At 35.4% G+C, this 222,618-nt stretch overlaps 2 protein-coding genes across 2 annotated transcripts; both read left to right on the forward strand.

Annotated features, from left to right (window-relative positions):
- The first annotated feature begins 56,318 nt into the window (after nt 1-56,318).
- On the forward strand, nt 56,319-130,069 carry LOC127866547 (collagen alpha-5(VI) chain-like). The gene is made up of 19 exons (XM_052407160.1): nt 56,319-56,454; nt 56,755-56,896; nt 57,678-58,021; nt 58,466-58,615; nt 60,953-61,073; nt 68,701-68,879; nt 102,003-102,202; nt 104,497-104,593; nt 105,973-106,005; nt 108,950-109,049; nt 109,946-110,097; nt 112,007-112,159; nt 114,793-114,939; nt 117,961-118,014; nt 127,545-127,650; nt 127,937-128,204; nt 128,708-128,885; nt 129,222-129,236; nt 130,044-130,069. The coding sequence occupies exons 1-19, from the start codon at nt 56,319-56,321 to the stop codon at nt 130,067-130,069; spliced, it is 2,601 nt and encodes an 866-aa protein (XP_052263120.1).
- A 6,480-nt stretch (nt 130,070-136,549) lies between these two features.
- LOC127866550 (uncharacterized) lies at nt 136,550-201,818 on the forward strand. Its single transcript, XM_052407164.1, has 38 exons — nt 136,550-136,657; nt 142,179-142,320; nt 146,643-146,952; nt 147,357-147,395; nt 147,808-147,910; nt 149,953-150,232; nt 153,701-153,857; nt 154,182-154,287; nt 154,829-155,190; nt 158,811-158,969; nt 165,115-165,226; nt 166,131-166,435; nt 167,260-167,415; nt 168,155-168,208; nt 171,033-171,141; nt 171,407-171,612; nt 174,341-174,439; nt 174,946-175,089; nt 175,629-175,734; nt 176,082-176,245; nt 176,878-177,060; nt 177,784-177,951; nt 179,724-179,882; nt 180,034-180,198; nt 182,747-182,905; nt 183,074-183,241; nt 184,386-184,547; nt 184,698-184,865; nt 186,009-186,170; nt 186,320-186,487; nt 187,631-187,792; nt 187,943-188,110; nt 189,375-189,533; nt 191,940-192,107; nt 193,372-193,530; nt 196,763-196,886; nt 197,786-198,105; nt 198,202-201,818. The coding sequence occupies exons 1-38, from the start codon at nt 136,569-136,571 to the stop codon at nt 198,312-198,314; spliced, it is 6,237 nt and encodes a 2,078-aa protein (XP_052263124.1). The 5' UTR covers nt 136,550-136,568; the 3' UTR covers nt 198,315-201,818.
- Nucleotides 201,819-222,618: the final 20,800 nt, after the last annotated feature.

Here is a 222,618-nt window from a genome sequence, read left to right on the forward strand (position 1 = left end):
TAATACTTCCTATAAAAAGTAGAACGGTTTCTTTCCAAATGTACTGACATTATTTGTCTGCCATTTATTTTTGGTTTCTGATTTAACACACATGTTCTATATAAATCTAAACGTATAACAGATAGAACAAGACGTTCAGATGGATTTTGCTGAACATTTATATAGTCCTGTATTATACAAACGCGTATTTATTTTGACAGAAATGCTAATAAACGCTTGACACTTTATGATGATCACAGATTGATGACAACCTTGTGCATATGCGAGTAGCATATTTGCATAGTAGCATAGTATCATCGCAGTAGCATTTGAACAGAAACACAACCTACACATGAATTATATCAAGCTCTAGCGTAATTAATGAATCGTTTACTTGCCGAATAACCAAATGACGTTAACTGTTCTATGAGGTGATTAAAAAGCTTTGCAAAACATTAAAAGCACTTCCTGATTGATATGATTCTGATAACACCATTACTGATCTGAAATGCCTATTCCATAAGGGAATACTGTTTCGAGCTGGAATAAGTGTGAAATATATGCGAATATTCTTGATGAAATACATTAATTCGATCTTAGAAAATGTTATTTGTTCTCCAATGATCAATTTTTTTATGTAAAAAAACATTATTCGAAATAACATTTTCTGTTCATAGAATATAATTATCAGGCTCGTACCGCACGCTACTCGTTTACTCGTACGGGTATATATTGAAGTGGAACTGCACCAATTAAAATGATATCTACACCACACAATTTAATCTTAATTACATGGGTAAGGGGTTAACATTTTCCTAATAAAATGTTGTGTATGTTATTCATTTGTTTGCGATTTACAGGTTCTTGTTCGTTTAGTTTCACAATAAAACTGTGCACGAAGACTGTTTTGCGAGTAATTTAATAGCCTTTGTCTTGAAAATCGGGTGACATTGGAAGTATATACCGGGCAATCATTTTTAAGTACTAGTAGTTGATTCCGCTCTCTGCCCACAGACCCCAACCGACGCAATACTGCCGTGGATTATTTTGCCTCTGGGAATGATTTTGCCTTGAAGTGGAGTTAGCCCAAAGTAACAGCGATGTAGCCCATTGATTCATTAGTGTACACATATTGTGGAACAACTTGGAATAAATAAATGCATTGTGATCGGGCAGTTGCTCCCCTTTAAGCGCACAGGTTACGTTGTGGATAGTGATGTTTTACATAATTTAACGCATGTAATTTACACGGCTATACAAGCGCTACAATCGTTGATTTTACATGAATTACTGTACATAAATAATTCAAACGAACGCGTATAACACAAATTGCGGGTAACAAACAACTTTTACATGAGATTGGTTTTCCTTGCACAATTAAATACCGAATAGAAACGAAATGCGTTTTAAAGACGGCATCAATAAAACATTAGGCTTGAAACTCCGTGAGAAGTTTGTTTTCAGTTGAACGCAGGCATTGGTTTGATCAATAAATGTACTAAAATCAGCTATACACATGTTGTATGATATATCAGATGCCGCTCTTCCAGGCCATTCACAACTATTTTGTGTATAATACGATTTATTTCTATAAAATATATATCTCACCCTCATTTATGTTCGACCATTATTGGACATTGTCCGTTAGGAAAACGAGGATAAACGAGAACATAAATAAAAACATTTACTTCCATCAGGTCGATATACAGGGGCCGTGCTCTCTGAATAAGGAGTTTAATGCATGTGCGTAAAGTGTCTTCCCAGATAAGCCTGTGCAGTACGCACAAGCTAATCAGGGACGACACTTTCCGCCGAAACTGGATTTTTGCTACGAAGAGACTTTCTTTAAACAGAAAATATCATATAAGCGGAAAGTGTCGTTCCTGATTAGCCTGTGCGGACTGCACAGGGTAATCTGGGACGACACTTTACGCACATGCATAAAACCTCCTTTTCACAGATCACGGCTCATATATAAATATCGCTTTGGTGGTCCAACGGCACAAGGTGTGCTTTGAAACCGAATGTCATGGGTTCGAGATAAGCTGCTTATTTCATTTGTTTCAAATTCACTCGTGGTAACTGTTTATTGTAATTACAATAACTAATACTTTAAGTAGTTGATACATGTTAAGTGTTTTTTTATATTATAGACAATCAGTACAAGTAACACAAAACACATCGGCTGTAAATATAAATCACACAATCTCTTGCGCGATGGTTATATAACATATTTGAGAGCATGTCACGACAACTCTGCTAGGAGATTGTATCGTTATATTTACGTTTTACTTTCTGCTGCAGAATGTACATGCAGAGTTTTAATTTGAAAAATACACAAATACATACTTGCGCTCATTGTACAAATTAATGTTGATTATGAACCAAAAATGTTTAATAAAATCCAAATTCGCGTCTCAAACTTACCATCTTGTGGCTTTGCGAAGTTACCATAAGGCTTTTGGTAAAATACTGAGTTCTGATAACTTCTGTTTTGAATCACATTTGAACAAAAATTATGAGGAATTTCAGAGTTGGCTATCGGAATATATGTAATGGGTATTTCCTATTTGCCTTATATTCTGCAAAAATCAACATGAATACGGGTAAAAATTGCACCGAAAATTTGATAACTGCTTTGTATTCATTTATTTATCGTATACAAATAAATTAATAGTTGTGGGCAAAAAATAATGAACATTCCATTCAGTCGATAAGCGACTAACAACTGAACAAAACCTTATTTCCCACCTTTATTTTTCAGGGCTCGCAAATACGGTGGGATACTTTTCCTCGAAGCGATTTATAAATCCCTAAAATGTCGTCTTTTCATTGTTATTTATGGTGCCTGGGAATCTTCTGTAGTCAAATGATATCGGATGAGACACGCAATTTGTTATTAATTAATAATAATGTAAATAATATGTTAATATTGATATTATTTGTTATTATTGTTTAAACGCGTTCCTTTATAAGTTGTATACAATGATTTTACTGACCTTTCGATACAGCTTATTTACACCCATATTAAGTATGTGCATTTAATTGTGTAGTAAATAAATGCCCAAAACGAAACCCTTATGTTTCAAGGTATGCGACTCCTCGTTGACATTGCAGTGGTTTGTTCGAAATTGTTCCCCATTATTAATATACAAAGAAATTAAAGGTAAATATGGCATTCACCGGGTGTGGCTAACCATCGATAGAGAATGTATTCAAAAACCCATTATTACACATTAGGATAACACATAGACTTAGAACCAATGAAAAAAGTTCGGAATTTGGATACAAGCTACAATTGTTGATTATACCATAAGCTTATTGTTCTACATGAAGATTTGTGAAGTTGTGAGCAGTTAAATTCGATGTCCTATTCATCTGTAGTACACTATTTGGCTATGAGAGTTGTAAGAATTTTATTTTATTTTCAGTCTCAAGTTTATGAATGAACTAGTTAAAACTGATCCAGGGGCTAAATTCTCTTCAGGTAGGAGGGTTATATGAAGGAAGGTTATTGTATTCTACTCGCACAGGCGTCGGCGTCCGGGCTAGTTTATTATTACTTGTTAAGATATTTTTACAGTAATTGCTTAAGGGATTTCTAATGATTCCAAACTCCAATTTGGTAACTCAATTCTAAAATATAAAAAAAGAGAGGCCACATTACACTCGGAATTTAGACATGCATTATATACAGAAGTTTGAGATTTTTAGACGGCTAGTTTCTCAAATTGAGCTAAAAGTTTCATTCAAACTTAAAACATGTTTTTCTGTATTTCCCATTAAATTGCCCATAGGCAAATGTTCGTAACTTATAAAATTCACCATATTTTACTCAGAAATTCACATATGCATCATTGTTGAAAGTTTTATCGGTTAAGTAGTTCAACAGGAATATATCAGAAATATATCATTATCAGTACATCTTATAACATTTATTCCCCAATTTAATAGGTTGTCACGGGCTAAGTGGCGTAACAATGGTTTAAAATTTGTCAAATTCAAGGGCTTTTTGACACCTTTTAATTCTAAATTAAAGCTATGCCTGCACATTTATCAAACTTTTCTTTATCAAAATTCACTATAAGATACTGAGTTCTGAGACAAGCCACTCTCAAACTGAGACTACTTATAGGATGGTAAAACACGCAAAATGTAATCTAATATGGTATGATATGACAACTCGTGCCAGATCCTATATATATAATTAATGATATAGTCTATAGATAAGTTATCGTTTAAGTGATCAGATCATAATAATTTCCATAAATAAATGAACTTAAACAACTGTAATATAAATGATGCAATCAAAGCCAAACAAGGAACATATGCATGTACACTTACATTTATAAACCCCATGACAGTATGTAAGACGATGAATGTAAGAGACAGCGCTCACGAGAAGACGAGGGATTGTCCTTTAAATAACGCGCGTCTGAATCAATAGCAAAAAAACGGCGTGTTGTGATGTAACACACTAAAGCGCTTCGCAGCTATTTGAATATTTGCTTTTTGGGAAAATATTTAGAAATTTCGAGATCAGAGTATTTTTCATCGTCAGTTGCTGTGAATCGCCTGAAGACTTGATGTTACTTTACTGTTTTAATAAAATGCAGTGGGCAATTCATGTGTTGATGTAACATATGTGCTTGAACGAAGTCGGTTGTGAAGGTAGTTTATAAAAATGTTTGGAATATTTAGAAGTACTAGTAAAAGAATAATCTTCGTTTTAATATGTGTATGTGGGTGCTTTTTGATGTTCCTATACAGTGTAGGTGATGACACGAACACATTTGGATTAGATTTAATTGACCTCTACGCGCCTATAAATGAAACGGACGTACAAACGCCATGTAACATCAAGCCCCTCGATCCATGGGACATCTCACTTAAACCATACATCGAGGAGCCGTCAGCGCTTCTTTGTTCAGACAGATTCGATTTGTTTTATGTTCAGGAGGACGGAATGCTTACAGTGAATAAAAGTGTAGCCCAAACTTATAATACAGATATAAAAAACTGGATGTGTTACTTTCAGTGTATTAAGCGTCTGTTGGGCGATCTAAACTTAAAATTCGGTGATAAGGTTGAATTTAGCTCGCCTGTCAGAATTGACAGTCACTTGTTTCGCATAACGTGTCATCTCAAGTCGAGCTTCATTCCATCTGTAGTGTACGATATGGCACACTTCAATCCATTTTTCAGAAGGCATCCCAATGAAACAAACACCATTCATAACGAAACAGCATCAACGCCGAGCGTTATAATAGTGGGGCTTGATTCCACGTCGCGGATACACGCCGTCCGAAATCTACCAAAATCGATGACATTTCTGCTTGAAGATATCCAGGCATACGATTTTATTGGATACAGAAAGGTTGGCCTAAACACGTATCCCAATCTTATTCCACTCTTAACTGGAAAAAGCCACGAGGAATTCCCGGAATTTTCGTCTAATGTAGCCTATGCAGACGACACACCATTTTTATGGAATGAGGAATTCGCTAAACAAATGTCGACGTTTTTCGCGGAAGATAGGTCTGATATTACCACATTCAATCTTGGCAAACGTGGATTTTTTAAAGTCCCAACTGACTTTCATATTCGTCCGTACTTACTAGCCATGCAAATATTCCAACCAGTGTTGATTTCAAAAGTGGCTAAGCCCGATTCTAACTGCTATGGCCGAAGAGGATTCTTTGACTTAATGCTGGAATATTTAAAGGGGTTCTTGATGAAGTACAAAGGCAAACAAACATTTGCATTTTTGTGGGAAAATTCGATTAGTCACGACACTTTTAATTCCTTAAAGCGGGGCGATGATTTGTTACTAGACTTTTTGCAGTGGATAAAACGTGAACGGAATTTAGACAACACTTTGTTGATGGTTTTGAGCGATCATGGCTTTAGAATTGACGGTGCATCCTTGACCCATATAGGTCGAGCTGAGAACAGCAACCCTTTGCTGATGATTCACGTGCCTAGGAATTACAGAGAAAATAAGACAATCGATCAAATTCTTTCTCGAAATACAAAACAACTGCTCACACCATATGGCATTAATCAAACATTATATGACTTTTTGGCTAATAACTCATCAATAGAAAGAGACGTACAGAAACATTTGGTTCGCCGAAATATATTCCGTCCGATACCGAGTACGCGCACGTGCGCAGATGCCGGCCTAGATGCTACCCATTGCACGTGCACAGAGAGGGTACCAGTGTCATGTGATTCTCCCGTTGTTAAACTTCTTGCATTGCGTCTCGTGGACGAGCTTAACAAATTATTAGAAAAAGAAAGTAGATGTGCAGTTTTGACTCTTCAGAATATTACGGAAGCGTCTGTACATTATACATTGAAGAACGACGCAAATATTCCAGTAGGACTCCAAAAGACATGGCAGTCGGTTAAACATCAAAATAGGTTCCGTTCAGCGCACGATCTAGACAGGACCAGTGGTCGGTATTCTACTTTGTTTTATACGCAACCAGGCTCTGGATATTATGAAGGACTAATAGTCTTTTCTCAGTTTGGTAGTGGGGACAAGATGGCGGTTATAGGGGAACCAGCGCGACTGAACAAGTATGGGAACCAGTCTCACTGTGTTCACAATTCAGTGCTGAGGACATTCTGTTTTTGTAAAGACCTCTTGCAGTAAACTTTCACGATCCTAATATCACTTATTTGCTAAGGTTATATCAAAACACATAATTTCGTTTCAGTAGCGTTCTATGAAAGATAATAATATAGAAACATGTTCTGATGATGTGTGACCCTCATGAGCAAGATGTAGGGTTGTGTAAAGGAGGAATTGATAGTGTTCGGAATTACATACCACATTCAAGGACTGATCCAAATACCGAATTATTGACTAAATTCGATCCTTTTTTATGTTGTATGTCCGATGACTTATAATAATTGGTTTTGTTTTTCTTTTGCAGTAATGAGCCGTCAAGTTGGAGAGAAGAGGCAGTCATACGACCCCTGTATGATGGATCAAACTGCCGAGGTTGTAAGAAGTGGAAGAATGTCTCTTTGTCAATCCTCTAAAACATATAACATACTTTTCCCTCTTTATTTACTAAAAAACGTTTTCCAAAATTGACTCAGTATGTTAGTGTAAATGATTGGCCTTATATCTTTTTCTAGGTCCAATGGGTTTCCAAGCTGGACTAATGAAACGGGAAATCACTGGACAATCCAAATGTGTGCATTTAGGCTTGTACCATATTGTGAAAGCTCAATAAGGAATACTTTACAACGACGAACGTGAATATAACCATATTTTACGCGAGGATATATTAAACCATCTTCTTTGGTGTTCAAAAACAAGCATGGATGCCTCAAGAAGTATTTTAACCTTTTGTGCGAAACAAGAAATAGCCTTAGACCAGAGCATTGTGTATTTACTAAATACACAATAGCCAGAATGAAAGCTAGATGTGGTATGGTAACATAGATTAAACAAGATACATTGTTACCAGACCACATCTAGCGTTGAAATTATGGCTTTTATATACGGAACACTGATTTTGTATGGGTTAACTTTATTTTACGAAATAATTAACGAAATATTCGTTGATGTTGAGTGTGAATGGGGCTTTAAAAGGATCTGTCTGGTTTTGATGTTTACGCATTGAGTCGCAAAACCCATTAACTTATCGGGATGATATAACTATTGTGGTTAGACTACATTAGCGACACGGTAATTCACATGGACCAAAGTAGGGTGCAACGAAGCACTACAACGAAACGAGCACATAATTTAAAAAAAATGTTGTCACAAGATTTAATATCGAATACCGGGTGAATACAGTTTTATGTTTTTGTACATAATTTCACGAAATTTATGATCGAATCCCGGCTGTATTAAGTTTGAAGAAATAAAAGTGTGCGTTTTGCAACACTGCGTTTTGCAAGATAGAATCTATATTTGAAATATGAAATGAGTAAAATAGACATAAAATAATTCTTTGGAACGAAATCACTTGCATTAAGTATCAAATTAACTGATGTTTGTATTTAAATGTATTTAAATAGCTCATATGTTTTTAATGCTCATGCCATTAAGCATTAAATATTGGGGACTTAAAATGATACAATCATTCGTTTCAAGTTACCGAAATTATAAACGTAACATCACTAAAATTATGTTTCACACTTGTGGATGACATCAACGCGACTTCTAACGCTGCCTGGTTTGAATAGAGACTGGTTGATTTTCGCCAAAATATTCGTATGTAATTATATCCATCAGTCCCACAATTTAATTTTTAAATGTAATGTTTATTTGTGTAATTTGAATAAATAACAAAAATCCTATTGTGGTAATGGATTACAGTGTTCTTTGCATTTTCACTAATTGACAGTGAGTTTGGTAAATTAAAAGTTCGATAAAAAGGTAAAAGAGTTGAATATGTCTGGACAAAGGGCGTGAATAACTGTAAAGTATCTAAATGCGTGTTAATATCCTTGTTTCATTGACGTTTTTAAAAATATCAATTTACCAAAACCTCCAGATCTATTGCTCTATATTACTTTTTTTAACGACCTTGTCATTTATCGAACTTACATGTAATCGTTTTTATTACAGAGCTTGTTTCTAAGTTGGTATTTTTCAAACTGTGTCAATTAAATGGAATCATCGGGATTTCTATTTTAAAAAGTTCATCATGTTCGGAATTAGGGACACTTCGGTTCGGAATTACGAACATATGTTCGGAACTAGAACAGTTGGATGTCCGCATGCTTTTTAAATAATTTCTTTTTGGTTGGACCATTATATAATTCTAAATTGGACTAAAGTATATCATACGCACATATCTAGTTGATTATTGTCTCCCTTTGATTGAAAGTGATCGTAATTCCAAACATGCCGAATAAAGCGAAGTTTATTTTGCGAGTCTTGGAAAATCTGAACCATGAGCCTTGGCGATTTATTCGATTTATCCCATCTATTTTCTTAGTCGTAAATTATTTCTTACAAAATAGAATAAGAAAATAGAACTAGATCTACACGGAAAATCCCAAAGGTTAAGTTTTTTTAAGCAAACATTGTTTTATTATTTCATTTGTCCCGAGCCTAATATATTACAGAAAGATCAGGAACTAGCCTGTTTTTCTGTCTTTCATACCTCTGCGTCTCCGAATTTAAAGAAATAATGATAAAAATACTAACACACTGCAGCCTTAGCGTTAAAGATTATGACTTTTGTCGTGTGACGTGTTAATAATGACGTCATGAGTACGCGCACTTAATATTTGTAAATAATGTTATTTTGCTTTTTATGTTGCATTGTGTGTTTCAAATACATTACATCTTGGTACCAAATTGTTTGATTTGTTGAATCTGATTCAATTTTACTAAAAAATGATAACTTTATAGTTGATTCTGAGTAATAAGACCATCCTCCGCCGCGCGTGACAGCTATATTTCAGCATTGCCGAAATAAAGGAAAATATATTTCACAGGGGTTTATTTCGACAATGCACGTCTGATGATGGGATAAATATATCAAGATAAACGAATCGCGATTAATTTCCGCTTAGTACATCAATACGTAAGTTTTGTCGTTATAATCATAGTCGTCGTCCAGGTCCTTGTCGTAGTTGTAATAAATCATCATCATCATAACCACAATCACCATCATCATTATTATAATCCTCATCACATTTACCATCCTCATATCTTCGCCGTCATCACTATCACCTTCATCATTAAAATCAGAATGATTGCCTTGAAACTTGCGATTTATACGCTCAAAATGATGCTTTATACATCGTGTTTTTTAAACCGATAATGGTGATAAAATAATATTAGGGTTCGCCAAAACTTGAAAAATCTGTCAGTCATTCGGACTGACAAACTTGAAATTTTTGTCAGTCCGAATCAGTTTCTGTCAGTCCCACTGTCCAACTAAACTATAACAGCAAAACACAACAAAAGAGAGTACCTTTTGATGTTTATTGGTTTTGATCACATTAAAATACAATGAAAACATGTCCAAAGTCGATATAATTAAACAATTATTATATTAATAATAAACCACATATAAACCAAAGGCATGTCAAACTGTTTTTAGCCTCCACAGCTCTACAAATCCGTGTTCTTGAAAAGTTAAGGTGACATCCAATCAAGTTTGACTTAATTGCACTCACCCATTCACACTACTTTTGATGACTTCAATTTCTGTTTATTAGCCGGTTTCACAAGTTCGTAAACAACACCTATTGTTAAAATATTTTCTCTTAGCTGAGGTGGTTGATTTCCAGGTTCAATTAAATGAATGTCTTTAACACCTATTTCTTGATAGAAAGGCCCATGATAATTACCACCATCCATTCTTGTTGTCTGAAATAACACAAAACATATTGCTACAAACTATCAACAACAAATCAAAACATAAATATCCCTATGTCCGAATTTTAAAATATCCGAAATATAGTACATCGGGTGAAAAATCTAATTTTGATTTCAGACATTGTTGGTGTGTAAATTAAAATATATCCTTCCCAGAACAATATAATAATGAAACTATTTAACAGAAATGCTCACAAATGCCTGTTGAAACAAGTTTTCATGCGGTTTTTGTTGTGGAGAAATTAAATGGAACAAATAAAATGGCGGACGCACTCGATTGCTTTTTTTAACAAAGACCGTTGATTTTGAACTCGCATGCGATAGTCAATTCTAATCCAACTTTAAACATCAAACATCAAAATGAAGGTAAGAAAAAAAGGATTTTGACAGAAGCTGAACAAAAAGCATTTACCTTCTATTAATCCAATAGCATATTATACACTTTGAGTGATCTTTTTGAAACCATTTTTCATCCGATTGTGTCGGTCAGTCGGACCGATTATCTTAAATCACTTGTCGGTCCTTAGAAAAATTTGCCGGTCAGGACCGGCGGACCGACGGTTTTGGCGAACCCAATTTATAATTTATTATAATAATAATAATATGATGACGAATTATATTTTGGGACGATATAATCTTGATGAAAGCGACGATTGTGATCATATCGGTGATTGTAGAATGTTTATGTTGATGATCATGATGAAAGAACATGATGGTCGGGAAGGTGTTTTGTTGCTCATGATAGTACTGTCTCTGTGGCGGAAAATAATGTTGGTAAGGAAGATAAGGATACGAAAAGAGGATGACAGGATTATGTGCCACTTTTATAATTTATGATCACTCACAACAAACATACAACACCATGCACGATATTCAATAGTTACGTCTGGTTGACGCCACACTGCGTTCCAGACCATAAATACTAATCGTAAACAAATCAGAAACGTTTGACTAAACTATTCGTAAACGTAGACAAGTATATCACGATAGGCTTTATTTGGTGAATGTAGTTTTGCACATTGATTTTGTACACGAGATATTATATTTGTATATATAAAATAATCGTTTATTTTGTTGAGATAACACAACACGATCGGTGTGAATAAAATGTATCTTTTCATCACAATATACGTTTAAAATGACTGACCATTATGTAATTTTTGTAAATTTATATTAACTGGATTAACAACGGAAGGTATTTGTATGAAAAGTATGAAATTCATAATTAAATGATTTCAAAACGTTTATAAAATAGTCAGAATAATCAAAATATGTTTTGAAAACAAGGTCAAAAATCAAACAAATACATTCATATAAAACTTGGTGTATTTGCAAGAGGTGATAAGTTATGTGCAGAACACATCCCAAAAGCGAAGCAGTTCACTTGTTATATTCGTCGCATGTAAATGACTTAGGTTTAATAAATTTTCACGTCACATTTGCCTGACAGCTATGACCTTATGAAACGAACTTATAATTAACGATACTTAAAGCATGAAATCATTTTTACAATATAATATGTGGTTAACACGTCTGGCTCGTACTTTCGCAATTAGCATTTTTGTATTCTTGTTTTATAGTTTTATCAGGCGGCTGTAGTTTGTGTATTTAAAATCTCCGAGGCGCTTTTTTGCGTGAGAGCCCTTTAAAATAATGCATCGATTTTCAAAATAATTTGTCTAAAATTCTTATTGTCGTTTATATGTGCCACATTACAACACATTTGCATGTATGACTTTTTGCAAAGAATTTCACGATAAACGTATACATTATAGGGATAATACACGTTTTCGAGGGCATGATCATCTGCGGGCGCTCGAAAAATCCGTCGCACGAGGGCAGGAACGGATTTTGAGAGCGCCCGCAGATGATCATGTTCGAGAAATGTGTATTTTCGCTATTATTGCATAAACAAATCACACATACCAAAATACTTTTAAATAACATTAAAAACAATATGTTTTGTTCTTTCGACATCGACAACATAATTTGATTATTTCAATACAGTTCAAGGTTGTGTTTACATATGCCTCACTCGGTCATCATCCGAAATGACGAGGCTTTACCTTCGGATAGGCCGTTTTCGATTTAAAATGTGTTTAAACAGTGGAATATTAGTCGCGCAAAGTAAGAAATTAGGACTTATTTTGGAATTTACAGCAGTAGCGTTGAAGGTACAAAAACACTTACATTTACAGCATAGGCAAGAAACTTCAGCGTACAGTTTATATAGTATTGACATACCTGTACGGTGAAGCCAACCCCGTATCGAAAGTCAACCAGAGTCGTAACATTTTTATGTCACGCTATAAATAAAAAGAAAGCTCATTTTCTTGGATACATTTCTACTTATATTGGTGAATGAATATAAATTACTGCATCGGGGAATATTTTAAGGTTCAAATGTTTCAAATGCATCTTACAATAGATGAAAATAACTCTCATCAGTCTGATATTCACAATTTTGGGGCCATTGTCGCTTTGGAACGTGACGAGTTTTCAATTGGATACTTTCGTATCGACCTTAACATTTTTTGCTGAAATTGTAAATATTACTTTCGTTTTCTAAAATCTATCATTTGTGGTTAACAACTTACGTCTGATGGATTATAAGACTGATTTCAGTGTGAATCAGGTAGTTTTAAATAATATTTACTTTGAGTTTGTATTTACACCACAATTTGTTTACAAAACAAGCCAGAATAATCTAAAGTACCGGGAAATGTCATTGTGAATTTGAAAAATACTTGAGCACATGGTATGTTACTAAAAATAGAAATAACGTCATATGACCGTGAAATCTCGGGCGATTCGCATTTCAAGAAAGTCTGTCTCATTGCTGTTTTTCTCGATAAGTAAGAGCAGAATATATAAATTTTAAATGTTTAACATAGTGTTTTGTGAAAGAATATATCAGTTAAATGTGAAAAATGTCAATCTTTCCGATCAAGTGGTTGATTTGGGCCAATTATTGCATTTTAAAGCTGTTTTGGACCGGTCTTTGTTAACTGTCAACTTTTCGGCAACTTCTGGTTGACTTTCCTAATGGGGTTGGTCCATAACTATAAAGTCGCGCCTGTCAAAAATCATTAAAAGCGACATTTAAAGTTATGAAAGCCAGAACTAAGTCTTTTGAAAGTGTTGAGTAAATAACCTTAACTTCATTGACGTTGCCGATAAAATAAAGCTGTTGTCAAGAGAGTGCAGATGGTATTACTTGAAAAGTGGATTGGAATAGTCATTTTCCCTGCATGCATGAGGAAACTGGAGATTATTCAGTTCCCCATTTATGCTTGGAAAGTCGTCGAAGGCTGGAGAAGGGAAGTAACTGCGCGTGGACCAGATTATGGATATGAAAAACACATAACAGGGCTTGAACGGCACGTGAATCGCAATGTTAATACACGATTCTCCCGTTCAAGCACTCCTTTTGCCAAGTCTCTGCACCCCGCCAGAGGGCTATTATAGATAGAGTTTATGCAATAATCATTATATATTAACTTTCCGGGATCGATATAAAAATCGAGTTTTGCTTAAGTATATTATTCCATTGGTCTAACCTATTTAAGCGCTGTGCCTCGATGGGAACAGAGTAAATATGATCCACACGGCGGGATTCGAACTTCTGAGTAATTTAGATTTATTGTTTGATTATGAACTATTTAATGTAATAGGTACATTCATAGTATATTTGATATTAAATCAAGCATATGGTCATGTTTGTGATTTTCTATGACTTTTGAATGTTTTTTTAATAGCTTTAAATAACGTGGGTACTTGTCGATAGGTCACTCAAAATATTCCTAGAAACAAACGATGTTGTCTCTGTTGTTATGACATTTATTTAAAACTGCTTAAACTTTTAAGACATTATGATCAATATAAAAATGTATTCGATACACTGTTTGTTCATAAAATTTACAAGCGGAATAATTAAAAAAAGACTAATATCGTCTCGTTCATGGACAGTACTTTATCAAATGATATATCTTTTGCAACGCTTTACGTCAATAATTTTGGTACAATGTATATTACTGACACCGATTACAATCCGGTTTTCAAATGCATATGACATGATACTTGCTTAACCTTAATGACAAAGAACTCTTTGTCAAACAGTGAGGCACAAAACCAAATAAACCAAAAGGACAAACACCACCCCAGGAAACCCGAAACCGTGTGAGCAGTGTTAAACCATTGGAGCAGTGTTCGGAATTTTACCATAAACTTGCAAAGGGTAAGTAAATTGGAAAAATTAAAATTTTCCAAGTCCAATTTGAAACAACTGCGTACTAACATTGATAACAAAGGTATTGGCCTACATGTAGAAAATGGGCCATGTTCAGGCATTTAGGGGAGAAATGCTGCTTTAATTTGCAAGCAACTACAATAATTAAAGGATTTATACAAAATTACACATGTCTGCCATAACCTCTCAGCAGGATTTCTCCAGAAAACTATTTATTGTGGAGAAATTCGCGTTTTTAATGACCATGTTGGGAAAACATAGAGATCATCTGGAGAAGACCAGGAAATCTTATATAAGCAGTGACTTTATAAATTTTGTTGGTGACAAGAAACCTATTTTCCAGCCATTTTGTTGCAATTTCTTTGCTTTGTAGTGGCATATAGTAAGTGTATGTTGGCACATATGCATACGTGGGGTGAACACGTACAAAACAAATGCAAAGACATTAATAAATCTGGGGTCACCGCCTTAAAAAGGCCAATGTAAAAGACCCGAGGGTTTAACTCGTTTTAAGGGCTCCCTATCTTTCCCCTAACCTGACCAAGTCTAAAGCCAGAATGTCCCATTGGCCGCACGTTAGATTTTTGCCAAATGTTACAGCCATTGACAAATAATGCATTTAACTTGCTATCATAGCATTTTAATTTTTTTCATAGTTTTGAGTTTGTAATCAAAATCACTGTATTGCCGTTATTTCAAGAATACCGAAATATGTGAAAATAAGACTTTATAAGGAAAACACTTGGTAAGCGCACGGATGGCCGAATGGTCTAAGTGGAAGACTTTTACAACAGGACTCCAGCGGACAGTGGTTCGAGCCCTGTTATGTTTTAACAATTTTTAATTGTATTTTTTATTTTTTACTGGACTTTTTTAGTTCCAATGTTAAAAAAGCTTAAATAAACTGATCAAAACATAATAAATGACAAATCAGTGAAACCCTTACATTTAAAACAATATACATTAATACTTCCTATAAAAAGCAGAACGGTTACTTTCCAAATGTACTGACATTATTTGTCTGCCATTTATTTTTGGTTTCTGATTTAACACACATTTTCTTAATAAATCTTAACGTATAACAGATAGAACAAGACGTTCAGATGGATTTTGCTGAACATTTATATAGTCATGTATTATACAAACGCGTTTTTATTTTGACAGAAATGCTAACAAACGCTCGACACTTTATGATGATCACAGATTGATGACAACCTTGTGCATATGCGAGTAGCATATTTGCATAGTAGCATAGTATCATCGCAGTAGCATTTGAACAGAAACACAACCTACACATGAATTATATCAAGCTCTAGCGTAATTAATGAATCTTTTACTTGCCGAATAACCAAATGACGTTAACTGTTCTATGAGGTGATTAAAAAGCTTTGCAAAACATTAAAAGCACTTCCTGATTGATACGATTCTAATAACACCATTACTGATCTGAAATGCCTATTCCATAAGGGGATACTGTTTCGAGCTGGAATTAGTGTGAAATATATTGGAATATTCTTGATGAAATACATAAATTTGATCCCAGAAAATGTTATTTGTTCTCCAATGATCAATATTTTTTATGTAAAAAACGTTATTCGAAATAATATTTTCTGTTCATAGAATATAATTATCAGGCTCGTACCGCACGCTACTCGTTTACTCGTACGAGTATATATTGAAGTGGAACTGCACCAATTAAAATGATATCTACACCACACAATTTAATCTTAATCACATGGGTAAGGGGTTAACATTTTCCTAATAAAATGTTGTGTATGTTATTCATTTGTTTGCTATTAACAGGTCCTTGTTCGTTTAGTTTCACAACAAAACTGTGCACGAAGACTGTTTTGCGAGTAATTTAATAGCCTTTGTCTTGAAAATCGGGTGACATTGGAATTATGTACCGGGCAAATATTTCTAAGTACTAGTAGTTGATTCCGCTCTCTGCCCACAGACCCCAACCGACGCACCGAATACTGCCGTGGATTATTTTGCCTCTGGGAATGATTTTGCCTCGAAGTGGAGTTAGCCCAAAGTAACAGCGATGTAGCCCATTGATTCATTAGTGTACACACATTGTGGAACAACTTGGAATAAATACATGTACATGCACTGTGATCGGGGAGTTGCTCCCCTTTAAGCGCACAGGTTACGTTGTGGATAGTGATGTTTTACATAATTTAACGCATGTAATTTACACGGCTATACAAGCGCTACAATCGTTGATGTTACATGAATTACTGTACATAAATAATTCAAACGAACGCGTATAACACACAGCTTTTACATGAGATTGGTTTTCCTTGCACAATTAAATACCGAATAGAAACGAAATGCGTTTTAAAGACGGCATCAATAAAACATTATGCTTGAAACTCCGTGAGAAGTTTGTTTTCAGTTGAACGCAGGCATTGGTATGATCAATAAATGTACTAAAATCAGCTATACACATGTTGTATGATATATCAGATGCCGCTCTCCCAGGCCATTAACAACTATTTTGTGTATAATACGATTTATTTCTATAAAATATATATCTCACCCTCATTTATGTTCGACCATTATTTGACATTGTCCGTTAGGAAAACGAGGATAAACGAGTACATAAATAAAAACATTTACTTCCATCAGGTCGATATACAGGGGCCGTGCTCTGTGAATAAGGGGTTTAATGCATGTGCGTAAAGTGTCTTCCCAGATAAGCCTGTGCAGTACGCACAAGCTAATCAGGGACGACACTTTCCGCCGAAACTGGATTTTTGCTACGAAGAGACTTTCTTTAAACAGAAAATATCATATAAGCGGATAGTGTCGTTCCTGATTAGCCTGTGCGGACTGCACAGGGTAATCTAGGACGACACTTTACGCACATGCATAAAACCTCCTTTTCACAGATCAGCGACTCATATATAATATCGCTTTGGTGGTCCAACGGCACAAGGTGTGCTTTGAAACCGAATGTCATGGGTTCGAGATAAGCTGCTTAATTCATTTGTTTCAATATCACTCGTGGTAACTGTTTATTGTAATTACAATTACTAATACTTTAAGTAGTTGATACATGTTAAGTGTTTTTTTATTATATATTATAGACAAGCAGTACAAGTAACACAAAAACACATCGGCTGTTACTATCAATCCCACAATCTCTTGCAGGATGGTTATAAAACAAATTTGAGAGCATGTCACGACAACTCTGCTAGGAGATTGTATCGTTATATTTACGTTTTACTTTCTGCTGCAAAATGTACATGCAGAGTTTTAATTTGAAAAATACACACAAATAAACTTGCGCTCAATGTACAAATTAATGTTGATTATGAACCAAAAATGTTTAATAAATTCCAAATTCGCGTCTCAAACTTACCATCTAGTAACTTTGCGAAGTTACCATAAGGCTTTTGGAGTTCTGACAACTTCTATTTTGAATCACATTTGAACAAAAATTATGATGAATTTCAGAGTTGGCTATTGGAATATATGTAATGGGTATTTCCTATTTGCCTAATATTCTGCACAAAAAAAACATGAATACCGATAAAAATTGCACCGAAAATTTGATAACTGCTTTGTATTCATTTATTTATCGTATACAAATTAATTAATAGTTGTGGGCAAAAAATAACGAACATTCCATTCAGTGGATAAGCGACTAACAACTGAACAAAACCAAATTTAATAATTGTTTTCATTTTTTTAGAGACTCAATTTCCCACCTTTATTTTTCAGGGCTCGCAAATACGGTGGGATACTTTTCCTCGAAGCGATTTATAAATCCCTAAAAATGTCGTCTTTTCAATTGTTATTTGTGGTGCCTGGGAATCTTCTGTAGTCAAATGATATCAGATGAGACACGCAATTTGTTATTAAACGCGTTCCTTTATAAGTTATATACAGTGATTTTACTGACCTTTCGATACAGCTTATTTACACCCATATTAAGTATGTGCATTTAATATTGTGTAGTAAATAAATGCGCAAAACGAAACCCCTACATTACAAGGTAAGCGACTCCTTGTTGACATTGCAGTGGCTTGTTCGAAATTGTTCCCCATTATTTAGATACAAAGACATAATGGCAATCACCGGGAGCGGCTAACCATCGATAGAGACTGTATTCAAAAACCCATTATTACATATTAGGATAACACATAGACTTATAACAAATGAAAACAAAGTTCGGAATTTGGATACAATCTACAATTGTTGATTATAACATAAGCTAATTGTTCTACATGAAGATTTGTGAAGTTGTGAGCAGTTAAATTCGATGGCCTATTAATCTGTAGTACACTATTTGGCTATGAGAGCTGTAAGAATTTTCTTCTTTTTTTCAGTCTCAAGGATATGAATGAACTAGGTAAAACGGATCCAGGGGCTAAATTCTCTATAAGGAGGAGGGTTATATGAAGGAAGGTCATTGTATTCTACTCGCACAGGCGTCGGCGTCCGGGCTAGTCTATTATCATTTGTTAACATATGTTTACAGTAATAGCTAAAGGGGTTTGTAATGAATCCAAACTTTATTTTTAAACTCAAGTCTAATTTTTTTAAATAAAATAGGGGCCATATTAAACTCGGAATTTAGATATGCATTATATAGGGAAGTTTAAGATTTTTAGACGGATAGTTTCTCAGATTAAGCTTGAAGAATTTCATTCAAACTTAAAACATGCATTTCCCATTCAATTGCCCATAGGCAAATGTTCGTAACTTATCAAATGCACCATATTTTACTCAGAAATTCACATATGCATCATTGTTAAAAGTTATATCGGTTAACTAGTTTATCAGGAATATCTCAGAAATATATCATTATCAGTCCATCTTATAACATTTATTCCCCATTTTAATAGGATCTCACGGGCTATGTGGCGTAACAATGGTTTGTTATTTGTCAAATTCCAGGGCTTTTTGACACCTTTTAATTCTAAATCAAAGCTAGGCCTACACATTTTTCAACTTTTTCTTTTTCAAAATTCATTATAAGATACTGAGTTCCAAGACAAGCCACTCTCAAACTGAGATTTTGTATGGAATGGTAAAAAACGCAAAAGGTAGTCTATTTCTGGATAAGAAATACTATTATTTTGATTTAACGTCATACATCAATTTCCTCGTATCCAGACCGCGTGGGATCAGGGTCATGTTCAGTAACTGTAGACAAAGTGTTCCTGTTAGATAAATTAAGCAACTGTAATGCGATTAAGTTTATGCAATATATCCAGATCTAGCTGAGATTGCATGTGGTATGCATGACTAAAAGTACAAGGTCAAGGCTACATATATATATAGTTATTCTGACAACTAACCTAAAACGAATTTAGCTATTTACACTCAACTACATACAGTGATTCGTTGCATCAAAACATATCTACAGATGGGGTCACATTATTTTATTTTTTGTTCTTGATTGAAAAACATATTCTTTTATTTTTAATTTTCACCGTTCACTTACACATATAAATGGACTTATACACATTTTTGTAATACAACGATTTTCAAAATACTTGTGATAAATATGCAAAATAGAATGTATGCAGTATGTTGAAACAAGCGAAATAGCACTCTTTACTTAAAAAAAAATGCTTTAAATATTATCCGAAAACGGGTAATGATCCTTCGAAATCGGTAAAACAATGAAGCGATTATTTGGAAAATAAGTCGATTTTTAATATAGCGGTTATGTTTCGCAGTTCAAAACGATAGTCGCATCGTGCAGTTCGATCTCATTTGCTTTGATTCCAGAGGGCCGAGATTCGAATCACGGGGACATCAATCTTTTTGATGTATTCTGTTCATTATTTTAAAAATAGGAAAACTAACTGAATAAGTTTCACTTTCAATTATAATAACGTTTACATTTTGCAACAATAGACCATGCCATGTTCACGATGCAGCTGATTTTTTGTGTATTGCATAAACGTACAAGATAAGTATTGATGCAAAGCATGCAAAGCATCAATGGGCGTCGGGAATTTCAGTGAAAAAGGCACTCAATGAAGTTACATGGAACGATTTTTTTTCTACTGTAAATATTAATATATTGGCCGATTATTTTAAACAAAATAGAAAAAGATACTGGTATAACCATTATCTATAATTTTGTGTTATAACCCCCAAATAACCATTATCTTTGATGTTGTGTTAAAACCCCAAAATAACCATTATCTATGAGTTTGTGTTGTAACCCCAAATATTTCTTAGTTCATTTTATTTACATTGGTTTCTTTTTTTACTGGCATCCGTGTGCAGTTTTCATTAATGGAACAGAATTGTGTAGGTTTAAAAAAATCTGCTTCATCTTGTAAGCGTAATTATATATTTTTCTCAACTTCAAGGGGAGATGATTCTGAACTTATTCCCATGTTGCTCATTTACGATAGGGGTTGAGTACTCATTGATATGAAAACACTGTAAAAGTTTTAATGTGTTTACGAACCCCCCCCCCCCGCCCCCACCATCTCACACATATATTTCATGGGCATAATAAAAACAAAAAATAGTAACAATAAAACAGCATATTTATTTAAACTTAAATGTCTACATCAAAACAAAAAGTTAACATAGAACACAAATAAAATAGTTTGATTCTTTTGGGGCTCGAAGCTTGGGCCTCTCACATGTCAAGCGAGCGTGTAGCCACTACACTACGGAACCGCTTGAAAAATCACCTTCTAACTCAGATATTAATAAGCTATTAATAGTCGGTTTAAATGTAAACCCGGAAGTTTAAACGCTGGATAGTGAGCGGGGTTAAAGGTCCATACCAAAGGGTCCATACCACTGGCAAGATACGGGTCAGGCCTGCGGCCTTCTATATGTGGTTCTTAAAAAAACCTGTAGGAGGACTTAATAGTAATGAGACTGGGGTGCTATGATGGTGCTCCTCATTGATAAGCGGCTGCTTCCTTTATCAAGACTCATTATTACAATTAATAATACGTGTCGCGTTTCGCGCTCTATAGCGCCTTTATTAGTAAGTGCGTATATTTACGCAACTTTAGGTTTACGCACAGAATTTACGCCGAACGTAAATTAATGCGTACGCCGTTTCACTAAAATGTGCACACAATTAACGCTGCGTGTAAGTGTTGTTTAGCCTGTCAGGTGCGCGTGGACCCGTAAGAAAGTAATCGTCTGCAACAGTATCTACTGTAAAGCGATATTATACGATTTTTTACATGTGTTAAATTGTAATTTATTGATAAAATATGTTACAATTACACAAAATAGCCAAAAAAAATACACTGAAGACGAATTTCATAACATGCAGCAAAGACAAATTAGCGCCACGAGCCGATTGTCACGAATGTATTTCGTGCATATTTTCCTAAAATAACCGAATCATTCGTCTTTTTAGTTAGTGTTCGTGTTTCGTATGCCAGAGGGCCTCCGCACGATGCCCGACGGACGCCGGACGATGCTCGTTATGATACACGTACAATGAATCCGATGTCGGGCGCACGCAGGGCGATAACCGTTCGTTGATCGTCCGATCTTTTTTCGATCTCAACTCGATTCCTCCCCGGGCCCGATGACGGGTAAAACAAACTGTCATCCAAGACAGATCGGCTTTACGCCTATTTTTCTTATTTACGCGAGGTACATATCTCGCGTAAAAATACGACAGAATTTACGCACTGCGTTAATTTACGCTGATTAGTGAAACGCGTTTTTGAGGACAAAACTTGCGTACGCAAATATTTACGGAAATTATTTGCGTAGCCAGCTTAGTGAAACGCACTCTAGGTGGTTGCTAGGATAGTGGAACAAAAAAGGTTTTAATGTGTTTACGAACCCTCCCCCCCCACCCTCTCACACATATATTTCATGGGCATAATAAAAACAAAAAATGGTTACAATAAAACAGCATATTTATTTAAACTAAAATGTCTACATCAAAACAAAAATTTAACATAGAACACAAATAAAATAATTTGATTCTTCTGGGGCTCGAACCTTGGACCTCTCACATGTGAAGCGAGCGTGTAACCACTACACTTCGGAAACGCTTGAAATATCACCCTCTAACTAAGATATTAAGGTAGTGGGAGCCTAATGGGAACTTTTCCAGAAACACTTATTGTAATTATTTCAACATAGTAAATCTTATATCACAACTAATTGCAAAATTTTAAAACTTTATACCAGCCGGTTAACTTTTTATACTTTGTTGAATACACCTTCCCCTTGACTCGGTTGGGCGTTTTCTATGGATTTACCCTATATCCAAAATATATAGCTTTTAGCTCTACTGGCCAAAAGCCAGAAGAGCTTATGGGATGGCGTGGTTTCCGTCCGTTCGTGCGTTAGACTTTTTCTTGTTTACGCGATAAAGTCCACAGTTTTTATCCGATTCTTTTCAAACTTGTTCAGTGTCTTTATATTAATGAGGACTCGAACCCTATTGAAAATGGGTTACATCAGAGTAAAAAGTCCAGAATTATCACCCTTGAATTTGAGAAAATAGTGAAATAAGGCTTGTTTACGCAATAAAGTCAACAGTTTTCATCCAATTATTTCCCAACTTGCACAGTGTCTTTATCTGAATGATAAGTCAAACCCTATTGAAAATGAGCAATATCGGAGTTATAAGTCGAGAATTATCTCCCTTTGAATTTGAGAGAAAAAAATGAAAGTTCAGTTTTTTTATGTGATAAACTCCATAATTTTTATCCAATTATTGGTAAACACGCACAGTCCCTTGACATATTGCTTTCATATTTTGCAAACTTCTTTACCAACCTGACCCCAATCTATAAACTAGAGCAGACAACTGTATCAAGCATTTTGTAGGAATTATGGCGGTTTTTCCATTTACAATATGCACATTACTTTAGTTACATTGCAGATTTTAGTAATACTTTCACAAAACAACTACTTACCTGAATACCACAATGGATTTCACCCAAACAATACCCCACGCACCAACCCAGAATCCCTGCCCCCCCCCCCCCAAAAAAAAAAAAATAATTAAATAAATAATGTTTTAATGTATTTTTTTCCTTTTTTATTTTTGAAAGATCATCTAATAAATGACCACACCCCACATTATACCCCTCTCACACCCCCCCACCCCTACCCCACCCCCAAATAAAAGAAATATTATTTTCTTCCTTTTTATTGTTTTTGAAAGATCGTCTTATAAATTATTCAATATGAACAATTTCCTCATGATGGCTTACGTTATACTGTCAAGCACTCAAATAGTCGAGCGCGCTGTTCTCTGACAGCTCTTGTTTAAAAAGAGCAATATCGAAGCAATAAGTCCAGAATGACTTCCCCTTGAATATGAGAAAATTTTGAAATCCCGCTTGTTTACGCAATGAATTCCACAGCTTTCATGCGATTATTTCCAAATTTGCACAGTATCTTTATATCAATGAGGACTTGAACCCTAATGAATATGAGCAGTATCGCACAAATAAGTACACAGTTTCCATCTTATTCTTTCCAAACTTGCACAGTGTTTATAGCAGTAGAGCGATTCAGATGGCCCTCTTGTTTGTAATTGTATATACATTTATTTTGACAATAAAATTAATAAACGTACTCGACTGTATTTTGTTAGTAGATACAGAATGAAAAAAGTGTCATTGAAAGCGAATCGTGCCTTTGATGTCCAAAAATATATGCTCTTATCTGGATAAAATGGCAAAAACGACAACAAATGGTTCAGTGACAAGAAACTTTTTATGTCACTTGTAGTGTGATGAAATGCATATATTGTACATATTTATTTAACACAACATATTTTCTACACACTGAATGAATTTCATGAAGTTTTACCGTTCCTATCTCAAGAAATTTTACTTTGAGTATGCCTACCCCAATTCATTTTCACGCAATGAATTTAAGTAAAATTTGTATATCACTTCTTTTTGGGGGGTTTTCTAGTTGCTTATTAAAAGCTAGAGTTATAAACCATGACATGTGAAGAAATATAGCTAACTTTGAATTAATATTGATATAATAATACATTAATAATACAATCTTAAGGTCACCTAAAGTCAAAAGGCAACATATGAAAATAGGCGCAGTTCACCATAAAATGTCAAAGTTGTCCCAATATTAAGTAGCATAAAGATGTATAAGTTATCATGTTTCTTTAAACTTTAAACATGTAGCACAATAATATACAACTTATATTTTCATAAAAACATCCAGATTAATGACAACTAGATGTACATAATTAAGTATCAGTATAAAGCCATCGCGTGATTTTGAGTGGCCGCGCGTCATTTGAAAGCCATATTATCTCGTTCCGTCACTTTTCGTCACTGAAAACTGACCGATTTTAGGGACCACTTCAGATAAAATATATTTTTGCGTTTGTGACTTTTGGTAGTCCCTCATTGTTTTTAGCAATGAAAGTATCCCTAAAGTCATCCTTTCCGGAACTAGAAAATATGGCTTCAAATGACACAAGGCCAGTCCATATCCCGCAATGTTTTCAGCTGTTGGTCGCTTTAGAGTTCCTCTATGCAACAGCACGTCTAACAATCTAATGTTCTTTGCCGTTAAGGTTTTTTATGACTTAAACAAACTGAGTTATGGATTGCAGTAACAGTAAAGATGTGGGCCATATTGTCAGTAATTTTACATATTTTAAGCAAAGATCCCAGTGCTTCAACATCATCAGGGCATTGCAGGTTGCCTGGAGAACAAGTTCACTAGATTTTCCTGTTTGTGGGACTGTCCAGGATACGATTTTTGAAAACCGGCAAAGAGTCAACAAAACTGCTTACACAAGTACAAAACGTTTCAAAACAGTGTGTGTTCAGCTATGCACTAACCCAAACCGGAAAATCAAACCTGCGCCCATTATGAGCAACAAAAATGGCTCTTGGAAACTTTGCAAGCCACATCATACAATCATGTAGAGAAGTTTTAATTGATACACTATCAACACTTCCACCATTTACACGCATTATGCCATGATCATTAACAGAGATGCCAATCATTTTCTGAGCTTCGGAAGAAAATGGCACTGTTGTCTTCACATATGTCGAGAACTTAAAACCCGTCTTCAAATGCACAGCAGCAATCTGAGTAATATCAAAAATATACAAAATTAAATTCACACAATGCTTATTTCATGAATTTTATCATTCCCCTTTAAGTTTCATTCTGACGCCTTATACGATCGTTAGTTATGAGAAAAATCTATTTTCAGCACAACAAGCACATTACATATTGACAAGTCGTTGAACTCAAATTATCGCTTGTGAAAAGAATTCACCATTTATATGAAAAGCTCATAATTTTAATATACCTATGCTTTCATAAGATTTATTACTAAAAGTAATGAATTTATTTTAAAAAATTGTAATATTTGGAATAGCTTTTAATATTTATAATAACAATCACAAATATTTTTAATGATGTGCCTGCCTTAGGGGTTCTAACCAAAAATCTTTAAAAAATGTAATTTTACCAAACTATGAACAAAGTGTCTTTAATAAAACTATTATTATTAATATATTTCATGTTCATCTGGAATAGGATATAAGAAGACAGTTGATGAGAAAAATACTAAAATTTTGCACCAGAATAGTCAATATCATTGTATTAAAAGTTAGTTTTTACACTTACTCCATTTCTTTCTCATAAGCATAAATGGCAGCCTTGTTAGACGACTCAGTTGAGATTTTCTTGATGGCCTCCCCAGCACGAGCCACCATCTTCTTAAGATTTCAATTTGCAATAAGCGTTATGTTTAGAGTGGTTAGGAAGTTATTTACCTTCACCGGCCTGCCCAAACTGACTTTCATTGTTGAAAAGAGAATTGAAAATGATAAGAACATGAAAACGAAATAAGGCCGTAGTTACTTAATAAAGACGTCACAATGTATTTTCATAGAATTCATTCGTATCATCATAACATGAATGAGCAATCAATTGGATTTAACAACACAAATGCGAAACTAAATTTGAAAACTGAATATGACTGGTCACCGGAATGTTTCCTTATATTTTAAACGATAAACAAATATTAACTGGGAATGACACTTGGAACTTTAAGGGGTCTGAAAATGTCTAAGAAGTCCAAAGATCAATGGCAATTGTACAATGATTAAACATTGATAGAAATGGCAGGTTGAAAAATGAAGACATGCATACCTATTCCAAGCTTGGTATTTACGTCAAAGCATGGCATTCTCTTGATCTTGAGATGGTGCTGCTTTCCATAAGCAACACGGTTGACTTCTCTACACTACAGTCAGGGTTTTCACAAACAACGTACAAATAACCACTGAGGCCATTTTGTAGTTCGCCAACAATGTTATATATTGTCAAAGGAATGGGACACAGATTACAAAACTGACCATACTGTAATTTGTTTAGCAAACCTCCAGCTCAACGAGTCAATCAATCTTCTTCCATCCCTCACCCACTTCTGTTTACTCTTTTCATGCCATTTAGCAAATGCGAATAGCTTTTATGTGAGTCGTGTTCACACAAATCGCCATTGCAGAGCTCGGTAAATGAATAATTGTTATCGAACACAACGTTTTCGATCGGTGTTTGCTTCTTTTTGATTTTGCAAATCGCTCGCTTTTATTTCGCACTTTCATTTTGCTAAGAAAATGTAAACAACCGTGACGTCATGAACACAAATATTTTATGAAACGAATTAATTTAACTTATATGTGTATTGTATAGTTATTAAATCTAAACGAGTTAAGCAAATTTAACTGTTAAATAAAAAATACAAATTTATTTCGTGTATTTAGTATAATTTCCGGACTTTACAGTAAATATCGCTTATAGCCGAAACGCTTTCCGAATACGGCGATATCGACCGACTATTCCCGATCTCATTAGGCACATACTGCCTTAATAAGTGACTGTAGTGCATCGGTTATCAATTAAGCAATAAACCGTGTAATCACTGTCGTCTTGTAAAATTGAAGAAAATACGCGTTAACCAAAACTCGAACAGCAAAAGTCTGCGCTATTGTTAGAAAAACCACAAGATAAATATAGTTTGATTATGTTTTGTTTTTATACAAATCCAGACAGTTTCACCGGTTCCCGTATTTGCCCAGTCCCTGTGATCTTTTATTATTGCCCAGTCCCTGTTATCAGTTATAAATTAAAAGAATTAGCTTTGCATTATTGGCAATAAATGTTATAGTAAATGTAATAGGCACAAATACAGTACTTATTTACACTAATTTACATAAAAAATCACCACTATTCAAGATATTCTTAAAACAAAAATATATACATTGATCCGTAAAATAACTTCTCCTCCCATAAGCGAAAACGTATTACATACTAGTCGCCGCACTTCAGTGCGACGCCAATAAAACATGTCTTATGTCATATAATACTATCATGAACTGCTCTCAAGTTTGAATAAATTATGATGCATTATTAATTAACGAAAGCAATCCTTCCCGAAATAGACCTTAATGCTCGCATAAGCGATCATATTCAGAATTACCGTACTTTGTTTCGATAACGATTATTTCGTTTGTATGTGTATGTGAAAATGATGAAAAGTTTTTTTTTTTACTCATAATGTAACACACTCTTTGTTGTCATGGTTCCCACATAGAACAATAGGGAATTATTCACATAAACCTATAAATTCATAATGCTTTTCAAATACTTTTAAAAGATCACCGAATCTTTGTCCGGCTAATTAAAGCTCTTTTACAAAAAAATCATAAAATATATTTATAAACAACACTTAAATATATTATCAGTATTGTTTAAATTAATAAGAAAAGTATGACGAAAATTCACGGACGTAAAGTTGTTCATACATAAGTTGTATCTTATCACCACGGGGCCGAAAATATACTCGTGTGCGTGTATTAGATTGATAACTTGTTATTTTTATACTGAATTATCAGACAAGTGCTCGGAAACGTTTGGAAGTACGTTGGACTGTGTTAGGGAATATTTTATTCCAATCGACTCAATTTTCCAAAAATGTTTTATATCAACTTTTTATTTGAGTGGACTGTCAATATCTTTGAATGTAGGCTTTTTGATATGTTGCTACCATATGTGATGACAAACATATTCACACTGTTGTCTGTTGTTTTCTCTGATGTGCGTCTAGTCAAAATCCATCCAAATTTAGAACTTAACAAGTACAAGCCCCTTTGAAGTTCAATCTTCTGTGACGACACAAAGTCTTGGTAGTAGTCCCTGCCTATCAGTAAATCAACACTTTCATTTTCATGCGCTTGAGGAAGGGTGTCTGCCAAATCTACTGTTTTGATGATGTCTATAGCACTTGAAGTAAAATTGTGCAGTGGTTTTCTGTCAAATTTACCACTTATCACTGGCACAATATTAACTGATATGTCTAAATTGTCACATGTTTTGTATGCACATGCAAGTTAGACATTGTTTGTCTTGCCATTGGTACTCCCAAATGTCATTTCCATGATGTCTTCCTCTTTTTCACTATCAGTCCAAGTTTTGATGCTAACATTTCTGTAATATTATGATGCTAACTTTTCTGAGATATAAGATATTTGAGATCCTGAGTCCAAAAGTAGTCAAACGGATTCTGATTTGTCACCATGCATAACTGTGGTCGCTGCAGTTTGCATAAGCACCAATTCACCTGTCAAAATTAGAACGCTTTCTTTGTTGCAAAATTCACTATTGTTCAGTATCGCAAAGAGCATTATCTTCTAACATTTGTTGTGGCTATTTGAAACTTTTTTGGACAAAGACTACTGTAGTGTTTTATCATTTTACCACAATACACACATGCTCTGTTTATTCTGCATTCGTCCATAAATTGTTTTGTAAGTCTTGCATTCATCACTCCAGTGGGGTTTTGAACAGATTGGCACTTAGGAGTTAAACTTTGAATTGCTTCCTTTCTGCCTTGGTAACCATAGGATTTTTCACTTGTCACTAATGTTTGTGCAGAATTGAGTCTTGTGTTTGAGAATTGCTCATTCTGTCTTGTTCTTTGATTTTCATTGGAAGATCTTCGAGAATGAAATCTGTGCTCATTTGGATTCTTTTTTTTCTCTGCCTTTTCCCTTGCTGTGATATAATCACTTAATCTTTCTCTTAAATATGCAATTGTCCATTTCTTTCCTGGACCAATTCATTATCTCTAACTATAAAAGAACGTCCTCGGGAATCTTTGTTTTAATCATGGAAACGAACTCATCTTGGTTGGTGCATTGGTATAAGATCTCCAGGCTCCTGTCATGTCTTTCTGTCTCATCTAGGAAAGATCTTAAGCAATGAACAGTGTTGCTTTGGCGGAACAGATTGATAATTTTGTTGTAATGTAAATCAATTACATGTTATGTATCGCCGAATCTAATGTTGAGGATCTTCACAGCAACACTATAGTTATCATTGCTCAATGACAAGCCAGCAATAGCACTCCTAGCCTCCCAAAACATTTTGCTCTTCAAATATGTGAACTTCTCCACACTAGATAAACTTGCGTTTTCATGAATAATAATCGGAGCACTGTGCAAGGTTCATATACTAGGCTGTGTGGTCAAGCGAAAAGTCAATATTGACCAATCACCGATCAGTTGGCGCAGAGTTACTCACTGGTATTAGCAGTCTAATGAACTTCGTGCAATATATTTTACACAAATATTGATATAGATTGATTGATCCTCTGCTACTCTGGCCACCTCGTACTCCGAAGAAGAGTCATCAATTGAAGAAAAAAGCCAAGATGCAGAATGTCTGCAGTCTACATCAAGCTATGTAAGTCTGCTGATGGTTCAAATATTGAAAACAGTTTAAGCTTAACGTTTACATCACAAGACACAGGAATTCAAATAAACCTTGAGGAGTGCTATAAATATGTGATCAATGAATCTCACAGTCTCCAGTTAGGCACAGACGCACTAGAAAACAGCCTTCAATTAGGGTCTGAAGCACTTGATGCTTATCAACCCAAGGCAAACATTTCAAAAATTACTTCCATTGTGGATGCTGCTACACAGACAACTTTTACTGGGCCAATACAATTGAACAGTGGGCATATTTACATCCATAACTTTGTTGAGTCTTGTACGTGTGAAAAATCTACACTGACTTTCATTCAAGTACCAGTTTTGGGAAAATGAATTTCGTTGACAAAAATAACATCAGATCAGATAACTTTATATCAAATGTGCCTTTAATAAAATTAGATTATGTAAATGTGTGTATTGGGCTAACTTTAGATTAGTATAACTTTGCATTGAAAAATCACTGTTAAAATTAATGTTTGTAATTGGCTTTCTCAATTATCAGGACAATCATTAGAGCAAATAAATGAGAATGCAAATTTAAGTAAAATATGCAAAATAATTCAGTCATTGAAGATAAATGAATGAGTAGTATCTCTAAAGGAGAATATTTGAGTAAGATTTTTGTGATTCCAACAAATACAATTGTTTATAATTATTTTATTGAATACAATGGCAGTGCAGAACATTTAAAATTAGAAGAAACATTCAATCAGTTACAATATACCAAAGAAAAATTAAATGAGCGTAGACAAACTGTCATTAAAGTAAGAGAAAGCTCTAAACAGATCAAAAGAAAACTGGACAGGACAGAAATAAAAATATGTCTTTAGCATACAAAGCTAGTATATGCAGAGACAAAATTAAAGGACAATGAACATAAAATCAAACATATTAAATGAAATATGAAGCTGTTAAAAGCTTCAATAATAAAATACAAATTTAAATCTAATGAGATACAATCGATATGAAAGTCACAGATAATAATCATGAATGGAAATTGAAAGTGAAAGATAATGAAATATAATCGTTTGAAACTTCAGCTGTGTGCAAATAATGAAATTATAATGAAAGCTAAAGACAATGAAAAAAATTAAAAGCAGCAAAGGCCAGTAATGACTATTTACAGTCTCTGCAGAGTGACTCTACAAAAATTTAAAAAAAAATCAAAAATTTTTCTAAAAATTCTTAAAACTCTACAAAAATTGAACTATTTGACACCATTTCTCAAACTTACAGTTTGGCAACGGTTGAGTGTATGATGAATTTGACCGACCTTAAACTGCCGTCAGAAAAATTAGGTGAAGTTATAAGAACTGTAGCATTATTATGTGGCAAAACTGTATCTTGAGTACCAGCACCATCAACTGTAAATCGCATTGTGGACAGTAAAATGGCCCTGGCTCATAAACACATTGCTTCAAAGCTAACAAATGTAATGGAAACAACACTTTATACAGATGAGACGAGAAAGTTTGGTAAATGTGTACAGACATATCTTGTAACTGATAATGAAGACAATTCTTATCTTATAGGTTTAAGGGAAATCGGTAGATAAAAGTGGCCAAAGCACACTAGACACTTTCAAAGAAATTCTAAATGAACTATAAAATTACTGTCATGAAAAAGAAAAAATAATGAGTTCAATGTTGGTTATAACTTACTTGCAAATATTAGAGATACCGGGTCTGACAGAGCTGCCACAGAAAAAAACTGTAAATTTTTGGAACATTATAGAAATTGCATTTTGCCAACCGTTATTTCAGGATGGACAGATTTGTGTGAAGAGGAACGGGTGAAAGTTTCGCAATTGAATATATTTTTGTGTGGATTACATCTTTTGGAAGAAATTGCTGATGTTTGTTAAAACACCATGAAAACATTTGAAAGAATTTTTTAGATGGCAAGGAAATTGGATCAGCTCTGAAGCCAGAATTAAAACGGTATCACAAAAATGAAAGTAGTACTTTAAGATTGATTAGAACAGCATCCAAAACATTTGCAGTGGGACAAGATGATAAAAACGGAGTTAGTTTAGCTTGGCAGACATTTTTTAAGAGTAAGAAAAGCTTTATCGAACAGGTCTGAAAGTATTTGGTCTCATATCAAAGTTAATTACGGGTCCTCTATGGAAATTACTGGAATATTGTAGCCGCATACAAGACATGAATGTCAACAACAAACAACTTCTTGCTTCAATAGGCACATGATGTAGAAAAAAATTGTAATTTTGTAACAGGGGATGAAAGTCCATTTCATGCTGTGTTATGTGATGACGTGTTAACACAGTGTTTGTTAACAGATGATGAAGATTTGTCCGATATTTTGTTTCCAATGCTCCAAGCACTATTCCTTAGCATTCACGAGTTGCTTTGGAGAATGGTAGCAGATCATCTCCCAGGAGGAAATTATTTTGAGCCTTCAGATCAGCTAAGAGATGAAACTCGCTCAGCCAGAAAGATCAACAAGCTGCCTGAATTTATATTTGGCCAACTTGATCAACTACTTAGGTATAGACCCAATTCAACACTTCTGACGAATGAATCATATTTACCCTATTCACAAAACAAAAGTCGTAAGTGGTTAGCAGCACTACCATTTGAAGAAAAGGAAAAATTGCTTTAAGAGTGCAGGAAGGAAGGTAAATTGATTAGGAGGCAATTTCACGCAAGGTTAAATAATATTGAGGAAAAGCGGTTGGAAGTAATGGAGATGAGGAAACACAATTTGGAGGAAAAAGAAAGAAAATGGTTAGTTAGTTTTGAGACAATGACAAAGGAGGTATGCTTCTATAGACTTTGGCAAAGTGCAGAGCAAATGAATGAAGGGTTAAATGCATTTAGTTCAGACAGTTAGAAACGCAAAGTATTACAGTTACAGCTGCGATTTTGCAAGAATGTACTGAAGCAAAAACATGTAAATAAGAAAATCTACGATTTAACATTAAAAAATAATAGTGGAAGATATGTTAAATTAAGCATAGAAGAATTGAAACGAAATGTCTTGTCTCTCATACAAGACACTCTTGCTGAACCAACACTTGAGAAATTAAGTACAGATAATCCTTTGTTAGTTGATAAACATATTGCACATTTGTTTTCAGATGGTGTAAAATATAGAGGTATTGTTATATCAGTTGTACCAGGCTTCAATTAGTGGTATAATGTTAAATATAAAAATGACAGTGCCATATATGCCTTTAATTTAAAGGAAGATTACAAAACTGGTGATTTGAAAATAATAGTTGATACATGTAGTGTATAAAGGTCGTGAAATAATTTGCACAATGTGAATCTACTACAATGTACACAGTGAAATAAATTCGAATGTTAAATGATTTTAAACAAAACAATCATCGCATAAGAGTTTTATTTTTAAAAATGTATAATATTGCCTTGTGCATCAACATAGCAAAACTATTGAAGATTGCTAAAGGAAGCAAATTGTAAATGTTATTCATTTTTATAACAAATTATATAGTGCTTCAAATGGCTGTGCTTTGAGGTTATATTTTACATAGAATGTCAATGGAAGGAGGAGCAAATTGCAAGCACATGTAAGCCATCATCCAAGTTATAAGACTACATCAATGTTCACATTCATTTTCATCAACACACAGCAATTACACCAGTATTGTGTTCTCATTGAAGCAATTAAGCACTGAAATGGATAAACATTTTTCTCATCCACATGATATCAATGCCTTTTTCATGCTTTCTAACTATCATCAACAAACCTTAAACTAACAGTTCAATAAATAATGTTAAATAGTGCAAAATAAGATTATGGTTGTTTGTCGATTTCATTGTTCGCAAATACATGTATTTGGTAATCATATAGTATTGCTTATACATATTTCATGTCTATCATTGTATTGAAATGAATCGAAACGTATTGAATCTTTATTTCATTTCCAATATTTGTCATCATAATTAATGCAGCAGTACTGTGGGATAAAGTAAAACCATGTATTATTTCATATTTAACTCCATTTCATGATTATTATGTGATTTCCATCTTATGGTGATCCGAGACTAAGAAAACAGTGTAGACAAATGAGGTATTATTTATATATTTAATGTATTAACAATACATATAGCATAACATTGTTTGATATGTTCATATATTTAGATAAGTATCTGTACAGTCCCAAGTTTTGAACTATCTACTCGTTGTAAAATGGGCTTTAATACATGTGCATAAAGTGTCCTCCAAGATTAGCCTATGGAGTCCGCACAGGCTCATCAGCACGACACTTTCTACCAAAACTGGATTGTTGCTAAGGAGAGACATCCTTAAACGAAAAATACAATAAAAGCGGAAAGTGTCTTCCCTGATTAGCATGTTATATTGATTTTACATATACAATGTATAATCATTTATTTGAAAAATAGGTTTGTCATAAAATGTCACATCCATGAACTTTCATGTCATGAAATAACATTGTAGAGGTATAATAAATTAAATACTCATCGCACAATTATGCACTTTAAATTGTTATATTATAACATAATATCTTTCTTAATGGGGTATTTCTTGTGCAAAACTAGACACATTATTTTTCAATATTATTTTTAAAAAAATGTGCATTTCAATTCATTACAGCGTGCAATCCAGAAGGGGTAAGATCTAAAGAACTCGTATACAGCACTGTTGCAGCCAACCGGGTTTCCTTCTCTGTGTGAAATGTTTGATATATGTAAAATATGTTTATGCAATCTTTAATTTTGTCATATAAACAAATATATAGAACTAATAAATGTGGGGTTAGAATTTCTTTCAAAAATGTATATCCATTTATTACCTCCCCTGAATTTTGCAATTTCTATACTAAAACATTTACTCTTTTACTTATAGGGTACAAAGTGTACATTTTCTGATTAGTATTCATTAATCATTTAAGAAAATGTATAATTTTCCATTTATAATGGTTACATTAACAATATGTGGTGGTTGCTAGTCGAATGTCAAACGCTTGAAAATTTTGACCACTGTCAAGAATAACGTTTACAACCCGTGTCACTTACAAAATTTAATATTGTTGGTGAGCAGTAAAAGGGGATTCAGTGGAGTTAATGACTGTGTGATGACTGTAGCCAGGCAAAACCCATCACGTAAAGAAGAGTCTTCAACTTTCCTAGAAAGGAATGCCTTGTTTTGCTATCAACACAAAGCTCGGAACAGGATGGTACATGGAATGGATTATGCAAGATTTTTTTCAAGTATAACAGTTTCATTATTCATAATTGAAGTAAAGTAGATTTTGTAGGAAAAGTGCACCCTGTCAGTGTTTTTTACCACATAATTAGTCTAATATTTGCTTTCATTTTGAAAAAGAAAATATGCCATGTAAGGAAAAAGTTGTGCTGTAAATGCATGGAAATCAAGGACAGCATATTTGAATTTAATGACCAAGTAATAATGTTTTCCTCAAACAAACAACAAAAGTACATTATGTCCCAAATACTAAAATTACTATTCTGACAATGTTCTGCCAAGGCTTCCCGTGCCATAACGAAAGCGAAAGTAGGCATTTTTTAAGTAAAATTGATGAAAATTACTATATAGCGTACATTGAACGTAAGGCTTTGATCATAAAGATGATATCGATGACACTAGATATTTGACATATTAGGGAAAAGCTATGTTAAAAAGTCATGAAAGTGGCATGTATGCACGATTGTTCCACCAACCTCGTCATCATTCCATCTTTGATAGAGGTTGTGATAAGTGTTTGGACTTGCGGAATACTCTGAACATTTAGCTGGATATATGCTTCAACTCATGGACCCCCTCTTATGCACAAATGTGTTAACGGGTTTTAATTTTATTTTTTCTTACCTGTTTTGTGAATGTCGATCATCCATTTCTTGTATATAACAGAGAGGCAGCCGAGAATGAACAGATAGGCAGCATTTTGACAGAGAGGCCACCGATATGCATATATACCCTGTATCTCCTTTATAGCAGACAGGCTTATAAGATGGAAATTAAGTAGGTATTTCACTGATTTATGTGATTGTTAATGTAGAACCAATGTTTTAAGTAAGAAATAAAATGTAACGTTAATAGTCAGTTTCATATCCAGTAGAGATAATACATGTATTTGGTATTAACATTTGGATGAAGAATGTATATGTGTGGTGTTTACACTTACTTATTAATCTAGTTTAAACGGGCGCATCATATAAAATACTAGTAATGACATGCTATGTCATAAATGTCCGAATAAATAAAAACAATGACGCATATCATAATGGATTTTGTCACACTTCTCTTGAAACACTAATGCCAGTTCTTACTCCTATACAAGTGCTTGTGTACTTGACATCTGTATATGATTGTTTTGATAAATAACATGAAGAAAATGTTGTCAATTTATATAAACAACTTTGAGAAGGCTTATTGAAGCCAAATAAATAAGAAAAGATCAAATATTTGTATTTTAATAAATAAAAATGGATAAAATTATTCATACGCAGTTTTGAACATTTTGTAGTTTCTTGATAGCTGATGTTTGTGTTCCATACAGCAATGCATTGCAATAGTCTAGCCGAGATGTGACAAGTGAATTGACCAAAGATTTTGTGGCATTTGGTGTAAGATATTGCCTGATGTGACCTATTTGCCTAATCTGGCCGAAACATGATCTACTTATAGCATTAATATGGTGTTCCATGTTAATTCTCGAATCAAACCAAGCACCTAAATTTCGAACATATTGCGATGGTTCAATTGTCGAGTCCCCTACTTTAACAGTTAACCCATCTACGTACTTTGCGTTATTTTGACTTGAAAATACTATGACCTCGGTTTTGTCGGTATTAAATTTGAGCATATTTGTATTCATCCACGAGATGATATATTGGAGACACTTTTCAACTCGATTTAGTGTTTCGTTTTGGGCTGCTCCATCGGTGGGTTCGAAGGAAAGGTAGAGCTGCGAGTCATCGGCGTAGAAGTGATGCCCGAGTCCATGTTTTTTGCAAATTTCCCCAACAGGTTAAGTATACATGGTATAAAATTTGGGGCCTAACACAGATCCCTGGGGGACGCTGAAGGTACGCAGCACTGGTTCTGATACCTTGCCGTCAATGCTCACCGTTTGGAAGCGGTCGGATAGGTAGGAAGCTACCCACTGTAGTGGTTTTTCAGCAAGGCAAATTGTTGTTCGATGCGGTTTAATAGGGTGTTGTGGTTGACGGTGTCGAAAGCGGCAGAAAGATCTAGCATAGCAAAGACAGTGACATTTTTCTTATCTAATGATTGTAGGACATCGTTTTGAAGTTTTAATAAAGCTGTTTCTGTTGAGTGGAACTTCCTGTATGCATACTGGTTTTCTTCATCTAAATTGTTTTCTGCCAAATGTTCATCTATTCTTTTGCTGACAACTTTCTCCAATAATTTTGAAACATATGGCAGATTCGAAACCGGGCGATAGTTTTGTAGTGTTTCTTTATCTAAGGTGGGCTTTTTCAATAAAGGTCTTATACCTGATGTTTTAAAGGATCTTGGCACACTTGCTGTTTCCATCGAAAGATTGAAGATTTTTGTCAGTATTGGTAGCAGTTCAGTTTTACATTCTTTCAGTAGCCAAGTTGGAATAGGGTCAAGCTCGAAAGATTTATGTTGTGATTGCATGATGATTTTTTTAACTTCTTCCTCCGTTGTCGGACGGAAATGTGTTAATCTGCATGTTTCTCCTGTTGGGTTATTATTATTACTCTGTTTTGAATTTGAATGAGAAAGGGCGCGTTCAGAAATATTTTTGTTTATACCTTCAACTTTACCTATATAAAAATCATTGAAATCTTGTGCTAACTCATCGGACGTTTTGCCAGACGGGAGAGCTTTTTCAGATGGGCCAACTAGTAAGTGTTTTGTGATTTTGTACATGCTCTTTTGATCACGGCCACATGATGTTACTTTATCTGAATAAAAATCTACATGTGCTTTTTTCAACATTTTGTTCATTTTGGCGCAGTGGTTTCTATAAATTTCATGATCAGTAGTCAGTCTCGATTTTAGCCATTTTCTTTCCAAATTTCGTTTGATATGTTAAGCGTCATGAAGCTCATCTGTGTACCACGGGCAAGTCGGCCGCAGGGTTATAGATTTTGTTCTTAGTGGAGCATGTTTGTCTTCCAATGCTGAAAGTTTAATATCATCCGTTTGGACAAGGGTTTCAGGGTCATGTCTATTTTCAAATTGTATTTCTGACTTTTTGATATCCTGTTGAAATGTTTCAATATTGATATCTCGTAGTTTCCTAAAGATAGCAGTTTTTCTTACGGGAGCTGGTTTAGATGCTCTTGCATTGAAGATGACGGCATAATGGTCTTTAGAAATGTTTCCTGAGCTAACTGAAAGTCCAGGATCGGTAACAACTACGTTGGATACCGTATCCTCAGTGTCCCTGGTAATCACAACGTCCAGAGTGTGTCCTCGTACGTGTGTTGGCTCTTTTACATGCTGCATCATACCAAAAGAATGGAGTATGTTATTGAATTTTAGTTTATCATTATCAGACGGATTCAAATCGCCGGTCAAAATGATTTTTTTTATCTGGTGTTGCATATTTTGATAAAAACTGGGGCCATTGCTACTCTAAGAAAGTACTTGATTTCAAGCCATTTTCGTTTGATGGAGGTGGTCTGTAGATAACAGCCAATCGTAGAGAGTAGTCTGTAATATTTACACTACAGTCCATGTGTTCAAAGGTAGTGAATTGTTTGTCTTTAGTTGAAGTCAAGACTTTTATTTCAATGCTAGTCTTGTGTATACGAGCGACTCCGCCCCCACGGCGACCACTGGGACGTGATACATGTTTTATTTGGTAGACTTCAGATAAGAGCTCGACAAAGCAGGTTTTATCTGTCAATGTGCCAGGCCAGGTTTCTGTTACAGCTACAAGATCAAACTCATTAGTTGATATAAAATCGTAGAGAGACAGGGTTTTTTACAGATCTAGAATTAATATTGCATATTTTGATGTGTTTCTGCCCGCTTACGGTGATTTAAGCTTCAGTTTTGACTTGTATAAGGTTATCATGGATAGTCGTCTTTTGGGCGGTTAACAGAGGTTTTGCTGTATTTGACAAGTTACTGGTTATTGTAGAAATTTCTCTTTGTAGTAATTTAATATTCTCCACGTGAACACCCTGTTTTATGTCATGAATTCGTTTCAGCTTATGTTTACCGCCCCGGGCGCCTTTGTAATTCAAGATACTGAATGATTTCAATAATGAAAGAGTTTCATTGTCCGGTTTCTATCCACGCCTGCACAATGCAGTAATTGATCTCTATTGTACTGAATGAACGACACAATCCCTTTATTTTTCGCTCACTAAAAGGTGAACAATTTAAATACACAGTATAAAGTTATATACACTATATTTATGAGATTATTTGTATCTAATTACTTAACTAATTAAAATGAAAAACTAACTACAAATACTGTGAAACCATTATTAATCGTCAGGCATTAATTTTCATAAATTTCGTCAGTCAACCGATCGGCGAATTTAAGATCCTAACGAACAATCATGCTCTATGTTTGAACAAAAACAAACACTAAGTTGAACAATATTTTAAAACTTTACCGTAGACATGAGGCATTAAATTCCAACATAATCCATGCACACATTCACTGCTGTTTCGTAATCAAGATTAATCCGGTTTTGACACAAAGGGATGTATATTACACAAGGTACTTAACTGACACGTTACACTTCTTTAAAACGCGTGTGCAGTACAGCTGTATCGAATGCGTTGACTTCGTTTATGTAGAACGGTAATGAATTAGCGCTAATTGTTTATAACTTTATTACCCATTAGGTGCGTTGTGTTTTTCAGGGGTGTTGCATATTAGCCATCACGCAGCGAATGCCGATGAAAGACAATAAACCAAATGAAAAGATGACGATGTGTGATCAACATGCGTATTTATCACAAATTAATAAAGAATATTTTTATTGCTGTTTGTTGTTTGATTGTTTGCGTTTAACCACACTAATTACTATTTTATATGTATCAATTTATTTATTTTTAAATTATTGACGTTATTGATTTACATGTGTATATACCGGTAGTTTACTTTTTAAGAACAAACACACACATAGAGTTTATAATTTTAATGTTGATATCAGAATAAAAAAGCATTTTATTTGATAAAAAAACACTTAACAAACTGGAACCTCTTTCGTATAACACAAATAGTTTTAAAATGGTATTGACAGCATTTTAATAAAAATCATACCAACTAGAACACATACCCAAGAATATAAACAAAAGTGACTAGTTTGATTTGCTTGCAAAAAAATACTTCATTTTATTTAGAAAGCAAAAAAACAGGAAACAACATTGTTTCATCAACACAACATGGACAGTTTTTTTAAAATCAGTCCAGCTTTAAGACTAATTGGCAATTGGCTTCGTTGTTACAAACACTCGTTAGCGGTTATTCGATCCCACATGTCCGCTAATCATAACAATGAACGTGTGAATGGCATACATTAAAAGGGTCCATTACTGTCCCTTGATAACAAAAGACTAGTTAATTGGCATGTGACAAACAGGCCCCACCTCCTGCAGTGATTCTCAAGTGTGTTCCCGCATTCGTACCACGATTTTTCGCAACTGCGATTGATCGCGAATATGTATTACACACAAATCGGATAGTGACTGACGCATTTTTTTTAAATTCAAAATCAGAAATCGGCGAATTTATGTGCTGACGAAATCGTCATTATTATAAAAATGACGAACTTTTGTGCTGTCGAAAATAAATGGTTTCACAGTAAGCAAATAGTACTTAGCTATATGTTCGTGTACCACTTTATAGTACGTAAATGGTAAAACTGTCATTATTTGTTAAACAATCTGCGGTAAACGCTTAATTCATTCCCGACGTAAATCAAAAGTAAAAGTCGCCAGTTAATCCCTCCCTCATAAGCACTCTCGGAACCGATTGGACGCCGGAAATTACTGTAGGGCGACTGGAAAGTAACCTGACAATTCCTCCTGACGCATCTTAGTCAACACACGTGACTCTGTAATGTGGCTTGAAGAATAGTTGATAAGTTCGTCATACTATATCATATTAGTGCATTATCTATGGGGCGTTTATGGCGATTTCGTGTTGAAATAGTTGCATAGCGCATCTTTAAAGTGTGTGCGTGTAATTCAGTACAGTAGATTATTTACAGGACATCGCTGAGTCTTCATGATTACATTATGTGCAGTCTTGCCCCATGCGACCAATCGTGATCAAATATTTCATTTTGAGCCTAAGTAGGTCACATGAACCTCGGCAGTCCGGGTATTTGCCAACGAAATAGTTTTGATCCAAATAGACCAGTGTAAGGTGGCCAATGACATGGAATATCTTAGCACAATACTTTTCGCTGAAGTCAAATCGTGTTATTTATAGCAAACAGTCAAATTTCGGTAGCCTATTCAGTATTACAAGAATGATTTCCATACCGACTGAACGAGTGCGGCAAACATTTGTTGTTAGATAATGAAGCAATTTTAGTCTTATCATGACACTACAGTATATTATTTCGGTTGCTTTTGTGTCCTCATCTTGAAAGCAATACTGTGTAATCAACGTTTATGGATAGTCAATTATGTCTTTCCCGGACGATTTAATGATCGAGTATCGAGTCAAAATGCAAAGTATTATTTAAACATATATCACACACAGTAATATCGAAAATTACCAAAACAAACAGTTTTGCTGTTTCCTGTTGAGTTTACGCGGTATGGATAAATTATTTCCGATTGTCACGAATTTTCCTCATTAACTGCGTTTTACTAATCACTATGAAACAATAAGGAAATGGAAATTATATGCATATTAAAATAAAGCATTTTTATTTTAATATTTGTTTTGCTTTACACAATGAAATAATTGTTTTATTGATCACTTAGTAAAAGTGTATAAGATTTTTCCGTTTTTTTATCCTGATCACAATCGGCTGTTATTAAGGTTGGTAACTGATAGCCCCATCTGCGCACGTGTATGTGTGTATTTCAGAGAAGGTATTTTAGAAGTCTTTCTGCGTCTTTGCGAGTGCATGTATTGGCTGACCTGCCCCTGTGACCTATTTTCATAAGGCAAAAATGTTATGTAAAGCAAACTCTACCGCGCCGCAAATTCTTTCTCCACGTGACCTGCATAATGCATTACTTTAAATTACTTAAAGTATACCTCCGTGAACTATTTGTCGGCGAGGATTGTCTTCAATCGTCGATTTTTTAATGATTTTGTGAACGGTTGTGGTCTGCATACCAATTTTCAAAACACCACCATTAACTTTAGTTGTTCTTGCGAACAACTCAAAAAACATAAAAGTGATAAAAGTTTGCGTCACCGCATTAGAAACGTCAATACAAAAAAATAGTTTTTAATCGGGTCAACGACGCTTCGAACATATAAACTTATTATATTATTATTAAATAATGATAAATAATCTAACATGATAATGTGTGATAATGATGGGCTAAGTTTACAAAATAACAAAGAAATTCCAATGGAACGCGGTCATTTTCCGTTTATTTTTGTGATTACAGTGGGGACTTTTTGCACGTCACTTATTGTTTTGGAATCCTTATCTTGTAAGTGGTAAATGAAAAAAGTTTTTACTTTAAATACCAAGTAATATACTATATACTTTATTAAATAAATAACGTTGTTTTGTATGCTATGCATATTTTAACTCAATGCTTCAAACAAAGAAATAAGAGTTCAACTTTATTGAGTTACCATTTTTACTTTATTTGGTTGCACTCACAAAAACACTTTTATTTTTAAAGCAACCAAGTTACGATTTTCTCTTAGCTTAAAATACACACCTGGCAAATGACTTTTTTAAAATAAAATAAATAAGGGCTCAGCGCAAACATGTACATCGCCTTTCTTTTTTTAAACAAATGTAATTTATCTAAAATTAAACTTTTGCTTACAAAAACACGTATTTTCATTCTTTTATTTAACTATCAATATTTTATATCATTATTCGTATGCTATACGTACACTCGGTGTAGTATAAGGTTGTTTAAAAGACGATGTGATTTTAGTTGTTTTTACATTAAGAAGCACAAAGAGAAACAACACATGTGTTAGATATGGTTGTTTCTTTAATTTAATAAAGCATAAGATTATTAGATACTTTTATTGTATCATATGCAACCCCCGTTCTCACATAGCTGCGACTTTACGACGATTATCCCGATCAAGCCACGATCTGAAAAAAGGAGCGAAGCCGATCGGAGTCTAAATCGAGCAATTTTGCAAATTATGGTCTTCTTTTCGACCGTTCTACGATGCCCCTACGTCAAACGCTTACTGCGTTTACTGCCGCGACATTCAAAATCATACTACGACGCTACGCAGAGCTTTTACTGCGCTTTTACTACGATAATGACGATCACTCCACGATGCGTCCGCGCTGCCTGTATGATTACGGCGCTTCTACAACGCTCTTTTTACGACTTTACACCGATTCTTGTTGGCCACGATCCCGCTACGCTTGTTTTGAGCATGTTCAAAATAAGCGTGGCGAGAGCGTAGAGCTCTCCGATCATGAAGACTCTACCGCGATCACACTGCGCTTATGAAGACTACACTTCGTTTCTCCTGCGATTTGTCATGATCGGCCACGTTTTCGGCCACGCTTTGATCGTAGTAGAAGCGGCGTCTATGTGTGAACGGGGGAGGGGGGGTATTTTAGCTTTTTATTTTGATCGATAAAATGTTATTGTTAGGAGTTGTCCGCGTAATGAAAAAATGAATTGCAAAGAAAAAAGCTGAACCAGTATTATATCTTGTTGTAATTACGTTACCGCAAAAAAGGAGGTAGTTACCAAGGGAGGTTTTGGTGAAAAGCCTATGTATACGCTCATTCAGTTCAAACTGGATCACTTAAACTATATACAAATAATTTCGTAATATTAAAATATTTTTCATAATTTTTAAGTCTCGTAAGCTTTGGAAATAAAATAGTGTGATGAATTGTATTGTGTAGGAATTGCGTTAAAGGAAATATTTTGCTAATCAAACAATATGTATGGGAAGAAATCATTTTCGCCATTTTTTTTGATTTGTAACTTCTTTCTTGTTCTCACCAACAGTTTATCTGCGTTTCAAATAATACTTTTGTATCAGACATTGCACTGTTGTCTTAAAATACATTCTGAAACAGTTTCTAAAAAGATGGGATGAAACAATATTTTAAGGTCAATATAACAATCGCTAAGTATAAAACATAATTGAAGAAGCAAGGATTTTATCTTCAATTAAAATTGAAGCATATATATGTAACACGGATCGTGTTGTTGTTTGTGTTGAGCTATTTTTGCCATTGGTTGTTAACAACAGATGCACCTTATGTTTAATTGACAAAGGGAGTGTAAATGGTAATCACTACTTTTTTGATGTCATTCTCATGATTAGTAGATTCGCGGCCGTATATCATTGGGGCCACCTCATTTTGGAGATGCATTTATCAATAAGATAAAACTTCCGAAGAGGCATTAATGACCGTAATTGTTTATTAAACAAATGCGAAATCTGGAAGGTGTGTAGTTTCAAATGTGTGTGTTTTTTCAACATATTTTGCTTTTTTTTATCAAATCGGGCGATGTAATAAGATTACTATTAACACTACATATAAATACAGCTCCAAAACAAAGCGGTGTTCGTGATTAATGGCCGTGTACTTGGAAAATAGAAAGAGAAATCGTGACCCCGCGGCAATAATCGGGATTTCATTTATCAAATCAATTTAACGATAAATAAATGTCACAGTAACTCACTTAACGTCATTGACACGTTCAGTTTGGACAAACACACCTTAACGGACTAAATGCTGTATATCCCCAACGAACAACCTACACTAGGAATGAAGGTAAGTTAACGTTGCTCTGGTGGAGGGGTTGAAAGAATCAAAGGCGAACATTTGATATGAGGATTCGTTAGAGCATAATTTATTTTATGAATTTTTATTATAAAGAAACTTTTTTTCATCGAAATATGGCATAAAATTGAAAAGTATCGTCACTGATCATCCTGTGCAGACTGCGCAGGCCTATCTGGGACGAATCTTTAAGCACAAACATTTAGCCCGGAATTCTCGGAACGCGACTCATATGCTATATGTTATTTTCATATTCATACGTTATTTAGTATTCTATTTGCATATCGCTGACAGTAGAAACCGTTTTTTTTAGCAAATTATTCAAACTTCTTGTTGTTTTCTGATTCTTTCAAGTACAATTGGAGACTTTTCTTACGCAACACTTTTAAAACTTGAATATCTCTGTTATGAGTAAATATTTTGATTTACAATGTTTAATGTGATCATTTAACTACATTTTGAGCAAGTTCACAATTAAGTCATTCATCCGTGACGATTGAGCGCTTTCGCACGTGGGGTATGTATAGTTTCGTCTTTTTTGCATGTGGATATTGTAAAACGAAATATGATTTTAAATTTAATTTGAATTTTATCATTAAAGGTGGACTCGTACACCAGAAAAACATAAAATAAGTTTAAAAAATGGATGGCTAATATGAATATTCAGAAGCGCAAGCGCGCATTTTGGTAAATTGCATGCTACCCATCCCACGTAATAAAGCGTCCGATCGTCACGAATGAATGATTTTATCGTATGCTTGCACCGAATGTAGTCAAATGATCACATCTACAATTTTGAATAAAAATCTTTACTAATAAGAGAGATATTAAAGTTTGAAAAGTGTTGCGTTAGAAGTTTCCAATACATTTGCCGGTAACCGGCAAATTGCCATAATTCGCGGTTGCGCTCTTATATATATATGAGCCATACATTTTTATAAACTAGTTTTATGTTATCCTGATGTAAGAAGCTTACATGATGAAAATGAAATCAATTCAGAATATTATTGCGCTTCATCATTTCCACGTGCAAATAGATGAACCAATACATACCCCACGTGCTTAAGCGCCCGATCGTCAAGGATGAATGATTTTATCGTGAGCTTGCTCAGAATGTAGTCAAATGATCACGCGAAAACTTTAAATCAAAATCTTTACTTATAACTGAACTATTCAAGTTTGAAAAGTATTGCGTTAGAAAAGTCTCCAAGTGTACTACAGTCCGCAGCAACCGATTAATTTCGACCACTGTGTCCAAGTTGCGTCCGAAAATACACAAATACAATGTGAGCATTACAAGGCATGGGTGTTCGTGCCATATTTCCTCTTACAGAGGGGGTAATCACGTGATTATCAAGATGGCGACGTCCATGCCAAGACAGGTATTTTTTGCCGTTTCATACCCTTTATTAATAGCATTATTTTTGAAAATTCCGCCCACTTTCCAGCCATATTGGCAAGAAAGTTACTGGCGTTTATTTTATAGTAATATTCGCTCTATATCTCGACTTTACTCGGTGCGAAATTTCTTAGCAGAATGACCTAATTAGGGCTCCACTAAGAAAATTTGCGCTGAGTAAAGTCGAGATATAAAGCGAATTTAAATACGAAATAAACGTTTACCACTTTTTTACTGATTTGGCTGGAAAGTGAGCGTCGTTTAAAAAGTAAACAAGAGTAATAAAGGGTATAAAACGGCGAAAAATAACTGTCTCGGTATGGACGTCGCCATCTTGACTATCACGTGATTACCCCCTCTGTCTTAGTCTTATAAAAAAACAGTAAAGTCGCGCTCGGGAGAAACTTGCCTTATTAATGTAAAACTAATGTCTCTGATCCTCACAGGTTATCGGGGACGACAATACCGTCTCATACGTTTTTATTTTTTGAAAAGAAGTCTCTTTTAAACGAAAATAAAGTACCAGCGGAGTCATTTATTCCTGAGACCGGCTTATGTGTTATTAGCGAATGCCATTTGTCATATGTCTGTCATCTACTATTTATTGATAGTTCATGTCCCTCACTACAACCGGGTACATCATCTTAGGGCACTTACGTATTTGGCTATGCTTAATCACATGCAGCTGCTTGACAGACCTGGTCACAGGTCAACGACTTGTATTTGGGACACATGGTTGTTCATTATTGATGGTTAATAGGTGTGATGTTCAGTGAAAGAAATAACGGTTGAAGTTGGAAAATGTTCATTGTTTTACTACAACACTACCGAGGTACCTTAATGGCAGTGTAACATTGACCTCTGAGTAAGAGACACGTGTGCTGAACGCGACACCCTAACCTCGCGCAGAGATTTGATTGGAACCTTCATAGCTGGATCAAATACCTGCCATCATAACCAGCCAGGTGATGATTGCCTAGCCACGTGGTTCAATAATTTTAACGTTTTCATTTTTACAATTTTTGATTTAGGTAATTATTTTTTAATTATGAAGTTAATTATTTTTTTACTATGAATCTAAAATTATACACTTTTTTCAAAATATAAAATAAAATGATACTATCTTTCAAGATAAACTACTTAAATAAACAAATAAATCCTACCAAATATGATAGGATGTGTATGTGATGCCAGAGTTTGTATGTGAGACCAAGGAACGAAAACCATACGTGGAGATTGGCGACACTCATTATTTACAAAAAGTTTATTTGTCATCAGTTATTTTGTAAATGACGGAAATGATGGAGCTATTGTCTGGAAATGCTTGAAATAACATTAATTGTTTCAATTACATTTCCAATAAAAATAAGGATAGTATTTGGATTGTACTTGTTCATTCAAATGTGTGTTAAAACAAGTTTTAAAGATCGCCAAAAGCAACGCAAACTTCAACAACAAACTAATAGAATCTTAGCGTTGTCTAAAAGTTTTTGTGTAAGTGTATACATATTCAACATACACTTTCGTATAGTCCTGTTTGGATTCATCTCATTTGGTAAAACATGTCCATATCTACCTTTTCGTTGATGCATATTTTTTACGGTCTTTTCCACTGTCCTCCGTACTGGTGATCATTTTAGATGCCGTGTTATCATTATGTTCAATAATAGTCAACTGTTAATACAGTCAGAGATATTGTCTTTGTTGAGTATGCTGTTTTATCAGTTATTGTAGCTATTAACGTTATGTTCACATACAAATGTATGTATATAGATGTTTCGATGCATTGCGCAATCGTGTAACTCTGTTTTGGTAAGGTCTGTCAAAAATAAACTTTTAAACATGATCATACACTACGTTTCGCATAAAATACGTGTATTCCGTATGTGATAATGGAACTTACGTGTACATAACCGCTAGCCGGATTCACCTTTTCTATTTTGTCGCGGCAAATCGGGTAATTTTAAAGAGACTCATTCATAGATTTTCGTATTTAAAAAAAATTCATAAAATATAATTACAAACAAATCGACAAAGTTTAAAATTGTCTAAACTAATTATTAAAGCAATAAAAAAATGGTGGCTTAAGTATATACTAGCGAATCAGAAACGCAGTGTTTGTCGTATTTTCAAAATTATGAAGGACAAACGCTTTATTCTTTTACCGATTTCGAATGATGCTTATTCATCATTGAACAAGTATGTTAACACGTTTCTTCGTCAATAGTGCAAGATGTTATTCGTTGTTTAAAGATAATGAATTCGTTAGTTTATGAATGTATGACAATTACTTTGAAAATCTTCATTTTACCACACGGTAAACAAACATTTAATAATACCATCTATACACAAATGTTCACCGAATTGTCGTCTGTTTATGTAAAATACACAAATGTTAACATTTATAATCTAGGTATTTCAAAAACATTGTGTGTTAATACATAATTTGCTTAAGGCAATGCCTAATGTCAGATCATTTGATAGTGATGTCTAACTGGTGACGAAAAGTCTACGCGTATATTCATATCGACATTGCTAATAGTTTTTTAGCATTGATTTTTCACCGGAAAATGACACAATCGTTTAAATTGGCATTTAAAAATAGCAGAAATTCATTTGAATAAGATTTTACAATAGTTTCCATGTGTACATCACAAAACATGATACAATATATTTAATGAATTGTTGTTGGGTAGTTAACGCTGTGTTGGTTTTACCCAATAATAGATCGACTGGGTTATATAAATGAACCTGGATGGAAATATTTATTGTTTTAATTGATACAATATGAATAATATAATAATTATAACAATAATAATGACACACGGGGAAACACCTTGGAAATTTAGGAACAAGTGATAATCAAAGTACTCACAGTACTGGTGTGACGATGCTTTTGGAGAGGATTGATATAAAAGCATCTATTTACGTTTATCTATATCACCACAATTGTGTATGTGGGTACGAAAATTTTGGGTACAAAAATTATGCCACCAATAAAATTGGGTACGAAAAAAGATTTGGTTACGAAACAAATATGGGAAGGAAAAAAAATGGGTACAAAAAGAAATTTGGGTACGAGCAAAAATTTGGGTACGAAAACAATGGGTATGAAAAATGTAGGGTACGAAAAAAATTGGGGGTACGGGGAATAAGTACTCGTGGGGATCTTGATCCATTCAGCGAAACTGGGAGGCGGGTTACATTCTCGATCAAATATAACAAGAAATATCTTTTAAAAGATATTCGATGTGTATTTTCTGTACCACTTATCTTTAAAAAAAAAACGTTCTGTTACAGTAAAACGTTTGTGGGTTATAACATTACGTTTCAGCATATAAATTCAAAACTTGACATGCTCTTTAACTACACCATGCTCTTTAATTTCACACGTATATCATACCAAACTTTATATTTCGTTGTTTCCTTTCCTAAGTTAATGATACTATGTGTACGGACGTGATTTCACATGCCCATGTGCATGAACATATAATTTTTCTCTTTTGATTATTGTTTTTTTTTTCTCTAATTCAATAAGCTTAGGCATGTTTGTTCGTTGAGTACTGCAATAATTTCATGATGATTCCCGAAAGTAGGTATGAGCACATAGTCGTAAGAGCACTTGAATACGTGAGTTCGGCCATGAACAAATGGTAAGGTTAACTAAATCTCCGCGATATGACCTAATCCTTATGTGTTTAAAACAGCAAACAATATCCAACAAACGAATTAATTATCAAACATAGTATGTGCGCTGATGTGGCTCTGTAATTTCTGTTTGAAAAGTTTATTAAATATGCAAAATGAGAAAGCACGTAAAAGAACGAGTTTCATAGATGTCATCCGGCTATTATGCTGTTTATATACCATAGTCGCTATAACGTTTACAAATGGCAGGTTCGAAATAATTCTTTACACTCATGATCGCGTTGAAAGTTAATTATACACGTTTTAATTTGCAATTTTTTTACTGAATCACGACAAATGTCAAATACAATACAGAAAATGCATAGTTGTTTCATTGATCTATAAACGTATAATGAATTGAATATAACTGATTTAAAATTAACGTTTTCAAACTATTATTAAATCTTTTCCCAGAATATGCTGTCCTATTTATAGCTAAGCTTCCTATGCCTTTATCAATGATAATCAGCGAGGTATGCCGATTAGAAAAATCGAGCTGTCTCAATCGGACTGGCTCGGTCTTTTACATAGGTCGCCATTGTGAAGAATTTTTTCATGGTATGATAACTTGGTAATAATTAAACGTTGTTTGAGAAGCTAAAAACGAGAATTCCGAAAGTGTGTCATTAATTTCAAATAATATCATCAGAAATTAGTACATATGTTTGTACGATACTATCACATAGTTAATAAAAAACGCATGTGCATCACATCTATGTGTACAAGTTTTTAGTCCCACGTGTGATATGTATTAAAATAATACGTCATGCGGCAAGAATTTCGCAATTAATTAAAAAAAAACGCAACACAAAGACATTCAATTGATCGATATTTACAAACCTACCGTGACGAAATGACACGAAACGCTGTAATGACGTTCCATGTTTGTGGTACTCAGCAATTCGTAACATTCGGAAGTAGCAAATAAGTCCTTCTTGACTAACCAACCAAGCATAGCAAACCTGTCGTTCATGTCAGCATTACATTCCATGCGGGAGCCCTCTACCTGTTAATTCCCCTGATCAGACATAGAAAACCTGTCTGTGGACATCAGCATTCCATTCCACTCGATAACACAAAACCTCTTCTTGTTCAGTCCATCGTTTTTGAAATTTCAGAGATAATACGACTTGAAGTAAGGTCTAGGGCGCAGATGTTTGCTCATCAAAGAGCCATCATGTCTAACATGTCCATTCAACACATTGGCATTCGTTTATTTCATTTTTTATGACTAATGTGTGTAAATTGCAAGGATTGAGAGTGTGCGTATTGTTACATGCGTATTCTTACTGTAACATATTTTTTTAAACAAACATTTGGGCATATGGACAATGACTGTCAATAGTGTAATTCTAATTGTGTATATCTTTAACACCACGTTATGGGATGGACTGGAAACTGTTAAAAATCCATCGTGATTAGTTGAGAAAAGTAAAATGTGGAACACTTTTTGAAGACGTTGTACAATGATAAAGCCAATTCATGCAGGGTTATGCTAACATTTACAGACGTTATATATGTTTTACGCTTAAATAATAATTATAGTAACATACAAAATAAATTCCACGAATAAGTGTGGGTTTTACATTCAAATGTATTGGTTTATCCCTCAGGACAGAAATATTTATGTTAAATTTGTGTTTCCTTGTCACGGCGACGAAAATCGTTTTTCGAATATCAATGAATCGCCATAGGTTCGGAATGAGCCAATTTCATTAGTCGTTAAGGTGTGTTTGTCAAAACTGAACCGAAATCAGAACATGACATGAAACTATACTGTACAGTTAACTTTTGTTGTGAATAATAAGGATTTTAGTTAATTTCAAAAGGTTTAAACAAGAAATGCAGGTAATAAATGTCATCTATTATATAGTTATTATTTTCATTATTCATACGGTTTGTTTATTTAATAAGTTTGTTCGACTTATGAAACGAAGCGGACACTGTATAATACTATTTGGCGCGCACCATGCGAAAATGGGTCCTATAACATATGCGACAATCTTAGCTACACACCAGCCTAGCAACGAGGAGTCTGGCCGTGGCAATTGACAGCTTGAGTATGTAGGATTACCGAAACCCACGTTATAGAACGTTCATTTATGTCAGAAAATGACCAAACCCAAATGTTATTTTACACTTTCTATTAAAGTGATGGATGAATGTCCTATTAGCAAATTTTAAAAGTATTTATATTGCTTTTAGTTTTAATAAGATAGGGGATGACAGAACCCGCTCGTTCGGCGTCGGAAATCTTTTTTAACTAACCGAAATCCCAGTTATATAGCGTTACTTGTTACAATGTTTTATAAATAATTAAGAGAATGAAATCGGTAATGACCATTGTAGAAAAGCGTATGTATTACCAATGTCACCATTACACGTAGTAACTTGGGGGATTTCGGTACCCGCGCAAGCGTCTGAGAGCGTGTTTAACCTACCGAAATACCCATTATAGATTAGCTAATGTTGTAAAAAAAGAAATTTATTTTTACTTAAAGAAATCGAATAAAAGAATTTATAAATGATAAGCACGCCATTTTACACACGTTATAAGGGATACACAATGTTCATCAGAATAATCCAGAATGTCGGATTATCTATAAGCTTTTACGCCACTTTGGTGTTAAATTGTCTAGGTTTTCTGTCTGCTATGTCGTTTGATTAAGGGGTGCGGAGCGATCGTCTTCCAGATGTCATATCGATCTACATACGAACTTACATCTGCAAGCCGACACCAAATAGACTTTTTTCATAACTCACTTATTTTCCTTTGCTATTTGCGTACTCGTTATCTGTAATAATTTTTATCTTTTCAACGATGATAAAGTCCGTTATTTACTATTCATGTACGCAATAACATATGTTTTACTTTTGACATGAACTTGAAAACGCCGGTTTAAACAGAGCAACTCTGTAGATTTACTATAGAAAACACCATTTTTAAACAGGTACACAGAAAGAATTCCAGAAGCATAATAGATCTGCTGGTATGGACGGGGGTACTATTTCTCATTTCCGCATCGATACCAGAAGCGTCTGCAAGTAAGTGATAAATGATAAGTAAAAACTTTTTAATTTAATATAAATTCCATCACATAGAATGATTCTGTCTTCTAAGGTAGTTAAGATATTCACAACTCTGATAACAAACATCCAGTTCTACTCATACAAAAATACAATGAAATTCTTTCTGAGACACTAGATGTAAATGCCCTAATAAATAGGCACTCATGCAATATGTGGGATATTAAACCATACTCCTGCCACGGTACTTCTTATTGTTCATGTTTGTTTCATTTTATGAGATTTTTCATTAACTTATTTAATTTCAGTTATATTGACGTTTTGTTTTCCTATTGAATGTAAAATAGCCACCTTATACATAGCTAGATTCTTTTGCGCATTTTTTCATTACAGCAGAGTCTCAAATCTATCTCGAACGTGAATTATTTCAGCAACTGTTTTCATGCTGTAGTTGAATAACATTTCCTCTACACAAATGTTGCCTTTATTAAGTTATGTTTACTGCTGTATTACAGACACCTGCTATGGTACAATAGATTTAATCCTGGTGGTAGACGCTTCTTATAGCATCTCAGATGTTGATTTCGAAGTTATTTGCAAGCTGTCTACGAGCATTTTCGAGTCGGTCCATGCAGACGCAGGTTCAAAACTGCGAGCAGGATTCATCATGTATGCATCGACAGTGTATGAAAATGATGTGATGAACCTGAATGCATATAATTACAACACTTTTGTGACAAAGGTTAAGGGAGTGACTAGGGTGAGTTTGCTTTATATGGACAATAGTTATAATATTATATAGTTATAACTTAATACTTAATATGTATGTGATATATCATTTGTATGTTGTATGTTGGTTTATTTAATATAAGAAATATGGGATCTGGCACGAGTTTTCATATTATACCATATTTTATTAAACGAGTTTAGGAATTTTGTAAGTTAGCGAGCCTTTGGCGCGCTTACTCACGAATTTCCTGGACGAGTTTAATAAAATGTGGTATGATATGACAAAGAGTGTCAGATCTTTTTCACCACATGCTTTTAAATGAGCAAATTAAATAAATATTGACGCAAACATAATGATAAATCCCGAATGTTGTTTACATTTTGTAACGTCATTTGACGTTGCAACGTCATTTCAGCTAAATAACAAAATGCGATTGGTCAATAAACGAAAACTTAGCCAATTAAAACGCTTAAAAATGTCGTATAACACATGTGTAATAAAAAAATAAATATGTAATGGTTGTATTACATGGGAAACAGGGTATACCATGTGATAAATGTATTTATTTTGCTTTACCATTGAAGACGCTTAATTGTTTATGTCGTTTCTGCAAAAAAAAATCAATGAAAAAATAAAAATGTCATATTTGGCAAGAATAAATTTTCGGCGTCTCTGAATATTTCTAAATCTTGAAGATTTCACTAGGTAACATCATCGGATTGCCCCAAAACATAACATTGTTTTTGTTACTATCATTTTTTATGATTTTATTTTGTGATATAAATATAAATGTGGGAATGTCGTCTTTTTGCACGTAAGATGGCAAAAACAATATTACAACTTTTAACATCTGGATGTGCTTAACATATGAGACTTATTCAAGGAAACTTGAAAATAATTAACTTGTCAATCAAAGACTCAGTTGGTCAGTTTTTATGTCTCTTGACAAGAGGCATTAGTGGAACAACAACCATGGAATGCAGATAGGAAGTATTCAGGTCGATGCATCTTGAAGACCCGTGCTTTTCCACACTGAAATACACAGAAAATTTTCAATTTGTATACATTCCCTCCGCTCTTTGCATTTGCTTTCCCATCAATGCTTAATCACTCACCCTGATCGATTTGAAAAGATTCGATTTGATTGTCTGTCACGACTCTATGATTTCAGAATGCCATGAACATTGCAACAAGCACTGGAATGGCCTTGGAGAGAGCCCTTGCCATGTACAAGAGCCAGGGGGGAGGCAATGGCAAGACAACATTTGTCGTGCTCATCACTGATGGTACCTCGGACATTTCTTAATTGTTGTATTTTTATAGAATATGACCATGAGTATAAAATAATTTTTTAATGAATGGATTCCAATGTTAAATGGTAGTTTTTACTGGTAATTGTAATTAATGATAACTTTCTTTCTTAATGTGATTTTCGTATCTTAATATGAACATATAACGTGAAGTTCAGAAGTTGTGATATATGTGTAACCAATTTTCAGAAAAAGTATGTTTTGAATTTGTAAGTGCATTTTTTTATTCCAGTATCTTAAGGTAATAGATCAAACACCCTTAACAATATTATGTATTAACAAAATCGTACATAAATTCAGCTCTTAGTTTTACTAACAACATCCAATATGAAGTTCTGCCATTGTTTGTATGTTTTGTTTGTAGGACACTATCCCCAAACTACACACATTCTCTAATTTTCGATTAATGGACATGTTCTTAACCAGTAACAATACTTTTCATGAATAATTTGAATTTGCTATCCATTATTAACCGTAATATGCTATATATTCCTGTATAAACAAGCTTGTATGTAGCTATTGTTATTAGAGTCATAGTACATTCTTGTCAAATCAAGAAACATGTTGATAATACAATATTCTGTTAAAATAGTATTTTATATTATCGATTGCGCTGGCAGGTCTGGACCTAACCTTGTCGCATAAAACACATTTTCACATAATATTTCTCAAATATTTATGACATTTGCAATAAAGCCATAATCTTTCAAGTGTAACTTTTAAATATAAGTTTATGCAAAAGATAAGTTTTTTTAAAGATAAAATATAAATGAATACACACGTTAATATTTTTTCCCATTAAGGTATGGCGGACGACCAATTGGTTGCCGTAGCAGCCGCAAACGAGCTGAAGAGCTTTACAGACGTGTACATCGCGGCGCTGGGTATTGGCACCAACGGAATGATCAGTCCATTCCAGCTTAACCAGATAGCGAGCCCAAAGCTTGTGTTCACAAAGAGTATCTTGGACGTGAAGACGACAAGCAACAATATAAATCAGGAGTTTGTCAACACTATTAAAGGAGTAGTGTGCGAATGTATGTGTTTCATTATATGTCCAAAAAGGTTTTTTATTTTCTTTACTTCTGACTATTTTTTCTTGTTATCATTTTATTATAGAAGAACAACCTCCACCCCACTAAAAAAAGAGAAAATAACAAAATCCGTCATGTGACATTCTAAGATTTGAAAAGATAGAAAATGTATTATTAATAATTATACAATATAATATAAAAGTCACAAATAAAACATATTTCAAAAACTTGAAACAGCAGTCTTAACTCAAGTATTATATCAACTTCCCGTAGTGCCAAATTAATTATATATTTTCTTTATAGACACATTCACAAAAAGAACTGACCCAGAAATCCCTCGAGATGACATTGCAATGGATGTATACTTCCTGTTAGACGAATCAAACACTGTTCAGAACCAGGATTTTGCCACTGTCAAACAATTCATGCAATCAATCATGCAAACGTGAGTGAAATTATGTTAATTATAAGCTTCTTTGGCAACATCGCCGCATCATGTAAAATGGTCGTGTGATCATGTGAAAATGCCATAGGCGGCCAGTGTAATTCCAGGCAAGCTTGCAATGTGCAGTCTGGTGAGGAGCTCTTGTTGGCCACTCTACAGTCACACAAGGTTTCTTGGTATAATTAGTGGACAGGTTAGCTTCTTTTCGGAATGCCTGCGGCATATGACTTATGACACATTTTTGCATGACTTGGTTAATATATGTGACCCAATGAGCAAAAACATGTTTGAATACCGATAGAAACGATTAATTTAATGCCTGTATTCTAATCAGTTGTTAAACATTTAATTTCAGTCTTTGATCTTGTCTTGGTAATGAGGACGTTTGAATAAAACATACATATAAGTTTATTAAGATACGACAAATTCCAACACAACACTCATTAAAAGAGGAGGTTTTCCTTAATTCGTATTTAATTAAATTCCTGAAAATCCATTAAAATATTTCGGATATTTTAATATTATGTACAATGGCGTCTCTCCTAATTCATTGCAAAACTATAATAAAAATGCATGTGATGTTTGAAAATAAAATAAAATAATGCATAGTCAAGTCTTTTATAATCCCAAAAGTGGATTAATGTCCTTTACTTGACAAAACGCAGTGCAAAGAGCTTACTTATGTATCCTGAAATATATCTACACCCTTGTTTTGTTTTGACAAAGTGTTAATGTATAAAAACTTATATGCAGGAAAAAAAACACACTTTTTGGTACACAGGTTTGTGATTGACGGAGACTCTGCTATGGTAGGAGTTAGAAAGTTTGGAGAGCAGTCCTTCACTGCATTGGCGCACATGATTCCCATTAACGCTCACACGTCCCAATCGTCACTCTTCAACGCCATAAACAGTATGTCACTGAACATCTTCAATAACGGCCGAAGAAATGTCCTATCGGCGCTGTCCATGTTGGAGTTAGACTTGGCTGCCAGGGGCAACAGTCGTCCAGCTATTGTGGTGTTGGTGTTGACTGGCTCGGCTTCAGACTCCACGGCAGCCATTCAGAAAGCGCACGAGTTGCAGGCAAACTACAAAAATATGTTTATGGTGGTTCTTGGAGTTGGTACGTATTTATGTACTTGACTAATGGGCATGCATAGTGTTACTTGGTGTTATATCCAAATCCCTCATTGATTTCTATTTGGCATTTATGACTACTAAAGGTTTCATGTTTGTACGTCCATGTTTGTTAAGGGTTTTGCACCTTATGTCCACTCAACCATATGACAACATGAAATAGTTTACTCATATTGAACAAAGCATAGTGACAAACCCATTATGTACATAAACGTACGGAATATAACGATAGTTGATTATTCAATAGTATGAATCAGTGGATTGGCTAGTAATATGAAGTTTCACATGAAGGCGCAGTTTACATATTTACCGACGGGAGTACAAAAGCAAATATGACAATTATTAGCATTCATTAGGGCAATATGTTAGGTTTTTTTTTCGTCTTAAGACACTATCCCCTGTCTCCATGGTAATTTACATCTGGTTCAAGGCTCTGACAGCCAGGCTTGGGACTCTGAGAGGAACCTGTTTGCCTACGATGTTGGCACCGCGTTTTGGACCCAGAACTTTGCGGGAATCAGTGGCGCTACGGCAGATTCTGCTGCTTTTATTCAGAGGATACGCAACACCATCAAACAATGTAAAACTGGTGTAGAAAATAGACGTGTTTTAAAATTCTGTATTTACCTATTTACATTTATTAAATTTGTGGTTTTGATTATTTAGGCCTAATTAAAAAAAAATGATTCTAACAAACTTCTTACTTAACCAATACAGCAAGCTTTGAACTTACATTCAAAGCCGTGCATATATAGATCTATACAACTTTTTGATGATTTTAACCTTCTTTTCAGTGGGCTTGAAGCAATACCAACCACAAGGACCAGGCAAGTTATATATTTTATGCACCGATTCAAAGATGTTTGAACATGACAGTAGCACTGTTAGTCTTCCAATCTTTCTTTTATGGTCTCTATGACTGTGCAAAGTTCGTGTCTCAGCAATAACTTTGTCAAAGATTGCTTGATTTTTAAATGGCTATTTCAACCATTATAACTTATAATATAAGACAACATGTTGCTTATAGCACCTATCTCTCTGCTCAAAGGTCAAGGTCACACTTTAAAGGTCAAAGATCATTGGCATAAAACAGAAAGCGTTTCCATAAATTTGATTGACTATGTATTTATTCAGCGTAATGCAATCTTTCATAAGACGATATGTCACATGTAATACCTCTCTCTCTACGCCAAAGTGCCAGGGTCTAATTATTAGATGTTGGAATTCAAATTTGACTATAAAACAGCTTAAAATGTCCTGTCTCAGCCATACATTTGCTATAATTTATTGATTTATTTTGAAATAATTAATTTGGCACCAATGTAAATCATCATTAGACAATGTAAGGCATGTAACACCTGTCTCTGTACTTTAAAGGTCAAGGTCACATTTAGGAAAATAAGTCAAATTTTGCCTTATAAGTAAGTTTTTCTCAGGCATATCTTTGCCATACATGAATTGAGTTAATGTGATGCGCGTTACACTTGTCTCCTTATCTCTAAGGTCAACATCAAACTTAGAACTCAAAGGGTAAATTTTACTTTTAAAGTCTAATTTTGTTAGTCATCAATGTTATTGTAAACTAGTGACCTGAAAATCAATAGGGGTCATCTGCCAGTCATGATCAATGTACCTATGAAGTTTCATGATCCTAGCCATAAGCGTTCTTGAGTTATCATCCGGACAACATTTTACTATTTCGGGTCATTTTGACCTTGACCTTTGACCTAGTGACCTGAAAATCAATAGGGGTCATCTGCTAGTCATGATCAATCTACCTATCAAGTTTCATGATCCTAGGAATAAGCGTTCTTCAGTTATCATCCGGAAACCATTTTACTATTTCGGGTCATCGTGACCTTGACCTAGTGACCTGAAAATCGATAGGGGTCATCTGCAAGTCATGCTCAATCTACCTATCAAGTTTCATGATCCTAGGCCTAAGCGTTCTTGAGTTATCATCCGGAAACTATTTTACTATTTCGGGTCACTGTGACCTTGACCTTTGACCTAGTGACCTGAAAATCAATAGGGGTCATCTGCGAGTCATGATCAATCTACCTATCAAGTTTCATGATCCTAGGCCTAAGCGTTCTTGAGTTATCATCCGGAAACCATTTTACTATTTCGGGTCACCGTGACCTTGACCTTTGACCTAGTGACCTCAAAATCAATAGGGGTCATCTGCAAGTCATGATCAATGTACCTATGAAGTTTCATGATCCTAGGCCCAAGCGTTCTTGAGTTATCGTCTGACAACCACCTGGTGGACGGACCGACAGACCGACCGACATGAGCAAAGCAATATACCCCCTCTTCTTCGAAGGGGGGCATAAAAAGCTTACCACTTATGACCGCAATGAGGAGATGACACTATATGTGTACAAACTGACAAAACTATCCCATTGGTAAAGGTCACACTTAGAGTTCAAAGGTGTAATTCAGCCAATATACAGCTTGTCTAGGCTGTAATATTTATCATTAATCATGCCGTTTTTAAAAACATACATGCAAGAAATATACACCTTTCTGTGATGTTTTTGGAATTATTGCCCTTGGAATTTTCGTATTCAGAGTATTAAAAGGATTCACACTAAAGTCAATATAAGGCTTGAAAAATCTTATAACTAATATGTGTAAATATTACAGGAAATAAATGTATCACACTTACAAATATCATTAATTAAAATGGATTCTAATTACGATAATGTCTCATTCTGACATTTGCAAAATTGGGCTTTGGCTGCATATTATAATTTTTGCTAAAGAAAAATTGATTTTTTAAGATATTTTTCTCAAAGAACCTTTGTAAAATAAACCAAATAAGAGTTATTTGCTGAATCCTTGCAGTTATTGCATTAATAGTTGTAAAAATACCGGAGTTGCATGTTAATGAAACTCTATGATGGTCATGCAGGTGTGGCTCAGAAGTGGAGAGAGACCTTCGACATCGTTTTCCTAATTGACGGCTCCGAGCGCATGAACCCTCTGACCCATTTCTCCATCACCAAGTATCTACTAAAGGAACTCATCGATCAGTAAGTTGAAGCTCCATCACACTAAGGAATAAAAGTAACAAGTACTTATAGTGGTGTAAGAGACAATAACGTATATTATTCACTAAGTATTAGAAGTGGTGTTAGGGGTAGGACATTAAGCACAAAGAAATTAAATATAACTAGTATGTATAGTGTTGTGCAGTCCTAGACTATATGCACCAAGAAATGATAGTTGCAATAATACAACTCCCAGCTATATTGACCCTCCGTACTCATAAAAGCTCAGAGCATTCAAGCAGAACTACAAGAAATGATATGGGCCCTGCTCTGTAAAAAGGAGGTTTAACCCTTTGCATGCTGGGAAATTTGTCGTCTGCTTAAATGTCCTCTGCTGAATTCTATAATTAGCATTTTCTTCGATTTTTTTTCTAAGACCTCTATAACGACAGCAAACAGTTTGGATCCTGATGAGACGCCACGTTCTGTGGCGTCTCATCTGGATCCAAACTGTTTGCAAAGGCCTTTAAAATTCGGTTCCAGCGCTTGAAGGGTTAATGCATGTATGTAAAGTGTCGTTCCAGATTAGCCTGTGAAGTCCGTACTGGCTATCCTTTACATATTTCAACAAAAATATTTTCTAGACATGGGAGATAATTATTGTACCCAAATTAGACTTTTAATACCCTTGAAAGCCATTCAAAATCTAAGACATGTATAAAAGGGCTTGTCAACATCCAACCATTAAAATCTTCGTTAGAGAAGTAATAGCCTGCTTGTGAATGTCATTTGTTGGGTCTGTGTATTGTTTGAGAGCTTTGTACTGTATCTGAATGTGAGCCTTTTATAAAACAGCCATCATAAATGTTATTTTTATTTCATTTCATTATATACCTAATAGTCCTGTCTTTTATAGAGAGTGGTCAGGAGCCACACTGTTTGTTGCAAGGTTTTGAGGTCTCATTAGCAGACAGCATTGCTCCTGTGCATCATTTACAACTTAATTCGCAAATGCATTTTCATACATTTTTGAATGATTCAGGTCAAATGGTATGAGTATTAGGAATGGATCAAGAAAAGTAGACTTAATAATATAGGATGTGCTTGTTTAAGTGGCCTTTTCGCAGACTTTGGCATGTATTGAAGTTTGTCATTAAAAGCTTTTTATTGATAAATGTAAACATTGGATCTAAAAAGCTCCAGTAAAAAATCAAGAATAAAATTTAATTTAAAAAAGAAAAAAAAAGTAACCCTCAACAGGGCTCGACCACTGACCCCTGAAGTCCTGGAGAAAAAGTCTACCACTAAGACCACTTGGCCATCCGTGCTTATACAATGAAGAATGTATTTAAAACTAATATAAGCAATCCTTGTAGTTTCACAAAATATAACGACAACAACAGAACTCTCCAAATTATTCAATCGTTTCGCGTTTTTAAATTTTCAGTTTTTTTAATTGTAAAAAGATGCATATAATGGCTATTTTTGAGCATGGAAAATGTTCAGTATTAATTAACTGTTTCCTCATAAATATTTGTGATTCTGAAACAACTTTTTTTTAATCTTGTCAATTAACCATAACCTGGAAAGGCAACACATTATAAGGATATATTTTAGATCATAAAAGTATTGTTGTTCCCTATCCTGATATTGGTTTTGACAGACATATTTTAAATTGGTTTCAAAATTGATCGTTGAATATGTATAAGTATTACATTTTAAACAAGCCGTTGTTCCAACAATGGAATTCTGACCTCACTTTAATGCCTTGAATTCCATCTGGCAAGATTATCAAGGTTGGTTCACAGTCAGTAAATGAATTGCTATGTGATCACTATCTAGGTGAACATCAACTTTATCTTGACCAGAAATATATTAAATGAAGATATTCGGCGGTTTATTTATGGAATGTCAATAATAGAATTTTTAATGTGTATTCAACAATACCATGATAAATACTATATTTGATTAATTTAATAAGTATTATTCCACCATATTGACCAATTTATTAAGCATAAGTGTGCTGATTTATACTGTTAATAATCGAATCAAATAACAATATCCCACAAACCACTGAAACAGGTCTGTTACTGTTAGAAGAACGCTTATAAATATTTAAACATGTATGGATAATCCAGGTGTTTCCGTTTGACTTACATGTTTTTATTTGATTCCCAGTCTTCTTTTGTATTAATGTTCTGTAGCTTTAGATATATGATCAAGAATATCTCATAATGCAAAATAAGCCACGAACTCTGGCGCAACATCCCATAATCGATTTGTGCGTGATGCAGTTAAGAAATGTGCAGAAAAAGGCGTTGGCTATCTTTGATCTTGTTCATATAACTCTTTATCTTTTACCAAACCAACCACAATCAACATCTTCCATCTAAAAACAAATTTCTTGTCTGTCACTATAATTGATTTCATGAGAAAATATAGTTCTTTAAACAAAAACATTTTATTTTATTATTCTTGATACATATGGGTCAAGTTGAATGCAAACCAGAATCTGCATCAGTTAGACCCAGCTTTGAAGTAAAACGTAACATTTGTCTAATAGTAGAGAAGTAGTCATTTTCAAGCAAATTCTTTGTTTTGTTTTTACTCACAAATACTTCATGTGAACTAATCAGTGTTTTAAAATACTGTACTCTGGGGGATGTCAACTAAAAATAACATCTTTGCCTATAAGCCATCATGAAATATGTAAATAAAAAAGTACTGTATATTTTATTGTTCACCCATAATTACATCATAAATAATTCATTGCCGGCATGATAATTTATTTTTACAGTGATTCAGTTGATTATCCAAGATTTCAATACCTAAGAATGAAGTGCCTAAGGGTGAGCTATTCTGGCCAGGTTTTGTTATCTGTCATTGTAATCTGAAATCCTTCACTCCTTGTCAACAATTTACTGCATGACTTCTTCTTTGCACACATTTTAATGTATGGAAAGCTGTGGTTGCTATTGCAACAACAAGCTAAAATGTATAGATTAAATCAAAGCGCTGAAGGCACTGAAGTTGTTTACTATTGCATAATCTTAGATGCAACTCGGTTTCCAAAATTATGTTATAGCTTTTTATATTGCAAGTTAGAAAAAAACACAACCCATTCAAATTTATAAAGAGTGTGTCTCAAAGCACAGGTCGAAATGTGGGTGCATGGTTTATTCTTGTATTTCTGTTATAGAGATAACTTAGAAAAAATAACAACAATATGTCTCTTTTTTTTTCGCAATTGGTTGCTGCACTCGCAACCATCTTTAGAAATTTGGTTGCCTTTGCTTAAGAATAACAAGCCCAGATTCATGTTTATGATGTGTTATGTGTATTCAATACTTTATTTATTTTCTTTAAATTATTGAGCAACAATTTTGCTGACATGACAGACTTTTAATGCATCATGTCTTGTTGTGAGCCGGAATTGAATCATTTCCTAGACCTAATTGATCCTCAGTCCCCAATTTGTATTCTATGTTTCATTGGATTGAGTTGTTTCAAGCTTTGAAAAGGCTAGTTGCCCTGCTTTTTAGCCCAACTGTAACCAACTTTTGAAATTGAGTTTCCTGGGCTTAAATATACTGGCCCCAGGCTAACAGGCAACCACTAAACCTGTAAGTTATTCATGATGTAAGATCTAACAGTGTATTGAACTCATTCAATTTGCAAGTCTGAAGACATTAAAGGGACCTTTTCATGTTTTACTACAATGATTGCTTATATAAAGTATAAAATACATCTCTCATTGTATTAGCACGTCTGAGTGGTCTAAACGATAGACTTTTTTTGCAGGGGTCAGTTGTTCAAGCCCAGTTGAGGGTAACATTTTTTGTTTCTTTAATTTTATTCTTGTTTTATTTTTAAATGGAACTTTTAAGATCCATTGTTTACATTTATCATATTAAACATTTAATGACAAACTGTGAAAAGGTCCCTTTTAGATGTTTACTAACAAGAAATATCTTTAAAAAAGATATACGGCGTTGATAGTTCAATGAATGAGATGAAGGATAGCGAATGTCTTTTTCTGTGCAGTTCTTAGCTGCATCACACGCAGTACGGGATGTTACGCTGAGTTTTCGCACCTTATTTAACATTATTACATATTGCTGGTCATAAACCTATAAAAACAAAACAGAAAACCAAAAGAAGAATGGAAGTGAAATTAAACATATGAGTCAACCGGCCACATGCGAAGTATCTGTATTTATAGGCGCGTTCTTTGAACAAACCTGTTTTAGTGGTTTGTCATGCATTGCCATTTGATTCGATTATTAATAGTATCGAGAATCATCGCGCTCGTGCTTAATACATTAGTCAATATGGTGGAATTATTATTGTTAAATTAATCAAAAATAATATTTATCATCGTATTGTTGAAAACACATTAAGAATCTATTATTGACATACCATAATTATATTGCTGAATATCTTCATTTAACATATTTCTGGTCTAAAGAAAATTCCAGGTCACCTAGTTCACGGATAGCGTCTTTATTATATAACGATTATTTTACTGGCCGCGAACTCCGGTGATGACCTGTATATAAACTTGATACCTCGCGGGTTAAAATGCAATCCATTAAAGTGAGGCCTCGCTTCCTCTGCTCTTTATACTTTTACATGTTTACATGTTGACAGGAATGTGGAAGTAAGTACTAAATATGAGAACATAGCCTTAAAGTATAAACGCTTTTGCGCTGGTAATTCTATGAAAATAAAAGGTGCACGCACAAACTGTATTAATGTCGAGAATTGAGTGTAAAACTGTTCTATCTATTAAGCCTTTTCAATAGAGATAAAATTGTTTCATGCAGTCGAACAGTGTTACAAAGACGCGGATATGTTTCCAATGTTCTGGTGGTATACTCAAATCAGCCAATGGAATAAATGAGTTGTATTCATTCGTACCTAGCCGCAAGAAATTTCATTTGAATTTTATTGGACACCTACAAAGGTCAAGTAAGGTGAAAAGCTGCATGGCTTAATACAGCTACGCCGAAAAAATGCCACAAGGTAAAAATTTAGAACTCATTGGTTGTTTATTTGATTTAAAAGTGATTTTGTTTATTTGCCTTGTCAGTGAGGTTACTTTGAAGTTATTATCACTTTTTTTTATACGCCCGTATAAAATACGGGACGTATTATGTGAAACCCCTTGGCGGGCGGGCGGGCGGCGGGCGGGCGGCGGGCGGGCGGCGGGCGGAAGGCATCACTTTGTCCGGACTCTAATTCAAATTGTATTCATCCGATCTTCACCAAACTTGGTCAGCAGTTGCATCTAGTTGATATCTAGGCCAAGTTCGAATATGGGTCATGCCGGGTCAAAAACTAGGTCATAGGGTCAATAAGTGCATTTTCAAAGGGGCCACTTTGTCCGGACTCTATTTCAAATTGTATTCATCCGATCTTCACCAAACTTGGTCAGCAGTTGCATCTAGTTGATATATAGGCCAAGTTCGAATATGGGTCATGCCGGGTCAAAAACTAGGTCATAGGGTCAATTAGTGCATTTTCAACGGCGCCACTTTGTCCGGACTCTAATTCAAATTGTATTCATCCGATCTTCACCAAACTTGGTCAGTAGTTGCATCTAGTTGATATCTAGGTCAAGTCCGAATATGGGTCATGCTGGATCAAAAACTAGGTCAAAGGGTCAATTAGTGCATTTTACTTTGTCCGGACTCTAATTCAAATTGTATAAATCTTATCTTCACCAAACTTGGTCAGTAGTTGCATCTAGTTGATATCTAGGCCAAGTTCGAATATGGGTCATGCCAGGTAAAAAACTAGGTCATAGGGTCAATTAGTCCATTTTCAACAGCGCCACTTTGTCCGGACTCTTATTCAAATTGTATTCATCCGATCTTTACCAAACTTGGTCAGTAGTTGCATCTAGTTGATATCTAGGTCAAGTTCGAATATGGGTCATGTCGGGTCAAGAACTAGGTCATAGGGTCAATTAGTGCATTTTCAACGGCGCCACTTTGTCCGGACTCTAATTCAAATTGTATTCATCCGAAACTTTTAAACAACTTTTTATCCTGCGTCAAAGTGGTATGGGGGTATAAGTCACATTCAGTGACAAAGCTCTAGTTCAAGTTGAATTCACCAAACTTGGTCAGAGGTAGTATATAGATTATATATCAGTCAGGTCTGATTGGAGACATGCAACCGATTAACACATGCAATATTTTTATGCAATATTTTTATCCAGTTTTATTTTGCGATATTTTCATCGGGTTTATTTTTTTCGCGATTTTTGAAATTTTTTTTTGCTTGTTTCCAAAACAAATACATCAATCATCAGTGTATCATCTCCAATGGCACACGAATCGGGCGTATATTGCTCCGTCATGCGGCGCTCTTGTTCAATCATTAATAGAAAAGCTAATTTAAGCTTCATTTTAGGAAAATGAAGCTTAATGCATATGCATTAATTGTCATTCCAGTACCAGAGACTCTCTTTAAACGAAAAACACCATAAAATCACAAAATGTCGTTCTTGATTAGCTTGTGTGCACTGCACAGGCTAATCAGTGTGCACAGGACACCATTTATTTGACATGCATTAAGCCCCGTTTTCCATGAATTCAGCAAATATGTACAGATTTCAATGACAAACTGGCCAATGTTGACGCACAAGCTGTTAAACACTATTGATTACATACGCTCACTGGCTGTCTGCAGTGTACCAGTGGTGAAGCATTAACAGGATAATCAATGTGCACTGGCAGATGCGGTGGTTATCGTTGTTAGCGTAGTTAAGAGCATACCAACTTGGATTTTATGGCAGTAACATTAGTTGTCCGCAAGCGAACAATGCCTTCAGTGGATTAAAGTCTTTTTATATACTTCATATGTGCAGGGAATTTATCTTTGAGTAAGAAATTGTCCATGGTTATATTAATCCAAATAAATCGTTTCTACATGAGATTTTACAATAAGAAATTTTACTGATAAAAAAACAATTTAAATAAAAGCATGTACACAGTGTGTTTTTGTTTCTCTACACGCATAGGTTATATTTATACCATACATGTTTAATACCAAACTTTTCAAGCACAATAAAATATATTTCTGAAAAAGTAGGTCATATAATACTTATAAATAAAAAACAATATCATTAGCATTCATAAGAAGTAATTGTTTGTTTTTTTTTGTGTTTTTTTGTAGGGTCTGGTGCTCATTTTGCCTATTTTTATAGTATTTCTGGCATAATTATCACAGCAGTCAGTATACCAGCCCAGGCTTTTTCTGGGAAAGTTTGTTTACCGGTGCTATGTGCACCTAACTGAAAACTGCCCTTGAATCAAACGTGGAGGGAAGAGAGGCCAAGGGTAATTGAGTGGCCTGGTGCGATTTATATATAATGACAAATTTGAATGCTTAGAAAAATAATAAATGCACTGGAGCTTTAAATGTGCCTTTAATTTGCATTGTTATTAAGAACAAATAAGATTACTTTCATTTTTTTGCACAATTGCTGGTATTATGACCTCTCAGAATCTCATTTCAAACTGGCAAAGTTTTAGTTTAAGAAAAGCTATGTGCTTTTTTATTGAAAATTATTCCAATACATAAAATGTATAGTTTTTTTGTTTCTGTTGTGTTTATATATATGTTAAAATATTAACTTGTTAATGTTTTTCTTTTCAAGGTTTGACCTTGCTGTAGAGCTGCAGAGCGGTGGGGGCCGGGTGGCAGTAGTCATATTTGACGCCTCAGGATGGTACTACGCCTTGACATTTGACATGTACTCCTCCCGTGATCAGCTGTACAACCTGATTAGCAATATGAAGGTCATTCAGCGAAACAAGTACGCCGACAACTCAGTTGGTATGTTTCTAGATTGGTTATTGATTCCACAATGAGAGTGTTGTATAGAGCAACGTCGGCTATTATCGACCGTCGGTATTTATCGTCAATTCCTGATTTTGGCCTTTTATTCCACGAAAGATGGTATATGACGTAATAAATTATGTAAAACATGACGTCACTTTTCGATCTTTTCGATTTGAACGAGCTCAACAGTTTGTTCGCAAACAAAACAAGTAAGTAAAATTTTACTATACTAAAATTTCATGACGTTAACTCATACGATAAGGATGATGCCTTTTCTGTACCAATGTCATGTGTCCTTGGCTGCACTCGATTGAATACATTTCTACTTAAACACAAGTTTAATACATGGAACAACGTTCGCATAGCAAAATCGTGCGTGATTTGCCCTTGAAACTTCAAATATCAGATATGTTGATAAATGGTGACGCAAATTTGTGCGATAGGCAATTATCGACAGGTTTTTATTTTAATAAATGACAAAATAACTAAAGGTCTAAACACTATTTGAAACGTGTTGATATATCGCGTTCAGCTATAGATCTTGCACCTATTGATATTGCGATATGCAATTCATAAAAGAAAGGCCTTCTAGTACGTCTTTGCAGCAGTCGAAATATTAAAACATTGTGGCAAAGGGAGAGTCCTCATATTTTTCCTATGTTTTCAACTTCAAATTGGTTACTATACGCTTATTCTTGAATAGTTTGGTTCTTTTATATTGATGCTTTCAAATTCTTTTGCTGAAAAATTCAATATTTTAACACAGGAGAAGGGTAAATTCTTGTTTTGTCTTTTACATCTGTCTAAATTGTAAAAAATGTAATGATGTTTAGGTTTGCATAACATTTTAATTTGACCTGCATTATCTGTTTTGTTGCAGGTAACAGATATGTCAAAACAAGTTAGAGTCCAGTATTCGCCAACGAAAATGGCCCTGGCTATTGAGGCCATTCGAAGTAAGGCAATGTCGAAACGCAAAGCTGCCATGACGTTCGGTGTGCCGAGGTCAACGCTCTTAGACAAGCTGAGTGGGCGTGTCCCGGAGGCAAGGACTCGTCCAGGTCCAGCAACTGTCTTATCAGCAGCAGAGGAAGACGTGTTGGTGAATTATATCAAATAAATGGCTTCCATTGGATATCCGGTTTCACGCAAGGAACTTTTAAACGAGGTCAAAAATGTTATTGATGTTGATGGGCGCAAGACGCCATTTAAAAACAACAAACCAGGAAAGAATTGGTTCTATGCCTTCAAGAACCGTCATCCAGATTTAAGTGAGCGCTTTGTTTTGACACTTGGGCACCAACGCGCCTTTGTTAATATGGCTATGATTGAATCATGGTATTCAAATCTGTTTAAATACCTTCAAGATGAAATAAATGGGTATGAAAATATGATTCAAGACCCTCGACGGATTTTTAACGCCGATGAGAGTGGATTCCCTCGTTGTTATAAATCTGGAAAAGTACTTGCACAAACGGGTGCACGACATGTTTACAACGTTACATCTAGTAACAAACAGCAGATTACCGTCATGGCTTCAATGCATTTGGCGACTTCTTCCCACCATTGATTGTCTATCCAGGTGAAAGATTTTGCGTTATCGGATTGAGCAGTTTCCCAGAAGCTATATATGGCCATACTTCTAATGGGTGGATGGACAGTGAGCTCTTTGTGACATTTCTGGAAGAATTTTCAAATCACGTAAATCAAAAGAAAATTACCAAACCTGTTATACTTTTCGTTGACGGACATTCAACTCACATGTCCAGGAGCGCCGCTGAATTCTGCTCCGCTAATGGAATCATTCTATATTGTCTTTTGCCTAACGCCACCCACATTCTGCAACCATGCGATGTTGGATTTTTTCCCCCATGAAGGCATCTTGGAAGAGACACTTGAAAAATTGGCAAATGGAAAATATTGGAGAGACTTTAACAAAAAAGGACTTTCTCAAAGTGTTCAAGGCAGCATGGGACGCGGTTACCAGCTTTGAATTAGCTGTACGGGGGTTTCGAAGGTCCGGACTGTTCCCGTTGGACCCTTCTGGGATAGACAAAACAAAACTAGAGCCTTCTAAACTTGCCAATCCTGTCACCATGGCCCTTGATCGAGACCAAGTTCCCTCCCAAGCCCTTAGTACCAGACAATGCAAAAGCGCCTGTTCAAGCCTCAAAACAAGCCCATGCCCCTTCCCAAGCCCCAGAAAAGGATCTGGTCCCGATCCAAGTACAAGACAATGCCCATGCCCCCATCCAAGTACCAGACGGTGCCCATGCCCTCATCCAAGTCCCAGACAATGCCCATGCCCCCATCCAAGCCTCAGCACGAGACCATGTACCAGTCGTTGTGCTAGACTCAGCCCCTATCCAAGTCCCAGACGAGGTCCGTGTCCATCTGCCGGCAATAGAACAAGCAAATACCCCTGTTCAAGTCCCCAAACTGACCCCGGCCCCAGTTCAAGCCATTGTCACAGCCCCTGTGTCTGCCCTGGTGCAAACGTTTGGCACAGGTCTAGTCAATCCCGGTACATCAGCTTCGGTAATCGTGTCTGGCCCTAAAGGTTCCCATGTTTCTCCAGCTTTTCTAGCATTAACAGTCCCAGAACCAAAGAAGAAGAAATCTGGTTCCTTAATAAACCAAAAATTACCAAAAGCGCTGTCTGGGTCGGTAGCATTACGAATGTTTGAGGAGAGAGCAAGAAAGAAAGAAGAAGAAATTGAGAGAAAGCAGAGGAGAAAGGAAGAGATTGAAAAGAAACGTAAGGAAAAGGAAGAAATGGCAACACAGCGCAAACTAGATATTGCAGGAAGGAAAAGGGAAGAACAAAAGTAAGAAAGGGTGTAAGAAAGGATGTAAGAAAGGTAGAAATGGGCGACAAAAGAAAGAAAGCAGTTCGTCTTCTGAGAAAATGTGAAGATGCAGTATGCGGAGTCGGATAACGATTATGATGAAAGAAATATTTGTCCAGGCTGTTTAACCGATGATGCCCTTACAGATCCTGACGAATGGATTAAATGTCTACGCTGTCCACGATCGTGGCATGTAAGCTGTACAGGTGATGCCTTATTATTAGAAATTCCTGTCAAGCAAATACAATTCTATCCTTTTCACTGCGAGCTTTGCATTTGAAAGACTATACATTCGACATGATCTGATGTGTGTCCATCATTGGTTCTGATCCAAAACCCGTTCAAGCGTTTGATACTTACCCAATTTCCGAACAATCCTTGGAGTTTTGTTGCAGATGATTGAAGACAATGATGTTGGAAAATAAGAAAAGGCTACTGATGAACAATTGTACATTTTCCAACAATATGTTCTATCATTTCTGAGCAATGTTTTAAATTATATCACAATTTTAAATTTTCGTATGTAAATTCTTTGAATTTGGGATCGTCAAATATTAATTGTTATAGATTTAATGGTTTACGTTGTTTTATGTTTAAATTGCTCACAATAAAATGAAATTAAATAATGACAAGTTAGAAGAATTTTTAAATTGTTTACTTGAAAAAGTGTACGATGCCGGTAATAGCCGAATCCTGTCCATAACGCCCCTCCGCACAGTCAACTTATGATGACCTCCCTTTTCTTACTTATACAAATTGGCGCCGATATTTTTTACCAACCGATGGCAAGAGCGTCCGTTAAATATTCTATATATAACTTTGGTTTCTTTATGCAGCGGCTGTCATCGACATGGGTAAGGCTTATGTCTAAAACTGTCGATAATAGCCGACGTTGCTCTATTGTATTTTTTCCTTATTTTACAGGGACTTCTTCACAGATTTCTATTTGTTAGACTTTAGCATTTTAAGAATTGCAAACAAACCCATATTACTTCTGTCAAAGAAAACATGAAATAGAAAAATTATGCTTCTGTTTAAACGGCTTGAAAAGTGTAAACCGTTTGCTTGCCCATAATGTTAATTTTTCATAAATGGCAGCAAGTATATATCAGAGCTAAGTTTGATAGTTAATCAAAACGCTGAAGGCCCTGAAGTTGTTCGCTGTTGTCATCCTTGATTAGCTTGTGCGAATTGCACAGGCTAATCAGTGAGCACAGGCTAATCTTATTTGACATGCATTAAGCCCCGTTTTCCCTGAAAGCAGCCAATATGTACAGATTTCAATGATAAACACTAGACTGGCCAATGTTGTCTTACAAGCTGGTGTATACACTCACTGCTAGAGCAGAATCATTTATCATCTGCTGCAGACAGGCAGCGGTAATCATCCCTAGCAGAGTGAGTTGCGGTTCTTACCGTAGCGAAGGCTTCTAAGCACATACTGATTTGCAAAATATGCTCTGTTAATTTAGTCGGCCGCTAACGCGACCAACTAAAAACTGGAAATTTCTCTGTGTGGAAGTTTTTTAAAAATGAGCCTCATTCTGGGACAATTCGGTTAAATGCATAAAGTGGACCACCAGAATAGCCTGTGATGTCAGCCTTTGCATAAAGTGGTCCAACAGAATAGCCTGTGATGTCAGTGCATAAAGTGTACCACCAGAATAGCCTGTGATGTCAGCCTGTGCATAAAGTGGACCACCAGAATAGCCTGTGATGTCAGTGCATAAAGTGAACCACCAGAATAGCCTGTGATGTCAGCCTGTGCATAAAGTGGACCACCAGAATATCCTGTGATGTCAGTGCATAAAGTGGACCACCAGAATAGCCTGTGATGTCAGTGCATAAAGTGGACCACCAGAATAGCCTGTGATGTCAGTTCATAAAATAGACCACCAGAATAGCCTGTGATGTCAGTGCATAAAGTGGACCACCAGAATAGCCTGTGATGTCAGCCCAAACTAAGCTGGGATAACATGCATGTGCATAAAGTGGACCACCAGAATAGCCTGTGATGTCAGCTCAAACTAAGCTGGGATTAAGCTTTCCATTTAAACTTGATTTGCACTTAGAAGAGACTTGAACAAAAACACAATAAAAGTGGACAGTTTTGTCGCTGATTAGAGTGAGTGTACTGCACAGGCTTATCTGGGTAGTCACTTTACGCAAATGCATTTAGCTCTGCTTTCCCAGACCTATGCTAAAATGTTTCAGTAGATTGAGAATATATATAATTACCCAGAAGAACCTTAAAATTATAATTACAATACTGCTAAGGAGGAAATAAAGAAATGTTCCTAGCAATGTTTTCACTGGAGTTGTCTATGAAGGATTTCTTTCAATGTGAATTAGCACGTTTCAATTGATTATCTGTCATGAACATATTGTGCTCTCAGTCTTTGTAGAAATGTCATGGGATAACATGTTTTAATTGAGTGCACTTTGAGAAATTAAAATAATTTTGTAAATTATCAATCTTCTATCCTGCTCAGAGTCATCGTAAATATTATACTGACCTATTATGATACCTGGAATATGTGTCTGCAATATTGTTCGGTAGAAGGTAGCTAGGCTGTTGTTGCCGACAGCAGTCCAACAATTTTATTCAAATTGTGTTAAAATGTTAGTGCACATAATAACTCAATGACCATCAAAGGAATGTGGTGTTATGGGCCTTGAATTATTTTATTGTCCACATGTTGTATCCTTTCTTCACCCAATTATATAAAAATGATCACCAAAGTAACAATATGGTTAATTGTTTAAATCATAAATAATTATGTTTTGAAGTTAATACTTCCTTTTTCCAATTTTTTATTTCCAAAGATCTTCATCCAACTAAATGTTTGTTTTATGCCTAAGAATGAGGTAGGAGGTGGGGCTGAACTGAATAATATTAACTTCTCTCTTTCTGATTTTTAAATTATTGAAATAGTAAAAATAAAAAATATATTATAAAACTATGTAATTATTTAAATTAGATGTTTCAAATCAATTGAGTAAGTGTTGATTACTTTAAAATTGAATTTTATTGTATCAATTAAGATCACTTTTTTTTATTCCTTATATGAGCTATATATTTTAGGAATTGTAAGGTTTGAAGATCTTATGATTTTCCAACTTGTCATTTGAGGCCACAATTATTTCTTTAGTTTTTCTTGATTATGGCATACTAAATAAAAGCATAAATCCAAATTGTGAAATAAAATTTGTTTAATCTGCAACCATTAGCATTTGACACAGGTCTAGGTATCTGTCATGAAGTCTTAAACTTATCTCTTAATTGCACAGACAAGCAATAAAAAAACCTGCAAGCTAATGCAAAATTTCCAATCAATGTTTCAGAATGGGAGACAGATCATTAAATAGAAATAGAAGTACGGGAAAGCACGCTGCTAAGGGCATGTTGCACATTTCTTTGATATGAGCCATGCTCTGTGAAAAGGGGTTTTAATGCATGTGCGTAAAGTGTCGTCCCAGATTAGCCTGTGCAGTCCACACAGACTAATCAGGGAAGACACTTTCTGTCGAAGCTGGATTTTTGCTAAGGAGAGACTATATTTTTTAAACGAAAAATACAATAAAAGTGGAAAGTGTTGTCCCTGATAAGCCTGTGCAGACTGCACATGCTAATCTGGGACGACACTTTACACAGATGCATTAAACCCCCTTTTCACAGAGCAAGGCCCATATACATTATTTTTATAATGTTTGATGCAACCCCTGTGAAATGAATGCAGTCAAAACATGGTTGATCATGTCAAACAAACTTCAATGACCATGATTTATTGTCAATCAAAAACAATCATAGATAAACTTGAAAATTGTTTGAATGCAATGGCAAACATTGTGATATTTTTAAATTACAGCAACTAAATTTAGTACTTGACATAAGTTTGACATTCAAGATCTAGAAAACACTGTCTAAACATGTGTATGCCAAAGTTAAATAATTATTGATCACAGTTAAATTACACCTGATAATTACGCAACAGTTGTACAACATTTCCAACCATGTTTTGACCACGTATAACCATGGCCAAACTTGATAACATCTCTCAGGGGAATGCATCCCCATCAATATTCTTACCTTTCAAGAATCCAAATAGGTATTTTGTATCACAGGTAATGATCATTATATTATATAATCGGTATAACTGTGAGTACTCTGTGGCATTATTAGTATGGATGTGTAATCAATATGAGTTCAGTCACCTCAAAATTATCATTTTGGTTAATAATATTGACACTAAATATAATATGTTTGTTTCTCATAACACATTTTGATGCTGTATAATAAGGTGTCATATTTACACAACAACATGATTTGTCTCCCTTTTTCAATGTAGAGTTGAGTTTTTGTATTTTGCTTGGATATAAAATGCTGGAATGTTTGCCCCCTTTAAAAGTGATTCAGTCATATCAATGCTGTCCGTTTACCAGCACTCACTTTTTCCAGGCAAAGCTGGTTTACCAGTTCTAAGTGCAAATACTAATTCCACTAAGTGACAACTGCCTTGCTTGAATCATTGGTATAACTGCCTTGCCTGAATTATTGGTATAACTGCCTTGCTTAAATCATTGGTATAACTGCCTTGCTTGAATCATTGGTACGGGAGAAAGGCAGTAGGAAGGATTTCATGAAAAGTCTCCACAAATTTTATGTTTCTGGGTTCAGGATCAAATCCATGATCAATGGATTTGTAGTCCAGCTCTAACTGAGCTAGCCACTGTCAAAATCAAAGCGCTGAAAGCACTGAAGATGTTCGCTATTGCATAATTTAACGCGCAATTCATTTTTCAAAAATCAATCGCAAGTTTGAAATGAACACACGCCATTCAACTTTATAAAGTGTGTGTCATAGCGCACGGGTTGAGTTTTGTGTGCACTTTTTATCATCCTTATTATTTCATAGAAATAACTAAGACAAAATAAAAACAGCATGCTTTTTGGAAGTTCTGAAAGCATAGAAAGTATGATGAAAATGGTAATGAGAACTTAATATAAAAAAAATTTGCAGTCACCATCATATTAAAGGAATATTTTTTTCTAATATAAAGACTATCTCACCAAGAATGTAAATTCATAATGAAAGTTCCGTGTACAAAGCTTTTAGGCGAAGCTGTTTCAGTTTTCATCTTTGTGACTATTACATAACGCCAACAGACACGCATGAATATTTTCGAATATTTAATAAGCTGATTCGAGATACAACCTTTGAATTTTTGCTACATCACTGCGTATGTGCTCAATTCAAACAGGGCTTTTTTTCCTTCTTTGGGACCCGCCAAAAATCGGCCCTTTCCCCTCAGATTTTTTTTCCCCTCAGCAGGTAAATTTTCCCCCAGACATCATTTTTTTCCCTTAAAAAAAACAACTTTAAATACATAAGTTAACCTGATTCAGTGTAGAAAATATAACATATTGCATAATTAAATTATCTGTTGCCTTGATTTTGTTTTAAAACAGCAAAATATGTTGAATTGATTATTTAAGACTTTCCTTATTTTCCCCAAAATCCGGCGTTTCGCGTGATTTTTTCCCCCAAAATCCGGCATTTTGCGCGATTTTTTTCCCCTCAAAAAAGGCCAGGCCCTTTCCCCAAAATCAGATAAAAACCCCTGATTCAAAGGATGTAGCACTGTTCAGTGTAAGGAATTCCGGACTACTCTCTGTATGCTCAAACGACACAAATTGTGGCCCTGTTACAATTACGCGTTATAATCCATCTCGCAGAATTTCACTTTCGCCTCCAAGATGAGAAAACAATCATTAGCGAAATAGTATAGTGTCACGATAAGAGAAAATCGTTTAATTATCATACCACAATGTTTGCTGTACTTGGTCAGCACGTCTGGAAATCATTCCTTAATGTGTGGATAGGCTGCCATTATTAACAAGTTTGCTATTTTGAATTCAATTTTGTATCAAAAAGCATTGTTCTTAATTGTGGCATTTTAAATTCGCAATGAGATTTGTAATGACCCTTGTCATGCGAAAATGGGTCTTATTCCATATGCGCCCATCATATAAATAGCCCACTCTGCTATCCCACCTTCTGGTAAGGAGAAACATAACATATTGATTGATTTTAAAGCGAACAGCATCGCCTATGGCCTGACTGCGCAAGAGCACATGTTGGGTTTAACAAACGCTTGCAGAAACGCATAAGACCCATTTTCACATGACAGTGCTATTGACGTGTGATTTAAATGTGTCAAAAGAAAACTGCGGTTAAATCAAATATAAACATACGATATATTTTGATAGTGAAGAAAGATACTCATAACGAGGCATATGAGGACACATATGAAGTGCTCTCCCGTAGTATATTTTTTATTTACTCACACTAATGTGTGGTTTGACAATGCTAACACACATTTCATGCGGTGCATATGCAGCTTACAAGTGAAAAACACAACACAATAGTTTAACTTTTGTTTAATTGTATTTAATTATTTAGAAAAGTAAATTGCTAACTTTATTTCAAAGACAGCGTATACGCCGACTACATTTTAAAAAGACATTTATTGTTATAAATATATTTAATATAATATATTTAGTTGTTTTCGGTTTTAGCGATTATAAAGCATTTTCGAGGTTGCCTATAGTATGCCTGTAGTAATTGATGAACTCATATCCAACTGTCTATGTTTTGAGAACTGTGAATATAAACAAGCTAAACCTTCTACTAACCTTCTACTATTGCGTTGCTAGCACCCGTAAATACAAAAGATCGCCGCTATCTGTTGAGAACCAAAGAACGTTTTCCAGAAAAACCCGCTGTAGTAGCATGAACAAGGTTATGAAACAGGTCATTCGTATTATTATTATAAATTGTTTGTTATATTCGGATTTAGCGATTATGAAACATTTTTTTGTTTTTGTCTATCGTATCGCTGAAGTTATTGTTGAACTTATGTTCAACGTTTTATAAATTGAGAATATATATAAGCGTCAACTTTTTCCCAAATCTCTCAATTTACGACCTGTACTACGTCATTGAGTTGTATGTGAGAGCGTAACCTATTGTGTTGTTATCGCCCGTAAACTTTCCTTCGTATATCGACAGGTGCATCTATTAATAGCCTCATATCATGAATGCCAAAACACCCGCGAAAAAGAAACCACGTGACCAAATAGGACGCTAAACGCAAATACCATGCGACTACGACTTTTATTATGTAAGAATGCTCCGCAATTCCTTTGAAGCTGGGGCCTTGTGATTGCTATTACGTAAAGAATTGACCTCAAACCGAAGTAAGCAAAGGAAACGCAGAACCTAATTGACCCATTCCTTCTATGTGTGAAGGCAGATTGAATTTTACTAATGTATGGTTTGCCTATTATAACACACATTATAATGCGGTAAATATGCGACTAAAAAGTAAAAAACACTATCATTAAACTTTTGTTTTGAATTAAGTTATTTAGAAACCAAAATTCCAAACCTTATTTCAAAACAGCAAGACTACATTTTTTGAATATTCTTGTTATATTTAAATGTTTTTTAACAGTTTCAGCTATAATGAAACATTTTTTATGTTGTCTATCGTATCCCTGTAATAATTGTTGAACTCATGGTCAACGTATTATTAATTGAGACCTGTGAATATAAACAAGCGTAACCTTATACTAGTGCGTTATTCTCACCCGGACTCCCCTTTGTTTATCTCCAGCCTCAGATTTATGAATGAGATGAGCGAAAATACTACGTCAGACAGACGCAGCAGAAAGTGGACTATTTTAATCATTCATAAACAATCTTCTCTGCGACACATACAATATGATCATTGTTTTTTTATTCTTTTCTATAAAACACCATTTGAAACTATTGCATTTAACACGATATTAATATAATTTTTCCATTTGTGAATAAACATTATTGGAGAACTCAAACCTCTTGCATATATTATACAACTCTTTCTTCGCGCGTAGTAAGCGGGAATTGGGCTAATCATACCTAGGCCGTACCGACCTGAATTTTACACTAAGCACTTGAGACGGTCGCTAAAGCGACCATCTAAAAATCACCGTGGTGTTATGGATATGTTGTCCCCCAAGTGACTGTGAGGTCTTGGGTACAATGCCCACTGAGGGAGCGTTCTTTAGATCTCCCCAAAAGACATCAAGTACTGGTTTTAGGCCCAGAAAACGGAGTTGAGAGCGTTGCAAATACGTAGTAAGTTTTTCTAAGGCTGCTCAAGCTAAAATAAATAAGTTAAAAAAGGTCAATCAAATGGATATATGCTTTAAATAATGCTTAACATTATGTTCCTATTTATAGCATTTAAATACAAATCCTTTTGGCCAAACACAAGTTTTAAATACACATGCATAAGTATCATATTAGTATTGTTCGTATAGTATCATAAAAGTATTGTAAATATTGTCATGTGTTTAATTTAATTTTTTTTTTTAAAGATCCATTATAATTTGTTTTAAGAATTATTTCCCTGGATATATGTTTTCTACATTATAAATCGACCGTGATCGCAATTAAGAAAATCCCATTTGCATTGCCTCAGTAATTGCTTGTTCCCTGAATAGATGTAACATATATTAGTCTCCAATTAGTATTATTGATGACAATCCCCAAGTTTGTCATAGAACTGTAACAGTTCCGGAAACAGTACTAAAAAAATCTCAATTCCTAGTCAAGAAAATAATATGCTCTGTAAGTGCTAGAACAATTTTATAGAGCCCACTTGCAAAAAGCTTGATTTAGCAGTCACAATAGATTTGTGTATATTGTTGTGTGCGTCTAAGCTTTTCCAGACTGTTATAACTTTCTAATTCAGTGTAGCTTTAAAATATCTGATTGTAAATGTTCACCATTATACAACAACATGTCACATGTTACTCATGTCTCTCTACCTCAAAAGGTCACAGTCATGCTAAGAGGTCAAAGGTTATAGAATAACTTAATGCAAATGACCACATGTTTAAACATGTGTTGATTGTAGCATCATTTCTTCTACCTTAAAGACCAAAGATGACCGTATAATAGTGTACACAGACTGTTAGTTATTAATTCATCACAAAATTTTACAATAACTTATCACAAATTTCCATTATGAGCAACATCATGTTTTTTGTGTGACATCTGTATAATCCCAACCTAAAAGGCCCAGGTCAAATTAAATGATGGTCAATTTATAACAGTTGGCAATTAAATATTTTGTCAGAACTTTAACTTCATCATTTATTATGCAATTTATTAGAATAATTTACCACAAATGTTAACAAAGTGCAATCTGGGATTATGTGTTATTAACCCCCCCCCCCCCCCCCACCAATATGAAAGGTTACAAAATTGACTCTAATTGTCTGGTATGGCAATCACCAACCAAACTGGTATGCATCTGGGAACGAGGATTGAACCTGAGTAACTTAGGTGATTAGCCCATGTAGCAAACCACTGCGCTAGTGGCACTAAGCCAGCTCATGTTTTTACTTTGACAACAATAGTCTAGTAGGAGACTGATATTTTATTTGTGACAAAGCTCTTGTTATATTAAATAACAATAACATAAACTTAAATACTATGCTGTATTAAGCTGACTCTTCAGCATTCTGTTACTGGGCATGCACTTGTGTATTTAGAATAATCTGTCAATCAGCAGGAGTCTTCAGCATTCTGTTACTGGGCATGCACTTGTGTATTTAGAATTATCTGTTAACCAGTAGGAGTCTTCTGCATTCTGTTACTGGGCATGCACTTGTATATTTAGAATAATCTGTAAATCAGTATGACTTCAGCATTCTGTTACTGGGCATGCACTTGTGTATTTAGAATAATCTGTAAATCAGTAGGAGTCTTCAGCATTCTGTTACTGGGCATGCACTTGTATATTTAGAATAATCTGTTAATCAGTATGACTTCAGCATTCTGTTACTGGGCATGCACTTGTGTATTTAGAATAATCTGTAAATCAGTAGGAGTCTTCAGCATTCTGTTACTGGGCATGCACTTGTATATTTAGAATAATCTGTAAATCAGTATGACTTCAGCATTCTGTTACTGGGCATGCACTTGTGTATTTAGAATAATCTGTAAATCAGTATGACTTCAGCATTCTGTTACTGGGCATGCACTTGTATATTTAGAATAATCTGTAAATCAGTATGACTCTTCAGCATTCTGTTACTGGGCATGCACTTGTGTATTTAGAATAATCTGTTAACCAGTAGGAGTCATCAGCATTCTGTTACTGGGCATGCACTTGTATATTTAGAATAATCTGTAAATCAGTATGACTTCAGCATTCTGTTACTGGGCATGCACTTGTATATTTAGAATAATCTGTAAATCAGTATGACTTCAGCATTCTGTTACTGGGCATGCACTTGTATATTTAGAATAATCTGTAAATCAGTATGACTTCAGCATTCTGTTACTGGGCATGCACTTGTATATTTAGAATAATCTGTAAATCAGTATGAGTCTTTTTAAAGTTGTAAAAAAATACATAGGCAAAGTTTATATTAAGCCAAGCTCTATCTTGTCTCTAACAGTTTCAGAGGATGTTCTTATAAAAATTGTGAATAAGTATTCAGTTATTAAATTGTAATTCTATTTTATGGAATACAAATAAGCAAATGCTATTTTATATTTTACTGTATATATACTTATAAACTGTTCAGAATATTAAACCAATCTTCTCATTTTAGAAATAAGTATTCTCATTATTTTAATGCTAAAGAAGATTTCAATAATGTTTTGACAAATAAACAATCTCCAAAATAACTAAAATAAAAGATATTAACCTTAAATAATGAAATTTATGCTATTTTATTTAAAGGTTATTGAAATTAGATCCTCATTAATTCAAAATATCTGATTTCTTGCTGAATTAAATGTGATAACATTTTTATTTAGAGTTGTATTAAATTTTATAATTTTAAAACAAATAGTTAGCTAGCTGAGAAGAATTATTAAGGATTCAAGAGATGTGTTGAGGTACAGTTTGGAAATCATTTTTAACTTTTACACAATTTTCTAAGAAGATAATCTTTTTTATGTTATTGAAAAAGTAACAGTCATTTAAACTATGAGAAATACATGCATAACAAACACGTACAATTAGTTAAATTAATGATACCACATTGCAAGGGACGAAATTCATTATCTCTTGATAATTTAGATTAACAATATAACATTAATCAACATTAAACACACCAAATTTAATTTAATTAAGACTAAAATAGTTAATGACATTGTTGAATCATTTAGTTATCATTAATACTTGGTTTTCCTTTTTCCGCTGATGATAGACAGTTGATCATAATCATGTAAATCATTGCGATGGGCAATTTGTGTGGATGGACTCTTGAATGGCATCAGATCCATGCTGAGTTGAGATCCTTTCTTCTCACCTGAGGCCGCCCTTCTTAGTGAGCTTCGAACATAGATTGGGTTGAAATTCGCAGAAGTATCGAACACCCCGTTGCTCTTCTGATTCTTTTTACAGCAGAAGCAGAGTAACCGCAGTAACTCATTCCTGAACCGTGTTCCACTCATCACATATAGCACTATGTTGAGTGCAGCGTTTGTTTCCCAGAGACCATGAAGCATTGGACCCCAAAAACGTGCTATTGAGTTTTTTTCCTCCTCTGATAGGCTTCCAAGAAAGTATGGAAACACTATTGAAAATACATAAATTGGGCCAACAGTTATAACGAACACAAAGTCTACAAGAACCAGAACAAGTGAAACTGCCAGATTGTTTGGTACATTACTGTGTGTTAAATATTTCTGCCTTGAACGATGTTTTGTCAGCTGATGTATTATAACAGCATTCCCAAGAAGAAGGAATATGAAAGGGAAGAAGAAACTGAGGGTAAAGTCCACCCATGGCAAAATATACTCTGCAAATTTCATGTAGTTCGGTGTTATGGCATCACATTGATTGTTATAACTTTGACCCATTCCAAACAGAAAATGCAGATTTGCCGCATACACAAGTGTCCAAGTAATAACCACAACAATAATGGCTATCTGTTTGGTACACGATGTCCTGACCTTGTAGGGATATGTCACACTGATCGCACGTTCTATGGTGACCACCACCAGTAACCATGACGACGTTGTGGAACTGGAATATTGCATGAATGTTTGCACTTTGCACGCAAATTCACCGTACTCCGAGATAAATACATGCCACATTATTTCCAACCAGTCGCAGAATGGCCCGAAGAGAATGATGATTATGTCAGATACTGCCAGGGCTAAGAGATATGTTGCGGTGGATGACTTTCTGTTGCGTTTGTTAGTCAGAATGATGATGGTTAAAATGTTGCCGACTAGTCCCAAAATAGTTATTGAAATTTTGTAAACTCTTTCTACTAAGAACGTAGAAATGAGTTCATTGTTATTGTCCATACTATCAACTGATGATACATTACTTTCCTTACTTAAATTCATAATGTCTATGAAATCTTTGTAACAATTCATATATATTTAGTTATATATATTACTTTTTAAGATCATGTAATGTCAGCGATGCACTAATGGAACACATAATCCACACATCAGTTTTTTTTAATTACATCAATATAATTCAAAATGCTTTGTACTTGAATATGTTTTAATACCAAGTTACTTTTCAATATACAGATGTGAAAGCTTTGCAAGATTTCCAATAAAACTGACAATGTTTGATATTAGATTTTCTTATGATCTTCAGTATTCAATAGATAGAGAGCTGTTCCACTTATGTCCTACAAGTTGACAGTGCTAATAAGTCACACACATCAAATGCCATCAATGTCATGTCGTGATACCTACTGATTGGTAATTTGTAAAATCCAATCATATCCGGTTTGTTGCCAAGATTTCAGTATAGTCAATTAAGTCATGTTGAATGTGCACAATATCTTATAATTATCAATTAGTCCATGTTATGGCTTCTTCAGCTAGTCTCCAATTATTCTGTCTTTCCTTCATGCAACAAGGATACATTTAAATGGGAAATAGCCTGACAGCGTCATGCAGTCTCTACAGCGGATATTGTGCCCACTCACAACAAGAAAGTTGCGAAGCATTAAAAATGTATTTTGATCTTAACATCAGTCATATTCAATTGGATGTTCCTTATTCTGTACTTTGAGACAAATGTAATGATCTAAGAATAACAAGATAGACTGATGTGTTTTTTATGTTTCAATCTGTTCACACAATTTTATGTACTTCTGGATGTAACATAAAGTGGACAAGCCATATTGGGGTCCCAGTTCTGAAAACTGTTTATTCCATAGTTATTTGCTTCTGACAATATATCATTCAACAATGCATGAAAAAGAAATACATATCTGTATAACAAGCGAAATGCACATTAATTCCTTAAACCATGGTTTAACAGTTAACTATATAGTGAAGGGACTTTGAACCCGGGTTCAAAGTGCCGTTTGCACATTAATTCCTTAAACCCGGGTTCAAGACTTTGAACCACGGTTCAAAGTCTCTTAACTATATAGTTAAGAAACGACCAATGAAATCGTGAAATTTGCCTTCTTATTGTGGTTTAAGCTCCGCTGATTGGTTGTCTCTGAATTATGTAGAGAGATTTGTATCTATCTTAAGACACACTTTGAACTGCGGTTCAAACTCTTGAACTCGGGTTTAAGGAATGAATGTGCAAACGGCACTTTGAACTCAGGTTCAAAGTCTCTTAACCTTATAGTTAACTGTTAAATAATTAATGTGCATTCCGGGCGTCTTAATTCCAGTTATAGGCTTTGAACCGCAGTTTAAGACTTTGAGACGCAGTTTAAGACTTTGATCTGCAGTTCAAGTCTCTTAACCCTATAGTTCAGAGAGGAATTAATGTGCAAATGGCACTTTGAACTCGGGTTCAATGTTTCTTAACTATATAATTAACAGTTAAATAATTAATGTGCATATCGCGCCTCTTAACCGCAGTATAAGACTTTGAACCGCAGTTCAAAGTCTCTTAACCCTATAGTTAAGAGATGACCAATGAAGTCGCAGCATTTACTATCTAATTGTGGTTTAAGCTTCGCTGATTGGTTGTCTCAGATAACAGATTTGTATCTATTTTTAGACACACTTTGAACACCGGTTCAAAGTCTTGAACCCGAGTTTAAGGAAATAATGTGCAAACGACACTTTGAACCCGGATTCAAAGTCTCTTAACTATATACACTGTAACTCCAATATAGTGCGGTCCGTTGTAACGCTGTGTCCAATATAACGCGGGGGGTCCTTGGATCCCGTTTTTTCTCCAACCTTCCAATTCTGACTCAAATCCATGTTATGCAACTCTCAGAAAATTCAAAGAAGCCGGCGATCACAGCTTGATTGCTTTATCCGTCCGTTTAACTGATTTTAATTGATAAGAGGTTAAACGACACTCGACAGCTAATTGGTGTTAATCTGTTGTGTAATGTCAATAAAGGTGTGAAAACTCGCGAGTCCGTGTTTATTACATGTATTCCCTATCAGAGCAGTTCAGTGCGCTAATTTCAATAAGGCAAGTGCAAGCAGAATAATTATCAAATTAAAGTTATTTAAAACGATTACCCGTTTATGTTTTGTATTTATCGTGTATTGTATTTCATTGTTTAAACTATGCCTGTGTAAGTGTGTTATCGTTTATTATATGCTACACATGCTTGATAAATAAAAATATCTGTGTGTGTGTTTAATGTTTCAGTACGTTTACGAAAAAGAAATTAAAAAATCCTGCACTTTATTTACATGCTAACGCAGTGTAATGGTTAACAGAGATGCACTTAAATTTGTGCCCATTATCAGAAAGTCCACGGAATGCACGTTTTTAACTTGCTGCGTATGACGCAATAAAATATTTCTTTGTACATGTATCGTATTGCATTCAATCTAAATTTAAATTCGCTTGTCCAATGAAAGCTGTGTCCCATAATGCACTGTACTAATTTTTCTGAAAAATGGCGTAGGCATATGAATTTGTTTACGAAATTCATAAACATATTTCTTGTCATAAATGTTTAACATTTTTTTTTTTCATAAGTGATGTTGTAATTATATTTGATTATCAGATAAATGTGCACATTAGAAAAGCGGTATGTATACTGTTATTGTTCGATTCGGTTTATATGCATGTATTTGCGGATGACAACACAGCATGACAATACACAGGACCTATATTATAGTCTATACTTTACCTGTTTTTATAGCCCCCGTAAATAAATAAGCTCAAAACTTATAACGCCATCCGTTTATAGCGCTGTTGCGTGGCTTGGACCCTGTCATGGGCGTTATATTGGAGTTACAGTGTAGTTAACTGTTAAACCGTGGTTTAAGGAATAAATGTGCATTTCGCTTGCCATATATCTGTCCATTGATTAGTAACCTTTTGAAGAGTTCATGGGTTATTCATGAACTGTTTTAAGAGGTTGCACACTGTTCATACAGTCAAGAAATTGTTTATGAACATTACATGAAGTCATGAACCCTGTTCACAGGGATGAATATATTTGGTTGCTCTAAACTTAAATTTGTGAATGATTTCCTGAACATGACATCCCAGATTGTGAGTTATAAATAGTCCTAGAATCCTTCACAGGGGAGGTCACCGGGTCAGTACACAGGGGAGGTCACCGGGTCAGTACACAGGGGAGGTCACCGGGTCAGTACTGATAAAAATATTGCAACCCATTTAGAGGCCTAATTTATGGCTTATGATGACATTTGGGCAGAATGAAAATATTGACAATAGTCTAGCCCATATTTGTATCTTGGTCAAGTGGGGTCTAAAAAAAAGGGCAAAAATTCCAAGTCTTTGACAAGTGTTGTACCAATGAACTAAGGAGAGTGCTTCTGTGCCATAATGGCCCTCTTGTTTTAATGTCTATTCAATTTTTAAACTACTTAACTATTTGTTCCTAAGACCAAATTTGAAACGCTATGCTGACCAGAAAGCTGAAAGTGATCCATAAATAATTCATGCAGTTTATAATATTCACCTTGTCAAAGCGTCTTTAATTGACAAATGAATAAAATTGGATTCACAAAGCATTTCTCCTTGCTGAAAACTAGGCCTGCCTTGTTTGAAAGAGATGCCTTATAAATACATTTGGTACATTGTCTGACAATATTGACTTGGGAATCATAAATATTCCATTAATTTCTGGTAACATTTAACGAAAAAACAAACAAGCCATCACTTTGTATTATTTATTGATATTAAATAAAATTAAAAGTGATTAGGTTCCTGCATGTAAGCACAGCCCTCTCTACAATGTGTTCAAAAGATTTGGCATTTGCTTACAGATCTTTGGGGTAGGAGTGACAAGTTTGTTTTTAACATTAACATTTTATGTTAGTACCAGAAGTGGTGAGCATATTTTTGCCTCTTAGTCACAACATTAATTTTAATGATATTGAGATGGTGTGACTCTGACATGAATTTCCTGTATAATTCTTGTTTCCACTTTTTATGTTTGTCAGTCCGTCCTTCCGTCGGCCAATCCCTCCAACAGTCACACTTGTTGAGATCTGAATCGCTTATGATCCCAGTTTAATTTAATCTGAGTTGAAGCATCCCTATAGGGTAGATGACACTTAACGCTTTCATTGAATTATTTGTATGAAGGAAGTCCTTCTTTAATGAGATAGACAAAATGGCATTGAGAGTCAGTCCTGATTAGACTGTGTTGACTGTAAGCACAAGAATGGCAGGGAGAGTGAGTCCTGATTAGACTGTGTTGACTGTAAGCACAAGAATGGCAGGGAGAGTGAGTCCTGATTAGACTCTGTTAACTGTAAGCACAAGAATGGCAGGGAGAGTGAGTCCTGATTAGACTGTGTTGACTGTAAGCACAAGAATGGCAGGGAGAGTCAGTCCTGATTAGACTGTGTTGACTGTAAGCACAAGAATGGCAGGGAGAGTGAGTCCTGATTAGACTCTGTTGACTGTAAGCACAAGAATGGCAGGGAGAGTGAGTCCTGATTAGACTCTGTTGACTGTAAGCACAAGAATAGCAGGGAGAGTGAGTCCTGATTAGACTGTGTTGACTGTAAGCACAAGAATGGCAGGGAGAGTCAGTCCTGATTAGACTGTGTTGACTGTAAGCACAAGAATGGCAGGGAGAGTCAGTCCTGATTAGACTGTGTTGACTGTAAGCACAAGAATGGCAGGGAGAGTCAGTCCTGATTAGACTGTGTTGACTGTAAGCACAAGAATGGCAGGGAGAGTGAGTCCTGATTAGACTGTGTTGACTGTAAGCACAAGAATGGCAGGGAGAGTCAGTCCTGATTAGACTGTGTTGACTGTAAGCACAAGAATGGCATTGAGAGTCAGTCCTGATTGGACTGTGTTGACTGTAAGCACAAGAATGGCAGGGAGAGTGAGTCCTGATTAGACTCTGTTGACTGTAAGCACAAGAATGGCAGGGAGAGTGAGTCCTGATTAGACTGTGTTGACTGTAAGCACAAGAATGGCAGGGAGAGTGAGTCCTGATTAGACTGTGTTGACTGTAAGCACAAGAATGGCAGGGAGAGTGAGTCCTGATTAGACTGTGTTGACTGTAAGCACAAGAATGGCAGGGAGAGTCAGTCCTGATTAGACTGTGTTGACTGTAAGCACAAGAATGGCATTGAGAGTCAGTCCTGATTAGACTGTGTTGACTGTAAGCACAAGAATGGCAGGGAGGGTCAGTCCTGATTAGACTGTGTTGACTGTAAGCACAAGAATGGCAGGGAGAGTCAGTCCTGATTAGACTGTGTTGACTGTAAGCACAAGAATGGCATTGAGAGTCAGTCCTGATTAGACTGTGTTGACTGTAAGCACAAGAATGGCAGGGAGAGTGAGTCCTGATTAGACTGTGTTGACTGTAAGCACAAGAATGGCAGGGAGAGTGAGTCCTGATTAGACTGTGTTGACTGTAAGCACAAGAATGGCAGGGAGAGTGAGTCCTGATTAGACTCTGTTGACTGTAAGCACAAGAATGGCAGGGAGAGTGAGTCCTGATTAGACTGTGTTGACTGTAAGCACAAGAATGGCAGGGAGAGTCAGTCCTGATTAGACTGTGTTGACTGTAAGCACAAGAATGGCAGGGAGAGTCAGTCCTGATTTGACTGTGTTGACTGTAAGCACAAGAATGGCAGGGAGAGTCAGTCCTGATTAGACTGTGTTGACTGTAAGCACAAGAATGGCAGGGAGAGTCAGTCCTGATTAGACTGTGTTGACTGTAAGCACAAGAATGGCAGGGAGAGTCAGTCCTGATTAGACAGTTTTGACTGTAAGCACAAGAATGGCATTGAGAGTCAGTCCTGATTAGACTGTGTTGACTGTAAGCACAAGAATGGCAGGGAGAGTGAGTCCTGATTAGACTCTGTTGACTGTAAGCACAAGAATTACAGGGAGAGTGAGTCCTGATTAGACTGTGTTGACTGTAAGCACAAGAATGGCAATGAGAGTGAGTCCTGATTAGACTCTGTTGACTGTAAGCACAAGAATGGCAGGGAGAGTGAGTCCTGATTAGACTGTGTTGACTGTAAGCACAAGAATGGCAGGGAGAGTCAGTCCTGATTAGACTGTGTTGACTGTAAGCACAAGAATGGCAGGGAGAGTCAGTCCTGATTAGACTGTGTTGACTGTAAGCACAAGAATGGCAGGGAGAGTCAGTCCTGATTTGACTGTGTTGACTGTAAGCACAAGAATGGCAGGGAGAGTCAGTCCTGATTAGACTGTGTTGACTGTAAGCACAAGAATGGCAGGGAGAGTCAGTCCTGATTAGACTGTGTTGACTGTAAGCACAAGAATGGCATTGAGAGTCAGTCCTGATTAGACTGTGTTGACTGTAAGCACAAGAATGGAATGGCAGGGAGAGTCAGTCCTGATTAGACTGTGTTGACTGTAAGCACAAGAATGGCAGGGAGAGTCAGTCCTGATTAGACTGTGTTGACTGTAAGCACAAGAATGGCAGGGAGAGTGAGTCCTGATTAGACTCTGTTGACTGTAAGCACAAGAATGGCAGGGAGAGTGAGTCCTGATTAGACTGTGTTGACTGTAAGCACAAGAATGGCAGGGAGAGTCAGTCCTGATTAGACTGTGTTGACTGTAAGCACAAGAATGGCAGGGAGAGTCAGTCCTGATTAGACTGTGTTGACTGTAAGCACAAGAATGGCAGTGGGAGTCAGTCCTGATTAGACTGTGTTGACTGTAAGCACAAGAATTGCAGGAAGAGTCAGTCCTGATTAGACTGTGTTGACTGTAAGCACAAGAATGGCATTGAGAGTCAGTCCTGATTAGACTGTGTTGACTGTAAGCACAAGAATGGCAGGGAGAGTCAGGCCTGAATAGACTGTGTTGACTGTAAGCACAAGAATGGCAGGGAGAGTGAGTCCTGATTAGACTGTGTTGACTGTAAGCACAAGAATGGCAGGGAGAGTCAGTCCTGATTAGACTGTGTTGACTGTAAGCACAAGAATGGCAGGGAGAGTCAGTCCTGATTAGACTGTGTTGACTGTAAGCACAAGAATGGCAGGGAGAGTCAGTCCTGATTAGACTGTGTTGATTGTAAGCACAATAATGGCAGGGAGAGTAAGTCCTGATTAGACTGTGTTGACTGTAAGCACAAGAATGGCAGGGAGAGTCAGTCCTGATTAGACTGTGTTGACTGTAAGCACAAGAATGGCAGGGAGAGTCAGTCCTGATTAAACTGTGTTGACTGTAAGCACAAGAATGGCAGGGAGAGTCAGTCCTGATTAGACTGTGTTGACTGTAAGCACAAGAATGGCAGGGAGAGTCAGTCCTGATTAGACTGTGTTGACTGTTAGCACAAGAATGGCAGGGAGAGTGAGTCCTGATTAGACTGTGTTGACTGTAAGCACAAGAATGGCAGGGAGAGACAGTCCTGATTAGACTGTGTTGACTGTAAGCACAAGAATGGCAGGGAGAGTCAGTCCTGATTAGACTGTGTTGACTGTAAGCACAAGGATGGCAGGGAGAGTCAGTCCTGATTAGACTGTGTTGACTGTAAGCACAAGAATGGCATTGAGAGTAAGTCCTGATTAGACTGTGTTGACTGTAAGCACAAGAATGGCAGGGAGAGCCAGTCCTGAATAGACTGTGTTGACTGTAAGCACAAGAATGGCAGGGAGAGTGAGTCCTGATTAGACTGTGTTGACTGTAAGCACAAGAATGGCAGGGAGAGTCAGTCCTGATTAGACTGTGTTGACTGTAAGCACAAGAATGGCAGGGAGAGTCAGTCCTGATTAGACTGTGTTGACTGTAAGCACAAGAATGGCAGGGAGAGTGAGTCCTGATTAGACTGTGTTGACTGTTAGCACAAGAATGGCAGGGAGAGTCAGTCCTGATTAGACTGTGTTGATTGTAAGCACAATAATGGCAGGGAGAGTAAGTCCTGATTAGACTGTGTTGACTGTAAGCACAAGAATGGCAGGGAGAGTCAGTCCTGATTAGACTGTGTTGACTGTAAGCACAAGAATGGCAGGGAGAGTCAGTCCTGATTAGACTGTGTTGACTGTGAGCACAAGAATGGCATTGAGAGTCAGTCCTGATTAGACTGTGTTGACTGTAAGCACAAGAATGGCAGGGAGAGTCAGTCCTGATTAGACTGTGTTGACTGTAAGCACAAGAATGGCAGGGAGAGTGAGTCCTGATTAGACTGTGATGACTGTAAGCACAAGAATGGCAGGGAGAGTGAGTCCTGATTAGACTGTGTTGACTGTAAGCACAAGAATGGCAGGGAGAGTCAGTCCTGATTAGACTGTGTTGACTGTAAGCACAAGAATGGCAGGGAGAGTCAGTCCTGATTAGACTGTGTTGACTGTAAGCACAAGAATGGCAGGGAGAGTCAGTCCTGATTAGACTGTGTTGACTGTAAGCACAAGAATGGCAGGGAGAGTGAGTCCTGATTAGACTGTGTTGACTGTAAGCACAAGAATGGCAGGGAGAGTCAGTCCTGATTAGACTGTGTTGACTGTAAGCACAAGAATGGCAGGGAAAGTGAGTCCTGATTAGACTGTGTTGACTGTAAGCACAAGAATGGCAGGGAGAGTCAGTCCTGATTAGACTGTGTTGACTGTAAGCACAAGAATGGCAGGGAGAGTCAGTCCTGATTAGACTGTGTTGACTGTAAGCACAAGAATGGCAGGGAGAGTCAGTCCTGATTAGACTGTGTTTACTGTAAGCACAAGAATGGCAGGGAGAGTCAGTCCTGATTAGACTGTGTTGACTGTAAGCACAAGAATGGCAGGGAGAGTCAGTCCTGATTAGACTGTGTTGACTGTAAGCACAAGAATGGCAGGGAGAGTCAGTCCTGATTAGACTGTGTTGACTGTAAGCACAAGAATGGCAGGGAGAGTCAGTCCTGATTAGACTGTGTTGACTGTAAGCACAAGAATGGCAGGGAGAGTGAGTCCTGATTAGACTGTGTTGACTGTAAGCACAAGAATGGCAGGGAGAGTCAGTCCTGATTAGACTGTGTTGACTGTAAGCACAAGAATGGCAGGAAGAGTCAGTCCTGATTAGACTGTGTTGACTGTAAGCACAAGAATGGCAGGGAGAGTCAGTCCTGATTAGACTGTGTTGACTGTAAGCACAAGAATGGCAGGGAGAGTCAGTCCTGATTAGACTGTGTTGACTGTAAGCACAAGAATGGCAGGAAGAGTGAGTCCTGATTAGACTGTGTTGACTGTAAGCACAAGAATGGCAGGAAGAGTCAGTCCTGATTAGACTGTGTTGACTGTAAGCACAAGAATGGCAGGGAGAGTCAGTCCTGATTAGACTGTGTTGACTGTAAGCACAAGAATGGCAGGGAGAGTCAGTCCTGATTAGACTGTGTTGACTGTAAGCACAAGAATGGCAGGGAGAGTCAGTCCTGATTAGACTGTGTTGACTGTAAGCACAAGAATGGCAGGGAGAGTCAGTCCTGATTAGACTGTGTTGACTGTAAGCACAAGAATGGCAGGGAGAGTCAGTCCTGATTAGACTGTGTTGACTGTAAGCACAAGAATGGCAGGGAGAGTCAGTCCTGATTAGACTGTGTTGACTGTAAGCACAAGAATGGCAGGGAGAGTCAGTCCTGATTAGACTGTGTTGACTGTAAGCACAAGAATGGCAGGGAAAGTGAGTCCTGATTAGACTGTGTTGACTGTAAGCACAAGAATGGCAGGGAGAGTCAGTCCTGATTAGACTGTGTTGACTGTAAGCACAAGAATGGCAGGGAGAGTGAGTCCTGATTAGACTGTGTTGACTGTAAGCACAAGAATGGCAGGGAGAGTCAGTCCTGATTAGACTGTGTTGACTGTAAGCACAAGAATGGCAGGGAGAGTCAGTCCTGATTAGACTGTGTTGACTGTAAGCACAAGAATGGCAGGGAGAGTCAGTCCTGATTAGACTGTGTTGACTGTAAGCACAAGAATGGCAGGGAGAGTCAGTCCTGATTAGACTGTGTTGACTGTAAGCACAAGAATGGCAGGGAGAGTCAGTCCTGATTAGACTGTGTTGACTGTAAGCACAAGAATGGCAGGGAAAGTGAGTCCTGATTAGACTGTGTTGACTGTAAGCACAAGAATGGCAGGGAGAGTCAGTCCTGATTAGACTGTGTTGACTGTAAGCACAAGAATGGCAGGGAGAGTGAGTCCTGATTAGACTGTGTTGACTGTAAGCACAAGAATGGCAGGGAGAGTCAGTCCTGATTAGACTGTGTTGACTGTAAGCACAAGAATGGCAGGGAGAGTCAGTCCTGATTAGACTGTGTTGACTGTAAGCACAAGAATGGCAGGGAGAGTCAGTCCTGATTAGACTGTGTTGACTGTAAGCACAAGAATGGCAGGGAGAGTCAGTCCTGATTAGACTGTGTTGACTGTAAGCACAAGAATGGCAGGGAGAGTGAGTCCTGATTAGACTGTGTTGACTGTAAGCACAAGAATGGCAGGGAGAGTGAGTCCTGATTAGACTGTGTTGACTGTAAGCACAAGAATGGCAGGGAGAGTGAGTCCTGATTAGACTGTGTTGACTGTAAGCACAAGAATGGCAGGGAGAGTGAGTCCTGATTAGACTGTGTTGACTGTAAGCACAAGAATGGCAGGGAGAGTGAGTCCTGATTAGACTGTGTTGACTGTAAGCACAAGAATGGCAGGGAGAGTCAGTCCTGATTAGACTGTGTTGACTGTAAGCACAAGAATGGCAGGGAGAGTGAGTCCTGATTAGACTGTGTTGACTGTAAGCACAAGAATGAAGCCCTCTTTTCCCAGAATGCGTCTCATAAATTATATTTAAAAGGTTTATTATTCATAGTTTTATTTTATTATTGAAATCCCATGTCATAAATAGATGACAAAAGGAGCATAGCGCATGTATTGGAACTAAGGCAGATTTTTTCAATTCAAAAGAGCTAATTCACACATTGGCAATAATACATATTTCTAAAACTTTAATTGAATAGTATAGTTTTGCTACTTGACAACTTGTGAAAAAGTTACATTTAACATCCTTGCATGTACTCATATTGTCATGCATATATAGATATTTGCTAATGATATTTATAATGTCACCCTTGGTTTCCAACTATTGCAATTATGTTTCATGAGTGATTATAAAAGACACACTTGGGAATGGTGGACTCTCATTCATCAATATCTATGTCACATTTGGGAATAATGCCATCTTCAATATAGGTCATACTCACTTTATTTTATAGCATTTTATCACGACATGTTTTTCCAGAGATAATGAGAGAACTGACCTGCCAGCAGGGTATTGTGCAGAGATTCAGAGGTTCAGACTTGTGGTTTTGTGTGTGGCTTGGTTGAGTGCAATTTTTTGTATATACCTGACAGAGCTTGAAGTTGAATTTTCAAATCTTCTTTTAGAGGTTTTCTCCAAAGATTTACTGCTCTTACAAATATGTAATAGTACATTGGAAGCCTCAGTCCACAAATACTGGGAAAAACAACTTTGTATAGACTGATTCTAGTGAAAATCTAACTTATCAAAATATAAAAAATGCATTTAAATTGTTTTAATAATGACAATTTTACAAGTTCTTATTGTTTTGATTCTTAGGCAAAAGCTTGTGATGCTTCTGGAGTAAGTACACTGTCGTACATAAAATGTACGAAACCTTTAGTTCATTAATATGTTTTGGCTAAATTCATAAAAATAACAAAATTAGTACAAATTAGTACAAAGAACTTCTTTATTTTTTTAAATTATATAAGTGCACCAAAAGCAATATTTTTTTTAATTCTATCGGAACTGAGCCTTCTTCTACCTAGTATGTAAACTTATTAATTTTCATATAGGGTAACTTGTTAAAAGTCATAAGTCTTTTGCAACAGCATGTCAGATTAAAGGTCACACTTTCAAGGTCAACACTTTGTGTAGAGTATAATTGTGTCCAGAAGGTGAGAAGGTCAGTGACATGCAAGAACAATATCTATTTTCAAGATCTCAGTTTGAGGTCAAAGGTTAACTCAAGAAATCAACTCCAGTCAATATTAGGTTAAAATGTAGTAAGGTCAGCATAAATAGGATTTTCTCATAACTTTGGCCACAAATGAGGGTCATGATTCACATGTTTTCCAATTATACCATCAACACAAATTCTTTAGTGACATACTTATTTGGCACATTTGGTTGTGAAAGTAGATATAAAAATGCTCTAAATAATATTAACTATATATCAATCTTATGACACAAATAGGCAAAACAATGTCATTATACTGATCAGGGTGTGAAATTTAGCTGTTATTTTTTAAGTTTGTTGTTATTTTTTAATGTTATCAGGGTTTGATAAAAAAAATCTATTACGGTAAAGCAATTGAGTATTGGTCTGAGGACTCATTGATCTTAAACAGAGTACAGAGGTATATATTAGGGGTACAGGTTATATGAAATACTATGTTGTCATTTATCACCATTAATTGCTAAGTTATTATTCTTTTTTATATTCTCTTGTGCATTTCCTCTTGCCTTTATCCTGCCTTAATGCAGCATTTGATGATGCATTGAATCGATAGGGACTTGTAGCAATCCAACTTGCAAATGAAATGAATGTCATTTAAATAGAAGCAATACAGTATTGCAAGTGTACTATCTTCAGTGACAAACTAGCAGTAGACAACATCTGAATATACAGTATTGTTTTGTTTGTCATATTTCTAGGAAGGCACATAGAAAGCTCAGGAACATTGGTGCTAATAATGGGGTGGGTGCTAACGCAATATTTTTAACCCTATTCCACTTAGATATGTATTTTCAGGCATTTGTAGACCTTTAGAAAGACCTTTCTTACTAGATTCAAGTTTTTAAGGCTTAATTTCCAACACTGAGATACTGATGAGCAGCAAACAGCATAAAACCTGAACTGACTGTGAGTTACTCGCAGACTGTTCTGGTTTTATGCTGTTTGCACATAGCCATTTTGACTTTGCTTCTAAGTAGGAAAGGGTTTAATTTCAACATTACTAGCAAAAATGATGATTCTAGATTTTTAGAATGATCATATATTTCATTTTTCTAAGGTCAGATAAATTATTAAATGGAATAAATTTGTAGGGTTCAGCAAAAATTTAACTTTTATTAAAGCAGGTATATATAATTAAGATCTTAACAAAAAGTCAAAACAGATAAAATATTCATGAATAAAGATCAGAACAAAAGTGCAGAAGAAGTCATACTAGAAAATCAATAACATGTATAAAGTTTTATATAATAACAAATCATTTTCTCCTGTACAGTAGAAATCTCATTCGTGTACAAACCACGTTGTATTTTTTATTTAAAATTTCTTGTTCACATTCATGAATTAGTTTAAGATTGAGAAAAACAAATTTACATAAAAAATCTTATATAGGCGCTTTAAGATATCTTATCGTTATCAGCCATCATATTGCAGAACATACAGCTTGCCATCATTGACTTGTATTGCATGCAGAAGGCAAGGTATATAGCCTGATAGTTAATCCTTGGAGATATGTAAGAAACCACTAAACATTAATTGATCTCTGCTTGGGGGTTTTGACCCAAACAAATTGTCCATGGAATCACAAAATGTCTAGGTTGGAATGGAATTAACTTTTTTAATGAAATAGTTACATGATCATTTCAATATAGGAGGTCAGGTTTTCATGGAGTAAACATGGTAATGCATTTCAATTTAAGCAATTTTTTTTTCAGTGTAGCTGTCTAACCCAACTTTTCACCTTAGCTGACCTTTGTAAGTGTCCAATCAATTGGAATATAAAATTTCGCGCCGGTAGGCTTGAAACTTTTCGAAATAGAAAATGTGCAATCTTCAAACCCCATTTTACTTCATCATCTCATCTTCACCTGTTGTCCCATCTGGGCCACCAACCAGCTTTCTCCAGACGACTCGGTTCTGGGTGAGTCCCTCCAGCTGCCCCCATGTTTGGCCCATCTGCTTAGCATCTGCATCTAGGTCACGGAGCCAGGTGTTTCTAGGCCACCCTCTCTTCCTTTTCCCTTGGGGGTTCCATGTGAGGGATTGCCTTGTCGTATTGGATGCAGGCTTGCGAAGGGTGTGGCCTTTCCACCTCCAACGTCTCTGAAGGATGTCTTCTTCAACTGGCTGCTGGTTTGTTCTTCTCCATAATTTTTCGTTGGAGATCTTGTCTGGCCAGTGGATCTTGAGGATCTTCCTGAGGAAGGGTTTTGATGAAGACCTGTATTTTCTTTATGGTGGTGACAGTGGTTCTCCTGGTTTTTGCTCCATAAAGGAGTAGCCGCTTCATGATGGTATTGAAGAGTCTTATCTTGGTGGTGATGCCAATTGCGCTGGATCCCCAGATGTTCTTCGGCTGATGGAAGGCTGCTTGTGCTTTACCAATGCGGGTTCTGACATCTGCATCCGTTCCTCCCTGGTTGTCCAGAATGCTGCTGAGATAGGTGAAGCTGTCCACCTCCTCCAGCGCCTCGCCTTGGACTGTGATGGGTGTGTTGTTGGATGCATTAGTCCTGAACACCTTGCTCTTCCCTCTGTTGATGGTGAGGCCCAGTTTAGCTACCATGTTTGTCTTTTCCTGCATCTGTTGTTGAGTGTGGGAGCGAAGAGCCAAATCATCGGCAAAGTCGAGGTCTTCCAGCTGTTCCCAGAGTGTCCACTGAATTCCATTCCGCTTCTGCTCCATTGATGTCTTCATTACCCAGTCTATGGCCAGCAGGAACAGGAAAGGTGAGAGTAAACAGCCTTGCCTCACACCAGTTCTCACTTCATAGGCATCTGTGAGCTGCCTGCCATGAACAATTCTGCAGGTCATTCCCTCATAAGACTTCCTGATGATGTTGGTGATCTTTTCTCGCACTCCGTAGTGCCTCAGAAGTCTCCAGAGGAACTCCCAGTCAATGCTGTTGAACGCCTTATCATAGTCAATAAAGTTGAATTCCACTTTCACTTTCCACCTCCACAACGACGAATTCCACTCCAGAGATTGTTTGAGAATGATGCGCAGGGTTGCGATCTGATCCGTGCACGATCTCTCCTTTTGGAAGCCTGCTTGTTGGTCATGGAGATGCGGGTCTGCTGCGTCTTTCATTCGGTTCAGCAGGATGCATTTAAACACCTTTCCTGGGATGGACAACAGTGTGATTCCTCGGTAGTTGGAGCAGGAATTGAGGTCACCTTTCTTGGGAAGCTTAATGAGGTAACCCTCTTTCCACTCTGTTGGGATTTCTTCTTCTTCCGATATCTTGCTGAAGAGCGGTTGTAGTAGCTCCACACTAGTCTTCACGTCAGCCTTAAGCGCTTCTGCCGGTATGCTGTCAGGTCCTGCAGATTTGCCGTTCTTCCATTGCTTGATGGCGCTGCTGATCTCTTCCTTTGTGGGAGTGAAGCATTTGATCGGCAGATTGCTTGTAGCTGGCAGAATCTCCGGTTCACAGGGGCTGGTCTGTTGAGTAGCTCCTGGAAGTGCTCAATTCACCTCTTCTGCCCTTCATCATCTGGTATTACTCGTCCATTTTTGTGCCTTACTGGCCTCTCTGGCTTGGCAAACTTTCCTGCTAATCTCTTGGTGATGGAGTACAGATCTATAGCTCTGTTCTGATAGGCTGCGTCTTCTGCTTCTGTTGCAAGCATCTCTAGGTAGTTCCTCTTGTCTTCTCTAATACTTGGCTTAACGCTCCTATTTGCTTCAGTGTACTCTTCTTGTGCTTTCACTTCTGCGGCTCGTGTTCTGCTGTTGTTTGCACTTGCCTTTTTGTCTCGTCTTTGCGCAGCTTTCTGAAGTGTCTCTGCTGATTTCCACTCCTTGTGGGTGTAAGACTTTGAGCCCAGTACTTCTTGGCATGTTGAAGTCACTGCTTCTTTCACGTTCTGCCACTTCTGCTCATCGTCCCTTCTTCAAGCAGCTCCTCTAGGACCTGGAACTTGTTGGAGAGAGTGACCTTGAACTCTTTTTGCTTCCAGGTGTCTTTCAGAGTGGCAATGTTGTACCTTTGCGTTGGTTGGGCCCCCCTGTCCATCTCTTCTTCAGCTTAAGTTTCAACCAGGCAACAAGGAGATGATGGTCCGAAGCCATGTCTGCTCCTCGCTTGACACGTACATCTTAAAGAGAGCGACGAAACTTCCTTGCCATGCACAAGTGGTCAATCTGGTTCTCAATTGACGGTTCTGGTGACACCCAAGTTGCCTTGTGTATCCTTCTGTGATGGAAAACACTTCCTCCGATGACCAGGTTACTTGTGCTGCAAAGGTCGGCGAATCTCTCCCCGCTGTCGTTCATCTCGCCTAACCCTTGCTTTCCCATGATCTCCTCATATGCATAGTTGTCACTGCCAATCGTGGCGTTGAAGTCACCCATTAGAATGATGTTTCTCTTTGGTCTGTCTTGTATGATGGTTGACAGTCTATTGTAGAAGTTGTCATTCTCATCTTCTTACTGTCGTATGTTGGGGCATAGCACTGGATTATGTCCACGTTGATCCTCTTCTTCTTTGTAAGGAAAGAGGCCGTCATGATCCGAGGTCCATGTGCCTCCCACCCAATGAGCGCTCTTTAATTATGCTCTCCAAAATCTATTTTGGGGGGAGCATATAGTCTCCGCTTTGTCTGTCTGTGTGTGTGTGTGTGCGTCTGTCCGTGCACAATTTTTGTCCGGGCTATTTCTCAGCAACTAATGACCGGAATTTAATGAAACTTTATGGGAAGCTTCACTACCAAGAGGAGATGTGCATATTATCAGCGGATTCTGGTTGGATGCTTTTTCACAGAATTATAGCCCTTTGAAATTTTCCATTAACTGTACATATAGTGCAATTCTTGTCCGGGCTATTTCTCAGCAACTAATGACAGGAATTCAATGAAACTTAATGGAAAGCTTCACTACCAAGAGGACATGTGCATATTATCAGCTGGTTCTGGTCGGATGATTTTTCACAGAGTTATGGCCCTTTGAAATTTTCCATTTACTGTACATATAGTGCAATTCTTGTCCAGGCTATTTCTCAGCAACTAATGACCGGAATTCAATAAAACTCTATGGGAAGCTTCACTACCAAGAGGAGATTTGCATATTATCAGCGGGTTCTGGTTTGATGATTTTTCACAGGGTTATGGCCCTTTGAAATTTTCTATAAAAAAATTCTTTTCCTTCCAACTTCTGTGCCCTCAAGACGTTTCCTTTTATCTGAATATATAGTGCAATATTGAAACAAAAAAAAACTTTGGGGAGCATCACCCTTCTCCAACAGTTTCTTGTTTAAAGATATTTCTTCTTTATCAGTATTAAAAGCAAGACCATTCAAAAAAAGAAAGATTCACGCCTTTTCTTTGTCAAATCATATTTATTGGGCCCACATTTAATGGTTCTTGATTTGATTAATTGTGGGTTACAATGATTTATGTATTTTAAATGCATAACTGTATAATAATCAAGTGTTTCAGTAACAGTAAAAGCAGTTATCTGCGGATTCTCAAAAGCCTTTTGGCCAATGGTGTACAGTTTTATTAATCAGGAGTGTGGCCCTAAAGTCATTGCAGCTGTAGGTCTATCACCTCTATATTTGGAATTTGTGTATGCAGTCCAAAATATTAAAGCTGTCACCTCTTGCAGCCCAAGCTCCTAGGTGCCTGCTAAGTTAAATGTTTGCAATTGCTCAGTAGTCAAATTATTACACATTTTTCAACTCACCTTAACAAACTTTCAATTGTATTGCCAAATATTGAGCAATCAAATGGATAACAATTATAGCCGTGAGCCAAGATCATATGCAAACATCTCTCTTTTTGTGTTCAAATCACAGACCTGAATAAGGCATTTGTTCTTGGCAGGTCTGAGAGCTATGAGGGAGTACTTTGCCCAGCATGTTCGCGAGCCTGCTGCCCAGCTGGGGTTCCTGCTGACCTTGAGCACATCCAACAACCTACTGCTGGCGGAGGCAGAGGCCAAACAGATGGCCCTGGCTGGCGTGCAGATGATTGTCGTTGGGGTCGACTCAGGCGTCAAAGCGGATGAACTCAACAGCCTAGAGGTTACTATTAAGTTATAGCTTTATGATTTTAAGATTACCATGAAGTTGTACAGATATTGTCTAGTGGTGACCATCAAGTTTTAGCATAATGGCATTGAGGTTACCATCAAGTTTTAGCATAATGGTGCTGAGGTTACCATTACGTTGTAGCATAATGGTGTTGATGTTATCAAGTTGTAGCGTAATGGTGTTGAGTTTACCATCAAGTTGTAGCATAATGGCATTAAGGTTACCATCAAGTTGTAGCATAATGGTTTTTAGGTTACCATCAAGTTGTAGCATAATGGTATTGAGGTTACCATCAAGTTGCAAGGTTATGTTTTTTAGGTCACCTATAAGTTGTAGCATAATGGCATTTAGGTTACTATCAAGTTGTTACAAGCATAATGGTCATACATGCCATACGTCCCGATCTCGGCGGGACAGTCCCGCTTTTGGGCCCTTTGTCCCGCCGTCCCGATATGAGACGATTTGTCCCGACATTCGTAAAAAACGATGTAAGGTCTATAGGTTCCCAATAAAATTCGCTATTCAAGCTCTGTTTCGCTAACACTTACCCCCGCTAATCCCTTTATTGCCCACAATTAACAATCTGATTCTACTTATCGTGTGTACCAGTGTTGTTTATGACACCTTATCAGCGATTTATCGGCTAATTATTGATTTCATCAGGCATTCACACCATGGTGGTCTTCAAGATAGTGATCGCTTATTGCTATCGATAGTTTTATTATAATGAATAAATGTTGAAAATGTGTTTATTTTTGTATTTGTTTGAAACGGTTTACAAATCAATTGTTTTGTAAAATTAACTCTACGTCATTAATGAGTCTTTTACATTCAATGTTTAGTTCATAAATAGCGGGATAATCCGAATGTGCAATATACCAAAATCGCAACAAACAGTCCAATAAGTGATACCCATCCTGTCTAGTGTAATTTGGTGTAATTGTAATAAAAACAACGAGGTGCTATGCATGACAGTTTGACCCTACTCCAATTAAGCTAAAAACCACGAGGTGCTATGCATGACAGTTTGACCCTACTCCAATTAAGCCGCGACAATTGACAAGTAACAAACTGCGCATGGATACATGCTTAAAAAAACATCGCAACAAACAGTTAAAGTGGTACCCATCTTGTCTTGTGTTATTGTAATAAAAACAACGTGTTGTTATTCATGACAGTTTGACACTACCCCAATACAGCGCCTGACAATTCACAATTCAGTTTAATCTGTGTATATAAGAAGAAAACAAAATATGATTATTAACATAAGAGAAAAATTATTCGAGTAAAGCATCCATAGACTTCTTTTGTCCTTTTGTTTTTGTTGGTGTAAAAACGGTTGAGAGTTAAAATGAACACAAAAACGGTTTGCTTCCATCAAAAACGTACCTCTGAAATGTGTACGGCCGCGCATTCCGTGTGTAACTGATGTAACTGTTCGGTAGATAGTTTACTGTAACCCGTACTTTCAGTGTACTGGATAGCCTCCCCTGCGTTAATGTTTGCCATTGAATTTAATGTAATCGTAATGTTCTAGATTTTGTACTCTAAAAGATGAATATTATCCTCGTTGTTTGCTATTGTCTTATTTTATAAAACTGTTATTGTTATGTTTTAGATTCCATGCTTTATATCAGATGTTTTATGTCTTGAATAAAAGTATCAAGAGTATTTGTTAGTACTATACTGACAACAGCAAAGGTGGAATGATAAATCGTTTTAGGTGTCCCGCTTTTGGGTCAAATGTCCCGACAATTTTTTATGGAATGTCCCGCTTTGGACCTAAAAAATTATGGCATGTATGATAATGGTGTTGAGGTCACCATCAAGTTGTAGGGTTATGGTATTGAGAGTACTATTCCAGACCATTTAGTTGTGTTGGAATCATGCTTAACTTACAGGTCAATGCTATTAAAATATCTTAACCATTTCCACTCAGAATTTTAATTTAATTCTTTTCTGCATGATATCTTTAAAATACTTTAACCTATGATTATGTAAATGAGTATGCTGGTTAAAAGGAAAGACACGTTATGATTGTAACAAAAAAACACATTTCTGCGCTATATTTTGAAACTTAAGATCACATCAATAGGTAAAGTGGGGGAGAAATTAATGACACATTTTAATTTTGAGGTCACTAGGTGAAAGAGGTAAAAGTCATTTGAGTTTGTATGAGCTTGTATGAAAAAATTAATGTCTGCATGAAATCTAATGAGGTTAGCTGAGTTGTTACACTGATTAATTTGGGGAAAAGATGTTTGTAAGCTAGTGTTTTTTGACAGGTATTTGTCCCCAATGGAGGCCCGGTGACCCTTACTGCGCTGGGATCCCTGGCATCTACTGAGGTCCTCAATGAACTGAAGACCAACATACGCACTTGTAAGCAATGACCTGCTCAGTGAGATTTATAGAGTAGAATTATGTAAAAAACATGTTAGTTCTGTGTAATGTATAGAATTTACTAAATTAACAAATGCATATATATGTGTATTATTATTTTTTTAATTTTCCATTCTTATCTCATTTCAAAATTGTACTTTGCCCGGATTTTGTTCCATAAAGGTGGACATAAGAACATTTTCAGACTTAAACAGATATATGATTTCTATCCAATGAGCATGAACCGTTTGAACAAGCTCATTTAATTAAGATCCAGGAATTAAACTTGGGTAAGTCTAAATTGGCCAGGTACGTTTGAGCATATTTAGCATACCCGGGGTACATTTAAGTTTACTTCAGTGTACCAGGGATACATTTAAGTAGTACCAGAGCCGACAATTACTAATCGAGCATTACTTATATGTTCCCACAGCATTAAGAATTGCACTTGTCTGTTGATACATCTGTATATGAGTCCTGTTCTGAGAAAACTGGGCACAGGCTAATCAGGGACGACACTTTCAGCCTAAACTTGATTTTCTGTAAGAAGGGACTTCATTGAAACTAAAAATACCATAAAAGTGTAAATTGTCGTCCCTGATTAGCCTGTTCAGACTGCACAGGCTAATCTGGGATGACACTTTTCGCACATGCATTAAGCCCAGTATTCTCAGAACTCGACTCATATTATCTGTACCTCCTGAAGCTTGTTTTCTGAACTCCTTCACTACCGGGTTGATCTAATTCAAAATTTCAAAGCTGTATCACCTTGATTTGTGACGAGTTTATAGAAATAAATATTGTCCACAATGAGTTTTGCCAGAATTATGACCTTTTTATTTGTTGTTCGACTATAAAATATATGGTTTCAGAATTTTATGTTTTTACGCTTAAACTTCTGGGTGAATATTGCCAAAACTTTAACAATTGAATGATTTAAATGTTTCGATGATTGTGAAGAAAGGAATTCGGACTGTTGCCAGTTTGAGATGAATTATGTTGCTCTGTCTTTTTTGTCCACTCTAGAATAAATAGTGAATTCAACTGTGTTAAAGTATGTGTTGAGACTGCATCAGTGTCTGTGACACATTTCGACTTTAAATTGTAAAACACTATAATTTCATATAAAAAGGTAAAAATAATAAACCAACTTAACAACCTATAATAATCTTGAGGCTATTGATGTATACACATATATACAATTTATTAAGTATTGAACATTAAGAAGAAGACCTTCAGGCAATTTTATAGTTAAGAGATAAATATTTTCAAATACGCATAAGATAATACGTGTACATTCAAGATGTTTACATGTGTATAATTTAGTTTCTCTGGAATACACATTGGTCGAGACTAATATTTTGTACAAATTGTTTCAGATGCTGCCATCAACCGACCTGAGGGCAAATATTGTAAGAAACCCTGAACATTTTGGAATCAGTGAAAATCTCAATATTAAGCAATGCGTTTTGATTTATTTTTAACACGGTCTGTGACTTGTTAGGGAATGACTGTAACGTTTGTTTATCTTCTACAAATTATGATCAGAGCCGTTTGGAACATTTTCTAACATTTAATGAAATAGTTTTGTAAAAAGCACATGCCTTAACAACATTTTGAAAAATATGTAATTTTAAAGCCCAGTTTAGTCACAAATATTTTATTTAAGGTCACACAAAAGTTAACATTTTGTTTTGAATATAATTTGCATTTATTAGCACACAATGTTTTTCTACTCAGCAAAAAGTATTGTCAGATAATTTTTTATGCCTCTTCGAAGAAGAGGGGGTATATTGTTTTGCACATGTCTGTCCGTCCGTCAGTCCGTCCACCAAATGGTTTCTGGATGATAACTCAAGAACGCTTAGGCCTAGGATCATGCAACTTCATAGGTACATTGATCATGACTGGCAGATGACCCCTATTGATTTTCAGGTCACTAGGTCAAAGGTCAAGGTCACGGTGACTCGAAACAGTAAAATGGTTTCCGGATGATAACTCAAAAACACTTAGGCTTAGGATCATGAAACTTTATAGGTACATTGATCATCACTGGCAGATGACCCCTATTGAATTTCAGGTCATTTGGTCAAAAGTCGAGGTCACAGTTACTCGAATAGTTTCCAGATGATAACTCAAGAATGCTTAGGCCTAGGATCATGAAACTTCATAGGTACATTGATCATGACTGGCAGATGACTCCTTTTTCAGGTGACTAGATCAAAGGTTAAGGTCACTGACCTGAAGCAGTAAAATGGTTTTCAAGGTATTTACACACTACACTACTACAACTGACAGCCCATTTGGGGGGGGGCATGTGTGTTTTACAAACAGCCCTTGTTTACTTAGTGTTTGTGAATTTAAAATTGAAATAATTGCCCAATAAATGTAGGATACACTTTACATTACAATTGTTTTGTTGGTTTGCCATGCTATCAAACCTCTAAAGCTTTCAAACTCATGCTTTAATTCCAATCCTCTGGAACTTCAAAAGGTTGGTTATGACAGTAACATCCAACACCTACTTGTCAATTATTGTTTTATTACATAATATAATGCTTATGAAAAGAACAACATATGAGTTATGAAACTTCATTGATTGCTGCATATTGTCCTGTCTTATTATAGGAGTCACTTTGTTGATTGGTCTGTCGGTCGGTCTGTCCAAAAATCTATTCGATCTTCACCAAATTTGGTCAAAAGTTGTATCTAGATGAAGACTAGGTCAAGTTCGAATATGGGTCATGTCAGGCTAAAAACTAGGCCACCGGGTCACTTAGTGTGTTTTAAACCAAAAGGTTGTCTGGACCATAACTATGTGTCATTTATTGTTAGATTTTAAATTGACTTGGTACATTTGTTCAACATCATGAGACGATGTGTCGTGTGAACAAAGTACGTCGATATCTCAAAGGTCAAGCTCACACTTGGGAGTTCAAAGGTCAAATGCTTGTCCGGGCCATAACTTTGTCATTTATTGTGAGATTTTAAAAATCATTTGGCAAATTTGTTCACCAATCATTGGACGGTGTGTTGCGCGAAAGAATTACGTCCATATCTCAAAAGTCAAGGTCACACTTTGAGTTCAAAGATCAAAAATGGCCATAAATGAGCTTGTTCCGGCCATAACTATGTCATTCATTGTGAGATTTTTAAATCATTTGGCATATTCGTTCACCATCATTGGACGGTGTGTCGCGCGAAAGAATTACGTCACTATCTCCAAGGTCATTGTCACACTTAAAGTTCAAATGTCAAAAATGGCCATAAATGAGCTTGGCCGAGCCATAACTATGTCATTCATTGTGAGATTTTAAAATCATTTGGCACATTTGTTCACCATCATTGGACAGTGTGTCGTGTGAAAGAATTACGCCAATATCTCAATGGTCAAGGTCACACTTTGAGTTCAAAGGTCAAAAATTGTCATAAATGAGCTTGTCCAGGGCATTACTTTGTCATTCATTGTGAGATATTAAAAATCATTTGGCACACTTGTTCACCATAATTGGACGGTGTGTTCCTTGAAAAAATTACGAGGATATCTGCAGTGTCAAGGTCACATTGTGAGTTCAAAGGTCAAAAATGGCCATAAATGATTCTGTCCTGGCCATAACTATGTCATTCATTGTGAGATTTTAAAATTACTCGGTACATTTGTTCACAATCATTGGACGATGTGTCCTGCGAAAGAATTGCGTCAATATCTCCAAGGTCAAGGTCACACTTGGAGTTCAAAAGTCAAAAATGGCCATAAATGAGCTTGTCTGGGCCATAACTATGTCATTCATTGTGAGATTTTAAAATGACTCTGTACATTAATTTTTTTTACAATCATTGGACGGCATGCCATGCAAAAGAATTCAAGAGCTCAAAGGTCAAAATGGCTATAAATGATAATGGCATAATAATTCTTAAAAATTGCCATAAATAAGATTCTCTTGTTTTGTGAAAACAGCATGCAAAATAGTCTGTGTCAATGTGGCATGTGGGGTTATATGTCACGTCTGTGACAAAGCTCTAGTTTTTGTATAACTCAATATTGGTTGATAATGGTAGGCCAAAAAAATCCAACAGTTTCAGACCGTTTATCCAATTTTAAATTGACCATTTTCTCAGCAACTGCAACTCTTACTTTTGTACACACTGTGGAGGTTTTCAAGGTGTGATAGGTGTTTCATAGTGATTAAGCCCTTTTTTGCTGTTTGCGATAAAACACTAGGATGTTTTGATGAAACTGGATCTGAAAACCAGCATTATATCTACAGCCTAGAGAAAAGTTTAACTTGTTTGTAGATTGTGTGCCCATTGTTTCTGTTCACAATTCTCCTTTTTCTCCTCACTGCCTGCTTGCAGTCCCCTGGAGTAGCAGGTTTGACCTGATCATCATGTTGCATGACAACGCAGGAGTCACTGACAGTCGGGCGAAGATCTTTCTCACTGACCTCCTGCAAAGGTGAAAACCAATCATGTTTTGGAATGCTAAGACCTTTCTTTTAATTGCATGCATGATTTCTGCATAAATAGCTTGTATATTCAGTACTGAGTGTGAGACTTTTGCTGAATCATCTTATTATTCATGTATCAGATAGTATTTCATGTTAAATTTCCCTCTTTAATTTAAATGTTGCCTGTGCATATAAAATGATCTGATCTTCACTAAACATTTAATACACACCAAGCCTAACACACTACTGTTCCACGCTGTTAACAAGGGAGATAAATCACATAGTTAATTGCAAAATATGGTAATGGCTTGTTCAGATGTGTATAAGCTTAATTCTAAGCAGCAGTTTATTGATATCAGGTTTTGTATACATTCATTTAGTTGATATTTGACACTCTTTCCGAAGCTCTTATGAGTTTTGTTTGTTAAAAAAAAAAATTATGCAAGATACATGTATATCGCTATTTAACTATAAATTTAATATATTGTTACATCATTATACGCTATAAAATAGTAAATATATTAAGGAAAACAAAAAGGGACACTCCTCTTATTGTGCCTCCTTAATAAATGATTTTTTTTTAAATAAAACTGTAAAAATAATATTTTATAATATTAAAGTTTGTAAAATTATTGACAATTACTGAAATCGTTAGTATAATGAGGGATAATTTTACATGATAATGTCTCTCTGAAATATATTTCTACTTCCAATTACAATGCATATGTTTATTTGGTCTCACCACTCCACAAGCTTTCATTACTGTTTAACAATAATGTGAAATTAAGACAAACATTTGAACATTGTTTTACCTTTGAAATTGATATTTGAAGGAAGACATTTTAAAATAAATCTTAAAAATTAAGGATTTTTTCATTTTTGTTTCTTTTTCTCTATCTTCCAGGTACCAGATTAGTCCAAATGAAGTTAGAGTTGGAATCATCACGTTTGGGAAAATTGTGAACAAAGGGGCCAATCAGCAGATTGTTCTAGGGTCCAAACCCTTTCTTGGGGAGCTTGTCCTTGCCATACTTGACCTTGACCTAACCCCGACAGGTATAAGGGGCTGTCATTTGATATTGGTTTTGGTGGTATTAATATCACAGGGTCACTGAATTTCTTATTTACTGCCTTTTTATGGCCACTCAGAGTGGTAGGCATTAATCATTGAATGTATATGTGTCTTGTTCTGGGAAAACTGGGTTTAATGCATGTGCGTCAAGTGTCGTCCCAGATAAGCCTGTGCAGTCTGCACAGGCTAATCAGGGACGACACTTTCCGCTTTAATGGTATTTTTCGTTAAAAGGAAGTCTTTTGTTTGCCGAAAATCTACTTTAAGCGGAAAGTGTTGTCCCTGATTAGCCTGTGCAGAATGAGATCAAAAATAGCAAATGTCTTTTCCATGCAGTTCTTACATGGAGAACGGGATGTTGCGCGGAGTTTTTGCGGCTTGTTGTACATTATTACAAATAGCTTATCATATATCTATAGATACGAAACAAAAAACAAAAGAAAAATGGAAGTGAAATTAAAACATATAAGTAAACCGCCCTCACGCAAAGTATCCGTACACATTTAAAATATTTATACGCGCGTTCTTCGAACAAACCTGTTTTAGTTGTGTGTCGGGCATTTCTATTTGAATCAATTATTAACAGTATCGAGAATCATCGCGCTCATGCTAAACAAATCGGTCAGAATGGTGGAATAATGCTTGTTTAATTAATCAAAAATAATAGTTATCATACTTTTGTTTAAAACAAATTAAGAATCTAAGATTGACCTACCATTGTTACATCGCCGACTATCTTCATTTAACATATTTCTGGTCTAAATACAACTCCTGTTCACATAGATAAAGCAATAGCGCCTATATTATATAACGATCCGTTTACTGGCAGTGAACTGACCCTGATACCTTGCGGGTTTGAATGCAATGCATTAAAGGTAGGCCACGCTTCCACTGCTTGAATGATGGCTTGTTTAAAACTTTTACATGTTAAATGTTCAATTTCGAAAACAATTTAAAATGGTTTAGCCAAAACGAATATCAGGATAGCGAAAAACGATACTTTTATGAACTTAAATATACTAGTACACAGACAGGAATATGGATGTAATTACTAAATATGAGAACATAGCCTTTGAGTACAAACGCTCTGGCGCTGGCAAGTTTCTGACAATAACAGGTGCACGCATAAACTGTATTGATGTAAAGAGTTGAGTGTAAAACTGTTCTATCTATCAATCCTTTTCATTAGAGATAAAATTGTTTCATGCTGAACACGCAGTAAAACAGTGTTACAAAGACGCGGTCATGTTTCCAATGTTCTGGTGGTATGCTCAAATCAGCCAATGGAATAATGAAGTGTATTCATTTGTATCTAGCCACGGGAAATTTTATTTGAATTTTATTAGACACTTTTAAAGGTCTGAGGTAAGATGAAAAGCTGGCTTAGACAGCTACGCCAAAAAAATTGTGTGTGTTTAACTCCTCTGCTTTGCAAATTTTGCTTCAACTGTCACAGCTGAATATAAAGATGATCATTATGGTAGGCATTCTGACTGCAAGCATTTCCAGTCATGTTTCATTTTTTCTACTGTATATATAGTGTATTTGTCTCTGTCCAAGCATAATTGTCTGTGTTACTTTTCTAGTTATAAGTAAAAATGTTATCATTTTTCAGGGCAAGCACAGTCATGTATTTTTTGTTTATATTTCTATTATTTTAAGTCCAAAAGGGTGTTTTTACAAAATATATCAATATACTTTTTTCCCACTTGTTACCTTAAAGTATTAGATTTAATTATTTGTCATCAATTGATTGTTGGGTTTATAAACATTTGACAAACATATGCTTTGTTGGAGGAAACTTTGGTTTTGTATGCCTAAATTTGTTTTTGTTTTTTTCTACTTAGTTTTGCCTATAAATTTTGTTCTTAACATAGTTATGTATATGCTTAGGTGGGGCAAATGTGCAGGCAGTGATGATGGAGACCCAGACAATGTTTAACTCGATGGGCCGTTCTGGTGTGCCCAAATTAGCTCTTCTTGTCATGGAAGGGGACGTTATCTTTGATGATGTAAGAACAGTCCGGGACCAGCTACAGGCAAATGGTAGGGATGTAGAAATCTTAGCCTTACACTACAAAAAGGGGTTAAATGCATAAAACTGGGCATAATACATGTGCGTTAAGTGTTGTCCCAGATTAGCCTGTGCAGTCCGCACAGGCTAATCAGGGACGACACTTTCCGCCTAAACTTGATTTTCGGTCAGGAGGGACTTCCTTGAAACTAAAAATACCATTAAAGCAGAAAGTGTTGTCCCTGATTAACCTGTGCAAACTGCACAGGCTAATCTGGGGCGACACTTTACGCACGTGAATTAAGCCCAGTTTTCTCAGAACAAGACACAAATGCATTTACGTAAGTGTTGTCCCAGATTAACTGCAGATTTGGACTGCACAGCTGATCTGAGAAAACACTTTACACGCATACATTTTACCCCATGTTCACAGAGCGACGTTAACTTAGATGGTTTTCTAATTTACTAATACTGTCCCGGGAAAGAGTTTTCTTTTAATATATCCTCTGTATTTTTTTAATAGAGAAAATCCTGAAATAATGTTAAAGTTAAAAAAAATAATTTGATCTAATGTTTTTTTTAAATAAGTGTATCAATAATTGATAAATGCGATTTGTTAGAAGGTATTTTTGTTCGTAAACTATGTTTGTTCATCAACATGTATGTTATTTATAACTTGTTGTCAAGCGCTATTGCAGAAAGCTTAATATAGCGGTCACAATGAGTGAGTGTATACCGGTATCCAGACTGTATTTTTTTTAATTCATCATATTTCGAAATCACTTACCACAAATGACCACTACGTTTAGAAAGCTCTTCAAGTATAACAATCGTGACATAATTGATAAGGTGTCCCCCTAGTGATCGGGAGGCCACGGGTTCCATCCCCATGCGGGGACCATTCTCTAGATCTTCCCCAAAGACTACAAGTACTGGTTCTAGGCCCAGGAAATGGACTCGAGAGCGTTTCTATAAGCCTGAGGCTTTTGATGCAATCGAGATGAAATACATAGGTGTAAACTAAGTATAACAATCCTCTTTGTATTTTAAGGTTAAGATAACTCTTAGAGTCAAAGGTCACATTTTACCAATTAGCTTGTCTGGACTGTAATTTCAATTTTCATCATACAATTTTAAATAACTTGCCAAAAATGTCCACCCTGTAGAAACTGCACATCATGTGTTGCAAAGTGATTGCTTTACAAAGGTCAAGGTCAATCCTAAATGTCAAATATTAATTTTTGCACTAAAACAGACTGTAACATCATTTTTCATGATGCAAGTGTATAGTTATAATTTTTTAACAAATTTCCACCATATGGAGACAGTTTGTTACCACTTGGACTAAGGTTAATGTCACAATAAGGCAGCTGGTCAACATTGAAATGGTTCAAATTGTTTAATAATTGAATGCGTTTGCAACTGGGCCCAATAAAATTGAGACAGGCATCAAACTGGTTTTATGTTATTAAAATCATCATTATTTACACTAATACTTATAAGCTTTTGTTATGATCAAATTACATATGACAAACACATTCTCACAACTAAATGGTTGATGTTGGTGTTAATAGAAATGAATTCAAAGTAGAGCTGTAACGATTCACCCGTCATTCGATTCGATTCGATTTTGATACCAAATGGTCCGATTGAATTATTTTCCATTTGATTCAAATTAAACTATTTGCTGCTTATTTTCAAACTATTTCATATTTGGTTTGTCCAGAGCATGAATTATTATGTTTGGTATTTGTTATAAACTTATTATGTTGTTCATTTAAAGTGTTTATTTTTTTTTAATAACATTTTAAAAACGCAACATTGTTTTATAAGTATCAAATATATTGAACAAACCTCCCTGTTGAGTTATTCTTAAATAACATAAAATGCACAATGTATCAAATGTATTTAACAGAAAAACAAAACAAAAATATGTAAATATATAAACAACTTCCAGTTGACTTTTTAACATAATGCACACAGTTTAGTAAACAAACAATATGGGTAACTAAGGTCAACAAAACACGTTTTGCAAGTTGCCTTTGCATCAAAACCTTCGCAGAACCCAAAATGTTCCCATACTTTTGATTTTAATTTTGACAGTGCGTCTTTTGGCGTGGTTGAAGAAGCCATTAACCGGCTGATGTAATGCTCAGCATGTTATTCATTTATTCATTGGATGCCATATTGGCTATTGACCAATCACAAGACATATTACAAATGACAAGAACGTTTAGATGACGGATTTGGAAAATAATGTTAAAATGCGGATCAATCGGAATTGCAGTGAATCAAATTGAAATTGGCCGTATTGGTATCAAATCGATGGCGTTGAACCGGTTTTCGATGCATTGAATCGAATCGTTACAGCTCTAATTCAAAGTGCTTTTAGCATTAACCCTTTCCAGCTCAGACACATGGTGAGAATGGTCATATGCTACCAGCATAAAACCAGAAACTTGCAGATGGTCCAGGTGTTATGTTGTTTGCTGCTCATCAGTACCTTTTGGTTGGAAATGAAATCTTAAAAACTCAAATCTAGAAAAAAGGTATTAAATTTTAAAAGATTTTCTAAGGGACTAGGAATGCATCAAAGAAGTGCGTATCTTAGTGGTATGGGTTATGAAAATATTCTTCAATGTTTGCGCTACTTGTGTCCCCACAGGTATCTTCATAGCATCAGTGGGAGTTGGGCAAAGTACCAGCAAGGTGGACATGGAGGTGCTGGCGTTCAATCCGGAACTGGGTTTCATGATGCCTAACTGGGGACGAGTGATCATCACACCTCCTATGGACGCTAACATTGTCGCACGTGAGTAAACCATTTACTTAGTTTTTATGTTAATTGCATTACGAAAAAAGGGTTAAATGCATGTGCACAGTCTGCACAGGCTAATAAGGGACAACACCTTTTGCCTAAACTTGATTTTTGACATGAAGAGTCTTCCTTTATACAAAAATATCATATAAGTGGAAAGTGTCATCCCTGATAAGCATGATTGTGTGGACAGAAATAAGGCCTAATCTGGGCCAACACTTTACGTATTGGACAACACTTTACGTATTGGACAACACTTTATGTATTGGACTACACTTAACGTATTGGACAACACTTTACGTATTGGACTACACTTTACGTATTGGACGACACTTTACATATTGGACGACACTTTATGTATTGGACTACACTTTATGTATTGGACAACACTTTATGTATTGGACGACACTTTATATATTGGACTACACTTTATGTATTGGACTACACTTAACGAATTGGACAACACTTTACGTATTGGACTACACTTTACATATTGGACAACACTTTACATATTGGACGACACTTTATGTATTGGACTACACTTTATGTATTGGACGACACTTTATGTATTGGACGACACTTTATGTATTGGACTACACTTTATGTATTGGACTACACTTAACGTATTGGACGACACTTTACGTATTGGACTACACTTTATGTATTGGACGACACTTTACATATTGGACGACACTTAACGTATTGGACAGCACTTTACGTATTGGACTACACTTTATGTATTGGACGACACTTTACATATTGGACGACACTTAACGTATTGGACAACACTTTACGTATTGGACGACACTGTATGTATTGGACGACAATTTACGTATTGGATGACACTACGTATTGGACAACACTTAACGTATTGGACGACACTTTACGTATTGGACTACACTTTATGTATTGGACGACACTTTACGTATTGAACGACACTTAACGTATTGGACGACACTTTACGTAGTGGACGACACTTTATGTAGTGGACGACACTTTTCGTATTGGACGACACTTTACGTATTGGACGACACTTTACGTATTGGACGACACTTTACGAATTGGATGACACTTTACGTATTGGACGACACTTTATGTATTGGACGACACTTTACGTATTGGACGACACTTTACGTATTGGAAGACACTTTACGTATTTGACTACACTTTAAGTATTGGACGACACTTTACGTATTGGACGACACTTTACGTATTGGACGACACTTTACGTATTTGCATTAAACCCTGTTTTTTCAGAGGGAGGTTTATTTACTAATACAGAGTAAAACATGATGTCATCTCAGTTGTTTTACTGAGACAGGCCCTCATGGATGCACTTCAGTATTATTTTTCTTGTGGGTTCTATCAGTGTTTTATTTTGAAAAGGTAAAACCCTATAAATGGTACTGTTATTGTATTTTAAGATTTTGTTGTATTTTTATCCCCCGCCATAGGCGGAGGGATATTGTTTTGGCGTTGTACGTCCGTCCTTCTGTCCGTCAGTCTTTCCATCCGTCCGTCCTGAGCCATATCTTGGAAGTACTTTGGCGGATTTCATTGAAACTTGGTATGAGTATATATATGGATAATAGGATGATGCATGCCAAATGGCATTGTACACCATCTGGTAATAACAGAGTTATGGCCCTTTGTATCTTGAAAAATGCTTTTTTGTGTGTCCAGAGACATTTATCTTGGAAGTGCTTTGGCGGATTTCATTGAAACTTGGTATGAGTGTTCAGAAGCATATTGGCGGGGGATATCAATTCAACGAATTTGCTTGTTTATTTTCAAATGATGTTCAAGTTTTAATACAAAGCTGGTGACCTGTAGTAGGGTGTTTGTATACAGAAAGTTCAAACACATATCAGACAAATACACTGATGCTTTGCAGTTAACAAAACAGTCTTTCTTTTACATTGACACAAATGTTTAAAATAAAAAGTATTTTCAACTCCAAACCTGAAAACTCTTTCTTTAAATACGATAGAAAAAAAGATACTTGTTTGAAGTATCTGTTTATTCTTAAACATCTGTGAGTCTGTCTTTTATTTTAAAAGTCCGTGACCACTCAAAATCAATGAGTATTTTGTACAATATTTCTAAAAATAAAGTTTACACATAAAAAATCAATGTTCCTTATTGAAATAGCCAAAATTTCAACGCTAGATATGGTCTGGTAACATTAATTAACAAGATACAAAGTGCTATTTTTTGTTTTTTGTTTGACAAGATATTAACACATGTTTATGTACCATGTGAGTGATTGTGTGTCGTATGAAAAGATATTGTTGTGGGGAAATTAAAGTGGAATATATTGTGTTACAAAAAAATGAGCATTTTGTATATTCTTAAATCGTTGTTACCATACCAAATCTTGCGTTGAAAATTTGGCTATTGCTATTAGGAATACTGATTTTGTATGGATTAACTTTATTTACGAAATATTTTGCGAATATTCCTTGATGTTAGTTTAAGATGGCTGCATGCTGGACTTTCAGATTCAGGGTAGCCATGCAGCTGGTTCCAGTTCAGGCACATGTCCTTTGAAGTTTTTGTTTATCCAGCTATACTTCCACTTCCTCGCATTGTTATATGTCACTCCTTAGTTTGTGACATATGTGCACTTAGGGTGCTAGCTTTGCTTACCCGCCAGATGTTTAACCCTTTGCATGCTGGGAAATTTGTTGCATGTTTAAATGTCATCCGCTGAATTTCTAAAAATTAGCATTTTCTATTATTTTTTTTCCAAGAATACTATCAGAATAGCAAACAGTTTGGCGTCTGATCAGGATCCAAACTGTTTTCAAAGGCCTTTAAAATTCGGTTCCAGCACTGGAAGAGTTAATAAGCTTATAAGAGCACAGTTTTGTGACTACAGAACAATTGAATGCTGGGAAAAATCCAATAAACAAACTAAAGCAGTTGTAATTGTGTCTACACTTTACTGGAGAGTCAAAACAAGCTTGTTTGTATGTTCGAAAACAAATTGTATGTGGGTGTTTTTATTTTCAGTGTCGCGTAACCAGTTCACTCCATCAAGCATTGGAGACATCTTGAGATTGCCAAGTAAGGCTGTATATCCTAGTAATAGACAAGTATTTGCTGTGCTGTGTTGTGTATTTTTAATAGAGAACCATTTTTAAAGAAGCATTAATGCTAATTACCAGTATCTCTGATACTGTGATTCATAATATTAGTGATTTTACTCATTTTCATATTATCAGCCACATGTTATTGGCGTTGCACTGAAGTGCGGCAACTAGTATGTAATACGTTTTTAGCTCCACTGGCCAGAGGCCAGCAGGGCTTATGTCATGGTCCTATGTCCGTTGTGCGTGCATGCGTCCGTGCATGCGTGCGTGCGTTAACTTTTCCTTAAAACATCTTTTCTCCTAAACTACTGGTCAAATTCTGATGAAATTTTTCAGGAATGTTCCTGGGGTAAACCTCTTTCAAATTTGTTCAAATTAAGTCCCTGTGGTCAAATTTGACTCTGCCCTGGGGGGTCACAAAAATGAAAATTTGCTTATATAAGGCCTACCTTGTGAAAACTTTCACAATCTTTTCGTCCATAACCATTGAGCCTAGGGCTATCAAATTTGGTATGTAGAGACATCTAATAGTCCTCTACCAAGTTTTTTTCAAATTATTCCCCTGGGGTCAAATTTGACCTTGCCCCTGGGGTGACAAAATTGAACATATGCTTATATAAGGCCTATTTTGTGAAAACTTAAAAAAAATCTCCTCCATAGCCATTGGGCCTAGGGCTATCAAATTTGGTATGAAGAGACATCTAATAGTCCTTTACCAAATTTCTTCAAATTATGCCCCTGGGGTCAAATTTGCCCCTGCCCCGGGGGTCACAAAATTGAACATATGCTTATATAAGCCTATTTTGTGAAAACTTTAAAAACTTCCTGTCCATAACCATTGGGCCTAGGGCTATCAAATTTGGTATGTACAGACATCTAATAGTTCTCTACCAAATTTCTTCAAATTATGCCCCTGGGGTCAAATTTGACCCTGCCCCAGGGGTCACAAAATTGAACATATGAAGCCTATTTTGTGAAAACTTTCAAAATCTTTCCGTCCATTACCATTGGGCCTAGGGCTATCAAATTTGGTATGTATAGACATCTAATAGTCCTCTACCAAATTTCTTCAAATTATGCCCCTAGGGTCAAATTTGACCCTGCCCCGAGGGTCAAAAAATTTAACATATGCTTATATAGTGCCTATTTTGTGAAAACTTTCAAAATCTTTCCGTCCATAACCATTGGGCCTAGGGCTATTAAATTTGATACGTAGAGACTTCTAATAGTTCTCTACCAAATTTCTTCAAATTATGTCCCTGGCGCCAAATTTTACCCTGCTCCGGGGGTTACAAAATTGAACATATGCTTAAATAAGGCCTTTTTTTTTAACTTCTCGTCCATAACCATTTGGCCAAGGGCTATCAAATTTGGTATGTAGAGACATCTAATAGTCCTCTACAAATTTCTTCAAATTATGCCCCTGGGGTCTATTTTGACCCTGCCCAGGGGGGTCACAAAATTGAACATATGCTTATATAAGGCCTATTTTGTGAAAACTTTAAAAACTTCTTGACCATAACCATTGGGCCTAGGGCTATCAAATTTTGTATATAGAGACATCTAATAGTCCTCTATTAAATTTGTTCAAATAATGCCCCTGAGGTCAAATTTGACCCTGCCAAGGGGGTCACAAAATTGAACATATGCTTATATAAGGCCTATTTTGTGAAGACTTTAAAAACTTCTTGTCCATAACCATTGGGCCTAGGGCTAATAAATTTGGTATGTAGAGACATCTAACAGTCGTCTACCAAATTTCTTCAAATTATGCCCCTGGGGTCAAATTTGACCCTTCCCCAGGGGTCACAAAATTGAACATATGCTTATATAGGGTCTATTTTGTGAAAACTTTACAAAACTTCTTGTCCATAACCATTGGGCCTAGGGCTACCAAATTTGGTATGTAGTGACATCTTATAGTCCTCTACCAAGTTTTTTTCAAATTATGCCCCTGGGGTCAAGTTTGACCCTGCCCCGAGGGTCACAAAATTGAACATATGCTTATATGAGGCCTATTTTGTGAAAACTTTCAAATTCTTTCCGTCCATAACCATTGGGCCTAGGGCTATCAAATTTGGTATGTAGAGACATCTAATAGTCCTCTACCCAATTTTTTCAAATTATGCCCCTGAGGTCAAATTTGACCCTTCCCCAGGGGTCACAAAATTGAACGTATGCTTATATAGGGTCTAATTTGTGAAAACTTTACAAAACTTCTTGTCCATAACCATTGGGCCTAGGGCTACCAAATTTGGTATGTAGTGACATCTTATAGTCCTCTACCAAGTTTTTTTCAAATTATGCCCCTGGGGTCAAGTTTGACCCTGCCCCGAGGGTCACAAAATTGAACATATGCTTATATAAGGCCTATTTTGTGAAAACTTTCAAAATCTTTCCTTCCATAACCATTGTGCCTAGGGCTATCAAATTTGTTATATAGAGACATCTAATAGCCCTCTACCAAATTTCTTTAAATTATGACCCTGGGGTCAATTTTGACCCTTCCCCAGGGGTCACAAAATTGAACATATGCTTATATAGGGTCTATTTTGTGAATACTTTACAAAACTTCTTGTCCATAGCCATTGGGCCAAGGGCTACCAAATTTGGTATGTAGTGACATCTTAAAGTCCTCTACCAAGTTTTTTTTAAATTTTTCCCCTGGGGTCAAGTTTGACCCTGCCCCGAGGGTCACAAAATTGAACATTTGCTTATATAAGGCCTATTGTGGGAAAACTTTCAAAATCTTCTTGCTGCCCCTGGGGTCACAAAATTGAATTTATGCTGATAAAGGGCTTATTTTGTGAAAACTTAAAAAATCTTTTTGTCCGTAACCATTGGGTCTAGGGCTACCAAATTTAGAATGTAGTGACATCTTATAGTCCTCTACCAAGTTTGTTCAAATTATGCCCCTGGGGTCAAGTTTGACCCTGCCCTGGGGGTCACAAAATTGAACATACGCTTATATGGAGTCTATTTTGTGAAAACTTTAAAAAATCTACTTGTCCATAAACATTGGGACTATGGCTACCAAATTTGGTTAGAAGTGACATCTTATAGTCCTCTACCAAGTCTGTTCAAATTATGCCCCTGGGGTCAAGTTTGACCCAGCCCTGAGGGTCACAAAATTGAACATCCGCTTATATGGAGTCTATTTTTTGAAAACTTTAAAAAACTACTTGTCCATAAACATTGGGGCTATAGCTACCAAATTTGGTATGTAGTGAAATTTGATAGTTCTCTACCAAGTTTGTTCAAATTATGCCCCTGGGGTCAAATTTGACCCTGCCCCGGGGTATCACAATATTGAACATATGCTTATATTGGGCCTATTTTGTGAAACTTCATAAATCTGTTTGTCCATAACCATCCAGCCTAGGGCTATCAAATTGGGTATGTAGTGACATCTTATAGTCCTCTACCAAATTTCTCCACATTTTATCCCTGGGGTCAAATTTGAACCTGCCCCAGGGTCACAAAATTGAAGATATGCTTATAAAATGCCTTTTTTGTGAAAACTTTAAAACATTTCTTGTCCATAACCATTGGGCCTAGGGCTACACAATTTGGTAGTTAGTGACATTGTATAGTCCTCCACTTAGTTTGTTCAAATTATGCCCCAGGAGTCAAATTTGAACCTGCCCTGGGGGCCACACAATCGATTCTATGCTTATATAGTGCCTATTTTGTGAAAACTTAAAAAAATCTACTTGTCCTTAACCATAAGGCATAGGGCTACCAAATTTGGTATGTAGTGACATCTAATAGTTCTCTACCAAGTTTGTTCAAATTATGCCACTTGGGTCAAATTTGACCCTGCCCGGGGGGGTCACAAAACTGAACATACACTTATATTGGGCCTATTTTGTGAAATCTTTAAAAATCTTCTTGTCGAAAAACCATTCAGACTATGGCTACCAAATAAGGTATGCAGTAACATCTTATAGTCCTCTACCAAGTTTGTTCAAATTATGCCCTTTGGGTCAAATTTGACCCTGACCCGCGGGTCACTATATTAAACATTATATACGCTTTTATCTTGCTTATTTTGTGAAAACTTTAAAAATATTATTGTCCTTAACTCTAGGACCTAGGGCTACCATATTTTGTATGTACATGTAGTGAGATATAGTAGTCCTCTACAAAGTTTGCTCAAATTATGCCCCTGGGGTTAAATTTGACCAAGCCCAGGGGGTCACAAAAGTGTACATGTGCATAAATAGGGCCTTTATTTAAGTATTTGCACATGCAGAGAATATTTGTTTCAGCCTTTTTCAGCAGTGGAGCGATACAGGGCCATCATGGCCCTCTTGTTTTTTCGCTTATGGGAGGTGAAGTTATTTACGGATCAATGTATATATTTTTGTTGTCAGAATATCTTGCATAGTGGTGATTTTTTGTGTAAATTAGTGTAAATAAGTATTGCATTTGTGCCTATTACATTTACTTCAACATTTATTGCCATACATGCCATACGTCCCGATCTCGGCGGGACAGTCCCGCTTTTGGGCCCTTTGTCCCGCCGTCCCGCCATGAGACGATTTGTCCCGACATTCGTAAAAAACGATGTAAGGTGTATAGGTTCCCAATAAAATTCGCAATTCAAGCTCTGTTTCGCTAACACTTAACACCGCTAATCCCTTTATTGCCCCCAATTAACAATCCGATTCTACTTATCGTGTGTACCAGTGTTGTTTATGACACCTTATCAGCGATGTATCGGCTAATTATTGATTTCATCAGGCATTCACACCATGGTGGTCTTCAAGATAGTGGTCGCTTATTGCTATCAATAGTTTTATTATAATGAAATAAATGTTGAAAATGTGTTTATTTTGTATTTGTTTGAAACGGTTTACAAAACAATTGTTTTGTAAAATTAACGCTATGTCATAAATGAGTCTTTTACATTCAATGTTTAGTTCCAATATAGCGGGATATTTCGAATGTGCAATATACCAAAATCGCAACAAACAGTCCAATAAGTGATACCCATCCTGTCTAGTGTAATTGTAATAAAAACAACGAGGTGCTATGCATGACAGTTTGACCCTACTCCAATTAAGCTAAAATCAACGAGGTGCTATGCATGACAGTTTGACCCTACTCCAATTAAGCCGCGACAATTGACAAGTAACAAACTGCGCATGGACACATGCTTAAAAAAACATCGCAACAAACAGTAAAAGTGGTACCCATCTTGTCTTGTGTTATTGTAATAAAAACAAGGTGTTGTTATTCATGACAGTTTGACACTACCCCAATACAGCGCCTGACAATTCACAATTCAGTTTAATCTGTGTATATAAGAAGAAAACAAACTACGGAAATGTGTACCGCCGCGCATTCCGTGTGTAACTGATGTAACTGTCCGGTAGATAGTGTACTGTAACCCGTACTTTCAGTCAACTGGATAGCCTCCCCTGCGTTAATGTTTGCCATTGAAATTAATATAATGAGTATTGTTGTCGTAATGTTCTAGATTTTGTACTCTCAAACAGATGAATATTATCTGCGTTGTTTGCTATTGTCTTATTTAATAAAACTGTTATTGTTATGTTTTAGATTTATGCTTCATATCAGATGTTTTATGTCTTAAATAAAAGTATCAAGAGTTTTTGTTAGTACTATACTGACTATAGAAAAGGTGGAATGATAGATCGTTTTAGGTGTCCTGCTTTTTGGCCAAATGTCCCGACAATTTTTTATGGAATGTCCCGCTTTGGACCTAAAAAATTATGGCATGTATGTTTATTGCCAATAATGCAAAGCTAATTGTTTTAATTAATAACTGATCAAAGGGACTGGGCAATAATAAAAGATCACAGGGACTGGGCAAATACGCGAACCAGTGAAACTTTCTGGTTTTGTATAAAAACAAAACTTCTTTGTTCCACTATCCTATCAACCACCTAGTAACTAATAAAGGCGCTATAGAGCGCGAAGCGCGACACGTATTATTAATTGTAATAATGAGTCTTGATAAAGGAATCAGCCGCTTATCAATGAGGAGCACCATCACAGCACCCCAGTCTCATTACTATCAAGTCGTCCTACAGGTTGTTTTTTTTAAGAACCACATATAGAAGGCCACAGGCCTGACCCGTATTTTGCCAGTGGTATGGACCCTTAGGTATGGACCTTTAACCCCGCTCACTATCCAGCATTTAAACTTCCAGGTTTACATTTAAATTGACTATTAATAGCTTATTAATATCTTAGTTAGAAGGTGATTTTTCAAGTGGTTCCATTGTGTAGTGGTTACACGCTCGCTTCACATGTGAGAGGCCCAAGGTTCGAGCCCTAGTAGAATCAAATTATTTTATTTGTGTTCTATGTAAACTTTTTGTTTTGATTTAGACATTTTAGTTTAAATAAATATGCTGTTTTATTGTAACCATTTTTTGTTTTTATTATGCCCATGAAATATATGCCTACATGCCAGAATTTTTCAGGTCCAAATCGGGACTTTCCATAAAAAATTGTTGGCACATTTAACCAAAAAGCGGGACACCTTAAACGATCAATCATTCCACCTTTTCTATATACTCAACAGTCAGTATATTACTTACAAAAACCCTAAATTTCTGCCCAATCTTGACGATAAATGTGTGTTCAGAATTTCGTGAACACAGACGTTCTCCATTTTCCGGAAGTAAACACACTCCATAAATTAAAATGAGGGGTATCCCTGTATGCCTCGATTTGACATCCAAATTGGTACAGGGATATCTCCTTGAACATATGTAAATCGCGTGACACGATGTGAGTGCATCGAGCACTGTTCTTTTTCAACCAATCGTAAATTGACTCTAAATTTAGATCGATGCAATATGTACAAACTATTTTCTGAAAATCAGTCGAAAACGAAAGGTTATTTGTGAGAAACATCAATTTATATTTGTCATCATTCAATTTGTTTGATGTACAAAATCGGTGTTTTGACAGGATTTATAAACTTAGGTTGTATAATACACAGGATAAAAGTATCGTTGGACTTAATTGGGCCATGAAATACAAACGCAGGTGGCGTTAATTTCTGAACCATACATCTTTCGATAGCAATTAGCGACCCCTATCATAAAAACACCATGGTGTGAATGCTGATTAAATCAATAAGTTGCCGATAAATCGCTGATAAGGTGTCAAAAACAACACTGGTGCACTCGAGTAGTAGCAGTGGGTTGTTAATTGGGGGCAATAAAGGGATTAGGGATGATTAGTTTTAGCCAGAAAGAGCTCGAAAAGCGAATTTTATTGGGAACTTATAGACCTTATATTGTTTTTAACGAATGTCGGGACAAATCGTCTCATATCGGGATGCCGGAAAAAGAGCCCAAAAGCTGGACTGTCCCGCCGAGATCAGGACGTCTGGCATGTATGAATATATGTGTGAGAGGGTGGGGGGGGGGTGTTCGTAAACACATTAAAACTTTTAACAGTGTTTACATATCTATGAGTACTCAACCCCTATCGTAAATGAGCAATGTTAGAATAAGTTCAAAATCATCTCCCCTTGAAGTTGAGAAAAATATTAAAAAATGCTTACAAGATGAAGCACATTTTTTAAAACCTACACAGTTCTGTTCCTTTAATGAAATAAACTATGAAATATTTGTGGGTTACAACACAAAATCATAGATAATGGTTATTTAAGGGTTATAACACAACATCATAGATAATAGTTATTTGGGGGTTATAACACAAAATCATAGATAATCGTTATACCAGTATCTTTTTCTATTTTGTTTAAAATAATCGGCCAATATATTAATATTTACAGTAGAAAAAAAATCGTTGCATGTAACTTCATTGAGTGCCTTTTACACTGAAGTTCCCGACGCCCTTTGATGCTTTGCATCCATACTTAATCTTGTTTATTTAAGAAACACTCTTTTTCAGCTCCAAAAGACGTTTGTTACTTAATTTTGTCTTGAGACATGACTCAAGCTTAAGTATTTAACTGTATTTGTTCTTGACTAGAATAGTGTATTAACAATAAATCGTTATTTTCTTGTTTAATTTTGGACACTAAATTGTTAACTATATTATATATATTTAACAAAAGTATTTTTTTCAATTTATACATTTTAGCATTGATGTAAAAATTTAAGAATAAAATTTCAATAAAACATAAGATTTTATACAAATGTCATTCTTTGGTTTAATCAAAATAGCGCAGATAAATAAGCATGGCTTGTGTATAATAAATAAAATACCTAGTTACAATAAATCTTGATGCACTTAATGTTTTGCTCACAATGGTGAGGCGAGAAAACATTATAAAATTGATGCACATAGTTCTCTGATATCAACATCATTCTCTGACATCAGAATTGTCATCTGATATTAGAATTGTCCTTTTATATCAGCATTTTGCTATGATATCAGCATTGATATCCAATATCAGCTTTATCCTCCAATATCAGCATTATCCTCAGATATAAGCATTGTCATCCGTTTTCAGCATTGGCCTCTTGTTTCACCATTTTGCTTTGATACAATGTATCAGCATTTGCTTCCAATATCAGTATTGTCCTCTGATAGCAGCAGTGTCCTGTGAAATCAGCATTGTCCTCTGACATCAGCATTGTCCTCTGATATAATAATTATTTTCTGATATCAGCATTGTTCTTTGTTATTAGACTTGTTCTCTAATATAAGCATTGTTGCCTGATCAGCATTGTCCTCATATATCAGCATAGTCATCTGATACCAGATTCAACTACATGACTCATCTACCCAGGATTTCATGCTTCTCCCTTTTGCTTTTCTAGTTTGTCCCATATATATTTATGCCCCCCTTCGCCGAAGAGGGGGTATATTGCTTTGCTCATGTCGGTCGGTCGGTTGGTCCGTCCGTCCGTCCGTCCACCAGGTGGTTTCCGGATGATAACTCAAGAACGCTTGGGGCTAGGATCATGAAACTTCATAGGTACATTGATCATGACTCCCAGATGACCCCTATTGATTTTGAGGTCACTAGGTCAAAGGTCAAGGTCACAGGTGAAGGTCACAGTAACTGGAAATAGGCATTTTAAGGATTTAGCATGGTTCAAACAAGGGAAACAACTACCGTTTATGCATGTTCTTTTTATTACAGCATTTGCCTCCCTTTAATTCATTTAAAATCTCATTTTACAGAAGAGATTCCAAATTTGACCTGTAAATGAGCCCCATATTTACTGCCAGTGCTAGGTTACTTTTTCCCATTTGATCATTCTTAAGTATTGCTACTACTACTACTACTACTACTACTACTACTACTACTACTACTACTACTACTACTACTACTACTACTACTACTACTACTACTACTACTACTACTACGTACCACCACCACCACCACCACCACCACCACCACCACCACCACCACCACAGTGACAAAAAACGTATTCACACAATGGCTGCTACTGCAACTTATAGCCCATATAGGGGGGCATGCATGTTTTACAAACAGCCCTTGTTACCCCATGAACTGCATGCTGTGGGTGATTTCAGATGTATGTGCCAATCCTGCCAGCCTATTGTACTTAGTGGACCTTTCTGACAGCATGCTCAACATAATTGATAACACAAAGAAGTTTGCTGCAGCATTAATGAGCGGGTAATGCCTATTTTTAAGTTTAAATAACTTGTCAAAGTGACTTTTTAGTTTCCAACTGTTCCATCTAAGTTCATTATTCATGACCTTCATAGCATCTTCATCTTTAGAAATGTGTATGTACAGTGCATAGTGACCTTAATAATGTATCATATGAAATGAAGGTTTTAGTGTCCATAGGGTCTTTTATCCCCCTTTTGATAAATTGTTGTCAAATTTATTAAACAAAATACTTTAATTCCGTTATAATTCTGTATAATATGTATGATAAGTTGTTTTAAATGTCTAGGTTCCAGATGCCCATTGTCAAACAAGGAGCCATTGGTTTTGGCACAACTGTTATTCAATCAACAGTGATTGAACTAAATTCCTTTTCCACGTACCTTGAATTGTACATAAATTTCATGAGCAAAATGGTGCCTGATTCAACATCAATGGGCACTGGAACATTTGACGCCATCCAGCGTGGAACTAACATTTTCTCATCGATTGTTGGTGAGAAAATCATGATCATTTTCACTGATGGGAAGTCTGACAACCCTGCTCTTACAAAGACGGTATGTTACTGAATTGAGGTTAAATTTATGATCTTGTCTTACCAATGCTTAAGGCAAATGGCTAAAAAAAATCCATTCAGAAAGTTGTTTGCATCTCATTCTATAAATTAACTGAATAATTTTTACCAATATGAACGCTTTTTACATTTGAGCTTGAATTTCCAGTTATAAAATATTTAGGATTAGAACTAAGGTTACAAATATTCTTATCTGTGAAGCCTTCATTACTAGTAATTGACTTTCAATAAAAACTAATTAAATCTTAGTTGTTTAAAATCAAAATTTTCATAAATTTATTGTCAAACGTTATCATTTCTTTCCTTTGTCTATGAATGACACACAATAAATCTCCTTATGTTGAAAGTTATATTTGTTTTTGTCTGAAGAGAGCCAAAACTAGGACTGATTGTGGTTCAAAAAGCAATGTATGTCTGTTAGATTAACAGCAAACAACAAAGTTATGCACAGATATGTAAATTATACCTCTATTGTTGCTATGGCAGCGAGCACAGGAAGCAAGGAATGCGAGCATCGGACTGGTTGCTATTGGTGTCGGCAGTGGTATACAGCAGCAGGATCTGTTGGACATCTCTGGGAGTTCGGACAGCATCTTCCAATTCGAAAACCAGGACTTGTTGGATGTGACAAAGCTACAAAAGGTTCAGGAGGTTGTGTGCACAGGTAATGTGGTGTATACCGTTTCCTTGTTTAGAAATCTTTATCACTGTGAAGCTTTCATTCATTCACTATGTAGACCTATGATCTCAATTCTCTTGTTTTAAAAAGTATTAATTCTTAGATATCTTTTAATATACAATATGGTCCTAATTTCTGATCATGCTCATTTTGCTATCAAAAGATATTTATTTGAAAATGTTGTGGTGTGGATTGTTTTTTTTAATGACACATGTTATGATTGTCTGCAGACATATTTATTTCAAATATGAGGCGATATATACTGTAACTTAAATGATTTAAACATACCATGTATCAATTATTTTTAATATTTCATTCCAGCCACAAGACCTGGAGGTGAGTTTTTGCTATCATTTTAAGGTCGCCCTGAAAGGGGTGAGCATAAAGTCGCAACTTTGTCCGTTCATCAAAATTCTTACTGTGATAGAATTTGGTATGTGTTGGTTTGAATCTAATTTCCTTGATAATTGTTTCCTTTCATTTTTATGCCCCTCTGTCCATCCATGCTTCCATCAAAATTTTTGTTTTTGCTGAAATTTCGGATATATGTGATCCTAATTCAATGAAATTTTATATGTAGCAACCCTATTAGGTGGACATCTGCTTCCTTTTACAAGGTGTTCTTGTCCAATGATTTTAAGAGTTATTGCAGTTTGATTATTAATAGGTCTTTTTCTTTTTGTGTTCAAGATCTCAGACACTACAATCAGAATTTGATAAAATTTAATTATTATGCATCATCTGTATAAGTTGAACATGGACGTGGTTAAGTTGTTCTTGTCCAAAGATTGTTCATGTAGTTATTGTCCTTTGATTATAAAAGGAATTTTTTCGTTTTTCTTTCTTAAATTGTTCGGAACTAGTGATCTTTATTTGATGAATGTGTATAATCACTTTTCCTTTTATTAAGGCAAGAACCTACAGTCTGGTCTTTCCTCTCAATAGTTTATTCACTGTTCCCTTTAGATAATAATTCCTTTCCGCATTTGATATCAGACTTTGACTTATAATTTGAATTTTATGATACTCAGGTGTACATGCATACATTTTCAGGTTGTTCTGCTCCAGTAACTTTTCAGTCAGTTTTTTTCTATTTGATACTTAATATAACATTTTCTAATGAATTTTATGTTTCTGTGTCAGATACAAATCTGATGATCAAAATTTGATGAAAGTTTATATGCCGTATCAATACAGGATAGGCATATGTATATTGTCATTCAGCTTCAGTCAATGTTCAGGGAGTTATTTCCTCATTGCTCAAAGGTGGTTTATGATCATCCAAAAAATAAGTCACTAGAATTTTACTCAAATGAAAATCTTGGTAACATGGTCAAAAAACTAAGATCAATGGTCAAGTCTTTGCCTTACGTTGTGACCACTTGAGATTCCAAATTTATTATTTAATCTTGATAATTCTTAGTTAGAATGTAAGTCTTAAAAGTATCTAAGCCTAGCTTGAATCAGGGTCATAAGCATCCAAAAACTAGGTCCTCCGTTCAAATGTAAGAAAAAACATACCACAGCTGTAGATGTGTATTACTCACTCTTGATGAAACATGGTGAGGATGCTATCCTGACAATATTAACCCATTTATGCCTATTGGACTCTCAAAACCTTCCAAATTGGATCAATTAATTTCCAAAATTAGGGATTTCTAGTATATTTATTTCTATATTTAGAATATTTCTTACAGAAATTTCTTTAAGCAAACAGCGCAGACCATGATGTGGTGTCTGATCTGGGTCTACGCTGTTTGCCAAGGCCTTTTTTCTAGATGCTAGGCATAAATGGGTTAAGGTTAAGTTTGAAAATGGGAAAACAGAGGTAAAAAGCTAGGTCATCAGACCAAATCTTCGATAATGGATATACCTTTAAGTCAGGTAAGCTCTTTAGAGCCATCGTACTTCTCTGCTTCATGAGAAGAATCTCAAATTTTCCATAAAAAACCCTCATCTTTGAATTTCCAGTATGCCAACCAGGGACCTATACTGATCTTGTTAATTTCAAAATTGCTTTGAAATAAAGGTAATGACCTAGCTTCACCTTTGTAGGCTCAGGATGCCTGTAAAGGAACTCAAGAGGACCCTTGTGAATTCTTAAATGACCTTAAAATAATCTTTGTTTTGGCCAAAGGCAGAATGCCGGATCACCAATAAACATTAAAACTTAAGTGTTGTATTGCCAGAGTGCTCTTCCTATCGCCAATCATTAAAACATTCAAACTTAAGTGTTGTATTGCCAGAGTGCTTGTCCGGTAACTACCGAGACCCTGGGATGGTGTGCACACCCTGTCCCCTGGGGTCCTATCAGGACCTCCCAGAACAGCTGTTCTGTGTGCAGTGTCCTACTGGTCAGACAACAGGCAACATGGGCTCCACTGCTGCTTCAGCCTGCACAGGTACATCAAGCTTTTTTTTTAGCTGTTTAATCCAGTTTTTCACATTTCTTGACCTTAACAACAGCCAATGAATGGTTGGAGACATTTTCCAGTAGATACCTTACTAATGGATTGGCTAATTTAAAAATTACAGGGATACTGTATTTAGTTTGGAAACCATGCTAACCGAATGTTGATAATAAAAATATTGTATCTGTAAAATTGTAAGTCATTTCTTAGCAAAAATCCAGTTTAGGTGGAAAGTGTCGTCCATGATTTGCCTGTTTTGACTGCAAAGGCTAATCTAGGACAACACTTTATGCACATGCATTAAACCTCCTTTTCAAAGAGCACAGCTCATTTGTATTTAATTGACAACTCTCTTCAGCTCAAACCCAGTGCCCTGCAGGTACATTCATACAAGGAGCGGCCTGCACTCAGTGTCTTTATGACTCCTACCAACCTCTTCCTGGACAGACCCAATGTATCCCCTGTCCGTCGGATAGACCTGTGACGAACATACTCGGAGCTACCTCTATCAGCAGCTGCAAAAGTGAGTGCTCAGAGAACATAATCCTGAAACATCCTTATTTCAATTATACAATGCTTAACCTTAGGTCATTAATTAGTGATTGTCATTTTTATGTCCCCCAATCTATACTGGGGACATATTGTTTTTGTCCTGTCTGTTGATTTGTTGGTTTGTTAGGTTCACTGGCCAGAGGCCAGCGGGGCTTATGTCATGGGCCTGTGTCCGTCGTGCGTGCGTCCGTGCGTTAACCTTTCCTTAAAACATCTTCTTCTCCTATACTACTGGTCCAATTCTGATGAAATTTCTCATGAATGTTCCTGGGGTGAACCTCTTGCAAATTTGTTCAAATTTTGCCCCTGGGGTCAAATAGGACCCTGCCCCGGGGGTCACAAAAATGAAAATTTGCTTATATATGGCCTATTTTGTGAAAACTTTCAAAATCTCTCGTCCATAACCATTGGGCCTAGGGCTATCAAATTTGGTATGTAGAGACATCTTATAGTCCTCTTCCAAATTTCTTCAAATTATGCCCCTGGGGTCAAATTTGACTCTGCCCTGGGGGTCACAAAATTGAACATATGCTTACATACATACATATTTTGTGAAAACTTTCAAAATTGCTTGTCCATAACCATTTGGCCTAGGGCTATCAAATTTGGTATGTAGAGACATCTAATAGTCCTCTACAAAATTTATCCAAATTATGCCCATGGGGTCAAATTTGACCCTTCCCCAGGGGTCACAAAATTGAACATATGCTTGTATACGGCCTATTATGTGAAAACTTTCAAAATCTTAACGTCCATAACTATTGGGCCTAGGGCTATCAAATTTGGTATGTAGAGACATCTAATAGTCCTCTACCAAATTTCTTCAAATTATGCCCCTGAGGTCAAATTTAACCCTGCCCCGGGGTTCACAAAATTGAACATATGCTTATATAAGGCCTATATTGTGAAAACTTTCAAAATCTTCTCGTCCATAACCATTGGGCCTAGGTCTATCAAATTTGGTATGTAGATACATCTAATAGTCCTCTACCAAATTTTTTCAAATTATGCCCCTGGGGTCAAATTTGACCCTGCCCTGGGGGTCACAAAATTGAACATATGCTTATATAAGGCCATTTTTGTTAAAACTTTTAAAATTTTCTCATCCATAACCATTGGGCCTAGGGCTATCAAATTTGGTTTGTAGAGACATCTAATAGTCCTCTACAAAATTTCTTCAAATTATGCCCCTGTGGTCAAATTTTACCCTGCCCCGGCGGTCACAAAATTGAACATATGCTTATATAAGGCCTATTTTGTGAAAACTTAAAATCTTTACGTCCATAACCATAGGGCCTAGGTCTATCAAATTTGGTATGTAGAAACATCTAATAGTCCTCTACCAAATTTCTTCAAATTATGCCCCTGGGGTCAAATTTGACCCTGCCCCGGGGGTCACAAAATTGAACATATGCTTATTTAAGGCCTATTTTGTGAAAACTTTTCCCGTCTATAACCATTGGGCCTAGGGCTATCAAATTTGGTGTGCAGAGACATCTAATAGTCCTCTACTAAATTTCTTCAAATTTTGCCCCTGGGGTCAAAATTGACCCTGCCCCCGGGGTCACAAAATTGAACATATGCTAATATAAGGCCTATTTTGTGAAAAACTTTCAAAATCTTCTCATCCATAACCATTGAGCCTAGGGCTACCAAATTTGGTATGTAGAGACATATAATAGTCCTCTACCAAATTTCTTCCAAATATGCCCCTGAGGTCAAATTTGACCCTGCCCCAGGGGTCACAAAATTGAACATATGCTTATATAGGGTCTATTTTGTGAAAACTTTACAAATTCTCTTGTCCATAACCATTGGGCCTAGGGCTACCAAATTTGGTATGTAGTGACATCTTATAGTCCTCTACCAAGTTTGTTCAAATTATGCCCCTGGGGTCAAGTTTGACCCTGCCCCGAGGGTCACAAAATTGAACATATGCTTATATAAGGCCTATTTTGTGAAAACTTTCAAAATCTTTCTGTTCATAACTGTATGGCATAGGGCTACCAAATTTGGTATGTAGTGACATGTAATAGTTCTCTTCTTAGTTTGTTAAAATCATGCCCCTGGGGTCATGGCCTATTTTGTGAAAACTTTCAAAATCTTTCTGTCCATAACTGTATGGCATAGTTTGTTAAAATTATGCCCCTGGGGTCAAATTTGAAACAGTCCCAGGGGTCACAAAATTGAATATATGCTTAGAAAGGTCTTATTTTTAGAAAACTTTAAAAACCTTTCTGTCCATTAAAATTGGGCCTAGGGCTACCAAATTTGGTATGTAGTGACATCTTATAGTCCTCTACCAAGTTTGTTCAAATTATGCCCATAGGGTCAAGTCTGACCCTGCCCTGGGGGTCACAATATTGAACATATGCTTATATAAGGCCTATTGTGTGAAAACTTTCAAAATCTTTTTGTCCATAACCGTATGGCATAGGGCTACCAAATTTGGTATGTAGTGACATGTAATAGTTCTCTTCTGAGTTTGTTCAAATTATGCCCCTGGGGTCAAATTTGAAACTGCCCCGGGGGTCACAAAATTGAATATATGCTTATAAAGGGCTTATTTTGTGAAAACTTTAAAATCTTTTTTGTCCATAACCATTGGGTCTAGGGCTACCAAATTTGGTGTGTAGTGACATCTTATAGTTCTCTACCAAGTTTGTTCAAATTATGCCCCTGGGGTAAATTTGACCCTACCCTGGGGGTCACAAAATTGAACATACGCTTATATAAGGCCTATTTTGTGAAAACTTTAAAAATCTTTCTGTCCATAAAAATTGGTCCTAGGGCTACCAGATTTGGTTTGTAGTGAAATCTTATAGTTTTCTACCAAGTTTGTTCAAATTATGCCCCTGGGGTCAAGTTTGACCCTGCCCCGGGGGATCACAAAATTGAACATATGCTTATATAAGGCCTTTTTTGTGAAAATTCAAAAATCTTCTTTGTCCATAACCATCCAGCCTAGGGCTATCAAATTTGGTATGTAGTGACATCTTATAGTCCTCTACCAAATTTGTTCAAATTTTATCCCTGGGGTTAAATTTGAACCTGCCCCGGGGGTCACAAAATTGAACATATGCTTATATAATGCCTATTTTGTGAAAACTTTAAAAAAAATCTTGTCTATTACCATTAGGCCTGAGGGCTACACAATTTGGTATGTAGTGTCATTGTATAGTCCTCCACTTAGTTTGTTCAAATTATGCCCCAGGAGTCAAATTTGACCCTGCCCTGGGGGCCACAAAATCGATTATATGCTTATATAGTGCCTATTTTGTGAAAACTTGAAACATCTCCTGTCCTTAACCATAAGGCATAGGGCTACCAAATTTGGTATGTAGTCACATCTAATAGTTTTCTACCAAGTTTGTTCATATAATGCCCCTTGGGTCAAATTTGACCCTGCCCGGGATGTCACAAAACTGAACATATGCTTATATGGAGCCTATTTTGTGAAAACTTTAAAAACTTCTTGTCCATAACCATTGGGCCTAGGGCTACCAAATTTGGTATGTAGTGACATCTAATAAACCTCTACCAAATTTGTTCAAATAATGCCTCTGGGGTAAACTTTGACCCTGCCCTGGGGGGTCACAAAATTGAATACACGCTAATAAAGCGCCTATTTTGTGAAATCTTTAAACATCTTCTTGTCGAAAACCATTCAGACTATTGCTACCAAATGTGGTATGCAGTAACATCTTATAGTCCTCTACCAAGTTTGTTCAAATTATGCCTTTTGGGTCAAATTTACACAGACCCGCGGGTAACAAAATTGAACATTATATACGCTTATATCTTGCTTATTTTGTGGAAACTTTTTAAATATTCTTGTCCTTAACTTTAGGACCTAGGGCTACCATATTTTGTATGTACATGTAGTGAGATATAGTAGTCGTCTACAAATTTTGCTAAAATTATTCCCCTGGGATTAAATTTGACCAAGCCCAGGGGGTCACAAAAGTGTACATGTGCTTAAATAGGGCCTATATTTAAGTATTTGCACATGCAGAGAATATTTGTTTCAGCCTTTTTTCAGCAGTGGAGCGATACAGGGCCATCATGGCCCTCTTGTTTGTTGGTTTGCGTCAAACTTTAACATTGGCCATAACTTTTGCAATATTGAAGATAGCAACGTGATATTTGGCATGCATGTGTATCTCATGGAACTGCACATTTTGAGTGATGAAAGGTCAAGGTCATCCTTCAAGGTCAATATCAAAGGTCAAATTTTGCAATATTGAAGATAGCAACTTGATATTTGGAATGCATGTGTATCTCATGGAGCTGCACATTTTGAGTGGTGAAAGGTCAAGGTAAAGGTCATCCTTCAAGGTCAAATGTCAAATATATGGGGGTCATAGTGTTTCACAAAAACATTTTGCTCATTTTAACAACACTGTAATATTTCAACCACTTGCAATTAGGATATCATACAAATCACAATTTTGAGGTCCATAAGATTCTTAATCATGATAATTACCAATGCACATGATACAGGTAAGGTTTCTTTATGTAAAATCATTGCCTTAAATATTAATTGATATATTTGTTGACACCTATCACTTAGACTGCTATTTCCTGCAAAACAGCTTCCAGATTGTCTCTTATATATGCTTTAGAGCAGGGTAGATTTTTTTTAAAGCTTTAACTTACCTAGTACTTTTACCATGTTCTCACAGCCCGTGTGTGTCCCATCCCTATGGATCTGGTGATGGTGGTGGACTGTTCAGCTAGTATTGGGCAAGACTTTCCCATTCTGAAAATGTTCCTTAGCAACCAGCTGGCCAAGTGAGTCTATATTTTAGCATTGTTTTGTGGAGCATCCTTGCTATAGCTTATTTTAAATTAAGCAAGTCTCAGTGAATACTGGGGTCAATGAATTGGCATAAAATATCATTTAAGATTAGCCTGTGCAGTTTGCTAAGGCTAACCTGGGATGACACTTGCTGCCTGAACTTATTATTTTTTTTAAATAGATTTCCTTTAAATAAATGATTCCATAACCGGGCAAAGTGTCATCCCCTAATAGAAATTGGCGGCCGCGGCCGATGCGTATCCCTACGCCGCGACTTTTGACCCAGGGGTCAGATCACAATTCCAAAAAGTGCACTGTCACATATGCTCATAACTACCATGTGTTTAAGTTTCAAGGTTCTGAGTGCTTATAGTGTATGAGGAGATAGTGGCCAGGACGGACGGACAGACAGACCTCGGAGATAACCACATAATCACCCTGCTCCAATTTGGAGCGTGGGGATAATTAAAACAAAATTTTGGGTGGGCGTGGTCTATGTGGGCGCCCAATGGTTGGTAATGGGGCAATGCATCGTTGAGATTGACCGTATTGTCATAAGAGATGTTCAGTATCAATTCGATGTAAATCGATGTAGAAATGAATAAGTTAATGTAAAATAACATAAAAAAATTAGTGAAAATCTCTGACCCGGCCCCATCCCAACACCCATAACTTTTGACCCAGGGGTCAGATTAAAATTCCAAATAGTGCATTGTCGAACATATGCTCATAGCTACCTCGTGTTTAAGTTTTAAGGTTCTAGTGCTAATAGTGAAGGAACAGATAGTGGCCAGGACGGACAGACGGCGGAGATAACCACATAATCCCCCGGTTGCAATTCGGAGCGTCGGGATAATAAGCGTGTGTAGACTTTACAGGCTAATCAGGAACAATGTTTTTCAAATGTGCAAAAGCCGGTTTTTACAGAGACCCAAGTTTCTATCTGTCTAAATTAGGAATGTAAGAGGTTAACTGGTTAACCTATTGAAACGAACAGTTAACCTGTTTCATTTTCGGGAAAAGGTTAACCTGAATTTTTATGTCCCCCACCCACTATAGTGGGGGACATATTGTTTTTGCCCTGTCTGTCTGTTGGTCTGTTTGCTCCAACTTTAACATTTGCAATAACTTTTTCAATATTAAAGATAGCAACTTGATATTTGGTATGCAAGTGTATCTCATGGAGCTGCACATTTTGAGTGGTAAAAGGTCAAGGTCAAGGTCATCCTTCAAGGTCAGAGGTCAAATATATGTGGCCAAAATCGCTCATTTTATGAATATTTTTGCAATATTGAAGATGGCAACTTGATATTTGGCATGCATGTGTATCTCATGGAGCCACACATTTTGAGTGGTGAAAGATCAAGCTCATCCTTCAAGGTCAAAGGTAAAAAAAAAAAAAATCAAAGCGGCGCAAAAGGGGACATAGTGTTTCTGACAAACACATTTCTTGTTTTCATTATGCTTTTTCATGGAATAATTTGTGATATTTTACATTTTGCGTGCGACATACTGCTAACTTGCGGTGGCGACTATTAGAATAACATGACGCACCATGGACTGTAATAAATAACGTGTCAACAAGAACAGTAATAAATCAATAAATCAGTACCTTTGTGGTTACAAGAAAATGGGTATGTTTTGATATTTGGCGCTATTGTTTTGTTTTACTTGCAAACATTTAACCAGCGAACTGCGGGGAGTTGGTGCTATTATCAAATACGTTATTGACACATTTATCAAACTCACAATAAAAATCAGCTGAAACATTGGACACCTTATTTTGATGTTTTGTTTGCCAATATCCAACACTGATTGCTCGCAAAAATAAAGGGTTTATAAGGAATAATTAAATCAAGAATTGCATTCGTAATCACATACTAGTCGAGATAACCTGATATTTGTTTTATCAGAAAATAATATTATTTATAATAATTAATGTCACGAACAATACCACTTCTGCCGTCTGAGGAAAGTTTTATATAAGAAAGCAATTTATAAAACTCATTTAATTAATATAAATAAAGATCAACTAAAAAGATATATTTGATAAAATCATTAAATTAAGTATTTGCTTAAAAGTTGTGCAACAGTGGGTGAATTGTCAACCCAATGACGACCGGTTGACAATGATGGTGTGAAAATAAACAACATTTCCCAACAAAAGTCACCCAAGAGCTTTTGTCTGTGCCATGGACATCCGTACCATTGAAGCGAGTGTTCTCAAAAGCAGGTTGTCTTGTTAACAAGGTTTTGCAACCTTGACATCAACCATAAGCTAATGGACAAAGTCATTTTCTTGACCAAATGTACACTGTTGTTTTGTGCATGTTCTGCATATTTGTGTATGTTTGCTGGATTGTTTGAAAAGTGAGATTGTGTAGCACTAGTTTAACAATTATTTAAAACATTTTTATACAAAGTTAATGTGTGCAATACAACGCGAACTTAATATTAGTGGCCTAACCAGATGTTTTCAAAGCAAGCAATCTCAAATTACTTTTGTTTCTATAGAGTACATGAAGGAGCGGTATGAGAAATGTTAAACGTGTACTTACAAATATTTTACTAATAAAGATGTTTAGGTTAACTGGTTAATTAAAGGTTATGTCAAAAGGTTAAGTGGTTAATGTTTTTTGTAACCTCGTGCATCCCTTGTCTAAATGTTTACATTTTATTTTTTATATACACATTTCAGAGGCGTCGGAGCTGGGGCGGCAGCTGCCGCCCCAATATTTTCGGCAAAATTGTTATTTCGGCAAAATTGTTATTTCGGCAAAGACCTTTTCTTCATTTTTTTTTATTTCAATATTTTAAAATATCTTTACCGCGAAGCAAGGTAATCACACTTTCATCGTTATGACACTTGTATTGTTGATTGTCATCACCCGCCTGTGGTAATGTACGTGTAAATTATGTTGTTAATTGATCGATCTCTTTTATAACGATAATCTCTATATTCTTGAGTAATTAAACCTGGGAATCTTTAATTGTCGGTATGATTTAAGCCTTTGCTTCTTTTTATTAATATAAAGGAAAGTATGACATGAAACAAATGTGCCGATATCAAATATAGCCCTTAATTGTAACAAAATTAAAGATACCTCAATATACCTGAATTAATTGTGATAACTCAAAGTAAATCGATAATTCTAAAATCTTATTTAATGTTGTTTTTTTACCATTTTTTGTTTCATTTTAATATGTCTTCTCTAAACCAAACAACGGATTTTAAATTTCCGAAACGGAATTTCGGGAAAAAAATCCCGAAGAATGTTCTTTCAACCCACACAATCCCTATTGTTGTGTTGCCTGCTGCAAAGTACAAACTGCGACAAATAGAGATCACTTCTGCAATGGCCTGTCTGTCTGTCACATCTTTTGTCATTCAGAATATGCTTGCAATAGATGTGTATAAGGTCAGGTATCAGACATAAAAATGCAACAGAACGCACCATTTGATACTAAAAATTGAAAAATTCCCTTGGACACCCACCAACGGGAGGGGGATACCCCCTTCCATACCCACCCCCTCGGCCGCCCCAATGTCAATTTGCTTCCGACGCCTCTGCATTTCTATCTGGACATGTACTACTTGGTTTTTAATCTGTGAATGACAATTTCTATAATCTAAGAAAGGCATGAACAACACATATGGCGGTATTAAAACGAAAGAATGATTATTAATATAAATCCTACAAACTGTGAACAAACAATCATATCAAAATGTATGCAAGTCATGTTTCGGAGAATAAAATTCTGTCAATTTTCTAAACATATTTCAGTGACATTAATCCAAACCAAGTCTAAATATGTCTTTGTATATGTCTTTGTGACGATTTCTTTATAGAAATGTCATCAATAATGTGAAAAAAAATCGTTTTTTTTTTAAATAATTGTTCATTTTAAATTTCATACTAAATTGCATGTGTTTTTACAAATTTAAGAATAAATTATGTAACTGCTCAAAACTATATTAAACTTGGCCCTTACCATAGAACTTTTGAATAAAGATGAGTTAAGGTCATACTTTCCAAAAAGCATTTCATAATGTAGTGTCTTCATTGTAGAGCCTATACTAAACACCAATAATTCAGATATATTCCGTTTATTTGTTTTTAGGCTATTGGCTTTAGCCAGTTGACTATTGTAAACCGCAAATCGGAAACACGTCTCACAGTCAGTTGCTTGTTTCCCAAGGGATAAAAATGCCTGGATGTGGGATGTTGTCAGGCAAAATAAATAAGATATTTAACAAAGAATGTTCTTATCCTTACAATTGTTCACAAAGAAACTTTTTTTCGAAGATTTTCTTCTTACAATGTTTCTAAGACCATTTTAGTGAAAAAACGTTCTTAGAAAATAAATTAAATTTTGTTTGTAAAACAATTCTGTTATTGGCAAAAGCTAGATAATGTTTACAATATGTATTTTGTTTCACAAAAGTCTATGTAAGTTTACATGGCGCAGTGGTAGCGGGTCCGCTTATGGATCCTGAAGACACTGGTTTGTATACTCCTGGCATCAGTTGTTTTTCAACATTTTTTTCTTACTATGAAAATTAGTTGTGTATTAAAAACATTGAAGATTTGTAAGCAATCATTACTAATGACATATGAAAAAAAGCCAAAATCTGTTAACGATTTGCTTTAAAACATGGAAAGAAACGAGATTTTGATTAAATTGTCCACTAACATACTTTTTCAATGTTTTATGAATGGGGTAAGTTACTTAAAATAAGTTTGACTTGTTTCTTGCAGAAAACTGTCTTGTTTTTTTAGGTCTGTAAGATCCTTGTGATGGCAAACATTTAACTTAAATGAGAGGGGAGGGGTCAAATAACAGTATATTGATATTAACCTGCAAATTATATTGCATATTATTTGAAATTATTTGAATCATTTGAATAAGGATTAAAGTCTTCAAAATGAATGCTTCAAAATATAGGGTGCATGTAATATTTTGCGAATGTAATGAAGTCTGTAAATATTACAGAAACAAAAGCAACAATGTTTTGTTCCTTTCTGCTTACATGAAAATGAAGTTATTGTAACAGTATAATGAATAGTAACAAATAAAACTAGAAAAACAAAGATATAACTTTGACCTTAGCTTCGGAATGAAAAAGTCCTTCAGTGTCTTAAGTAGTAATGACGTAAATAAAACAAGAGCATAAATAAATATTTAGCCAAGAAGCAATACGATTTACTTGCTCGCAAAATACCAAGCTCCCTTGATACATATTTGTGTTTCTCCAATTGATATAGGATAGTTTGCAATATTTCACAACTTTTTGTTTCATTTATATGTACTTATTCTAAAAAAAAGCACTTTGCTTTATGATAGCCATTTAGATTTTCATTCAGTCAATTGTTCCTTCAACATTTTCTTCAATAAAAACTTACATGTATCTTGGCAATATACTTTCAACGCCCACACACTCTCGTTAAGTTCCTGAATTGAGTCTACAAGATTATTATACTTATTTTTAAATATGATTTTTTGTGTATTAAGATTTGATATAGGGCTTGGTGCAACACAGACGCGTGTCTCTGTGGTGAGACTAGGGGATAAGACTATTCTACCACAGCACGCCACTCTTTTATCGCAATCGAGAGACATAGCGGCCGTCAGCACAGCCATCTGGGCCTTACAGGTACCATTGACTTCCTTGTTAAACTAAATACATGTTTGTCCTTGGAAACAAAACAAAAATTCGCATGAAGTTTAAAGATATACAAATCATTTTAAATTCATCTAGAAGCCACACTTTTCATCTATTATTTATGAAAGTCTGTCAGAATATTGATCTTGAAAATGTCCAGGCCAAGTTTCATTCATGATGAAACTTGGTCAGAATGTTAATCTTGATATTGTCTAGGTTAACTAAGTTTTAATCTTGATATTGTCTAGGTTGACTTAGTTTTAATCTTGATATTGTCTAGGTTGACTAAGTTTTAATCTTGATATTGTCTAGGTTGACTTAGTTTTAATCTTGATATTGTCTAGGTTGACTAAGTTTTCATCTGTTTCACTTGCCTCCCAAATCTCTATCAGGGGGTCAAATCTTAGAATAAACTTGTTATCACTCTAGAGGCCACAGTTTTGATTCAATCTTGTGAAACTTAGTTAGAATATTTGTATTGGTTTTAAATATCAAGGCTGTATTTGAATCTGAGTCATGTGTAGGAAAGACTAGAAAACCAATTCATCAGGTCATATCTTTAAAAAAAACACACTTAGTCATGAATGACTAAATCTGAATTAAAAAATTGATCTGTATTGTAGCCTTGACAATGATTAAAAATATGGCTCCAAAAAAACTGGGTAAAAGACCTTAATACAAAAACCGTGTTATCAAGATAAAGGCCCCATTTATAGGACTCTTGATCTTGATGATTTTGGCTCCAAAAGAGCAGTCTGATCAGGATCCAAAGTGTTCAACATAATTGTCATTCAGTCAGTACTTCTAAAGATGTTAAGCAAACACTTTGGATCCTGATCAGGCTAAGCTTGAATTGATCTTGTCCAAAATTTGTTTAGTGAGAGTTCTAGTACATAAAATGTGAATATTTCATTTAAGAAAACGAGAGTTATAGACTTATAAAAACATGTGCTGCATTTCATTTTATATTCAGAGAGAGTTATAGTGTTTATATATGTAAAGTGAACACAAGGGGCATGACTACAATATTTGGTGTGTAACATCGTTATGAGGTTCTCTTTGAAGTTTGTTCAAATCATGCAGAAAATTTGCCCTCCCAAGGGGTTATTGTTTTGCTTAAAAATATAAATTATATAATCATTCTCTGAAACAGCAAGGCCCATTGGTTTGTTACGTTTCATGCCAACCATATAGTGATTCTTTGCTAAGTTTCCTTAAAGCATGTCTCCGTGGTCAAAATTGTTTGCGCTTCAGGAGTCAACTGATTTATATAGATTAATGTATTTGATAATCCCTAACAACACAGAAACCGCAAGGATCAGGGGTTCAATAGTTGGTGTGTAACATGTTATTGTTTTCTTATTCTAGGTGTGATCAAATCATACATTTGGAGTAAAAAATAACCCGTCCTTGTTTCACATTCTCTCTTAACGCATGGTTTAGGAGATAATTTTTTTTTGTATGTGACATTGTATGGTGGTAATCTTCGTAGTTTTTGCATCATGTCCATGGCTTCACATTAGCCCCAACAAAATATTGAGGTAAAAGACACAATATACCTAGAAACCTAGATTTATTTCATTGAACATTTTCTTAAGTGAAAGTTGATAAAGAATTAAATAGTACATGTAGCAAGGATTTAAATTGTTCTAGTAGAATTACTCTGCTGACTGTATATAATTTACTCGCAAGATTAATATAGAAAACATATATTTTTAAAATAGTATTTTATTTTAATAATTTCTTAAAAGGCTCACAGTATTGTCAAAATAAAATGGTGTAAACTTTTGCACATATTATTTTGTTCCTCTCTTATTCACAGTTTAAGTTCAAATTAAAATTTCTATGAAATGTGTTGTCTGTATTATTTTAAGGAGAAATAGCAAAGACATTTTCTTGGATATATAATAAACAGAAAGAGCTATATAAATGTGAAGATAATAATAACCCTTGGAACAAATACATAGAGCCAATTGATCACATTTATCAACAGAGCCTGAGGTGTGATAAATTTACTTGCATTTCTTGCAGTACATATCCTGCAATATGAAAACATTATGTACAGTTGATAGAACATTATATTTCGGCTAAGTAATAACTAATTTAAAAAAAAACATTAAGGTGTATTTCTGATTTACAAAACTGATCAAATAATTAAGAAATAAATTCCATTTACTTTTTCATGACATTTTGAAAGTCAAAACTTTGGTTTCGTCTGTAAAAATTCAATAAAATGAACGTATCCAAACAAAGGGACGTAACTTGGTCAAAAGGTACCGGAAAAATGGTTAAAATGTTGATTTAAAAATAGTTATACAGTTTAATATAGGGAAAAAAATGTTTTGTTTGAAGTTAATGAAGAATAATAAGCATGTTAATTTGCTACCGTGTCAAGAAAAATAATTAAAACTTTTGTGTGACGTTGACGCACATACAAACATCCGGACCCAACGTTATTTTCTTCAGAGCTGTGTTGCATACTTTTTTTTCTAAATAAAGAATATATATGGGTGGGTGGGGAATGTGATTATTGATGCAAGTACCTGTGGTTCAGCCCTCATGTTCATTATAAAGAAACATAAAGTAGCACTTCTTGGACATTTTCGGGATGTTGATTTTTATCTATAAAAATATTACAGGATCTACATTAAAAAATACGCATATTTATTAAACCTACCCAAAACTTTTTATCACACTGAAAGTTATCGATGGTGACACCTCTGCATCATCTGCAAAAACTCTAATTATTTTTAATTTTGTATCACATAATATGGGCATGATGTCAACAATGGTGTTCTGAAGATTAACTTTTCTTATTGAAATTTTTTCTGCTCCGTTTTTAATTAATTTGATTTTAAAATATGCTACATTTGTCTCGTTGTTGTTAATGTCCGCCATTTCGGAAATGCAATATGAAAATCATTTGTTAAATACTCACCAATTGGCTAATAGTGTGTGGTATTGGCTGCAATAGCCAATGAAAAGCGCTGACGCTTTACAAGTCGACTTGGCCCAACGAAACAACCCGTATTTTAAACAAATTTTGAACAACACTTTCAGCAATCTGCGCATTTTTTTTTCTAGTTTTGGATACAGTACCAGGTCAGCGGGTGAAATGTAAATAAAAAAAACAAAAGTGACTTTTATTTTTATTTGTATTTGTCGAAAAATTGGGTCGGGCGCTCCCGTAAAACAAATAATAAAAAAAACGCCGGCCTTACTTAGGTCAAATTTGAAAGAAAATCTTACCACTTTAGGGTCAACATTTATGATTCAAGCTTATAATAAAAAATTTAGTACATCTAGGCCAATTCGAAATCTGGGTGAGATGCAAAAAAAAATAGGTCACCAGATAAATCTTTAAAAAAAAACTAGGGCATTATTTATGATCCAGTCTTGATGAAACTTGGAAAAATTATTTTTTTCACAAAACAGTCAATTTTGACCTGATGGAAGTGTGGTAAAAAACTAGATCACCTGGTAAAATCTTCAAAACTTGTTGTCGTAGCTGTGAGCTTTTGTACCCTGGTTAAATTTCCTAGACACAGGTACTGAGGGAACTCAGAATGGCAAGTAATGTATAAAAGTAGAAAGATAGTAACACAATTTTAATATGATGAATTTCAATATTGGACAGAAAACTAGTCAGGGCTAGATGGTCTATACAGTGTACTTGTTGAGATATCATGCAAGAGTTATTGTAAACAAATGGCATTTGCGTTACATTTTAAAGTAATACCTAAAAAGGTCCTTTATAAACTATTAAATATCACTAAATATCTTTAATATTGATTTTAAATTTATTTTAATTGGTAAACAATTTATTTCTTACAGAATACTTTATTTCCCCAATATAACCAAAATCGTTATCTTAAAACCATTGTCTAGTCCTATGATGGATTGTTTAATTATTTCCACTAAAAAATGCAGGTTTTTTTAGGGATAAACAGATCTCTGCGAAAATAGAAAGGGCGTAAATATTATATCTTATCCGACAGTATCCTTAAATCTGATGCTTTTTCTATTAAATTGTAACTTGTGCATGTTTAGCATCATGCATTTCATAGCAGCAATTAACCCTTTGCATGCTGGGAAATTTGTCGTCTGCAAAAATGTTGTCTGCTGATTTTCTAAAATTAGCATTTTGTTCGATTATTTTTTTAAAGAATACTGTCAGAATAGCAAACAGTTTGAATCCTGATGAGACGTTATGTATGTGGCCTCTCATCTGGATCCAATCTGTTTGCAAAGGCCTTAAAAATTCGGTTCCAACACTGAAAGAGTTAACCCACACAGCTTTTTAATTCCACCAGGGTGGTGCTCAGACCACAAACATTGCCAGTGCCATAGAAGTGGCAACACAACTCTTAGACAAAGAATCCACAGATCCAAATAAAGCCAAGGTGATATTCATTGTGACGGATAGTCAGTCGTTGAATCCGTTTGAGACCTACTACCGGTCCATCCTAGCAAAGGAGAAGAACTACTATGTGTTTGTACTGGTTGTTGGAGGGGTTAACCCCTTACCAGAGATGCAGAGGATTGCTTCAGAGGCGAACAAAGTCCAGAGCAAGACCTTTGACGTGTTAGTAAATACTGATGTGACTGGAGAAATATGTCAGGGTATGTTGCTGCAATATTGTATTCTTTTATATAAAATATGTTGAGCCTTCTTGTCAAAATGGATATGGGCCATGCTCTTTGGAAAGGTTTAATGCATGTGTGTAAAGCATTATCATTAAAGCAGAAAGTGTTTTCCCTGACGAGCCTGTGCAAAAAGCACAGAGCACAGCCCATATATTTGTGGTATCACATTTCCAGATCCTTATCAATTACTATTAGTGATTTGTTTTTCTTCAATGAAATAAACAATAAATTTCTAGCTAGTTTAACATATTTAGAAATGTTATGTAATCCAAACCAGTGACTTTGTATATATCAGCATATAAGTAAATAAATAAACACAAATATTCATCTATCTGTTGATGTTACATTATATTCATGAAATGCAATGACATATTTTGTAGCTGCTACCTCCTGGAGTTCAGTCGTTGTTGTCCCTGATGGTCAGTATGCATTATCATGTACTTGACTATGATTATTAACAGATTTTCATTGATTTCCAATGGTTTAATTAAGCATACATGTGCCACCAAATAAGTTTTTTTTATTGTTTTTTTTATTAAATGCCATAATGTTCTTAACATTATATGGATATTAAGTCAATCAGTTTGTAACATAAGTCTATCGTTTGAAGCTCTTATAATGAGAATTAAAAGCGTTAACGCTTATGACACCATCATACATCCATACTTTTCCATCTGTCTATCTCCTGCACAATTGTAACTGAATCATAATTGTTATAGATGGACTGGATGGGTATTTATTTTCATGTTGTGTTATTGTTAAGACTGGATCATATCCAAAGCAAAGTATATTAAATTTTGTTCAAGGCAAATTGTTTGTTTCTGTTTTCAGACCCATGCAACCTCCTCATGGATCTTGTGTTAATAATGGATTTCTCAGCCAGTTCCACTCTTGACCCATTGGGAAAAGTTAAGCTGGCTAATTTCATCATGAAGTAAGGATGATGGAGTTTTGTTCGAAAACCAAATGGTTCATTCCCTTCAATAAAAAAATCTTTTTAAAACACAAAGCAATACTTCAAAATTGGAATAAGAATATTTGCACAAATGCAAATTAACACACAGTCATAAGGGTAAACGAGGGGCTAACTGACAATACAAAATAACATGCCAATAGTTTGATTGTTTTTTCTTCCTTGAAACATCATGTACTGATCACACATTTGGTTAGTCTTGTTCATGTTATGTTACTACTCCTACATTTTTACATGCTTATTTTATGGCATGTTAAATATTAATTATTGCCGTTTTTCATACTCAGTCTGTCATATGATTTTGTTTGATTGTACATGGCATGCTTGTACAACCTTGGTTTTGACCCCTACATAAAGGACATACATAACGATATGTAGGCTTGTCATAACTCACTGTTAGTGCATCATGAAACATGATTTCCTTGTGTATGTTGGTATATACTGTCTCTAATGTCTACCATAAAAGTCTGCTGCTTATTAAGGTCATCAGAGACCAATAGACTGGTACCCAAAGGTAACCTTCAGGTACATCAGGATGAGAGAAAACTTTTAATAATGGGTTGTCCTTTATTTATGGCAAGGAACCAATTGCCAAATAATTAAAAACAAAACAAATGTGCAAGGCTTGACACTAAAGATAACAAAAAACAACGAAAGCAGTCAATGCAACAATTGCAATTTAGACTGGTTTGAAGGATCTCCAAATCAAACTCTTGGCCCAGAAATGTTAAAAAAACTTCACAGTGTAATTACAAATTAGTTATAGCATCACAATTCAATTTGATAGAAGTAAAAATAAAGCCATTTCAATTTAATGCCAACATACAAACTAGATATACCTGGAAAATAACGTTTTGTTTGAATTCTATGTAGTATTCTAACAAATAAAGGAATCAAATGAGATATGCACAAGCAGATCAAAAACTTGTTACCTTCAAACACTATTTCAAAAAAATTATGTCGATATCAAGCAGGAATCATTGAAGGAGTCTTATTTGTGACCAAAAGAGACTTGACTGTTCTATGCTATTTTTTGCACTATATTAAAATACTCCCATGCTGGATAACTTTAACTGGTCATGTTTAAAATGAAACATTGTCCAAAAACAATTTACAAAAATAACTAGTGTATTTCTCGTTGCAATTAAATAGTCTCGTTGCTATGAAATATTTTATCAATTCTTATATAAAAAAATTATTTGTTTTAATTCAAAGCATTAAAATTTACTGATTAGTATATGCCATAACCATATATGGCAATAACACGGTAATAGTTCCAAACAAAGTAATTAGTTACTGAAAATCAATCAATAATTGCTTTCACTGAGCTTTAGCCAAAGTGTCTACACTCAATCACAATGACAAGTAATTGATCTGTTGTGCAAATCTCATTTGAGCAAGGAAGTTGTATGACATAACACATGTAGAATAAGAATTAACTTCTCAACAGTTCGATGCAAACCTAAGTCCCAGATATGTAACTTGAAAATTCATGATAAAATTAAGCAAAATATCAATCAACTATATCTCATAATTGTTTTTAAAGCTTTAGCATCACATAGTTAAAATTTGTGATCATGGGCTTGCTGTTCAGGAAAAAGTACTTTTTTGGGATTAAAACTGAACTGATGACTATGTCGCAGGGTCAAGATGGTTTAAATAAAAGGTCAAATTGAAAAAAACATCCTCTTAACCACAAGGACCTGGTGTTTCGCTTTTGCAGTAGAACATTTGAGATTGGTAGGGAGCTTTTTCCAATTATGGCCTTGAGATTAAAATGTAGCCACACACCCATCATTACCTGGTTTTAATAATTGTTTATGGTAAGTGGGCTTAATAGCAAAATGCTGAACAATGACATTTGCCATTTTCTGACAGCATTATAAACAAAAGCTTCTGTTTGTAAAACTACATATTTTATACAAAAATATCCTAATAATATTTAGTAAATATGAATACTGGTAGAGTTTCATTGATAATTTGTTGTTGTTATCTCTTTGCAGTCTTCCTCTTGCTACCAGCAAGGTAAATGTTGGGGTTATACCATTTGGTGACAAAGTTAATGACCTCATATTGGAACTATCCAGTGATGCAACAACTGTTACTAATTTCATCCTCGCCCAGACGCTATTCAGAATTCCAGGGACAGAGACTGCAGCTGCACTTGAAGCGGGTCTAACAATGCTGCTAAACCGCGGCAGGATAAACGCTGTAAAGGCCATGATTGTTGTAACAGATGGTGCTTCTACTAACCATGCAAGCACTGTACAGAAGTCTCTAGAGGTAGACTCCATTTATCCAGTCGATTGTCAAAGGATGTTTGTTTGCGTCCTGTTTTGTGTCTGTTCCTTAACATTAAGTAAATTTGTATTCCCCCCTGGATCGAATGATCAGGGGTATATTGTTTTTGGCCCATCTGTCATTGTATGTGTTTGTATGTTTGTCATTGTATATGTGTGTCTGTCCCAAAACTTTAACCTTGGTCATAATTTTTGCAATATTGAAGATAGCAACTTGATATTTGGCATGCATGTGTATCTCATGGAGCTGCACATTTTGAGTGGTGAAAGGTCAAGGTCATCCTTCAAGGTCAAAGGTCAAATACATGGCTTCAAAGCGCAGTAGGGGGCATTGTGTTTTACAAACGCAGCACTTGTTTGGAATATGAACAATTATTGAATCAGTTTTAAACGTCAAAAGTAAAAAATAATATCTAGTTGTAGTTGAGGATGTTATATATAGACCTCGCTTGTGATTGCATATTGGATGAGTAGGGTCTTTGTCAAAATCGCAGTCATTGAAAATAAAAAATGTATTCCATGCTATAACTTGAGCACAGAATTATTCTAAAGCAATGTCTTACATACCTTTTGTGATGACCTCTTAGGGTTGCATATGTGGTGGATTGGGTCAAGGTCTAACTATTTAGCTTTTTCACACACCACCAACTAAATATTGAAAAATGGTTTCTGCACAATAACAAAACTGAGTTACTTTAATGTAACTTTATACAGTTCAACCATACTAAGCTAAGCTGTCACCTGAAAACAATGTTCACCTGTATACAGTATTGAGCCTAGATCCAACCCCCACCCCCCCCCCCCCCCCCCCCTCTGCCCCCTGGATGAAAATCATCCTTGGACAAACCTGAGCATAACTATTACCATGCTATAGTGGCCAACAACCAAAACATGACACACATGCTGAGACTTGCATTTAAAAATATCTTCCAATTTAAGTAATTTGAACAGAGTTTAGAAATAGGTATGAAATCACTTTAAAAGATATAAATCTGTATTATTAAATAGAAATATTTTATGTTATCCTTTTTATTCACAATCAGCCTTTGTTTACATTACACTGTTTGCAAACAACTGTGTTGGGTAAAGATCTGGCACTTCTACCAACTGACCTACCATCTAAAAAGGTGGTCACCTGAGAACAGTGGTCACCTGTCTACAACAGTCATTGTGGCTCTTTCCCTTGACTGAGCAATGTTCTCAGGTTGGATTGCATATCAAAAGCTCACATTAAGATGTTGCTTGTGACTTAATATTTTTTGGACAGATTCAATGGCAAATTCATTCTTACTAACAATAACCAAAATGGATTATACTTAATAAATCCAGAATGAATTGAGCAATTGTAATCAAACTTCATATTTAGATACCCGTTGTCACGACCTTACCTGACTAGTGCTTTTCTTGGATAAATATGTAGGAGATTGTGCTCTTATGTCATCATTAACAAGAATTTCAAATGCAATAAAACAAATGTTTTGGCTTAATTAACTTAAAAACAAATTAAGTGCCAGAAACAATTATTTTTGTTGACATTGCACATTTATTATCTGTCTTTAAGTACTGTCAAGGGAAGACAGGTAAACCATCTGCAACACTGAAAAATTAATTCCTCTATATGTTATCTTCATAATGAATTGACAAACAGAGAAAGGCAAAACTAAGTCCACTGTCTGTTACTTCCATATTGAATAGTCAGAAAGGAAAGAGCAAGAAGATACATATGGAAATCACATAACGTGTTTCACTTATTGAGGGTCATTGCTTTTTATTCTGTGCTGGAAATTATGTTTTAAGTGATAACTTTTTAAAATTTTATTTCAAGTTCAGATATACATCAGATTAAAGATAAAGACCTGTAGTTAAATTGCTCTGTTGCTATGAGTAATGGTCACTGAACAATACCCCTCTTCCATTTCATTTTCTATTCCACTTCATATTGAGGATTTTTGTTAAGCTGGCTTGTGGAAAGCTCAATTTAGCAGCCAGATGGTAGCTGATGGTAGCATGTGTATGTGTGTCTGCCTTAGACCTTACAAGCTTGTCTGGACTGTATCTGTCATTCATGAATTTGTATGCCCCGGATGGAATGATCGGGGGGGGGGGGGGGGGTATATTGTTTTTGGCCTGTCTGTCATTGTATGTGTGTTTCACTGTGTGTGTGTGTCCCAAAATTGACCTTGGTCATAACTTTTGCAATATTGAAGATAGCAACTTGATATTTGGCATGCATGTGTATCTAAAGATGAGTGGTCAATGTCATCCTTCAAGGTCAAATGTCAAATATGTGGCTTCAAAGCGGTGCAAAAGGGGGCATTGTGTTTCTGACAAACACATCTCTTACTTTAAGCAATTTATCACAAAATGGAGAAAGCTTGTAGTCTCCATGTTTTGTTCACCTATTGCAAAGGTCTGTCACTATAGGAGGTCAAAGTTCAAACAAGTGAAACTTTTCAAATAATTACAATCATTTTTAACAATTGCTTGACATATTGTTGGCCGTATCACAGACTAGAAGGTCAAATATATGGCTTCAAAGTGGTGCAATAAGGGGCATTGTGTTTCTGACAAGCACATCTCTTGTTTTAAGTTATTTATCACAAAATGAAGAAAGCTTGTTATCTCCATGTTTTGTTCATCTATTGCAAAGGTCTGTCACTATAGGAGGTCAAAGCTCAAACAAGTGAAGCTTGTTAAGTTACTACAATCATTTTTAACAATGGCTTGACATAGTGTTGGCCGTATCACAGAATAGAAGTCTGTGACATGTTTAAAATGCCAACCCCTTAAAGGGGCCTTTTCACAGATTTTGGCATATTTTGTATGAAGTTTGTCATTAAATGCTTTATATTGATAAATGTAAACATTGGATTTTAAAAGCTCCAGTAAAAAATCCAGAATAAAATTAAAAAAAGGAAAAAAAAGTATCCAAAACCAGTGCTAGAACCAGTGACCCCCGGAGTCCTGGAGTTAGTCTGAAGTAAAAACGCATTAGCTCTCTCGGCTATTCCGCCGAGTATACCCAGTTTAAGTATTTTATACCTTATATAAGCAATCTTCGTAGTTTCGTAAATTTAAACGACAACAACAGAACTCTCCAAATTATTCAATCGTTTCGCGTTGCAACACTTTATAATTTTTAGGTTTTCAAATCGTCAAAAGATACATATAATGGCTATATTAGACTATGGTAAATGTTCAGTAATACTGTTTCCTCACAAATATCATAGCTAAAACGAAAATTTGCGAATCTGAAACAACTTTTTTCAATTTTGTCAATTTACCAAACCGTGAAAAGATCCCTTTAATTTGTAGAGTGAAGACCAAGGTGTATGTGACAAGAGTATTGGGGACATTTTTAAAGTGCGCCCGTTAATTTTCAGAGTTACAACCTTGGGGTGTTTGCATAGTGTATTGGTTACATGTAAAAAATACACCCCTTAATTTGTAGATTAGAAGCCAAGGTGTGTATGCTGTGTGTATTGGTGTGGGCAACGTGTTCGTAGATGAGGTGCGAGCCATTGCTGATACAGGATCCAACTCTCTCATAATCAGGGATAACATACAAGACGTCGATGTCCAAGAAATTGTGGAGAGAACCTGCCCTGGTTTGTGTGATTGACATTTTAAGTATTTTTAAGTATATAGTTTATATTCATGTGTTCTTATTATGTGACACATTTCCTCAATAACTTTGTCACAAAATAAATTGTATGTAAACAGTACGTTTATACATACTCTTATCAGTGAAAACTCAAAGTTTCTTATGCCTTTGCAATATATATCATCTCAATCTAAATTATAACATGTCATATAATGTAAAAAAAATACTGCTAATTTTTTTAGTATGTATGCATAATTATAAACCTGGTGATCAAAAAAATGTTTGATAGGCTTGTCATTATTGCTAACACATGTATGGTTTATTTCAGCCAATTTCAAGTGTTCCTACAATCTGCATGTGACATTTATCTGGTTTATACAAGGATTGACGGTGTATGACAAAGCCAAAACCTTCACTAAAGGCCTGTCAGATAGGTGATTGTTTCACTTTTAATATTTATATATATATATATTAATTGGTACATTGTTTATATTATTATTTGTTGTAACTAACAAACACAATATTTTTACATGTTATTGTAAAAAAGCCCTTAAACCCATAAAAATATCTCCTCATCCATAATCAGACTTATTGGGTTTTTCGGCAGAATGATGGATGCCATAATGAAAGAATTGATGCATGTAAAACAGAAAAATGTTCTTGTTCAAGGTAATAGCTGATGAGCCTTCATAGAATTTTTCAGCAAACAAATATGTAGTACATTGTATTCTGAATATAATTGTCGCGTATTCAGTGGCAGAATTTTGGCCAAATTTTGACGAAAGTTTACACTAATATCATTTACACTGTGCATCACAAAAACTTGTTCACTGTGCATGATATTTAGATGAGGGATCCTTTAAACAAAAAGTTCCATAAAAGACCAATGAGGCTAGTCATGGATGACGCTTTACACAAATGCATTAAATCTGGTTTTCCCAAAACAAGACTCATATATTCCCTGATCTGTTCCAGATTTGCCAATATATTGGCCAGTGTTGTGGACGTGAGCGCCGTCACAGATATCACCGCGGCATTAGCAGCAGCCTTTGACGAGATGGGCAGGAGTGTTCTCAAGGACACGGTGCATAACATCATCATCATCACGGACCGAGCACATGGCGACATCGGCAATGCCATAGTTCTACAACAAGTTGCAGAAGCAGTACAGAGGGCAAAGGACTCTGGGATCAAGGTGACCTTGATTCATGGCAACCCAGCAGCAGACACTGGCAAACTGTGGGAACAATATGCCTCCTCACCGAAGTTTGCTTTTTATGCGGACGATTTCACAGAAAAGCTAACTGCTTGGAAAATACACCGGAGTTTATGCAAAGGTAAACTAATTTGTTAAGAATTGGATTAATTCATAAATATATTTAAATGATTTGTTTCTACTTTTTTGTCTGTGTGAGTTGTTAAGCATATTACCAGTATAAAATAAATTCCCTATAAACCATATGCTGTTGGTGGATGGTTAAAGATTTGTCAGAAGTTAACAAGTTTAGTTTTCCTGAAGTAAGTTCAGATGTAGTTACAACCATCAACACTCTTGAATTACAAAAGAACTTACAATCATTTAACTTGCATTGAATTCTTTCAATATCTTTTAAAATTTGGTGACATGGATGTTATTGATTTTGTTAAAGCTTGAAATATGATAACATTGTTTGGGTTTTGTTTTCATGGCAATCATGATATTTCATTTGATGTTCAGAAAACAAACAACATACGATTTACCAAACACAGTGAAAAGTGATTGTCAAATGTTTCCAGTATTTTTCATACTATATATCAGATTTTTTGTAATAAAATGTTCCAAATTGTAATTGTATAACTGTTCATTTATGTTGAGAAATGGCTAACAAAACAAGATGAGCAGACATCCAAAAATCTTATCCCAGCTAGCTATTTGTTTAGTTACCGCCATAGCATTTATACGTTATTGTTAAGTAGTCATTTAAGGATGAATTCATTGTAGTTTCCACCTATTGAAGTATTTAGTTGGTTGAAAAATTAAACATGAAACAAAAAACAAAATTGGAATTCAAATTGTGAAATACATTCACAGGCTGATCTCTGTTGGATGTATAAGTAGTAGTGGGTCAGTTACAATCTACACTCATCAGAATTTTAGCTTTAGTGTGGACATTTTACATTTTGAAAGTATTGTATAATAAGTAGGTTCATAATGACAAAATTAATTACCTACATTAAAAAAACAACAAATACAAAACAGAAAATTTATTGTACCATGTGGCTGGCTTATCATCACATAGTTGGTTATAAAGGCAGGGATTAGATCCAGCTATGCTAGTTGCAGTCAAATCTCTGCGCGGAGGCTGGTGATTGAGTACCAAAGCTGGTGCAATAAAATATCAGCCAAGTGCACATGGTTTGATCCTGCTGAGAAAAAGATTTGTCTTATATTAATACATCAAAGTTTTAAAGCTATTCTCGAAAGTAATCATTACGGTAATTATAATTTTGTTGTTGTTTTCATAAGGTTGTGTTAATAATGATAGTGGCGTTGTTGTAATTAATAATGATGATTGTGATATCATTGTGGTTGTGGATGATGATGATGATTAGGATGAGGATAAGGAGAAATAGAGGATCAAAATGTTGTACCACTTTAACCCAAATCTATATTATGATTGCTATAACCATATATTGAATGAACTGTAGTGTTTAATCGGCAATTCTATTTCTAAGCTACTTGGGTAACACTGAACTGACACCAAACTTTATGTTATTATTCTAATAATGTTTTGTAGTAGTTTTGGGATATTACTGTACAGTTATACATTTTTTAAGAGCATTTCTATCATGTAATTGCAATAGGAATCTTAAATTTATTTTTGCTGATTGCATTTTTTATTTCTTATGGATTCCATCTTATAATAAAATCGTTATCAGATTTTAATGAACATTCTGCAAATCTTTTGTTGGACTAACTTATCTCTATATCATCCGAAATTGCTAAGGATTCTATCTATGCATGTTAACATTTGATTTAGTCATAATAAATATTTTTGACAATTTTTGTGGGGTTTTATTTGAACGTGTGATTTTTAAAGAAGATATTATATTTTAAAAAGTGAGCTGTGTGCAATATTGTACAATAGCAAAAAAGTCTCCCTTACACAAAAAAATTATATGTCCCATATAAGCGGTTTACACGTTTTGCATATAAGTCGCTTATAAGCCGCATGTTGGGATTTTACATGCAAATGAGATGTAAGCGACGTATAAGCTGCATATAAAAATTGGATACATATAAGCAGGGTATAAGGGAATTATATGCGATTTATATACGGTTTATAAGCGGACTGTACAGTTATTGAGCAGTTTGCATATAAGCCACTTATATGTGCCATATAAGCGATTTATATGAGAGCTATAAAGAAATTTAGCAGTTTGCATATAAGCCGCTTATACAGATGGACGCATGGACGGACGACGGAAACCATACCATCACATAAGTTCTTGCAGCCTTCGGCCAGTAGAGCTAAAAAACGGCATATGTTGGAAAACATTTACCGTCAAAGCAACATAAATGTTTGCTGCTTTATCAGTTTAAAGAGTTCATCACACCTGCAAGTGGGTGGGGAACCTGTTAAAATTTTTTTTTTCATAAACTCCATTTATTCAAGTTATCATGCTTTGAATGTTACATAACCAAATAGATAAGCCTTCAACGAGTGTATTGCAAACAATAAAAGTTAAAAATATATTTAGAAAAGAAGTAATAACTTTCAATAGCATACGTCACTTAAAGGGCGATCAAACATCACTTTCATCACTTAAGATTTCTTACATGTAAACAACGAATACGTCACGCGCGCATATAGACCTTCTTGAAAACAAAAAACTCAAAATCAAGACAACATTTTATTAATCAGACGGACATCATTTAACTATATATCATTATTTTATCTAATAAAATAGATAAATCTTACCAATTATTATATTGAGTTTATGACATTGTTTTCAAGAAAACACTGACCATTACCCCACCCACTTTTGACAAACTGTGACATGTCTATGCCCTAATTTAATACCTTATTCATCAAAATGAATGTGTTATTTCGTTAAATTATAATAAAATACACACCATGAACAGTATCTGATTAGAAAGATTTATATATTTAACTCTATATTGGGCATAATTGTTAGAAATAATTAAAAAGACACACACACAAGTGTTTGACTGAAAATTTCAAACTTGTTATTGTATTGTGTTGCTTTGATTGGTCAATCTGGGTCATGTGACAAAAATGTAAACTGATTGGTCAGTTGAGGCTTGGATATAAGCGGTGTATAAGCCGCATATAAGCGAAAGAAAAAGGTGGATAGTTTTGGCTATGTTGTAAGTGAGTTATATGCAGTTTATAAACCGCATATAAGCCCCTTATATGCAAAACATTTCTAGACTTACATCTCGCTTATAACTGCCTTAGACTTATATCTCGCTTATACAAGACATTTGAATGCTTATATGCGACTTATAAGCGGTTTATAAACCGCATATAACTCCCTTATACTTCGCATATAAGCCGCATATAAGCGGGAGTAAGTCATTTTGGTAAGGGCTATTGCCTTCAGCGCTTTGATTGTTCGGGCATTTGTTATCTTTTCTTAAAATTGTAACTTTTGTTTGGACCGGTGAATACATAATTGCCAGTTATACATGTGTTAGGTTAACCCATTTATGCCTAGCATCTAGAAAAAAGGCCTTGGCAAACAGCATAGATCCAGATGAGACGCCACATGATGGGGTGTCTCATGTGGGTCTGCGCTGTTTGCTTAAAGGAATTTCTGTAAGAAATATTCTAAATATAGAAATAAATATACTAGACATCCCTAATTTTGGAAATAAATTGATCCAATTTAGAAGGATGGGAGAGTTCACTAGGCATAAAAAGGGTTAATTGTATTTTGTAATCTCTAACAGAGCCATGTGTGAGTGGCTTTGAAATCAAGCCCAGCGGTGAGTGCGGCATGTGTGGGCTTGGGACGTACCGTGATGCACGTGCCTCCTACAGATGTATGGTGTGTGACCTGGGAGCCAGTACGTCCAACCCAGGATCTACATCTCCTTTGGACTGCATATGTAAGGTTTCTTTACGCTAGTATTAAATGTATATTGTATTTTTATAAATCACCTCTTAATTTTTTTTCCAACAAATACATTTTTTGTGTGAAAATTACTGATTATTTTCACTGTTTCATTTTTATTTTTTTTTTACTGATTCCTAAATTCATAATAGTATTTTCCTTAAAAATTATCTGATTAAACCTTGTACAATGTAAACAAATGGTCGCTCAGCTAAGGACGAAAATAAAAACAGAATATAATTAAAATTGGTACTATTATTTTTAACGAATCTAATTTCTCTGATACCTAATAAATCAAAATGAATAACCAACTGAAACTGGATATAGTTGAATCCATTAAATGTATAGTCAGTGGACCACCTTCATTAGTTTCATCTTCAATTTTCTGTAAAATGGCATCTTCGTTCTAAAATGTATAAGTTTCTTATTTTATATGCAGGGAACTATTATTGCCAGTCTATGTGTGCCGTCAGTTGTTACCACACTAGATTACTCACATTTATGACTCAATCTTGATAACATTTGCACAGAATCTTAAGGCCACGTTTGAATCTTTGCCAACGGATCAATTCTTCGAACAACCTTGTTACCACTCTTTAAGCTACATTTATGGCACAATCTTGATGAAATTGACATGACGCCTTCTATGATTGCTCCGCCCACTTAATATAATCGTTTTCACTTGTTTCTGACACACACAAAACTCGATTTATAACGGGGATTTCGTTAAGTTACGCAAAGTTGGTACCAATCTTCTCTATTATTCTACGAGCACACGTGATATAATTCATACTTAATAATGCGTAGGTATTTCTAACATAACATTTCCAGTTATTTAAATAAATAAATGCTCCATAAGGGTGATCTCGGTAATTCTACACATTGAAGCTTCCACTTGCTCTTGTCAAGACCGCACATTTGAAATGGTATATATTTAATTAATCTAACTTATGTATACCGAATGTCAGAGTTACATTAAACCTATTCACACCGTTTTTGCCTTATTTCATTTCCGCTTTTTATTCGAACAAATCAAACAAAACTCGTTGAAAAAAATTGGAGAACTAGGCATTCGATCTCAAAAGTGGATTAAAAGCGTTCATTGGTGACAACACATGTCTGCACATGTGTAGATACCGTTATTAATATAATATATCACGTGTCACCTTCTAATAACATGTATAATGGCAATAAAGTGCATTTCTATCAGAGTAATAAATTACAGCACAAATTAGACTTCATGCTGGGTTTTATTTCTCTTTAAGTAATGCACATGAACCTCGCTTCTGTATATTAATGACCTAGTAACTGATAAAACTATTTTAAAAAAACATGAAATATCATGTGATAATCAGATCGATAACATAAACTATTTAAATCTGCTAGTATATCCGATAAAAATATATTATAATTATCTTTGAAAGTGTTGAAGTTTAGTTGTTTGTGGTGACGACCACATGCATTTATACATCTCTTACACTTCTCAAGATCTCTTTTCGGCTTTGGAAACGATATAAATTAAATTTCACCAACTAATCTTTCAGGATATCGATTGTCCGAGTTACATAGTCCCCATCGACACCGTTTAACCATTTTTAATCTACTTTTTTAAAGAGGAAAACAAAAGAAACTCGCAAAAGTAAAAGTGAACCTATACATAGCTTGTCTAGAAAATGGCGGACAGTTCGTTGCTAACTAACGCGCCCGATTAATTGATCGCTGATTGGTAGATCAGTTCTTAGATAAGAACTTGATTGACAGGCGGCGTCATGTCAATTTGGCCAGAATGTTAATCTTGACAATTTCTAAACCAGGTTTGAATCTTAATCACGTGTGTCCAAAACTAGGTAACAAAGTCACAATTTAAAAAAAACTTGTTACCACTCCAGACGCCATATTAATGATTCAATCTTGATCAGATTGGTAATGTAGTAAAGTTTAGTTTTATTATGCTATTATTATGTAACTTTAACTGTATTATGTAATTTTTCATTACACAGATTTTTCATAATAAACAGTTAGTCATCAGCACTTATGATAAACCTATCCTGTAAGAGATAGCTAAAGAAAGACAATCTGTACATTAGTTTGCAGTATTTATCTCCCTTGTTTAACCTGGTTACTCAGGTTCCCAAATCTATTTTTAGATCAACTTTGGAATTTGTTTGACCCCTTGGTTTCAAAACCCTTTAAGGTCTCATACTTCATAATGCATATTTTTCTAATATAATAACATTTTTTGCTAAGTTGTAATTTTGTTGTGTAAATCTGTACTAAATGTTTATCACATTTATTATCAGTATGTTGCAAATTAATCAATTATGGGAACCTTTACTGATAAGCCTTCTTTGAAAAAATCCCCTGCAGAGTTCACAAGAGCTAAGATATTGATTATTAATTATTGGTGTGTTTTGATAGCTGATTGCATGTGGAGCTTGCATATTTTATTAGAAATATTTTGGTTATGTTCAATTTAAATAATATTGTTGCTTTTGAGTGTTTTTATTATATTTTAGTCTATGAGTAGAGATTATATTTTTAACCAATCAAAATGTCTGTAAATGGACTGTTCTAAGGGAAAATAGACTGTTCTGCCAGTGCTATCAGAACTGTATAAATAAATCTGTTTTGGCTGATGTACTGACTTCAGTAGCAGATCCGTGGTCTAGTGGTAACACACTGGCTTCACAACCCAGAGATCGCTGATTTGATCCCCCGCTGCACCTAACCTACTTACTCGTCTTTCACATGAGACGTTAAACCGAGGTGCAGTGTACTAGGTGCTGTACACCGGGAATATAAAGACCCAGGGTCACCTCTGGAACGGGGTGTCTCCTGTATCTTGCACTATCCCCCGTAACCAACTAACATGTCTTTCTGGGGGCGATGGCCATATGGGAGACAATCCTGGTGCACTCGATAAAAAAAAACAAACAAAAAAAAAACAAAAAAAAACGATGTACTGATTTCTTGATGCTTTCTTGAAAAAGTAGCAACTCTTGAAAAAGGTTGAAATTTTGAAATAATTCAACTCTGAATTATTGTAACACCAGCGTCAAGACATTTTGGCATTATTTTCCAAATCATTCTTATTATTTCTATTTGGTATTTTCTAAATTAGAAAGACTCTATTTTATTGAAATTCTTCTAATTTTTTACATTTGAGTCACTGGAGTTTTCCACTCTCCATAAATAATAAATTTTTGAAGCAACTTCTAGACTAACAGTAACTAATATTTATATCAGTTTATTGACAGATTGTGAACTTCTAGACTAACAGTAACTAATATTTATATCAGTTTATTGACAGATTGTGAATTTCTTTTTACATTCATTAAGGTATTTGCAGTGTTTTGTTCATTGTTTACAATACTTAGATTCTTTATACTTGGCTTGTTCCTGTGCTTAATTCTCTGTCATTGTTCTCCATTTGCTAGTTCTTAGAATAAAAGTTAGTTATTTTCATTAAAGCTGCTTTGGTTTTCACTTATAGGTTAATTCTTTGAGTGTTCAAGTCAGGCGTATCTGACTGGACGCCTTTAGTTAATTAAATTACAACCAGTCAGTGGTGTCATCCTGACCGGAAATGAGCTTTCTTTAATTAGACTCGATAAATATTTCCGTATTACATAAGTGCTCACAAAGTTATATAACTCTTAACCGTCCCCTGATCGGTTCACTTGCGTAAGCGAACGAGACCGCAGCGCCATAGTAAGAATGATTACGTTTACAATATCTAGGTCAAATACAAATCTGGGTCACATTTGTAGAAAAAGTTACCAGGCCAAATCTGAGACACACCTTGTTACCACTCTAGATGCCTCATTTATGACGGAATCTTTTTAAAACTTTGTTAGAATGTTAATATTGATAATATAAATGGCACAATATTGATGAAACTTGGTTAGAATGTTTAGCTTTAAAAAATCTAGTCAAAGTTTTAGTTTGTTTAAAGTGTGTCTGGAAACAAGGTCACTGGTTCAAATCTAAAGAAAACACTCCAAAACCCACTTTAATGACTCAGTTTTATGATACTTGGTAAGAATGTTTGTCTTGACAATTTTTAGGCAAGATTTGAATCAGGGTCATGTGCATCCAAAAACTAGATCGCAAGTTTAACCTTCTGAGAGAAACCTTGTTATCACTCTGGAACCCACATTTATGACTCAATCTTGGTGAAACTTGGTGAGAATGTTGAGCTTACAATATCTACTCCAAGCGATAATCTTTGTCCGCTGTGTAAAAGAAATACCTTGTCAAATCTGAGACAACCCTTGTTACCACTAGAAGTACATGATGGAATATGTAGGAAACTTGGTCAGAATGTGTATATTTACAATACAAAGGCCAAGTTGCAATCTGGGTCAATTGTGCATCCAAACATTAGGTCACCAGATACATTTTTAAGGAAAAGGCATGTACCATCCTAGAAGCTACATTTATGACTTAATCTTGAAGACACTTGGCCAGAATGTTATGTTCACAAAATCCATTCCAAGTTAATGTCTGATTCAAATGGTTCTAAAAACTAGGGCACAACTTTAAATTTAGAAAAACCTTGTTTCCACTCTAAACTCAATTTCATGATTAATTTTTATGAACATGTTAATGTTTTTTATCTTGCCAATTTCTAGGCAAAATTTGAATCTGGGTCATGTTAACTAAAAAACTAGATCACCAGTTTTCACTTCTGAGAAAACCCGTTTCCATCCTAGAAGCCATGTTTATGACTCAAGATTGATGTTAGATAGTCAGACTGATAAGGTTGAAAACATCTAGGCCAAGTACAAATCTGAGTCACTACTCACTAGTGTCCTAAAAGAAATTAAGTTACCAGGTCAAATCTAAGACAAACCGTGTTACCACTGTAGAGGCCTCATTTATGACTGAATCAGTATGAACCTTGGTCAGACTATTTATATTGACAATATGAAGACCATGTTTGCCTAAGTCTTTACTCAATCTTGTGAGTGAATCTTTATGAAACTAGGTCAGAATGTTGATTTTGACATAATTTAGACCAATGTTGAAGCTTGGTCACAAGCCAAGAACTAAATCACCAGGTCAAACATGAGAAAAAAACTTCAAAAGCCACATGTATTATAAACTCTTGATGGATCTTTATGAATGAATGTTTATTTGACACTAGGCTAAGTTGGAATATAGGTCATGTGTTTCCAAAGCTTAGGTCACCAGTCAACAAAAGACAATAATACCATTCTAAAAGCAACATGTATGTCTCAATCTTTATGATACTTATTCTGAATGTTAATCTTAAGAAGATTAAGCCCGATTTTCTAATCTCAATCAAGTGAGTTTAAAACTGGATCACGAGGTCAAGTCTTTGATAATTTGTGTACTTTGAACGCAGGTGAGTTCCTTGGGGCCACCATAGACTTTTGTTACATATTTTCAACATATCTGTACAAGGTGACTGACATAACCCTGATAGATTAGAGTGTATAGACAAAATATAATTATAACAACATATTTTAATTATATGTTCATTTGAGAACAACTATATATATCACAACAGCATTTAAAGAAATGTTCGTTGTAGTCTTCATATAAATGGTCTCATAAAATGATTTAAGATTTGGCCCTGAAAACTTCCATTAACATAAGTTGTAACTTTCTAAACCTCCAAAAGATTGATAGATCTTTTAATCTCCATTTTCATATTTGTATTTTTAAAGGAAATGATGTTTGCTATATCTACAAAACGTGTGACGTTCACTATAGCTAGTTTGCATGCAGGATAATATTTCATGCATATTGGATGGTCAAACTACTCTTAAAATCATTTTGTTTTTGTATTTTCTGCTTAATCATGATTTGTAAAATCCCATCTTTTTAAACTTGTATAAATTAGGCAGAATCACGGGACTGTCATTTTGTATCATTGTATTCTCTGATTTTGTTATTCCACTGTATTCTTTTAAAAATGTAACTGATTTTGTGCTGGAAAGAAATATGCCAGGATTTTCGTCTTGACATATGAACTATACAATTGTTGTCAAATGTTGCGTTGTAATCTCTGAGTGGATATTAACTGTGATGATAATTTATCACAGCATAATTTATTATAGGCATGTGAAGATTATTATTACATATATATAATCTGCTGTTTTTGATTCCAGTGCAGAAGTGTCCAAAGCCCATGGATCTGGTACTTATTGTGGACAACTCGGATGGGATATTGCAGGCTGAATTCTTTAAGGTGCAGGCCTTCCTCTCAACCCTGGTCAACGGGTGAGTAGCCTCCTGTTAATTTTATATTTGAATGCCTCCTTGTGGTTGGCATTAAGAATTGCACATGTCAATAGGTTCATCTGTCCATAACTATGTACATAGTTCCCAAAGCCTAGGTTCTCAACTAGGTTCTTAACTAGTGCATTGATATTGCTCAGACTTAAACAGTTAAATTACCTATATTATATAAATGATCGTTAACTTTTGCAGCAACACGTTTTGGCAGCATTATGGGCCTTTAACTCCTCTTAAACATCTGGAATTCTTTCCAAACATTCATAATTTATTACCTTAATGAGAAGTTGATTGTGAAGAAAGGAAAATGGCTTCAACAAGTTTTGGCAGAATGCCCCACTGTCTGTGTTTCCACTAGGGAATATTTAGTCCAAAAATGTTTCAGCCTCTCTTTGACTTCTTGGTAGATTTCGCTCATACATTCACAGCTGAATGACCTTTAGGTGTTAATGATTGTTAAGAACAACCAGTTTTGGCTGAATGACTGCTTTTTGTTTTTCACAATGGATATGTATGTGTCCAAACATGTGTCATAGGGGGATCAGAGTCTGTGGCACATTTGTAGTTTGGTGAAAATATGACCAAGTTCATCTCATATCCATTTAATTATGTAAAAATTTCACGATCATCTGATTTCATGTGAACATGTCCATTAATCAGTCATGTGACTTGTAAGATTGCTGGTCAGAGGATAAGCCAATCATGTAAATTTCATCTTGTATCCACCGCCCATTGGCAAGTAAGGTATTGTGACTTGTATGTACTAAGGAGTAAGGCGGTCAGTTAATTGTAATACCCTTTTAAATACTTTTTTAGTAATGTGAAATATGCATTTCTATGTAGTTAAGAAAAAATATTATCTGAATTTAACATCTGTGTCATATTCCAGATTTGAAATTGATCAAGCCAAAACAAGGATAAGCCTGATAGAAATGGCTGAGCCATTCGACAGCCGTATTTTCAAGCTGTCCCAGTCTGTGAACAGTGTGGCAGTCCAGGGTCGCATCCTGAACATCCCTGAGGGAGCAAGCTCTAAGGCTTTGACCGGTCAGGCTGTGCAAGCAGCAACCACGCTGTTCAAGCAAGAGGGTCGCAATCCGAATGGGTTTCCTCTAATCATTGTGTCTCTGTTGAATGGGCCATCTGATAGCTCTTTCGATACAAAGTACTACAGTGCCAAAGCACAGCTTGGTGGTAGGCATTTGTAATTGACAACCAATACATCTTATAATTGCTTTACATTGTAGCGTCACAAAATAAATTACCAACAAAAATAAATTAAATTTTATTAAATTTTAAATTATGTTAAATATAAGTATACTAAATATTATACGCATTGGAAAATTATAAACAGAAATTCAATGTTATTAGCGGGTCACGACATTGGCAAATTCCAACTATATGCTTCGGAGTGGTGTAAATATTGAATCAATACTGATCTAATTATTGATGGGGCTCAGCTATTAAATGGTACATGTTTTAGAGCGATGCAAGATGATAATACAGATGATATCTTATAGATAACGTCAAACTAGAATGCACCAAGTTAATTACTCATTGCTTATCTCGCTAATTAGACATGTCGTGGGTATGCAGGGAATGTAAATTGCTGGCTTACATCCTTTCGTCTGTCGCATATACCATGTTACTTTGCTTCCTTCGAGCATATGGTTTTGCACAAGATCCCGAAATTGTACACGTCAGCTTTAGGTGTTCCAATCTATATGAATATACTGTTCTTCAGTAGAGAGCTCAGATTTATGCGCACAGCCGGACATTACGGTCACACAATTTGTTATTGTCATGGGGCCAAAAGGCCGTTACATGTAACTGATAGCATATATAGAATATTTTACGAACATTGGAAAACATAGTGTTGGAATTAAATAAATAGAAATAAATCGTTATGAAAATAGAAAAGGACTAGTTTATTTTTAATATTGCTGAAATGTACATTTTATTGTAATTATTTTATGGGGAAAATTCTACGACTAAAGTGTTTAACTTTGTGTTTTAAGGAGCACACATGCTTTCTGTTGGACTCGGGAGTGCTGTTTTACGAGATGAGCTGAACGCTTTAGCTTCTGATCCACTAAAAGACAAATATGAGTCGCCTCCGTTTTCTGTTGACGCGACTGATTCAGCAAAACGAGTTCAAGACTCCATTTGTCAAGGTACAAAGGCTTCAGAGCAGTTTAGCTGTTGAGATAGAGGAACTTTTGTTCGGTTTGAACACAGAAGATTGTGCTTTTTTAAATGAATTTATGTACGTCTGATAAACAAAAGATGTATAGTTTTATTGATACATGTTAGTCACTTGTTTTATAAGGAGTATGTTATTTTAGCCACTTCACGTGAAAATTGGCCTTATGCCACATGAGACCAGTGAGGCTCCAGACCAGCATGCTCACTTGCAAAGTCTGGTCAGGAACTTCCTGACTTTTTATGAGACTATTTTACCTTGTGTGACTATAGTGGACAGGGTAGCTCCTAGCCAGCCTGCGCTGTCACCTTACCATACTACGCATATGATATAAGACCCTTTTTAACAAGTTTTGGGGGTGAATGTTGTGTCATTTGTTAATATTTTTTAATTATGCATCACTTGCCTCTATGGGCTTATGGTGTCATTTGTTAATATGGTTAAATTATATGTAGCATGTCTCTCTTGTGGGTATAAACCAGTTATGACTTGTTCCTGTCTTTTGAAAAATGAAACTATGTTACAATTGAATTACAATCAGACTAAATAAAGAAACATGATCAGGCAAACATGTGCCAAATGTTACCAGTGTTTTTAATTCACAAGTTAACTTAATGAAAAAAAAGAGAAATGGATATCGTAGTGCTTGTTTTACAAGTAGTTTTGCACTTTGAAATTTCATATTGTATTTTGTATGATGTCCCTTTCAGCTGCCAGCAACTACAAGCCGATTACTCCAGACAACCCTTCAGGCAGCATTTTAGGTACGATAGCTGTGGGTGTTTTTGACTGTTGCAACTTCCATGTCTCAAGTGATGATACAATTATGCAGATCAGTTATGAATGATACCAAATAAAATAATTAATTTTTTAACATGTTCATTATAAACCTTGACCAATTGCTCTAAATGACTGACAGCAATTTCTGTCTTGCTTGTGAGGTATAAGCCGTGTTTGTATTTGCAATAATCAACATCCAATGCCAACGTTAAACCAACATTTGTCAACGCAATTCCTTTACATATCGCTTATGTTTATGAAAACACAGATGCATACACGTGAATGTCATGATGTAAACCTGTCATGTTTTTGTTATAAGGGAAGAGTGAGATATAATTTCAACTCATCAACTAATACCTGCTTGTAAGTTGTCATGACTATATATTCAAATCAATACCGAGGATAATAACGGATTTATGACGTCATTATAAATAATGGATACTTTAACAAAACTCTTATATGCAACGCTTCTTCACAATTCATATTAATAATCAAAGCTTTGACATTCAACACAATGATTTCCGTATCAAATTCAAGACGGTTCTTTGTGAACTTAAAAACATATGGAAATCACTGTATTGTTCATCTTCCTTATAGCTGGAAAAAAATTAACTGAAGGACATAATGTGACAAAACACTGGACAGAATACATTTTTTGTTTAGCACTATAAAATGATGCAGTGGTTAAACTGTTTGATGTGCCTAAATAATGTGTCTGGAGGTCAATAATATATATCTCCGGCACCTAAGCCATCAGGGGAAGCTGTCAGAGTTGTAATCATTATGGCCACCTGCTGATATTCATGTCCTTAGAGAAATAATGGCCATGTATTCAATAACAACGATGGAAAGAACTACAGGAAGGACAAAAACTACTTTTTTTACGGAAACATTGATGGATCAGCAACGCAGAATGAGCCTCAGTTCGAGGATCAGAGACATGGACCACGTGAGAATCAACCTGGACGAAAGCAACAAGCCGAGCCATCTACTTTACAGCAAATAACAATAGATGCAACTGAACAACACCTTGGATGTGCCAAGACTAGATAGCGTTCCAGTTCATTTTAATTGTCATTCATATTATCTGAAAATACCAAACATGTTTATTGTACCAGAGACATTCGTGAAAATCTCATTTAACAAATTATTGGCATATATTATAGCATGACACAAATTTGTACAAAAGATATTTTCATATACTTTGGAGTATTTATTTTGATACAGTTCAATGTCTATATCTTTAAATATTATTTGAAGGATATAAGGTTAGTCAAGTAATGAAACAATAACGCCTATAGGTTATGAATGGTATGGCCAGTGGGCTACCTGAAAAATAAGAAATTTTTCAGACACTGGGTAATGAATAGACTTATTTATTGTTGGACATTTTCACTGTGCTGTTAAAACCACACACCTTGAAATGAAATACTTGAAATAGTAAAGTTAGGTATAAATAAGAAACATATTTTATCTATGCCAATTAGAATATATCTGGTGGTTACAAGGTAGAAATCCGTCTCTTTTGCGCTTTAAAAGTTTAAAATAATCGCATTTGTCGAAATGGACGTATACGTCTAGAAATACTACTTTCGATTTTAAAAGCGGTACCGTTTGAAAAATATATCTGGTGGTTACAAGGTAGAAATCCGTCTTTTTGCTCTTTAAAACTTAAAAATAATCGCATTTGTCAAAATGGTCGTATAAGTTTAGAAATCCTACTTTCGGTTTTAAAATTAAAAAAAATAAAAAATTACTTGCTAACAGGGCTTTAGATTTAATGGCAATTTTGCACACAATCAAATTGCATCTATATGTATTGATTAACATGTACTTCATTTCAAGGTGTTTGGCATTAACGACTGGCAGTAATTATTAGATTGCATGTGTCTTATAAGCCCTGTCCATATATGCAATAATGGGCATGATATGTCAACGCTAATCCAACCTGTGATCCTACCTAGAGATGCTATTCCTTTACATATCGCTTATGTTTTTATGATAACAGTACGTGACTAGCCCTGATAAATTGAGTTTGTTAAATATTTAATGACAGATTGCAATTACCAGATACTCATAAACGCCTGTGTAATAAAATGTATTAATAGGTTCTTCTCATTTAACGTTGACAAGCGTTTACATGTGCACAGGAGAGAATAGTAAAGGTATTTTTGCAGAGCTACAGGACCACATATGGGGGTGGAGTCTTGTTTGAATGCATTATTGTCGGACTAAAATACATGTATATCGTAATTATAATATCTTATGGACTTGAAAACATTGTATCAATTACCAAAATCAATTTTGACGAACTGTTCTTTGATTTGTGTGTGTCTTTACTGCACTGAATTACGCATCACTTGTACATATAGTGAATATATTGTTAATTGATTTTAAAACTTGACTATATTTCTCCTAGGTGTTAAAGTTTAAATAAACTGTAAGAAAATCAACCAAAGCAAAAAGCGAATTATTGACTTTGCAGTTGCTTATGTAAGCAAGAAATATGTAGAAATAAAAAAGTTGTTTTATTTACCCAGTATACAGAATATAATTGTTGTTTAAGAAATTGAACAGCCTCTGTCATAGTAGGGAGGCATTTTAAATTCTATATACCTGTTTTAAAATATTGTTCGCTTTCAAAGCTGCCCACTCAAATAATCTTCACTGACCTTTTCTTAAAATCTCTTTTTCCCCATTACTTATCACAATACAAGTTATAAAATAGGCATAATGTAAGGGTTGAGCCGTCAGTTTATTTCATGGTCTCCATTATGCAGCCACGTACACGAGCTTATCCCATTTCAGGTGAGTGCCAGGCTAACATGGACATGGTCATCGTCCTCGACGCATCCATCAGTATCCAGTCAGACACCTTCATGGCTTTGAAAATTTTCCTAAATGACTTTGTGTCCAGGTAATTAATGTCTTATCTGGGAATGAAATGTTGTTCACTGTCATGTAAATGAGTATTACTCAAATTTAATAGAAATTCTCATTTGTGCATATGTGTTTGTATTTGAGGCTAAGATTGATAAACGTAGACTTGTAATAGTTGCTGAGCCAATCTGATTGTCTTTAATCTGATGTTTCTATTAAAATAAAATCACGTAAAGTAATTAAATGCTTCTAATGAGGAAGCACAATTAAAATAACATCACAGTTTTAAATACTGTTTGAAGATTGGATGTTGGTCCAGACAAGATTCGTATAGGAGTTGTGGCTTTCTCCGATGTGGTACACACCAGTAATGTGTTCAATCTCAAAGACTGCGTGTCGATGTTCGATCTCTTGTCCCTTGGAATATTTAATCAGATACAAAAAAGCAACCCGGGTACCAACACAGCAGACGCTCTCAGAACCACGATTGAGATGTTCAAGACTCAAGGTCAGTATTGTGCCTTCAGCTTGGCCATAATAAAAAGTGCTTTTCATTTCTAATATGTCCGTTTACTAAAGAAATTGGTGTTATTATTAGAACAGAGAAGCAAAAGGCCGTGTGGCTGGTGGGCGGGTAGGCAGGCAACTGGCGTTCTGCACTAAATATTTTCCCACAGCATATATTTGTCCAGCATGGATGGATTTTCAATCTTACTTGATAAAGATTATAAGAGGGATAGTCTTGTGCAATAGCCAGGTCTCAAGGTCAACGGCAAAGGTCATAATTGAAAGTCAACGGTCAAATCTTGGACATTTTTGCTTTACACTTTGTCAGAGGTATTACTAAAATTGTCTAGCATGGATTAATCCTGTTGAAACATGCCCAAATGATCATGAGATGGAGCGTAGCACGCAAAATTGGGTCCCAACTCGAGGTCAAAGGTCAAATTTAGGAATTGTTGACTTGATTTTTTTCCAGAGGAGCACTTTGTCTTGCATTTTTCTAGATATGTGAGAAGCATAATGAGACAGAATGTCATGCATAAAAACCAGGTCCCAAGGTCCAAGGTCAATTTTAAAAATCCAAGGTTAATGGTAAAACTTGGTATTTTAATCAGCGCGTCAATGCATTTTTTAACCAGGTTTTCCGAAGGAAAAAACTGGTTATTAGATTGGCGAATGTCGGCGGGCGGAACAAGCTTGTCCTGGCCATAACTTTGTCGTTCATTGTGAGATTTTAAAATCATTTGACACATTTGTTCACCATCATTAGACGGTGTGTCGCGCGAAAGAATTATGTCGATATCTCCAAGGTCAAGGTCACAATTTGAGTTCAAAGGTCAAAAGTGGCCATAAATGAGCTTGTTTGGGCCATATCTATGTCATTCATTGTGAGATTTTAAAATCATTTGGCACATTCCTTCACCATCATGGGACAGTGTGTGGCACGAAAGAATACCGTCAATGATTTCAAAGTCAAGGTCACCACGACTAAAAAAATATTTTTTGTTTTGATACAAATGGGGTTAATTATAAACAATTATCAGATAAAGGGAGACAACTAAAACTGAACTGATTAAATCAGTTCAAAACTGAACTGATTTAATCAGTTCAGTTTTAGTTGTTTCCCTTTATCTGACTTTTTTCACATTGAAAACCTGGTTTTGTGACAATTTTGTCCCTTGTTTATGATAATGCTAAGCAGTTTTTGGTTCAACATTGATGGATTTTCAATAAAGTTGGCAGCAGTGATCAGCACAATGAGACACATTGTCACACCCAAGAACATGTTCCCTTTGTCCAAGGTCAAGTTCAAAATTAAAGGTCTAAGTTCCAATTAAAGTATATTTATTTATTTACTTATTTACATGAAAAAGTGATCTGTATGATGGTTCATTGTGTTGCAAACAAAAATAAGGCTCCTAGGTCCAAGGTCATTGTCAAGTTTGAGAACTTACTTCCTTGCTTCCTTACTTCCTTCCATCACACTTTTGTTACAGTTTCTCACAGCGCCTTCAATATTTTACCGATGTCTTACATATTTGGCATGTAGGTACCATGGACCTCTACCTTTTGATGAGGTTTGTGGTCACTGGGGTCAAGGCCAAGGTCACTGAGGCTTATAATAGATTTTTCCATCACAATTTTGTTGCAATTTCTCATAGCACCTTCACTATTATTCCTATCTCTTACATATTTGGCATTTAGAAACCTTTCATAGACTTCTACCTTTTCATGAGGTTTGAGGTCACTGGGGTCAAGGTCAAGGTCACCGAGGCTTATAATAGATTTTTCTGTCACAATTTTGTTACAGTTTCTCATAGCGCCTTCAATATTTTACTGTTCTCTTACATATTTGGCATGTAGGTACCTTGAACCTCTACCTTTTGATGAGGTTTGAGGTCACTTGGGTCAAGGTCACGGTCACCAAGGCTAAAATATATTTTTCTGTCACAACTTTGTTACAGTTTCTCATAGCGCCTTCAATATTTTACATATCTCTTACATATTTGGCATGAAGGTACCTTGCATGGACCTCTACCTTTTTATAAAGTTTGAGGTCACTAGGGTCAAGGTCAAGGTCACCGAGGCTAATAATACATTTTTTAGGCGGTTATTAACACATAGATTGACAATCCGCATCATCTCGGAGCATCCATCAGTTTCACTGATATTCTTTTTTTTTGCGGCCACATTTTCAAATAACTTGGGGGGAAAGTGACGAGACTGATATGACATTGAGTCACATGCAAAATGAAGGTCACTAGGACTCAAATCAAATAACATATCAAAGGTCAGAACATAGTCTTGAATAAATTAAGTTTTTTTAAATAGCCTTGCAGTAGTCACAAGCATAATGATTGGGGAATGCTATAACCAAGTCCTTAAGACAAAGGCCAAGGCTGCAATTTAAGGTCAACGGTAAAATAAGAGCCATCAATTGATATTTTTCCAATCTTAACCTATTTTCCTTTGTGACAATTTTGCTTTTGTTATAATTGTCTTGATAAAAAAATTAAAGTGCCCTGATAATAAGCACTTCTTTTCAGTTCTGCTTATCCTATAGAAAAATAGAAACACATCATCATATTTAAGGATTTGAACACATAATTCTATATTAATTCTTTTTCAAACCAAGACCAACATCATTGTTATTCAAGATAATCATTTTTCAAACAACATTCACAATATAATAATTTGTTGAAACTCCAATCAAACTGTTCAATGTTCTTCAGGCCGACAGAACTCTCCCTATGTGGCCATAGTGATGACAGATGGGAGGTCAGACAACGCTGTTGAAACTGCCAATCAGGCAAATGCAGCCAAGGATTTGGGTAAGAAGGATACACAATTTGTTACTAATTGTATGTGTTGACTCTGTTCATTTAATGACATCCATTGGTATCTGTTGTCGAAAGATTCATTATAAGTGTTTAGTGGCTTCTATATTATCTATATAAACATACAGATATCTTTGTGCTTTATTAGGCCTTTTAACACAAACCCTGTAAAAAAAATATATTTGATAAAAACAAGAAGAGTTTGCTTGTATTAATGACATAGAGAAAAACTTCCACATTGGTTTGTAAAACTATGGCTAATATAATTATGAGACATTATGTAAGAATGCTCATGTTTGGTGCTCCCAGTGAATCCATATTTTTTTTTAATAAAACAGTCCTACCCTTGTCTAACACTCCTCTTAATCATTTAACTGTGCTGAGTATTAACTGAGCTGCAATTATTACATTTTAAGGCTTATATGAAAACATACATCTTTGAAAACTTATTTTGTTTTGCCAATCTTTAACCACAGCACAAAATGCTTTTGTAACTACAGGTATCCATGTTGTGACCATTGGTTATGGCAACAGTTTGTTCACTGAAGAGCTCTATGTGATGGCCACAGATGCAAACTCGGTGAAGATTATCAACAACTTTGCCGACCTCACAGTGAAGGAACTTCTAGATCTCTCATGTGCATGTATGACATACACAATCCAGTATAAAAACTGTTTACAACTTTTCAAGAATAGTGTCCAAAAGAAGTTTAAAAAAACATAAATAAAACACAAAATATTGATATCATTAAGTATATAAGGTCTTAATTACTTTTTAATATGAATGCTGCATTGTCCCATATTAGCCTGTGGAGTTTTAACAGACTTATTAGGGATGGCACTTTCCGCTTAATCCGTTGTTTTGGTTTGAAAAATGCCATTAAAGCGGACAGCATCATCCCTTCTTAACCCATTGGGACAGCACATGCCATTTTAGAAGGGCACTTTCTTCACATGCATTAAGCCCAGTTGTCCCAGATGGCAGCTTATATTGTTTCTGTATGTGATAGCTGGAAGACTCTGGAATGATAATTATAAGCTTTGACAATTGAGTTCAGTCTGTTAACGATGTATTTGAATAAGTTTATAGTTTCAAAACATCTTAGACATTTCATTAAATATATAAGGTAACTTTGTTCATAGCAGGTTTAACTACATAAACAGTGCTGTTTGTTTGTTCCAGTCAATTTTAAATGCTCTCTGACTATGGACGTGATTGCCCTGTGGGATACACAAGACTTTGAAACAATCAAACGTGCCCAGAAATTCATTGAGAACCTTGGCAAAAGGTACAAGTCAAATATATTGGACGATTTACACTTGTCTGTACATATGTATATATAAACTGTGCCAATGACCTTTGTGGTTCACTTAAGCACAGCTGCCATGTTAGAAAAAAGTCACAGTTTTTTAATAAAAATACATGATTGCCGGAGGGTGGGACAATTTTTGTATAATGCTGTATAAAAAAATGTGTGATCACTCGTAAAGACAAATTATATGCCCAATTATCATTAAACTTGACCAGAGCATTTGTTTTATTATATATCAGACAACAATAAAAACAACAAACTAAATAATGTATCGTTTGATTTCGATTTATCATGTTCATAACCATGTGTTGTACTCTCACTAGCTTTAGTGGATCAGTGCTTAGCAACGTATTTGTACATCATGTGCAACATGTTGGACTGGCTATTAAGGAGGCGTATGAGACACTGGCTGCTCGACCCCCATCAGCTGCAGTGACACAGGCCATTCTGATCATCACAGACAAAGACCTGACCAGTACTGTCAAAGGTGGATATCTCTATGGGCTCCAAATGATAATATGTATTGTAATGTTGTCAATGTAATTTCAAGAACTGATTCTGTGTGTTATTTATTAACTTGAGATATTTCTTAAGACAATCCAAATATTAGCAATGGTCAAAACATATTAAATTAACTAAACCCAACCTTGGGTAGTAATATAAAAAATGTGATCTCTCATGGTTACGCTATAAAAAATAGTCCTTAACAGTTATGACAAAAAAGCAGATTACCAAGAAAAATAAAGCTGTATGCCTCGATTCGAATTTCAGCAGACAAGTGTGTGAAATTTTGGGATATGTTTTACGTTGAGTTAATAATCATTAAAAACACTGTTTTGAATTAATAACTAATGGCTACTATTCTTATACAGTACATTGATTTGAAATGCATTCAATGCATTCAATAGTTTGATATTTCTCTTTTTGGAATGGCAATCTATGAACCACTTTTTTTCTTGATTTCCAATTAAAACATGCAAATGATTGAAAAATGTGTTTAATCCTTAGAAAGGAGGTCACATTACGAAAATAAATCATGCAATAGTACACACTCTGGTTGCTTTGTTTTGTATACTGAATTGCTGTATCTATATATTATACTGAATAGTATGTCTGTAGATTCTATGAAAACCTGGACGGACACTGCCAAGAACGCTGGAATGATTGTGGCAGTTGTTGATTCACGGAAGCCTACACCCAACGGAATAGATGAACTAGCATCCAATACAAAACAGAGCTTCCAGACAAACATGTTTGACATGCTTCCATACAGTCTTGTTATACAGAGGAGTCTGTGTACAGGTGAGGAAGCTTCTGCTGATGTTTAACTTTTTCAGCGCTGGAACCGAATTTTGAAGGCCTTTGCAAACATTTTGGATCCAAATGAGATGCCACAGAACGTGGCGTCTCATCAGGATCCAAACTGTTTGCTATTCTGATAGTATTCTTTGAAAAAAAATAGAAGAAAATGCTAATTTTAGACATTCAGCCGAGACATTTAGCAGACCACAAATTTCTCAGCATGCAGATGTTTAAACTCCAGTCCTGCTCAATTTCACTACAAGACTGTGTGCATACTAACTTTAATACAAATCTAAGAACTGTGTGATTAATTTCTCATGTATACTATATCGATTTATAACAATATATGAAGCATAATATTTAACACGTTTGCTTCTATTAATTTTACTGTGGCAAATTGATCTGCGTTTATACTTGTTTAAATATTATGTAAACTGAATTTCATTTGAAGATGAGCTTATTACAATACATTATAATTGGGAAGTGTTATCTTGCCAATCTACGGAAAAATATACATTTATGTTTTAATTTGCATTCAAAAGAAAGTCATGGTTACACAAGCCACTAAGTTAACAATTAAGCATTAGACAGGATTTGGCTTTAAGTAAATTTGAAAGACTAATTAGAGGAAAGGAAATGCAGAGTTGCTTTTTTTGCATCATGTCAGATGTGCTATTAAATGTTTGTGACCTCATTTATTCTCTATTCTGTTGTTGCTTGCAGGGCTGTGCCGTCGCGGGAACTACATCAACTCCCAGGCATCAGGGAACTGCATGGAGTGCCCAGTGAACACGTACAATGATCAGTTCAACCAGCTCACTTGCAAGCCCTGCCCAATAGGAACCACAACCAGGGCATCCGGCAGTGACGAGCTCACTGACTGCAGGCCAGGTGGGCTGGAGATTGTAATCCCAGAGCTAACTTTGTTTATTTCCACAGACTATTGATTAACGCACACTATTTTTATCAAACAGTTATTGTAGTCCTTCCTGTAGGGTTACTTGGATCATGACACAATATTCCACAAACAGTCAATTACTAAGTTGATATCACTTAAATACTGATGTTATTCAATTTGGCCCAAACTCATCAAGTAATAAATCCACAGTCTGGCAATGTACACAAAATACACAAAACAGTCCAAATGAATTTTCTAACTAGACGGAGCACATATAATTTAGCTGGAAAAGATATACACACACCTGCAAATGTAATGGTAAACAAATAAATAAATTCATTCCTGTCTGTAAACCTTATGTACGACCAAATTGCGGGTTTGAGGTATATAATTGACAATTTACATATTCCTTGAGCATTTGCACACATGTCCATTGTTGCATAACATACACATTTGAAAAGAGTCCATCCTCATAATAATCATCCTCTGTGGTCGTCGATGGAAAATGACAAGGGACAAAAAATTGTTTGCTAGGTGCAACTGTACTTTACATAGATGTTATAACAACGTTTTGATTTGTTTTTTGTCATTTAAACCCCGCTGTGATCACGCATCAGATAAATATAGTTGGTTTCATAATTGGAGATATAACTGCTACATCAAAAGCTCTATACGCTAATATTTTGACAGCAAGAAAATTAACAAGTACTTTTTTATGCAAAACAGCTGTTATAATATTTAAATCTTGTAAACATTGTTAAGATTTTTACGTTGAACAACATCTTAAAATTAATAATAACCCCATGAAGTTTTGTCCTAGTAAGTGTGGATAATAATTTGAGCTTCTGTTTGCCACAACAATTGTCTACGTCTTCATGTGTGATATGTTTTAAAAAGATTTTTAAGAAAAATGACACTGATGTATTTATCATTATTATTCAATTTAAATTGTTTTCTGTTTTTATTATTTTATTTTGTTCGCTAATTAACAAAAAATGTATTTTTTAATTTAAAAGACCGACCTTTTAGTTGTTATCTTTTAACACTATATCAACCTTAATTGTACTTTGAGTACTTTTTATATGTCTACAATTTAATGCTTTCCATGTAGTAAAGCCTAGCTGTTACCAGGAGCACACATGATTTAATCAGAATGTTTGTGTATTTTTATTATAGTTGTTTTATATAGTAGGCTGATGTGAATCAGCTCGCTTGCTACTTGCTAGTTGAATCAGTCGTAGTAATGATTGATGATGTGAATAAGATATTAGGCTTGGTGTTTGAAATGAATCAAACTGTAAATGAGGTGGGTGATGTGAATCAGCCTTTAGGCTGGGTGAATGATGTAAATCATACAGTAGGCTAGGTGGTTGATGTGAATCAGCCTTAAGGCTGTGTGAGTAATGAAAATCAGACGGATAAGACATGAAGCTCATTGTTTGAGGCATGATGGCAATCAGACTGTTTGGTTTGCAAGATGCATGATGTTAATCAAACTGTATATTAAGTGGATAATAATAATAAGACTAAAGGTAAGGTCGTTGAAGTGAACTATTCTCCTTATTTATTTTACATAAAAAAAACAGTCAGTCAATCAGTATTGTGAATGTGCAACTAGCCTCGCCTGATGCATTTATCAAATTTGATTATAATCGTCATCTACCATTATTCACACTATGCTCTATTTTAAACATACAAAATATAGTATAGATCTTGGTCCAAAACTTTAAAGTATCAAACTTAAATATGCATTTCTTTCAAATAGATTGGTGTGACCCTGGCCACCAATATGATGATCCCACGGACAAATGTGTACCATGCGGTATTGGCTTCTTCAAAACCAACAATGACATGAACTGCATTAGATGCCCCAATGGTCAGACTACATATACAAACACTGCTACATCTGGTGCAGCATGCCAAGGTATTGAATAAAGTCTTTTCTTTCTCCTACGTGTTAACATTAAAAAAAAGGAAAAATATGTGTTAATGTTTGCCATCAGACTTTGATTCTTAGAGTGTCATTTGAAGTGAATGCTGTGGTAATATTTATCTGTCTTACCATAATTTTTCAGCGGTCTGTGGTGTAGGCAACTACATCGATGTGTCCAGTGGGGCTTGCCTCCCTTGTCCTGAAAACACATACAATGACAAGGAGAACCAACTCAAGTGTATCGACTGTGTCCCACCAAAGCACACCATGGGAACAGGAAAGGATGAGGAATCAGACTGTAGGCTAGGTGGGTGATGTTTATTTGACTGTAGGCTAAGTGGGTGATGTTAATCAGAAAACAGACTATGTGGGTGATGTGAATCCAACAGTTGGCTGGTGGGTGATGTTAATTAGACTGTAGGATAGGTGGGTTATGTTAATCTGACTGTATACTACGTTGGTGATGTAAGTCAGGATGCAGACTTTATGGGTGATGTAAAATATACTATAGGTAATGTGGATGATGAAAATCATATTGTAAGCTTTGTGGGTGATGTGAATCTGATAGTAGGCTAGGTGGCTGATGTGAATAAGAATGTAGATTAGGCGGGTGATGTGAATTAGACAGTAGGCTGAGCTTGGGATGTTTATTAAAATACAGATATTGATGAAACAGACTGTAGGCAAGGTGATCGATGTGTATCCGATTGTATGCTAGGAGGGTGATATAACTAAGACTGTATGTTATGAAAGTGTTGTGAGTCTGACATTTGGCTAGGTGGATTATGTTGATCATACTGTAGACTAGACAAGACGATGTCAATCAAACTGTATGCAAGGAGGGTTACTCAGACTTTAGGCTATATGGGTCATGTGAGTTACCTGTATGTAAATCAGACTGTACACTAGGTGGATGATGTGAATCAGAATGTAGGCTAGATGGATGATGTAAATCAGAATGTAGGCTAGGTGGATGATGTGAATCAGAATGTAGGCTATGTGGATGATGTGAATCAGAATGTAGGCTAGGTGGATGATGTGAATCAGAATGAATGTAGGCTAGGTGGATGATGTGAATTAGAATGTAGGCTAGGTGGATGATGTGCATCAGAATGTAGACTAGGTGGATGATGTGAATCAGACTGTACACTAGGTGGATGATGTGAATCAGAATGTAGGCTAGGTGGATGATGTGAATCAGAATGTAGACTAGGTGGATGATGTGAATCAGACTGTACACTAGGTGGATGATGTGAATCAGAATGTAGACTAGGTGGATGATGAGAATCAGAATGTAGACTAGGTGGATGATGTGAATCAGACTGTACACTAGGTGGATGATGTGAATCAGAATGTAGACTAGGTGGATGATGTGAATCAGAATGTAGGCTAGGTGGATGATGTGAATCAGACAAAAGGCTGGATGGGTGATGCTTATACGACATTAGATCATGTGGATGATGTGAATCTGACTGTAGGCTGTGTGAGTTATGCAAAGCAGACAGTAGGCTAGGTGGGTGATGTGAAAAAAATAGTAGGCTAGGTGGGTGATATGAAAATAACAGTTGGCTTGGTGGGTGATGTGAATCCGACAATTGGCAGTGCGATTGATGTAAATCTGACAGTTGGCCTGGTGGTAAATGTAAATCAGTAGGCTAGAAGCAATATACATCAGAAAGTAGGCTTGTTTGTTGGTATTAATCAGACAATATGCAAGGTGGGTGATGTAAATCAGACAGTGCGCCAGGTTGGTGATGTGAATCGGACAGTAGGCCAGGTGGGTGATGTGAAGCAGACTATAGGTTAAGTAGATGATGTGAACGTATTTTACGATGTGATTCAAAATGAAATCTACATAGGTGATAATAAATAGAATTGAGCGGTTGACATAAACTAGAAGTTCTTGTGAAAGACATTTGGTTTGATGGATGCTGTAAATCAGAATGAAGTCAAGATAGCTGATTTGAAAAAGCATGAGGTTATTTACTTAATTTGAACTGGAAGTCTAAGAGTATTTAACAATAATTTTATGTAAGACTAGGTGTGTAATATTAGCAAGAAGATATAGAGTGTAATGTCATTTGGACTGCATTCTGTGTGAGTAATGTCAATCCAACGGTGAGTGATATAAAATAGAAGGCCAAGTCAGCTATCCCAACTAGAAGTTGTGATGGCTGATGTGCATTAAACTCGCAGTATGTATGTTAGGGGTTGTGAACTAGAATACTAAGTGGATGTTGTAATTGTATGATGTGTATAACATTTAAACGAAAAGATTGATGCACATAAGACTGTAGACATTATGAATAACGCTGTATCAAAGGCTATGTAATTCTGTAGCAAATAATATGTAAATTGTAGAAAACTGTTCACCACTTTTAGAGTAATACCTTGTGTACATACGTTTGTATGTGATGTATTATACTGTGGACATGGTATTTGATAGACATGCAACTGTCAAGATTGTGAAGAAGAGTGATGATACTGATATTGGTGGTGGAAATGTATTGACTAAATAAAATAAAAATGAATAAGATTGTAAACTAGGTGGCTGATATTCTTCACATTCGTTTTTTTTGTCATTGCTTGATTAAGACCAGTCGGATATTAAACATGAGATCATAAACTTAAGACTATGTGTGAATAATGAATTAAATCATAATCTTATTATTTATTATAAATATAAAATCAGTGTTGTGAATGTTCAACTAGCCTCGCCTGATGCATTTATCAAATTGGAATATAATCTTCATTCACAATACTAAACTTTGTGCTATTTTTTAAATACAATAAAAAGTGTAGATCTTTGCAAAAAGGTTTTAGTAACAAACTTAAAAATGTTGTTTTTCAAATAGATTGGTGTGGCCCTGGCTACCAATATGATGATCCCACAAACAAATGTGTACCATGCGGTATTGGCTTCTACAAAACTAACAATGACATAAAATGCATCAACTGCCCCAATGGTCAGACTACGTTCACAGACACTTCTACATCTGGAGCAGCATGTCAAGGTATTGAATAAAGACTTTTTTCTCCTACGTGTGAACATGGAAAATTGTTTTTTGTAACAAAAACAAAGAGAAAAATGTGTAAATGTTAGCCCTCAGACTTTGATTTTTAGAATGTCATCTAAAGTGAATATTGTGGTAATATGTATCTGTCTTACCATAACTTTCCAGCTGCTGGCTGTGGTAAAGGCAACTTCATCAATGTGGCTAGTCAGACTTGCCTCCCTTGTCCTGAAGACACATACAATGACAAGGAGAACCAAGTCAAATGTATCGACTGTGTCCAACCAAAGCACACCATGGGAACAGGAAAGGATGAGGAATCAGACTGTAGGCTAGGTGGGTGATGTTAATCTGACTGTGTTCTACGTTGGTGATGTAAATCAGTATTCAGAGTTATATGGATGATGTAAAATAGACTATAGGTAATGTGGATGATGAAAATCATAATGTAAGCTTTGTGGGTGATGTGAATCTGACAGTAGGCTAGGTGGCTGATGTGAATAAGAATGAAGGCTAGGCGGATGATGGGAATTAGGCAGTAGGCTAGGTTGGAGATGTTTATTTAAATACAGATATTGATGAAACAGAATGTAGGCAAGGTGAGTGATGTGTATTAGATTGTATGCTATGAGGGCGTTGACTGTAGGTTATTTGGGTGTTGTGAATCCGACATTTGCCTAGGTGGATAACGTCGATCATACTGTAGACTAGACAAGATCAGGTCAAGCAAACTGTAGGCAATGTGGGTGATGTTACTTAGACTTTAGGCTATATGGGTTATGTAAATCAGTCATTAGGCAAGGTGGGTGATGTTAATCAGACAGTTGACTTTGTTGATTATGTGATTATGCCAGGTGGGTGATGATAATCAGACAGTACACTAGGTGAGTTCCGGTATGTGAATCAGACTGTACATTATGTGGGTGATGTGAATCAGACTATAGGATCATAATTTAGGTAGGCGATGTGAATAAGATAATAGGCTAAGTGGTTGATGCGAATCAGAAGAAGGCCAGGTCTGTGATAAGAAACAGACAGTAGGCTAAGTGGGTGATGCGAATCAGACAGTAGGCCAGGTGGGTGATGCGAATCAGATTTAAGGCTGGGTGATGTAAATCAGACGGTAGACTTTGTGGTTGATTTAAATCAGACTTTAGGTATGCTGTATGATATGGATAAGACATGAGACTCGGTGTTTGAGACATGATGGTAATATGACTGTTTGGTTTGCAAGATGCATGATGTTAATCAAACTGTAAATTAAGTGGATGATAATAATAAGACCTAAGGTAAGGTCGTTAATGTGAACTATTTTCATTATTTATTTTATATAAAAAGCAAAATCAGTGTTGTGAATAAGCAACAAGCCTCGCCTGATGCATTTATGAAATTTGATTATAATCTTCATCTGCCATTCTAAACTTTGTGCTCTGTTTTAAACATACAGTATCAAACTTAAACATGATTTTCTTTCAAATAGATTGGTGTAACCCTGGATACCTGTATGTTGATGATCTCATCGACAAATGTGTACCATGCGGTATTGGCTTCTACAGAACTAACAATGACATGAAATGCATCCAGTGTCCAAATGGTCAGACTACGTACACAGACACTGCTACATCTGCAGCAGCATGTCAAGGTATTGTATAAAAAGTGTTATTTTTGCTCCTACGTGTGGCATTGTAAATTGTTTCTTTTTTTACAAAAAAGAACAACGTAAAAACATGTCAACGTTTTTCTGTCATTAAATGTTGTGGCATTATTTATCTGTCTTACCATAACTGTCCAGCTGCTGCCTGTGGTAAAGGCAACTTCATCAATGTGGCTAGCCAGACTTGCCTCCCTTGTCCTGAAGACACATACAATGACAAGGAGAACCAAGTCAAATGTATCGACTGTGTCCAACCAAAGCACACCATGGGAACAGGAAAGGATGAGGAATCAGACTGTAGGCTAGGTGGGTGATGTTAATCTGACTGTATTCTACGTTGGTGATGTAAATCAGTATTCAGAGTTATATGGATGATGTAAAATAGACTATAGGTAATGTGGATGATGAAAATCATAATGTAAGCTTTGTGGGTGATGTGAATCTGACAGTAGGCTAGGTGGCTGATGTGAATAAGAATGAAGGCTTGGCGGATGATGGGAATTAGACAGTAGGCTAGGTTGGAGATGTTTATTTAAATACAGATATTGATGAAACAGAATGTAGGCAAGGTGAGTGATGTGTATTAGATTGTATGCTATGAGGGCGTAGACTGTAGGTTATTTGGGTGTTGTGAATCCGACATTTGCCTAGGTGGATAACGTCGATCATACTGTAGACTAGACAAGATCAGGTCAAGCAAACTGTAGGCAATGTGGGTGATGTTACTTAGACTTTAGGCTATATGGGTTACGAAATCAGTCATTAGGCAAGGTGGGTGATGTTAATCAGACAGTTGACTTTGTTGATTATGTGATTATGCCAGGTGGGTGATGATAATCAGACAGTACACTAGGTGAGTTCCGGTATGTGAATCAGACTGTACATTATGTGGGTGATGTGAATCAGACTATAGGATCATAATTTAGGTAGGCGATGTGAATAAGATAATAGGCTAAGTGGTTGATGCGAATCAGAAGAAGGCCAGGTCTGTGATAAGAAACAGACAGTAGGCTAAGTGGGTGATGCGAATCAGACAGTAGGCCAGGTGGGTGATGCGAATCAGATTTAAGGCTGGGTGATGTAAATCAGACGGTAGACTTTGTGGTTGATTTAAATCAGACTTTAGGTATGCTGTATGATATGGATAAGACATGAGACTCGGTGTTTGAGACATGATGGTAATATGACTGTTTGGTTTGCAAGATGCATGATTCTAATCAAACTGTAAATTAAGTGGATGATAATAATAAGACCTAAGGTAAGGTCGTTAATGTGAACTATTTTCATTATTTATTTTATATAAAAAGCAAAATCAGTGTTGTGAATAAGCAACAAGCCTCGCCTGATGCATTTATGAAATTTGATTATAATCTTCATCTGCCATTCTAAACTTTGTGCTCTGTTTTAAACATACAGTATCAAACTTAAACATGATTTTCTTTCAAATAGATTGGTGTAACCCTGGATACCTGTATGTTGATGATCTCATCGACAAATGTGTACCATGCGGTATTGGCTTCTACAGAACTAACAATGACATGAAATGCATCCAGTGTCCAAATGGTCAGACTACGTACACAGACACTGCTACATCTGCAGCAGCATGTCAAGGTATTGTATAAAAAGTGTTATTTTTGCTCCTACGTGTGGCATTGTAAATTGTTTCTTTTTTTACAAAAAGAACAACGTAAAAACATGTAAAAGTTTTTCTGTCATTAAATGTTGTGGCATTATTTATCTGTCTTACCATAACTGTCCAGCTGCTGCCTGTGGTAAAGGCAACTTCATCAATGTGGCTAGCCAGACTTGCCTCCCTTGTCCTGAAGACACATACAATGACAAGGAGAACCAACTCAAGTGTATCGACTGTGTCCGACCAAAGCACACCATGGGAACAGGAAAGGATGAGGAATCAGACTGTAGGCTAGGTGGGTGATGTTAATCTGACTGTATTCTACGTTGGTGATGTAAATCAATATTCAGAGTTATATGGATGATGTAAAATAGACTATAGGTAATGTGGATGATGAAAATCATAATGTAAGCTTTGTGGGTGATGTGAATCTGACAGTAGGCTAGGTGGCTGATGTGAATAAGAATGAAGGCTAGGCGGATGATGGGAATTAGACAGTAGGCTAGGTTGGAGATGTTTATTTAAATACAGATATTGATAAAACAGAATGTAGGCAAGGTGAGTGATGTGTATTAGATTGTATGCTATGAGGGCGTAGACTGTAGGTTATTTGGGTGTTGTGAATCCGACATTTGCCTAGGTGGATAACGTCGATCATACTGTAGACTAGACAAGATCAGGTCAAGCAAACTGAGGCAATGTGGGTGATGTTACTTAGACTTTAGGCTATATGGGTTATGTAAATCAGTCATTAGGCAAGGTGGGTGATGTTAATCAGACAGTTGACTTTGTTGATTATGTGATAATGCCAGGTGGGTGATGATAATCAGACAGTACACTAGGTGAGTTCCGGTATGTGAATCAGACTGTACATTATGTGGGTGATGTGAATCAGACTATAGGATCATAATTTAGGTAGGCGATGTGAATAAGATAATAGGCTAAGTGGTTGATGCGAATCAGAAGAAGGCCAGGTCTGTGATGAGAAACAGACAGTAGGCTAAGTGGGTGATGCGAATCAGACAGTAGGCCAGGTGGGTGATGCGAATCAGATTTAAGGCTGGGTGATGTAAATCAGACGGTAGACTTTGTGGTTGATTTAAATCAGACTTTAGGTATGCTGTATGATATGGATAAGACATGAGACTCGGTGTTTGAGACATGATGGTAATATGACTGTTTGGTTTGCAAGATGCATGATGTTAATCAAACTGTAAATTAAGTGGATGATAATAATAAGACCTAAGGTAAGGTCGTTAATGTGAACTATTTTCATTATTTATTTTATATAAAAAGCAAAATCAGTGTTGTGAATAAGCAACAAGCCTCGCCTGATGCATTTATGAAATTTGATTATAATCTTCATCTGCCATTCTAAACTTTGTGCTCTGTTTTAAACATACAGTATCAAACTTAAACATGGTTTTCTTTCAAATAGATTGGTGTAACCCTGGATACCTGTATGTTGATGATCTCATCGACAAATGTGTACCATGCGGTATTGGCTTCTACAGAACTAACAATGACATGAAATGCATCCAGTGTCCAAATGGTCAGACTACGTACACAAACACTGCTACATCTGCAGCAGCATGTCAAGGTATTGTATAAAAAGTGTTATTTTTGCTCCTACGTGTGGCATTGTAAATTGTTTCTTTTTTTACAAAAAAGAACAACGTAAAAACATGTAAAAGTTTTTCTGTCATTAAATGTTGTGGCATTATTTATCTGTCTTACCATAACTGTCCAGCTGCTGCCTGTGGTAAAGGCAACTTCATCAATGTGGCTAGCCAGACTTGCCTCCCTTGTCCTGAAGACACATACAATGACAAGGAGAACCAACTCAAGTGTATCGACTGTGTCCCACCAAAGCACACCATGGGAACAGGAAAGGATGAGGAATCAGACTGTAGACTAGGTGGGTGCTGTTTATCTGACTGTATACTACGTTGGTGATGTAAATCAGAATGCAGACTATGTGGGTGATGTGAATCCAACCGTTGGCTAGGTGGGTGATGTTAATTAGACTGAAGAATAGGTGGGTGATGTTAATCTGTATCTGACTGTAGGCTACGTGGGTGTTGTTAATCAGGGTGCAGACTATATGGCTTTTGGTACAAAAGACTATAGGTAATGTGGATGATGAAAATCTTACAGTAAGCTTGGTGGGTGATTTGAATGTGACAATAGGCTAGGTGGCTGATGTGAATAAGAATGGAGGCTAGGCGATTGGTGAAAATTAGACAGTATGCTCGGTTGGGGATGTTAATCAAAATACAGATATTGATGAAGCAGATTGTAGGAAAGGATTGAGACGAAATCAAACTGCAGGCTATGTGGTTAATGTAATTCAGACTGTGTTCTAACTAAGTGATGTTAATCAGTTTATAGGCTACGTAGGTTATGAAAATCGAAATAGGGATATATGGGTGATGTAAATAAGACTGTAGGCAATATGGGTGTTGGGAATAAACTAAAGCTATATGTCTTGGTGAATCATGATGAAGGCTATCTGAGTGTGTGATTATGAATTATGGCCAGGTCGGAAGACATATGGGACTGTAGCTTGAGCCTTCAATTTAACCATGTATGGCTGTTAATTTGTAATATAAAAATGTACAAGACATTGTTTGATGTCCCTCCTGTCAGCAGATTGTTTTCCAAATTAGTTTTAAAACTTCAATTATGGCAAATATTGTGGTTGTGTTGAATGAACCGTGTAAGTGCGAATTATTCCCTCATCTGTCAGAAATACGAGCATGCATTGCACATCCATCTCCTCCTCATCATCATAGATGTCATCATCATCATCTTCATCAAGATCATCCCACTGAAAACTAATTTACAAATATTTAACACGTATATGAAGTTCTTTATTAACCAAACTCTCAATGTTGTATAAGGCCATATATGTTTTCAGAGCTTTTACTGATAAGAGAATCATTTAACTGAATGCCCCATAATCGATACTTAAGGAAAAGGAAATATGCTATAATGATTGTAACAAACATGCAGTTGTCCTGCTAATAGTGGGTGAAGCCATTTTGACCCTTGTTGCCTTTTTCACAAGCCGTAAACGGATGCATACCATGTCGACTCGAATGCACCTAAACATGCACCTATTTTATTCTAAGATCATTGCAATGTATAATATCAATATGACATGCTTGTGTTTCAAACAGATTGGTGTGATGCTGGCTACCTATATGTTGATGAGACAAACGCCTGTGTCCCATGCGGTATTGGCTTCTACAGAACCGACCATGACATGGAATGCATCAGGTGTCCAAATGGTCTGACCACCCTCACACCCACTGCCACTTCTGCTGCGGCCTGCACTGGTATTGTATTCGGTATTCATGCTAGTTTAAGCCGCGTTTGGAGTAATCTGTGCTTTATGCTTGTGCTAAAAGTGTTGTCTCAGATTTGCATGTTCATAAAGTGTTGTCACAGATTAGCCTATAAGATGCCCTTCTAAAGAGGTGTCTAATACAAAACTCCAGTCTATGAAAGTGTTGTCTCTGTTGTTTGTATGCTTTGCACAGGCCAATCTGGGTCAACACTTGACAAACATGCATTATGCCAACTTTTCCCAGAACGGGGTTCATTTAAAGCCCACTGCCAATGATATATGTATACATTCGTTGAGATCCCATGTAAAACAAGGGCTGTTTGTAAAACATGCATGCCCCCCATATGGGCTCTCAGTTGTAGTGACAGCCATTTTGTAAATATGTTTTTGTCACTGTGACCTTGACCTTTGACCTAGTGACCTGAAAATCAATAGGGGTCGTCTGCGTGTCATGATCAATGTACCTATGAAGTTTCATGATCCTAGCCATAAGCTTTCCTGAGTTATCATCGGGAAACCATTTTACTATTTCGGGTCACTGTGACCTTGACCTTTGACCTAGTGACCTGAAAATCAATAGGGGTCATCTGCCAGTCATGATCAATGTACCAATCAAGTTTCATGATCCTAGGCATAAGCGTTCTTGAGTTATCATCCGGAAACCATTTTACTATTTCGGGTCACCGTGGCCATTGACCTTTGACCGAGTGACCTCAAAATCAATAGGGGTCATCTGCGAGTCATGATCAATCTACCTATCAAGTTTCATGATCCTAGGCATAAGCGTTCTTGAGTTATCATCCGGAAACCATTTTACTATTTCGGGTCACTGTGACCTTGACCTTTGACCTAGTGACCTGAAAATCAATAGGGGTCATCTTCGAACCATGGTCAATCTACCTATCAAGTTTCATGATCCTAGGCATAAGCGTTCTTGAATTATCATCCGGAAACCATTTTACTATTTCTGGTCACTGTGACCTTTGACCTAGTGACCTCAAAATTTTTTTTTTTTTTATTTTATTTTTTTTTTTTTTTTTTTTTGAATTTATAGCGTTTATTCACCTCCATACATTACAAAGTGTATCATTAGTTTTCATGTTATTCTGTTAGTATATAATATAGTTGTTTAACAATTCAAATGAAAGAAACAATTTACAATGCCACACGTAGGAGCAAAAATAACACTTTTTATACAATACCTTGACATGCTGCTGCAGATGTAGCAGTGTCTGTGTACGTAGTCTGACCATTTGGACACTGGATGCATTTCATGTCATTGTTAGTTCTGTAGAAGCCAATACCGCATGGTACACATTTGTCGATGAGATCATCAACATACAGGTATCCAGGGTTACACCAATCTATTTGAAAGAAAACCATGTTTAAGTTTGATACTGTATGTTTAAAACAGAGCACAAAGTTTAGAATGGCAGATGAAGATTATAATCAAATTTCATAAATGCATCAGGCGAGGCTTGTTGCTTATTCACAACACTGATTTTGCTTTTTATATAAAATAAATAATGAAAATAGTTCACATTAACGACCTTACCTTAGGTCTTATTATTATCATCCACTTAATTTACAGTTTGATTAACATCATGCATCTTGCAAACCAAACAGTCATATTACCATCATGTCTCAAACACCGAGTCTCATGTCTTATCCATATCATACAGCATACCTAAAGTCTGATTTAAATCAACCACAAAGTCTACCGTCTGATTTACATCACCCAGCCTTAAATCTGATTCGCATCACCCACCTGGCCTACTGTCTGATTCGCATCACCCACTTAGCCTACTGTCTGTTTCTCATCACAGACCTGGCCTTCTTCTGATTCGCATCAACCACTTAGCCTATTATCTTATTCACATCGCCTACCTAAATTATGATCCTATAGTCTGATTCACATCACCCACATAATGTACAGTCTGATTCACATACCGGAACTCACCTAGTGTACTGTCTGATTATCATCACCCACCTGGCATTATCACATAATCAACAAAGTCAACTGTCTGATTAACATCACCCACCTTGCCTAATGACTGATTTACATAACCCATATAGCCTAAAGTCTAAGTAACATCTGGATACCTGTATGTTGATGATCTCATCGACAAATGTGTACCATGCGGTATTGGCTTCTACAGAACTAACAATGACATGAAATGCATCCAGTGTCCAAATGGTCAGACTACGTACACAAACACTGCTACATCTGCAGCAGCATGTCAAGGTATTGTATAAAAAGTGTTATTTTTGCTCCTACGTGTGGCATTGTAAATTGTTTCTTTTTTTACAAAAAAGAACAACGTAAAAACATGTAAAAGTTTTTCTGTCATTAAATGTTGTGGCATTATTTATCTGTCTTACCATAACTGTCCAGCTGCTGCCTGTGGTAAAGGCAACTTCATCAATGTGGCTAGCCAGACTTGCCTCCCTTGTCCTGAAGACACATACAATGACAAGGAGAACCAACTCAAGTGTATCGACTGTGTCCCACCAAAGCACACCATGGGAACAGGAAAGGATGAGGAATCAGACTGTAGACTAGGTGGGTGCTGTTTATCTGACTGTATACTACGTTGGTGATGTAAATCAGAATGCAGACTATGTGGGTGATGTGAATCCAACCGTTGGCTAGGTGGGTGATGTTAATTAGACTGAAGAATAGGTGGGTGATGTTAATCTGTATCTGACTGTAGGCTACGTGGGTGTTGTTAATCAGGGTGCAGACTATATGGCTTTTGGTACAAAAGACTATAGGTAATGTGGATGATGAAAATCTTACAGTAAGCTTGGTGGGTGATTTGAATGTGACAATAGGCTAGGTGGCTGATGTGAATAAGAATGGAGGCTAGGCGATTGGTGAAAATTAGACAGTATGCTCGGTTGGGGATGTTAATCAAAATACAGATATTGATGAAGCAGATTGTAGGAAAGGATTGAGACGAAATCAAACTGCAGGCTATGTGGTTAATGTAATTCAGACTGTGTTCTAACTAAGTGATGTTAATCAGTTTATAGGCTACGTAGGTTATGAAAATCAAAATAGGGATATATGGGTGATGTAAATAAGACTGTAGGCAATATGGGTGTTGGGAATAAACTAAAGCTATATGTCTTGGTGAATCATGATGAAGGCTATCTGAGTGTGTGATTATGAATTATGGCCAGGTCGGAAGACATATGGGACTGTAGCTTGAGCCTTCAATTTAACCATGTATGGCTGTTAATTTGTAATATAAAAATGTACAAGACATTGTTTGATGTCCCTCCTGTCAGCAGTTTGTTTTCCAAATTAGTTTTAAAACTTCAATTATGGCAAATATTGTGGTTGTGTTGAATGAACCGTGTAAGTGCGAATTATTCCCTCATCTGTCAGAAATACGAGCATGCATTGCACATCCATCTCCTCCTCATCATCATAGATGTCATCATCATCATCTTCATCAAGATCATCCCACTGAAAACTAATTTACAAATATTTAACACGTATATGAAGTTCTTTATTAACCAAACTCTCAATGTTGTATAAGGCCATATATGTTTTCAGAGCTTTTACTGATAAGAGAATCATTTAACTGAATGCCCCATAATCGATACTTAAGGAAAAGGAAATATGCTATAATGATTGTAACAAACATGCAGTTGTCCTGCTAATAGTGGGTGAAGCCATTTTGACCCTTGTTGCCTTTTTCACAAGCCGTAAACGGATGCATACCATGTCGACTCGAATGCACCTAAACATGCACCTATTTTATTCTAAGATCATTGCAATGTATAATATCAATATGACATGCTTGTGTTTCAAACAGATTGGTGTGATGCTGGCTACCTATATGTTGATGAGACAAACGCCTGTGTCCCATGCGGTATTGGCTTCTACAGAACCGACCATGACATGGAATGCATCAGGTGTCCAAATGGTCTGACCACCCTCACACCCACTGCCACTTCTGCTGCGGCCTGCACTGGTATTGTATTCGGTATTCATGCTAGTTTAAGCCGCGTTTGGAGTAATCTGTGCTTTATGCTTGTGCTAAAAGTGTTGTCTCAGATTTGCATGTTCATAAAGTGTTGTCACAGATTAGCCTATAAGATGCCCTTCTAAAGAGGTGTCTAATACAAAACTCCAGTCTATGAAAGTGTTGTCTCTGTTGTTTGTATGCTTTGCACAGGCCAATCTGGGTCAACACTTGACAAACATGCATTATGCCAACTTTTCCCAGAACGGGGTTCATTTAAAGCCCACTGCCAATGATATATGTATACATTCGTTGAGATCCCATGTAAAACAAGGGCTGTTTGTAAAACATGCATGCCCCCCATATGGGCTCTCATTTGTAGTGACAGCCATTTTGTAAATATGTTTTTGTCACTGTGACCTTGACCTTTGACCTAGTGACCTGAAAATCAATAGGGGTCATCTGCGTGTCATGATCAATGTACCTATGAAGTTTCATGATCCTAGCCATAAGCTTTCCTGAGTTATCATCGGGAAACCATTTTACTATTTCGGGTCACTGTGACCTTGACCTTTGACCTAGTGACCTGAAAATCAATAGGGGTCATCTGCCAGTCATGATCAATGTACCAATCAAGTTTCATGATCCTAGGCATAAGCGTTCTTGAGTTATCATCCGGAAACAATTTTACTATTTCGGGTCACCGTGACCTTGACCTTTGACCGAGTGACCTCAAAATCAATAGGGGTCATCTGCGAGTCATGATCAATCTACCTATCAAGTTTCATGATCCTAGGCATAAGCGTTCTTGAGTTATCATCCGGAAACCATTTTACTATTTCGGGTCACTGTGACCTTGACCTTTGACCTAGTGACCTGAAAATCAATAGGGGTCATCTTCGAACCATGGTCAATCTACCTATCAAGTTTCATGATCCTAGGCATAAGCGTTCTTGAATTATCATCCGGAAACCATTTTACTATTTCTGGTCACTGTGACCTTTGACCTAGTGACCTCAAATTTTTTATTTTTTTTTTTTTTTTTTTTTTTTTTTTTTTTTTTTTTTTTTGAATTTATAGCGTTTATTCACCTCCATACATTACAAAGTGTATCATTAGTTTTCATGTTATTCTGTTAGTATATAATATAGTTGTTTAACAATTCAAATGAATAATATAATAGAGGTAAATAAAATCCATGCATTCCATTATATAGACACAATCCTACAGTTCACACATACACAGACACATACATGCAATGTTATGAAACAAAAAAACAACAATTGTTTGGACTTCAGAAAAACATAAGCTTTAATCAAACGTTTTGACTTCAGACAATTAAAAACATTAATCAAACGACCATGGTATTAAATATTTTAAGTAAACAACACAATTTACAATAACACTGTTCTATTGATCTACAAAAAGTTTTACAATTGACCAGTTAAGTAGTTTCTTTTCTTTACATTTAGTATTAGATTGAATCTCCCATGCTACGCAAAGATAATTATTCAGCCCCCTTATTGAAGGTAATAGACCCTTTCTCTGGCATACAAATATATACTTTTTAATTTCAAGAATAAGAATATTAATATCAGTCATGTTAATACTTGTACAACCAAATAACATTGTTTGACATGAAATATCAGTACATTTTTGCACATTATGGGATCTTAAAAAGTCTACAACATAATTAACAATTCTCTTTGTGAAAATGCAGTCCCAGAATATATGTAATAGGGTTTCTTCATTTTCTTTACAGAAAGAACATAAATTGTCATGAACAATGTTCATTTTAAATAACAAAGATTTGGTTCCTAGGATTCTGTGAACAATTCTTGTCTGGAACCACTGAGTGTAAGTGTCTTTAGATATAATAAAAACAAGTGCATGCACTTTTGTCCATTCAACGTTATTAAAAAGTGTATTCCATTTTAAATGGCAAGTGGGTATATCTGTATTATAGCTAAAACATTTATAGACAAGTTTGTTTTGATTATATCCAAATACAATGTTATTCAAGTAAAATCATATAAATGCACATTGTATATTTGGCTTTTTAATAAATGGAAGTCCTGATAGCCTGATAAATGCATTCACATTTCTTATTAAACCTTCATAAAAAAGAAAGTTAATTTTAACGCCAATGAGAGTTTCTAATACAGATTGTTTTAAAAATTCTCCAGAAGTGCACATTATATCTCTTACATATCTAATTCCCCTATCATACATTTTTTTGTTATATATAATATTCCCACCTATCTTAAAATTGTGGTTATAAAATAACGGCATATCAAGGATATCTTCACACTTACTGACATTTTGTTTATTAATATACTCAATGTAAAATGTAAGGACATCTCTCCAAAAACAATTTTTTAAACTTATCATAATTTTTTCTATGTATTTTTTTCCCAAATTAAACATTTTCTTCACATCAAACATAGAATATACAAGTTGGAAACATTTTCCATTACTTGATACAATTTTCCTTAACCATGTCATTTTCATAGTTTTTTCAAAAGCATATATATCAGTCATGGCAACTCCTCCATCATCATATGATTTAATAGCAATAGTTTGTTTAATTTTTGCTGGTCCATCCCATATAAAATTGGAAAAAAGGCTATTTATTTAGTGACCTCAAAATTAATAGGGGTCATCTGCGAGTCATGATCAATGTACCTATGAATTTTCATGATCCTAGGCCTAAGTGTTCTTGAGTTATCATCCGGAAACCACCTGGTGGACGGACCGACAGGCCGACCGACCGACCAAAGCAATATACCCCCTCTTCTTCGAAGGGGGGCATAATAAATATGACATTCCCAGTGCATAGTTGGTTATGATTGTTTAAATAAGCATTTTCATTGTGCTTTCTTTGTATTGAAGATCCATATCAAACCAATCGAAACATAACAAAATATATAAATTTAAAAAAGATAAAAAATGAAAGCACTTGTCCAGAAAATTACTTTACTTCCCTCTATTTTTATTTTGTGAGGCTTGGCAGTTAAGTTTCTTCTCAAGTTATTAATCAATACTGCTAATTAATTTTGTTGGTCAAATGACTGAGGCTAAAGCTGCCCAATATTAAGGGAAAACTTTCTCTTTGTAAGTTAACTTCTTGAACATTTGCACACATATTTCGGGTTTAAGAGGGCATACCAGTTTTACTAAGTGCTTTAGTTTGTTAAATCATTGAGCAAACCGTTTAAATGATGCAATTGTAATGGCATAGGTTCAGGTGCTGTGAATGCATTTGGTCTCACTATGGACCTCCTGGTAGTGACTGATCTGTCTGCCTCTACAACCTCAGCTGGTCTGGCGTCTGTGAGGACATTTCTTTCTGAAATGGTGTCCAGGTAGGTCACAGGGTTGTTCACCTCTTCCTTAATTATTAGGTTAACATGTATGAACAACCGTTTTTAAGAGAATGTGTTTTGATCTGGCTTCATATAATACGATCATTTTATTTTGGTAAAATTTTGGTTATGTTAAATATTCTTAAAAAGCCCCTAAACACTCAAAATCAACGAATATTTCGTATTATATTTCGAAACATAACATTAACACATAAAAATCAATGATTCTCATAGCAATAGGCACAATTTCACAACAATTTCAATTTCGTGTGGTAACATAGATTTAACGCGATACAAAATGTTTTTGTTTTTTTTAATGTGAATTATCGACTTCGTTATCCGAACATTTATGTGCGAAGGCGATATTGGCAGCTTTGGAAACACGACGTAGTTGTCATGAATACTTCGTTCTTCCGACGCTGCCTGAAGCAAGTCTCGCTTTCGCTCGTAAATGTTCAAATATTGTGGCGGGAAATTAAAATGAAATATATTGTCGCCGAAAAAATAAAAAACAAGCATTTTGCATCACGTTTAATCTATGTAACCATTGCACATCCAGCGTTGAACCTTGGCTTTTGCTATAAGGAACACTTATGGGTAAACTTTATTTTACGAATTTTGCGAAATATTCGTTGATTTTGAGTATTTCTGTTACATTAAGCATTTACTTGTTTCAATCATATATAATATGATTAATGTTATTTTGATAAAGTTTCAGAAATACTAATTAGTGTAATCTTTCGACTTATTACAAAAACGTATAATTTGTTGTGCTCTTCACGTCAAGTTTATAAAAGAAAATTAGCCTTTTTATTTTTAATGTAATATATATTGTGCTTAGTACGACTAATTTATGCTACGGTAAATACAATTTTCTTTATTAATTTTCTCTTTAACAGAATGAGCGTCAATAATAGGTACACCCATGTTGGGAACATGGCATATGCACGTGGAGTGTCAACTCTGATGACCCTCGAATCAGGACAGTTCCCAGACAGGGTCCTGCGCTCTCTCAACTCCGGATTCCGGATCAGTCCGTTCAGAGAGGTGAACACGGGGTTCGCGTTACACCAAGCATGTAAAGTGTTCACCTCGTATTGCCGCCGTCATGTTGAGAAGCGTCTGCTGCTTATCACTGATGAGATTTCGTCTGACACGGGCCTGTCAAGAATACAGAGTGAAAAACTGAAAGCCAAGGGTGTGCGGATAATTGTCATAGGTAAACTTGAAAGTTCATTCATATGCATCTTTGAACACACTTCATAGTATAAACATATCGGAAATGTGCACTCCATGCCTGCTTTGCTTGTTGCAGGTTCTGATGTGACGGAGGCTAACCAACTGGCCAGTGGGCCCCAGTACGTCTTCAAGATCAACAGCTACACCAACATGCCTTCACTAGATGCCGTGTTGGTGGCATTTAAATAAATGATGCAATTATATTTTCGGAACGATCTATGACATTTCTTGTATAATTTGTATTCCAAGCTTCGATAGTCTTGTAGATAACAATTATTGTGTAGTGTTTCCTGCACTTTCGGTTAAGGCATCTTATCAAACTTAACTACAAATGATTTGACGTTAATTTAAAATACAAGTGAATTGGTGTTCACTTTTAAACTACATGCGATTTTATTTTATTTTGAACTACAAGTGATTTTGACCTTCATTCCATCTGTAAATGATCTGACAAATTCTACAAGTGATTTTGCATTCTTTCAAACTGCAAATCAAATGTGACATTATTTGCAAATGAAAGTATAAGAGATTCTAAATTAATTCCAACAACAAGCTATTCGATTTTTATTCTCAAAAGTGACTTGAAATTAATTTCTTCTGCGAGTGATTCGACATTTGTTCTTTACTATAAGTGATTTGACATAATTTCCAACAACAAATAATTTTAGCTTCATTCAAATTGCAAGTGATCAAATATTAATTCAAATAAAGCACGGACCTATATGTTTGTATAGGTCCCTGAAAAAAGCGATTAATTCTTACGTCAAGCAATTTGATATACGTTTAAACTATAAGTGATTTAAAACTTATTCAAAGTACCGGTGAATTAATGTTTGTTTAAACTAGATGTGATTTATCATATATTCAAACAACAGTGATGTGACATTCATCAAACTTCACGTGATTTGACATAATATCCAACTTCTAGCAATTTGACATTAATTCCAACAACAAGTGATTTGCTATTTATTCAAACTTAAAGTGATTTGTTATTATTTCCTGCTACAAGCGATGTGCTATTCTTTCAAATAACAAAAGATTTACACATTTGTTGAAACAACAAGTGATTTCAAACAAGAAGTGATTTCTTACGCGCTCAAACTATAAGTAATTAAACAAGTTTTCAAACTATACAGGATTTGACATGAGTTAAAACTACAAATAAATTAACATGTATTCTAGCTACGAGTGATTTGACATTCATTCAGACTACAAGTGAATTCACATTTATTCAAACTAATAGTGAATTGACATTCATTCAAACTACAAGTGAATTCACATTCGTTCAAACAATAAGTAATTTACCATTCATTTAAACTACAAGTGAATTCACATGTATTCAAACTATAAGTATTTTACTATTCATTCAAATTACTAGTGCTTTGACATTTATTCAAACTACACTGAGTTTAACATGTATTCTAACTGCAAGTATTTTTAAGATTTATTTAAACCTCCTCTGATGTGTGTCATTTGTTAATTACCATCTACCGTTGATTTACCATACAGGTTAACTATTACGATTTAACTTTATTATTTACTAGCATTAACTTTATTTTTTTGGTGTTTTGATTTCGCCTGTTTAGATCAAAGATCTATATATACACATGTTTTTTTTTTTATAGATCTTTGGTTAAGATCCTGCAAATAGCAAAATAAATGTGATGGTTCATGGTGTGTGTTTTTAACCAGGTTTTTCGAAGAAAATAACTGGTTATTAGATTGGCGAATGTCGGCGGGCGGGCTGGCGTGCGGGCGGAACAAGCTTGTCTGGGCCATAACTCTGTCGTTCATTGTCAGATTTTAAAATCATTTGACACATTTGTTCACCATCATAAGACGGTGTGTCGCGCGAAAGAATCACGTCGATATCTCCAAGGTCAAGTTCACCATTTGAGTTTGAAGGTCAAAAATGGCCATAAATGAGCTTGTCCAGGCCATAACTTTGTCGTTCATCGTCAGATTTTAAAATCATTTGGCATATTTGTTCACCATCATTAGACGGTGTGTCGCGCGAAAGAATTACGTCAATATCTCCAAGATCAAGGTCACAAAGGTCAAACATGGCCATAAATGAGCTTGTCCGGGCCATTACTTTGTGATTCATTGTGAGATTTTTAAATCATTTGGCACATTTGTTCACCATCAATAGATGGTATGTCGCGCGAAAAAATCATGTTGATATCTCCAAGGTCAAGGTCACAATTTGAGTTTGAAGGTCAACAATGGCCATAAATGAGCTTGTCTGGGCCATTACTATGTCATTCATTGTGACATTTTAAAATCATTTGGCACATTTGTTCACCATTATTGGACGGTGTGTCGCACGAAAGAATGACGTCAATATCTCTAAGGTCAAGGTCGCCACAACTAAAAATAGATTTTGAAACAACTATGTAACTATGGAAGGATGATAACTCAAGAACGCTTAGGCCTAGGATCTTGAAACTGCATAGGTACATTGATCATGACTGGCAGATGATCCCTATTGATTTTCATGTCACTAAGTCAAAGGTCAAGGTCACAGTTACTTGAAATAGTAAAATAGTTTCCGGATAATAACTCAAGAATGCTCACGCCTAGGATCATGAAATTTCATAGGTTCATTGATCATGACTGGCAGATGAGCCCTATTCACTTTCAGGTCACTAGGTCAAAGGTCAAGGTCACAGTGACTCGAAACAGTAAAATCGATTCCGGATGATAACTCAAGAATGCTTACACCTAGGATCATGAAACTTCATAGGAACATTGATCATGACTGGCAGATGACCCCTATTGATTTTCAGGTCAAAAGTCAAGGCCACAGTGACTTGAAATAGTATCATGGCTTCTGGATGATAACTCAAGAATGCTTACGTCTAGGATCATGAAACTGAAAAGGAACTTTGATCATGACTGGCAGATGACCCCTATCGATGTTCATGTCACTAGGTCAAAGGTCAAGGTCACAGTGACTCGAAACATTAAAATGGTTTCCGGATGATAACTCAAGAATACTTACGCCATGGATAATGAAACTTCATAGATACATTGATCATGACTGGCAGATGACCCGTATCAATTTTCAGGTCACTAGGTCAAAGGTCAAGGTCACAGTGACTCGAAACAGTAAAATGGTTTCCGGATGATAACTAAAGAATAATTAGGCCTAGGATCATGAAACTTCATAGGTACATTGATCATGACTGGCAAATGACCCCTATTGATTTTCAGGTCACTAGGTCAAAGGTCACAGTGACAAAAAACTTATTCACACAATGGATTCCACTACAACTGACAGCCCATATGGGGGCATGCACGTTTTACAAACAGCCCTTGTTTTCTAATTGAAATCAATGTCAATTTTACACAATAGGGTTAACAATACGCATTTGGAATGGTCTCCCTTAATCAGACTTTTTTTCAACTGAAAACCTGGTTTTGTGACAATTTTGTCCCTTCTTCTAAATTTAGTCTTGAAAAGAATTAGAACAGAAATTATTATAAATATATAAGCTGGACTTATATAGGTCAATGTAGGAAACAAATGTGGATATATTTGCGTTTCTTCCTCTGTTTATGTATGGAATAAAACTATTTATCTTATGTTTCAATGATTTTTAAATTAAGTGTCCACATGTGTTCAATAACAGTAACCTGCATAATACCATTTCTGTAACCAACATATGGAGAAATAAATAATCGGAAATATACATTAGTTGGTTATATATTTCCATTTTAGAGTAGTTAAATCTATGAGACTCATCAGGGACCTATACAAACATTTGTTTGTTTAGGTCCCTGGACTCATGTATGCAAAGTTTATGATCAGGCGGAGGTACGCATGTACGGGAGCTATTAGTCAGTTCCAGCTAACCTCACTTAAACGTAGTCAGCTATGGCTTACCATTTGGGTCGAAAGTCAACAACACATTACGAGGTAAAAAGGGGAATGTACTTCGACGTACATATTGTACGTCGAAGAACATTACCATTTTTACCTAGTAGGTATGTTGACGTTTGACACAAATGGTACGCCATAGCCGACTGCGTTTAAGTGAGGTTAGCTGGAACTGACTAACAAAATTGCGTTATTTTCGTGACTTTCTCTAAAGAGTAGCGTGTATTTTCACATGGTTAGACACTTTATATTTATTTCTCTTAAATGATTACGCCCTTTCGGCTCTATTGTGTGTGTGCTTCCCTCGGTTTGTTTGGTTTCCAAACGTAGACGTCAGAAAAAAAAATATTAAAGAAAGACCGTTAACATATGTGTGGTTTAGTTACTTTACCTTCGAGATTTTTGATTGTATTATAGAAAATATAACATAAATCACTATTATTTTCTTTTCTTGACGGGTATTTATCTCAAATAATTCATTAATTGCCAAAATATATTGGATCCGCCACAATTTCTGGAACTGACTTCTTTTTGGGGTCCTGACTTACAATAGAAAAACACAACTTGTTCCTATGCTGTAATGTTTCACATGAAATAACTGTCGTGAATAAGTTCTGCACCGCTCTGAAAAGCGAAATCTACATGAAAACACGCATATAAATGAAAGGTAATGTCTAGGTGTCGCGCCATTTAAAACAATGACATATAAGTGCAATGAACAACCAAAAAAGGTATTGAACACAAATACATTTAAAAAAATTGTGACAGAAATATGTATCGTGTATGTAACTTCGAAGTGACACATTTAGAACGACCTACCTTTAAAAAAGTTTTGTATTTATAGAATTAATCATAATTGCAAAAGTGAATGTTGCAAAAGTGGATAGAATGATTTGTTAAAAGCCAATACACGATATGATACACGATATGATTTCAGTGTAAGTGATCAATATACCGGTATATTTATTTTTTTAATTTCTCTTTTATACTTTTGTAAATTTATATTATAAGAGACTATTGTATTGAGAAAATAACGTAATGGTTCTTCCAGAACATTAAGTTAGTTCCTAACGCTGACAGCGTGTCTTAAGGTGTATGTTAATATGTCGAGTGCATACAGAAATATTTCCGAAAAGATTTATATAATGTATGTAAGTTCTGAGTACAATTGAAGATGTATGCAGAATCATCGTGGGGAGAAATGATGTACTACTGTTCATGGTTTATTTTCATATTTTTAAAACGTAAGAAACTTGCATTATGACGTATACTATACAGAATGAAACGTGTAATTAAGTAGCTTTATATCAATTATATGTCAGACTTATCTATTTCACTTGATAGAAAATACTACAGACAACAGCTTTACATATTTTTGTTTGAGTAATGTGTATTTATATGAGGTCCGTGAATGGTGAATGGTATCTCAGTATTCCTCCCGTGCAACTAACGATGTCTTCATTGTTGCCCTCTGAGAAATGCATCAACAAATGTTCATATACGAATAAGATTGACAGGTCATATATACCTCAAATTTATATTTTGAAAATATCATTGAACATGGATGATAAAAATTATATTATCTCGAATATCAGCCACCTAGCCCATCCTGTAAATAGGTGAATTGATTTAGTTGGTCTTCATGTTGTAAATGATATGCTATAAAAACTAAAATATTGATGAGAACACAAACTTCATTAAAGATGGGTGTGTATTTTGTGTCAAATCATCTTACATAGGAATGAGCTGTTTATCATTTGAAAGTCGGGTTCCAAAATGTGCTTTAAAATGTCAGTTCCAGACATATTTCGGCAATAAATTATTTTTATACGCCCGTTTTCAACACGGGACGTATTATAAGATCACCCTTGGCGGTTGGCGACGTCCACAGCAGTGTCCGATCTCTAATTCAAATAGTTTCATCCGATCTTCACCAAACTTGGTCAGAAGTTGTATCTAGACAATATCTAGGTGAAGTTTGAATATGGGCCATGCCGGGTCAAAAACTATGTCACGAGGTCGCTTAGTGCATTTCAAGGACTTAGCATGGTGTCCGCTCTCTAATTGAAGATGTTTTCATCCGATCTTCACCAAATTTGGCCAGAAGTCTAAATTATATCTAGATCAAGTTCAAATATTCAAATATGGATCATGCCGGTTGAAAAACCTAGGTCACTAGGTCACTTAGTGGATTTCAAGCATTTAGCATGGTGTCTGCTCTCTAATTTAAGTAGTTTTCATCCGATCTTCACCAAATTTGGTCAGAAGTTGTGTCTAGGCTAAGTTCAAATATGGGTCATGCCGGGCCAAAAACTAGGTCACGAGGTCACTTAGTGCATTTCAAGGATTTAGCATGGTGTCCGCTCTCCAGACAGACCATTTGCAAGATTGCAACACCATTCTGATCGGAGATTTCAATGTGGATTTCATGACACAGACATCACAACAGACATCACTTAAAAAAAATTGCTGAAGAACACTCTTACCATCAACATATCAGTGAACCAACAACGGACTATATTTCCACATTAGACCTGATATTCAGTAACTGCACTGCACAGATGTACAGACTCGTGTGCTCGAAGTGTACTTTTCTGACCACAAGGCTGTCAGGATCGGGATATAATTTGTATGGTTAGTTATGCAGTTAAATGGTTAGTAATGTACTTGTTGCTTGTTTTTTTTTCAAAAAATATGTTACTTTGCCTCTCAAATGGTTAGTTATGACATAAAAATATATCATTTTGCCACTCAAATGGTAAAGTTATGTGTTGCTTAATTTTCAAAAATATATCATTTTGCCGCTCAAATGGTAAAGTTATCAAGTTGTCCAAAACCTTCAACGGGCGTATCTTGTGAGTGACAGTTTGGCACTCTTGTTAGAGATAAAGCAGCGTACGTCGGATTGTTAAACAATCGTGATCTTTTGTTGAATTTTACTATACAAACGCGCAAATACTGAGCCCTTTTAAGATAACATGATTAACGTACATCAAATGTCTCGAAGATTACTTAAGTAAACAACATATTTATGAATGATTTTCCTTCAATAACTTTTTTATTCCGACGTCTACGATCTGGGGAAAAACTGAGAGAAGCACATGCACTGCAAAGCCAAAAGGTAATATTCATTTGAAAGAGATGTCATTAGTAAGTGGCTTAACAAGTGAATATACGCGATATTCCTTTACGAAAACACCAAACAATGCCATTTTGATAGTCAGTCCCAACTCACCTCACTTAAACGCAGTCAGCTTCCGTATGCGCATGGCCCGCACTGATCAAACTACGTTTGAATTTGTGCCACTGGAATTTTACGTTATTGCGTATATAAATTATTATTTATTTAATGAAAATGATGTAACAATAATGCTTTAATTTATTGGCAAAGCGTTGAAAAAAGGTTTACCCTGAGCTTTGTATTGAAAACGAGTGTAAAGGTAAAAGCAGACTTCCATAATGACCATCTATAAATGGAGAACCAACGCAAATCGAGTGATATTTACATATGCAGAAAGCGAAAACATTATTTACCTTTGACTAAACATTATCCTAATCTCAAGAAGTTGAACATTTATTTGTAACTGGTGTAAAATGACACGTTAGCTCACCATCAAGAGTTAAGCATATATTAATTGCTTCGTCTGTCATTCAAAGTGGAACACGTGAAACTTCAACAAGAGTATATTGTTAAAGTCTAACTGCCTGATGACTTTTCAGGGGATGACTGATCATAATTATAATGACTGTAAGGGTTTGCTATATGATAGTCTAAATATTTGCCGAAATTTCTTAGCAAAAACAGTAATTTAGTGTTTTAGTATTTTTCCTCAAAACCACCAACGTTTCATTTTCCTAAATGAGTCACCAAAAGACATGAACCCGAGTTGGAGATGAAATGCCAATGTAAGGTGATTTGGAATAGTCTTTTGATGTCGACTTTATATCTACTCAGTATTTGCCTCGGTAAGACGTGTGTCTGTATAAAAAATACAACGGCATATCAGTATATTTATTGGATTACAATGTCAAATAACTATTTATTTTATGACGCCAACGATTGAACAACAATACATTCCTTTGCCAAAGATACGATAATAACTTAACCAACAATTACACCGTTTCAAATGACTACTTAATCTCAATAATTGCGCTACCAGCGATATCAGATTCTTTTTTAATCGGACGTTTCATGCGTTTTTTTTTCAAACGTTTGAACTATGACATTTAATGCCGATAATCGCTGAAAGTGATATATGGGCACTTTTCAATGTTGAATTGAGCGAAAAAGAATTAACAGGTCAAAAGAGTTAGTTAAAATGTGGTTACTGACCAATTCTCTGCAACTCATCTTGCTTCCAGTTGTACATAAAATATATATATTATATTCGATATTTAACATGACTCACCCAGTCCTCTAAGCCGAAATGAACCGTAAAACAAAATATTGTCTTTGTATCGTATGAACGAATCTGCATTTAAACTAGATTTAGATTAACATCGTAAATCGAATCATAAGTGTCGTCAGTTGTCAAAACGAAAGTACTGTTGATATTCAAATGCATTTTTCTATTTCCGGGATATTGTTTTAGTACGTTGATGCTGCATTAACAAATATAAGTGTATATGAAGGGAAAACACAACAAAAAAATAAAAAATATATATTATATTGAAAATAGTTAAAAACGGCGAACATAAACCAAGAGGCTGATTTAAGCAATAAATTGTCTGCTGATCAAGAGTGCGCGTTCTTATCATCTTGTCAGAGGAAATCCGTACCTAACGTTATATAACCAAAACGACATAAGTATTCTGTAATTGCATCTTTAGTGACTAGCAAACAAGGCTCGTTTACGCAAATATTAATCTTTATAATTTATATTCAGCGATACGGTCAATTTGTTTGAATAATACTATCGTCTGGTCTTGTCTTGGACTTTCCTCCCTTTGGCATGAGCGCTCTTCCCTATAGAGGATGAGTTTTCCATTTGTTAAATTCACACATAATGTTCAACTTTAAACTTAACCTTTTAACGAGAACCAATGCGTATATACAGTCTAGTATTTACAATACAACGATACGCGGTCGGCCATCAATTTAGTTAACTAGGCCTAATACATAGAATCGAAACGAAACGCAAGAGGACCATTACAATTATTCTCATTTATTCTGAAGGATAATATGTACAATTTGGATACCCATTATTTGCTACTAATTATTTGAGCTCTGTGCGTGATGAGTCTTTCGCAGTAGGCTTGGACCATCTTTCTATGTCTGTCTCTTGTTCTGTTGACAATACAACGAGGTCCTTTAGCGATGAATGGGTACAGTCGAGAATCATCTGAATCAGCATATCAAAATCTTGTGTGATGGTTGTAAATTTGTTGTCAGCGGAAAGAATTGCTTTCAATCGTGTGAAGTTTTCACTTATGAGTTGGCTAAGTGCCGAACATCTCCCCAGTAGGTTTTCCCTTGTTTAATGAGTTGGCTAAGTGCCGAACATCTCCCCAGTAGGTGTTCCCTTGTTTCATCATCTACGCCACACAATTTGCAAGTTGCAGACACTTCACTCTTGTTTTACTTCATAGCATTACTTTGAAGGATGAAGGTACCCGTACTTTCAGCACGTTGTACTTCATGTTTTAAATGGGCGAGTTGCTTTCCACAAGTTGTGTGGGTTGTCAACCACTGGGTATTGAACCTGTAAGTACTTCATAGTGGATTGAGTGGTCAATTCTTGTCTCCAATTGTTTTCCCAGTAATCATTCGAAGCCTTTTTGAACATTTTTAGCTCACCTGATTGCTCAGGTGAGCTTTTGTGACCGGTTTTTGCCGTCTTCCGTCCGTCCGTCCGTCCGTCGTCCACATTTGGTTTGTAAACACTCTAGAGGCCAAATTTCATGTCCGATCTTCATGAAACTTGGTCAGAAGATTTGTCCCAATGATATCTCGATCAAATTCGAAACTGGGTCATGCTGGGTCAAAAACTAGGTCACTAGGTCAAAAAAAAAGAGAAAAACCTTGTTTACACTGTAGAAGTCACATTTCATGCCCAATCTTCATGTAACTTTGTCAAAATGTTTGCCTTACTGATATGTTGGTCGAATTTAAAAGTGGTTCCGGTCCGTTGAAAAACATGGCCGCCAGTGGGCGGGGCAGTTTTCCTTATTTGGCTATAGAGAAACCTTGTAAACACTATAGAAGTCACAATTTTTGCCCAATCATCATGAAAGTTGGTCAAAACATTGGTTTAATTAATATCTCGGACGTGTTCGAAAATGGTCCAGATCGGTGAAAAAACATGACCACCAGTGGGCGGGGCATTTTTATCTATATGTATATAGTGAAAACATGTGAACACTCTTGAAGTCACATTTATGGCCCAATTTTCATGAAATTTGGTCAGAACATTTGTTTCTTTGATATGAGAGTTGAGTTCGAAAATGGTTCCGGTCAGTTGAATAACATGGCTGCCGGGGGCAGTTTTCCTTATTTGGCTGTAGAGAAACCTTGTAAACACTCTAGAAGTCACAATATTTGCCCAATCATCATGAAAGTTAGTCAAAACATTGGTTTTATTGATATCTCGGACGAGTTCGAAAATGGTCCAGATCGGTTAAAAAACTGGCCGCCAGTGGGCGGGGCATTTTTCTCTATATGTATATAGTGAAAACATGTGAACACTCTAGAAGTCACATTTTTGGCCCAGTTTTCATGAAATTTGGTCAGAACATTTGTTTCCTTGATATTAGAGTTGATTTCGAAAATGGTTCCGGTCAGTTGAAAAGCATGGCTGCCGGGGGTGGGGCAGTTTTCCTTATTTGGCTATAGAGAAAGCTTGTGAACACTCTAGAAGTCACAATATATGCCCAATCATCATGAAAGTTGGTCAAAAGATTTGTTTTATTGATATCTCGGACGAGTTTGAAATTGGTCCAGATCGGTGAAAAAACAAGCCGCCAGTGGGCGGGGCATTTTTCTCTATAGGTATATTGTTAAAACATGTGAACACTCTAGAAGTCACATTTTTTGCCCAATTTTCATGAAATTTGGCCAGAACATGTGTTTCCTTGATATGAGAGTTGAGTTCGAAAATGGTTCCGGTCAGTTGAATAACATGGCTGCCGGGGTTGGGGTGGGGCAGTTTTCCTTATTTGGCTATAAAGAAACCTTGTAAACACTCTAGAAGTCACAATTTTTGCCCAATCATCATGAAAGTTGGTCAAAACATTGGTTTTATTGATGTCTCGGACGAGTTCGAAAATGGTCCAGATCGGTGAAAAAACATGGCCACCAGCGGGCGGGGCATTTTTCTCTATATGTATATATAGTGAAAACATGTGAACACTCTAGAAGTCACATTTTTAGCCCAATTTTCATGAAATTTGGTCAGAACATTTGTTTCCTTGATATGAGAGTTGAGTTCGAAAATGGTTCCGCTCAGTTGAATAACATGGCAGGCGGGGGGGGGGCAGTTTTCCTATATTTATATAGTAAAAAAAGCTTGTGAACACTCTAGAGTCACAATTTTTGCCCAACCATCATGAAACTTGGTACAAAGATTGGTTTTATATATATCACATAATTAATGCCATAATTATTGCCCTTAGATTGTCCAAATTTTCATTATATTATACAAAATCCTTGTAAAGGTCACAATTTTGTTTCAGATTTTATGAATCTTGGTCATAATATTTATTTTTGTAAGCAAAGTTTGATGTTTGGTAAGGGGGGTTCAACTCAAAATATAGGTCACCAGGTCAAATCTTACAAAAACAAAAACACTCCATATGCCAGAGTAGTCTAGGTCAAGTTTGACGTGTGGTAAAGATTTAATGAACCGACTCCTCTCAGGTGAGCGAACTAGGGCCATCTTGGCCCTCTGTTTCCATTTATCTTTTGTTGGCACCTCCTCTAAAAGTTCTTCTGGATTTGGTAAGTTGTATTTTTCCAGTATTTTCCTGACGTTTGATGTGAGCGTTTTACTATCTGGATCTGCCATGAGCTGCTGTTGTCTGAGGATTTTATTTTCAACAGATTCTGGTAGACGTGCAATATTCATAAACCGTGCCAAATAATTACTGTCTAATAGGAGTTCAATTGGTTTTCCACCTATGAGTGTATATAAAGCTGATGTTGATGTTCGTATAGACCTTTTATCTGTTTTAAGACTTTCCTCTGATAACACTCTAACTTTAGGAGGTTTGTGTGAATAAGGTTTTGGACTTCAACCTCATATAGAAATCTTGGAGTTACGTAAGTATTCCAAATCTTGTGTGCAACAAAAGGTGAGAACCCCCGTCTTGCATGGAAATCCGGACCTTATAAGGAATAAACAGTCCTCTGTGCATGTTCTTAACCTTTCTTCTATGTTGACATTTTTATCAATACCAAGATGTTTCACATTTGACACATTGGAGATTTCAAATGTTGACCATTAAAAGTTGCTTTTACAGAATCTTTATATTTGACAGTAAGAATGTCTGATTTGTCCGGGTTGATTTTGTCTAATTCACGAAATGTATTGAATTCTACGAGGTCCAAGAAAGCTTGCAGTTCGTGTGGCGAGTTTGCTAGTAGCGCAGCATCGTCTGCACAAGTTGGGGTTGACACGTTAATATTTCCAATGGCGGTTCCAGGGCCACTTTCACCTACAGACTTCAGAAGATCGTTGTGATAAATTTTGTATAACGTCGTTGACAGTTGTGCTCCTTGTTGTGTGCAAATTGTCGATATATTTTCGAAGAAGTAACCAGAATGGACCCTGTACACCAATGTGGTAGAGTTTGTTAAAAAGTATATCATGATTTACACGTTCAAACGCTTTCTGAGGGTCCAGCGTTAGTAAGAATAAAGGCTTATTTAATTCCCTATGGTGCTCCATAGCCTCGGAGATAATAAAGGCTACATTCATGGACGAGCTCTCTGTAACGGATGTTGAACACTATTAAATATCTTGTCAAGTTTGTGTTTGCGGATTATTTCTAGTATTTTAGCGAATGTATCCGATATGACGATTCCTCGGTAGTTATCTGTAAGAAATTGGTCCTTTCCTTTTTTATGTATTGGGTTTAGAATACCACATTTCATAGAGTTTGGTACATCAAGATTTTGAAAATGTCGTTCACAATGTCATTAAGTATGGGAGTTAATTCACCTTTGGCGTATTTAAATGTTCACTGGAGATTCCATTCTCATCTGCTGCCTTTCCTATATTCAATGATTCAATTGCTCTCTGTACCTCAGAGTTGTCAGTGTTTTCTAAAGTTTCTTGACCATTCTTGATTCGATTCTCAATAAGTTTGTTCTGTTCGAGTGCTAGTTTTACTTTGTCATTTTCCTGAAATTCTCCATCTTCCGGGGTCGTTAGTATCTGAAAGCAATCTTTCCAATCTTCTAATAATTTGTCTGTACCATTCACTTCTTTTCCAGTTTCTTTTGGGGTTTGGACGTTCTCATTTACTTATTGATAACAAACTGTCTTTGCGTCTTGGGAAAACAGAATGTATTCTTTTTGGATCCAAGAAAAAATTAAGCAAAATCCAAAACTTTACTATTTCATGTAATGGCCAGGAAATAAAATCTACAAGTACAGTTAGATATCTCGGTTCATTTTTATATTCAGATGTGTCAGGTACATCTATTGTAGATAGTATTTTTAGTAAAAAGTTAATTCAAGAATTAAATTTTTATATCGTCAGCAAAGTTTTTTTAAATAAGTCCCTTAGGAAGACTCTTTGTAATTCCTTAAGACAATGCCATCTAGACTACGCATCATCGTCCTGGTTCTGTGGTCTTACACAAACTTTAAAAAAGAACCTGCAGGTAGCTCAAAACAAAGTTGTACGTTTTATTTATAACTACCATTGTAGAACATCACTTCGTGTTGCAGATTTTAAGGATCTTACATTTCTGAATATTGAATATAGATGTAAACAATTGCGACTTAATCATGTATATAAGATTTTTAACATTATAGCTCCCAGTTATACGCACAACAATTTCACTAAATGTAGTAATATCCATTCTTACGGGACTAGATCTAATGATAAGGGTGATTATCACGTACATCCAGTTGATACTTCTACTTCCAAATCTTTTTACCATAATGCAATAAAAGACTGGAATAACTTGCCAAAAAATATACGATGCACAAAGTCTAAGAATACGTTCAAAAAACTTGTTAAGAAACATTTATTAGAAGAAATGGAAAAAGTTGTGAAACAAGAGTATCTGTATTATTAACTTTTTATCATTTGGTCTTAGATCTGTAAACCATATTGTAATACATTTAAAAAATGTAAACTATATTGCTGTACATTTTTAAACTGTAAACCATTGTGTAATACATTTTTAAACTGTGTTTATGCAATCTTGTCAAGTTCATCATCATACGATGTGTTTTCGTATTTAAAAACAAGAATTATTTTATTAATACCATAATATGACATTGTGAGACCGTTGTCACTTTTTTTCCATCATATATGTATATACATATTATTATCTATGATGCTGACTATCTGTGATATATCTGAATTGTTAATAACTGTTCATATGGATTGTAGTATTATGTTATGTGCACAGTTTGCCTCTGTTTCATAATTAGAGTATAAAACAGTTTGTCATTTGAGTCAGCTTATTCCATTATATAATTGACATGCTTAAGTTTTTGTCTAGCATATGCATGTCTTAGGTGTTTGCGCAATAATCTCTTTTTCTGTTTTAATTCTAGTTCAGTAGCACTACATGTTCTATTTGAGTTTTTCCATTTATTAAAAGTAATCTTTGCTTCTTTGGAAGATTTCCCAATTTGCGGATTCCATACTACTCGCCCTATCGTTTTCAATCTTTTAAGTTTCAAATAATTTGGTATCGTCTTTGTCGCAGCTTTGTGTAGAGAACCTATGACATATTTCACTTTGTCTCTGACCGTAGATTGTTTTCCTGAGTTGTACAAGTCATTTTGTTTACGCTTCTCCTCCTTCCTGTACATACTAACATCACATTTCTCCCATTTCGTTTTTGCAGTATAATGGCTCTTCTTAATTTTTTCTTTGATTTTTTTTAATATTGGCTTTCAATGTAATAGTAATTAATGTATGATCAGAACAGTTCAAGCAATTCATTTCGTGTACATAGAGGTTTTCAATATATAAGTCAGCTATGTTTTGGACAAAGAAATAATCAATTTTTGAAGTGAGTTTCCCATTGTGATGAAACAACGTATTGGCTTCACCCTGTTTTTAGTCACTATCAGTTGTGTTTCCTTGATAAAGTTCTGTAAAAACTGGTCTCTCCCCGTCGCTCGCTGCACTGAGGCATTCATATCTCCACAGAGAATCACTTCATGGGAGTCTTTGTAGATTTCAAGAATCTATTCAAGCTCGATTCTAACACGGCACGCGACTTGTTTTCTACAGACAAAGAAGGAAATCAAGTGTGGGTTATTCTGCAATAACTTATGGGCAGAGCTTAATGTTTCAAAAATAGTTCCGAATAAATAAAGAAAATATGGCAGTAAAATGCACGTGCTAAAACCCGCTCTAAAAGAAATGTAATAAATGTAGCATGTATATAGACCAGTTCGCGCGTGACGTCACGCGCACCTGCGTGTTTACATCCGGACTATATTGGTAGTCAAAAGAATGATACAATCAATGGGGAGAAATAGAGCGTGATTGGTTATATTTAAACGATTATATTTAGATTTTATTTTTCAACATGCCAACAAGTTGTTCTACGTTACTGAAACAAATAAGATTGAACACAATGAATAAATAGATCAATTCCAAATACAAAACATTTACAAATTAACCATAATGGTATTTGTCTCGGCCGGGACCTATACCCTGGTCCGGGAAAACTATTATGTTGACACATTAAATAAACATTTAATTAATTAAATGCAATAGTTTTCATTTGATTGTTTGCATCAATCTCAAAAATCGTTTAAGCCTTTGTATTCCGGTGTTTAATTGCTCCTTTGTTCAGCCTAATCCGATTATCTCGTTTTGATCAGATATTGTCCAGACCTAACAACATGGTGTCATAAATCACACTAGGTGGCAGATGACAGTCTGGTCATTAAACGCAATTGATGATGCCACCATGTCTTCATTATGGTAGTATTAAGTAACTAGGCATTTGGTTGAATAAATTTACCGCCGAAATACTTACATGTAACAGTTGCTAAAATTAGATATGTTACATATTGTACAAATTTGAAGTCTATAGATTATCGGAAATTGAACACGGTAAAGATACAAGCCCGTTTTATTTATTAAAAAATAAAGTATTTATGAATTATAAAATGTAAATAAAAAATATTTAACGTATTTAGCGGGCATCGGTTAATTATAAATACGTCATTCCGTATGAAGATGTAATGTTACGGCAATGCACGAAATACATCATAAAAACAAGAAATTACGTTTGACATCAATGGGGGTAAATAAAAATGAAACAATATGTATATATTATATTATATATGTATATATATTATGTTGTGTGTGTGTGTGTTTGTGTGTTAAATGTTAGAAAGTTGTCACTCATACTCAATCACTAGTAACGAGTTTACAATATACATGAATACACAGTTCAATTTGCATCACGTGAGGTCGTGTTTTTCAGTTGTATGTTAATATTCCTCAAGTCATTCTCTGAACAACACCCATCCAAATTAAAATTACATGTAAATACCGTCATGAACTTCGCTTTTAATAGGGCTTTGTAGCACGTTTATTTTCAATGAAACACTGACACATTCTATCCCAAATTTTTTATTACTCTAGTTTACGCATGCACTTGCTAATTATAATTTTATAATTAGATGTATCATTGTTTTTATTGAAGCTTTTCTGCAAATAATTATAAGCTTCCTGGCTAAAAACGAAGGTAATATAAATAATGAAAACAGTATAAATTTTGTTCGCAATTTCGACAGTAACCATAACTTTGAAAGTACTTACCCGGAGCTCGACAGATACATAACAATCGAGGAAATTATCATGGCAACAAAACGATTAGGAAATAATAAGGCATGTTCTTCGGACAATATAATATACGAATACTTTAAAGAAAGTGTTCATGTAATAGGTGATGCATTGGAATTGTTATTTAACCATATTCTCAAGTCCGGGAAATTTCCTCACAGCTGGTCAACGGGTCTGATTATCCCCCTCTATAAAAAAAGGCGATCCTTCAATACCCAACAATAATAGAGGTATAACCCTTGTGAGTTGTTTTGCTAAGTTATTCACGAGTATACTCAATGAACGCTTACAAAATTGGGCTACAGCTAATGACATTTTAACTGACGCACAGTTCGGATTCAAACCGGGTTATAGTACGGTCGACGCATTATTTGTCCTTCAATCATTGATTGAAAGTCATATCAATAATAAACAAAAACTGTTTTGCTGCTTTGTCGATTATTTAAAGGCATATGACTTAACGGATCGTATGCATCTCTGGTTTAAGCTCATTAGGTCCGGTATCGATGGCAAACTCCTGTCCGTTTTTCGCTCTTTGTATAACCAGATTAAATTAGGTGTCAAACATATGAATAGTATTTCCGATTTATTTGAATCCGCCATCGGGTTATTACAGGGAGAAATATGTTCGCCAATAATGTTTTCATTATTCTTAAATGACATTGAGTTGCACTTACAAGCTGATATAAATGCGGGCATTACAATTGATCAATTATCCATTTATCTTCTATTATTCGCCGACGACGCAGTACTAATCTCAGAATCAGCTGAGGGTTTACAATCATCCTTGAACAATTTGTTTGAGTATTGCACGAAGTGGAATATAACGGTGAATGTCGAAAAAACAAAAATTGTTATCTTTCATAAAGGCAGATTAAAAAAAGGCTATAGATGGGTGTACAATAATAATCCAATTGAAATCGTGAACAATTTTAATTATCTAGGAATAGTAGTTTCAAGCAGCGGCTCGTTTATACAAGCCACAAATACTTTATCAGCCAAAGCGCTTAGAGCGATGAACGCATTATTTACTGTTACAAAATCATTGAATGTATCTGTTAAAATAATGTTAAATCTGTTTGATGCATATGTTGCCTCGATTCTAAATTATGGAAGCGAGGTATGGGAGTTTACTAAAGCCGAAAATATTGAGCGTGTCCAACGCAAATTCTGTAAATGGCTTTTAAGTGTTAAAGCTACTACTAATTCAAATGCTTTGTATGCCGAAGTAGGGAGATACCCGATGAATATATGTCGGTATTTGCGAGTAGTTAAATATTTCTTAAAATTGTTCAACGAAAAATCTTCTAACTGTATTTTAAGTAATATTATTCGTAAACAATTTAAAGAATCATGTGATAATCCTCACTCCAAGTCATGGATATCAAACGTTCGGAAACTCTTGCAAGAGTCAGGTTTTAATGACGTATGGTTATATCCAGAATCGGTTAATGTTAACAGCTTTATTATAATGTTCCGCAATAGATTAAAAGATTTTTTTATTTCAAAATGGCGAATTGATGTAAATGACTCTCCATCACTATATTTGTACAAAGAATTGAAACCCATGTTTGAAAGATCTATTTATTTAGACAAAATTGAAAATTCGAAATTTAGAAACATAATCGCAAAATTGAGATTATCTTCCCATGTTCTATTTATAGAAACTGGTAGGCACCAAAATATTCAAAGAAATGAAAGAACATGTACATTTTGTTCAATGAATGAAATTGAAGATGAGTACCATTTTGTTCTTATATGTCCTTTATATGATAATATTAGAAATACACGTATACCTGTTTTTTACAAAAGAAGACCAAGTATGTTTAAATTTGTACAATTGTTGAATGAGACTAGAAAATCTGTATTGATACGTCTAGCTAATTTTGTATAAAAGCATTTAAACTTAGAGCCGAAAATTTATAGTCTTATGAGAGAATAGTTTTTTCCCCAAAATTGTGATTTTGTAAATAATTTATAACTGCATAATGTCTAAATTTTATTTTTGCTCAATCACTAACGGATCATAATCATTTACTTAACTTTGTTTAATAATTAAGAGCCTTCTCTTTCTCTTTCATATTGCATTCTCACAAAAATCATCTATGTGTAAAAATGCATAAACATTTGTTGTTAGTTTGACGCATGTGTATGTATATGTATTTATGATTGATTTATTGTTTTTGACGATGAGCTGTATATGCTTAAGTCGCAAATAAACTATCTGTTCTGTTCTATAAGGCTAATGCATAGAGCTCTTTGTTGTGTCGAATTGTTTGTCGTTCAGTCTTCAGACAATCTTTATTACTTTGATGCTAATGACGCGTTCTTTTAAAATGCAAATGAATGTGTTAATGCATTCTTTTGGGCCTGGCACTAAATATTATATTTAAAAAAAAAATTATTTAGGTGTTTTTTTTTAGTTTCTTTTCGATTTATTGACTATACAAGTCTTGTTATCCATATGCTTTGCGTTAGCCGTAGGCAATGCTTTTGACTACCATCGAATTGCGCATGCGCGAAAATCAGGAATCAAAACAATAACAATGAACTGGTCTATAAATGTAATGAAACAACAAATTGCATATTTGGTGATAAATGGCATAACCACGCATACAAAGAATGTTAATTGTGAGGAAACGTAATTCAGAAAACATTTATAGCATGTCAGCTTTTCAGTAGCATCAATAAACTTGACGTCATTAAGTTTCTACGATTCAATGAAAGTGACGTCATTTGCAAAATATTTATGAATGAAAACGACGTCATATGTTTGTACAATTCAATGACGTCACTAAATAGTGGACATTGTACTAACAAGGGCGGAGTATTGAAAAATTATAGTTCACGTCCTAAAGCTTGAACCAAATCAATCAGAATCGTGTTAGAATCGCTTCGCACTCGTGATTTAATTCCTACGCATCTATACTCCTTACTGTGGGTTATTCGACAACAAACCATGATAGAAAAAAATATTATTTCTTAATCAACATCTCTTTTCTATTCTTCGTCCGAATTTTATGAAGTTGAAGGCATGTAAACATTTACCAAGCATATTGGTTTATTGTCTGTTGCAATTTCTGCTATGATTGTCCTGTCATTTCCTTGACAGCTTATCTTTACAATAGAGTTAAGACTTTTCCACCAGAATACACAGACTCCACCATAACAACGAATCAATTTGTAATATACTGTAGTCTAGGATTTTGGTCATCAACGCATTTTGCAAACACTTCAAAGTCTGGATCAATGTCATTCAATAATTCTTTTTCATAGTTCATTAACCAGTGCTCTTGGCAGCATATAATAGATCTATCATGATCTTTTAAAACTTACACTTAACAGATACACCTGATTACTTTTTACATTTTGAATGTTAATAGAGCCTAACTTTAATGCTGTGTCCGTTCCATGCGAGTGGAGGCGCGGCCCTCTCTCTAAAAAAGAAAATATGGCGCCTTGATTGTCGAGATTGACTTCTTGATCACCTACGTATTAACAGGTTGATTCTGTTGAGTTCTGAGACTGTTATCTTCTCGAGGTGTTGGTGTTATATCAATAATACTGGGGTCATCCATCAGAGGCTGTTGATATGTACGAGATACTTTTCCATGAGGCGATACTACTTCAGTGTTTTGCATATCTGGCAAGTGTGCGAACTGTCTATCTGTGTTCTCTGTGGTTTGTTCATCAAGTTGGTCCGTTACATTGGAGATCAGGTATGTATAATCAGGAGTGTGTTTTACTGTGCTATCATTCACTGCTATCTGGGGATTTGGCTGGTTTGTTGCGGTGTTGTGACTGTTGTCTGTTCCCAACGTGTGTTTACTAGACGCAGTATGCATGTTTCGAGTCAACTGTATGGACTGAGATCTGGGTGTGTGTCTGTACAGGATTCACATAATGCCCTGGTGGTAAGAATGATGCAGTAAGCATGTACCCTTCTCAAAATAAAATGCACTTTTTAACAAAATACGCTTTAAAAAGTGTATTTTTTCTGCATTTTTACCAAAAAGTGTATTTTTTCTGCACTTTTTTCATAATTAAAGGGATCTTTTCACGCTTTGGTAAATTGACAAAATTGAAAAAAGTTGTTTCAGATTCGTAAGTTTTCGTTTTAGTTATGATATTTGTGAGGAAACAATAATACTGAACATTAACCATGCTCTATTATAGCCATTATATGCATCTTTTGACGATTTTAAAACCTAAAAATTATAAAGCGTTGCAACGCGAAACGATTGAATAATTTGGAGAGTTCTGTTTTTGTCGTTAAATTTTGTGAAACTACGAAGATTGCTTATATAAGGTATAAAATACGTCATGGATATGTACTCGGCGGAATAGCTCAGTAGGCTAGAGCGTTTTTACTTCAGGACTCTAGCAGGACTCCAGGGGTCACTGGTTCGAAACCTGCTCTGGGCAATGTTCTTTTCCTTTTTTTATTTTTTTTCTTGATTTTTTACTGGAGCTTTTATGATCCAATGTTTCCATTTATCAATATAAAGCATTTAATGAATAAGTTAAAAAAATGACAAAATCTGTGAAAAGGCCCCTTTAAGTGAACTAAAGTGCATTTTTTATCTGTGTTTTCATTATCTTTAAGTGTATTTTACTGTACTTTTAGTGTATCTTCTGTAGACAAAGTGCATATTTTTATGCAATAAGTGCATTTTTTTTAATGAAGTGCATTTTTTGTGCATATTAGTGTATCTTCTGATTTGCAAAAAAAATATTCTTTCTGTACAAGTGTAGTTTTAGTGCATCTTCATAAAAAAGAGCAACACTATAGCAACTAACTGAAGTTAAAGGACAGAGATATAGTGTTTAATAGGAGGATTGTACTGAATTCTTTTTTATCTTCACATAATGTTTATGGTCTTATTGTTGCAATTTGTCTGCTCATAAAATATGTGAATCAGTAGAGCAGCTTTTAAAGGGAAAAGTACAACTAAATCAGGCTCTGGGTAACTAATTAAAAATAATGAAAGTGTCAAAAATATTGTGTGGGCGTGCCAGAATCAATTTTATCTCCACAACATAAAAAATAAGTATTTGAACTTTCTTACACTGATATTTAACCCCAATTCAATTAATGTCTACCACATTGACTATTAACATACATTTTAAAAGACAATTTAAATAATTTTTATAATATTAATATTATTTGCTAACACCATTCAGTATGTTATATTGAAATATTAACAATTAAATATAATGTGCTAAGTGTGCTGTGTATTATTCAATATTATTATTATTCAATAAATATCAGATAAGATCAGGATCAGATAAGAGATCCATTAGCATCATAAACACTAATCCCTATCAGTGCTCCATATAGCCAAAACAAAGGGGTGTTTATAGACTTTTGATTGGTTCTGGCACCATCTATTTTAAAATAAACCACTTTTGATTGGTTGGAGCTCAGCAAGTTCTTTGGAGCACAGAAAGTTATTTCTTGTAAACAATGTGTATATCAACACTAAGTGTGTTGCAAAGCAATTCAAAGTGGGTGGTTAAAGTGATATGGTCTCATAGTTCAACAACTGCCATTTTTTTGGAATACTGAAGAACAGCTGTAACAGGTTGTATTTTCATTTCTGCATCTTTTTTGAATTCAATTAATTATGATCATTATCATATTATGTATTTTCACTGGGAAATGTAAATGGATAAGAAAATGTAATGCAATTTTAAGGAAAAAAACACCATTTGAATTATTATGGCTGTATTTTATGGTTATTGTCATCTTAAAATTTATTTATACCTATTTCTTGTCATTAATTCTTTCCCCCATATTTAATAAGAACTTTTATATTTTATATTTGAAGGTTAAACCCCAAGGTGAAATTTACATTGATCGGAAGATCCATTGGACAGAATGTGCATCATCGCCTACCAAAAAAGGGAGCAAAAGGGGGACTACCTGATGTATGGACATTTATACCAGGTTTTACCCTGCTCGAGCAGGCCAACTTGAGGAGAACAGGAGTGGGAAACCGCGCCCTGTAGCTTGTCCTTGACCAAGAAAAGATGGATTTGTTGATTGGTAAAAACTATATAATAAAGGTTATTGCATTTTAAAGACGTCCACACTTCTGACCAGTTCACACAGCCAAAGGAGACCACATATATTAGTACATTTATAAACAGTATTTTCTTTTAAACGTAATTTCTTTTAATTATTTATGAAAAGCGTTAAGTCACATATGATCACGAGATTAAAATTGCAAAAATAAACCAACAAAAACAACAAGCCAACAACTTGTTTTTATTTAAATTTATGATATTTATAGCAACTGTTGAACAAGATTACCATAACAGCAATATTTAAACACTTACACTTATAAAATATCTTTTCAGGACCTTATCTAAAATGAAGAATCATGCACGAGATGCGCCTCCCAGACCATGACAGTAGTATTCAGACCTGATCAGCTGTGAACTGCTCTATCAGGGTGGTTTATGAATGCATTCTTTGTAGGACAGTGTATAACACCAAATATAGTGACAGGGGCTAAGCTGCCAAATATTGTCAGCATGTATGCAGTAATTTTCCTTGAAAATTCAAAACAACCTGTATATACTGGCTCTCAGAAGGGCATATTTTAGCGCAATAATGAACAAAAAAGGAAGATCTTAAAAATAAGGTATAGATTTATATAAATTTCATGAATACGGTTCATTTATCATATATTAGGATCCAGAGTATGATTGAATTGAATGTGCTGCTTTTGTCCATATTAAAAGGGATTTGGAATTATGTAATATATAAAATCTAGTAAATGATAGGGAAAACATTGATATGTAACTTTGTTTTTGTTTTTTAAGCTTTAACATTCTAATAAAGTGTGTACTTATCTATTGAATTGTACTTTTTTTTATGTATGTGTTTACACAAACCTTTCATTTAAAGAATGAATGCTGGCTTCAAAATGCTGGGATTTTTTAAAAATTTGGTAAATTTTTAAGCATACTAATTTGAAGTGATGAAAAGTACACTTGAGCGAATAATGCGCTTAAAAAATTCACTTCCAACACTTCAAAAAGTGTATCATTTGTATGACTGAAAATGCACTCAAGTGTATTAATGCGCTTAAAAATTCACTTTTAATACTGTAAGGTGTATTATTTGTATGACCGGGAATGCACTCAAGTGTATTAATGCACTTAAAAAAATTCACTTTCAATTTTGTAAGGTGTATTATTTGTATCAGTGGAAATGCACTCAAGTGTATTAATGCGCTTACAAAAATTCACTTTGAAAACTCAATGAAGTGTTTTATTTGTATGTCTGGAAATGCACTAAAGTGTATTAATGCGCTTAAAAATTCACTTTGAATACTCCATGAAGTGTATTATTTGTATGAGTGTATTAATGCGCATTAAAAAATTTACTTTGACCATTAAGTGTATTATTTGTATGTCTTAAATACACTCAAGTGTATAAATGCGCTTAAAAATAAACTTAAGCGCACTTATTGTCATAATAAACGCACTTTAGTGTATATTTTGTGGAAAAAATACACTTATATGTGTTATAAACCACTAGTACAAAGGTTTTTTTTTTTTAACAGAAAAAATGCACTTGTTAAGCAAAAATACAGTGCCAATAAA

This window comes from Dreissena polymorpha, chromosome 2, assembly GCF_020536995.1.
Source record: "Dreissena polymorpha isolate Duluth1 chromosome 2, UMN_Dpol_1.0, whole genome shotgun sequence".
NCBI classification, from domain to species: Eukaryota; Metazoa; Mollusca; class Bivalvia; order Myida; family Dreissenidae; genus Dreissena; species Dreissena polymorpha.

Coding starts and splice junctions, on each gene's coding strand:
- LOC127866547 (XM_052407160.1), top strand. CDS start 56,319: ATGATCAGTCCATTCCAGCTTAACCAGATAGCGAGCCCAAAGCTTGTG. Junction 102,203..104,496: donor ATGAACTCAACAGCCTAGAG/GTTACTATTAAG, acceptor GTTTTTTGACAG/GTATTTGTCCCCAATGGAGG. Junction 110,098..112,006: donor CCTTGACCTAACCCCGACAG/GTATAAGGGGCT, acceptor GTATATGCTTAG/GTGGGGCAAATGTGCAGGCA.
- LOC127866550 (XM_052407164.1), top strand. CDS start 136,569: ATGGATCTGGTGATGGTGGTGGACTGTTCAGCTAGTATTGGGCAAGAC. Junction 176,246..176,877: donor CCTGACCAGTACTGTCAAAG/GTGGATATCTCT, acceptor GTATGTCTGTAG/ATTCTATGAAAACCTGGACG. Junction 177,061..177,783: donor ACAGAGGAGTCTGTGTACAG/GTGAGGAAGCTT, acceptor TGTTGCTTGCAG/GGCTGTGCCGTCGCGGGAAC.